General features: G+C 38.0%; 2 protein-coding genes across 6 annotated transcripts; one reads left to right on the plus strand and one right to left on the minus strand.

The window, feature by feature from the left end:
• The first annotated feature begins 44,014 nt into the window (after positions 1-44,014).
• On the plus strand, positions 44,015-163,326 carry PLEKHA7 (pleckstrin homology domain containing A7). Of its 5 annotated transcripts, XM_014962259.1 has the most exons (27): positions 44,015-44,196; positions 44,846-44,902; positions 93,286-93,369; positions 101,267-101,378; positions 108,544-108,648; positions 110,426-110,498; positions 111,678-111,778; positions 118,533-118,711; positions 120,754-121,239; positions 126,433-126,952; positions 128,799-128,885; positions 131,272-131,325; positions 135,540-135,608; positions 135,769-135,849; positions 137,195-137,344; positions 138,360-138,461; positions 141,998-142,106; positions 143,414-143,652; positions 144,389-144,577; positions 144,834-144,951; positions 145,512-145,591; positions 145,989-146,189; positions 149,283-149,435; positions 154,979-155,112; positions 155,918-156,060; positions 159,948-160,056; positions 161,801-163,326. In XM_014962259.1, exons 1-26 carry the CDS (start codon positions 44,177-44,179, stop codon positions 160,043-160,045), a joined length of 3,744 nt encoding a protein of 1,247 aa, XP_014817745.1. In that variant the 5' UTR covers positions 44,015-44,176; the 3' UTR covers positions 160,046-160,056; positions 161,801-163,326. The 5 variants fall into 5 exon arrangements, with proteins under 5 accessions (XP_014817745.1, XP_014817748.1, XP_014817747.1 ...); XM_014962262.1 differs by lacking the exon at positions 159,948-160,056 and having other exon boundaries at positions 161,801-163,323; XM_014962261.1 differs by lacking the exons at positions 44,846-44,902; positions 161,801-163,326 and having other exon boundaries at positions 159,948-160,045.
• Positions 163,327-170,798: 7,472 nt separating this feature from the next.
• Positions 170,799-177,415, minus strand: LOC106900262 (chromosome unknown open reading frame, human C11orf58). The gene is made up of 5 exons (XM_014962265.1): positions 177,211-177,415; positions 176,838-176,918; positions 175,392-175,452; positions 173,518-173,627; positions 170,799-172,341 (listed from the first exon to the last, which is right to left on the minus strand). The coding sequence occupies exons 1-5, from the start codon at positions 177,268-177,270 to the stop codon at positions 172,132-172,134; spliced, it is 522 nt and encodes a 173-aa protein (XP_014817751.1). The 5' UTR covers positions 177,271-177,415; the 3' UTR covers positions 170,799-172,131.
• Positions 177,416-217,298: the final 39,883 nt, after the last annotated feature.

Consider the following 217,298-nt stretch of genomic DNA (forward strand, 5'->3'; position numbering starts at 1 on the left):
GGCGGGGGGTGTGTGTGTGTGAGGCAGTGAGAAGGGGACGCCGGGCCGCTTCCACCCCTTCCCCCCAGCCCGGCACATCCGCCCGTTTAATTAATTAATCAACAAGAGGGAAAGTGACAATGAGGTGTGCGGTTTCGGCGGATGGGGAAAGTTGGCGGCCGGGCGCGGCGGGAAGCGGGGATCCCCCCCCGCCCCAGCCCCGCCGGCTCGGGGGCTGGCAACAGGTTTCCCCGCAGGCGGGCTCTTGGGTTTTTGTTGGTCTTCCTGGTATTTGAAGTGCGGTTTGTGGCAGGTGGAGCGTCGCGTTGCTGAGCGCCGGTCATGGTTGAAGGTGGATGGTTGGTGGTTGGGGGGTTGGTTGGTGTTTTTTTGTTTTTTCTCCATTTTAAATAGCTCGGGGCTGTGGCTGCAGCACGGGGAAGTTTTGCAAGTGAAAGGCTGTCCGTGTTTCTCCCCAGAGACGGGGCTGCAGATGAAATCGCCTTGCCTGGGCTGGTGGTAGCTGTTGTATCTTTTAGGTAGCATATCTTATTCAGAAAACCGCTAAAAACTTGGAATGTGCTGCCTGTTAAGGCTCTTTTGTTCTATGAGATGCAAGCATGTTCCGGAATAATTACGAGAACTTTCAAATGTTATGTACATAAGGGTTTTACAAATGTAAACACTGATGTAAATGTAGAGATTTAATCGTATCAGTAAAACTCTGGTACACCCTGGGTATAGAGTTGTGTGTCACTTACTGTGTCTTTGCATTTTCCTTTGGAAATCTGAATGTGTGAGAAATGCAATGAAACTAACAGAAATGGATTGGAAGACAGGCAGACTACCTTGCTGCTTCAGTGCTGGACTGGAATGGTTAACCCAAGTCATTAAATACTGTCTCCCATAACTGCTGACAACTGTGTCACAGATGTCTAGTTTTGAAATGCCTGCAGAGTGTACCCCAGAACCTTTGACCAGGTTTGAGGTTTTTAGTAAAGATCAGACTTCAGAATGGTACTTGGCCAGGTGACGAAGGGATTGCCTGAAGGCATTAGAAATACCTCACGTGGTAGGATGTTTCTTAAATAAAATTCCAAATGATCTAAAATGTCTTTTTTTCCCTACAAAGGAGGAAGAAGCCCGTTAGTCCCTATTTGGCTGAGCCAGAGAATTCTTTACAGTGGTGGACTGGGCAGTTAGTTTAGCCCTCAACTCTTGAACAGGATGTAGTAGCAAGGCATTGGAGAGCAGCTGAATGCTGCTTATAGCAGCCATTCTTTCACTAATGCCAGTGTGTTGAAAGAAAGGAATAAAAGTTCTTCTGGTGACTGGTAGAACTCAGAAATGTAACTGTAGAGTCTGTAAATGTAAGATAAACAGATCATTTACACAGAAACATCAACACAAACTTACTTCTTCGTACTAGGAATACAATTTTTTTTTGTCTGTCCTTTCCAGAAGCTTACTGGTGCAATTTTAGAACAGCTTAGATTCCTTTTCCCAGCTGATCTATTTGGAACACCATTCTCCTGTCTTGTTTGTCAGGCAATTACAAAACTTTTAATTTCTGGTCTGGTAAATTATAGTTGTGTGTAGTTCATTGTCATAAGTTGTGCTAATAGCATTCTTTATCTCGAACTGGAATTACTGCAGGAAATTAAATACACAATGGAGTGTGTATTTTACAGAGCAGTTGGATAAACTCGACCACCTTTAGCTAAGCAAAGTTTTGTGAGGAGTAACAGCAATTTTTATTGACATAAATCTGTTCAGCTGTACCGCTTCCCACCACAGATTCACCTGATATAAGTATCACTGTTGAAGAGGATACTCCTCCAGCATTGCTCTGGCCTCTCTCTTTTTAGTTTAGAGGCTTCTTGAAACCAAGTAGAATTTCTCAGTTTTTCTTCCATGAACATACTGAGCTCCCCTTGTGCTCATGTGAACATCACCATCTTTAGACGAGGATTTCCATACCTCACTGCTCTGTGCATTCCTGCTATGTTGCTTTCACGTGGTGAGTTCTCAGCTTACAGAAAAGGTTACTGGTCCCTAAACGCATGATTTCACATGTTGTACTACTAAATTCCATTTTCTGGCATTCCAGCTCACAGAAACCATGAGCTCTTCTCTATAACTGCCTAGTCCTCTTTGTAGCGGTGATAATTTCCACAGAACTTTCTTGAGCACATTCTCACTCCTTGACTACTAAGTTGTTGAAGGGTGTCAGGATGAATGCTATGAGTAACCCCTCTTACTGTGATAATTTCTGCTTTTGATACAACCTACTGTAGTTTTTATTCTTCGATCAATTTATTTATTTTGTAAGTCTTATTTCTATTAAGTATTATTTCTTTAGTGAAATTAAAGTATTACTAAGGATTATTTCTATTTTAAATAATTTCATGTGGTAGATGGTATCAAGAATTTTATTTAAATGCATATTGACTAACTCCACTTACATAAGTAATTTCTGGTAGAGCAGTAGTGGAAATTTTAGATAAAACATTGGATGTGAGCTGTCTTTGACTTAAAAAAAAATTCATCTTTTATCCGTTTACTTCCATGTCTTTATTACTCCCTTCAATATTGTGGACAACCTAGAAACCTCATATATTAAAACAAAGCTTCGTAAGCTGGTCAAGCTTAATATCAAAACCAGGTAAGCTTGTCTCCCCTTTCCACATACCATGAGTTTGAAAATTTGCAGAACTCCACTTCTGATGGATAGAAACTTTCCAAATTAACGTGCTCTGGTTTATAATGTATTGTGTGTGTGTGTGACAGTGCTGTTCTGTAGGTTTAGGGTGACTATTTTGCCTTTGTTTGTTTACTTGAGATGTTTGTATGAAATCAGATCCCCTCTTAGTCTTGTTTTGCTCACCTAAGTAAGCTGGGTTCTTTGTCCAGCCCTTTGAAAAGGTCTTTCCATCTGTTTGATTATCCTGTAGTTCTTTGCACCTCTTGCAATACGAAGTCATCTTTGTTGTATGTGAGTGAACAGAACTGGACGCTGGAATGAGCTTTTGTGAGACTCTCAACAAAAGCGCTTTCTTGCCTCTCAAAATTTCTCAGGTTTCTGCATTTTAGCTTATTTGCCTGTTTGGGGAAGACATCCGCAGTGACAGCACATGTGAGTGCTGTGAATTGCCTGATACATTCAGGTCTTTCTTTTCGTTACTGCTTTAAGACTGTAATTTATACTAGGAAGCCATGTATAAAGCAACATTCTAGTTCTTCCCATTTATGCGCATCAACGTCTACCTGAATGATTTTCTCTGTTATGATTATTGTGCCAAGTTTTCTTGATAGTGGCAAACCATATTAGCTTAGTCCTGCCTTTTATACCAAAATCACTAAATAAACCATTAAATGAATGATGCATAAACTGGTTTTTCTAGATCTCTGTTTGGTAGTTTTGCTAAAATCTCGCTGTTTCTTTTGCAGCTTATTTGCAACTTAGTTTGTCCTAAGGAGAAAACAGGATAACTTTGTATACAATTATATGTCTTTCCACATAATAGCCTCAGCATCGTTATTACTCTTAATCAAATAAAGAGATGGTGTAATCAGCCATACTCATTTGCAAGGTTGCAATTTGGTCACCATTGCATGAACTGTTAGCCTTTTTTTTATCAATGTGACTTATTTCCTCTTTTCTTTTGAGTGACATAAATATGTAAAACCAGCAATTTAACTTTTTTTTTTTAACACGTATCTCAAGGGAGGGTTGAAGGAGGACGGAGCCAGACTCTTTTCAGTGGTTCAGTGGTTCCCAGTGAGAGGACGAGGGGCAACAGGCACAAGTTGGAACATAAGTGGTTCCACTCAAATATGAGGAGAAACTTCTTCACGGTGAGGGTGGCAAAGCCCTGGAACAGGCTGCCCAGGGAGGGTGTGGAGTCCCCTTCCTTGGAGATTTTCAAGACCCGCCTGGATGCTCCTGAGTAACATGCTCTAGCTCTAGGCAATCCTGCTTCAGCAGGGGAGTTGGACTAGATGATCTCTATGGTCCCTGCCAACTCTAAAAATTCATTGAAATTCAGTTCAATTTGCTTCATATGCCGATCTTCCATCTATTTTAGAAGGAATATTGTGTTAGGTGTGATCATGGGACTGGATGTTTCTTTGTCTAAAAGTGTCACGGATGTTGCGGTGTCTGACTGTGAGTGCCAAGGATAGCTTGCACTACTCCTTTCCATCTTTTTGTTTGTTTGTTTTCTCTGCTGAAGCTTTTGAAGTATGTTATGTTTGTTGGGCAAGTGCTTTGTGTTAGAGTGACTGCAGAAAGGATTTTGCTGCTGAGTGTATGTGGAAATGAATGAGGACTTAACAATGCTTGCTCTGGGTTGTTTCTGGTAGCTGGGCTGCTGATGTGCAGTGGTAAGTGTGGTTGACAGACCCTCTTTTTGGGAAAGGAAATGTGACGTGCAGGGAAAATAGTGACTGATGGAAAAACCGTGTGTGCATGAATTATAGTTCAAGCTCTTGTTTCCATTTGCTTAATATCTTTTTCTCATCATCAAAAAGATATAGGGAAGTTGGAAAGCTTTGAAAGTCTGGAATGCTTTTTTTGTTACCTACTTAGAGCTTTGAGAGATTGAGATGCGTATTTATGTGAAAGAATCCATTCTTCCAGTATCAGATACCTAGCTGGTATATATTAAAGTATGTTAAAACAAGTGTACTGTTGCTATAGAGCTTGTTTTAGAATGCTGCAATAATATTGCATGTCTCAAAGGAATACATATAATTCAAATTGTAGCCTAAAACTGAGAACAAAAAAGTGGAAATCAGCACTTATATATCTGACGTTAAACCTTTGTCTGTTTATTTCTGAAATCAGTTTTTAGTCCAGCTAGGCCTCTTCATGTAACAGTGGATGTACATGAAACAAAACTTTTAACGAAGTAGCCACTGTTCATAGCAGTAGTCTGTAACTGTTTGTTACTCTTTAATTCTTTTATTTAGCTTTTACTGTATGTAGAAAATACGCATGGTATGTGTTTCAAGTATTTGGAAATAGTAAATGAGCAAAGAACACAGAAGTTGGTCAACACCACATTGAAGCCTGCCTTTAACTTTGATTCTGTTGTGTCAAATGTATGTGTTCAGATACCATGTCACTGAAAAGCATACAAGAGCTCAGATTCACCCGGAATGGGCTGTAGACAATACCCAATTAATGATTATTTAATCACAGAAGCCTAAAGGGGAAGAGACCATCTGGATTATTGAGTTCAGTCCTTTCGATTATCTGAGAAGATTGTTCTATAATCTCATCAATAAATTTAATCAACAGGTTTCTTCTGCCCTGCAGAAATTCCTGTCTTCTCTGGTCCTAGTAGTATGTTGAAGACTGTTTCTTTTTAGTGGCCATGTAGGTGGGCTAAAGCACTACTTACTGTATGTGTTTCATGGCCTGCTGTAAATACAATTTTTTTTTTTTTCTAGCTGTGTTTTCCATGATGGTTATTGCTGTAGAAGCAAAAGATATTGGAGCACTTAACTACTGTGAGGAGTAGTATTGTTCCTCATAATGAGATCTTCAATACATCCTCATAATGACATCTTCAATATAGATTATGTCCTTTATGGTTAGATAAACCATGTCCTGTGCTTACATAAAAGGTTTCAATTAGTTTATAAGTAAGTATGTAAGCTGACATGAAATCCACCTGTGAGGAGTTGGCCTCTGAAATACTTCACTCTGTCACTGCTGTTTGGGTTGGGTGGAGTTCCTGAAGTGAAATAAAAATTATGTTGCTGGAACCCCGTGACAATGTCACCAACCAAAAGTGAAGACGTTTACACCATCATTATCAAATTTGAAGATAGTCTCTGGCAAAATGAGAGGCCTTTGTGTGCTGTGAAATGTCATGGAGAAACTTTTAAGGGAAAAAAAGCTGGACTGGTTCCACGGCAATGGGAAAACTTCTAGTTTGGGTGAATCTTGGGAGGCATCATATGCAGCAATCTGTAGGTTATGACTGGTTAGTAGAATTCAATCAGGAGGGGATTAGACTTCGTTGGTGTGATTTGTATGAGTGGAAAAACGGATATAGAATTGAGAAATGGAAGAAAAATGCTAGAGCTGGGTTTTGTGTTGAAATAGGAGGGTAGTGAAGCTGCCCCATCCTGCAGTTCTGCACAAGGGATAGACGGTCTGGAGCGGCCTCTGCTGGTTCACTGGTGGGAAATTAGGCACAAGAGGAAAGCTGCCAGGATAGGGGTTTTTAACTTCTTGGAAGAAAATATTCCATTGGGACAATGGGAAAGAAGAAGTATATACAGTAAAAGTCAGTAGTATTGCTCGTACGAGTTTCTTTGTATCTCTCCTCTTGTCCTTTGTTCTCCAGCTCTGGGCTTGACGAGACAGCCTGTTTAATAAATTTTGTTGACCTGGATTGTGAACAGAATTGAGCTGGGAATATTGGACCTGCTGGGTGGATACAGTAGCTGTGTTTCATTCAAGTTGAGGAAACAATGAAGTGTCCTTTTTTTTTGATGACAGTTAAAATGAGAGATCACTCATTAAAGAGTGAAATAAATGCTGATAGATTTGTACTCGGGCAGAGATTGCTGATGATTGCAGACAGCAAAAGAAATACTTTACAGTTTAGGTCCCAGGAAGTGGGAAAAGGGTACGTTCGTGCTGCCTGAATTGCAGAGTGTCCTCTGGAAGAGCAATCCTGGAAGTGTGAATGGCCACATGTGGTTTGATTCAGCGATGAGGAGGAGCAGTGTATGCATTCCTTGGGGGGAGGAGGAGTAAGGGGAGGTGCTGGTTTTCGTTTATTTTTAAAAGCAAGGCTGCACCAAAAAGTACTTAGCTTGGTTTGTCAATCCTTGTTTGCCTTTCCTCCAAAATACACGTGTTGGAAAATTGGATTTTGAGTAACTGAGGAGGCCAGCAGGGATAACATATACTTAAAGCATAGTTTCCCGTTAACTTGAGACATTGGTTTGTGTGTTCAACACTTCTGAAAATAAAAATTTTCTGCAAAACAGAAGGATATTCTTTTGTTCTGGTTGGAGTTCTACGACTTATTTGTGGCATAGCTCAGAAACAAGGATACAAATTGGTTCTCCAGAGCTGCCAGCATCCACATTTTGTTCAGTATACATTCTAGCTTTATTAACATGAATCTGTCAGAAAAAGCTTCATTCATTCGTTCCTCTTTCCTGAAGTAGTGTCGTCTTCCGCATTCATTGAAACTGTGTGCAGGTGAACTTGTGTGTATGTTTTAGGAAGCTGCATATTGCAGTGAGAGTTTCAGTATTTCTGAAAGTCTGTCTAAAATGTAAAAATTAAAAATAAATACAGTTGTACCAGGTAGGTATTGCTATAGTCTTAAAAAGAATCTTGTGTTACATCTCAGACTGCTTTTAGAAGTGTACAGTATGTCTACCACATCATATGAGGAAGTAGATAACCTATGCAATCCTTTAAACTTTGTTTTGTTATCCATTATCTATCAGAAAAGAGAGAATCTCAGATATCTGGGAGAGCAGAATCTTGATATTAATAGTACATGTTTTGTTGAAGAAGATTGCTTCTTCAATCTATCCGTAGCCTTTAAACTCTCTAGCAACTGGACCTAGTTAAAAGGATTACCTATCTGCAGGCAAATGTATCATGCAAGGTGTTTTCGTATTTTATAATGGAGGAAACAAACAAGTACCTTTTCCAGGCAAGTGTAAGTACTTGCAGTGCTAAACAGTCTTAGCAAGTGCTTTGGTTCAGAGAGAAATCCATGCTGTGAAGTACATGGATGCAGGTTCTTTCCCTGGGTTCTGTGCCCTGCGTTGTTCCATCATTCCGTTTTCTGCAGATGGATTATACTAAAATGAGTTTCCATCTCACTGCTGAGCAAAGTTTGCCATCATCTCAAATATTGACATTCCATTGGTACAAATTAAGTGTACTGTTTCAGTATTGTAGTGCTGCATCCCTGCAAAGACCAACTTGAATAATGTGGTGTCACGTTTACTTAATATCACATCCGATTCTACCCGGTGGGACTGTACAGTCTAATTTACTGTTAAATCTAATTTGTTTTGTCTTTGCCTCCTAGATGTGCTTTTTAAAAAATGTTTTTTTTATGACCTCGGTTTGGATAATGGTAAAGGATGGGGCTAAACCTCATTTTATTTGTAGTTTAATTGTTTCTTCCTGCAGCATTATTAGACAGTTTTACAAGGTCTGCTCTGAGATATTGTCCTTAGAAGCAGAACTTGTAATATAAAAGCAGATTTGTAATTAAAGATGTTAAAATCCAAGAAGAATCTGGTTAAGCGCCCAACCCTTTTCTTTTTGATTGCCTGCCACGTAGTACTTGGCAAGGACGTCACTGACTTGTCTAGACAGGTACAAAAGCTTGTTACTAATACATAGTAGGTATGTGCTTTTCTGCCTGAAGTTTTCTGTTTAAACCCTTGTTTTCCTTATTGCTTATCTGTATCTTTAAAGATTTTATCTGTAGTTTCATAAAAAGTACAACCAAAACCACCAAAACTTAAAATGACATTTGGACACGCTGCTGAAACAAAAGCATTTGAGTAATACTGGATTTTATTTCAACGTTTTGTCAAGCGAGGACTTCTGTTTCATTTTTATTTACCTTCTGGAGGCCAAATATCCTGAACTAAGAGCAGCGTACTGAGCTTTTTGAAAAGACATGTTGCTTCTGCTTCTTTTTTCCAAGAGTTCTATAAAGAGTGTCATTGTCAAATATGACTAAGCAGAAAAGCTGCTGTTAATTTTCTACTTCTATTTAATCTGAAAAAAATTAAAGTTACTTCCTTTTTGCAAGGCGCATATTTGTTTCAAAATGTCATAATTTCACAGTCATCTTCAAACTAGCAAAATGTTTTGAGCAGCAGCTTTCATGTTTACTTGTTTTTTTGCTTTTTGCATTTATTTCTCTGTCCCTATTCTAGGCGGAAGAACGACTCATTCTATTAACTTAGGGTATTGGTATTAATACAGTGAAGAGCAATGAAAAAAGAGACACACTGTTTATCAAGCAGTGTACATCAGAGTGTAAAAGGCGAATGTATTTTTTTTTTTTTAAATAGGTGCCTTTTAAAGTGAATTTTTAGGTGTTTTAAATATGTACTCTGCAGGTTAATCTCTAAGTGCTTGAGTTCAATGCCTGCTTTGGATCAAAGGGAAAGAAAAAGGGTTTATCCTAATACCTAGAATAATAAATCTGTTTAAGCAGAATGTTTAAACACATCTGCAGACAGAACTATGCTAGTGGGTATGATTCACTATATGTAGTTTTCACTGGTTGGTAAAGCAGCATTAGCAATGTTTTCCTTATATTTTTCTGAAGATCAGGGTTTATAACATTAGCTGTTTGCATGGTTAGATAAGACTGACAAAATCTAGATGTGAACAGTTGTTCCACAGATGACACGACGGTTCAAAACCATGTTGAATTGCTTGGACTAAATTAAAGTTAAATTAATAAAAGGTAGCTGCAAAATGTTGAAAACCATTTTTCTTAGATGACATCAAACACTTGATATTTATTGTTACCATCTCAGGATATCAGCCCTTGTTTTTTTTATTTTTTATTTTAAGAGAGTAATTTGTGAACCTGACGTTTTTTAATATGAAGTTGTTCGCTTTCCAGTTAAGACAATGATGTTTTCAAGTGGCTTGAGAAAATGTTTTTATTTCCTTCCTTGCAAATCATAGATAAATGCTGTTCTTTAAATGCAAATTCTTTCTTTTTGCTCTTCTAGTTACCTGTGTAGTGAGTTGCAGTTTGAGCTCATTTATATTAGAAAAAAAAGTATGACTTATTTATGACCTAATCTATGACTTATTTTTACTCGTCTCATGCAAAATCTAATTCTTTTAATAAAGAGATTGCAGGAATCAAGTCAGGCTTTGATATACTCATTTAATGGTGTATTTAGTCCTTTCAATTGAAATGTGAAGGGATAAATCTTTACTTAATCAAGATGTTAGTATCAGTGTAACAGATACTCTTCAGTGTCACTGGCTGGCTTTTCTCACTGCTAACTTGTTTGAGAATGTGGACAGCTAAATCTCCAGATGAAGAGTCTTTCTTGAGAGTTGCATTTCCGTGCCTTTGGAGAGTATTGAATTGGCTGAGGAAGTACTAAAACAACAGAAGAAGGAAAATTGAAATTACTGAGATGTATGACAATGTCATCTGACAAAGAAGTAAAACAGCACTTGCTTTTATGACTTTCAGTATATTTCCATCTGTGGCATGTGATTGCTGGGCATTCAGTATGTGATTATTGGGCATGATATTCCGGTTTTGCTAATGCATTTTTATTGCAGTTGAAGGATTAAGAAGCCAACACAGGTAGAAACATAACTTGCAGTTTTTCCTGAAGTAAACATTACTAACCCAGAACATCCAGTGTCAAGGTTAAAGATAAGACAGGAAAATACATGATTAAGGCATTCAGACATAATACCCAGTATTTGCTATGCAGGAACTGTTGTATTGGTGCAGAATAGCCCTTGCTTAGAGATTCCCTCTTCCATTACTGGAACAACTGAGCAATTTGAAATGCTGCAACAATATTACTGGTTTTGCCAGGTGATCCAGATAATTTCAGTAGAAATGTCTTCAAGTTTTGTATGAGATTTATATAGCCCCTGTACTTGATCAGTTTCTGCACCGCAAGGAGCATTCACTCCTGTATGCTGACTGCAGTAGGGAATCATAGAATCATTTAGGTTGGAGAAGACCCTTAAGGTTACCGACTCCAACCATAAACCTAACACTGCCAAGTCCATCACCAAACCATGTCCCTAAGTGCCATATCTACACGTCTTTTAAATACCTCTAAGGATGGTAACTCAACTTGTACTTGATCAGTTTCTTCACCACAAGGAGCATTCACTCCTGTATACTGACTGCAGTAGGGAATCATAGAATCATTTAGGTTGGAGAAGACCCTTAAGGTTACCGACTCCAACCATAAACCTAACACTGCCAAATCCACCACCAAACCATGTCCCTAAGTGCCATATCTACACGTCTTTTAAATACCTCTAAGGATGGTGACTCAACCACTTCCCTGGGCAGCCTGTTCCAATGCTTGGTAACGCTTTCAGTAAAGAAATTTTTCCTTATATCCAGTCTAAATCTCCCCTGGTACAACTTGATGCCCTTTCCTCTTGTCCTATTATTTGTTACTTGGGAGAAGAGACCGACCCCTACCTCGTCGCAACCTCCTTTCAGGTAGTTGTAGAGAGCGAGAAGGTCTCCCCTCAACCTCCTTTGCTTCAGGCTGGACAACCCCAGCTCCCTCAGCCTCTTCTCTAGACCCTTCACCAGCTTCGTTGCTGTTCTTTGCACACAGCAGATGGGATCTCAGCTGTGAGGTTCCCCTGGGAAGGCCGCGGAGTCAGACAGTAGCTGCAGTGGCAGTGTCTGAACTGGGGGTTCCCCGGGAGCTGGGGGACACCAGTCAGCAGTGGGGGACCAAGGGGCAGGGTGGGCTATGTGCCAGGCCCAGCAGCTAGTCCGTGAGTAGCTCCTACTGGGCAGGCAGAATCTGCTGTCATGGTTCCAGGTCCAAAAATAACAGTAAAAGACATGCCCCAAACATTGGAAGCTTGGGAAAACACTCTTTGGACTGAATTTGCCTAAATAAGATAATCAAGGTTAGCAGAAGAGGAGGAAAGATAGAAGTAATTTTGGAAATGTGTATACGTAATAAATTGTAGGCCTTTTAACTTGGATTTTCGGATGTGTCTGTATGTTCACAAATTAGAAAAGTGAGGAAGCATTCTGAACAGTCAGCAGTGGGGAACTGAAAAGGCCAGAAGCGGTGTTTGTGTCGGATACTAAGGACTATTTCAAATACAGTTTTTGGGGCATTTAAAATAGCCCCCCAAATCTATGTCATCTTTCTGCAACTTCCGCATCATCAGCATGGCTTATAAGGAAGCTCCCAGTTTTTTATTTTTCCCATTGATCAGATGCGATGCTCAGCTGCCTGAAATGCTTGTCCTTTCCCTGGTCAAACCTGTGGTTCTGGTAGTGTAGGGGCACTGGGTGCTGAGGTGCTGGGAAAGCTGCAAAGGGCAAGCAAGCAAGGCTGAAGAAGTGAACGATGGAGCTGTATGTATCAGCTCTGGAGGGAATAAGTTCTTGAGTGAGCAGTGGACAGGATGTAAAACTTAGTGATGTGGGAGGCTTGGAAAGCATTTGTTTAAACTAGTTGCAAATAACTGTTACATAGTACTGATAAACAACATGGGCTAAAGAGAGAAAACAAGGAGGAAAACCGAAGCTTCCGTTTATGAATAATGTGACTTTTCTTACCAGAAAAGTAGCAGTCAGAGAGAAGGGAGCTATGGGAGTTCAGTATTTTACAGCTCATCTTCCTCAATGGATCTCATAGCAATTTGAGGGGTGTCTCTGATTACCAGTGTGGTGGTCCTGTGTCACTATGGGAGGCAGACATCAGAAGCTCAAGTAAACTTGTGGAAGTCAGATTGTGTTGCCTGAAACCTAAAAAAGAGGTAGCTGTAGGTTGTGTTTTGAAGTAATGTGAGCAGTAAGGCTACAAGAATTTTTGAATTATTGATGTACAGAACAGAATTTTGTTTGTGTAGTGAGATGAAAAGACATGTAAATTTATGTTTAGGTGGTAGATGTGCCATCCCTGGAAACAGTCAAGGTCAGGTTGGGCAGGGCTCTGAGCAACCTGCTGTAGTTGCGCTGCTTATTACAGGGGGGTTGGACTAGATGACCTTTAAAGGTCCCTTCCAGCCCAAACTAACGTATGATGGATAATAATCTGGGAAAGCTGTAAGAAAAAACAACCTTCCTAGAAGCTTTTAACTATTTCTGAGGTAGACAAAACAATTTCTGTCTAATGATCTCAGAGAGTCAGTAGAAGTTGACATTAGTTGAATTGCTCTCTTCATAAACAAAATTACCTATATTTATGAAATATACTGGGCTTAACCGTTGAAATACTTTTGCTTACTTGTAGGGTTGTTTTTTTGGTAATGTTTTGGATTTTACTGAATTTGATACAAGAAATCCATCAGTGGATATTTCATGCCACACAAGTGTTTCCAAACGTGAATGTTTGGTGATCTGGAGTGGAGATCACAAAGAAATTTAAATTTTGGCAGTAAATATGTGGGTCCCACTTGCTTTTCACTTCTGGAGTATGCTAAAATAAAATGTCTGTTATTGGTATGTGATAAAAATGGCTTTTATTTAATTTCATGATAGGTTTTTTTTTTTTGAGTGCTTCAGATAATTTTAAACGGTAAATCTTGATTTAATTTTTTATTTTAAAGCTGGTTTTAATCGAGAGCCATGTAAATTTGTTCATCTATTCCTAGCAGTCCTAAATTGCAAAAAGAAAAAGGAGCTTAACTGCATTCCTGGTAGTTTTTCTCCACTTCTTACATAGCTGGTAACTGAATTAGCTGACTAAGAGGAAATACTTTCTTTGTGCCTGCCCAGAAGCTAAAGCATTAAACAAACTTTTGCAAGTAGTTTAGAGGTACAAGAATTACTTTACCACCATAAGTTATGGGCTAATTAAATTAACAAGGATGATGTTAATATGTGGAGTTTCTGATACGATAGGAAAGATTTGTGTGGTATAGTTTTAATGAGATAACCATATATGCGTACATTTCGAAAAGCTCCTGATATGGTCTCATGTTAAAGTCTTAAAAGCAAACCTTTACACTTCTGCTACTAGGATGAAATTAAACAAAAACCCCTGGAATTTTATATGCTATATGTAAAATAAATAAATAAATTCAGTATTGGGTAAGTTTTTTTCTTTGTGTCGTTCCATTTAAGACAGCTATTGCTTTTATAATCGCTTCCATTCTTTAAGAAAGATACAGAGCTTCAATCTTGGAAGATTTGGACAGTGAAGTTATTTCCTCTACCTAATCAGTTTGTTTCAAAATGCATTTATGTTAAAATAAATCTATAATGATGTAGCTAACAGCATCTCCCCTTCCCCTGCAAAAAGTATTCTTGAAGCTCAAGCAGGTCAAAGACTTTGTAGTGTAAGGTTTTTTGTATCTCATGCTGGATAAATAAACCTTCTGAGAAGTGAGGACTTGTCATTTTCATAACACAACATTATAAATATGCTACTTTTTGAAACAAATGACTTTGAGGAAATAGTTCTGTATTGGGTGTTTTTCTTGATGCTAGAAAAAAAAGTTGTATCTCTTTTTCAAAAGCTTTGGAAAACAGTAGGAGCAATTCTGTTTTAAGTCTTTCCTGGAATTTGTGCCGTTTCAGCTGTTAAAAGGTCAGTCACAGATTTGCAGATGACTTTTAGCTTGTAGGTGTTCTGTTCATTTTTCCTTCTTTTTTTTTTAAAGTGTGGACCTTTACCCTTGATAGGGATAGGGGTAAAGACTCTTTTCACTAACTCGGTATTTGCATAGGCTAGGGTAACTCTTTCAGTGAAGCTTTTAATTATTTTTTTTTTTATTTTTTAAACCCGCTAATCATGAGGATGGCTTTCTTTGAACAGATCTAACAGTCGGAGGAAGGAGTTTATACTTAATCTGAAATAGGACAGGAGAGGAATGTTCTTTAAAGCTTTCCAGCTCTTAGGTTGATACCTCCCCCAACCCCCAGTGTTGAAAACATTTGCTACAGGGCATGAAACACAGGTTTATAGTTAGGTAATGCTTCTCTGGAAATAAACTGTAAAAAGACTATAATAAAAACAGTTTTTAGAGATGTTTGATTTTGGAAAGCAACTCTTTGATTGCTTGGAATAAAGACAGACCAACCCACTCAAATGAGCTACTGGCTTAGTTTCTACTTAATGTGGGGGTGGTTTCGTTTTGTTCTTTTTTTTTTTTTTTTATTGTAAATATAGACTTCTTAAATTGCCTACTAAAGAAGCTTATCTTGAATGTCACAGCTGCCTTTTTAAAGTTGACTTGTATAAGGATATCCTGTATAGTATGTTGTCTTAATTGCTCCGAGTAGCTGCAAACAATGAAGGGACCTACAACAGACAGCTGAATACTTGCCTTCTTCACACCATCGGTGGGAGCAGTGGTGTAGGGACTGTAACTGATGGGGAAAGTGCTCCTAGTTTCGAGAAAACTTGTGACCTGCGTAATCAGTACCGTTTGTGTAAACATGCATATGCTGAGGTGAAGTTGTAAATGACAGACCTCCTTAGCATTCAACTGCTCAAGGGTTACGAGGAGTTATTTCCTGTAGGGGTTGGGAAATGATGTTCTCTGCCTGAATGGGTAAACTGGTGCTCTGGAGAGGAGACTTGCTGAGTCAAGATGGGTGGGTACAGAGATTGAGAATTTCCTTCCAGTAGCGTAAGGCAAAGAGAGAGGCTGAAAGAGCTACAGACATCCTGGGACAGCACAGGTTAGTGATCTGGGATGAATTATGGAGAGAGGAATTTTTGTTGCAATATGCTGGAGGAAGGCTGATTGAACAGGCCACCTCGCAAGGCTGCATACTACTGATTGGAAACTTCTCTCTTCCAGTCTTAGGTGTGGCTTAGTAGATATTCTCAGGTAATAAGGAAACTCGGTGGTTTCTTTTTCTCTTCTTCCCCAACCCATACTGCTCTTTTTTAATGGGTGTGTACACACATATATGTTTTTCTTATATTCTGCAGGCAGAGGAGAACTAAATACAACTGCTTGAAAGATTGCAGGTTTGATAGGTTGCGATCTTGACCAGATAGCTGGTTTTGTAGATCTTCCTATGGCTTGGTTTCACTCAGTGTCTGATACTTAACTTTTCCTTTTAGGTAGCAAAACCAGGATGTAGAAAACAGACACAAGCTAGGATAACTCTGAAGGGAAGTACTGATGTATTGGTTTTAAAAGGGATAAAAAACTTGATTGTACTTAGAAAGAAAAGGGCTGTTGGACTGTTACACCTGGAGAAATGCGGCTTAATGACTCTTGATTCTCTTCTCTTTGAGAATCTTTACTGGAAATGCTTCGTGAGCAAAATGTTGTTGTGCTGGGTTGGTAAACTCTTGCCATAATCCCTGGTAGTTTGGTCCTGAGTAGTTTTGCAGCATGGCTAACAGGGCTTTGTCCTGAGGAATCTGCTCGTATGTTCAGTGTCTGTCGGTCATGTGTGTGTTCCCATGACTATTGAGTAAAGTGTGCTGTCATCTGAGGGTCCCAGGCTGCTACAAAAATACTGGATGCAAGTAAGCCCCCAGTGCGTGCATCCGACTCGTCCCAGGAAGACTTGCATCTCTGCTACGTATGAACCGAGTTTTGAGGAAAAGCTTAGTGACAATTGTCTAAAAGGTTGGGGTTTTTTTAAAGTTTGCATCTGTGCTCTTACAGAGATTCCCTAAGGAGTAAATGATAACTTTATTTTAAAGGGTGTTGTTCTTATAACAAGTATTTAAAAAAAAAATTCTTGGAACTTGAAACTTCAATTAAAAACTCTGTGTTTGTGTAAACCAAATGTGAATGGTTTCTGTTTGAAAAGAGAAAGTTATTTATCTTTAAATAATGAGAAAATCATTAAAATGTTTTGTTATTTTTGAAGATTGTCTGAATATTCCAGCTGAAATTTTGGGCTTGATTGAGGGTTTATAATAAGTTGTGAAAGTGTTGAGTGGGTGTTTTTCTTCATTTTAATTATTGCACTGAGGTAAAAATATTGGTTGAATATTTTCCTGTTTGATCCAAAGGTGTTGGTTTTTGTTTGTTTTGGATTTTTTTTTCCCTCCTCCCAGACTTAACACTTTCAAACTGTCCTGGTGGCTCCTCTGCTGCTCTACTCGGTGCTGCCAATGCCACTACCAGCGCTTGGAATGAAATATGCCCACGCTCTGGGTTGTTGCAGATTAACTGGCAGCTGAAATATGGTATTCCTGTGCTTACAAACAATTGTTTCCTACTTGAACTGTGTTTTGAAAAAACAAGAGTAACACCTTTCACAGCAGACTGTTTACACAGGAGCAGGCCGAGGGAAACAAGCTGTTAGTGAGGATCCTCATGAATAAACTGGCGGGCGGCCAAGCAGCCTGAATTGCTGAATTGCCGTGGGTTTGGGAAATGCAACCAAGAGAGAGCTGTTAAAGAATGTGCTCTAAACTGTGCTGTATTGTAGAGGCAAGATGGGAGACCGACTGCTCCTCCTCCCTCCCCCCCTTCCCTGGGCATTAGGATTTCAGCGCCTGTTGAGGTTTGGCTTCGGTTCAAAGGCATTCTTAGCGATTTTTTTTTTTTTGGTTTGCTTGCCAATGAACTGCTATGTTAATGTCATTTTGGCAGACCAAGAGTTAAAACCCAGCAAAATAAAACCTGTGTGAAAGATGCTGCTTTCAAATAAGGGAACTGAAGCGTCACAGTCACATTCCTAACAGGAGGAAAATCTGTCGTGTGCTAGCTTGGCTCCATAGGCAGACAAATCTGTGGATTGTTCCTCTGAAGTTCAGTGGAACACCTCTAAGAATTAGTAGTCTACAGGGATGACAGGGAGGCAGCCTTGCAAGTTGTCACCTATTGTTGGAGATGCTCAAGTGCGCAGATACTTTCCCAGGGAAGTTGTTTTTACACAGAGTCTTCAAAAATTTCAAACAGCATGAAGATTCTCCTTTCAGGAATCTGCTGAAGTGACAGTGCTCTGTTTCCAGAACAGCTTTCTCCAGGAATCTGATTATGCTTAGATTTACAGGAGGGACCAGATATTCTCACTGCTTATGTTAACAATCAAAAAAAGGAAAATGAAAGAACCAGATAGAGAAGCTGGGTTCAAGCATTCATTCAAACTCTGAACAATGTCTGCAGTTTTAGTTTAGTTTATTATGCACTTTCCTCTCTCATTTCAGTTTCAAAGTAAACCCTGAGTAATACATTCTTCTTTTAAAATTTTAAGTTGAAAGAACTGAGGGCAGGCTCTGCAGGGTTCGGCTGTGCCACAAGAGGGCATTTTTGGTGCCAACTCTGCAACTATTAAGGAGTAAATGTGCTTTTAAATGTCTCGCTTTGGATGAATTCATCTAGAAAAATGGAATTGAAATGATGCCTCTTTTCTTCAAGCTCCTTAGTTTCATAACTAAGAAAGAACAGTTTGAGATTTTTGATTTCCTAGTTAACATGGAATTGTTGAATGGTTTTTGTAATTATATAAAGCCTGAGAATTCAAAGTAGAATTGTGTTACATTCAGCGTCTTGTGCCTGGTGAAGTTTATTTAAACGATCTGCATAGTGTTGATTACAAGGAATTAAGTTGGGACATTGAAGAACATGCGATGCTAGAAGTGTTTGCCTTTTAGGACCAGTAACTTAAACTAATGTGGTTCAGTGTGGAAGACTGTGATCATAAGAACAATGTGTCCTTTTGTTATGTTTATATGGTATGCAAAACCAGAGGAAATGTATTAGAAATACAGCAGCATAAAGTACTTTAAATATTGCAACATATCATGCTAACATTTTATAGAGTTTGCGTTTTATCACTGAAGATCAGTAATATTGTAAGTAGGAGAGAAAAAAAAAAGTGTATAGCAAGTTTAAGTTTGACTTGTGGCTTAATTCAGAGATGCCCACCCTTTGTAGTGGGATGAGCCAGAGTTTCTTTCAGTAAGCCCTAGAAGACCTTTGCCTGTTGCTTCCTCCTTGTGCATGAGGATGTCTGCATGAGATTGCTTCATCCTGTGCCTGGGACGTGTGTGTGCCTGTTACCTGTGAGTGCATACCTTTTGAACAACACATCCTCCAGTGTGCGCTTGTCTCGGGTGAGAGGATACAGTAATGCACTTCAGTTGTTTATCTTGATTCTCAAACCTGTTGTGATAAGGGGACTATTTACTCATAAAAGAGAGTTGTGGGAGCAGAATGCCAGGAGTGTTTATCCAACTTGAAATATGTCTGGTTTTGAGTGTTCCTCAGGAAATATGTCCGCAAGGAACAGCATATAAACCAGATGAATTGTTCTGACAGGTTTGGTTTGTTATGCCAGTTGAACTAATCTTTGGGGGCTTTCCGATCACACTGAACACAAAACATAATTGCAGTAGGGTTTAGTTTGTTTGTTTGTTTAAGTGTGGCAATTTAAGGCTTGTGAACCATTGCTCATGTTTGCGGGTTGGTGGGCAGAATTTAGGATGAAGACAGTAGGAAATACTAGAAAAACAACATTGAGAATTCACATTTAAAATAAAAGGGTAACTGATTTCCTTAATAACCAAGCTGTGCATTACTAGCTTCAAAGGTAATGTCAGATCTCTGTCCATAAAAACAGAAGTTATGGAAATACCTTTAACTTATTTACTTTTGTCACTTGGCATTTTTGCTGTTGTGTTATCGTTCTAAAATACTCCATGAATCAAATTTGTACTGAAATTGTGCCTTTAAAAGTCAGTGATACGCTCTACATCAGGAAGACAACTGTGGTTTTGTCATTCAGTTCTGCAGCATCTCTGCATGATTATTCAAAGGATGGTTGGAGCCTTCTGACTACTTCATGTGGAGAGATATGGTGGCACCAATAATTTTTGTGCATCAGCTAAGTAGTGTGGATGCTTATCTATAATAATATTCTTCAGTCATATTTGGCATAGTTCATTATGAAAAACATTAATTCTGATGTAGTTTGCTATTAGGATTTTTTTTTTTTTTGCTGTGCTGTAGATTTTTTCTGAAATTTATGTGCTTTTGTATATGATGTTCCTGGCATTATGGCTTGCTTGCCAATAATCAGATTACTTCATTGCTTGATTTGTTTTGGGTTTTTTGTTTTGGTTTGGTTTTTTTCCTCTTTAAAAGAAAATCTGCTTTTGTTTTTTTTAAATAAAAATAATGTGAAAACACTATTGTAATGCATGTACTTTGAAAGAAGACATAGCAAACTGAATACATGCTGAAAGAAAGAATAACCTTAACACGTTTTTTTGCTGGATTCTGCAGTGCTCCTCTGTCTTCTAACAACTTAATTTTGAGGCTCTTACGGGATTTTAATCTTTTTGCAATGAGAAAGTACATGTGCTGGTAACTCCTGTTGTTTACCCTTAAGGAACAGTGTTTTAGTCATTAGAAAGAGTTTATTAACACCAGGATGGCTATTGAAAACATTTTACCAATTTTATTTTTTAACTTATTTAGCTTGTTTTTGCATATAAATGCAGTAATAGCTGGGTCCAAACTAAAGCTCTATTGTTTTCAGAGTGTTAGGGGTGACAATTAAAAATGTAGAAAGCTGCTGGTGATTTGGGTTTAAATGTGCTTTTAGAGAGACTTGGTTGAATAAAAATTAATAAAGGCTAAGTGTTTGCAGTCTTTGGCTAATCCTTCTTGGATTCTAAAACCATGTTCATATAAGAAGTACTGTCATAATTGGCACCAAGTAATTATTGTTTTGAAAATCTTAATTGAGGCTTGGCTTGAATTACTTATGGAATATCTGTTGTTTCCCACTATAAATTCTGCTATAAATTAGTGTTTAACTGCAGGGGAAGCTGGTAGAAATCCAAAGATACACACCTATGCAACAGATGTACTTGCCTGCAGATACAGAGATGACTTGGAACTCATACTACCAATAAAACACTTTTCAAAAACCCTTCTGTTCTAGAGTCTAGGAAGTATGACAAGTTGTGCTAGCTGTGTTTAAAAACAAACATACCCTCCCTCTTCCCACACATGTACATGTTGAAATGACAGGACTTAACACTTGCATCAGCATAGAACTGCAGAACAGACATACAGGTGAGGGAAAAAACATGCTGGATTTGTGGAAAATAAGACATTAAATATTGTATCAGAAGTGATGTTTTGGATGGTAAGGTTTTACACAGATGCTGCTAGTAGTAAATATTTCCAGTGGAGACCTATCCAACAAATTAAGCAGTAGATTCCAGGTAAGTTCCATTAAAACTTAATTGGTACTTCCAATCGGTAAAGGTCTTGGATAGTCCAGTAAACTGGCTGTTGTAGTGTAAAGTATTTGCAGTCAGCCTTATTCAGACATGACAATGATTACTTTTGTTTGTATGTGTAATGCAAATGGCACTTTTCAAGTAATGATGTTTAACTTCTTGTGCATTCAGAATGGCTTTGGAAAATAATAATACTGATTATTGAATAGATTGTACTTTATAGGCTAGATATTTATGTTTTGTCTAATTTAAGACTAATAACCTCTTTAAAAAAACCACTTGTTTGAAACATTTTAAGTAGTACATACTTTTTATGTTTTTGAGCTTCTAAACTATTAGAACAGTGAATGGTGAATGGTGTGTTTGTGCTGCCCAAGAAATTTTCACTTTTTGCAATTCATAACAGGAGAGGGGAAGAATTAGTGAAGGGATGTGTGCTGAATGTGAGGGACTGTTCCTAAATATGTAATGTTTGGACATGAGCTTTCCCAAGAAATCGTTAGGAGATTTCTCAGCTGTATACTGGTCTATAAATGAGTAAACATGAGTCCCCACTTTAATTCTGTGATTACTGTATTACAAAATACAGTAGTGTGGGAAAAATACGGTAGTGCTCAAACCGAAACAATATAGCATAGCTGGATTTAACTGGAGCATGCCTGCCTTGAGGTTTAAAGCCAGGGAAATCCTGGGAATGTTAATTTGGCCATGATGCACATTCTTACTTGCAGTCCTTTTGAATATGTTACGTGCTGCCATTCTATTGCAAAGTTGTTTGGTGTTGAAGAGTACAGTACCTCACCATAGGCATCATAATTTTGTAACATCCTCTGTGTGTGGCCTTCCAGGGATTTGAAAGAGAGGAAGAAAAAAGGGAGAACAATTTTATTTAACCTGGAGACAATATCTGTTTGACTGGAACTAAATATCTTTGCATGTATTCCTTAAATATATGAATGGCTTGCAATTTCTGCTCTTAAAGTAATAGAACAAAGTGAGAACAATTAATAACAGCATATATATATCACAGCTTTGCTTGTTTATGAAGTCTCTCCTGCAAATATGTAATAAATAGGAGAATAATGATGTTGTTACAGCAATTAGAAGTTGGTTTTCCTATTACTTAGCACATGTATTTATAGTTTGGTTTTTTTGTTTTTGTTTTTTTTTAATCTCCAGATTATTTATTATGTTTGGCACAAAATAAGGTGTCTGTACTATGTATACACTAGCTATATACACTGCTATAGGTAGGGGCAATTGCATTTACTGGCCTGTTTCCTTCATGGTTATTGTGAGTGGGAGAATCTTGAAATATAACAGATGATGTCCGGATTGATTAATCAATATAAATATTATTTGGCGATGGTTCAGCTGATGACCTTGAGAGTACCTTTTTGGAAAAAAGGAATTTCTTTAGCAATTAATGTTCAAACTTTTCATCCATTCTAAGGCATTTGTTTAGGCCTTTTTTTTTTTTTTTTTTTTTTTTTTTTTTTTGGAAGGTAAATAATGAAATTAGATGATAGATTTTGTGTTTACAATTTTGGATCTTACTAGAGTTGGGCTTCTGGCAATATTTAAAAAGATCAAATTTATATAGCTAAGCCACTCAAAGTAAAAAAAAAAAAAATATTGCTGTTTATTTCTGAATATTATAATAACCATATATGTTTCTTATGTAATAAGATCCTGGCCTAAAAGTCAGTAGAAAGATGGCGTGTTGGTTTTGTATATGTGCATTTAATTTTATGTAGAAGACTTAGGTAAATGATCTTGCCATGGATTAGATCAGCCTTAGGGTAGTAATGATGTGCATGTTTGTCCTGTCTTACCGTTTTAATGCCATTGTAGTGTACTTGTTGCTTTGTGCATGAGTATTTGCTAAGACTGTGTAATTGTCAGAGTAGCTGGGAGTTTGTGTGACCATAAATTCAGTTGCATCATGTGAGTGTAATTAACTCTCATTATGTATGCCTCATAAGTTCCATTCAGATATCTGAGTGGTAATCAGCTGAAGAAGTAGTGGAGATACTGTATTCAGCAGCCACGCAGAAGAAATGTAGGAATGTGTAAACAGCGGGCTGATTTGTGTTGGGAAGTGCTGGACCTCAGTGGTCGGCATCAAGTACCCTCCAGGACAAGGAAGCTGAGAATCTAGCAAAGAAGGAAAAGGTATCAGTAAGTCAGAACAGTATTGACAGAGTCTACACATAGAAAGAAACACAGGAAAATGCTATAATGTAAAGGAATGTGGTGTTCTATAGCATTTCTTCCTGTTAATTCTGTAGATATGCTTTTGCCCGCTGCTCTTCTAAAATGATTGCTGAAGCAATCCTCTCTTTAACTAAAAGTTGAAATTGGCAGTTGGAGAACCTTGTATCTTGCTTGCAACCAAGGTGCTGAATTTCAAACTACACTTTTGAGATCCCGCCACCCTTCCCTTCAGTGAATCCTCTTTGCATATGGTGTTTTGCCAGAATGTGTGTCATTTGTTAACGGTGGGTTTTCTACCAAATTACCCATAAATAGTATCAGCAAATACACGTAAAGGTGGGAGGCAAAAATTCTGTGGGAAATAGTGGAAAACTTTCCATACTAATAAGTTAGTGTACTTGAATGATCAGCTGAATGGTAATTAAAGGTTTTGTTCTGTCATCTTTAAATCTCATGCCTTGACTTTTTCCAGAAACTGTTTCTGTTCTCTGACGTAATCCCACGGTATCTGTCTCTATCTTTTCCTTTTATGTGAGCTTTTAACAATAGCCCTTCAATTAAGCTGAGTGTGCTGACGGTTGTGAGAAGTATTCATAAGTGAAATTTTAATGGATGGAAAGTGAGGAATGCTAAATAATGGGTCACTCAAACGAGTCTACTGAAAAAGTTAAACGTCTTGAAAATGAATGTAGTTATACTGTCATAAAGCCCAGGCTGGTTACAGATTCATTTTCGCATGCTATTCTGTTCTTGACGTGCATTTTCCCTGCACTTTAACTTTTTCTCAAGCATGCTAGGGAATATATTAAAACTGGGAAAGCTTGGCTGTCAGAGTTCTGCATTTTAAAACAGGGTATTTTTATAAAGGGAACATAATTTCTGTCTATATCGTAAATATTGTACTTTAGCCAAACATTTTAATAAAGAGTTAAGCTTTCAGGCTAAGTGGAAATGGTAGCAAAGCCTGTGGTTGCCAGTATAGTTCTGGATTTTTGTAAAGGTCCACAAGAAGTGCAATAAGAGTTAGAAAGATATTTGGAGAACTGTCTTGATAGTAATATTATTCTATTTTTAAGTAAGCTTTGGGCAGTTTTTATTCATGCTTGTTATATATTTGTACACATCTCCTTGTTGGAGAAATAGAGTGAAAGTGGGAGGTTTTTAAGGTAAGATTTATTTACCAGGCAGAATATTCATTTTTCTTTATCTGTTTCTTGTTGGTTTTTCCTCCCTCTCTCTCTATGTTCAGATTCCTCTTCTCCCTCTCACCCCAAATTATTTGATTAATAATGTTTTAAGCAATGTCATTCCAACTAGTTACGTTTAGTCATCTTTTTCTGCAGTGTGGCGACTGAATGGTGGTTTTTCTTTTTTTTAAACTTTGGAGTTTGAATCAAATCCTTTAAACCAAATAGTCAAGTTATAATTCAGTGAAGAATCAAATAGTCAAATTATAATTCATTGTGCTCTGCCCATGTGTATTTGAAAGTTACACAATGTGTAATGCCTTCCTTCTTTAAATCCTTTCCAAATTGGAGTCCTGCTATACATGACTACTGTACTCCCTGCTGATGTAGCACAAGCTTCAGTCCTGCTTTAGAAAATGAATAAATGCTCCTTGGCTAGACTTTCTTGTGATTCCAATTTAACCACTTAAATGGGTTTCCAGATTTGGCATAGATTAATTCTAACGGTGTCCACTTCATTTATATTCTTGGATATTCCTAACATCATCTGATTCTGAAGGCTCTAATCTAAAAGTTATTTTGGTCAGTATCTCTGTATTCCTATTTCTATAAATCTCTTTCCTGGCACAATGTTGTTTGCAAAATATGCTGCCATAGGACTTCCTGAACAGCATTGTATATGCATATATATGTGTGTGTGTATATGCATATATATATTTAATATTTTTTTTTGTACTATACATGCAAGTTTTAAGAGAGAAACTTCCATGTAATCTGTGAACGTTGTGTAGTTGTATGTATATCAGAATAATTACTGTGTGATTTGAGGGTATTCAACAGTACACTGATCTTGACTGAAGAACAGTAGCTATTGATTTAATAAATTGCTCTGCTAATTAATATTTTAGCTTATAAATCTTTACAGTGCTGTCTGAGACTAAACAAAATTGGCAGAATACTTACATAAATACATATAATATGTATACAAATACAAGCGTGCATGTATAAAGCAAGGTAATAGTTGTATTTTAAAATGTAGATCAGTATTACTCCCAAAGTTTTTTTTTGTCCTATCCATTACCATGTTTTACATTGACGCATATTTTGTCTCATTAAAGTTCATCAATGCTGTTATCTCAAATAATTTAAGTACTTTTAAATTGTACTGCAGTTTGTTTAACATAAAGAAGCAAAGTGTTCATGAAGCATTAAGTGGCATAAGTTTTAACCACGCTTCTTAATTCTTGAATGTTACTTTAGTAGAAGTATGGTTTTGGTTCTGGTTTTTAGTATATTTCATTGCTTATGCAAGTTAATTCACTTAGATTGTGCTTTAGGACTGCTCTACATATTTTATGGGGGGTAGTTTCTAGAGATGTCGTTACCAAGAATGTTGAAAACAAGTTCTTAGTACTCTTTCAGGGTTCCTTACCTGGTAAGAGGGGAGAGAGATTGTGCTGAGTGTCCAGAAGTCTTGTGTCCTAATATGACTACGAGATCGCAGCTGCCAAAAGGATAATTGTGTAAATACAAAACGTCTGTATTCTGAAAGCTGTGCCATCCATCAAGCCACCCTTAGTCTTGTGCATGCTTGGGTTATTATTTGATTGCCCAGTTAGCCCAGTTGCCCAGATGTGATACGCTCATCCATGGCTTTTCTTTGTTATTTTCATGAATGTCTTGTGTATTTGTTATGGTCTTGAAGCCGTTAGCTAGAAATCATGCACAAATTTACTTTTTGTCCAGCTGTAGATACCTGTAACATAGATGACACTTGAGAATGAACCTGAAAGTGACTTATATAGGTAGCAGAAGAAAGGAATTTCTTGGGCAATTTCATGTATCACAAAGGTGACATCTAAAATGGAGCAGATGAACTGGTCCCCTCAAATTCCCTTTCTTTCAGCTATGGAATGCAGTGGACTGTGATGCAATGACTGGCTTGGCTGTTGTTGGTTAGAGAGAAAAGAATTAAATCCCACACCATGTCTTAAGTGGAAACTTACGGTGTGGCTGCGTTCCACCAATTTATGCAGCCGGTACCTGGTTGATGGTAAGCCTTTGGGTACAAAACTAGAAAAGTTGCTTACCTCTTTAGCTGTTTGCGGTAAAGAACTTTTCTTTCTTAAATGCTTTCAGTAAAGATCCTAAAATGAATACCTACTTGTCAATTTTTGGGCTTGTTGATTTGGGTCCAGAGAGAATGTTCTCGTTGCTAGGAAGTGTTTTCAGCTTCCTACTAGTCTGGGACTGATGAATTAACAAGTATTTATAAACCAAAAGAGTAGTGTTGGCTTTTTTAAAATTCATGTTATGATTTCAAAGTGGGTAGTTGCTTCTGAGTTGTAACATTTCCTGGGTTTTTCTTGCTTAGTTGAGGCACTGTTGTGGATTAATCAAAGTTTTGATTCTAAATAGAGCCTTAACACAGATTCAGATATCTTGCTGTTTTTCAGCGTTCATTTTGTCTCTAAAATATATTCTGTCTGCATACAATTAAACTGTTCAACAAAGTCCCTAGTTTTGCTTCTCATTTGTTACAATTGCTGTTGTCGCCTTTCAAATTCCAAACAGCTAACAAAATACTGTCAGCAGGAGTATCTAAGTGAAAGACAAAAAACTAGAGTGATTAAAGTCAGAAAATCCATGAATAAAGCATTAAGGGTACTGCAGTACTTATGTTGAAAGTTGTATTATTGAAAAACTTTGCTCCATTTTTTCGTTAACTTCAATGTATGTCTTTGTTTACCTTTTTCAAGTTATAAAATATATAGGGAGAAGAACCAAGACTTTTGAAAGCAACCGACCTTGAGTAGTTTTGTACTTTTGTCTTCTGTTTGGTACCCTTTCCCAAGTCCATTCCCCTCACCCCATCATAGGCATATGCATTGTGTATTCTGAGAAGTTTTAAATAGTGTCCTGAAAAGTTTCTTGTTGCTTCTTAAAACTTGGCAGGAATTTCTTTCTTAGGTTACTGTTTTTATTAGAGGGGTATTATATGCTTGGTTGAAGTAGTTGTTGCCACCAGACAGTGGGCTACTTATATCCAGCGTGTGGGAGTGGAAGAGTCAAAGGAATTAACATGTGCCTGTTTCTGAGCATTTCTGCAGAAACAAAGGACAAGAGAAGTAAATTACATGCTTTCACCACTCTAGGTCATTAAAGGTCTAATCTGAAGCTCGCTGATTTTGGTGAGTTTCGGATTACTGCATGGCTGCGTTACAGGCCAATTAATTCAACTTCTTCACTTTCATTAGAAGAAAAAGGTGTGAAGTCCTATCCTGATGGGTGAAGAACACAAATTGACTAGCTAATAAGTTTCAAGCAGCTTAAGTTAAACTAAAAATGAGCTACCAATGAAAGAGATGCTAATGTTTCCACTGTATCTTTCCATTGCAGCCCTTTTCTGCCCAGTCCTGGAACACTTGCTTAGCAGCCTGATGCTCCAGCTCGCTTTGATCTAGCTGAAAAACACATCCCAGGAGAGACTGATTTCAGCTGAACAAATTGCCCTGCACCTTGCTGCGTGGTTGCACAAGCACCGGTGCTGGTGCAGAGGAAGGCAGGAGATGGGCCTGTTCTTTTCAGTAGCAATGGAATCTTAGTTGGATTTAAGCTGTTTAGAAAATTATACATTCAGTGGAACTGCATGGTAGATGAGAATTAAGTTGAGCACAGTAGATCTCCCAAAATACTAGACATTCCTTGAGACTTGGCAGTTGTCCGTCCAGAGTTTGCTTTATATGCTTCCCATATGAAGTAATTAATTTTATTTTACTTTTTCTTTACTTTTGTATTCATTTTTTTAAATACCTCTTACCAACCTTTGCTTTTTATGCCTGTCACATCACTGAGCAGAACTAAAATAGCTCCAGTTAAATAAAAACAATGTATAATTAAATAGTTTTACATGTGAAAGCATACCTTGGATTTCATGTGAACTTTGAAATTACATTACTGTACCAAAAGTCCTTTGACAGAGATGGGAAAAAATAAAAATGTGCTAAATGACATCTATGTTTAAGCTTTATTACTCTTTTGTTTTAAAAAACAGGCACTTTACAAATGACGATGAATGTCTTGTGGACTTTTGAATACACATATGCATGATTTTAACATAGTTTAGGCTTCAGAATACCATTTGTGGAGTCTGAGTGATATGTAAAGATACACAGACACCTAGGCTAGATCACCGCTGTGTTCTGATACGTATTGATGGTACATAGACTTTCCTGGGGAGATATGATGAAGCTTCGCACTTGGTTTCTTTTGCTGCCCTTTGAGATTGGCAAATTGAGTAAATTTCCTTTTCAAGAACTTTGCAAAGTACCAAGTCATTATTTTGGTGCATGGAGAGTTACTTTTGTAAAAAAAAAAATTGGATATTTCTGTCCTTTTTGTCCAAACAGGGCATACAAAGGAACATTCAAATCTACAGCTGTGGTGGGAGGATGTGGTTTCTGCAGGGACACCACGTACATTCCATCTCATGGAATGCACTTGGTATGACATTTAACAAAATGTGTTCCTTAACAGTTTAGAGAAAGACCAGCTTAATTGTAAAGACGTATGCAAACCCTTCCTGCAAGATGACATGCCTTTCCTTCGGTTTAACAGAAGACATTTATTGTCGAGGTAGGGAATAGGATGGTGCTGTTGGAGAGTGTTCTTGAAGTATTTGTGGTTTAAACCAAATTACAGGAGGCATGCTTCTATGTATCCCAAAAAGCAGAAGGATTACCTGACCATGTATAGTTCCTGGTGAGCAAATTGAAATGATTAATTTGAATAAATAAGGTTAATTGTTTATTGTTCTTCAAATGTTTATGTAGTCATGTTGAAAACTGCAGCTAATCTGCAATCTTCTACTGTCTGCTTTTTATGCTAATGTGGTATTATTTGCAAAGGTCTAGGAAGGAACCCTGTTAATGGTTTTATTGATCTTTGTGGTATTGACTAGCTGCAAAATAGTTTCCACAGATGGCAAAACAAACTCATATTTCTAACTTGAGGTGGTGAATTTGGATGTTGTCTTCTATTTCTTAATGAAATCCAACAAAGAGCATAGGAATCATGAGTTGGGTTTTGATGTTTTTGTGTTTGATTTTTTTTCTTCAGTTAGTTTTTAATAAGAAACCTTACCAAAATATTTGATAAACACTAAGAGTTGTATTTGACAAAGTGTCTGTTTTTGTGTTTTTGGGAGGGGGAGAGTTGGTAACAGTAATTTTATCTCCTGAAAGAAACTATATGGTTAGAATGTGGTGGTGATTATAGCATGTAATCAGTGAGAGAGAGAATTACAAATTTAAGCTCCGTTGTATCAGCTGCGAGGATTTCTAAATAATAGAACACTTTCTAATGTGAAAGTAAAAGCATTTTATAGGACTAATGGATTTCGTGAAGATCTGCTTGTCATGCACTCCGCTCTCTGCATTTCTTCTTCACTGGAAATAACTCATATTAATGCAAGATGGCAATTATTTTAGGTGTCTGTGTTTCAGTGAAGGGCTAGAATTTTTAACATATACAAAATAACAATAATATAATTTATACAAAATATACAATATAATAATATATGCAAATATGTTTCAGTAAGACTTTAATAAAAATACAGAAGCAAACAAGATAATCAAAGCTAGACAAAACCTATCTTCAGAAATGGCAGTAAGGAAGAGTATAAAAACTGATGTTTAGAAATACGTTTTAAACAATATAAGTGTAAGCCAAGGAAAGTTCTTTATTAATTCTGTAGAATACAATGGTGTGTGGTTATATCTAGGGTTCATGAATATTCCTGAGACATCTGGAGAACATCAATACTGAAATAAAATGTAATTTTAAAAATTCTTATCCAAGCCTGTTTCAAGGGAACATGATAGATTTTGAAAGTAGAAGTAACTGAGAAATCTTCATATTTCAAAACCTCAATGTCTGTACCTCTCCTGGAGGGGTAATGAGCATCAGTAGTGTAATTTTGCATTTCTGTCGTTGCTAAAGCTTCACCTTTATTCTGAATGTGAACACTCAACTACTTGAAAATAATTGAAATGTGCTAGTTTTCTGGAGAGTGCAGCCAAAGTGCCAGAGGAGCTCTGTGTGTGAAGAGGATCTTTTTGGAAACCCCAGAAGCTGAACCTTTTTGAAACTGACTTTTGTCAGACCTGTTTCTAGGTGACGGGGACAAGAAAATTCTAGTTGGCAAAGTATGTTGAGGCTTCCACAATTGTTTTTGTCAGCCTGTGCTTTTCTGCAAGAGCGTGTCAGTCCTTTTCAGCGAACCAGCTTATTTTGATACGCTAGTTTGATTTTGAGACAAGAGCTGTCTGTTCCTTTCCCCTACTTCCCTGGTATTGCTTGTTCTAGAAAACTTGAAATTGCGTGATAATTTCTTGATGTAGATTCTATTTTTTGTTTGTTTGTTTTCTGCATTTGCTTGTTGTAATGTAGTGGAGACCTCAAGATCCATAATGAAAATTGCGTAATAAGTGAGTTGTGTTAAACCTCTTCACCAGAACCCCTAGGTCTGTTTGTACAAAGCTGTTTTCTAGCCAGTTGGCCTCCAACCTTTGCAGCTCTATGGGCTCGTTCCTTCCCAGGTGCATGTGCCTGCATCTGAGCCTTTCTTTGTTGAATGTCATCAGGTTTCTGTCATCATTTTTCTCTAGCCTGTCAAGAGCCCTCCAAATGGCAACTCTGCACTCCAGTCTAGTGTTGTTTAAAACTGTCTTTTGTAGTAAATTTAGAAGGTTTATTAAGCATGGCTTTTGGTCAGCTTTTGCATTGATTTCCTCTTTAATTCTATGTTGTGAAGAATGGCTCTAAGAAAGTATGGTACATCAGCAGCCTTAAAGGCAAGCCTGAAGTTTAGCATCTCATTGCACTAGTACACAAAGTGCTCATCTATTCTGTCTCAGTTTGCTTATATAATATAATATAAGCATGGAACTTTGTACATTTGACAAACATATAAGGTGAATGCTTGGCGTATAGGATTTTTTTTTGTGTATGTGTTCAAAGAATGGTAGAGAGCTCTGTAAGACATGTTTGTTGAAATCTTCATTGTTTATTGTGCTTTTCTGTGTATGGGCTAAATTATTTGTAAGTAAATATTTAAGCTTTCCAATAAACTTTTGTTTTTTTCAATCAAACTACTGTTACTGGAGAATTTTACTGTCGGTGATGCTATAACATCAAGCTAAGTTACACCCAAGTCAGAAATGCTGGTGCAGGCACATGTGATTGTCTTGCTCTAATTCTTCTGCAAGGATTTACTGTGCTTTACTCAACTGGTTAGTTTTACATGTGTGTGTTTTGATACTAATTGTGAAGTACTGTGACAGCTTTGTGAGAAAATCACCAAATACCCTTTACTTGTTCATTCTGGTTAGATGAAACTGGATCAGTTCTTTTTATAGATGTGCTGTTAAGTATTTGTTTATAAGCTATATAGAACTTGAACGGAAGTTGTTGCACTGCTTAGGTCTACAGTTTAGATGGCTTGATTATTTTTATGAGGACATAGAGTCAATTAGAGGAATGGAAATGGAGGATAGATGGGGCAGTTGAGAAACAGCAAAGCCAAAGAATTCAATTTGTTCTTATTTTATTTAAATTCATTTTGAGCTACAGTCTCTACAAGGTCAAATTTTGAATTTTTGTTGGGGGAAGGTAAAAGAACACAGAAAGGAAATGGTTAGGGTTTAAGATTTATGAAAATCCTCTGAGTAAAATGCAAAAAAGAAGATTTTTAAAATAGCATATTTATGGACTTTATTATAATTTATGTGTGGAGTACAGCAGAATGCCTGGAGTCTATACTTCTCATGTGGAATTGCTTAATGATTTCTAAATTTACTGGGCTCTTACTGTTCATACCCACATATTTATATCTATTTCCTGAGCCTCTTCAGGGCCTATTTTTTCTCTGTTAAACTAGGAATATTAGGAACATCTTTATAAGACGAAATCGGGCATTCTTAAGTTATTACATGATTGCAGGAGTCGAGGTCTTAATAAATATGCTAAATGTCACCTCTGTTTGCAAATGGCAGCTCTTAACTGCATGCCAAAACCTTTTAGTTTAATTAAAGGCAAGGCTGGCCCAAAATACTGGAAATACGCATCTCCCTGACTAATGCCACTGTATATGACTCTTCTTGCTGAAGTGCTAATGAGCAAGTACCTCTTAGCCAAATATATTCTAGTGCGTTTGTTTTTGTCAGCTGTTCTAAGGCCAGCTCTGGTACTTATGTTGGATTGGTTAGAACTATATTAATGTTTCATTTAAGATAATATTTATAGCATAGACAAGAGCTTTGTGAATCTATCCTCTTTTTTCCCCCCGCTTTTGACAAAAGCACACCTAAGAAAAACCTGCGCACGTAAAACATTGTGCTTAGGTGCTTTGGGGCTTGAAGGGGCTGTATAAGCACCATCATCCTTGATCAGCCAGGAAAGGTGATTCTTCATTGTGAGAACTCTTAAACATTGGAGTAGGTTGCCTAGAAGAGGGGTGGAATCTTCCTTGCTGGAAGTATTCAGGACTCAGTTTGGATGACGCTGGATCATCTAATCTAAGGCCTTGCTTTCAGCACAAGGTTGGACCAGATGGTTGCCTGAAATGCCTTCCAGTCTAGGCTTTTCTATGTCTCCGTGATTGCTCACTGGGAAAGGGTAAGGCTTAAACACCAAAGTCTTCCTTAGAGTAGTATGGGGCAAGATTTTGGGTATTGTTAGTTATCCTTTTATGGATGAAGCAGGGGTTTCGAGGTGTCTTGAGGCAGCAAAGGGAACCCTGTGGTTGGTGTCTACTACAGACCACCCAATCAAGGGGAGCTTATTGACAAAGCCTTCTTACTCCAGCTACAGGAGGCACCATGCTCTCAGGCTCTTGTCCCGCTGGGGGACTTCAACCAGCCTGACAGATGCTGGAAAAATAGCGTGGCAAGCTGTATACAGTCTAGGAGGCTCCTGCAGTACATGGAAGATAATTTCTGAAGCCAGGTAATGGACAGCCCCACCAGAGGAGAGGCGATACTGGACCTGATGGTCACAAATGCAAGTGAACTAATTGGTGACATCAAGATTGGAGGCAGCCTAGGCTGTAGTGATCGTGCACTGGTGGAGTTCGCAGTCCTGAGGGGTATGGGTCAGGGAAGAGTAAAGTCAGGACCCTGAATTTTAGGAAAGCAAACTTGCAGTTCTTCAAGGAGGTGGTCAATAGGACACCCTGGGAAACTGTCCTTAAGGACAAGGGAGCAAAGCAGTGCTGGCAGATCTTAAGGATGCTTCCCATAAAGTGCAAGAGCTCTTGATCCACAGGTGTAAGAAATCAGCTATGCTGGTCTTTGCCCTACCTTCCTGAGTTGAGACCTGCTGGTCAAAGTAACGGGCAATAAGGAGGTGCACAGGCAGTGGAAGGAGGAGAGCAGGGAGAGATAACCTGAGAAGAGTTAAGGGTCACTGGCCAGTTGTGCAGAGATGCATACCTTCTAGAGGTATGTCAGATAGAAAAGGAAGGTCAAAGAAAGCATACCCTCCCTAACAAGCAAGACCGACAAACTGGTAACAATGGACAAGGAGAAGGCTGAGATACTCAAGAACTTTTTTGCCTCAGTCTTCGCTGACAACCTCTCTCCCCACACCTGTGGAGTGGATGGACTGCAAGGCAGGAACTGGGGGAGCAAAATCCCTCCCACTGTAAGAGAAGCCCTAACAAGCAAGACCGACAAACTGGTAACAATGGACAAGGAGAAGGCTGAGATACTCAAGAACTTTTTTGCCTCAGTCTTCGCTGACAACCTCTCTCCCCACACCTGTGGAGTGGATGGACTGCAAGGCAGGAACTGGGGGAGCAAAATCCCTCCCACTGTAAGAGAAGATGAGGTTTGTGACCCCCTGAGGAATGTGAACATACATAAGTCTATGGGAGCTAACAAGATGCATCCCAGATTCCTGAGGGAATTGGCTGATGTAGTTGCCAAGCCGCTCTCCTGCTATTTGAAAAGTCATGGCAGTCAGGTGAAGGCCCTGGTGATTGGCAAAAGGGAAACATTATGCCCAATTATTAAAAAAAAAAGTAGAAAGGGGGACCCTTTCTACTGATCTGTCAGCCTCACCTCTGTGCCTGGGAAGATCATAGAATCATAGAATGGTTTGGGTTGGAAGGGACCTTAAAGATCATCTACTTCCAACCCTCCTGCCCTGGGCAGGGACACCTCCCACCAGACCAGGTTGCTCAAAGCCCCATCCAGCCTGGCCTTGAACCCCTCCAGGGATGGGGCATCCACAACTTCTCTGGGCAACCTGTTCCAGTGCCTCACCACTCTCACAGCAAAGCATTTCTTCCAGATATCTAATCTAAACCTCCCCGGTTTCAGTTCAAAACCATTAGTCCTTTTCGTATCATTACATTCCCTGATAAAGAGTCCCTTTAGGGACTTTGAGCGACCTGGTCTGGTGGGAGGTGTCCCTTCCATGGCAGCAGGGTTGGAACTAGATGATTTTTAAGGTTTCTTACAACCTAACCACTCTATGATTCTATGATGATTTCTTCCTTTCTCTAGATTTAGTTTGACCATTTGAAGCTTTTACAGCTTTCTCTTAGCAAATTGGTTATCCTGGCTGTATAGTTGAACTGCAGCAAAAAGGGTTTTATATTTTTGGGATAATCTAATGATTCCAGAGGAAGTTTGGTTTCCTGGTATTCTGAATTTAGGATCATATCAGATTAAGGTATATTCTTAATGCTGTATGGTAGCTGAGGCCCTACTTTGCTAGCAAGAAGAAAATACCCAAATTCTGATGCCCTTGTCATTTAGGTGGTTGAAGGGGAGGAAGGTGAAGGTTCCATTGCTGGAATCGGATTGTTGGAGGAGGGAACTCAGGTCAGATCCCTTTGCTGGACTGAAGAGACCACAGAGGGAAGATGGTTAGTGCTTGGTGAGTTTTTACCAGATAACCCCATGTATGTTAATTAAAAAAAAAAAAAAAAAAGAGAAGAAAAAAAAGTAATTTCCTAGCTGAGGATACATCATTGTTTGAAACATCCAACTGAACAGGTATTGAATTTTCTTGATCCATGAAACATGTACTGCCCAGTTAGAGCTTTGTGGGAAGTTTGTAGTAATGGAACAAAACTCTATGCGTGTAAGTAAGCTGTGGGCATAAAACAATTGTTTTCAGAATCTAAGGAATTTTTAAGTATTGCATAATGTAATACCTTCATGACATGGGAAAGCTATTTTTTTCATCGAACTGAAACATGACTTTTAAGTTTTAAGAATTTGCTCTACAATAATGCTTGTTAGCTTGTGCTCACTGCTTATTTAAAGGGCAGTTTAAGAAAACAGGAAAAAAAATAGAGTCAAACCTTAGTTTGTGTAGTAGTTTAGCATGATAAAAGTCATAACAGATTAACTGGTATGCTGCAGATCAAAGACTTCTTTTGAATATTCTTAATTGAGAAGTTTTGAAGTTCACAAGAAGGTGTTTGCACCATTGGAGAAGTTTCAAGGCTTCAGAGATATAGTAGAATCCAAAATATTGATTGATATTTGTGAACAACCATGAATTCTTTGCATGAGCAATGTTACAAAATGCTAGTAAATATATGAATTAACTTCTATGTCTAATTTTTGCAGACAATAGGCTGGTGTCTACAAGCAGGTGTTGACTTGGTTGTGTCTTCTGATTTTCACCACTTCATTTAAATGATCTCATAGGTTGATTAATTTGCATCTATTTTTTTTAATGTTTGTTTGGGTTTTTTTTCTTCTTTTTTTCTTGTACCTACCAGATTGTGTTAGAAATTTTGGGAACTCTAAGTTCTGACTTGTATTAACTAGTGTCAACCTGTTGGTTGACTGCCATTACTGTTGTTAGAAGGAAACTTTCCTTTCTCTGGTATTTATGTTGCTGCTTGGTTTGTTTGCTTTTAAACAGACCAGTCTTACACCCTACAAGATAAAGGGTTGAATAAGCTATGTGTTAATGCATGTCTATGCTGTGCAGTGGGTTGAACACGAGGCCCAGCTCATATACCTGTGTAGCACAGTGCAAGTCAGAGACACTAGTTTCCAGCCAAAAGCAGTGTAGTCGTGTCTGCGTGATGATGTGCCTGCGCTATCAGATGTCTCGTAGTGTTCCATTATCAGTCAGTCTCGTTCAGACACTACCTTGGCTTGCTTTAGCTCAAGTTTCTCTGCCTTGTGCTACATTTTGCAAAGTAGATGTGCCCTAGCTTGTTGCAAATGACAGGGTACTTGATGCGTCCTGATCTCTTCCCTAGATAACAGAAAGTCCTTTTAATATAGACCTATTTGATGTTTTCTAAATGTGGATTATCTAGAATGGTGCATGATATTCTTGATAAAACACTTACAGTTAAAGGCAGCTTAAAATATTTCCTTGTCTCTTCTGGAAATACCTGTCATGATGTATTCTGGCATTGAATTTTGTCCTTTTCACTGCCATATTACAATGGTGGCTCATGGTAGGGTACGTCCTGCTTACCGATCACTTTACTGGAGAACATACATTATGCATTATCTCTGCGTTTCTGAACTTTCAGCTATTAGGTCATGCTTTGGATCTAATTTTGAATGTTCATTTCCCTTGCTTTTTAAAACTTCAGTTGTTTGTTTGTTGGGTTTTTTTACTTAAACTTGTGTTTGGATAATTATTTCCGACATATGAAACCTTTTGTGTGATAACTGAAAAAAATGTCTTCATGGTGTATTTATTGCATAGTTACATCTCTATTAAAATAGGTATTTTTTTGCTAGTCTCTAACAGTGAGAGATGAGACTGGAGGAAAAAACAATTTAGGAGTGTAAGTTTGTCTTGCCAAATACACCTTTTTACTGGATTTTTTTTCTTTTTTGAATTGAAAGTCTGTCATGCAATTCCTCTTGCCTGTCTTAAGTTAGTTGTAGGCTCTTCTGTCACAATATGGCTATGAATAATGCATTATGTGTTTGAAGAAGTGCCTCGCTGAAAATGGTAGAAGTCATGGTTTCTAATTACATCTGGGTAGTTCTTTCACATAACTCAATTGACCTCATCATGTTTCTTGAATTAAGCTAACATCACTTAAAGGAATAAAAAGCTGTAAATTCATATAGGACTCCTATTATTACATTGTTGTTGTTATATAATAATAAGCAGAAATGGACATACCAGTGGCAGAATCTTGATCTTAGGCTGTGATTTTTAAACCTAGTAACCTGTCTTTTAGATGGAAGACTTGTTTTTCCTCTGCTTGATCTGTTCTTCTTATTGCTACTGTAGTAAGACAATCCCCTTCTGAAGGTGCAGCTGTTTCCAATCTTTGTTGCTCATTTGAAAAATCCTGTTAGCAGAGGAAACGTGGTAAAGCTCTGCTTCTGTCTTGGCCAAAATAGGTGTACTGTAAGGGTACACATTATTCCTCCAGGTTTCTGGAGGAATAATAATTCTGTTAGAAACCATAAATGTTTGGGACATGTGCTTTCATTATAAAGCTACTTTTTCTTTGATGTAGTGCCTGTTTACTATGCAGTGAGTACATTTCTTAAAAACAAAGATGCTGCTGGTTTGTTTTAATCTTCTTATTGTAAACCCTCAAATTAAGATATGGTCCGTCTTTTCAGTCAGTGTAACCTGAGTCTGATTTGAGAAAATTGGTGTTAACTACCTTTCTTACCATTGCAGAGATAAAACTGCTAAGACATGAAAAAAGATGGTTAAGGAAGAGCTTAACTACAGCCAAAACTCCCTTTACTTCTGCTTTTGGCTGTTACATCTGTGTGCAAACATGTTTGTTTGCTCTGTCCAGGAATGCCAAGTTGTGTGAACTACCAAGTCATACAGGCTGTAGTATTGCAACATGTGCTGTGAGTTAAACTTCTAGTATGAATACATCCATTCTACACTTCATGGGTTAGAAATTTTCATTTGTGTTTCTTCTAGCTTCTATTTTATCTAGAACAGAATGATTTTTTTTTTCTTTTTCCTTTCCTTCTGAATGTTTCTTCTTTCAGTCTTTATTAACATTTATAAATAGCGTGAGTGGCAGTTTGTCTTCAGTTTGATGGAGTGTCAAGATTGCTTCCTTAAAGCAATTGGTGATTAATCAGAGATGGAGCAAAACTACAAATTGGTGAGGTTTTTAGTTATTTTTCAACACAGCTAGTCAGTAATATGAAAATGAAATAAATAAAGATGCTCTTCTGATGTTTGAATTCTGTGTAGGTGTTCTAAGAGAAGAGACTAGTGGGGGCTCAGTGCACTTCTAAAGGCTGTAGACAGATAGGAGCTTGCAATGGAGTGTTTTGATTGAGGTGTTCACTCGTTCTTACTTGTCTGTCTTTTCTCTCCCAGGAGTTTACTGTCCCCTTGGATCAGCCAGCAGAACTCTTTCTAACTTGATGTTTTGGCTGTGTGGGTTCCTTAATGCTTTCCTGCATGGTTTTCAGAAGTGAAGATAATTTTGATAGAACTGGGTTAAGGAGCAACTAGGTGTACAGTTACAGTGGCTGATCCCAGCGGGACATTGACCTTTTGAAGTGTGAGGTGATGAGCTTTTGGAGGTAGTAGCCTCAGCAATGCCTTGGTTGTGGCACAGTCTGAAAAGAGTTAACTCTACTAGTAAGAGCCTTTAAACAAAGTATTTCCAAGCGTGGTGATCTTTGTAATCTCAAATCTATTCTTAATCAGCACAGACTTAATTGATATAATCTATTTATAAATGGAAATCTATGCATATTTTGAACTCGGTGAATTCCATACCTTATAAAACTATACAACTGGCTATAAATCTTTGCAATTTATATACTGTGGAAGGTCACTATGATAAAATGTAAGATTTTCAGAATCTTTCTGGCTAATTTTGGAATTACTGTTACGTCCAAGGCCTTTGAAGTCATGGTGTTGTCCTCCTTGTAATGCAGAAACATTAAAAGCAAACAGAACTTCATGGAAGATCACTTACCATCCCTGGAAGTATTTAGAAGACGGGTAGACATGCTGTTTAGAGAAATGGTTTAGTGATGGTTTTTGTCAGTGGTAGGCTGATGATTGGAATAGATGATCTGAAAAGTCCCTTCCTACCTAGGCAATTCTATGATTTTATGATTCTATCATTCTTCAGAAGAACTTCACAGATACTGATTGAAACCTCATCTTAGTGAAAACTCAGCTGCACGCAAAGATCGTGCAGTTGTCATAGACATTTTAAAATGGAACATACAAATGACACAAAATCTAATGGAGCATATAGGATAGATGCATAAAATGGTATAGCACTTGTGAAAATACTCTGCAGGGTGGTATCTCTTCTTTCTTGATGAATTATATATATGAAGTAGAATAATACTCTTATGGAATTCTGGGGAATAAATAAGACTGTAGTGTAGAAATGGCAGTGTGAAGAGGAAGAAAATTGAAAGTAGTAAACACTGTTTCTGAGCAGTTCAGATCTCACTGTTTTGTATGAGTAGGAATGTGTATTGTCATTTAGCACTCATCAGAATGGTTTATGCTGCCATCCTGAGGAAATTTTACTACAAGTAGCTGCTTCTACACTGTGATACTTATTCATCATTTAAACAGTCATTTAAACAATTCTAAGTTAAGACTGTTGAAACTCCTTTTAACTTTCCTTGACTATGCCTACAGAATTAATAGTGTATTTTGGTTAATTAAATTAGTGTAAAAAAATCTTCAAAAATCTTTTGAGCACAAGCATTGAGAAATAAAGTGAAGTGTAAAAGTGAATCTGCGTAGATCTGGTGATAAGATTTCTCCACTTTTGAAGATTTTTTTTTTTTTTTTAAAGAAATCCAGTGAAGCCTGTGATATACTTATCTTCTGACACTTTATAAATGACAGAACATCTTTTGTAGTCTTCTAGATCCTTATTGTACTGTTTTCAACCTGCAATGCAGAAGGAAGAATCTTCTAGACTAACACATCATTTATGATGTAAAGTTTACAATGTACATTTAGGCTGACCAAACACTTGGAAGCTTCTGAAATGGAATCACAGTGCTTTATCTTAGATGGAAAAATTCAAAATTAATCTGTTGGAACATAAGTGAAATGGGAATGGCTTTGACATTTTGGAATGTTAAATCAGGAATGGATCAGAGTTTTAAGTATCTTGTACGGTCTTAGAGAGTAGTAGTTTCACACAGTCCCTGGTATTCCAGCTGTAATTTCTTTGTAGTACCAAGGATGTCATGCATAAGGGGAAATGTTTTCTTGGTCTAGAGAAGTCCACTGCAGGTCTTTTGTGTGTCTTTAAATACTTCTAGAGCCATCGTAATTTTGAGCTTCTTACAAAATTACTTTTTCTGTGCCAAAAGCTTAAACCTCACGAAACCTGTTCAAACGGCTTCTCATGGCTTCAAAGTATTTCTCTATGCAGAAGAACTGTTTAGCACATTGATACTTCTCTGGATCTGTTCCATTTTAGATGACATAACAAACTGGAAAACAGGTCCACAAGTCATCACAGGCATTTTATGTGTGTTCTTGATCTTTTCTCTTCAAAGGACGTCAATAACACAGATCCCATAGTTTAAGGTTCCCTTCTATTAGCATATTATAGGAGGCCTTTGGAAATCTGAAAATTGTATCTCATTTTATGCTTGATATTTCCTTTTTCATTGTTAGTGTAAAGACTAATCTGCCTCCCCTTACTCCTTTTTTAAGTGAGAAAATTGTTTAGGTATAATGGAGTAATCGTGTAGTATATTTGAGATCTTTAGCTTGTTGAATCTAAATGCTTGCACAGAAGGGGTGTCCTGTTTCATGAGATTTTATTTTGGTAGCGTATTTATCAACTATTCCCTTTTAGAATTTAAAATTAGCATGTAAAAAGTTGTGTACTTTTTGGTAATGAGACAATTCTGATTTTTGAATGCATGGTAAGGATATGAAATTTGGCATTTTCCACAAAGCCAAAATAAATCTTGAAACAGGCTGAGAAGAAATACTTCCTTTAGGAATGGCCAGGGTTTTTTTAGTCTTGTATAAAAATTCTGGTTTGCAAATGCCTGAATATGATCACAAGATTTCACGTTATAGGCAGTTCCTAAATTCGGAAGGTGTTAGGGATGGAAACAGCAGCTGAAGTATTGGGGAGGTCACAAGGAGTCTTTGAAAAGGGAGCCGGAAAAAAAATCCGAGTGAGTCACCAGGATGGTGAAGTTGTCTTAGGGAGAACTGGGAGAATCTGGGGAGAGAAGCGGTTGCTTAAATATCCAAAATAATTGGATAGAGCAATCTAAAAAACATTACTTAGCAGATGCGGTGATTAAAAATTTCTATAGGCAAAAAACCTCCTTGCAGCTAGGGGTTGTAAGTATTGGTTGTGCTGGTGGCTCAATGTGGAGAAGGCATTTATGGCTGATTCTGGAAAGGGATCAGAAGGACGTGAGCTGGGATTTCAGCAGCTGCGTGTAGCACTGCAGGAAGAAATTCATCCCCTTCTGCCCCACGTAGTTTGTGGGAATGAACAATGTGGGAACTGGTGTCAGGTTGTGTGAGTAATTACTGGTACATTTGTATAAAGTTGAAGAGTGAAAGTTTTTCAGCACGGTGCAGCTGAAATACAGCAGCTTCTTTCTGATGTTGCCCTAAGCCTTGTATGTGCTTGTTACATCTGGTATTAATGTACCCCTAGGAATTACTGTCTGGGACATGTTTGCTAATGGAACATTATGTAAATATTATTTCAAAGCGAAGACAAGTTACTGGTGACTAATTAATACTATGATTTCTTAAAATATTTTTAGTAAGCAGAGATCACTGTTACTTTATTTAAACTTCATGAGCACCTGTAATTAAATGTAATCAAAACCAAATGTTGAGTTATGATGGATTGTCACTTACTCGCTAGATCTCACCTTCTCTTAGGTTTTAATGGAGGTGCTTATATAGCATTTACTCCATTTACCACTTCTTTGCATGTATTTTCATATCTCATTTATAAGGTAAAGAAGGAGTAATGGGAGTATTTCTAGACTTTGAAGTTTTTCATCCTGTGGTGATGAGTAAAACGAAAGCTGAGGAAAAAGTCTAATTTCTCACACGTATGTTTGTTGAACTGAAAAGGAAACACAAGGCTTGTTTTTTTACAGATACTATTTTTTAAATCTTATTTTTAAAATTATATCCCTTAATTAAAAGAGCATGGTACTTTTGCCTTTTATTGTTTGCATTGCATTTCATTACAGTAAAAACATTTTTATTTTAAAATGAATAGTGTATGTAGATGCAGCTAGTGTACACGTAAGCTGTAAAGATGGACCTCTTCTCATTTTGTCATGCCTTGCGTATTGCTCTTTTGTGTGTAGCTGCAACACAGATACAGATAACAGCAAAGATCAGGGGCATCACAAGGAGCATTTCAACAATGAAAGTCATAGCAGCTCTGTGATGAAGAACACCTCCTTCAGCCCCCTTCTCCTCCCAAATATGGAAATAATTTCAGTTGTGTGGTTATAAATGATGGTATTTTCTCAAAGGCTTCCCTGTGTATCTGCAGCATGACAAAATTAATATAAAATACATCTTCTATGCTTTGATATAACTGGCAGAGAATGTCTTGAGTCTCTCAAAGATGGTAGGTTATCTAATACATAATTTTAAAGGAACAACTTTTCAGAGAAAATAAGGCAAACACTTCTCTTGCAACTAGATTTATTAGGGAGAGCTATAAGGCAAATCTAATAGAAACAGTGTGACCTGCTTAAATTAGCATAACATGTCAGATAATTGTTTTAGCACAGCATATTGTTGAGACAAAATTTAGTTACCAAAAGCAATTACAGTGAGTTTTCTGATTGGTTTATGTGGAAGTTTGTTACAGAAAAGTTTTAAACTTACTGAAGTGATTTGACTGGAAGTCATTTTGTGATAGGTAGTATTTTGATAATTTAGTTACTTTGAAGTAGGAATCATTGAATGTGTCAGGGCACTTTTAATAAATTTAGTATCTCACAAAATTAGAGAAATTTTTGTTTTGTACCTCTGAGGAGAAATGTACAGATTTAATCCACCCATCCAGAAAGTGATCCAATTTTATAAGAACTTTCATTAAAATCATACTTGAAATAACTGTTTCTGATTTGCTTCAAGTAATTAGTCTGAGGAGGGATATTTTCTTGACATATTATGTGTAATTTGGCTTTATATAACAAGATGATTAACTTGTTCTTGGGCAGGAAACCCAGAAGTTGATTGACTGCAAAGGTAGTAATATAAAGCTACAGTCATCTCAGCTACAGAAGTTGTGTGGCCAAGGACTAATGTTCAGAGCTAATTAAAATAATGCAACTCTGTTAAAACATCAATTTCCTATTTTTAGGAATTATCTGGGATATAATATCGTAATTATAGTTTCTTGATATTTGGTATTTAGATTGATTGCCTTTGTCTTGAAACATGTGAAAGAGTGATGGCACTAATTGGATGTGGTCATGGTAGGGCGCCTCCAAGAGCAAGTGGTTTTAATATCAGTGTAAAATCAACTAACCTTAAATGTTCAAACTTACATTAGTTACATAAAATGAGCTAATTATGGTTTGTTTCCCTTAAGCCAGTCTGAAGCACTGAAACCGACGTTGAGACCAGTTTCAGTGGTTTTTCTGTGTGTGGATGACCTGTTGGGAGGAAATGATGGCAATGACGTAGGCGGTACTTTGCTCTAATCTTCCCTCCCCTCGCTTTCTTTCCCTAGGCAGAAAGAGAGGAGCGAAGGCGTTAATGATTTTTTCAGCAAATGGGGAGAGGGCAAGTGTGGTCCTTTTTAATGACTGTGCTTCACTTTTGAATGCTTATGAATGCTTCAGGCTTAATCATGAGAACGGTTAATGACTGACTGAAGCCGATGGTCTGTAAACAGTTCTATGAAAAAGTATTATCTTAGGTATGTATCAGTGTTCAGTCCTTGCCAAAAGATTCTAATGTTTCATTTGAAACCCTGTATTTTTTCCTGTGTTTCATGTACTAAATGCCTGAGATAATATAAGGATTTTGTACTGATCTCTTGCTAACCGTTTTGAGTTTTCCATCCTGTAACTTTAAATGTGCATTGTTTATTTAGTACCCTGTTTTTCACAAGCTGCTTTGTGATTAGAATACCTGCCTGAAAGTTGTGTACTGCTATCTTAATTAATTAGGGCAGTGAATGTTGGATATTCCTGGCTCATACTGTTAACACTGGGTCTCTCGGCACTTACATTCCAGGTTGGTGAAAGATCCTGATGAGAAGGGTAGGATTGTTTCTTGGTCATTGTGGACTTTACCTTCAAATTCATGATTAATTCTTATCAAAGAGAATAAATATTTGCATTATTTCAAGTGTTTAAACAGTTTTTATTATGAGGGATGAGGAGTGGAAGTATTTGTAATGCCTTCTAAAGTAATTAAATTGCTCTAGCAATCAAAAGCTTTCTTGCGAATCTTAATGCCTTATTTTGGCAAATATTTAGCTGGTTTTTATAGTGGAGAGTTACAGGTATTGTTGTCCAGGATTGAGTCTATATCCTTTGCATTTTTATCCTTGTTGTTCTTAGGGGGAGGAAAAATCCAAAACCGACAAACCCCTCTTCTCTTTTGGCAAAGCACTGGAGGTTAGTCTGGTGTTGTAAACATGGATCATTTCACAGGCTTCAGAAGATTAATCAAAATACAATTAGTGATTTTTATTTGTGTGTGTAAGTCGATGTACATTTTAAGGCATGTCCTGCTTGTCTGCTCTGTTTTATGTAGAAATGCATCCCATGCCCTTAAAAAGCATGTGTCCCCTGTTACCTTTGTACACCGTCATTCCTAGTGCTTTTTGGTATTTCATTTTTTTGTGTTTCCATAAATCTCATTGTTCTTTTAGCATTTTATGCATTCTGTTCAGTTCTTAACAGTTTGACTGTGATTCAAATGTGTGTTGTATCATTTAATGGTTAAGTTTTTGATATCTTCCATTTCAAGATTGTGTATAGTAATGGCAATCACAAGACTATAACCGAATATAAAGGACTCCTTAGAATTATTTTTTTTTCCGAGATTAAAGTGACGTACCAAAGAATGTGTCAAAATTATATAAATAAAAAAAGTTCTTATACCAACACCGAGTTAAGAGTTAACAGTTGACTGTTTAAAAAGACCGCTATGAAATATTTGTATTTCAGAGAGTAGGTTACATTTCTCTTTACTTTGGTTTGTAGTGCTCAATGGTCATTTAGCGGCACATGATTTGACCTAGTAAATGAAGAAGTTTTGCTATGCAAATTAAATTTTTTAAGTGCAGTGAACAAATACAAGTATAATATAAAGTGCCATTTGTCTAATTAAGTAAATTACATATTTCTTCAGGAGGCTGGAATGACATAAACTTGATTAAAACTATATACACAGTGTTCCTGTCTTTTAACTAAAACTCACTCACCCTGTTTTTAGTAATCCAGGTGTGCCTGTGGGGACAAATAAGTAGATGTAATCCAAGAACTGAGAGATATATTGTTTGTATTTTTAATGCTCATATTATAATACATTAAGATGACAGCTATAAACAAACAATCTTGAACTGATTTTAGTATGGAGTTCTCAAAATATTTTGTGTAGTTTTAGGGATGAATTTGTTTATCTTTTCTGTGTCTGAACTTTATTTTTTTCAATGACCTTCAACTGGTTTTACTATGCTGGTGTTGATACTAAAAATATTTTATCAAGAATATTTCAGATTACTTGTAACAGTGGTATTAACTGAATGCAAGCCAGGTCTGGTTTAGAAGCCTTAATTAGGAAAGCTTATTTTGGAGGTGGTTTCATTTATCACCCTGACCTCAGGAGTTTGTACACCCCCCAGTTTCTTTTTGCTCTTGATCTTTTGAGGCATGTTGAATTACACAAATTGCTGTGAAATGACAGTGTTTCATTTGCCTCTAATTGTAACGTTTTTCTGTAATCTGACATGTGATTTGTGCTACAAGGCACTGTAGCCTTGTAGCATTGTAGTTACAGTTTATTTGCTAAATACAAGGCATTGTAGTTACAGTTTATTTGCTAGTAAAAATTTTGAGTAGGTTATTCTTATACATAAGAATTTATCAGGGCTGTTAAAATATGTCTGAATTAAAAAGGACACCATATGACAGTACTCTTATGTAGAAGACTTTGATTTATCCTGAAGATCAAAAATAGACTCAGCCTTTCGTATTTGCAGTCCTACAAGATGTATATTGTATACCCTGAGCTTCCTCAAGGGCCAGCAAGCTGAAGTTTGGATGCCATTAAATAGGCATCTGTTCAGTTTGTATTACTGAATTTTGTCTGTTGGAGAGAGAAACTTACTCCATTCTGGTAGCTTAAATAAATTAAGATATATATGGATCATGGTAGAGAGGATCCTGCCTTCTAAATTCAAAGTAATTTAAATAATTGCTTATAATGTCAACATTCTGGCTTTTACAAATGTTTGTAGCATCTATTTTTATTAAATCACTTCAGTCCAATTTACATGCAACCATACTCAGTGAAATACTAGATTTCTTGTTTGTTTTCAGCAAAACTTTATTCCTTTAAAGTTTATTTGACTGACTTTTTTATTCAATCATTTCAGTTAGTTTTCTGTTCAATATTTTCATGTCACTTGGCAATCAATATTTGTTTCTCTCTGCTATAAGTCATTTCTAAGTAGGATAAAGTAGCTTAATCCCATTCAGGCTGTGTGTATTTTTCATATAATAATGTCATGTCTTCATGAATGCTTTTTTTGTTGTTTTTTAGAAGAGTTATTTCAGATTTAAGAATACAGAATTATTTCATACAGCAGGAAAATCTAATTTGATTCTCTGGTTTTCTTTGAACTGAAGAACAGAATGCCTGATCATTCTACAGCACACAACTTTTACACTCTTGTGTTTACAAATACATTGAGCGGAAAATGGAATGATCACTCCCAAATGGTCTTTGAAAATAGTCAATGCCTGGTGTAGGCCTTTGCTCTGTAGAACTGTTTGGAAAAGGCTTGTATAGATAGGTCGAATTGATGAACTTCCGTTTATGAGGGAACTAGGTGGGGATTCTGGTTTGGTTTGGGCTTCTTCAGCGTTTTGGGTTTTGGGGGGTGTTGGCTCGATTTGTTTTGGAATTCTCTCCTCTTTCCGGCCAGTGGTGATGCTGGTGTGGATTCACAGCCTTGCAGCTCTGATGACACTGGCTTTCAGGCATGTGAATCCTGCAGCCTTTCTCCACCAAACTGATAGACACTACCTGAGCTTTCTCAGTGTCTTGCAGGTGGCAGCCTGTATGATTTGTTTGCTGTGAAGCTGGGGAGAAGAGGTGTTGAGTCCTTCAAGCCCCCTGCTCCCTGAGGCAGTGCGGGGCAGTGCCAGGCCGAGCAGCCCGCAGTGATGAAATGCTGTGTCATTGGCGCTCAGTGCCGCGGCCCTGCTGTGGCCTGCGAACCTCCTGCTTTCTAGTAACAACAGTCCTGCTCTTCCAGTCTACTGGCAAGGGATGGGTTGCTGGTAATAGCTCTGGCGGTGTGGCCAGGTGATACCTTTACTTTGTTTCCTGGTAAAGGTCATGGGGATGATACAGAGTGAAGCATTTCCTGAGTATGAGATCATCCCACAAAGTTGACATGGGTTGGAATTCAAAGGTGCACAGTACAGACTGTTTATGTGCACAAGTAGAGAATACTAATATCTGTGTATCTCTGACTGACGGTAGCGATCAGGTGAATCCTGGAAGTTAGTTTCCAATTGCAGGTTACTTGTGGCTAATTGTTTCAGCTGGAATTGTGGTTGGAGAGAAGACAAAGTCATAAGGAGGGTACTTCCTCCTTCCTGGCTACGTCATGGTCAATGGCTTTAGGTCTGTGCGGTTTCATGACTCGCAGTAGGTCAATTTACAGCCCAAGTGTTCCTCTTCTGCCCCAGAAGACATCCTGATGTTTTACTGTTGACAAGAATTTTTCTTGCTCATTCTACAAATCGTTGTAGACTGATTTAGCCAGCTGTAGGGCAGAATGGCCTGGTTGAGAACACAGTGCCTGGTTACATAGCAACTTCTTTGTGATTTTAGGTTTACAGGCAGGAAAATTCACTGCTTTAGTTCAACAGGACAGGGTTTTCTCTCTGACAGGCAGGATGCCAACTGTGTTCAGTTGCTCATGAATCAATTGAGAACCTTTGGCCACAATAAAGAGTTGTTTATCTTCTGCTTGATCACTTGCTAAACAGTAAAGAAACATGCCTTGGTTATCTGATATCTAGATCAAGATTGCAGTTTATTAATCTCAATTCTGCTACATGCTTTCTTTGTATATTTGCTATCACTAGTGACAACCATTGAGAATCCATGGCTGCTGGTTGAAGCATCTGGTGATAAAAGCTACCTGAGGTAAAGAATAAGTGAAATAATTATGTCAAATAAAATTCGGCCGTTATGGCTGTAGTCTCCCTAAATGCCTTATTTCATTCTATGGGCTTTAGCTTTTTGCTCGCAATTGCTTAGTTACCTGTCCCACCTTCTACATTCAGAATGAAACAGTAAAAAATAAGTGCTGTAACTGAAAACAGAAACTGAATTCTCTTTTTCATTTAAAATGTGTGAGGAACAGGGAAGCTGCAGTTGCTCAGGAGCTGCCAAGTGGTGATTGTTCCTGGACAGGAGAGCTTCTGGTTTGGGCTCTTTTCAGTGGTGTGGGTGTTGCACACAACAGCATACCTCCTTTTGCTTTGAGGTGCTGTAGCGAACAACTTTATTCTAGCTGACATCCTGAAGAGGTGCTTTGCCATAAAGGGCCTTTTTGCGAACTGGGCTAAGCTGCTGCTGGTACATACCTCCATGTGGCCCTCCAGCTGTTCTGTATTGGTTGTTGTTACAGAGTAGTGTGCTAAAACTTGTTGTCTTTAAGTGCCATGGGACATTATGATAGAAGGATGATGGCAGCATTAATATGTGAAGCCTGAAGAAGGATCCTGTCTCTTGAGCACCCAAAGGACAGTAGAAGGAATAGAGCCTTAAGCTATTTATAAATGGGGAGTGGCAACTTCCAGGAAGAGAGGGTAGGTGTGCCATTTCCAGTTTGGGCACAAAGGTCAGGAAGATGAGCTTTCAAGTACTAATGGCAATGTGTGATTAGTACTTAAGCTGTGATTTTTCACTTGGGGGAGAATTGGAATGCCTCAGGTCAGTGGAGGCAGTGCTGGCTGCACTATAACTGCTTATTGCTGGAATGGCTTTCGGGGAATGCTCTTTAGATTGCCTTGCAAATCAGGGCCCTGGTGGTGGACTTTCAAGCATCTTTACAGCCTGCTAGTAGTAAAGTAGCTAAGAGCAGTTTTACGTTTGAGCTAAAAATATAATTTTGTTTAGATGAGATTTTAAAAACTCTTGCTTTTTTTTACCAGATTGGAACAAAGACATTGAAAATATTATTTCTAAATCCAAGTAAGAATGTCTGAGGGGACTAAGGTAGCAAGCAGATATATCACTTCTAGCAACATCACTGTGAATTTTCAGATGTTTAGAGTGAATTTTAGGCTTTGTTTCAGGAATAAGAATTTTTAAAATTTGGCTTTAGGCACTGACAGAAAGTCTCAATCCAGACTTAATATTTTTTTTAAATCTCCCAAATAAAGTATTCATTGTAGAATTCTTCCAAATCCAGTGTGTTTAAAAGTGCATTTTATCTAGTAGTATTTAGCTTTTTGTTTTAAGTTTTTAATGACCGATTCCTGGAACGATGTTCAGAGTACATGGAAGCTGGTGTCTACAGCTAGTCTCTGTGTGACTTCTGTTTTTCTGAAGGGGAGCATTTTATGAAACGGAATTGTTTGCTTTCATATGTGGCATCTCTAAGATTAAGGTTCTGGATGCAGAAATGTATCTCTACCTAAAATAAAACCTACTGCTATATCTTGGACTTAATTCTCTGTTCCTTGAAGGGCAAATCCTTATCTAAAATTTAAGGAATTTATTTCCATTACTTTACATTTCAAGGCCCTCATTATTTCAGCTTTATAGCGTTCCATCACTCTTACCAGCGGACAGGAGTGCATTGGCATTTTGTCTTGCAAAAGATGCCTTTCTCAAGAATTTCATGTGGTATGCAAGTTGCTTCAAAGGAACCTTTTTGCAACTTCAGTGTTGCAGAAGCAGCTGAAAGTGAGGTCCTACATGACTGCTACATGTTTTCATATCTGTAAAATGAGGTTTGGGAGCACGATTTTATTCTCTTTAAAGTGTACGCAAGGGAAAATGCAAGCATTTTGCCACTGAGAGGCTTCCCTAAAGTGAGGGAAAGAATGACCTAGAATAGCTAGGTTTTACATGTCTGTGCTCTGGTTTGCATCCTGGAGAGGACTCTCTTAACTGCTGTGCAGGATGACTGTGCAGTGGCTCTGTTCTCTGGAGGGTGCTAAGCTCCACCTGTGATGCCTGGTTGAGAGAAACAAAGATGGACTTATGGGACAGATGATGGAGGATTGCAAAATGCTTGAAAAGTCTCAAAACCTGTATGTTCTGTCTGGTGCTAGTACTTGGTAATGGCCAGTGGAGTTCAAATCTCACACCTGGGGTACCAAGGAAAGAGTAAGCAGATCTCTCTCTCTCTTTTTTTTTTTTTTTTTTTTCTTTTTTAACCACTTCCCAGTACTTTTTCATCTGACCTACTCGGCCTTTCAATAGCTACCATGGGGCCCGACTGCAAATTCAAAGCTCCTTCCAAAAGAGTTTTCACTTATTTTTGTATAATAAGAGGTGCTAACTTCGTGTTCTAGGATTCAGTTTGAAAGAGTAGCTTTATACTCACTGTTTCATTCTGAAAATAAGTAAGAAACAGACAAGCTTGAGAAACTAAGCAGATATTCTTGCTTTTCTTGGGAATCTTGCCTTTTCAATGTTTTGTGTCAGCATCGCTACACATATTTCAGGACATGACAGTATATGGACAGGGAGTGTATGGAGAAAATGTGGGGAAACAATGTCTTTGTGAAGTGTGCAGCACTTAGCTGCTTAATTAACTGTTGCTTACTCTTTGGGATATTCGTTTTAAAGGTCTTACTGGGAATGATGTAAAGATGATGGAGGAAGAAAATGAGTAACAGGCAACTGTCTGTAGCCTAGATAAATGGGCTATGAAGCTGAACAAGCCTGTAACAGACCTACCTGGATAGTGGCATGTATATGGCAAGAAAGCTGCCTTAACAGCAGGAGGGAAAGAGGGCCTGGAGAATGAAACGTACGGAAAGGTGAACAGAGCAACCAGGTATCAGGAGGGGATGTAAATGGGAAATTTTAAAGACTGGAAGGTGGGATGGGAGGTAGATTTGGTTTTCTGCTTTGGAGAAGCTAATTTAATTGAAGTCAGAATACCAACATCTTCATGTGCTGCCTATTTTCTTCAAGAGGTTGCTCACTTTTCTTTATTTTTCATTAGGTGGGCTACCTGAAAACAACAACTAACCTCCTTATTCTGCTTATGTGACGATGATCACTTCAGTTTTCTAAGGAAACTAGGCTGAAAAACAGTAATCTTAGTTCAGTTGTTAGACCAACAAGCTTAGGAGTGCAGCAGAGGTTATGCTTGACCATTGAACCCACTGGTCTGCCTCAGAAAAGAGCAAAAGCCATCCTTCGGCTGCTAGGTTAGATAGCGCTTTCTCACATGGATGTTTTCTCCCAAGTTCTGGTGTTGTTTTCAAGTCTCTTTCCTTCCAGTGTTTTTCTTTCAGCACTTCTGGGTTTTGGATTTTGTGGGGTTCTGTTGTTGGTTTTTTTTTTAATCTTTTGTTTTTCCCTATATGAATGGATGAGTTTTAGGTTTTCAGTGATAGAGTCCTTTTTCAGCTTCCAATTTGTAATTCTTTAGTGTTCATGAAGATTTTTTTATTCTTGTGTTTCATACAGAAAGAAAAAGACTTTTCATTATGTCTTCTAAGTACTGCTCATTATATTGAATATCTTTGTAATAATTTCTTTGTAAGTAATACTGTTATTTTCAAACTCCATGTAATGATTTTTCCTACATTTCCTATATTTTTTTCCCTTCAATTTTAGTGTCTGTAATATATTTCTTAGCAGGCAGGGAAAATATCAAATATAACACTTTGGGAGTAAGTTACTGATTTATGGTATTGATGTTACAATAATTTCTGTGTGACACTTCATTCTGTCTTTATGAATACTAAACATTTTATATGCATTTTGATGTATCATCATATAACTATCTATAGTGTGCCTGCTTTAGCTTCCAGACTTGATGAAGTTGATTTAGATTCCAGTAATGAGGTTAGTTGCTGTTTCTCCTTCAGTCTGCCTTTTTAGTTTAAACTAATTTTCCATTGGTTTACCAAGGATGCTACTTGTTTGAAATACCTGAAAGTGGTCATCAGTTTGCTCTTCTCCAGTCATTCAGCCTATCCCTGCTTTTTGAAGTGAAGTTAGACCTCATTAAGTATTGCATACCTTGTAAACTAGCCGCATTAAATGCTGCAAGGGCTGACAGTTTAGGGACTTCAGTATTAAGGTCACTCTAAATTCTGGAACACACAGTATTTGTGCCTCAAAGTTAGTTTCTTTGTTTAACTTTGTTCGAGCAAAGTAATAAGTACTGTGTGGCATGCTATGCCAAAAAATACTAATGTGGTTATTTTAAAGTAAGTTTGTTGGCACTAAAACACGGAAGTAAAATTCAAACAAACATGACTGCAGTTGGAACGAAACCCACTTGTCTCATTTATTGGAGATGGTGTTAGGCAAGTAGGTCTGGATCCCAGAAGTAGTTCTGTACTGTAATCAACCCTGCATGTGGAAAGGAATAAAAGGGGCACTTGGAAAATGTTGGTTGGCATTGTGCGGAGGCTTTCTCTTTGGTCCTTACCAGATTTTCTCTTCCTCCTTTCTCCCTTTTATGCCACATGTTCCCTTCTTATTTCCAAATCACTGAATTGGTATGATGCTTACCAATGAAGGTTTCTGCTTCTCTAAAGACTATCTTAAATTCAGTTTTTGTCTGCCTGTTGTCATCCCATTTATCCCTATTTTTAAATGCTATGTAATGCTGTGCACCCATTTAAAAATGGTGTAGTTTCCACCACATTTTAAAATGTAAATGACTTTTATATTTACATTGAAGTTTCAGACCAATAATGCTTCTGTTGTGTTAGAGGTAGGAACAGGAGACAAAAAGAAAACTCTGTTCTGAATATTCCCACACATCTTTTCCCTCAAATGCTACGGCTGTTTTATCCCTTCATAAATCTTTAATCAGAGGATTTCAATACGTAATTAAAAAAAAAATTTAACCTCACATCATTCCTTTGCTGTCAGCCAGTATTTTCCTTATTATGTGGATAAGCTAGGCATTAAGGGGCTAAGTGATTTTTTGCAAAATGGCATGGCAAACCACTGGCAACCTCTGAGACTCTTGGTTTATAAGCCTATAATCTGCTGATTTGACACTAACATTCTTTTCAGCTGGCAAATTAAATGGAAACACCCTAAGTCCTGGCTGGGACTAAGCAGAATTATTCTGAGATGAGAATTACTGCATAGATGTGTTAATGCCATGATTATCAGTGTCAAGAAGGCACCAAATAAAAAAATGAGTAAATATACAGGATAGAAGTGTAAGTGCTTTAGGGACATACACACAAGATGACTCGCCAGGTCCAGTTACAGGACTTCAGAAATTGGTGCTGTATGTAGTGACCAAGCCCTTATTCTTGTGCATGTGATTGTTTTGGGCTTTTCTTGCCTACTGTTTTATCTCCTAATGAAATGTTACAGTTCTTCACTAATAAACCGCCCTTTTTTTTACACCTTGACAAAACCGAATTAAGCAATGTAAAACATCACGGTGCTGTTAAAACACTATAAAACCAGTTGAGTTATTCGAACAAGAAACCAAACATTTCACTGAGATCAGATTTAGTTTTACATTTAAGATACATTTAAGGTAGAAGAACAAGCTCCCGTTCTTTTAAGTCAGTCTTTAAAAGGTACCTGGAATAGTGACAAAGTTTTGTATTGTTTTCCTAATGACTGAGATATTGATGATAAACTTGTGATAAACGGACTGAAACTGATTCAGTCTGTTTTCCAAAACTGAGAGACAAAACAGAGCAATACAAGAGTAAAGAGCATGTCATGGGGTAGAGGTGTTGAATTCATCATTTTAATGTTGTTCAGTGCAGCTAGCACAGATAATGAAATAATTTTAAAATCTGTATTATTTAATATTTTGCATAAACTAAGCAAGTCTTGACGTGAGGGCACTGTACACGACCTTTACTCTCAAGAGTAGTGTAGGTAGGTAATCATTTAAGTCTATTTGACATTAGTCATGCCACTGGGCTATACTGTGGCTACTCACACATCTTCCTGCTTTCCAGTTGTCTTTTCCTCTCCTGAGGAAAGCATGCCCAAATAAACTTTCACATAACTTACCACTGTAATGTATATCAAAAGAAATCTCGCTTTTGATATCTGTTTGATTTAAGCTGTAGTGAAATACTACAGGAATGCATGCACATAATTTTATTTCTGTGTTTAGTAGCTTAAATAGCGTGGTTTAACATTCAATCTCATATCATTCCCTCCTGCTTTCCCATAGTTGCGAGTATAGCATGAGAGGATTTTTTTTTTAGCAGTATTCTATGAAATCTCAGTATGATTTTTTCATACTGTTGTAATATGCAATGCAATCTGATGTTGCCTATAAAACAATAGCATGCATCGTACATTTAACTGAAATTTTTAAAAGGAATTTTTGTCCCCGAGTTGAAGGTCACGGGTCTGATTTCTTTCAGGAAATCCTTGTCCTGGGCTAAAGTCGTGTTTCACCTGCAGTCTGGATGTTCATTAGCCGATAGGCGGGATTTGCGGCATTGGCAATGAGTGGTGCTGGTGGCTGGCTGGCTGCCAGCGCAGGGCTGCTGTGGGAGGCAGCAGGTCTCTCTGAAAGGCACTCTGTTTGCAAGAGGAATGTGCTGCAGGATTTTATGTCGAGTCAAACCCGACGGGCTGTCCTTGCTCTACTGAAACAATCGCACGCTTCTGGTTTTGGAGTATGTGATGTCATGAGGGTGTTGGCTTTTAGGAATTTCGCTCCTGAGGAAGCAGTTTGAAATGCACGCAGAATCTTCAAGACCTTCTAATATGCACTTGGTTTCCTTTTAGTTAGCTTTGAACAAATGTATAGATGGAGACATACATACATATATTTTTGGTAAGGAATTAACATATGGAATATAGAAGCGATTTAAGTGGATATAATACCTGGAGGCAATGTCGAGTCAGTCTGGATTTCCAAACTCAGTTCCTCTGCCAGGATATCCATTCTACCAGGTGTCATGCAGGTATGTCGTGTTTTAAGTTTTGTCCTTTAATGCACTTGCATATAGAGCTGTAGCATGATGCTTCTGTGAACAGATTGTTTGTTTGTTTGTTTCCATGTCTTTGTTCTCAGAAAAAATATGAAATCAGAGAATTAAGAAGCTGAAAAAACATAAATACAGTTTTACAATGCTTCATGCCTGATTTTATAATAAGGTTTGCATTTAGGTAAAGCAAATATTTTTTTATTGCTAAACATACTATATAAAAAGAGTTTTTCTAACTGGAAAAAGCAAGTTGTAAGCCTGGAGATTTTTAAAGTGAGTTATGTATTAAGATGTTTCAGGCATTTATTAGGAATCAGATATCTAAGGTGTTGAGAAACGGAAAATATACGGATTTCTAGAACCATGAATAATTTTAAGTCTTTTTATGCAGAATTACATAAGGTAAAGAAACAGAAGTGCTTACTGTCATTATGCTTTTAAGACAATTCACAAAAACTGTGCACATGTGGAAGGGTGATAAATGCTAGCTTTGTGATAAAGCTTAATCATACAGGCTTCTTATTGTTTTATCTTTTTGACTTAACAGTCCTATTTTATTAAAAATCTTTCTTTCTGAGATTGCTGTATAACAGTTTTCTAATGAATGGGTTGGATTCTAACCATGAAATTACTGTTCCTGTTCTGAAAGACTGTAATATTGCATAATAATTAGAGGGAATATGTTACAATACTTCTTTGGCTGAAAGAGCTCAGGTTTCTGGCACACCTTAATAAAGGAATGTAATCTCTGTTTATTGTGTCTAAATCTGAAGTTCCTGCCTCTCATGCTGCAACAGTAACAGAGGGAGGGGAAAATCAGAGTTGGAACACGAGTTTTCTACTATTACTCATCTTTCTGTAACACGTTTGAAGAGTAGGATAAGAGAATAAGTTAATTATTAACATGTTCGTATCCAGAGACTGAACTCGACAAATAATCTTCATAAACTGCAGCATATTTGTAAAGCTGCAGTGATAGTCATTTGTGAATAGAAATAAAAGGGGTTCTGCATAGTGTTCATTTAACCACTTTTCTGTGTATTTCTTGAAATGAATTCCTGCACTTATTTGCGTATTTGTGTCTCTGTTGCAGTACCAGGCTGCCTGGTCAAAGGTACCAGTAGGGTTTTATTGAAACCAGAGTTAGCCATTTAGAGGTCAATCACAATGATTGCTCATGATGGTTGTTCTTCGGCCTAACTTTTGAGGATGCTGAAGTCTAATAGCCTTTTTTTTTGTTGATAATAGGTATGAATAAGCTGGAAATCAAAACTGACAGAAATTCAGTTAATGGCAGTTGATGTAAAAGCCTTCTCTTCCCCAAAGTGTGTTAGGTGCTTACTCAAGCGTGCATCTTTTCACTCCTGCACCCTGAGATCAAAATGTCCAGAGCCTACCACCGATCTTTCTGCTTTCCACAGTGACCTTCTGGACAGAATGAAGGTCTTGTGAGTTCAAAGTCCTCGCCTTTCTGTTGAGAAAAGGGATAGATTGAAGTTTGTGAACTTTTGGATCCCTGTTGTTTAACTGCATTTTGTTTTTTAATTCCCTTCTCTCTATTTCTTACATGTTTTTAAGTAGTTATTCTGCATTTCAATTAAGCCTGTGTTTAATAATTGTCAGATAATTCGTTTCTGTGGTATGCAACTAAGATCATTAAATCTGAATTTATATATGTAGGATTGGGTGGACTTACTTCCTTTCATCACTAAGTCATTCCGACTTTGGGATTCTGTTTTTGTTCCAGGACCTATAAAGAGAAGTTCTTTACATTGTGTACAACCACTGGTAACTTGACAGGTCCAACTATGTAAAATTAGTATTCCTGCAGTCATTTTAGAGATCATCCTAAGTGCAGAATTTTCCTTCAGAATAGTAACATGTCCATTTCTGACTGGGGAGTAATATATCTTACAAAGGCTGGACTGAGTTAGGATTTTTATTCCACTCTAGCTGTTTTCCAGTAAAATAAAGAGGAAGCGGGACTACTGTTTATCATAAATGGTTTGTGATCTCTATGGAGTGGGCAGGGTTAGTGTACATTATGCTAAGTTTCTATGTTGGCAGAGATATTGATCTAATATGGCTTGTATCTGGGATGGCATAAAAGTCTTGAACAGAGTTCTGGAAAAGATCTGTTTCCAGGAAATTTTGCCTTTTGTGTAGGCGAGATTAATTTTATAGAGAATTATCATTGGAATTGCATGGTGTTTGGAATTGATTGTGTTTTCTGTTACACATAAGGAGTAGTAACTTTAGGTATGATATTACTTTGGAAATGTGATCTGAGGTATTGAAGATAACCTGTTCTGGAAGAGTGTACAATTAGCATTTTGTTCATTTATGGCTTTCTGATGATTGCTCAGGACATTGTTGATACTTGATCTTGGAGATGACCAAGATACAGTCTCCAAAACTGGGGTCACTCACGGTGGCATGATCTCTTGGTTGGCTGTGAATTACAGAATTCCATAAATCAGGAGTTCATCTTGGGGACGGTGTTTTTGAGCCATACTGTAACTTGTTTTTGGTTTCTATGCAACACAGAATTGGATTTTCTCGGAAGCATTTCCATATTTGGACACAGTTTACAGGTTAGTAGGCTTTAGGTTGGGATTGATAACTAGTGTCTTGTTATTTCTTTTATGGCACAGCATAAGAGATCTGATTTAAATATTAGTTGTAGAAAATACTTCCTCAAGTAGTTGACTGTCTTCGTTTTTTACAGATTTGGTATTTAATCTAGAAATGGAAAGAAAATATTACCATCTGTAATTCCTGTACTTTTAGATAAGTAGCAACAAATGTAAAATTAGTATTGGTGGCTAAACTTTAAATGGTAGCCAAGGCATAGAGTGAACCTGCTACGTGCTGGCTTACAACTGCTAGAATGGCAGTAATCAGGTAGCTTGCATTCTTTTCAGTCACTTAATGTTGTAGTGTTCATTTTCTTTCATGTATCATAAAGTGTAGAAGGAAGTCTGTTCAAAAGATAGTCTTTGAAAGTGTGCTTTTAATTCTTTGATTTTCATAAACTTAATCAGTAGAGATTAAGAACAAAGTTTTCTCTGGCAGAGTTTGGAAAGGCTACGCTCATGTCTTTTTCCCAGTTACCCTGGTACGGCAGGAGACCTTTTTTGTAAGAACATTTGCTATTTCTCATTGCTTTAGGCTGCTAGAACAAAAGATGGAAGCCTTATGAGTTTTCAAGACCAGGCTGGATGGGGCTTTGAGCAACCTGCTCTAGTGGGCTGCTCCAGCAGGTTGTTCCAGCCCCCCATGGCAGGGGGGTTGGAACTAGATGATCTTTAAGGTCCCTTCCAACCCAAACCATTCTATGATCCTATGAAAGAGAAAAGGAAGAGATTTAGTGTCCTAGCTATGTTTGACAAAAGAAGCCAGGGCTTTCAGCCCCACTGGGATATTAGCAGATTGTAGCCATTTTAGAAAATGTTCATTGTTTTTATGTTTGCCTGAAAAATACACATTAAAACCCAAATTTGAGTAGGACGACTTCTTTTTAGCAGGAGGAATTGCATCTCTTTCCTCATACAGAAATGTGAGATAATACAAAACCCAACCCTGTGCCAGCTGTAGAGCAATTACTAGAGCAATATACTGTAATATAGTTGGAGTTCTGTTGGTGGACTCTGATATTCTTCATAAGAAGATTCCTCTTTAGAAAGACTCTTTTCTGTCACAGATGCAGAGGGGTCAAGACATGGGTGTTCTGCGTAGTTGAGACATTTAAAATTTTCAATAGTTACATTCAAAGTAGCAAAACAGTTTTTAGGGTTTCTCAGGGCTATCATAGTCCTTTGGCCTAACCTATATGAGAACCTTCTGCAACCCTTTGCAATACTGGAATTTCATCTTCTATGGAAGTTGATGGAAAAAATGTTCACAACAAAAGGCTGATGTTTAATCAAGACTTCCCTGGAATTGTGCATGCTATTATATTATTTCTGTCTGCTGAAAAGAGGAAAGAAAAAAAAAAAAGCTCTGCAGTGCAGGGGAGACTGGAAACTTGTAGTTTTGTGAATTCAAGATGAGTCAATTGCATCTGTACAGTTGATTCCAAATACAGCAATGCAGATCCCAGCCAGTCATAACAGTATCATAAATTAGTTGTTATAATTGAAAATAAGCAACAAACTGTCAGTGCTTAACTGTGGAAAGGGAAGAGATCCTACAGCATTAAGCTGCTGCTTTCCCTTTGTGGAGGGAACCACTGCTGACTTCAAATGTTAGTCTTTGATTAGCATCAATTTCTTAAATTAAAAAACAAAACAAACCAAACCACCTCAAAACCCCACAAACAAAAAATGCTGCTGTATTCTAGACAGAGGAATAAATCTTGATCACCTTCGTGTTGTAGAGTGTTAGGAGAAAGTGAGTGCTTTTAAAGAAACAAAAAGCTACTGAGTTTTCTTTGTAGCATAATCTTTGCTTGTTTGGTAGAGTTAACCAAAATCCTGGATAACTATTTAATGTTACCGTTCTGAATATTCAGCAGTATGTATGTGCATGCCAGAGATTTACAGTTGCATTTTTCTTGGAATAACTAAATCAGTTGAGCAAAACTTCCTGTATTTTTTGCTCTTTGTTGATTCAGAGACATTCCCTTTCCCCTGTAGGGAGAGGAGGAGGAGAAAGGGGAGGGCGGAGTTTTTGACAAAACTGACAAAATATATGCAAGAACATGGTGAATTTGTGCTGAATTCGAGCTGGCCTTAGAAGCTGTTTCCCCATAGAATTTGATTTTTTTATATGCCTACAGTAAAATGTAGCTTTCATATTGGGAGAGGGAGATCCGTCACCGCTTTTTATACGGATAATTACTTTTTCAGGACTTGGGAAGAACTTGTGAAGAAAGTTGAAACTGCTATCACTAGCTATCTCCTTTATGTCTAAAAAGGAATATATTCAGTTCTGATTTAAGTAAGAGGGGGAACAATCAAAACCTGAAGACAGTTTTATATATTTAATCGTCTGCAATATTTAATATGTGGACAGACTATTTTTATATTAAAATTGTTTTAAACATTATATAATTGCTTTACAGGCAAATGTGAAGATTGTTTTTAAGCACATCCCCCCTCTTTTTTTTTTTTTTCCAGGGGGCCTCATGATTAGAATGTCAGCAGTTATTTGGGCTTGACAGAACAAACAACACATTAAAAAACTTCACATAATAAAAAGTAACTCATTAAGCAAGATTGAACTTGAAAAAAGAGCTTTGCTCGCAGGGAATAAATCTTTAAGTACGGGCTGCTCTCTGGGAAGACAAAATGATAGCCAAACTGTTAAAGACGAGGCAGATTGCAAGATCACCGTCTCTAAATTTTGGGCAGAAGTTACAAGCAGAGAGTCGTGAGTGAGAGATGTTGATTGAGGTGTGGGCTGGTGGGTCGGTTCCTGTGCGACTTTTCTCAGTTGTTTTCTTGGAAAAGTGGCGCTGGGTAAGAGTGCTTTTCTTCCAAAATGCCTCTGGTATGGGAAGTCTCTTCTCTCTGCTTTACCTCTTGACTGTCCTTCCCCACCTCTTTTTTCCTCACTCTATTCACTTTAAAAAAAAATTAATTATATATATATGCATATATAAAATCTTCCCCTTTGTCATACTGGAAATGAAAAGCTGCAGCTCTCTGTGAATGGACAGTAGATCAACATAATCCCACACATGGCTCCCTGGTGATCTCTGGGACCAGCTGTGAAACTGTGGATGTCTTGATGCTGTCCTGGTGTTAAACTGGGCACTTTTGGGACGGTTGGTGATGGCACATTGCTGGTTTCGCCTGTGTGGAGTTACGTGGGGTATTGCTTACTTTGGGCATGCCAGTCACTTCTGCCTGGCTTAACAAAAGTTACCTCCTGGCTCCTCAGGTCCCTTTCCACATTCCTGGGGGGGCTCGGGTTACACTTGCTGGTGAGGCTGTGGTCAGATGAATGCCTGGCAGATTGCAACAATTCATTATAAATCATTCTGTCAGAAAAGAGGAAACTCGGAGGAAAATGTGAGCGTTATAGTAATGTTATCTATTGAGTGACCTTAAAAGGAGACAAAAGTATAAACTGTGCATGATGCAAAGCAATAGCTCTGAGGTGGATTACTTAGTTTTCTAATTAATTCTGACTGCAATTTTGAATATTTCTTTTTGTTTATTTTGTGATATCTGGTATTTCAGGCTCTTACACACAGAAATGTAATTGCAGTTCTTCTAATGACATTGATACTTGGCCAGCAGAACCAGTTAAAACAAGTTCTGTGTTACTTTTTCCTTAACAGCTATTTTCTAACATATTTTTCATTAGTCAAACTAGACATTTTCCTTTTTTTATAAAGATTCAGATGTAAAATCTTCTGCACTTTCATTATTGTGAGGATTTCAACATGAAAGGGCAGTGTGTTTCTTTTGTTTGGAACTTTGTAAATTACTTCTATTGTTTTAGAGAAATTTGTGGATGTCTGTGTTGTGAAACAAAACTGTGCTGTTGGTATAGATATACACTAACTTGGTTTCCTGAATGATGACAGTTGTTCAGAATTCTGTTCAGTTCTTCTTCTCCTTCTATTACCATTTCAGCCTTAGACATTGACTAATCTCTTTATGCAATTAAGTTAACGAATTATCATATTTCTTAGTTCAGAAGTGTGATTCCCAAGATTTACACTGTGATTGCTTCTCTTAGAGCTGAAGCTGCCTTTAAAATCCTTACAGGGATGTGTCTGGAGGTTTTCTGAGATCTACTTGGTGTTTTTTGGGGGTCTGGATTATGTAGCAAAATGTGCATCAGAGAACCATCCTGTAACACTGAGAGATTATGCTCTTAATACATTGGTTTTGAAATTAAATATGGAAGCTAACTTTATATCTCAGAAATTGAGCCTGGAGAGAAATGTGTAATAAATCCTGCAGTTTTAAAGGGTGGTCCTAGAAATGGTCCTGGTTTGTGCAGCATTTAGTTGATAACTTGAGAAAATGTAAGCTAGGAATTTGTTACAATTCAGTTTGAAGAAAAAAATTTGAAGCACTGGTAGAAAATTCGTAAAGCATAAATTTGCAATTTTCTTCTTTATGCAAATTCTAAACTTATTAAATCAGAAATGAGGACATTGCAGAAGCTTGAAAGTTATTTTTAAAACAATTAACTTTAGGAAAATTATAACCAATGGTGCTTTATGTTTAAATTTGAATAATTGTCAGCTAATATTTGAATTATAACAAATTGTTAAATATAGATAGTATCTATTCAAATAAGATGTTAGATTATATTTAGTCTCCCTTTTCATGCTGTTATTTTGGCGGGTGCATGATTTATGACATTGTTAATCCAGTTTCATGAGTCCTGCAATTCATTTGAAGGACATCTTCCTGCAGAAAATGAGCATAAATTTGGGCACTTAATAAATGGATAGCTATATATTCCATTTTTAGATTTTTTGCAAAAAATAGACTACTTCTTTCTCGCATGCTGAGGAAAGCCATCTTAAATTCAAGACACTTATTTGAAGCAGACAGTTGGTCCTGTTGACATGTGAATGCCTCTGTACACTGCTGAGATGACTGCAATGCAGATAATGCTGGTGGTGCCAGCCTTTTCAAAATTTACATCAGGTTTTCAGCTCCTGTAAGAGGTTTCATTTACGTATAACTTTAGGTAAGGAATAATTGTCTGCAGAAGACAAACAATTACAGTGGAGAAGACTGTGATGGCTGAGACTATGACCTCATGTGGGGAGGGTGCCAGGGCGCTGCTTCCCAGCACGTCTGTCTCAGGTACAGCTCGCGCCGAGTGACAAATCAGATGGCATAGGGCACTTTCTCAGATAATGGCATGGTCAGACATTGTTGTGTGTTAATCTCTTTGCTTGGAAGCTCTTGGATGTCGTACTATTAAGTTTTGTTTGCTGTGACATTACTGCTGTCTTCCCTGTGTCTACTGCCTTCTCCTGAAGTGGGACAACATCTCTCTGCTGTTTTGTTTTGGTTTTTTTACTCTCCAAATTCCAGCTGTGCCTGCACTTTGCTGCATCTTTCCCTAAAATGTTGAAGACCTTTCCCTTTTCCCTTAGGATTTGCAGAGCCTCCTGTTACAGGCCATGTCTCTCTGCAGGGTTATTGTAACTTCTTACAGTTCTGTAGCACTTACCCTCCTCTTCCCATGTGAGTTATCCACATTTTACCTACTGCTTTAACTACATCATGTGCTTTAAAAAATCCGTTTCTTGGCTCTCCTGTTAAACTGCATCAAGTTCAAGCTTGTCTGTCTTGCTTTAAGACGTGTCATTAGCTCTGTCCCCACTCTGGTTTCTTACCAGGTTACTCCCTCTGCTTAAATCTATTCAAATGTGGCTATAGTAAAAATGATTTGTTTTACGCTTGTCTGCTGTTGACTAGGTAAGATTTCTACATTTGAAATATATCCTGGTTTACAGAATTTGTAATTTCTGGTGTGTAAGAGTAATTATTCACTTATTATTGTTCTGAAAACTTGTCTTGTCTTAGCCTATTTTGGCTTTTACTGATTTCCCTCCCCTCCTCCTGTCTTTTTTCAGGTAAAAGTGAGAGTGTTTCCCTTTGTTTTCCTACAACTGTTCTGTCTTTTCCATTGCTCTAAAAGTTGCCTGAAGGGAAGTAAAAGGCAAAGTTGGAGTATTACCCAAAATTGTGGAGACTTTTAATTGTGCTTTTGTCTTCTGTTGGCGTGATGTGAGGGAAGGTGCGTTCCAGGTGATGTCGGAGATCCAGAAACATTGTTCACAATGGTTTCTCTGCTGTAAATTGTTGACACTAATGAAAAGTTAACATGTGTATTTCAAGTAGAAAAATGTATGTTTGTTGTCTTGCAGGTAAACTGGATTTTATTAAAATGCTTTTCAGGTGTATCCACAAGATACATCCATTTTTTTTAACTCCAGCTTTTGTGAGCTGTTCTGTGATGTCTGAAGAACAGTAGCAAGTCTTGATATAGCTTTTGGATGGGGAAAAGTGCAATCAAGTTTTTGTTTGGATTCTGGCTATTCATGTAGACACCTTACAGGCAGGTTTATTTTCTCCCTGCACTGTTACCATAGGTGGATAAAATGCAGAATATTTAGTAAATGGCCTGTGTCAACTTGTAATAGTAAAATCTCAGTTCACAATTCAGAATTGTTCCAATTGAGGAAAAGCAGCACCGATCTATTAATGCCTGCTAAGAGTCTTTTATGTTCCTTCACTGGCAGAATGTTTTTCTTTTATGGATTTATTGCTGCTGTCTGCGAGGCCTGCCTTATTTCCATGTGCTGAAAACATTAGGCAAATCTGCAGTGGATTTGCTAATGTAAACTTTCTATTGCTATGCACCATGGGCCTTGATTTCACTCCATTGTGCTTTCTCTATATATACTTTTCTGCCCACTCTCACCCTGCTGGGTTATGATTTGCTGTATTTCAGATGCTAAAAGCTCCTAACAATAAGCCCCGTATTTTTAAGCACAAGCTGTTCTGGAAACCTCAGTTGCTTAGATGTCATACTTTTCCATGTTTTAAAACCTAAATTTTCTTAACAACTAAGCTATTGAATGTTTGTACTTACAAGTTTGCATAGTCTGCAATGATTTGAAAGAAACTTCCTATGTAGTTTACTAATATTAATGTATATTAAAATATTATCCTGAAATTTGCTCTACTGTTTCTAGATTTCACTTAAACTTGGATAGAGTATGGTTTATCAAAGCTCACAGGCACACTCCTATAATCTGTGTTCTTTGTGTTGAGATTGAGAATTTTTAGAAGTTGGAAGCATTACAGATGTGTAGTAAGTTGCAGCATTTGTTATTTTATACTTCAGTATTGGACAGGTCAGGAACTACAGTAAGTGTTTGGGCTTAGGTTCTTTGAAGCAATTCAGTTGCCTTGTTAGTTCTGGTACGTACTTGTGTCCCAGTACATTAATGCATTCTCGGTTCTGTTATTTTTAAACTATTGCCTCTTCATTGGTTGTTTTTCCAGTTGTGAATATCCTCGTGCTGTTTGTTTTTCTTGACGGTTTATTCAACTTCTCATTTCATGACATAGAGCATATTAAACTCAGCTTGAATATTGGCTGGAGCTTTATTGGTGGAGGGATCATAGTTAATCTGCTGATCGTTGCTAAATACACTGATTGGGAAGTGGAGCTCTGTAAGGGTTAGGACATGCATCTTGGCTCCAAGCCATGAATGTTTATATACTTCATAGAAATCTGATGAAACATTGGCAGCCTTCACTGGAGCCCAGCTGGAGGCACCATTTATTGTGCAAGCTTTTGTGGTTCAAGTTTAGAAATGTAACTCAGATGGTTTAATTTTTTTTTTTTTTTTTTTTTTTTTTCAAAGAAAGATTCCCTTTCTGGGAAAGAAAAACTGCTTTAGAGCAAATTCATAAACTCATATGCCATGAATTGTCCCATGTGAATCTGCAGAAACTTCTGAATTGAAGGGGGGTTGGACTAGATGATCTCCAGAGGTCCCTTCCAACCCCGTATCATTCTGTCATTCTGTGAATGTAAGGGTTGCTTTTACTGGGCCATTACACTTCTGTCAGCCTTCTGATATATAACAACATTTATGTTTGAAACTTGTAAGTCAGAGCTATGCAAATGATCATGGGTACTCAGTACTAAGGCCACTCTTTTGGGCTTAAAACATCATTGCTTTTTTTCCAGCTGGCATCTGGTGCTTCGTTTCCGCTGTTACTTATCCTGGATTCAGAGTTGTTGTGACAGGGCTCAGGTCATAGAATCATAGAATTGTCTAGGTTGGAAAGGACCTTTAAGGTCATCTAGTCCTAACCATCAGCCTAACTCTGCCAAAAACAAAAAAACACATCACTAAACCATGTCACTAAGCACTATGTCAGCCCGTCTTTTGAATACCTCCAGGGATGGTGCCTCAGCCACTTCCCATATTGCTGTGTGGAGAATTCCCATATTGTGTGGAGAATTCTCACATAGACAGAAGCTGAGGAAGTTTTCTTTGATGATAAGGCCGGGGCAGAAAGCAGAAATAGGAGATGCCTCTAGAACAGAGGTGGTTTTGCAATCTTTGTATCAATACAGACAGCTGTTAAGACTGCTGCATAGAGTTCAGTTAGTATTTTCCCAAGAAGTCCTGTAGTTGTATGACCGTGGTCAGATGTAATTTGATGGCAGGCATCCTCTTGCACTCTTCCAGAAGAGCGCTGCTAAAGCAGTGAGAGCAGATGCAGTAACACCAAAGGTGTTTGAAGCAGAAATGAAGGTTGTTTCCCTGCATCCTGACTCTACCATCATGCTTCTCATCCAATTTGCTCATCTGTTGCTTTTTTTAGGATTAAGTCTGGTTTGTGGTTTTTTTTTTGAATGAAAAAGGTAACAATGTAGTCTTTTTTTTGTTCCATGTAACACAGGGTTATTTTGCAAAGCACCAATGCCCTGCGAGTATGTTTCAAAGAACGAGTAGTCTATTTACTGCCTATGGGAATCACCGAGTTTTAATGCTGGTACATGAGATGATGTGGGAGTCTGATCTGACAGTAAATGAATGTGCGGTCCTAATGAATGAGTAATCATTAGGAACTCTCTTTCTGAGAGTTTCTGCAGATCAATTCCTTGAGGATTTCTTTTGTTACTTGATTAGTGAAGAGCAAAAGATTTGTTTATTGTGAATGTAGAGGCAAAAGGACTTTCACTTGAGAAGGAGAGCAGCAGATAACACGTCTGAATACAATTTTGAGGCAAATGATTTTGTGGTGTAAAGACATGAAGAACTTTTCCTCTAAGTATTAGAAGTACTAAGTATACAACACCTCTTAAAATGTACCATCTTTCTATCTGTTACTTTGAAAGAGTTCGTTATAATTTTAACTTGGAACTTCCTTTCCCTAAATCGTAACACATATTGAAAGTTTGCACCCTTTAAAATCTAGTATTTATATTTTTCTCCTTAAATGCTACTTGCCTTGTATAACATGTATCTTGATGTTCATGAATTTGTAAGTTCTTTGTGTTTAAGATCTTTCAGGAAAATGAGATAATGACTGAAATAATTTCAGTAGCCCTTGGCCTAGAAGTAGATAGTCTGCTTAATGAAGCTATTGTTCCTGAGTTACTGCTCTTTTCAACTAGAAAAACTAGTGTTCTGATACAACAGAAGTTAAATGTTTCTGTGCATAGTACAAATTGGCAGCATTCATAGGATTTGATGAATTGCTAAATGTGAGGGCTTTATAATTCAACAAATAAATTTGGAATTACTTACTGGGTCTTTTTTTTTTTTTCCTGAGTTTAATGTTATGAGTGTGCATTGATAGTTGATACTGGCTTCCATCATTTTATAATTTTATTAATAAGCTTTAATATACAAAGAATACAACATAAAAGATTGGAAAGTACAAATATAATTAGGTATTGCTAATAAATGAGTTCTGTTTCCCAGAACAGAGGAAAACCAAACACTGCAGTAACAGAATTGTTCCTTTTATCCCTTTTATGTAGACAGTGTATGATTAAGGTGCAAGAATAAGTGCTAAAGATAGCCAGCAAAATGTTTAGAATGATTTAAGTTAATAATTAGGCAGTTGGCAGCATGAAAGTTTATTCCTTTATTTTAGACGTGACTTTCAGAAATGCTTTATTTTGAGTTAATTAAAGGTATAGTAAATCTCCATTGAGGTAAGATCACTTGTTTCTCACCTGACTTGTAATACTGGTTAAGCTTTAAATAACATAGGAACAAATTTTAGTACCAAAAGGAAAATACGGCTATGAGATAGAAGTTTGTGTGTGTGTGTGTAAATCTTGTTATTTTTATTGCCATTTAAATGGTCACATCTAAAGATATAATTCTAAAACCACCATCATGATGTGGACAGTTCATCTTGAACTCTGATCTTTTTTTTTATTTTGCTGCACTAGAAAATTTTATCCATTGTTGAAATGAAATCCACTGCATTTTAGCAGATTAGGTACACCATAACACAAGTAACTTGCACATCTTGGTATTTCTTCCTAGTAAGCACAGCTATGCAACAAATAGCTGGTTCTGGCACTTCTTAAAAAGGCTTGGATTTCTCAAGTGATACTGGCAATTGATATCACTTGAGCTTCTGTGATAAGGATTGATTATATTTATATTTAATAAAACCCTCTATTTACGCACTGTATCTTAGTGATTTACTGTCCTTACCAACCCGGTCCAGCTTCAAGATACTGATGTAAATAATTTCGTTAGTCCCCCTGAGTTATTTGGTCCCTGTAGGAAATTTGATTTAAATCAGTGTTGGTGATAAAACCTCTTCAGGTTTTGATCATTAACTTCTATAGCATGATGGTTTAAACAAAGTAAATACAAGTTATTAATGCTATGGATTTGTGTTTAGTTGATTTTTATAATCAATATACATGCCAGATTTTTGGGGTTTTTTGGTGTTGATTTAGAACATTCTGCCTATAGAACTTGTTAAGTTGTGTGAATAAGCTTATTGTTGTTAAATGGTGCATTTCAGAAAAGCAATCAGCACTCAAAGTTACTTGGTCATGATTTGGAATAATATGCGGAAATAAAGGGCTTTGACTCCCTCCCACTTTTTGCCCTTGCAGTAATAAGTAATTCAACAAGGGCGCTTTTTTTGTAGAAAAACATGTCCATATTTTCTGAGAGTAGTCAACTCTGCTTTTTGTCATTTGTGATTTGATTGAGTGCCTTAATGAATTCTGGATGACAATAGAAATGATGCCCTTGATTTAGAAGTAATAACAAACCGAACCATTCAGATGAATAGGAAGTTAAATACTGAGCCAAGGAAAATTTTTACGTACTATTTCTAAGAGCTGTGGACTATTTAATGTGTACTGTTCTTTTTTTCCATCTTAGCAGTGGTTTAGATCACTTCCTGCAAAAAAAAAAATCTCTAGACAGATTTGAGGCTTCTGCAATAGTTGTGAAGTACTTTGCTTCAGTGATGCCCTTTCTGTACGTTTGATCAGGCTCACTAAGGATTTGTGGTATTAGTGAAACTATGTTTGGTTCAGACTTTAATTCCTCAGGTGCTCAGTTCATGCTTCCTCCCAAAATGTTGAGTTCCCTGTCAGCTCTTTTACTTTCAAGAGATGTATAATTTCATGATTTTCCATGTAGCAGTACCTTCTCATTGATGTGAAGGTTTTACTGATCAGTAGAAACTTACTCTTTCTCACTGTATTACACAGGTGGTTTTATTCTCCTTATTGAACTTGAAACTTTTAAGTACTGATGCTTTCTAAGTGTCCTTCTTTAATAGTTGCTTTAGAACTCTTTCACCAGAAGTGCTTTTCTAGATTGAATCTATATTTCCTACTTAGGACAGAGTGTAATCAGATAAGTAACTTCAGTTTGTTCCTTTGTGCTTTTCTTCTGTTGTTTTGATCTTTGTTTTGCAGTTTGTTATGTTGGCTGTAGTCTGTGCTTAATATGTTCCTCTAGGCTTCATGTCCTAGAGAATTTGAGTTCATTCTCATTCCTCGTGCCATCTCTTTGTTGTGGTTTTTTTTTATTTTTTGTAAAAAACTGTTGTTGTTTACTTGTTTCATTTGTTTAAGCAAGGGATTGAAAATGTCACTTATTCACATATTCTGTGAAGGTTACACACATTTCTGTCTCTCTAAATGTACATGTCAATTTATAATAGATTTTTTGGCATCTGTGAATACTTAAGAAGCTGTATGAAGGCAGCTGTTACTTCAAATAGGTATGCACGGTTAAAAAAACACAAGGAAGCATCCTAACACTTTACGATTAGGATAGCATATATTCTGTATTAATTTATTTGCATAATCTAAACTGGTGGTCCAACACAAGGAAGAATCCTAACACTTTATGATTAGGATAGCATATATTCTGTATTCATTTATTTGCATAATCTAAACTGGTGGTCCAGTTTGTTTTTTTTTTTCTTGTCGTATAAACAAATGTCCTTACTTTTTATATTTAATTATCGTATAAACAAATGTCCTTACTTTTTATATTAATTTTTTTTTTTTTTTTTTGCCTGGACAACCTAACTACATTTCCAGTTGATTCATATCCCTTATTTGATGTTATAAAGTTTCTAAGCAAAGTGATTTCTCTGAAGCCTGTGTAAATGCTATTTTTTTGTCGTTTTGCATTTTTATCTTCATTTATGTATTCCAGCATCATATTAGTATCTTTTTTTTTTTTTTTTTCAATTTTCTGATAGGACATGTCATGGTGGATTTAGGCCAAGAGATAAACTTTAAAAAGTTTTTTCCCTTTTGTTCTGTGATCTAACCTGATTTTTAAAATGTGCTTTGAATATTATTGTCTGACAATAGGCTAGACTATATAAACAGCTACAAATAGTGGCAAATTATGAGTTTATCAAGATGTGTCCATTTGCCAGCTTGTTAGAGAAAAACATTGCTATGTGGTTATACAAAATAACTCCTACAGTTTGTGTTTTGTGGTAGCATGGGCAAAAATTACCACAGAGTGCTCCTTTTTTATCCCCTTGTGTATTTTTATCAGGGAACTGAAAATATTTTCTAATCTCCAGGATTGTTTATGCACACTGTGACTAATGAATAGCCCTGTCATGTTAGGGGTTTATAGTTAAGAATTCTGCAGGATCCAAAACATGATGTTTTTCTATTTTTTTTTTTTCCCCAAAGCAGCACTTATAAGAATTGTCTTTATTTTTCCCCAAGACTAAAATCTTGCATGCTGTTGGGAGCAATTGGAAAAGACATGAGATGCTTTGCCCACAGCTTTGCCTCCAGTCTTTTGCAGTTAACCAGTGTGGGATGATACCGACTTAGACAAGTCAGTCCTTAATAAACATTTGAGATTTCCTACTGAGGTGACTTTAAAAACTTACTCTGCAGTGCCATGAAAACAATTCTGCCAGCCATCCTAAAATTCATATTCACCAAAGTAATTAGCAAATGTGAAACCTCAATGTAGGGAAAAACATTATAAAGAGCAAGATGTTTGAGGGGAAAAAATCGTGTTATTATTGAAATCTTAAATTGGTATTTGTATTTTTTTTTTTAGGGAGTAGAGTTTTGTTTCACTCAAACTGTCAGCAGAATGAATGGCAGTAATTAAAATTCCTATTGTCTTCTCTAGGCGTGAAAAGGTTTTTGTTGTTGTCATGGTGACAGTTGAGTGACAGCTTCAAAGTGAGTAATTGCTAATGAGAGCTCCATTATGAACATTTACAATGTTTCAGAAAGGGTTTCAGGATGAAATAGGATTTCTTTACTGGGCTTTCAAAACATCTTTTTTTAGCCCGATGTTTTTGTATAAAGAAATACTGTCTAGGTGACTTTGTTTCAGAAGGTTCTTTTTAAGACCCCTGTGAAATATCACTGCTAATTGCTTTTTCTTGCCCTGCTCTGATGAGAAGGGCCAGATTCACAGGAACTATTAGCTGATGCAGTTGGTTAGAATTTGTAGTACCCTGCAGATCCTGTGAATTTAATTGTTCTCTAACACTTTCTTCTTTTTCCTCAAAACCTACCTGCTGTTCCTACATATGCGAAAAATCAGCCTTGTGAATTTTAAGAATTTTAATTTTGGGGGAATCTGCCTAACTTGTGTTGAGTCTAGAGCCTCAAAATGAAAACCTCAGGTATGTACAGGGACATGAAGATGATCAGGGGGCTGGAGCACTTCTCCTGTGAGGACAGGCTGAGGGAGTTGGGGTTGTTCAGCCTGGAGAAGAGAAGGCTCCAGGGAGACCTTACAGCAACCTTCCAGCACCTGAAGGGGCTACAGGAGAGATGGGGAGGGACTCTTTGTCAGGGAACGTAGTGGTAGGATGAGGGGTAATGGTTTTAAATTGGAAGAGGGGAGATTTAGATTATATACTAGAAAGAAATTATTTACTGTGAAGGTGGTGAGGCACTGGAACGTGTTGTCCAGGGAAGTTGTGGAAGCCCCATCCCTGGAAGGGTTCAAGGCCAGGCTGGATGGGGCTTGGAGCAACCTGGTCTGGTGGGAGGTGTCCCTGCCCAGGGCAGGGGGTTGGAACTCGATGATCTTTAAGTTCCCTTCCAACCCAAACCATTCTGTGATTCTACGAAGGACATTCAAAGTATTTTCTATTTGCTTCTGGCTCATAACTTTATGAGCTCAGTAGTTTAGATCATATTTTTACATCAAAAGCACTGTTTAAAATTGAGGTTGAATACATTACGTTAAGAGCACTGAGGTATTTTTTCACTATATTGTAAGCTTTAAATAGAATTTGTTTTATAAGAAGACATATTTTTCTAAGATTACCTCTCTCAGTTTTAACTCATCCCATTCACTCTTAAGTATTCATTCTTAAGTATGCCTTTTTACAAAAAGGCTCATAATATTCCTTTACAGACTGACAAAAGGAAACATACTGGTTGGTGGGTTTAATTCCTTAAACACTGAGAAATGTGAGTTGTCCCATTTGAAGTGTTTGTAAATTGAGCATGCCTTTAATCGGTTTTTATATTGTTGTGGGTAAATGACATCTCAGTTTTTCCAGGTTTCATTTTCACTGATCTGTTAGGTAGTTTAAATAGTACCAGTGCTGCAATTTGGACTTTCAGATGATACTGTTGATAGGTCTCAGCTATGCAAAGGGTATTATTGTATTGTTGTAAAAGTCTTGCTGTTCCTTGGAACTTGCAGCCTCTGTCGCTGCATCATTTTTTCCTTTTTGATGAAGATGCTACACTTTCTGGTTAATAATTTAAACATTATTTTGTTTGGTGGTTTTTACAGTTGTTTGTTTTGGTTTGGTTTTGGGGTTTCTTGTTTGTTTTGTTTTTTGTTGTTTTTTTTTTTTAACTATGTTTTGTACATTTGTGTGTTATTTTCTCAATATCAAAATTGCTTCTGCTACTGTATTCATAGTGTCTGTTATAGTTAGTTTACATTAAGAGGGTTTTTAGTGTGATGAGTCATTTCTAGGCATTTTAATTCAAATAATGTACAGAGTTCTGTTTCAGAAAATACAGTGGTAGATTCTAGCCTTGGATACAGACAGGAAGAGAATGCACGCAGAGGTTTGTCATTTAAAGAAAAATAAATGGAAGTATTTCAGAACAAAGTTTCTTTTAATATGGTGAATATACGCAGCATGCAGCAAAACTGTTTTGTGATCCAGTCAGCAAATGATACAATCTTTGCTTTTTGTATAAAGTAACTGTATTTCACATTGGATAATGCTAATAAGGGCCTGTAACACTTCTTTCTTAGTCTTCTGTAGGAAATCTGCTTCTTGGCAGTTAAAATAATCATAGAGTCATAGAATCATTGAGGTTGGAAGAGACCCTTGGGATCATCGAGTCCAACCATCTCCCCTACTCTACAAAGTCCTCCCCTACACCATGTCCCTCAGCACTGCATCTAAACGGCCCTTAAACACAGCCAGGGATGGGGACTCCACCCCCTCCCTGGGCAGCCTGTTCCAATGCCCGACCACTCTTTGGGTGAAAAATTCCTTCCTAATGTTCAATCTAAACCTCCCCTGGTGGAGCTTGAAGCCGTTCCCTCTCGTTCTGTCTGTAATGTGGTTAGACATTTAACCACAAAATAGTAGATGGACAAATGCATACACAAGCCAAGAAAAAATGTCATCTTACAAGTTCCACCTTAACCTGTACTTTGCTGCCTGCATTTTAGTAGTTCTTAATTTATGATCAGGAATTGTTACATACTATAGTTCAGAATTTTGAGGATGTTTTAGTAGATTTTATAGGTTTAGTTGTAATAAATTTTATTCATACTTTTTAGATGTATTAGGTGTTAAAATTTGCTCTTGGAAACTCCACAATGGAAATACTGTGATGCAGTGGTACAATTTTCCCTCTTTGGTCATTCGGATTTTTTCAGTAACAAGAAAATGTTTATGAATTAAAACAGCTCAGTATCTAAAATGGTATTCCTGGTAGAGATGAAGAAAGCAGAATAAGGAAGGGGAAGTGTGCCAAGCAATGTTATTCTGTATCTCAAGGGCTTACATTCTCTTTCTCTCTGTACATTTTGGTGCCAGCTTGTTGCAGGTGCCTGATAGTTTTCCATGAACGAAGAGTGTGGAAAGTTAGTGGAAAACAAGAAAGGTTGAGATGGATGTGTCTTGAACTTAAGCTGTTTTTCAGAAGATAAAATATGTCTGTGCAGTCTGTCTGTCTGCTTCTAATTCAGGAATTCTGTAGTGTACGCAGTGGTGTGGCAGGCTGGTGGGACTGAAAGCATGTGAAGTGAAAGGCTTGGAGATGAACAGTGAGGAGAGACTGGGGGTGGGAGAGCCTGGAGCAATACATGTGCAGTTGTTATGATATTTGGAGATAGGAGTGCCTGAAACTTCTCTTTTACAAAATAATACTGTAAATACAGGCTCTGAGAAAATGGAAAATTAAAAGTTTCCTAAGTCTATTGTGTTATGGAGGTTGCAGTAGAGGCGGTGTTGTGAAGACTGAATAGCTAATCTCATTTTAATTATTTCCTGAGAAATCTGCTAATTGATACCATTGAGATTTAATTTGTAGAAACAACTGCTGCTGCTAATGCCCCACATTCAGTATTCTGAATATCTGCATTTTAAAAAGTCTGCTGTATTTGGAATCTTATAGGTCAGTTAATACTTTGGTTTTGATTCTTGAATTTGTGAATATATAGTGATCTTGATTATAGAAGTTGTGTAATTATATAAGAATACAGCGTAAATGGTTATAATAGGGTTACACATTAGTTGTTGTGTGAAGAAGAGAGCAGAATGTTACTTTGGAGAGCTGGAATTACCTGTACTTCTAGCCCCAGGGAACAGCTGGGACCCCAAGGAACAGAGGAGAACGTCTCAGTTGTAGAGGATTAGGCAGTAAGGAAGATCCCTGTAGTGCTTATGTGACTTTCTTTAGTTGTTGGAATTTGGTTTGCATAAGGGAATGTCGTGTGAAAAGCCAGTGACCTTGGCTGTGTGTGTTACAATGCGGCTTGCCTCTTGAAGGACATAAAATTTCTTGCTAGTCCAGTCCCTCATATGGTTGTTTAGGTAGTAGTTGGTTTCTGAGCTCTAGTGATAATTTTTTCTGTGGAACTCTTACAAACTGTTTTTTATTCCTCAATGGCAACTGCATAGAATTAATTTTGTGATGGGTGTTTGGCATTTTGCAGGTCTGTACAGGTCTTTCCCCTCCCTCCTTGCACATGCTGTTCCTTATTGCTCCTGCATCCTCACTTGTGCTTCTTTACTCAACTGTTCCCACTCCAAGATAGCACAACATGAAGCTCAGATAAAATTGAAAATGTCTAGCTGCCTTGAAAATGTTTTGAGAAGATTTTGTGGAATACCTAATTTATGAACTGTGCATGATGCTTGGATACTTGATAATTATCAAGTACAGCAAATCTTGAGCAATCTAGAATATAGTTATTGATAAGAATACGTGCAGGTGATCTATGTTAAGTGAGCACTGTTTAAAATACATTTTAAAAGAACTCTGAAATTTCAGTGGGCAAATTGTGGCCATCAGGTTGAGGGAGGTGATTCTGTCCCTCTACTTTGCTCTGGTGAGTCCCCCTTTGGAGCACTGTAGTTCAGCTATGGAACCCTCAGCACAGGAAAGACATGGACCTGCTTGGGCAGGTCCAGAGGAAGACAGGCTGAGAAAGTTGGGGTTGTTCAGCCTGGAGAAGAGAGGGTTCCACAGAGACCTTATAGCAGCCTTCCAGTACCTAAAGGTGGCCTACAGAAAAGACTCTTTATCAGGTAGTGTAGTGATAGGATGAGGGGTAATGGTTTTACACTAAAAGAGGGTAGACTCAGACTAGGTATAAGGAAGGAATCCTTATACCCAATCCTCAGGTTGCCCAGAGAAGCTGTGGCTGCCCCATCCCTGGAGGGGTTCAAGGCCAGGCTGGATGGGGCTTTGAGCAACCTGGTCTGGTGGGAGGTGTCCCTGCCCAGGGCAGGGGGGGCAGAACTAGGTGATCCTTAAGGTCCCTTCCAACCCAAACCGTTCTATGATTCTGTGATAGTTGCATTGGAGTGTCGTTACTTGCTATGTATGCATCCCATTATTTTGAGTAAATGCAATTTGACTAGAATCCAGATGAAGAGTAGTGAAAGCCTCTAGCTTATAAATACATTCACTGATTGTGGAGTTACAGTGGTGCTGGAACCATGTAATGCTGTAAATACCTTATGGACTGAGGTAGTTTGTGGTCTACAATAACTTTTTAATAATTATGTAAGGTGACAATAGAGTTTACCCATATTTCTGGTATTTTAAGTGCCCTCTTTACCTATTCTACCAAATACACAGACATATCAAGTCTACAAGGGTGTAATGAGGTTGTGTAAACTATTAATGCAACTTAAAGGATACTCCATGAAGAAGTTCAGTTATTCCCTTGTATTTATTTGTTGGTTGGCCTATTAATGATTCAGTGAAAGAAATCTTTAAGATTTTTTTCTCTTCTGTTGGCAAGCAGTTAGAAAAATAGTATCTTGCATGTGTCTTTCATACACACCACTTGGCGTTAGATGAAGGTTCATTGCTTCCAAAAATAGTTGGCGTTACATGTCATGTAGCTTTTCTCCTCTTAAGAATCTGCTGTTAACTGCAGCAGGAAATCTTAAAAATGGGACCACCCTCTTTATATTTGTGATTTTGTGAGTAGGGTAAGACAGTAGTACACCTGTCTTTTTTTTCTTCCGTCAGACCAACTTCTGGGGAGGGCTTTTAAGAAACAGCATGATTCTTGATCCTGCTGTCAAGATTATTTTTTTGTTTTGTTTCCTCCAGCGACTCTCCAATCCATAAAATGCAGGGAGGTGGTCTCAATTCACAGGAGAGAGTACCTGCCTGATCTCTGCTGTACTGTGGATACTTAGGGGTTCTTCTGCCGATGCAGATTTTGGGTTCCCTCAGTTAGTGGGATTTACTCTTGACACCATTACTGATAACAACTAATAGTGAAATAGTTATTTTTAAGTTATGGAAATCCATTTTCAGTAAAGTATCTGTTAAAGAGTAAGTTCTGTTCAATTTCTTGTGGAAATAGGACTGTGTGGTATTGTTTTTCAGTTTTTGGTTTGTTTTTACAGTTCTCCCCCCCGCATCCCTTCCCTCCCCCTTTCTTATTTTTGTTGTCCTTCCCTGTAGGGCATGGTGACTAATCAGGAACATTACTGTTGCAACTTTAATCAATTACATTATTAAATAACAATTACATGTTACTTAAAACAAAAATATTTAGACCTTCTGCTTTTTTTCCGTAAAATACAACAGCTATTTCTAAGTAGAACTCCACTGGATTTTTTTCTTCCCACAGTAATTCTCAATTGCCATTTTATGATGCATCAACAAAATAGCATTCATGCCTATTTTCTAGTTCTCATGCAGATGAAATTTACATTCATGTCAACAGAAATATTTGAGAATGAAAACAGGCATGTAGGTATGTAAGGTATGTAGGACCAGACATTTCAAGGCGCCAAAAAGTTTCAGCTGCTTTTTCTTAATGTCTTAAGAATATGGTGTCTTACTCTGCAACCTGTTCACATCAGAAGAATGTAGAATATGCACGTGGTATTTGCAGAATTTGTGAGCTGTCTGAGAATAGTTAAATTCCGAGGTCTGGGACTGTGTATATAAAACAAAGTCTGTGTCATAGAAGATTAAAATAATTCATTTATCTTATTTTTCCTAGAGAGTATCTTCTTATTCTGAAACTAGGCATTTTCCTTCCTTTTATTCTGATTTGATGGTAGTTTGCATTACAATATAGTTATGTACTTGGAGATGAATGAATATTGCCAGTCATCACTTCTGGAATTTAATCTATTGTATTAGCATCACTACTTTAGATTTAGATTCTTAGATTGTTTTCAAAGAACAGTAATTAGATGGCAGTATGTGATACCAGAAAAGCAAACATAATCCAGGGCACGTTAGGCTGAACTTGATGTTTCAGTGCCTTTATTTATAAGTCATATGTTTGGAGGTGCGAGTTTTCAGATAATGTTGATTGGCTCAGTTTTGGAGAATGGCATTTAATTTTGCCAAATAATTTTGCTAAACTTGCTTTCTAGGTATTGTAATGCATTAGGCTTTATTATGTTTGAATGGAATTGTATCCTGTTTTACAGTGTGTTACCTCACAGCTGTGAAAAAATACACTAGTAAAAAAAGCAACCTTCTTCTTCCTACATCCATACACTTAGTACTTGAAGTGAAAAGAATAATTGATATAGTCAAAATGTTGTCTTCAGAATAAAGATTATTTTAGGTTGGATATAATTATTTTAAAGAACAAACTTCTGTTCATTGGAAGAGATTTTCCATAAATCTGTAAACAAACTGGGAAGATAGCAATGTATCTGGTTTAGCTAGATCCAGAAATTCTTAGCCTGTTCTCTCTTCCCAGGTTTGCTGGAATTCTTTGGGAATTGTTGTTTTTCAATAGTGGAAAGGACTACAATGAAAGTTTTTGCTTGTATGTACTGCAGTAGCACCCCAAAAGCTGCAAATGAGGTTAAGATTCTAAATTGGTAGGCACCTTTTCTCTCTTTTGAAGGTCTTAAATGTTAATAAAATGGTGATTTTGCAAAAATAGGATTACTTGACCAGGTTATATGAGAAATCTGCTTCAGAGCTAAGATCTAAATCCTGATCTCCCAAATCCCGGTGTAGCAGAGCCAAAAACATTAACTTCTTTTATCTGTTAATGATGTACAAAAAGCTTACTGCCCTTCAAGTTTTACAAATTCAGACACTTCTTTCTCTTTTCTTGTGGGAGAACCTTATCTCTCTGTAAAGACACATTTCCAAGTGTCCAAAATAACTGAAATGTCATCACTCAATAAATTCAGATCATTTCAACTTTATAATGCAAAATTGATGAATTTAACCTTGCAGCATCATCAGTCAGTGATGACTTATTCAGCAAAAATTGGTCACTCTGAAGTCTTACTCTTTTCTGTGCTACTTACACATTTATTATTTTTTGAAGACAGTGTAATTGCAGTGTCTATTAAGTTGCATTTTAGGAATAAGTGTCATTTGCTGGTCACTTTATTAGAATTAAATAAGTATGGGCAGCAAATGTTCAGAGTAATGATTCATGGCCTTGATTAATTTCAATAACTGATTATGAGAAATTAAAATAGAAATTAATCTGAAATTAGGTTTCTACATGCGGAACATAAATCATCAGGAGGAAATAATATAGGCTTTGTCCAGTTACTTGCTGTTCTCTTAGAGGAGCTGTTTCTGATTTGAAAGCTTTCAGTTTCTGTAGTCAGGTGAAGTCCCAGAGAAGGTGACTGTGGCAGTCACAGTTAACCAGCTTCCACCCAGCAGCTCTGGAGCTCCTTCCCCTTTTGGGAAGGTTGTTGCAGTAAGGTACCGTTTTCTCACGAGCACACAGAATTCATGTGGAGGAACGAGAGATCAAGGGAGCAGTTGCACAGACAAGTTGTTCCTTGTAACTACTGAGGAAAGCAGACAGGGCTCTTTTTCAATAGCAGTTAATGTGTTTTACAGTTGTACAAACTGAAAGGCAAATAAACTTAAGTACGTTTTATGAGGTTAAAGCTAAAAATTTTTAATGTAGTGTGGGACACTGCCCAAGAAGGTAGGAAAAATCATAGCTTTGGTTTCAATTGCTGTAATGTTGAATGTAGTTTTGGAGAGCAAAGGAAGATCTCCAGACTTCTTGAGAAAATCCTTGCAATGTTGATGTCTGGTGGTGGTTTAATTGTACAGAATAGTCAATATGTAAACCACAACAAAAACAAACACACCAAAAAAACCCTAAAATAACTGAATCTTCTTTTGCAAATAATTAAATTGTTAGATTATACATTTATTTAAGCGTTTTTTAAAACATAGTGCATTTTCTATAATTAGTAAATGCAGCTGAAGCAGTGGAAGCACAAAAAAGTACTGTGCTGCTTGTAATCCTCTTAATCAAATGTATATGTGTACAATATTTAACAGGTTACATTTGGTGGGGTTTTGCATTTTAAAAGTTAGCATTGAATAAAACCCCTTTTACTGTAGTGCTGGTCTGAATTTATCTGGAGTGTCTGACTCTCCTCACTCGGGTGCTTTGGAGCACTCTATTTTCGATCTTGCTGCATCTGCAGGGGAAAAAAACCCTTTAATTCCCTGACTTGTGAAGGACTATTGAATACTTATATTTTCAAGAGATTACCAAGTTTTCTGTAAGTGGAAGATGCCCATTTTTCAAAGGCATTTTGTTGTTGTATACATTGTTAAATAATTACCCGAAGAACAAATATTACTTCATTTGAAGTTACTTCACCCTCATAGCTGCCAGTTTCAGTCATGTGCTTGATAGAGACTTGCTTGGCATTAAAAGGAGTTAATGCAGGATCTGAGAAAGTTTTCAGGCTTTCTTTGAATCTCTAATCCTGCCAGCGCTCCCCGTCCTCACCCCAGGCCTCGTCAGCAATGTGAGAGCTTGCCTGCTGCCAGATGCTCTTGCTTGGGCATTGCCCTTGCCTGTGCGTCAGCGAGGACGAGGAAAACCAGCCAAGTGGTGAGACGTGCAACTGGAACACTCCACCAGCGGTGCTTGTCTTCTGCTCTGGCCATCTTGTTGACCGTGGCAATCAGAGGTGGTAGTTTGAGGTCAGAAAGAACCAGCATGGGCCTGACCTCCCAGGTTGCTGGCCAGTTGAGGGAGATGGTGGAGAACTAGACCTTGCATTACAAAGGTTGAGAGGTGGGTAATACTGTAGATCCTCTGGCTGAGGTATTCTTTAAGGGATTATTTCTCTGATGTTCAGCTATGTGAGCTCTGTGGTGGAGCCGTCTGGGCTGTGAAAGGCCTGGCGATAAAGCAGCAGCAGAGCAGTGCTGTTGTACTCTTGGAGGTGTTATCTGCACCAGCTTCACCTTGGTGAGAATGTATTGCTCTGCTGGATTTCAGTGTGGTGGAGCTACGGGACAAGAACCAGAGAAAGCCTCTGTAACATGCTGCTCAAGTGGTATAGGAGGAATGTAGCTGATAACTCCACTATATATAGTGAGATGTACTAAGAGCTGTCTTCTGGCTGGGTTGTGCTGCAGCCTTGCTCCCTGAACCAAAGTTAAGGAGCTTGTTTTAATCTGTTTTGACTGTTGATATGTTGGCTGCTATATTTGGCTGTTGGCTTCCAGGCTTATTGTGAAAATTGGTAGTTGCTTCATCCTTCTGGTTACGTTGAAAAATAATAGCGCTTTTCATGTGTTTAAGGAAGAAGTTTTCATCTTTTCCAGTGATCCAATGTGGTGTCACACAGGGTCTAATTCAGAGCTGAAGGTGTGTTCTGTCCCCAGATGACTGCATGCTATCCAATAATGGATATTGATGTTTGCTGATACAAATGAAACTTCTGAACCACTTCACAGAAAACCAACACAGTAGTTTTAAAAATGTGTTTGCTAGCTAAAGCTATTTTTGAGACTGAAAATGTGTTTCTTTCTACATTCCTTATGCTATTTTCCTTAGCCACAAGATCTTCATATTGTCATCACCTGTGTCTACTATGGGCTTTTTCTGAGCTGGCTGTTTGGGCACTGTTAATGTGTCTACTTAGTGACACTAAGAAAATGCAAATGTTTCTTCTGTGGCTGGGTTTTTTTCAGTGCCACTCTTCTCACAGCTGTCTGATTGCATTTTCTTTTAATATTTTATTGTCTAATTTTTACCTTCTGATAATGCCGTACATTGGTTCAAGAAATTAAACACAGAATGTGGTTATATGAGAGTTTTCTTAAATTTGATTTATTTTTGGTTCCCATACTTAGGCATTCAATATGATAAACAGCATAATTTATGCCAATAATGTAAATTGTTATTAACCCATTGCTATAGGTTATGACTTAACATGTTTTGGTTACATAGTGGTGGCTTTGGGGGTTTAGGAGAGACAAGATGACTGAAAAGAACTGCTTTCTTTCTGTAGAATTAGTTCATTGGTTTATGTTTATTGAAGAAAATTCTGGCATTACACACACCAAAATAGTTCATTTTCAAAACAATTTTCTTGCATTTCTGCATTGAGTAAAATAATGAAGAAGAGTTCAGAGATTCGAAGAGTTTAATAGAATGTTGAAATTCTTAATATCTTAACGTTGGGGTTTTTTTTGTTTGGTTGTATAAAACCTGTTTAGTACTGTTATGTATATTTTAGCATTTCCCATTCTATAGATGCTGAAGTGAATACTTTAAATTAATTGTACAGCAAATTTCTTTGATTGTTTGGAAATGTCATAGGAGTTTCTCTGCTTGTCTGACTTGGGGCCACTGAGTGTTCCTGCATCTCCATAAGGAGAAGTTGGCTCTAGGTTCTGTTTCTTTGAGCAAGTTTGACTGAAGTTGTCAACAACTGATATAGCTATAAAATAGCTAAAACCTTTTTTTTTTTTTTTTTTTTTTTTTTTTTTTTTTTTTTCTTTTTAAAGTGCTGAAGAGCTTTTTGTTGAATTAAAAAGACATTTCTGGATAATTTATCAGTCCTGTGCATAATCTGAAAAGAGAATCTTTCATGTCTGTTCTACAGTTCTATTCCCTAAAATATTAATCTAGAACTAATTTTTAGCTATGAATCAGCGTGAGTCTCTCACTACACAGTGGGGTAACTTGTATGATGGAAACATTTGGGTAAATAACTTTTCCATAAAGTTTTATCCCCTTTATAGCTTTAGCCTCAGAACCATTTTACGTGAGGTATGATAGAGTGTGATTAATACACAGTAACTCATGGTAATGTATTGATGAATGTGACTTAATTTTTTTTTTTTACGAGAACCTAACACAGTGAGTAGAGTGAGATTGAGGAAGGAAAAACTCCTTTAAAATAGTCAAGAATCACACAAACCAAAGGAAGTAACTTTGTTTCTATAAATATTTCTTTTTTTGGCTTGTATATGAATTTTTATTTCAGAATTCACCACAAGATAGGCTAGGACAGTTTTTACTAATGAAGGAACTTTTATTAATATATATGGCAGTAAAGACAAGCGGCCATCCCACAAGAATAGGTGTGCACTGTGGGAATTGTGGTTTCTTCTTATTAAACGGTCCTTCAGCGAATGTGATGCTAATATCCTGGTTTATTCGTTAGCCCTGTGTCTGAAGGGGTGAGGTTTTAAGGATTACAGTCAGTACCTCAGCAGCGTTGTGAAGCAGTGGAGGGCAAGGGCAGGGCCAGAGAGGGACTGAGGCAGAGCCACGCACATTCTGAATGTCCTTAACTACAAGAAGGGCTTTGGTTGGAACATGTGTCCTGTTAGATAAAGAGCACATAACCTCAGGAACCCAGGCTGCATAAATTCTCTTCTTCCATGGAATATTTATTAGTAGAATGTAAATTAACTTTGGATTTAATTATTTGGTGAAGAAGTTAATGAATGGTGTTACTAAAGGTTAAAGGAAGAAACCAGGGTTTAATGCCAATTTGAGTTTTTACTTCTTAAATGATGAGGAGTTTTTATAGAATTATAGAATAGAATTTTTACATTATTCTATTAGCAAGATCTGTTCTGTGAAACATATTTTGGTTGTTTTGGGTTTTGGTTGTGGTTTTTTGGCTTTGTGGTAAAAATAGGAACCATATCCAGCCTTATGATTGTAGGACAATTTGAGTGAGACCTCGGGAGGTCTGTAGTGCAGCCTCATGCTCAAAGCAGGGTCAGTGGTGAGATCAGACCAGGATGCTCAGGTCTTTCCCCACTCTGGTAGTGAAAGCCTCCAAAGATGGTGACTGCACAGCCTCACTGGGCAGCTTGTTCCAGTGGTTACCATCCTCATGGTAGGTCTTTGTATTCTCAAGGTGAAACAGGTTCTCCTACAAGCTGTCTGAAGCTTTCTTATTTCAATTTATGCCTGCTATCTCTTGTGCTTCAGTCATGCACCACTGTGAAGGGCAATCCTTCCTGATACCTCCTTGCAGGAGGCTGCTGGTAGGTCACCCAGCAGCTCGTTTCTCCAGGCTGAAAAACGGCCAGCTCCCCCAGCCCCTTCTCACCGAGCAGAAGCTCCTGACAATCTCGGTGCCCCTCAGCTGAACTCACTTCAGTTTGTTGATGCCTTTCCTCTATGAAGAGGTCCAAAATTGGATGCAGTATTCTAGACTGTAGCCCTGAGAGAACTTGATGGATAGCAGCTATAATTCTTTAATTTTGTTCTGGACACTTGTGATTTTGTAAGAAAATGGTATTTGATTAAAACTTCATTCCCGTGGAGTAGGTTGTAGACAAAGCGTTTCCATTTTATGGAAAGGGGAAAAGGGCAATGTGTTTCCACACTGTCCAAGGACACACACAGCAGTCCAGCAAGCTCTTAGTCTGCAGTATTGCCCTCTGATAATCACTTCTTTGTATTATGCATTGAATTCAATAAATATTAAATCAGAAGTACATTTGTGTTAAGAAGTTGAAATCTGTCTTCAACATAAAAAGCTGATGAAGAGAAAATGTTTTGAGGTTATGTGTCTTACATGGCAGAGGAATAAAATTTTTGAAAGCTGTTTTATTCAGTTTATGTAGCTGTTGTATTAAGTTGTTTCATCTTTCTACACTGTATGTCGCACTACTTAAATGAAAGCTGGATGCTGGAAAACTTGTATTTGCTTTCATATTTAGAACAATGTGAATCATCATGTCTACTATTGTGCAAGTCTTTGCATCAAAGTAAAATATGTTCAAATAGGACTGGTAAGGGTTTTCAGCCTCCATTGGTAAATTTAGATGTTATGCATATGAACTTCTCTTTTATTTTAACCAGTTTTGTTATGGCTTAAAAATTGAGATATATAGTAATTTTGTGTAAAGCTTCCCTTTAAATACTTTTTCAAAAATAATGTGCTTATCTGGCAATGCTTGTTGGACGGCTTCCTCGCTATACACTTGAAATTGTGGTTGATGTTGGAATTTAAGGGTATGGTGCTTTTACCCAGTGTGTTTTAATCATATTGCTTAGTGATATTACCACTTTTTTTTAAAATTTTATTAGAGTATGTGTTTATTAATTGAGTTTGTGTATCAGATCCAGAAGAAATAGTGTTATGTGTCACTCTCTACATGTTGTTTTCTTTTGGCAGGATCGGTTTATAGCAGCATTTCACATATAACTATTTCACATATAACTATTCTGCATAACTATTCCTACTGTAATATGGTTACATCAGATCTGTGTAGTTTTCTGTTTTGTGAAAGACTACACGGCAAAATCCAATAGTGAAAAAAGTCACTGCTTTCCAGTCACACCAATGACCCTGACTAGAAGAGCAAACAAACAAAAAAACCACCTCGATGCTTCTCAGAATTTTTGATTTTAAAAAATACTTGCTTTCTCTGTGAGCATCTGTCTTCGAAGTTTCTGCATCTAATTGGATTGGTGGGACCATTTGTCCCAACAATTTAATCCTATAGGAGCCAGAGTTATTTGCATTATTGCAGAATTATCTGTGGCAGCGTTGGAGATGGGAGGAAGTGTGTGTTTATATATATCCCATATATATATATATGTATTCGCACAAATATATGTGTATATATATCACCAATGCATGTATTTAACTATTGGATCTACTCCTGCTTCCATTTCAAACTTTAAAGATTTGGCTTAGGTGTTCACATGATATCTGTAAGATCCGTAGACTTGATTGAGTCTGCTGCTCACATTGTGACATTAGTGAAATTTCATTGCCACTAAAAGCCAAGATTATTTTTATTAGACAGCAAAGTTCCAAATTAATTAAATTTTGAAGGTACTACTTTTTATTTTGGAGGTTTATGGAGAATCATCTATCTTCAGATACTTTAGTGGGAAAGAAAGGAACAGTCTTAAGTGAATTCCAAGCCTGAACTGAGATGATGTGTTACCATAATGTGATCATTTACCTTTCTAATTTTATTTTTCTGTGCTTTTTAAGTTTTTTAATTTTTAATTTTTAATTTTTTAAATTTTTAAATTTAATTTTCAATCTTGAAGCAGAAAATTTTTAAATTTAATTTTCAATCTTGAAGGCAAGGAGTTTATTTTTTTTTTCTACGGTTGCAAAAGTAAGGAAATAGCATCAAATTTCACTTTTCAGGAATGTCTTCTTGTATTTTTTTTTCTATGGTTGCAAAAGTAAGGAAATAGAATCAAATTTCACTTTTCAGGAATGTCTTCTTTTCGAAGGATTTCCTTGTCTTGAAAACTTTATCACAATTTTTTCCTTCAAGTTACTTGAATGTGTTTTCTGTCAGTTAATAAAATCCTGATGGTGTCTCATTATATGCATCAAAAGGATTTGTGAATCAGCGGATGCCTTTAACCTGTATTACTCATGGAAATCTGTGACGTAATACAATATTCATTCTTTTATCTTCTAATGACTGGAAATATCTGTAGTGGTTTTGTGGCATTTTTCCATATTAGCTTACCATTGATTTATTAGATCTATTCTTAAAAGGATGTTCATTACCAACAAAATGTTTCTTGCCAATATTACTAGTGCATAGTATAAATTATCTTTGGTAGTTCATTAAGAAAGAAAAAAAGTATTGAAATATTGACTCAGTTTCAAAGAAACTTGCAGTCCCCTTTTAACCTCAACATTAGTGAGCTAGCTAGAAGGGAGGACACTATGTGAGAGCATGTCTGTTGGTTTACTGACTATTTTTAACTGTTAGCTTCGAAGTTTTGCTCTCTGCAGGCTTTTACAAGGAAAGGTGAAAATCAGATATAATTTGATGTCATGCCAACCGTCCCGTAGCTGTCTTTATAAGCACAGGATCTTGTGCTGACTGATTGTCATCACAGACATAGCTGTTCTAGACAGATACTGAATTACATTCTGAGTAAATAATTAACCACTTGTGAATTCTCAGGGCAGTAGTCTAAGAAGGATATGAGATTTGAGAGAGTCGCTTTTACATTGTGATTCTTATGTAATAGTTCATATGTTAAGATGTTAGTTAAACTGTATGACGGGGTGAAATTTTGACATTATGAAAATCTCCCAGATGCTGATTAGAGTGTTTTAAACCACAGATAATGTTCAATATCTTGAAAAGATGGGAGTTTATGTGTGTCCAGCTTGTGGTGGGTGGTATTGCTCCAAATCCAAGTTGATATTGTTCCAAATTACATCTGTATTACACTGTATTTTCCTTCCAATAGTATTCATTGCAGAGCTTTGATGGCACTGATTTTCTTGGACTATTCAATTGATACTCTTTCCAACCAGTTCTAAAAGCTAGTATCTAAAAAATACTTAGAAGGCAGTGCTGTAACCATTTTGAAGATATTGATGTATTTCAGAAATATATTATAAATAAATATAAAGCAAATATGAGTAAGAAATAAAGCGAACTATGCCTGGCTGGTTGCTTAGTTTAGATACAAGTGATTTCTTCTGTTTGGAGTAACGACTCGCTGGCTGAACTGCAGTCCTTGACTCCACGAATTCTTCTGTCACCCACACCAGTAACTCCCATAGAACCCTCAACTATCACCACCATTTGGGGGGTTCAACATAAAGATATTCATGCTTATGTACTCTTGCAAGTAAGCCTAAAGGAGTCAGCCTACATGGAAAATAAATACCATAGAAATGTCTCATAATAATTTATAGGACAGTCTGTCCGATGACAACATGAATTTTTCTTGCAACTTAGAAATTTGTCATTAATGTGATGTAGACTCAACCAGTAGTTGATTCACACATTTCAAGATTCCTCTGTCAGGGCAAATTACTCTAGAGGCAATCTATAAACTTAATTGACTTCAAATGAAAGGTCATGGGCATCAGTCATGTCCAGAAGTTACTTACTAAAACTTGGCTTTAACTTGAATACAAAATGAACTGAAAAGAAAAAAAATAAATAAATAAATAGGCGAAGCCATGTTAATTATGAGTTCTGCAAAAGGATCCGTGCAGGCAAAAGTGCTTGCCTGTGTCAATTACACTATAGGATTGGAGACTGGATTGTAGTTGTGTGGTTTTCCTGTGTTTGCATCAGTTAAATGTCATTGTACTATAGGATAGGTTAGTCCAAACAAGTGGTAGGCAATGTTACTTTTCCAGGCTTGCTTTATCAGTACCTGAGAAATGTTTTAGGCTGCATTATGACGGCGAACAGTAAGGTGTTATCAAAGGCTATGGGTGTCTGTCTGCACTCCTACCCACCCAAGTAGAATCATAGACAACATCCAGTTTGTAAGGTTATCTGGTTCCCCACCAACACCCACGAACCGTTGGCCAACTTAGAAGTTACATTAGGTGCTCCAGCAGCTTTCTTTCATCTGTGGCTAATATTAGCCAAGTGTATTAGTATAATTTAGTCTTTCTAAGCTGCTATAGCATATTGGCCTTAAGGCAGTGGGGGACTATCAATTTTTAGGTATGGTGTGAAACAGTAGAACTTGTGTTGCTAATTTCAAGGAACCGTTTGGTACTTGAACTCTTGATTCTGTTATGAAAAGCCTGTTACAGACCAGCAACAATCCTTGGAAAATGGTGGTCTGAAATTCAGAATTACTTTTAGCAGTCTGTAGTGTAATTTAATAATAACGGTAGTGGTAGATGATAATTTTTGTGTAGATTTTTCATGTTTTCCTACATGCTTTGTTTTGGTGGTTCTGTTGATCAGTAATTATACAAAACCAGAATAATACAAAAGTGTTAAAGTATGATTGCTAGGAAAAATGCCATAATTTATCACACAGAAATTTTGTAATGTTACTAGAAAAGTTAGCTTGGCATTTCCAATGTGTGGTTGTGTATGAATACAAGTTAAATGGCATTCAGAATTCATGTAGTGAAGCATCATAAGCCTTTCCCTTAATAACCCCCGGTTTTCTTGTGAGTAATAAGTCTGTCTCTAATGAAAAAAGAATAAAAGGGGCATGGAGAGTGGAGCAGTGTATCATGTCCTTTTATTAAGGTTCATTTATTGTGCGTGTTATACATGGTGGATTTCTGGGCAATGGAAATGCATTCAGCAGTTGCTATTTGGAGGTGATTAATGGGTGATTAACTATCAGGAGGCTTGGTTAGCTGATGTATCTGGAGAGCAACTGTGCTAGGTTGTTTCTTGGTCTGTTCTTGGAAAGGAAGGAGAACCTTCACTGCAACAAGTTTACTAGGTCACTCTCACTGGAGACTTGTTATCATTGTTGTGTAAACAGATACTACTATTTAGCAAATGCTTAAAGGGTATGAAAACAAGAAGAAAAAATTATGATCAAAATCTAAAAATTTAACATGACAATTTCTCCTGTTCTAATCAAAGCAAGGTACTGTTAATTTTCTTGAAATACATCTATTTAAATACTGGAAAAGCTTTGAAGAGATTTTAAGAATTAAAATGCAGAGAAAGATGGAGGGAGCAGGAGAGAATGACAGAACAGTTTAGGCTGGGAGAAACTTCTGCACCCCATCAGATCCAGCCCCTCCTGTTCAGAGCCAGGCCAGCTTCGAAGTTGGAAAAAACTTTAAAAGTTTGATTTGGTTACTAAAGGCCTTATCCAGCCATATTTTGGATGCTTCTAAGGATGGAGATTCCACAGCCTTGCTAGGCAACGTTTCCAATGTTTGACTGCTCTCATTGTGGACAAAAATCTCCCTGCTATCTAATTCCTTGTTGTAAGGCATTAGCCATCTGTTGTATAGGTTGTTTTGAATAGTATTGCTTATTCTTAATGAATCCTATGAGGCAAAACACTTAAACTCCCACTTTTCAAATTCAAATAAACCACTGTGTTCTGCAAAACTAATTGTTAGTGGCAGTGGTTTCATTTCTCTCTTCCTAGTCAAGTCCTAAGGATTTAAGTTGCAGATTTGCAGAAGGTTTTGGTTTTGTGTGTCTTCTTGTCAATGAAATTACCATCTGCATTTTAGGTAGTAAAGGAACTATCCTTCTGTTTCTCTCCTCTTACTATTCAAAGGGCAAAACTTGTCCCAAAATGCAATTGCTCAGATATTTAAGAAGTGTTTATTTTCCAGCTGAAACTTCATTATTAGCTAGTAATACTTAGTCTGTTACTAATGGACTTGCTCTTTATTGCAGCAAGAGGACTAATTCATCTTCTGAAGGCCTGGTAAATTTATTTCACGGGAAATAACCAAAAGTGTAAAAGTGCTAGTATGGTATAACGGGTAACTTGATTTCCTAAATAACACTAGAGCTCTTCTGGAGTATAGTCTTTTTTCTTAGTCTTAATTGTAGAGTGAGTTATTAATGACTAAAAGCCTGCAGGTGAGAGCTTGCTGACAGTTTGTCTGCCTCTGGAGAATAAAGCTGACAATGTGCTTTCATTTTTAAAGCTAACTATGTATTTGCATTTTTGCTAATAGTCCTAGCCTAAGTATCAAAGGTTAAACAGACTGCTTCAGTCCTGATTTAAAAGAAAAGACTTCTAGCTTGAAACTGTTTTAACTGTGTGATAGAAATGGCATTTGATTGTTATTGTTATAATTTATTTATTATTTTCTTTGATATCTGCAAGTTCCTATGCCTTTTTTTTGGACATATACTCAAAATTAGAATATAAACTCACATAAAAGTGCTTCTTCAGAAAACAATATTCCTCTGTCCTCTTGCAAGAAAAAGATCGTGGCTGATTTGTAGATGTTAGCACTTGGAGGCTTACTGGAAATACTTTCTCCTGATCTCTGATTTCATGGAAAAATGAAGTTACGAACTGCAAAGGTACTTCATGAACCCACCTCAGTGGTAGAGGCCAGTTCTCACCACTGTAGGAAATGGCTGCTGTCACCGGGGCCATGGAGTAGTCGATGTCCTAATATGTTGTTCATAGTTTTTAATGGCTGTAGGGCTAGAATTTTTGCAGGAGGCAAAGCTGGAAATAGTCCTTGGGTGTAGCACAAGTTGTCACAGCTTTTAGCTTTTCATTGAAAAAGTTCACTATATTGATCCCTTATATATGACTTCCTGTAGCAAGGCATATTGGAAAAGGGGTGAAAAGTTTATAACAGAAAACATCCTCTGCCTTTCATGGTCCAAGTGGGACTTAGTGTGAGCAGTTTATGATTTTAGGTGTGGGGCTTTGTTGTCGTTGTTGGAGGGGTTTGTGTTTTTTGTGTGTTTTCTTTTGGGTTTTGCTGGTGATTTTTCTTTGGTTTTATTCTTTAAATCAAGGCGTGTCCTGAGCTATTTACATTTGAGTGTTATGGGTGCATGAGCTGATTGATTTTTAGCTGCCCTTTACTCTACAGAAAGGCTGTTACCTCTTCGGAATTTCATTACTTTGAAACCCCAAAATATTTCTTTATGGCTTACTCTCGGGGTGGGGGGACGTTCTGCTGGGCTAGGCAATTGGGTCAAATCTGTAAGACCTGAAATCGCTGGGCATTATGGGAGGAAAACCCCCAAATCCTCTTTACAACAAGAAAGTGGATGAAGTGTTCATTTTTTATTCTTGGACATATAATTCATTTAAAAGCCTTATTATTTTTGTTTTCTGAATATACTCATAATGAGTTAACTTTTTGCTGCATTAGATCAGAATTCTAGTTCTGGATGTTATTTACCTAAATATTGTTAACTAAACCCATAAAAATTCAGAACCATAAAGAAGTACGTTCTTGGTTCGTTACACTCTCTAATTCTAAGGCTCCCTAACAGTATGTCAGCCACAACCTTTCTCATTCTGAAATAAGATCTTCAATTTCTTATTTCTTTAGGATTTGTGATTTTTTTATAGATTGCTGCTTTGGACAGGGCTACAGAATAAGGGATTTATTAAGTGTGAGGCTATAGAAATTGTCTTATGTTTTCTGTACAACTAATTCAAATTATCTAATTTGGGGGAGGAGGGAAGACTACCATTTTGTCTTGAATTAAGCTTTCTCCACTCCGTATTTTTGTATTATACGGGTACAGTTACACAGATAAATAAAATAATTGGATAGCAATATTTCACAGAGGGTAGCAAAACATCTAGATAGTACGCTGAGGGGAATGTTGATAGAAAATCCCAATTTTAATTCAACTTGGATGACATACTAAATTATATTTGTTTATATAGGCCATGCAACTGAAAAACTAAGGTTATATATGATCCTCTGCATGGAGATGTAAAGAAAAATCATTAAAGAAATACCATACTAGAGGAAAAAAAAGCATGCAGCAAATGGCTTCCACAAAATCTCTCTCTGTGATCTCATTAAATATTACAAATTGTCTAAAATGTTGCCCAGCAACATTTTAAATTATTTTACTGGTTTTGTTCTGTGAAATTTACAGAAATACAAATCATGTTGTTTAATTTCTATGTTATGTTTAAATGATCTGTTAACAGGTGTAAATAATCATAAATTCAGGTGTGTCTCCCTAACTAAGGATTGTAGCCAGTTTACTTTTAAAATATTAACCTGTTTAATAATTAAATGGTACAGTATGCCATTGGCAAAGTAAATAAGAATGCAGGAATGAGCTGAAAACATTTCTGGCTTGAAAAGTACCTCAGAAATACGTTTAATTTCTGGAGTAGTAGCAGCAAAGCATCAGTATAAACTGTTCTGCCTTTTAGACGTCATAGATGTATTTTACTGAGTTCAGCAATATTAATTTCTTTTTTCTTTTTTTTCTTTTTTTTTTCCTTTCAGCCATAATCAGCAGACCACGTCATTTAGACATCCTGTGACAGGACAGGTTTCTCCAGAAAATATTGAATTTATTTTGCGAGAAGAGTAAGTAGTTTTATACCCATGTCAAGAGATTTAAAACAGCAACACGTTTACCTACCATAGTTTAGTAGTTTGACAGTTCTGTTATTGTAGTAGAAATGTCATAGAGATGGTTTATGCTTAAAAAATTACTTCTCCTTGTGATAGTGTGTTTTTGATTCTAGCACTGTTCCACATTAGGGCTTGAGAGAAAATCTTTACCAAATCTTTACAATCAAACAATGAACACCCCACTTCCCCCCAGACAAACAAAAAAGGCAATATAATTAGGATACTTAAATAATAAATGCTTTAGCCTTATATAAGTGTCAAATATACACAACATAAACATAAAATGTCTTTAGAGCAAACTGGAAAGTTTTTACTGATACCGAAATAAACAAAATACTAATAGTTTCCATTGTAATTTCTTGGTTTTCTTACGTTTTAGATTTAGACTTAGACACCTTAGACTTAGTTATGATTTAGATTTAGAGACCTGACTTGGGCTGGTGTTTATTAAATTTTTTTTGATAAATCATTGTTCAATTTATTCTAGAGAAATAGAATCATATATGTTAGTTTCCAGGCTATTTTATCTTGATTGCCTGATTTGAAAAAAAAAAAAAAAAGGAAAAAGTAGAAGAAATGCATGGATGACTTTGTAGAGTAGGGTAGATGGTTGGACTCGATGATCCCAAGGGTCTCTTCCAACCTAGAGGATTCTGTGATTCTATGTGTTCAAACTGGTATATCTGGGCATCTTTGGTGCTGGTGGATTGGCTGGGTTTCACTGTAGTGTTTAACTCCCTCTCTCATGCTTGCTGCATGTTAGATGGCTCCTTGGGCCCTTTCTGTTATGGGATAGCTGGCTATCTTCCCGAGACAGAGTCTAGGTGAAAGTTCTGCATCTTCAAAAGCCACTCCAAAGGGCAAGAGGAATGGGATGACACCAGATAGCTTTTGCTTCTCCGGCCTGGTCTTCCAGCACTGTTTAAGCAGCCTGTAACCCTTCATGTGTCACAGAGGCTGGACATCATGCTGTGATGGCCTGCACCTGGCCGTTTGTATGGCTGCCCCCACGATTCTGAACACTTTGTTTCAAATGACGTGACATTTAATTTGCTTTACATTTAATTTAAAGCAGTATAGTGTTAAGAAAAATGAGGCCCAGAGAAGGGCCACGTGAGAACTCCCAGGAGACCGAGGCTTTTCTGGCAATGTCTTCTATTGTGGAGTTGGAGAGGAGAGGACAAATCGAGCATGATTGTAAAGCCCTCTGCTCCGAGCTTCTGGTACAGCCCTGAGAAGTGCTTTTCACATGGTTTAAAAACCAACCAACCAAAACCAACAATAGCAACAAAAACCCAACAAAATCCCAACTAAACAGCTGCTCTCCCCCAAGGCCTAATCAAATCCAAGGGCCAATGCTATGTTGAGGCCCATGCTGAGAACCAGCATGAAATAGAATGGTGGACATATTTTGGGGTGTGGAGGAGAGGCCTGTGAAGAGGTAGACTGTGGGATAGTGCTTTGGGATAGTACTTTGGGATAGGTACTGAGCTGGGGGTCACCCCGGGTGATACGCGCTCTGTGGGTGGCTGGCTGCTTGGGGGGGCTTGGCTTGTCAAAGCTGCCCCAAGTCATGTAGCGAGGAGAACAGGTTGCAATGGAGCAAGTCTCAAAGACAGTATGGACGACAGGCACTGGGCATCTATGTTCCAGCTTCTGGCCGTTAATTGATTTTTATTTAATCTGCTTTAAAGGTTCAATCAAAATTAATATACAGAAAATTTGCACATATATAAGGGAAAGTAGGCATCTGGCTAGAATTCCTTGGAGTGCCTCCCTGGGTTAGTTACACTTCCCTGGGCTGTCTCTGGTTTTGTAATTGTGGTAGCAGATAAAGCATTAGAAGCAGAACTGGAAGAACGATTTGCTGGTGGCACATGGAAGCTTTTTTGGAACACAAAGGAAGGTGTTTATTTGGAGGGCAATCAGATGAAGGAGCCTAACTTGTCATCTCTAGATTTCAGTTATTCACAGAGATGGTATCAAAACCAGGAAAAAATCTTACAGTGTAGTAGAATTAAGAGAGACAGGTAGATGTTATTGTAAAAGAGAAGGGAATGACTGGAGGGATATAAATACACATATATATCTATCTTATATAAAGAGATATATAAAAATATAAAGGGGTATATGTGTTTGCAGTGACTACTCAAGAGGCAGTCTTTGCGAGAATATTTTTCTAAGTTTCATTATTATTGCCCTGAAGTACATACAGAGTGTTTTTAAAATTAGATGATTTTAATAAATCAGTTCGAATTACTTTAAAGATGTAATTTTCAAGTGTGTGAGATGCTCTGGTTTCCTTTACTTTGTACTACTTCTGTGTGACAGTGTAGGTTTTACACAGGTGCTGTTCATCACAGTTATATCTGAATTTTTGTCAAATGACACTCTTGTCATCTGTGGATGTCTCTGCTGAAATCAAAGGAGCTGTTAGCACCTCCCTGGCTTTAGGCCTAGGAATCCTAATGCGGCTATGCCATCTTTTCAGTTCTTTTCCCTCAGGCGTTGGGGATTTGTTTGGAATCAGTGTTGTTGATCCTGTATGAGTTGAGAATCAGTGTCAAAGATAGTATCTTGTGATGAAATGACTTTCACAAACAGGACGTGATAGGAAATTTTTGCATGGTCTGTGGAAACTTCCCACCGTGGGATCCTTTTGACCAAGAATACATTTTTTTTATAGCTGAAGATTTCAGGCAGTGCTACTGTCTGAAGTAGTAGCACTCTTAAGGGTTTTATAAACGGCAATTTGTTCTTCAGTGCTGTTGTGACATGATTTATTACTTACAGGTTGATTTTAATTTAAGATTAGGGCCAAAGCCAGGATTTGTCGCAGATGTTGACTGGGAGCTACTGGGGAAATGTAAGGACAAACTTTTTCAGGTTGCATCATATCTATTAAAAGGACACATTTAACATCAGAAAAGTAATTTACAGTAATCTAGAAATGATGAATGTACGGACTGCTCTGGCCACTTCTCATCCAGGAAGCAATGTTCTGGCAGAAAGATTTGGAATGAAGTTTTGGAAAATTATGTCAATAAGTGTTGCAATCCTAGCTTGATTATGAGTCAGTTATGAACAAGACACCCTTGCCTCACTTGATCAAATGAGAACTGGATACTTTGAGTAGAAGGCTGAGACTATATTTCACTAGTCTTTTCCTAAGGTGTTTCCCCTTTTAAACAATATCATGTTGATCTTGCCTTTTAAGCCAAAATCTGATTTCCTCAATGCTGTTCTAACTGGAAGATAAAAACAAAGAGTATTGCGTGGAACCTGTAAATTTTGAATTACATCATCTTTTGATCCTTGTTCTATTCCTTCTTCCTAAAGGTGTTCTTACTTAGTTTGGCTCTTTTTGAGAAACAGTGATTAATAATTCCTTATTTCCTAACCCATTCTTAGCTGAGAGCACTGTCAAATGTCAAATCCCCACCTCTCATTCTGTTTTTCCAAGCTAAGCAACTTTGGTCACTTAGTGTGTGGAATGTGTTCTGCACCTTTCACTAGCCCTGCTTGAGAGCCAACTTTTCTGTATGACTCTCTTAGATTTGTCTTTTTTTCTGATGGCAGTGATTGATTATAAGTGAATGCAGTATTCAGCGTGTGAGCTCACTGTTTTTTATAATAATGTAATTGTATTTTTTCCTTCTGTATTTCTTTCCTAATAATTCTTAACATACTTTGGCTGCTGCTACTCATTGTGCTAAGATCTAAAAATATCCTTTCTTCAGATTGCCAATTTTATTTTGAGTAATAAAAGACGCAGAGATGTTTTTGATTTCTTCCTCTTTTAAATTAGTTTTCTATTGTTGACACTGAATTTAGTTTGGCATCTTATCACATGGCTACTCATATCTTAAAAGTATTTTTCTTTCTGTATCTGTCAGCATTTCAGTTTTTGTCCAAAAGAATTTTTGTCGTCTATTGACTTGGTCACCTCATAGTTTTCAGGATCACCTGTAAATAATTTGAACATCTTGGCTATATGGGAAGTCCCTCTGGTAGCCTCCATCCATTTCATAACTGTGTCTTAATTTCTGTGCTCTACTTCCATGTTTTTAATGAACCCTTAATCCACAAGGGGACCTTTCCTAAACAACCAATGGAAAAATGAGTATTAATGATAAAGCTGCTGGACAGGTGTCAGATCTTGTTTAACCACATTGTTATACGTGCATTTCTCTGAAAAATCTGTGATAGAATTACTTAGGATAGATGTATGTAATGTTTAGATTTCTTCTCTTTCATCTTTCTTTAAATAACAGTTCTTCAAATAACTGTATACAGAAAGGAAGAAGCAGGCTTTACGGCCGCGTATCTACCTGTGTCTGTTGCTGAACACTCATAGCTGTGTATTAGAAGCTTTACAGTATATTTGTGACAGTAGTATGTTTGCAAGTGAGAAGATAGTACTGTAAAGTTAAAAAAGATAAGACTTCCTCATAAATGTAGAACTACAGGAAAAAAAAAAGTGTTTAATGCAGTGAGTATTATCTTCTTTGCCTTTTTTTGTGTGCAACTGATAAAGCCTGTGTATCACCTCTGGGGAGAGAGCCATTTTATTTTGTCTGTTGCACTTGGTTACTATAGCAGCGAAAATATCAGGTGGAGAGAAAGGAAGAAACCCAAACAGCCCCAAAATAAACATCTGCCATGTTTACATGCATAGAAATACTAGGACAGTTAATTTTTTTTCTAGCTGAATAGGAGATTTATTACTGTTAAAGATAGAGTGGCATAATGTTATTGTGTCGTATTATGTTCTAACAAAATAAACTTTTTGAGTTGCTGGTATGAATACAGATCTTCTAAGTCGACTAATCTTTATGATCCTTTAGAGAAAAGGAATGTGAGTATTACATTTTCAATATGGGCTACTGAAGTAATATTTGTTTTGTTGCTGTTCAGTGTTTTGTTTTTTTTTTTAAGTAAACCAAATACTGGCCATGTAATTCTTCTAGCTAGTAAATATGATTTCAGTAGATGTACTAGCATTGTTTATGTATAGTAGGGAGTTGCCTGACAAGTAGATACTATATAGAGTGTTATAGAGTGTTATTTTTAAGTATTTAAAAAAGATTTACGAGGGTCTGGAGCTCCAAATGTCAATACTGCAGTTTTGCATGTGTATGCACACACCTGGGGGAGGCAGTAAGAAAAATATCCTGAAAAGACAAAAACCAGCACTATGAAGACAGAATGGGGTATCTTGGATAAGTATTATCAAACATCTTTGATAATAGTGATTCTGAACTAATGTTTCTGAATGCACAGAGTAAATGCTGTAGTCATTTATTTTTAAATTAATCTATAAGTACTATTAGGACAGTGTCAATTCCATTAAAAGGCTGGGTTGCTTCAAGTAATTCTGCATATTCTGCATATTTTTATTTGCTCTTAAAAACGGACCGAGTATTAATTAGCTGTGAAGAGACATGAATACTTGAGTTTCGTTATGTTCTGATTCTATGCAAATCTATTTTATCCTTTAAATACTATATAAAAGTCCTTAAAATAATTTTCAGTCTTATTTGGTGTTTTCTGTTACTTCTCAGGTACAGAAGGTTTGGACCACCAGTGGTTGCTGCCAAAGGCTTTTTTTTTTTTAGGAGAATAATAATGTATTTTCTCTTTCAATGGACTCAGTGTCTCTTTTGCTGGCTATTTGAGTTCTTTCACATGGCAACATCCTCATATTTTTTAGAAAACATTGTTCTTGTGAATTTGGTTTTTTCCCAGTTGATCTTTGTCATTAAGCTTTGTACTACTAGAAAAGGAAAGCTTGATTTATTTGCACTGATCATTTTCAGTAACAACTGGAAGAGAAATTGCTAAACCGTCAAATTATAAATGCTTAGAAAGTATGTGTTTATTGTTCTATATTGCATTATGATTTCTTGATATTGATGGTCATGTTAAACACTTAAAGCTTATCTTTCTCTGTAGTTCTAAATTCATTTTAAAAAAACCCAAAACTGCAGCATGTTTAGCTTACTGTGAAACAGTATCTTGTGGAATAGTGAAATAGTGAAATAGTGAAATAGTGAAAATCTGAGTTTGACTACCCTAAATTGTAGATTAAAACCATTCACATGGGGTTACTTTTGGACCTGAATTTACATATAAAAGCTAGAAAATCTGTTCAATCTGAGTTTGACTACCCTAATTTGTAGGTTAAAACCATTCACATGGGGTTACTTCTGGACCTGAATTTACATATAAAAGCTAGAAAGAAGGGATTTATGCCAGGTGATCATAAAGGAAATGGGATCAAAATTGTGTTACTTCCTTGCAAGCTTAATTGAAACTGTGTGGTCACAAATGGAAAAATGTGCTTTCCCTGGCACCAAATCAACTATAAAAGTTTTTGGACACAAATAATTGTTTGGGTTGTAACTGGGGAAGAGCAATGGCGGCAAACACCTTGTACTCAGTTAAAACCCCCGTTGAGCTACTGCAATCACAAACTCTTCTTCTGTGTTCTTATGAATGATACCTGCTCAGAATTAGCCTGTTCTCTTCAGAATTGGGTTGAATTCCAGTAGTAGCAACAGTGATGTGTGGTGTGGCTTGTGTGTCTCTTGTTAATAGTTTTTTTGGGTTTTTTTCTGATTTGACTGTATTGCTACTTGTTCCTAAAATACAATTTGCTAAACTATGTTGTTAATGATTTTTGAAAATACCACCTGTGGGTTTAACTCACAAGTTGGTGTCAAGCTTGGCTGCTGAGGCTTCTCATCACAACCTGCATGGTGGATTCCAAAACACCTTGTACTCAGCTAAAACCCCCGTTGAGCTACTGCAATCACAAACTCTTCTTCTGTGTTCTTATGAATGATACCTGCTCAGAATTAGCCTGTTCTCTTCAGAAGTGGGTTGAATTCCAGTAGTAGCAACAGTGATGTGTGGTGTGGCTTGTGTGTCTCTTGTTAATAGTTTTTTTGGGTTTTTTTCTGATTTGACTGTATTGCTACTTGTTCCTAAAATACAATTTGCTAAACTATGTTGTTAATGATTTTTGAAAATACCACCTGTGGGTTTAACTCACAAGTTGGTGTCAAGCTTGGCTGCTGAGGCTTCTCATCACAACCTGCATGGTGGATTCCACAAGATTTTGCACTTTGTTTATCTTCTCATTTCTTCATCTGGGCAGCTGTCCTGAATTCTTACTTGTTGAACAGGTTCTTATGGAATGCTTTAAACGGGTATCTTCATCTGAGCTAGTTATCAAGATTTCTTGAATTTTAGAATGACTCAGAAGTCATTTATTTCTCATAATATCTGCCATGAATTGCACCATTTAACTTAAGAGTTATTTTAATAATTCATACTGTAGCATGAATCATATTTTGGGCAGATTCAAAGATCTAACGTTAAGTGAGTGAAAGATCTAACAGCAGGCTAGTCTCACTTTGAATTTAAAGAAGCCGCCTGTTACTGGGAAATACTGACTCCTGTCCTTCCCTCCCCAGTACTGGCTATTCTACATGTTTGCAGCTAAGCCTTTAAATTGGGCACAATTTAGTTTTTCTACATTTGCCTTGTCTTCTCTGAGTGCTCTTTGTTATATCTTGATTCTCTGCTGGATTTGCAGACAATTTCGGGGGTTTCTTCTACCTGATACATTGGCAAATATCAGCCATCAGATGACACTGGCAGCATCTGCTTGAGAAATACCTGAAATCAAAATACTAAGAGTGGTGTAAGGAAGTTTCAGTGCATGGTATATGTTTGATTAGCCTATCATTCCTTTGGTCACTGTGAATCTTAAATATAAAAAGGCAAAGCTGACTGTTTGAAACAATGTGCTTTAGATTATGTGATTTTGTTTGTTTTCTAGACAGAATTCATCTATGTCCAAGCAACAAATAAACCAAAGACCTTCAAGCATGGTCAGTGAAACGTCCACTGCAGTAACTACATCTGCTGTTGATACAAAACACGGCTCTAAGGTAAAGGAAAAATGCTGTAGGTTCAGCTTGATGATTAGAACTTTACTCGCTTTAAATGCAATACTTTTTTAATACTGATTTTAGTAGGGCAATGGGTTTAAGCCTAGAAGTCTAATAGCTTACCTCAAAGAAATAACATCTTCTATCCAAGCAAAAACCTTTTTACGGTATACCCACATGATGGTGTTGAATGATAATTTGAAAAGTAGTGGTTATTGTGACATGTAGAGTTTGAAAAGCTTCTTAAGAATGGAAGTAAGTATATGTAATACTAGTGTTCGGCAACTCTTTTGATAGTCCAGGGTAAAAAGTGCTGCAGAATACCAGGAACTGTAATCTGCAGTTCTTTTCCATGAAACCTTACTGCTGTTCCTCCTCTTAGCAGCAACTTGGGCCCTTTTCTGCCATTGCTGTAGTGCACAAATCGTGCAGACACCAAGTTTACACATAGAATGTTTAATAATAGAAAAATCCATTCTTTGGCATTGGCAATAGGTCTGTGTTTATATTGCACAAAATATAATAAAGTGCTATACTTGAAATGTCACCATCTATTTTAATGCTGCTTTGACCTTACAGTAGATTACAGTACAGTGAGATTGGCAGGGGGCTGGATGAAAAGAACAAAAAAAGATACTGGAAGAATTAGCAGAGATGAGATAGATTTCTTAACTTTGCCAGCAGTTTTTTAACTTCAGGGTTTTTTTAAATGCAAAGGTGTGAAACCTGTTAAGTAATTGAGTTGAAGAAAGGACTTTGCCAAATTGGTTGCAAAGATATTTTTGGTGAGTTGGAATCACTCAATTTTTTTTTCTAATATTTTGAAGGCTTGGGTGAGTATTGGAGAAGATGAGAACAATTTCATGAAAAACTTAAAGTGTATAGGTTATTCGACCAACATAAAGATTGTCATGTGTCAAATCTCAAGAATACATATACCTTTTACGTTTAGATTAAATTATCACTGAAAACAGTAAACTTCTTAGGTTATCTGAATTGCTCGATACATTCCTTTTTGGTAAGTTGAACTTGCCAAAGTACTTGGGATTTGGTTTTACTGTATTTATCCTCCTTATTCTGATTTTTTTTTTTTAAAGCCAGCATTAGTGGGAGAAGACTCCTTTTTTCACTCTTAAAACCAGCGAATTTAATGGGGACCTGATACTCTGCTTTGAGATGGGGATTTCTCCAGTGATGCAGCTAGCCTTGGCTTACCCAGGATCACACTTCTGCCAAAAAGTGTGCATCGTCTCCCACCTGCTCCTTGCTGCTCCCTTTGTCGTGTGTTTGCAGTGATCTGATCAGGCTTTGCAAAGCAGGGAGATAGAGCACAAATGGTGACTGGTTACAACTTACAGGGCCACTCATGTGCTAGAGGTTAGTTCACTGGAGACCTCAGAACCGCACAGCTGAAGGTGAAGGTAATTCTCTTTCCATCACAGCTTGGAGAATATCCAGAGTCACCTTCCAAAACTTGGTCTGGCGTTGGTCTCTGCTTCTGTTTTGTCTGCAGTCCAGTATAAGCGCGGCTACTCGTGCTTCAGGCAGGCACCCAGATGTGGCATTTTTTTAATACATGGCAGCTTTAGACTTTGACTAGAGCTCTCATAGAGGCTTGCCTGTACTTTTCTTCTCCACCAAATTTGTTTAGATATGGTCCATCCTGCTGCAGTCCCTCAGTAGGTACTTTAATGGAATTTTGATTAAGACAGAGAATCAACATCTTTCTTATATAAGCTTTGTTTCATCATTGTATGTGTCTCCAGGATTGAAATCACTCCTCTCGTTCTGTACAGTCAGGAGGAGATCTGTTGACTGACTTCAGAGCCTAACACAAAATTAATTCAAGTTAACTAGTAATGAGAACAAAGTGAATAACCTGTGTCCTCCATTTTGAAGTTAACTTCTGGCACGTTGAGAGTAGATTTTAAGATCCTTTCATCTATTTCTAAATGTTTTCTTCCGTGAATTCCATAATGGTTCTTTCAAAGAGCAAGTTCCCAGATGCAGACGTGAGACACAGACATGAAGCCGGAGACACATTCAGTTTGTCATGGCAAAGGTCTCTAGCTGCTTGCCCATAGCTAATTATTATCTCTTATGGAATGCTGTCAGAGTTTTGTCCTGCAAATGCCATCACAGAACTGTGTAGGTATATGGTTGGAATCCTGGCCAAATTCAAACTGGTTTTTATACAGAGCTATGCATGTTGAAGTAGCACCAGATCTGAAAGTGCAGGGACGGGTACATGGCTTTCACTTGATTATTCTGTAGATAGTTGACAGCTAAGAATTGCTACCTTTGGGGTGAAGGGAGAAGGTAAGCTGCCAACTGTGCAGCAGATTTGGCATTCTCAGCTCAAGATGAAAGAGATGAAGACTTCTGGCTTGCTTGTTGCAGTACTCAAGTATGAGCTTGGGTTGAATAAATCTTCTGAAATAAAAAGTTATTGTTTGGAAAGAGAATTTCACATGTTCTGTCCAACAGTGTCAGTTGTACCATGTACAACAAGAAGCACATGTTGGAAAGAAGAAACCAAAATGAGGCTTATATGTATCAAAATGTCATTATGTTTCATTTATGTGCACATAAATGTATAAGACTTCAATTTTTAAGATGCCTGAAATAGGCAGTTTTAGAGAAGTGCACATAGGTTTTTGATTCTGGCACTGCCTGGATAAGTCGTCTCAAGATGTTAGACCAATGCAGTCTACTCTTCCTGTTGAAATTTGAGGGATATGAGGCTTAGGAAATAAAAAGCAAAAGGACCTGCTGATAAACTACAATTGTTCTCTGTCCCAAAGATCTGCTTGTTCATAGCCAATTCAATTACAGATGAGGTTTTTTTTTCCCCTGTTATTAACTATATTAAAAGCCATTTATATTGATTACAAATGAAGGATATGGAGGAATAAAGATCTGTTTCAGTTTGAGAGCAAGGTACATTTGGAATTTAGTCTGTTAAAGCACCTGATGGCGTGAATGGAAGTATGTAAATGTTACTGTGTTACACAGTAGTTTGGCCAAATCAAAAGTGTAAAAGACAGTAATGTAATGTATTCATTACTGTCTACGTTTTGAGAGCATGTTTTGCATGGATTCTGAGCAAAAGAAGTAATTGAATAATTGCTAACACAGATAGGTGCTGATATTTTTGCAAGATGAATTGGTGAGTAAATAAAGAATGGGTCTAGCAGTTGAGAGAAGCAGGCAATGGTGACATGGGTGCGTTGGTGCCAGCTCTGTGGGACTCTGTGGAGCTGGAGTGTAGAACACAGGATTTAGCTCAGGGTCGCTGTAGATGAATGCTCAATATGAACAGCATGAATTTCTGAGAGTTTCAGATTTTCCTATCTGAAAAATAAGGATTTTTTCTAATTTCTTAGAGATACTGAAAGGATTTGTGGGTTCATTTGTTAGTAAAACATTGAAATTTTTTGAATGGAAGAGTTTATGACATAGAGTTAAACAAGTGGGTTTTTTGGGAGGTTGGTTTTGTTGGGTTTTGTTTTTTTTTCCAGTTCCCGGTAGATTGAAAGTTATGTGTTCTCTTATGTGCATATACATATGCATATTTTTACCAAGGTAGAGTCTTCCTTTTTGCTATTTAGAAAGTCTATTCCAAATCAAAGGCTGTTTTGTTTTTTTTTTTCTTGACTGCCCAGTTTTAGGAAAAAAGAATTACATTTTATAATTAAGTTAGCAACTTTCGTCCACAGCTAGAGGCTACTGCAAGGAAGATGATGATGCAGTGATGAAAAGGGATTTGAAAATTTTGGCTCTTGACATTTTGAGGTTTTTCCAGAAACTTATGAGTCATTCACAGACAAGGCAGCATAACAAATGTAGTGAAGTCAAAAGCAACTTCTTTGTCTTCAATGACACAGGCAGCTACTCTGACCTGTATTTTTCAACACACGACAATGATATGAGAATATGTTAAGTTAGGAAAAGACTACTGCAGTACAGACAAATAGTTTTAATAATAAACCTTTTCTTTTAAACTAACTTTTTATTCTAGCCAGTGGAAGCAAGGCATGACATTCAGTATCTGTTATGCTTTGTTTTATTCCAGAGCAGAATGAGATGATTAATACTATAGATTATGTCAACTTTTTAATTACACATAGCACCATAAAATGATTTTCTGTTTCTGTTGTGGATATTGTATTGATATAGAACACACAGCATTAGGAAAACTTTTCCACCTCCCGTGTAATAGAAATTGTTTGGTCTTTTGACCAAGTCCAAGGATGATTTTTCTACATTGTGGTCTGTATTTTTTTTTTTTTTAAATTAAATAAGGTCAGAGAATCAAAGTGCTTAATCACTGACAGGGGATCTTGATGCAAGAAATCAAATTTAAACCCTGCTGTAAGGCCAGATCAGCTATACTTTACTGTTCCTCAGTTCATCCATTCTTCCAAGGATAAATATGAGAGAGAAAAATTAGGAAACTAAATTCTGTACATTTTGTAAATTGACTTCTGTTCAAGCATAGATTTTTGACTTTTGGAGCCTTAAACAGTTTGGGCCTCATTATTTGTCATCACCCTTGTAAAGTAGCTGTTGCATCTAACACTTGGCAACAGTGTTTGAAAATCTTAATGGAATTGATTACTGCTCATTTTTCTTAAAAGTCTTAAAAGACAATAAACATGGGTTGGCATGATGATCATATCATTCAGAGCTTGGCTGTCCTGGGCTGCATCAAAAGAAGTGTGGCCAGAAGGTCGAGGGAGGTAATTGTGCCCCTCTACTCTGCTCTCGTGAGATCCCACCTGGAATACTGCTTCTAGCTCTGGAGTCCTCAGCACAGGAAGGACATGGAGCTCTTGGAGCAAGTCGAGAGGAGGGCCACGAAGATGATCGGAGGGCTGGAGCACCTCTCCTATGAAGACAGTCTGAGAGAGTTGGGGTTGTTCAGCCTGGAGAAGAGAAGGCTCCAGGGAGACCTTATAGCAGCCTTCTGGTGCCTGAAGGGGGCCTACAGGAGAGATGGGGAGGGACTCTTTATCAAGGAGTGGAATAATCGGACAAGGGATAATGGTTTTCAACTGAAAGAGGGGAGATTTAGATTAGATAATAGGTGGAAATTCTTTACTGTGAGGGTGGGGAGACACTGGAACAGGTTGCTGAGAGAAGTCATGGATGCCCCATCCCTGAAGGCATTCAAGACCAGGCTGGATGGGGCTTTGAGCAACCTGCTCTGGTGGGAGGTGTCCCTGCCCAGGGCAGGGGATTGGAACTCGATGATCTTTAAGGTCCCTTCCAACCCAAACCATTCTATGATTCCACGATACATCTCTGTGTGTTCGTTTAAAGTGATATTTGGACATAGGTTCACAAGTTATCTTTTGAAATATTTTCAGTAGCAAACACAGAATACCCAACATCTTTCTTCCTTCCTTTAGTCCCTTTAGTCTCAGACTCGCTGCTTGTAGGTCCTTGAGCTGTGTACTAGGAGAGATTTTGCAGTCATACTTGACGTGCTGTGTTTGCACAAAGCTAGTGCTCTGCAGCGATGTTAACTGAGTGCCTTAGCACAGGGAAGGCAGGAAAATGGGCTGGGAGATCTCAGAAGTACCATCCTCACCTGGCTGGGAACCTGGCTAATGGCTAGCAGAATGGCAACTGTGTCTGCTCAGAAACCTGGTGCTATTTACAGCCTGGCCTGGGGGGTTTGTGAAGCCCTAGACAGCTGGGCTGCTCGGGTGATCTCCTGTGCTGCCCTAGGCCGTGGCCAGTCTTGTGCAGACTGTCCCTAAGGCGTCAGGGGGGGTGTCACTCTGGGGAAAAGCCCATGCTTGGCATTTCTCCTAAGTGTCAGGGTGTTTCACAGAAATGACCCTGACACGCAGCTCACCTGGCTTCTCAGCAGATCTGAAAGCAGGATAATGCTTCCTGGTAAACAGACCTTGGGAAAACTACCTAGTAAAATCTGCCCTTTGATATCTCCTTATGAGTGTTAAATCTACATTGCTGTTTTATATGCTATAGCACCAAAGAAAATCTGGATTTTTTTTTCTTTCTTACTTATCATTGCTTTTATCTTATTCCTGCACTGAGATGTGTGCATATGTCTGCTGAAGTGGGTGAAATTTATTTATTATCAAAATCCATTTAATGTTATCATACATTGCTAGAATATTTTACTATTATAGTAAATAGAATATTTTACTATTATATATGTTGTCTTCTGGTCCAGATGTTGCCTGACCAGCGGGTATTTTTATGATAGCATCCCTTGTTTATGACAAATGTGCCTGTTTCCAGAGCTGCTGTTGTCTGCAGCTGGCAGAGCTGGCCAGCTGAGAGGAGAGGTTCAAATGAGACATTAGTAGGACAGAGAGTGTATCTGGACAGCTCTTTCCTTGGAGAAGTTGGGAGAAGCTGTAAGGGTGGTTTGTGCACATCAGGTTCCTAAAGCAATTGCAGTAGCAAGCTGTGCTGAGATTGGAAAAAAACCAGGCAGTTTATTCATCCACAGATTCTTGCTTTTTCACAGAGTTATAGGCTTTCCCTGTTTGTTTTTGAAATAGTTGTGCCCATGCGAGTCAAAACTGAGATTGCAGTAGAACACAAACCATTACCTAGACCTTGTGATTTCCACTTACTGCTGTCTAGGTCTCTTCCTTAGCAGCGCCACTCTGTCTTCTCCTTTTGTTTACAGGGTCAAAGTCCAAGCATGTTATTGAGCTATCAGTGTTTGAATTTAAACAGGAAAGAAAACATAAAGCAACCAAAAAACACCCCAAACAATGAACAGCAAGAGCAGGATTCATGCGGACGAAGTCCTGTGCGTGTAAGAGACTTGTACCATGTGGCAGAGGGACTTGCACACAGCTTTTGTAGTGCACTCAAAAATACTTCCCAAGCATACTAAAACTTCAGGACTTCTGCCTTTCAGACTTCAGTCACCAGTGCTGCTGCTGCTCCAGTGGGAGTTGGCAGACCATCCCGGACCACCCTGATATGTTGATGAAAGTGGGAGATTGACTTTGCTATGCTGTAAATGTCATTGTTGATTTACTTGCCCTTGAAAATGCTATAAATACTTTATTGCTGTGTAACGAAGTATGAATTATTGCAGTGAGGTTATTTGTAATACAAAATGAGTCTCAGTACAATTTAAAAACCATTGCTACATTATACTTCTTTACAGATTGTGAAGGCTGGAAACAAAGTTCACAGCTTTGGAAAGAGGGATCAAGCTATCAGGAGGAATCCCAATGTTCCTGTTATAGTAAGAGGCTGGCTACACAAACAGGTATGCATCTAATCATCTGTTTCTGTTCATATACTTCAGTACGATAATCAAGTAAAAGTAAGTCCCTTCCAAGTAACTGATAAAACAGAAGCTGGAGCGCTGGTGATGCAGGACAATTTTGGGTACTCCCACAAGCTTCCGTAATAAGGGGCTTGTGCTCAGCAAATGTGAAAAGTAAGTTTTACCTACAGGTATGATTCAGACTTGGAAACAATGATAAATGCTCATCACCATCACAGTTAAATGTTGAAGCTATAACTTTTTGTTCTAATTGTGGTTATTTTCCCTGTTTTATCCTGCTGGCTTTCTGCCATGCTGATCTCAGTCTCCCTCAGAATGCACTATAAACCCGAGGTTGGCTGTCAAGGTCTTATTCCATCTGCTTGCTTATGCCCATATACCCACAGCAAAGGCTTAATTCCAACCCATATACTTTTTGTTGTCCAGAAGCAGGAGGGAGAAAATGAAGGGAAACAGGAACCTGTTCACCACCAAGGCCAGTGTCCAAGCAAAGGTTGGATTATAGGGTTTCATCAAACAAACAGAATTTTACAGCTGCTGCATCTTGAACTCTTAAGCTGACAGAAGCACATCCTTGAGTGCAAAAAGTAAAGGAAGCTGTTTGTTGTATAAGAATATGCCCCTGTTTCTAGTTTGGCAGTCCGTGTCCATCAGATTATCCCCGGAGATCCAGCAGCTAGGTTTAAGCATGAGCAGCAGAAGGCTGAAATCCAAGTTATGATTCTACATCTACAGGAAGGTGAAACAGCTGACAGCCATCTGCCTCCTCCTGTGTGGAGAGCTGTATTCTGCTCTCAGCTCTTGTTGCCATCCACTACCCAAGTCCATTAGTCTTCAGGACAGAATCAGAGCTCAGACACAGTATGGCTGACGGCATTGTAGCATGAAAAAGTCAAGGGAAGAAAGCCCTTGCATACTTAATAAGACTGCAGAACAAAGAAGGGAAATATTATATACTGCATTCCTCCACCTATTTCCTTCTGTCCCCTTTCCTCTACTCATAAGCACTTAAAGCCTCAAGATGCTTTCTATGCTTCTGGTCTCAGCAAAGCCTACCTCAGCTGAATAAATTGTACTTGCTTAGATTGCAATCTGGCAATTTTACAAGCTTCTAAAATTAATTTCAATGTAAATATTACTCCTTTTGACAAGATTATGTATATTATATATATAGAGAGAGAGATATATAGATCTCCACAGGCATATTATATTATACTTCATTAAAATTTGCACATTATGCACCCTGTTTTATTTCCTGAGGAATATTTGATTAAATTACATTTTAGACATGGGTAACATATGGGAAGTTGACTGTAGAATTACAGAGGATCATTGTCTGAAATGTGAGGTCATACTGCACAGCTGTGTAGTGATTTTCATCTTGGTCTACGGGCCATCTTTGTTGGTATTTGGCCACCTAGATGGATACTTTGCTTCTTTTTTGCAGGATAAATCTGTCTAGATAAAATATTCATTAGTTGTGTGTAAGGCTAATCTGAATGCTGTTTGGGATGCAAGTTTAATTACTTAATGAAAATTAGCAGTTTGAATATTCTAACGTAATTATTTTGTAGCTGGATGTTTTGCCTCTTACCTTTCTTAGCACATAATATTTTGCTAAAATATAAACCACTTGTTTTTGCAATTAATACCATATTTAGGTAAACTTTTGGTAAACTACTGACTGGTACATCATTGTGTGGTAAGCTGTTGACTTTGCTTAAATGAAAACTGTATCACATTTCTTGCATTTCAGGATAGCTCTGGAATGCGATTATGGAAAAGACGATGGTTTGTGCTTTCTGATTATTGTTTGTTTTACTACAAAGGTGAGTAGATACTAGTTCTTTTGAGTTAGTCTGTAACAGTTCACCTGTTCAAATCACATTGCAAGCATAAACTAGTTGAACTTCTCAGACGAAGTTTGGTATTTGGAGAAGATGCATAGTGAGACAATTAGTTATCCGGTGTCTTTAGTGCGCAACAATTTTCAGTCCAGAGTTGGGGAACAAGGGGGTGCTGTATGACCTGTTGTCACATCACTTATCTTTGATATGCCAAGAGTTATGTTGCAAAACATTTGGCAGCAAGATTTACCCCATCTCTGGTCTGCGTTGTGTTACCTACTTGCTTGCATTTGGACAGCTGAATTTTTTGAGCACACAATCTTTAAGGCCCGATCAGGGCATTGATTCAGCTTTAATCCAAGGGACAATGTAAGAGTATGAACTTCTGAATCTAGTATTTCTGCCCAAAATGTACTTTTAGCCTGAACTAGGAATAATGGCATTATGTAAGGTTATTTTGAAGTTTTGAATATCGTGTAGTGTGTTACAGTTTTTGGAAAGAATTACAGAATATGAAACTTGGAATTCATATTTCTAGGCACTGCTTTTCTGCTGATGGTGACTTTAGAGCCAACAGTAATAGAGGTTTCCTAATTATAGCAATTACCCTGGATGTACAATGCTAAATGGAAAGTCCATCATGTTATGCAGCCTTTCAGAGTTCATTGGTCACAATAAGCTTTATTCTCAAAGCATATTCTTCTGTCTGAATCTAAAAAAATCAACATCCCCTCAAAAAGAACTCGACAAATGACCCAAACTGGTCTTTTAAAAAAAAATTCAGTCTTGTTTCTTTAAAACGTTTTTCTCCATGTGTTATTAGTGTTGAGTCATAAGAAAATTTAGGTCAGAAGGGACTTGAGGAAGTGTCTAGCCCAACCGCCTGGTGAAAGCAGGGTCAGGAAAGAAGTCAGCCCAGGTTGCTCAGGGCATAATCCAGGCAAACGTTGGAAACCTCCAAGGCTGGAGATGGCACAACCTCCCTGGTTGGCCTCTTCTGCTGCTGCTCTGTCCTCACGGGGAAAATTTGTTTCCTTATATCCTGTCTGAACCGTTCTTCTTTCTACTTAATGCCTCTTGTCTGCCTGTGCATGAAGGAGAATGTATTGTTATCCCACTGAAAAGTACAGTGAATTAGATTCTATTTCTTTTATTCAACAGACAGCAGAGAAGAATCTGTCTTGGGTAGCATACCGTTGCCTAGCTATGTAATATCTCCAGTTGGACCTGAAGATCGCATAAATCGCAAATTTTCTTTTAAGGTACAGTTACAAACCTTATTAGCTAATCATATGTTAAAATGCTTATTTGCATTGGAAAAGATGCTGTTATAAACAGAAACGTCATCTGCTTTCCTATTTTATTTATTTTTTCTAAAAAGTAGACGGGTTTATTGACTGCCTGTTCAAATTTGACATAGCACTTTTTTGTTGATTAAGAATTGGCATTCATATGTCTGTTACTATGTAAGTGTCTTTAGAGCTTAATAATATCTGTGAGTAAAGATTGTTTCTAAAATTAGAAATTAGTATTGATAAGTTGTTTCAGTACTGTTTACAGATTGAAAGAAAAGTTGATGGTTTTTCTTTATAGAGTACTTGATCTCATAGTGGACTGATGGTCTTTTGGTTTTGTTGTGTTCTTTTTTAAATAAAATAATTGGCTCCATTCTCGCAGTTAGAAAATAACAACACTGCAGCTTTTGGTGCAGAATTTCCTCAGTTCAAGGGGAAAAAAAGTAACTAATATTTTGCTCCTTTTTAGGGGGGGAGCAGTAGTTATCCGAAGTGACATGGCGTTTTTTAAAGAAAAAATACCCTTGTTTTGTTTGGTTTTGTGTTTTTTTCTTTTTTTTTTTGGTTTAAAATCAATTGTATAATATACTGTTCTATTCTTTGTTATTAAAAACCCTATGAAAATGAAGTAAAACATACATTCCTTCTTGACAGTGGAGAAACCTGATTCTAATTGATTGTCTGAGCTGCAGGACTAAGGCAAAGTTTAGAAACTTCATTGTATGTTGCAGATTTAAATTCAACCGATACTTGGAGCAGAACCTGTTTTTCTATCAACCAAATGAGCAATGTACTTTAAAAAAAATAAATTCAGAAATCTGTTAGATTTTAAAAATAATTTTTAGAAAAAAAAGTTAGAGAAGTGGATATAGTTTGGGACATTTAGAAGGAAACTTTTAAAAAATCTTTTCTGTGCTGAAATTACAACGAACATGTAATCAGCTTAGATTTTGGCTTGCATTTTTATTTTTGGGGTGTTTTAAAACTGTAGAGTGCCTTTTGTTGCTTTGGGTTCTATTTTCAAGTGGATAATGGTTTGAAATTTATTAAACAAATATTAACTTGAGAAATGTGTTTAAAAAAAAGACCTAGTGTACTTTGTGGAAATGTTTATTGTACTTTTTCAAATGCATTGAACATGAGGTAGCAGTACAAGCTACAAAGGAACCTTTGTTTAAGAAAGAAATTCCACTTTAATATTTTAAGAATGTAATTCATCAAGCTCTACTCTTCTAGAGCCTTTTCCTAGGAAGAAGTACATAGTGCAAGAGGAGGACCCAATCTACTTCTAGGCTTATGCTTCTTCTGAATAACTATTAGTGCAGACTTGGGAAGGGGATAGAGAAAGTAGTGATAGTATCTAGTTGCTTTAGAGTTTAAAAAAAAATCTTTTTATTTTATTGAAAGGATGTTTGACAATTGAATGTATATTAGGATTGTTATCCAGTTTAACAGTGTCAGTGATAAGGGGTTAAAAAAAACCCTGTATATATATATATATATACACACACGTGTGTGTGCCCACACGCACACACATGTGGTTTCCAAGCAGTATGTTCTTTAGGCAAGTTCCCAAGTCACCACTGCCAAGTTGTGCCTCTCCTTCCCTGCAAAGTAGCATGATTGTGATCACAGTTAAATGTTTTCAGAAGCCATTGCAGACTCGTCTTGTTCCTTTTAGGATATCACACCTGTATGAGCTCTACCAAGTCTTTAATCTGAGTCTTTTTCTGAAAATCACCATGAGCCATTAACCTGACACTTTCAGCATAGGGTCATCGCTAAAAAGTTGATATAGAAATAGGGAGTTGATAGCAAAAGAAACTTTATCCTAGAAATCTATATAAAAACCCTAGAACATACATTTCATGTATTAGTTTGTTGTGCCAATCTTAACTCTGCTTTAGGTGTCTGATGATTGACTGCAGACTCGATGCTGCAATTTCACTGTATTTAGGACCAGCTCCTAGGGCAGTAGGAGCATTTTGTAAGATTCCTGTTGCATAGACCCCATGCAATACTTAGGTTCAGTGGTCAGCTGTGGGCGTGTGGAGGCAGGAGCATGGCTGTGCTGGCATTCCATCACTCACCAGCCATTACCTTTATCTAATCTCTGCAGGACACTTTGATATCCAGAGTGTAGACGGACATTCTGTTTCGCTACATAGCGGAGCCAGAAATAGAAAACACAAACAGATTAAGCCCAAAATAAAGACAGGACTTTTTCACATTTAAGTCCTGAATGAGCGAGAGAATGTGCCATGTCACTTTTTACATTTGGCCTGTCATTTATTCATATTGTTATAAATCCTCTGTTACAATAGAGGTATTGACTCTCATTTTCAACAGCTGTTTTAAGTAACAATGAGTTTTTGAAGCTAGGGAGCAGTCAAACTGAAAAATTTCAAAATTCTGGTTTGTATAGCTGAAGGAAGGAAATTTACTGATCAAATACATGGATACTCTTTGCATTACAATTCAGTTAGAAGAAGTTTTCTGAAATATATGCTCGCTAGGATATATGTTAAACCCTGCTAACTGTTAAAACGTACACCATGGGAGTTCTCAAAGTTCTTTTCCTTTCATCAGCTCTTAGGGCCCAGCTTTATGCTTGTGTGTCTCACAGGGTGTTTAACAATTACAGGCCTGCAGAACTGATACAGGCTGTTGAAATGTAATAAAAAACCTACTTGGAAGCATAGCAGTATGTATGTTAAATTATTTTGTTTAGAAAATCTGTTTATAAGTATTTATCTTGACCAATTTTTCACTTTGTTTATTTGTCCCAACCAAAATGCTGTGACTGGGTGTAAGCTACTGTCATTAGGCTGTGTGACAGCCTTTTAGAACTCAGGATCAGGAGAGTACTGAATGTAAACTCATTTATACGAATCCAATGCAAATTGAGACACTTGGAAGGCCTGCCAAATGTTGCTGTAAAGACAGCAACTACATGCAAACACATGCAAGTGTATGTTTGTATTCAGGTGTGTATCGTGCTACCAAATAAAGGCCATGTAGGATGCTCTGATGTTCCTGTACGAGGTAGGAAGTGGCATTGGAGATGCATATTGCTCCTTTTTATTTTGATACTGCCTTTTAATTTTTTCAGAGATGCACCCTTTCAGCATGAGGGCATTCAGAGCTGAGGAAGCCAGGTCAAACCATGGCTTCCAGAAGATGCTACTGCAACTTGTTTTTAAACATTTTTTTTTCATTATTGACACTCTAAGACATGTTAATTGAAATATCTGTTCATTACTTAGACTTCTGGGACCAGGGCAAACTGCTTATCTGTTTCTTTGATCTCACTGGTTTTCCTAAAAAATTCTGACATAGTTTGTTCCTTTGTGTTCTCTGGATTACTGTTGCTTCCTTAGGCTCCCATATTGCTTATAAAACTTCTCTGGTTCTGGGGAATCAGGTGAAGAAATGCCAGTGGCTATAAATTTGAGAGGTGCCATTTTAGAATTTGGGAAAGGGAAGTTTCTAGCTTCTATACGCCCTGAAAAAGCTCAGTATTATTTGAGGGTGAAAGTTGAATTAAATTGTAGTGTGCTGTTGTTGTATTTATAGTGAAGGCTCAGAGGAGTGTTTCAATTTGTGCATATAAATGTTTCATAAATATCAAACTTCAGGAGAAGGGAGAATTTCCTGTATGTTATAGCTTATTGAAAGGACTAACTTTGAAAGATTACAATTAATTGAAAACTGTTCCCCTCCCCATTCCTCTGTCCTATGAACTGTGGCTTTTTTCTGTCCTAGGAATTTTGAGTTATTGGAGGTGAATATAACAGCTCTAGGCATTAGTTACTTTTAGTATAGTCTTTTGTTAAGTATTTTATTTGGAAACATGAATCTTTTTATGATTTTAACTTGTTTAACTTTTTGTCCTTGTCTTGTGATATTGATATGCCCTTGGGGTTTACTGTCCATTTCTCCTTCTGTGCGTTGTGGGAGAGAGACTGCTTTTCTTCTCAATCTATCCACATTAAGGCATCTCAATGCATGAATAGGTACCAATATTATTTTTTCCCTGTTGTGTGTATGGTGTACGTGTGCGCATGTGCTGTGTTTTAGGCTTTTTAGTATGCTGTAGTCATCCTAATAGCTATTGCTTTTAAAAAAATAAAAAGGAAAGAACCGTGCTAGCTTCTGTGTCTGCTAGCAGTGACAGCTACAGGACTTGGGCGCAAAGTGGCTTTTTTGCATATAAAACACGCTACTAATTAATAACTGAAATATATTTGAATTTTCCTTTAACCAGTTTGATATATTACGAACTTCAGAATGTCGTGTTTGTTGATAATGGCACACCATCTCCATTATCCCTTCTGAAGCTAGGGATGTTTATGGCTGTGATAGCTTCAGTCTCTCAAGGGAGAATGGTGCAACATACTTCGCATTTTTATACCGTTTTCACCTACAGACTGTTAGGCAATGCTTTCAGCTGTTCATCGTGCACTGCTGAAAAGAGAACCTGAAAGACAAATGAGTTGTGTTGATCGGGACCTACAGGTCAATTAAGATGGATAGCTGTTAAATCCATTTATTGATGTGGTATGCAGTCTCCACAGTTAGTGACCCAAGGTTCTGGATTTTTTTTATATAACCAGTATATAACCAGGAATGGCAGAGTCCTACTGTGTCATCTGCAATGGGGCATTTTGTGCAGGAGTCGCTGCACTTCTGAATTCTAGCATCATCTTCTGCAGGCTCAACGTGGTCTGTGAAGGAGCCCTGTGGTTGTAATGCCTAGTGTTAAAATCACTGATTTCCTTTACATCTGGAGCTGCCGGTTTCTGGTGTGTACTTACACTGGATGCTAACCATAAATTGCAGTGAATTAAATGCTTCTAAGTCATATTTGTTTTGACCAATTGTAACAGTTTCAAAATGGCAAAAAAACCCCCAACAAAACCCCAGTAACAACAAAGAAAACTAAAACCCAAAGAACTCAGCCATGCAAACATGAAAAAAATCCTTTGATTCCGAAATACCCAATTGATCAGAGCTACTGTTTCATGTACGTAAATCCTGTTTCCTGTGCTAAAGTCAGCAGGTAATGGTGGGGAGGGAGAAACCACCTGGAATTCTCTTCTCAGCCAATGCTGTTGGGAAGCAAACTCTATCAGGAGATGGTCTTGAACGTCTCTATGTCACCCTTTCCTCCTCTTCCTTCTCCTGTTTTTCCTAGCTGGCTGCTGTGCTGCAGTCTCATCCTTTCCACCATGTGGAGACTGTATGACCACAGTCTTCAACACAGAGGCTTCCACCTTCCACCTTGAGGTGCAGAAAGGAAGGCCACGTTTCACACGTTCATAGGAACAGGCTGCAACAGAAAGGGAGGAAATTTCAGCAAGCAAATATTTTACTCTTCGGAGTTGTTGATACGAGTCTCTAAGATTATGGTCATTTGGGAAATTCAGGGTAAACCACTGAAATGACAACATTTAGGGAGGGCTACACTGGATTAAATGGCTTGGCTTTTGTCAAAGTTATTGCTGTATTTCTGAAGCCGTCTGTGATTGAAGAGCAGGGGTTTTTTGTTGGTTTTTTTGTTGTTTTAAATTTGGAATAACGAGGAGGAGAGGATTTCATCAAAATAAAAAGACCAGTCATTTACGGAAGATTTGTGAAATATGTTTAACTTTTAAAAGAAGACAGCCAAAATAAAAAGTTGAGATATTTTTTTTTTTCCTTTTAAAAAACCTCTGTCTCAGCAGTGTTTCATGCCATTAGCATTAGTGTGTGATAGCAGGCTTAGTTTTATAAAAAGCAGTTAAAATCACTAATTTTGTTTTAATATCATTACAAGAGCTTTCAAGCCAAGTCTTCAGTTCTTTTGGAAATTACGGAAATAAATCTCTCCCTACTAATCTGAAGCATCTGTAAAGTAACTTTGAGGAAATATAGCCAAGTGTTTCAGGACTGATATGACTTAGTAATATCTATACTATCTCTTATACAAATGCGGCTGAGATTTGATTAAATTCGACTAGCCTAGAGTTACAAACATGGTCCATATTGAATGCATTTATTTGAATATTGAATATATTTATAGAGGAATTTCCAAATACTCCTATTTTGCAGTGGGATTACATGGAATACTTTGGTGTGCAGAGATGCTTGTCAATTTTTTCTGTGCTGTGATAATGTCATCAGTATTACTAACTTTATCAGAAAGTCTTGTGATTTTGCAGCTAATATAGAGGTTCAAGTGCACACTTTAACCAAAAGATGTTAACATGCATTATAATCAGTTTTGAAGTAAATGGTTTAATTGCTTGAATTGTGAGATTTTTGTCTGTGTTTTGTCTGAATAAATTGCTTTATTAAATGAACTGGGAAAATTGTCTTGCTTACGCATGTCTCAGTGAGAATTTCTTTAATTTGTTTTTTATGGTATTTATGGCAAATGAAATGTGTCTGTTTAGAGAAAATGAAAAGCTGAAATTTCCTACTATAAAAAACAGAAGTGCTGCACCTTTAGATTAATGGTGCAAGAAAGAGGTAGAGAAATTTCAGTAAAAATCAGAGTACTGTTTGAGTTTGCTGTGCTATAGCCCATTGTGTGGCAGTGTAATAATTTTAGCCAAAATTCAAGAAAAAGTGAAAGAATCTGGAAAGTTATTTAAAGATATCAGGAAAAGTTACAGTAAATTTTCAATGGGTTAAAACGAAAGGGCTGTCTGACATTTCTTTCTTTTTTTCCTTGCAGGCTGTTCATACAGGTATGCGGGCGTATATTTATAACAAGAATTCTGTTATTGGCTCTCAGGCAGAGCATTCAGGGATGCGGACGTACTACTTCAGCGCAGACACCCAAGAGGATATGAATGGCTGGATCCGGGCTATGAACCAAGCTGCTCTTATGCAAACACGCTCTTCACTGAAGAGGCAAGTTCAATACATAAGCTGTTCGCTTTTAAAATTTTATTTAAAATATTTTTTATATATAAAATCTCATTGGTGGTGATTTCTGATAGTGATATTTGCAAATGTGTGCATGAAACTCATTCCTATTTTAAAGAAATAATTATTTTGAATTTACATTCTGTTGCAAATCAGTTAACATTAATGAAGAAAACCTAACGTTCCATACATGTGTCTATACACAAATTGCATGTCTACATTTAAGGATATGGATTAATTTCTGCGTATATATAATTTTTTAGGGAATTTCAGTTAAAAATGTAAAGGTTTTTTGAGCAAATTCATACATCTGCAACAGCCAGTTGGCAGCCCTGAGGAGAAATAAGGAAAAGGGAAAAGACAGAAGAGTTCAAATGAGTGTTTAGAACTAGGATTAAAATGCCATTAAGAGGGAAAAGAATGTTAAAGATGGGTAAATCTTAAGTGCATAGAGTTACAGATATTAACAGGTTTTAACTGCTGTTTTTTTACTTACCTGGATGGGTAAATCATAAGTGCATAGAGTTACAGATATTAACTAATTTATGCAGGTTTTAACTGCTGTTTTTTTACTTACCTTCGTGGCCTTTAGTACTTGTAAAAGCCTTTTATGTTTTTTCAGTGTAGAAAAAAATCACTGTGACAAAAGAAGGATGTCTTTTGTCCCATTGTTCTTAATTAGTGCTAGAGGCAAATGAATTCAGCTGTGCGTTCACATCCTTCCAGTTTTTCCCTTTTCTTAAAATTGGTATAGCCTTCTTGATGTTTTGACTTTGGTAATGTGATTCTTTCCCTACAAATCCTTGTGAAAGAAGACTGTGCTGTGAGACAACCCTGCTTTTAACCCTTAGGAGGATTAAAGTGTCACTGTGCCTTTTCTCACTACTGCTTGCTTTTGGCAAATCAAATACAAGCAAAGGATCAAGATCTCTTCCAGTCCTTTGCATCCTATACGATTTTGTGTTAAGGTTTACTGGGTTTAATTTAAGTTTCAAATAACATGTAACCTGTTACTTGTTTTTTCTTTCTAAGGATAGGAATAATTGAAAGAAAAATTGGGGAAGTCTGGCATGTTAGAAGTATTGATCAAGTGCTCTTCCTCGTAGTAGGCTATACATTTTTGAGACACTAAGTAGACTGAAGTGAAAAGAATTGTTTCATGGCACTTATTCAGAATTCACCTTCCATAAAGCTTTAAAGAAGCTGAACTTAGTTTCAGAGAAGATGAGGTGCTACTCCAAGATCAATGATACTTCATCGGCTTGTAAGAGGAAAAAAATGTTGTTGAGAAACTTATATAAGGAGATGAAGAAAATAGCAAATGAAGTATGATATGTGTCAAAAGCAATATTGAACTTCTAGCATCCTTAGACATTTTGTAGTGTGTTGTAAGTTTAATATAAGGATTTCTGGAATGGAATTTTTGAAATATTTAAACAGTAAGGTAAATAAGTAAACTCTTGTGTGTTGCAGCGTGAATTAGGAGCAGTGAAGTTTTGTTGTTTTTTTGTTATATTTTGCAGGAATAGCCCCCAGGTTAGAAATTCCCTGGACAATGATAGTACTGACTCAAATGTGGATATTGTTCTGTCCTCTTGGCCAGAAATGGTTAGGCCCTAAGGCATCTAACAAAGATATGAAAGACTTTTTTGATTTTGAAGTGAGCAGTTGGCAGTTTGGGTTTAGTTTTTTGGCTTTCTCAGTATAGGAAGAACTTTCTATTTTAGAGTTGTTCATATGTAATATTGCACAAGTAGAACACTTCTTTCATACATGATTATTACTTTCAGTCAGTTTTACAGATGCATATAAATTATTTCCGTTTCCTTGATAGCACTGCAAAGGTAACTTTTATCTGGGATAGCAGCTAAGTTTTCCTGTGCATATCAATCTAAACACACTTCTGTCAATTTTATCACAGCCTGGAGAAGGTGCTTTTGTGGGTATCCTTTCTAAAATAGTAACAATACCACACCAACTTTTCCCAATTATGCAGCATTCATTATTCACATGTATTTTCTTTTCAGAGAAACTGAAAAAGTGGATCAGCAAGCTGTTCCCCAAGTCAATCATGTGGATGCCTGTAAAGACTGTGTGAAGGCAGAGATTACAGATACAAAAGAAAGTTATCAAAGATCAGGTGAAATGCTTGGATATGATAAGCGTGAAGAGATACGGAGAGAAAAAGAAGAGGAGGAGCGTTATATCCACAGAAAAGAAACTCTGGAAACTAAGAAGGGAAAAGCTAAGCATGCGTTAACAGAGGCCGATTCATTATTTCCAGACTTAACAAATGCATCCCGGTCCCAAGTAGCTCAGCCTCAGCCAGCTGACAAGAATGGAACGCTTCCTAGTTCATTAAGTGTGAGTGCTGGCCTAGTGGAGCAGAATGGTACCAGCTCGTATAAAAGAGGGTTTGTTCCCAGAACAAATCCAGACAAACAGATTCAAAGAAAAAGTAACATGGCTCAAGTGGAGCACTGGGTAAAAGTCCAAAAAGGAGATACAAAAAGGTTAGTAATAGGCCCATCTTTAAATAGCCTGCCAAATGTCAGTTTCTTAAATTAGAGAAAATATGTATTGGTAGTATGTTTAGTACAAATCAGAATTATATTTTACAGAGACAATATGTAACAAAACTTACTTTCTCCTCCAGTGCAGAATGGTATTTTTCAGGTGTTTACCTCATGGGAAAGTCAATATTGGATTGGCTAATCAAATCCCTTTAATGTTTTCGCTACATTGCAAACAGAGAAAGTGAGATTAGAGTGCTATTTTTTTACTGTTCTTAATCCCAGTGGATGCATAAAACTTATTAAAATTTGCAACAATTGAGGAGCCAGAAAGTGAAGTCCAGCCCGCAGTAAACAACTACACAATACAAATTATATATAATTATTTGGGTTCCACTTGAAAGTAAAGAATGCTGATTTTTTCTCCTTTGTGTTCCTGTTCCTGTTGCAAACATCCGTTCACTCCTCTATATCAGATCCTGTTCCTGTTCCAAACATCCGTTCACTCCTCTATATCAGATCATGCACTTAAAGTCACAGTGCATGCATCACATACTGAAAGGTGCCCGTATATTCATTTAGTTAATGAAGAGGTCCTAGGATGTTCTCATGGTCTCCAGGATTCTCTTTTCCCTTTTCAGTCCCCGAAAATCACAGAAGTTCTACCCAGAAGTAGAATGCACGCTAGAATGCTTTTGGAGTTTGAACAATCTCATGATTGCTTTACTTTCAGAGTGTGCGTTCAGATTAGGTAGCAGATAAAAAAAAAAAAAAAGAGGTGCTTCATGCATGCATCTGTTCAGAATGTCACCGTGTGTCAAGTGGCAGGAATGACACTTGGGCTCTCTGCTCCCTGAGGATTTTTCAAATACGGGAAACCTACTGAATTAGTACCTTAAAATTTGCTAAAATATAATTACAGTATAGAACAATAGGAGAGATTAGCATGTGGTTGTTTATTAAAGCTAACATGTGTCACTGGGATCCAGTAAGAAATCTAAGGCTTGCTAATTCTGATTGAAAGTCCATTCTTCTAATCTCTTATCTTTGAAATTTCCTTTAAAGAAGCCTTTGTATTTTTCAATTTTATTTAACGTTCTTCTAGACTGCTAGAGTCAGTTTACTTTTGTCTTTTTTGCTTGGGTATCAATCAGTGCTTCCTGAGACAGTTAAGTCTTTAATAAAAAAAAAAAGTACTTGTTATGTTAGTTCTTCTTACATGCACAGATGTATTAGTCTAAAATAAATTGAAAACTGTTGAAGTAATTAGCCAGTGCTTAAGAAAACTTCTGTTGATGTGTTTCCCATTAAAAATATAGGCGGTGAAGAGGTTTGAGTGATAGCTAAATAAGTACTGTTTTCTTACTACTCCTTCTATGGGTGTGTATCAGGTGTAGTGTTAAAATAGTGCTGTTGCAAGTGCAGGCATTTGTTCTAGATAAAACCAGCTATCTTAGTGGAGCTGTTAAGTATTCAGTGAAACTTCGCAAGAGTTAACTGCAGATGTGACCAAAATCTAACTTTATATAAATGTAGTAATTTTCCTTTTACCTTAAGAACTTTCTTTATGTTCTATTTTAGTTCACTTGACCTTGTTTTCTTTGTCTTTCCCTGACAAATGCCATTACATTCTCTGTGTTGAGAATAAATTGCATGTTAGGTTGATTTTTTTTTTATTTTTTTTTTTTTATTAGTGGTACTTTTCCTCAACCTGCTTAGGTTGTTGCAGTGCATTGACTGATGGATAGAAGTGGCATGTTAGTTGTCAAATGTCTTGTTGATTTCAGGATTTAGAAATTTAAGATAGAGACAATAATTTGATTGACATTCCATTATGATTTTAGTAAGTATGAGTAGACCACTTAATTTCTCAGTGCTCCATGTTTACTGTTATTCCATCTAAAATGTTACCAATAAGAACCTCTGAGGATTTAGAAGAGTAGAATGTTTGAACATGTGTTGAGTACAGTTTTATTTGTTTCCTGGCTCAGGTGTATAAAGATGCAATGCTTGCCAGCAAGTTGATTATGGCAAGAAAGAACTCCTTCAGTCTTCACACAAATACAGCAATTGTTTATATAATTATTTGCAGGAATTGCACCTTTTATAGAGATATTTAATTCTTTCCAATAGATATTTTACTTCCCCTTTTTATAAAGCACTCAGAACTGTTTGCTAGCTAGTAAATGTTAGCTGTCACTTTGGAGATTTGTCTCTCTTAGGCCATGAACTGATAGCTGCACTACAGTTATGCCCAATATAGTCTTCTAACCCCTCTCTGTTCTCAGCAAAGGGGAATACCTCCTTTAGTAAGGTTTGTGACAGCCTTTGACAGAAATCTAAAGAATTGGAAGGAGGTTTGAAAGGAGACTTTCAAGAGATTTTGGGTTTAAGTAATTAAAGGTCAGGACCATCAAACAGCAGCTGTGCAGAAATTCTTAGTCTTTGATCCGATTCCAGTGCCTGGATAAACATAGCGAATGCATTCAAACAGTTTATTTGCAATTAAAAAAATATGTAAATCTGATAAATGCTTAATATTTCCTCACTAAATGCAGTTCATATTGAGGAATTTCCTTCCTTGCAAATACAGTGTTAAGCATTTCTTGTTATGCAGAACTTTCCATTCCTCCTTGGTTTGCTTCAGGAAGAAACATTACTTGTCTTTGTGAGCTTCTCTGCATTCCCATGAATGGGCATAGTGTTTCCAACAATTGTATTTGCTTTCTTCTGAGCATTTATCTTCTGTCTTTACAATATCTTCTGTGCGGTTGCTTCCCATTGCAGAGCCTGAATGATTTTCATGGCCAATAATCATATAATATGGCATCAGGCCATTTTTTCAGTCTTCAATGTCTGCTTTCCTTTTTATATTCTTTCTACTTCATCATCCAAGAGAGGGAGCTTCTAAGAACAGCTGCTTTAGCTTGTTTTTACTCAGGGTCCCTGAGGAAGCTGTTGCTCACGATCCATTCTGGACTAATTTGAGTCATTTGGGACATTGTTCCTTTCTTGTTAAAGAAATTGGTATGTTGTCTAAGGTACCTATTTTTTATAATGCAAATGATTTTTAGAGGTCTGAAACCTTCTGTGATATAGATGCCACCTACTTAAAGCCTGTCATATTAGCTGGAGTTTTTCTCCCTTCTTTGGTTACTGAGAAATTGCAACCTGTGTGTGTGCGGGTGGTTGTCTCTAAAGTTCAGCTTTAAATACGACTTTCCCTGTGCAATGTAATGCACATGGAACTTTGTTCTTTATTCTAGCAGGCTGAAGTGTGGCATGAAGCTGGTGTTTCCCAATCTTTGTTTTCAGACAGCTTTGGCTCCTAAAGCTGCTAGCCCTGATGACTTTATCGACTACCAGAAATTCCTGCTGATATCAATAGTTTACCCTTTTATGTCCAATTGGAAAATAACCGTACACAGGTGGTTTGCAACATTCAGTAGTTCACTGATGCCTTCATGAGGACTCCACTAGGTTGGAGTGTAGGAATGGTCAAGCCCCCTTTTCCTTTTTTCCACAGAGAAATCACCACAAGGATCTATCCTAGCTTCATGCCTGTCTCAGATGTCCTTTGGGAGCATTGCCTACTCCAACCTTTTTCAGCTCTCATTCCTATCTAGAGGAAACACGTTTCTACCAACCACTTTGATTTTCATGCAGAAAGAATTGCCAGTAAAGTACAGAACATACAGAGTACAGTACACATGATGTAATGAGCAAGACAAATAAAAGAGGTTACTTAGAGCACTAAATGCTGATCTTTGAATTGCCTTTGTTCATAATACCTAAATGCTTTAACCTTCATTATAAAATTCGAGGTAACATCATGGTTCTGTGTTACGAGAGAGCAAAGCTTGTAATCCTCCATGCAGCACAGGGTAGTTATTCTGCTTTCTGACATGAGGAATTGTGTATCCTCTCAAGAGCTTCCATATTTCAAGACAGCCCAAGTGCCAAGTCTTGCAAGTAGAAATAGATGGAGGCAACTACTGAACAGCAGTTACTGATAGCAGTTCTTTTCCCCCTGCTTCTCTTGTTCTTTGATGCCAAACAAAGATGTTCCTTTCCATTTTGCCCTTTCTTTCCATGGAATTCCTGCAGTTCCCACACCATCAGGTCTCTGTCACGCAGAGAGTGGAGCCTACCGAGTGGAGTGATGAAATGTGCTCTGAGTTTCTTCATTGGGTTTCTTTGTTGTTGTTTTTATCTTTTTTTTTTCTTTTTTTGTGTTGTTGCTCTGTAGCAAGTTCTAGCAGAACGGTTTTCTTTTTGGTGATCCTGAAAAATGAGTGAATGACTTCAAGCACAAACCCCTTAGACCTGCCTGTCTAATTTCTGATTCTCCAGTCAAACTCATTCTGCAGCATGAAGCTGTGGAAAGATTTTGACTTCAAAATAGGAGAGAGAACTAATTCCACTTTGTCAAAGCTTTTGCCAATTCTGTCTAACTCTCTTGTCTACTAAAAAAATTCATTTCTACAGTTTAAGTATACTATAGATGCAGTACGAAAGCCAGGATGTAGTGCCTCCTTTTATAGTCTAGTTTCTCAATGAGTATTGTAAAAAGCCTTGCATTGCTTAAAACAGTAGAACCAGTAGCATTAGGTCAGGTAAAAGTAAATTATAGAGACCTGGGGACTTTGAGAAGTTTCTCAATTTTTGTTCATGTGAATAAAGCAAAAGAAAAGGTATCTGAGATACTCGTTCTGCGATTTGTGAGATTTCGTCTTGTACTTTAAGGTAATTTTTTCTGATAAGCATGCATTTGTTGTTCATAAAGTGCACCACCTGGTGGTGAGCAGGCTTTCGGTGCAAAGAAAGATTTGCTCTTTATATGTAACAATAATTCCTTTCTTCATGTTCTCAACATTCTTTCTGGTCTAAATACATAATGCTGCTGTCCCTTAAGTTTACTTCTAGTAGGTCATCCTAGGTTAGACACTAAAGTAAAAGCCTGTATTTATACTATTTGCATCTTTGAGCGAATACAGTGTAATGTTTTTGTGCAGGGTAGATTTCATTAATATTAATTTGTTAATATTTCTGTAAATTCTTTTAAAATGCCTCTTGTATGTTGTGTTTTGTAGTGCCTATGCTGATGTCATTAGAGAGTATTTTCTTTTATCAGTCACTCCCACTCACCACGGTATGCTAAAACTTACCCTGTTTTTCCCCCCTCCTTAACAGCCTTGCTTCTGATCAGACTCTTACACGTCAGGGTCCCAATCCACCTTTTCCTGAAAACTATCACACTTTGCCAAAGAACACCAGGCAGCCTTCAGGGAGCTCCCCACCACCACCAAACCGCAATTTGCCGAGTGACTACAAATACGCACAAGACCGCGTTAGCCACCTGAAGATGTCCCAGCAGGAAAGGAAAGCAAACAAGGATGGAACTGTGTGGCAGCTGTACGAGTGGCAGCAGAGACAGCAATTTAAACATGGCAGCCCCACTGCCCCACTTTATGTAGGTTCTTCAGACTTTATTGATCGTGGTAAGTCAAAAAGTTCATTAGATGTTCCACGATCAATATCTGTTCCGCCCTCTCCATCTGATATTCCTCCACCTGGACCTCCAAAAAACTTTCCCCCAAGGAGACCACATACTCCTGCAGAAAGGCTTACAGTTAAACCATCTGATGAGAGACAGACTGTAGATGTTCCTTTTGCTGGATCACCCAGGAAGATACGAAATCACGCTGTGAAGGTTTGTATACAGTATAACTGATTTCAGACAATTCTACATGGGCTGTCATACAGTGATAATTTTAGTAATTTTCATTGCATCCTTCGTTGTGTATGAAAGATCATGCAAGTTGTAAAATTTAATACAATGAATAATTATCTCCTAAAACTCTTATGTGTTTAAACATTTCAGATTTATGAATTTCTGTTGGTTAGGAAAGGAAAATCAGCAGCACATCACGTTGATTTGGAATATTTTTATTCAAAAACTGGAAGGCATATGTTTATATGTATAAAAAATACAAATTTTAATATTTTAATGTGTAGGTAGGCGACAATATAAAACTCGGCAGGATGAACTCTTCCTTGGTGATTTACTTAAGATTGTAGTCTCCAGTGTTTGCTGTGTCTGCCTTCTCTACATGTTTTGCTATTGTAGTTAGTCTTATAACTAAGTTTTTAGTTATGGCTAAAAACATGATAGTTTTTCATGCATTTGATAGTTTTAAGCCCTTTTCAGAGTCATTATCATTGGACTAACCAAAATCGAATAGCGTTAGTCTGAAACTTTAACCTGCTGCAGAATTTCAGTGTGGTTTTTTTGCAGGCACTGTTGTACCTTCTTATCCAGAGGTGGCAGAGGTTTCCTTATTCCGTACTCCACATGGCTCTTCTCACCGAAGGCAATTAGGGATATTCAGGGTCGAATACATGTAGAATTTACTTGTTTGGGTGGCTCTTACACTGTAATAAGTGGAAACGAAAGCGTCTTTATTCACCTAATTCTTTGACCTCAGCCATGAGCTCTCATGGGGAAAGTATTTGCAAAGGAAGAGACTTGTAAATTCAAATACCCAGCGTGGGTTCAGGACCATGGCTTCAGGTTGCATGCCAGCTTCATGCACAGTTTAGATTTTTAATTAGTGTATATGCAAACGAATGCACAGCAGTCTTTTCCCTTCCTGTGCAATGTAACTGCATAAATTTTACTCATAACATAAAACTCTTTTAATGTCATATTGGTTTTACCAATATAGGGAAACACAGTTTTCCTCATCTGTAAAAGTTTCCTGTGAAATTTCTGTAGAAGCTTCTAGAGAAAAATGCTTATGTTTTTGTATGAAAGCACACAGTGTCATTTTATATTCAAATGTATATGTCTACAGGAATCTGTAATACTCCCCCCTCCCTGGAATGCTTTATTAAATTCCATCCAGTTACATGTAAAAAGCAGAAAAAAACAGCATTCAGTGAAATTCAGAGACAGGAATAAAAATAAATCCTGAGTCTGCCTTGAAGAAAGCCATAAGAGTTTGGCAATAAGAGAAAGATGAAAGAATGGATATGCAGTAGATTTCAATGTTATAAGCAGAAAGGGGCAGATCAAGTATGTTTGTTTCAAAAAGAATGGTATTAAAGGAACCCATTGCCACCAGGTGTCACTCATGTCGGTAGCGTGGTGTTCCCTGGCTCAGGGAGGGCACTCACAGTCCTTCCTGTAGGAGTGCAAGGGCAGAATTCAACCCGCCTTTCTCTGGGAGACACTGGAGGGAGGGGGGAAAAGTTATGAATAATTTCTTTATTTGCTGGAAGCCGTTGTGCATGTTCTGCTGAAGTATTTTGTGCTGCCAAAACCTGCTGATCTGCCCAGCGTCACAGGTGCTAAATTTGCATTTTTTCATTCCTAAGTTTTACTTAATCCTCAAAGGATCTGGGTAGCCCACGAATGTCACCCTGATCTAAACATGCTGCAAATTCAGATACAGAATTTGTGACAGAGGTGCATATCTTCTTCTGAATTTTCCCTCAAGTAGAACATGCCTCTCACTTGAGATGACCCTGAGACTTCTGTCTGTGGCTTCTTACAGAGCTCTGCTCACGTGGACCGGCGCTCGATGCCTGCCATGGGCTACATGACACACACAGTCAGTGCACCCAGTTTGCATGGCAAGTCGGTGAGTTGGGAGAGCAGTTACTTTTCCTTTTGTGTCATCATAGTACTGTAGTTAAGTTTTAAAATCCTGCTCATTCCATAATAGTTGTATTTTTATTAGTTAAAACATAAATAACTTGAATGAGATCTTAATTTTAACCAGCTCCCAGTAAAGCCTCTAGGAATTTTGCTGTTATCTGCAACGTGAACAGGGGTGAGCTGTCTGTTATTGCAGGATTCAACTTTTATTATGTTTATTTGACCAAAGGCAGAGTTAACTAAATAATTGCTTAATCAAGTAAAGTAACTGCTTTCTGGGCACTGAGGTGAAAAATATAATTACAATTACTCTCCCTGAAGACTGCTAATTTCCTCTTTGCAATGTGTCTAAATACCTGCAGCCTGAAGAGCTAACATTGCTTCTCATTCGATTAAGGAGACATCAGGCTAAGTTGGCTAGTATACGAAATTACACAATCGCACAATTACTGCAGCACTTGCCAACTAATTCCACCTATCAGGTCAGCTGCTGCTTGGCTCATCTGTGCCGTATGACATTTTGTGACTCTGCAAATGCTTCATTAGTGCCACGCTTGAGTTTGTGCTTTCTTGCCATTCTTTGGTATTCTACAGTTCCCAGGTCGTTTGCAGTTTTCTTTTGCTGCTGTATTTGCTACAAAAGATGAGTGCTTTAAGTTATAGGGCAACAATGCAGATGCTTCGAGGTGTTATGTATACTTCCTTTTTATACTATTTCTGAAAATGCTGCATCTTCAGAAATGTGGGTTAAAATGGTAGATGAGTTCATGCCAAAGCAAACCCATTTATTTGTGCTGCTTTCGTGCTGGGATTGCCTCCCTGTGCTACGTGCTGCATCACCTGCCAACTGAAATGCATCAGCTTCTTTGTACATTCATATGAGCTTGTAACTGTGTCAGTTCTGCAGGTGAATGTTGGTTCATAAAAGCTTGTGGATATCTTGGGTCATCAACAGTGCTCTTGTTTGCACTGATTGTAAATGTGAGATCGAATACAAATTTACTTATAGAGCTCTTTGGTTCATGTTAGAACCTCAAAAATGGAGCTGCCTGGGAATAGAATGTGGTGACTCTTCTTGGAATCGGTGAAGGCTTTATATTGGCCCAAAACTAAAAGAATTTTTTTGAGTTTGGAGAAGTTTAATTTCCCGAGTTGCCTCACCTACAGAACAATTGCACTGAGACGGGCGATAGTAGCAAGGATTTCTCAAAAAATGGGCAGACTTTCTAGTCAAGTCCTCAGCCAGGCTTACAGACTGATCAGACAGGAATTGTAAGTGAACACCTCTAAAGAAATGCAAGAGTGATGTATTGATTTTATGGCATAAAGGATTTTTCTCTTCTTTTTTAACTACACATTCTCATTGGCTCTAAACTTGAGAAAAGGTATAGTTGTATTTTACTTTTATTCTGAAGTTTCATGTACCCAGGATATAAAATCCTGTCAAAGTAGTAGTAAAAATTCTAGGAATTTTGGGGCATTTTGGCTGATTGCAAAGCACATTTGCAACACCTAAGCTTTATTTTGTTGTGTATTGTGAATGCCTCTTGAAAAAAAGGAGAAATCATTTTGTTATGACTTCTGTGCATGCTTTTCTTGAAGTGGCTGTAATGAAGATATTGGTAGGTGAATGAATCTATACAATTAAGCTCATAGTAATTACAGGTGAGCCAATGAAAAATAAGGATCAAGTTGTTTGCTATTACTTAAAAGGCAAAATAGTTTATCTAATTGTATAAGTGAGATCTCTTTCAGTATTTTATTCACAAAAATGACTTCGTACAAAGGCAAAATAGATTCTCTAATTGTATAAGTGAGATCTCTTGCAGTATTTTATTCACAAAAATGACTTCGTACTTTTCCTGAATAAAGGTATTAATATCTTAAAACATGTATGAAATGTGATCAAAAGTATTCTAATTATTTGTTATATAATGGCTTTTAGTTACATCTGACATTCAGTTAGGCACAGGTCTTTTCTTTTCCTAAAGGGATGTATTATGCTGCAGGACAACACCGTGACATTTTCAGTGAAGGGATAGTCAGTAGAAATCGGCCTTGAAAAAATAACTTTTGAAAATCTATTGTTTCATGTAGTTATATGTCTCGTGAGAGGTGGAACATTCAAATCTGTGTTTGCAGGGTGGGCATGAGGTAGTAATATTCTTGGGAAATATTTTGCCCATTTTTCAGCTGTAAATAGCAAAATGCTGGTGGAGCAAGTGTGCTTCTTTATGTACTTCCTACTCTGTTATTTTATTTCCTCCTTCATCCATTTTCTTATATGTAACCAATCCAGGTATTTTGAAGTTGTTTCAAACATTCAAATGCACTGCTTTTTTTTTTCCCCCCTATGCACTTACCTGTAGGCGGATGACACTTATATCCAGCTGAAAAAGGATTTGGAGTACTTGGATCTAAAGGTAAGATTTTTAAGAGTCTACTTTTGTTATTTTTTTTAATCAGGTGTTCTTTTGTGTATCATTTCTGTACCTGCAGGTTTTCAGATCACCTTCTGTTCAGTGATGGAAACTCTGCGTCTTTTGCCATCACTGTTGTGATTAGAATATTGAGTGTCTTTATAGTATTGACTATACAATTAAAGTGCAAACTCAGAAAATGTAGTTGCTTCAGTTTGTAGGAAGAACTTGTGTTACTGGTACTCCAGATGAATGATATTATGTGGGTTTAGTGAAATCAGATAAAAAAACTGATTCAAAATGTTTGTCTGCTGTAGCATTACAACCAATATGAAGTCAACTTCTTTAGGTTAAAATAGTGTTTTTTTAAATCCAGCTTTTTCCCTTTAAATTTTCTTGAGCTTTTTCCTTGTTTTTATAATATGCTGTATTTATAATGTCTCGCTTTCTTGTGAAAATGCGGTGTTTAATTAGCACCTGTCATTGTTTTCATATTATTACAGCTAAGAGATTTCAAACGTACCCATTCATCCATCCATCCGTAGATATAATCTGCCCAAATAATGTTACCCGATATTTCCTTTAAAAAATAATTTAAAAATATGATACTGAGCATCAAAGCATCTGTCTGAACTAAATTAGTTCTGTATCTAGTACACCTGATAGTTGGCAATTTGAAAGCAAATCTAGACTTATTAATAACAGGTTTTGAAGAGAAAAAAAAACCCCAAAATGTATTATCCTACAGTTTGCTCAAAGCCAACCTAACTTTGAATGTTTCCAGGGATGGGGCATCTACCACCTCTCTGGGCAACATGGTCCAGTGTTTAATCATCCTCATCATAAAAAATTTCTTCCTTGTATCTAGTCTGAATCTACACTCTTTTAGTTTAAAACTATTACTCCCTGTCCTATCACTACTGTCTGTCCCCATCTTTATTATAAGCCTCCTTTGAGTATTGAAAGGCCGCTATAAGGTCTCCCTGGAGCCTTCTCTTCTCCAGGCTGAACAACCCCAACTCTCTCAGCCTGTCTTCATATGAGACGTGCTCCAGCCCTCCGATCATCTTCATCTTCTGGACTCACTCCAAGAGGTCCATGTCCTTCCTGTGCTGAGGGTTCCAGAGCTGGACACAGTACTCCAGGTGGTGTCTCACCAGAGTGGCGGAGAAGGGTGGCATCCCCTACCTCGCCCTGCTGGCCACACTTCTTTTGATGCAGCCCAGGACAGCCAAGCTCTGAATGATATGATCATCATGCCAATCCATGTGTATTTTCTTTAAAGACTTTTAAGAAAAATGACAGTAATCAATTTGGTTAAGATTTTTAAATACTGTTGCCAAATGTGAGAAGGAGGCTTCCCTTTTCATGACTATGAAATCAAGTTCAAGGGGGATACAGGAGGGGTAGATGGGCAGCCTTACTGCAGAATAGTTTACAAACATTCCCAAGCAGGTTAGACAAAATATGGTTGAGGAAGTATAGGAAGGTTTGTGTTACTAAGTGTAAATTGTGCAACCAGTTGAAACAAATCTGGAGCCCTCTCAGCAGTAGTCCTGCTTTGTTCTTCTGCAGTCATACTGGACTATCTGAAACTGTTTAGTTTCTGGTGCAGTTGAAAGAGGTTGCTAGTGCAAGCTTGTGTCACAAAGATGATGAAGGAAATAGAGCATGGCAGGTATTTTTTAAGAAAGGAAAGGTAAGTGTAACTGAAATAACTTTTTTTTTGACTGAGGTTTTAACTGGGTTGCTCAAATTATCAATATAGAATTCTTGGTACAAGTGTTACTTCACATTGTAAGACAGAAAGTTATCTTGCTGTAATTCCCAGTGCTCTTGAAACTGCAGTTGGGCAAATCCCATGTGTTGTGTGTTTGTACATATGTTTTGCAAAAAAAAATGTCTTATGGTAGGATGAGCAATTACCAGAAATATGACAAGACAGGTAGATATCCAGTTGTAGCTTCCATAATGACAAATTATATAGACTATAAACCTCAAGGATTGATGTGACATAAGAGCATATGATTACTGTTGCTCATGGAGTTTTGAGTTTGTAAGGTTTGGCGTTTTCAATTTTTACATCTATAACAAGCTATTGCTAAACTTTTGTTTGAAACAGATAGAAAATAATGGACCTCTGATCAACATGATATACAAAGTGCTAAAGAACTCAGCACAAGGGTTACTATCCAGTATACATGTAAGACTGCTTGCATCTGAAATGTGCTCATCCCATTGCTTTTTAAAATAGCAGTCAATGTTTACATATTCTGGCTTTTACAGGTGTCTTATGGTAAACGGTAAAGCTTTCTGTAAGATTTTTTTTTTTCCCCTTTTTTCTTTTTCTTTCCCCCCCGCCTTTGGAGTCTGTATGTGAAATTATGGCTGAGCTCAGTGTTTGGTTTCATTTTATCGTGTTTTGAAAATTATTGTGTCCAGTAGTGATTCCTATGTGTAATTTTGAAAATGTGAAAGCATGCTAAATCTTCATTATGTTCTCATGTTCAGTGCTTGATAATGAACAAATTCTTTGCAGTTCTGATTATGTATTTTAAAATATCCCCAAAAACTGTAGACTCTGGGTTTTATGTTAATTCCATTGCTTTGTTAAAAGGCTTTGGCCTTCTCTTTGCTTGCAGATAATTAAATATGCAAAATTATTATTTTGACATGCTAGTATTTATGCTTATATTTAATTATTTGTTCCTATTATACATAGGCGTTAGCATTTAATAACTCCATTAATACTTTTGCAAGAAAGGATTTTTCATATATATAAAATACGTCATTGTTGAAAATATCCAAAAAGTGAAAGTTTTGAGAGGCAGTAAATACTTTTGATTTTGGTGGTGGGGAGGTAACATTTCACCACGTGAAAACACATGATAAGTCTTTGAATGGAGTCTGCCATTGGAGGAGGAAATACAGTAAACATAAATTATGACCTTCCTCTTCTGTCTTAAACCTCATTTGTTATTTGAAAATGCTGTGTGTAGATGGCTAACTTCATGTATCATGTTAAAATGAGAAACTGATTTATCTACACTTAGAGTAAAATTTAATTACTTTAAGAAAGCTATCATGATCCTGTAGGTGCCAGTTATGTTAGTAAGTAAACTGCGTAGCTTCAAATCTGGAAATTGCCAGTCAGTAAAAAAGCAAACTACCGCTTCTACACCACCCAAAAAGCCAACAACAACTGCTCTTATATTAAAAGTTCTACTTTTATATTATTAAAGACAATATTTAGGGTAATTTTCCTTCATAAACTCTTGCCTGATATTAATAGAAATATACTGTATATGAGTACCATCCTTCTAAACACCAAATGTTTCTTTGGTAAGATAGTATTTGCTTTAATGAATCTTTAAAAGTGTTCTAATCTAGTAATATTAAGTCATTGGATTTTAAGGCTTTTAAAAACGGTATGATTAATGAGCTGTATTATATTGTCTTTTTCTTAACCTCAATTATTCACAAAAACAGTCCCATGTAGGCAGTGGAAATAATAAATGTTTCTATAGAGATAGGCATGCCTTCATTTTAAGATTGCTTTGAAGGTTGGAAGTATAATATAGTGTAGCTTCTGTACTGATTTAAAAACTGAGTTATGTGAGAAGATAATCTTCTCACCAGAAATGGAATATGAAACCAGTGATTTATGGAATGAGACATTCGGTGTATTATAAACGTGTCAAAATAGATTAATTACATTTAATTCCACTGTAGCACTTTTATAGCAGTCTGTCTTCAATAAAATTCACCCTGTACTATGGAAGAGACTATCCTTTGTAGAATGAAATACTTGCCAAAAAGTTGTATTTTTAGTCATTAGTTAATGCTGTTATGGCTGCAGTTGTGCGTTTAAAGGAACTGTTCAAGTCCTTTGGTTTCAAGAAAGCTGTTAAAGCTGAACTATTAAAACTGTTAGGTTTTGCAGGAACAGGATCATTGTAACCAAAGACAAGTGGGATTATGCTGTTTTATACAGAATTTTAAGCTACTGTAAGAGTTATTAAATAGCCTAATATAACTAGTAGTCCTTTCTTATAGTATTTTTAAAATACTAGTCATATTTGAAAATACTTCTTTCCAAAATTGTATTCATCTTTGTTAATAACTGTGAATATTTAAAAAAACTTTTAATTGCTGAAGCATGATTAGGTTTTAGTTTACAGCAAATTTCTCAGATCTTTAAAACCTATTCCTCTTAGGTGACAGGGCGTGACACATTAAAAGAACGAAGTACAAAACCTGTCAAGATTGCAGAAAGTGATATTGATGTAAGTATTGAGTACCAATTTGGAACCTCTTGCATTGTTTTGACTATTTATCTTGTACTGTTATGTGTTCACATTCTTCGGGATAATATATTACTAGTGGAGACTTTTCTGCTTGGTTTTTAAAATCTAACATTATATACTTACATGATTTTATTTCCAGGTGAAGCTAAGTGTTTTCTGTGAGCAGGACAGAATTCTGCAGGACTTGGAGGACAAAATAAGAGCCCTTAAGGAAAATAAAGTAAGTAGATTAAAAAGAGTTTTCGAAAATAAAATAATAACTTTTCTCTAATCATAAAATATGGAAGTACAAACAAAAAAGTCAAAGCACCGGATACTGCTTGCATTGTTGTAGTTTTCTTTGGACATGCATATAAACTTAAGAAAAATAATGGTTTTTTTTTTTAATATTAGGATTGAGTACCCACTTTTCTTTTAGAAAACAGTTTTTTGAAAATGAATGTTTTAAACCCACATCCATTTAATTTCCTGGCATTTATTACAAATTGGGATATGTATGCTTTCCTGTGGAGTTTTACTTTGTCTGAATACATACATGGTGTGAGGCAGAGTCATGTTTCATTTGCAGTGCTTCTCACCTGCACAAACATTGTTTGCATAAATAGCAATGTCCTACCATATTGAGCTCTCACTCTAATGTGTGTGGTTGGTTGTTGGGCTTTCTGCTTGTTTGGTTTTTTTGGTTTTTTTGTCGTTTTTTTTTTTAAGTAGGGGGGAGTGAGAGAAGGGAGAGAAATTCAAATCTGTAGTAGTTTCAGAAACCTATGTTGGTTTATATGTAGTTCTGTAAACTTAGTTCTGAGGGTTATGACTGAAATTCTAGAATATCTTCTGTGACAAGTTTGTAGTTGAAACCCACCTCCTTTCCTCCGTGTCCATCCAAGTGAGAGTTCAAATAGTAAACGATAACAAAATGGTTTGCCTTTCCTTGTCTTTCCTTGCCTGTAAGTGTCTTTATCTGCTTCACTGCCTACAAGTTATAGATGTCAATAAATTGAGGTGGTTCAAAATCTATTCTAAAATTAAAGTACTGTCAGGATGGATCCAGAAAATCTACTGTGCAAAAATGATTCACTGTTGTTTACTCCTGGTGGACTGAATCAGGTCTACTTACTGTTTTAGACAATATTTTAATTGCTTACATGGCTAATTTAGCTCTAGCAGTGAATGAGAACCTCTCCTTCACTAAACAGCTAGTGCTGTGCTGGGGCAGGGCTTGTCACAGTTCTATACTGCTTAAGGGAATTTTTCTGAAAATGTAAATTATGGCAGTGTACAGACTGTAGAAAGAAAAGTTCCCATCTCACTACTTTGTGTATTCCAGAGTTTTGGCTACTTAAAGGAAAGATTTAAGGGAAAATATTAGATAATTTTGGTTACAATAGTAAATTAAGGCTCTTGCCCTTTTTTATTTACACCTTAGCCTCCACGACAGGAGGCCAATCACCACTAGAGGTTTATAGGAAAGACTGAGGATGTGGAAAACAACTTTTATTTTCCCACAGATAGATCAGTAAAATTCCATGTAAAAGTTGTAAGCTTACTGTCACCATCTTCTTTGTTAGGATCAGCTGGAGTCTGTTTTGGAAGTTTCACACAGGCAGATGGAACAGTACAAAGACCAACCACAACACGCAGAAAAAATTTCTTACCAGCAGAGACTTTTGCAAGAGGATCTCATACATATTCGGGCTGAAATATCCAAAGTTTCAACGGTACATCATTTTGGTTGTCTCAAGAAAATCATAATTAAAATACCAGTTAGAATAAAACTACATTGGTCATTGGATAGGGGAGTTAAGTCCTATTCTGAAATTATATAGTTAAGGTACAGGATATTAAACAAGAAAAATAAATTAAAACAAGCTCTCCAGTTTTCCTTTTCAATACCCCCTTTCCATTCCCCTCCCCAAAGCTCAAAAAACTTTTTTACACCTTTTTCGTTTATATATGGGACTTAAATTGCAGATCTTTCAGCTAGTCCTTTGAAAATATAAATGTGGTTCCATGCTACTTTTCCAGGGGAAAAGGAATTGGGAATATATGGTCAAAATTTACTGTTGATAATTCAAAGAAGTCCAAACACAATTTAATGTTGCATTTTTATTAATAAAAATATTTGTAAGAATTGACCATGAAGGAGAATATAGTAAACCTGTGTGTTGTGTACTCTGTATATTAATCCTACCTCTTAATGAATATGGGACCAGCTCTTCATAAGATTGTTTCTAGAACTACATGAACACCTTTCCTATTGTGAGATCTGATCATTAAAGTGCCATGTGTGGGGTGTTTTGTGCCCCTAGAAAATATGTGACTTTCACAAACAGTGTTTAAAATGTAATAGGGGGCATAAACCCCAAGTAATTATAGGAATGGCTGTACCGGTCCAGTTTAAGGCTCCTTCTAGCCCAGGGTTGTGGGCATAAGCAGATGCTCAGGGAAGAGTGAAGGTAGGAGTGGTGGGTAGTATTTCCTATCATGACTAACCCAGCTTTTAACTATTTTCTGCTCAGAGAATTCCTGAGACTGGTATTTTTCTATAATAATCTTCAGTAGATCTTGTTTTCAAAAATCTGTACAATCACCTATTAAATTCCGTGAACCTTTTGCATCTGAAACCTCACTTGCCAAGGTATTGCATAGATCTTATCCCCACAATTAGAGAATGGATAGAGGGATCTCGAAGTTTATCATAACATTGTATTAGACTATTCCTTCTCTTATAAGGAAATGGAAAATGCCTGGAATGAGTATCTGAAATTAGAAAAGGATGTGAGCCAGCTGAAAAAAGCCTTACAGGAACAGATGAACAGTTCGTTGGTATCTCAGGTGAGTCCATTTCCAGACACTCCTTTACTTACGTGGTGCTGTTGTGTGAACTTGAAAGCTGTCATCTCCTAAGAGAAACTCTCTGCAATTTTTGCACTTGGTTCAGCTGTCATGTAGCTTAGTTTGCAAAGTTCAGACATTGTTAACAGCATAGCTGTGGAGTGATTAGCTATCTTGCAGAATGTGTAATAGTTTCTCATAAGTTGTCTATGCAAATTTGTCATTATTTTATTATGGTTTTATTACATGCTGACGTCTTGACATTGATAACGTATTTAATTTATAAGCCTATGCGGGACTTCTTAGTCTTCCATTTATTTGATCTGACATTGGTGGCTTCTTTATCCATTTTTAAGAACATCAGTCACTAGCTTGTTATTGTCATTACTTGTTCTTTGTCATGTTCTTTTATTTCTGGAAGACTTATCTCTGCATATTGTTTTGTGAAGTGGAATAAGTGTTTAACAGCCATCGGTAATTTAAAGGCATCTCTGTTTTAAATCAATTATTCAGTTTTGAATCTTACAAAGAAGCTTTGTTTGAAGCTAAGTTATTCTGTTTACTGAAATAGGTGCAGCTTACAAGATTATTTCTACATACCTGCTTACAACTGGTGATTTTATTCTTAGAGCAAGGGATACAGTCTGGATTATTTTTCTTGTGCTTAAGCAGAACATTTTTATTTAAAAGACAAAACACAAGGAACATAGCTAATGTATAAGTTTTTCTCAAATCTTAACCTACTTTTCCAATTATCCTTGACAAAAAGAGCTCACTTGTTAAATTTGTACATTTACCTATGTACAAAAAATCCCTGATCAGATATGAATTGAAGTCTGTTTCTTTTCACTGTTAATGGAGAAGTGTTTTGTATCAAAGCAAGAGTTGTTAAACCTTTTTAGATGGCATCAATCTTTTTAGTCTATTTTAATTCACTTTTAATTTTGGGGGATGGGGGAGTGATTCAGTTTCTAGAGCCAGAACATCATGTGGTTGAGCTCAGCTGTAGAATAGATCCCTCAAAAAAATTCCAGGCTATTTCAGAATAGAATCATCCCTGTATTAAGTTATTTTATTTAACAAAGCAAAATTACAGGTTTAAACAAAGTATACTTTGTTAAAGTACTTTTAACAAACAATTTCCAGTTGTGCATTAAACATGCTTCAAATACTGGATGTGTGGCATGTGATTTGGCAATACATATAGAAGGGAACGCAGTTTGCACAGAAAGAATGTTAACTCTATTTTATTATCACCTCGTATCCCATACATGCATAATTATAAAAAAATACACATGCACACACAAACATACGCATATTATGTATTTTGTGTGTGTAAAGGTACATATGTATGTATATATATGTGTGAATAGATATGTTTGTCTTTGACTAAAATTTAAAAAAAAAAACCTTCTGAATACCTGTTTTGGAGATACTAAGGGGAGCTGATTTTTTCAGAAAGTACTGGATGTTCTTAAACCTATATTCCTTCAAAGAAATCTCACTTGAAGTACCTGTAATAGAGGGGTTTTTGGTCTCTGCCCAAGGGTATGTAGACTCAAGATTGTTTATCTAGTATTTTCCAATAGCTCTAAATTAATACACACTGTGTTTAAACAAAATGCAGTCTTCATGGAATTTTATTAAAAATTCAGAAAATTTGCAGGCTCTGTTGCTGTAAAAAACAGTTAATGCTGTTTCTATATAGCATTATTTAAGAGGTTAAAATATAAATGTTTCAAGCAGGTTGGTCAGAGTAAGTCTTCCTCCTAAGAGTCATTGTCTTCATTGTGCTTTGCTTAAAGTTTATGGGGATCTGGGCATGCTGAAATTAACTGAGATGTGGTATTTTGTCAGTGATAACTTTTTAGTTCGTAAATGTTTGTCCTCTGGTTTTATAAATCATTCAAAATTATGTTTCTGTGTGAAGGAAGTTAGAGAAATTGATTTATTGCTCTAAGTTACCTTTTCATGCTTGCCCATAAAGTATATTTATACCCTTTCGTGAACAGCAATCTTGGCTTTCATAATTTAAAAATAAATTCATATGTTTATCTCTTAGATCTAGTCCATTTTTGATCTAAAATATTCTCTTTACATCAATATTTAAGCAACGGGAAGAAATAATATTAAAAGATCTCCTGGCTCTTTTACGTTACTGATTGAACATTTTCTGAGTGGTTTCAGAAGCAGGATTTTTTGTACATGTGGGGTTTTTTTAGCCAGCTCTGAGGCTTGATTATTGTAAATCCATCATTTGGTTCCTTGTAGTATGATTAATCTCAGAAAAATGAAATGAAATGTGCAAATTTATAGTTTATATGCTGACAATCTTTCAAGATATGTCCCATCTATCGAGTGAGTTTACTACAGGCAAATAACATTCTCCATCATTTAAATGTTTGTGTTCTTGGCACCCTGTTTGCTGATCTATAGCCTGGCTGAACATATTTTCTGAGCTAAGACAGAAAGTGGAAAGCAATTTATATGCTTGCCTTAGCTCTATGAGGTCTTCGAGCTTTTACTAAAGTTTTTCTCTCTCAGGCTGATAGGATTAATTAATGGTTATTTTGCAGCTCACGGCAAGTGATGAATTTCTAGAGTTCTTGAGAAGGTCATAAGCAATTCTTAACTAAAGTGGTTCACTCCCTTCTGCTTTCTTTAGCAGTATTGTTTTCCTCTAGATTTTAGTGAGCTTCTTCTTAATGCCAATTTTTGAAGGCAGAATTACCAGGCTTTGATTAAGGAGATGAGAACAGCTATTTATGACGATTGTGGTGAAAATCTGACTGAAGTGGTGGCTTCAGTAGCCAAAGCCTCTGGCTGCAAGATGCAATCAAAGGCAGAGTCCAGACTGTACACAAAGCTTCCATTTCTCTCCTACTGGAAAGACTCAGTAAAGCAAACAGGATGCAAGATGAGACCAAATCCTGGAACAGCAGCAATGTATTGTTTCAACATACAACACATTGTGTCTAGTAGGCCTAACAACCAAAATATAAGCAGAAATTAAACCTGTCAGCCCTTCTGAGTTAGTTTTGGGTTTATATTTCATCTCTTAAAAGCCACTAGGAAGCTAACAGCAGTATTTGGGGAAACTGTTCTTACTTTTTGCTTTTTTTAATATTGCACATTTCCCTTAAATGTGTTAAGATGAGTTTTGTCAGGCTGCCTTGGCGGTCTCAGTGTGTTAGTATTGAAGAACAAAGTTCAAATGAAAAGGTTCTCTAAGTTCACTTTATGTAGAACATTAAACTAGGTTTTTGTAGTCTGAATAATATAGAGAAAAATGTAGATGTGTCTCTTTCCCCCATCTTCTATAGGAAGTCTTCCAAGACTCAGGAAAGGCTCTAATAAATTTAATGGACAAGTGTTGGTGGGGTTTTTTTTAAATTGTAAGCCATTATTTAACTAGTATCTAGACTTGTAAGTTTTCATGTAAGTTCTGAAACATTACCAAAAGAAGAATAAGTCTGTGATAAATTAAAAATTAGATAGAATTGATTTTTATTTTTTTCTTTTACTACAAACATTAGGAGAAAACACAAATACAAAAAGACTTGTGGAGAATTGAAGATGTTACAGCTGGCTTGAGTGCGAATAAAGCAAACTACAAAACTATAGTAGACTCTGTCAAGAATCCGGGTAAGGAGAGCATCATTAAACAAAAAAATATACAAATGCAGATGAATCTTTTGGTCTGGCAAATAGTCTAGAAGTTTGTTCTACTGTAGAAGGTCCTGTTACCTCTGATATTGGTTGCATGAGAAATCTCTGTGATTGAACACATTAACTTGGCATTTCTTTGGCTGCAGTGGCAAAAAGGTCTTTTGTTGTTTGTTTTCACATACTGATGGCTTTAAAATGTAACAAGCAATAAAAAGGGAAGTAATAATGGGCTAAGTTCTGCAAGTTGCAGAAGGAGTTTCTGTCAGGTGTCAGGCTCATACCAGCACAGTATCTATTCTGCATTCTGTCCAGGAGCTCCTCCTCTCTCTGTTCCTCTCTGCTTCTCCCCCCTTTCATCCCCTGCCTTGGGTGCTGCCCAACTGCAGATGGTGGGCAGAGCAACAACATCAGCTATGGAAAAAAGGAAAGTGTGTGTGGTCTGCATTTCAGTAGCTTTATTATGTTTCAAAGAAAAGACCTAAGGCAGTGGGGTAGCAAGACACTGTTAACGCCTCATGTAAATTCACTTTAAAGTATCTTTGCTTAACTTTTACATACCGAGATAAAATAGTTCTGAGATGGTGAGATCTTACTTTATTTAAGGTATGACTATAAGTGTGTACCCTTGTCTAGATCTGTAGGTATCTTAAGGAATCTGTGGCACAGGGCCAGATACAGCCTATGAACTGATTTCTTACAACTCTAGAGCTTTACCTTTGTTCCCTCCCACTGCCCTCTCCAAGGAATTTTACTGGATGATATTAAAGTAGGTGTTTTTATTTTTGGCCTGAGAGGCTTGCTTGATCCTCATCAAGACAATATTTTCCACCCCTGCTATAATGTAACAATCAAATGTTTTATGGCCAAAAAAAGCCATGTTCAAAGTAATGTGCAGAGTATTAGGGCAGTTTTATGTCCCCCAAGTCACAGGTGGTAGGACAAGAGGAAATGGCTTCAAGTTGCACCAGGGGAGGTTCAGATTGGAGATTAGGAAAAAATTTTCACACTGAAAGGGATATTAAGCCTTGGAATGGGCTGCCCAGGGAAGTGGTTGAGGCCTCATCCCTGGAGGTATTTAAAAGACGGGTTGACATTGTTCTTAGAGACATGGGTTAGTGATGGTTTTTATCAGAGTTAGGTTGATGATGGTTGGACTACATGATCTGAAAGGTCCCTTCCAACCCAGAGAATTCTATGATTCTATGTATGAATGTTACTTGCTATTCTTACGAACGTCATTGATAAGAAACAACACTTAATGCATTTACGTATTTCTCCCCTAGAGAGAAAAACAGTGCCTTCGTTTTCTCAGTCTTCAGTGCCTTCCTTACCAGCTTCCCTTGGGACTGTGGAGAGCAAACTTTCAGTTCCCCAGAGCCCTCCGTCCAGCCCGGTGAAATCCCCTCTGGAGGTCAGGCTATATCCACAGCCTTATTTCCAGGCCAGAACACAGCACCAAGCACAGCAGCTGAAAAAAATTGAACCACCTCCTCAGTCACCGATTAAGCTAAAGCCAAAGGTTGTAAGTACTGCTTTTGTGAGGTTCGTTCACCAACGTGTGTGTCTACTTGTGGCAGAAACAGGGAATGTTTCCCTGTTACAAAGTGCACACAGTGTGGAGGCACAACAGCAAGATGCTTAAGGTTTTTGTATTGAAACTGAGCAATAGGAGGGGTCGGTCTCTTCTCCCAAGTAACAGGCAACAGGACAAGAGGAAATGGCCTCAAGTTACGCCAGGGGAGGTTTAGATTGGGTATTAGGAGAAATTTCTTCACCAAAGGGGTTATCAAACGTTGGCTGCCCAGGGAAGTGGTAGAATTGCTGTCCCTGGAGATATTTAAAAGAAAAACAGGTAGATGTGGTGCTTAGAGACATGGTTTAGTGGCAGTTTTGGCAGTGTTAGGTTGATGGTTGGACTCAATGATCTTAGAGGTCCCTTCCGACCTAGATGACTCTATGGTTATACTAGCACTTACAGGAGGATATATGTGTGTAACCTGGAACTGATGTACAGTATCTGTATACTGTTTTAGAACATACCAATGCAGAGCCTTCCTTGGTAGTGCTTTGTGGTTAATGGGTTGTTTGCTTTCTTGGGTTTTTGTTTCATTTTTCAAAGCCTCGGGCTACTGATGTGGGCAGTGGAGAGCATGCTAAAGAAGGCACAGATAACTCACAGAATGTCATGAACTTTTAGGCAGTTTATGCCAGACTGTTTTAAGACTGTTTGCCAAAGACTTGTACTTTCCTGTTACCAGGAAGATGAAGCACCGCCCAGACCTCCTCTCCCTCAGTTGTACAGTCTTGATGATCAGCCACCAGCTGTTCCACCTCTCCCAAGAGAAGCCACTGTCATCAGACACACATCAGTGCGGGGCCTGAAACGTCAGTCAGATGAAAGAAAGAGAGACAGAGAACTCGGGCAGTATGTAAATGGAGACTTTAGGGTGAGCACTCATACACCTATATACCTGCACTTCAAAGATAAGTGAACCTGTCATAAACGATACTTTCTGTAAAATACATGCACCTCTAGGTGAGCTAATGGCAGAGATCTAGTAATGGCAGGGAGGGATCTGTGCTGTAAAATAATGGCAGAGAGAGATGTAGTAATTCAGAAACAAAGTTTTGGGATTTGTTTTAAGATCATTAAGACTTGCCATTTGTGACTTGATTCGAGCTGATGAGTGTTTTTCCATATAGGTGGAACTGCGCTCGTACATGAGTGAACCAGAACTAGCAATGATAGGTGGTGAGCTCAGCCAACCTTCTAGTGGTTTAATAATCTCCAACAGTGGATACCAGACATTACCTACCCGTGGTAAGCCAGGAATTTATGTAGTTGATTTTTAACAGTACTGCCTGTATAGAAGCTTTTCTCTCCTAGGTTTTTCTGGAGATGGTCTTTATCATCAGATCATTATTTTTAGATTAACTCTACAGTGTTAGAAAGTGTAGAGATTTTGTGTATTTTAATGGTGCCATAACAGACAACCAGCCTTTTGCAAAGCAACTTAATATATAATGCTTAAAAAAAACCATAGCAAAACATGAAGTTAACTGTTAGAATGTCTCCTACACTCAGAGTTGGTTTTCCTCATAATTTCTGTGTGATCTTTTGCAAACTCAACTATTTTTGTTGTTTTGTACTTCATTTAATATAAGCTTCTAAATTATTGTAGATCTTCCTGAATTTTGATCAATAGTTACCTGAAACCCATTACTTTTGGCTGAAATGAAGTTTCATGTCTTCTGAACTGCAAAATGTGAAACATGAACTAAAATAGTAGCCAGAATATCATAGAAAAAGCATGATAACTGACACTTACCTTCATTTCGTTTGTCATTTGGTTTTAAAGCATTCTCTTTTTCCTTATGAAGGTTTATCTGGATCAACTTCCAGATTGCATCAGTCATCTACCATTTCATCATATGCAACGCTTCGAAGGGATAGGTCCAAGGTAAGTCTTAAATAAACATCTGAAGACAACTGTCTGAACTGTTCAAAATAGTTAAGCCCAGAATACATTTTGCATAGCAGGAAGTGGGATTGTAGTGGCATGGGAGAGGACCCAACAACTGTGATCTAATAAAATTGCCAATTTTTCACCTTCTTAAATGAATCAGGAAGCAGGCAACTTATTATTGCATTTGAAATAAATTTATAAAGCAAGGTTTAAAACTAAAAATCAGCAGTACTAGTAGAAAACAGAGTTGAAAGATGCAAAATAATGCAAAAACAGTAGAACAAAATCATGTTAATTTAGTAATAATGTAGGAGAAAGGGTTAATTTTTTGTTTACTTCTTGTAAGGTATTAATTTCAACATGTGTTTTGTGTGCCTTGTGACTTCTACAGGAGAGACCAAAGAGTGCCTTGGAACGTTTATACTCTGGAGACCACCAAAGAGGCAAGATGAGTGCAGAGGAACAACTAGAAAGAATGAAGAGACATCAGAAGGCATTAGTTCGTGAACGCAAGAGAACTCTTAGCCAAGGAGAAAGGCAGTCTGTTTCATCTCGGTCTTTCATCAGGCCCATTTCTGCAGACATAGGCTCAGTATGTTAGATATGCCTTAAAAGGACTAAACTAAAAATATCTTTGGGTTTATTTTTTTTTTCCTAGCCAGCACTTTCACTTGAGCATGTGTGATGCTTCTAGTCTAATTAAATTAGTATTATACAGTATAAAATGAGATCAGAGAGTGTGAGTAACAGATGATGGATTTTTTACTAGTAGTTAGAGTGTATGTAGCAAGTTCAGCAGGTAAGTTGGTCGGAGGTTGGTGTGCTGCGTGGAGGTGTGAGTATATTGGAGTGATTTCAGAGACGTGGTAGGTTTTTATTGGAATTGTATTTAGAAAGCGTAAGAAGCTTGTACAGTTTTAAAACTACTTCATCATGGAATGGGCCTTTTAGAATGTTCTTATTCACCATGGGTATTTTTCTTTTTAATTCATAAATTAGGCTGCAAGATAGTCGTGGTAACATCAGTCCAGGGTGGTGTGTGTGTGTTTGTTTAGAAGTGATAAATGGATAATCGGTTTTAAAATCTAATCAAGCTGATTAGAAATTTATGTAAGAGCTAAGGTGTTTTAATTGATACAAATTCTTCTTTAAAGCTCAAAATGTAGAATATTCTAATAAGGCTCAAATTTAAGCTGCTGAAGAAAAGGATTTTTTTGTTGCATTCTGAGATTAAATGCTGTACAGACGATAAGTTTGTAATGATACATTTTGGATACTAACCAAAGCAATTCTAATTGGTGAAGTTACCCAGTCACTCACTTGGTGCTAAGCCAAGATTGTACTGTAATTGCACTTATGCTGTGGTATTTTAATTTATTTTTTATTTGGTCCACTAGAGCTTTAGAGTGATCACCTCGTTTTACCTAATTCATTGCACAAGATCTCTTGCTTTTAGATATGTCACTTATCATACCTAATGCCTCTTTTTTTTTGTTTGCTTGTTTTTAATTTGCAGAATTTTGTAGTTATTTTAAAACTTCTAACTGGACTACTCAATTTTTACCAGGCTTAATTGCATTTAGTAAATGTGTGTCAATTGCTGGCATTAAAAAAACACCTATAATATTCAGCCTTTCATTCCCGCTGTTCAGTAGAACTAATTTCCAGCCAGTTATTTGCATTTACTTTCCCAGTAAATACGAGTGCACTACTTGGAGACATTCATCTGTTGTGTCTTCTATTTTGTAATCACAAGTTTATTAAATAGAGTGCATAATTTTGGGCACTGCAGAACTATAGTATCACTGTTATTTTCATATTTTAATTAGAAAAACTAAATCTGAACTTCTTATGTTTCCTGACTCACGTAACATACACAAGTCAAACGTCAACATTTTCGTAACGCACCTTATTAACCTTTGTGGCAAACAATTTATCTATAAATTTGGGTGCCATCTTGGTCTTTTTCTTGCTGTAAAGAATTAAAATAGAATCTTTCAGCCCTAGCAATGTTTTGTAGAGGTCATCTCTTGTACCTATAGGGCTTCGATACGCAAAAAGCATGTTTGATAGCACAATTACTTACAGCATTACAATTATTTAGCAGCCAAAATGGCAAACAGTTAAATGTATAGTTGAAGTGCTGCTCAGTATGTAACGTTTGCTTTAAGCATACATTGTATGTGTAACTCTAATTTCTAATCGTTCAGCTCTCACGTGTAGTATGACATCTTAAGTATTGATCACAGTACATGAATTCATTTGTTATACACAATGCCTTTTTAATGTAAAAGTCGCAACATCAAAGCCAATAAAAATACTGCTTCGTAATAATGGTTTGATGTTTTTCTTACCTATATATAATAAGTTGAAAATGATAGTGGGTATTTAAAATATACCATGTCAATCAGGCCTGGTTCGAATATGAGTAGAAGAATGAGTTCGGAGTATTCATATGAGAAAACATTTTTTTCTCTTGAATTCTGTAAAGAAACATCTTAATTTTTGAGATATAATTGCCTTTTAGCTATTAAACTTTTTTCTACTGTACATGGAAGATATGTATCTTCTGAGTGAATATTGAGAGCTTGTGCATGAATAGGTTTCAGTTAGATTTATTAAAGCAAGTAGCATAATGAAATCTAAGAAATCCATATGTAGATCAAACTTTGACCAAAACAAACCAAAGATTTGTAACAGAAATAGCAGAGATGTTTTTAAGAAACATATAATGGCACATTCTCCTATTCGATACTCTCAAATGCTTGAGGAGATAATTTTTTTTTTTGTTCTTCTTTTTGTCCCTTCCCCTTCCCACTGCTTTTAATACCATGTTTCAATTCTGTGTGGTAAAGTTGCTGAGATCTGCTGGATGGAATGATGCTTCAACTGAACTTAAGTTTTTGAACAAAAAAGTGTTGGTAGCGTTCTCAAGCACAAGTCTATATGCAGCTGTATTGTGTGTAGCTGTAAAGGAGCTACTATGCAATGATCTGGAAACTCGGAAATTATGCTGCTTAATTTAAATATGTTCTGAACTTATTATTGCTAAACATTTACCTTGTACAGACAGAATGTGAAAGGTTGTTTATCTTTGCAGGTAGATACTTTCATTTAGTAAAGACATAAGAGCTTAAAAGCTACTAAATTATTATTTTTGAGTTCAGAACAAGTTAATGCTAGTATGTAAAATATTATCAGCTTTAGTCACTAGGTATCATTCTAGAAAGATACCTATAAATTTTCAAGGAGCAATTCTCAACATGGAATATAAATACCCTTTCTGTGTAGCGATTCAAAATCACTCAGCAGGGCCTGGTTAGGATGCCTAGAGCGTCTGTCAGTCCATAGAATCACTTGTATTGACACCCAAAGATGTTTGTGTGTAGCTAGTTCCATGTTAATCAGCATATGTGAAATTGTGATTGTTAGAATTTAATACTGCTGAACATTTCCTGTAAAATTAAATGATACTCCAAAATCTGTGCATCACAGCTAGAGTTCAAAGCTCCCAACCATATGTTCCAAGAAACGCAGTTGCATTTTCTTTTTCTTATCAGTTAAGGAGTTTGCTCTGTGGATTCTTTCAACAATATAGCATTTGCAGCAGTAGTAATGTACATTGCTAAATGATGGATTTGTCAGTATGGTTGAATGCTGTTAATTGTTTTGTATCTATTACCAGTGGAAACGAGAGCAAGAATTTGATTTGCAGTTACTTGAGAGGGCAATTCGTGGCGAAGACAAGGATGAAAATGAATGGTTAAAAGTTCAGCCAGTAGCAGTGACAGAGACAGACCTGGAGCCTCAAGACTATGATTTAGATATCAGCAGAGAGGTAATATTCATCATTTTTTGTCTTCTGTGCCCCCAAATATTAACCTTTCTAAGTTTTAGGTACTGAATTCTCATCTTTTCTTTCAAAAGTTAGCTGGGAGCTTGAACTGAAGGGAGTTTTTTGGGTATTGAAAAATTAGTGCCTGGCACTTGGAATCTCTGTAAGGTTTGTATTCTGTTTTAGTGAAGGGAAGAAATTGAAAGGTTTCCTCTACTGTTTGAAATAGACATCTCAGGCTTTATAGAGGAAAAAGTGGTTAAGATAGACAATGCTATATAAACTGGAAAAAAAATATAAGAATCACAGAATGGTAGGGATTGGAAGGGACCTTCAAAGATCATCTAGTCCAATCCCCTGTTGGTGCTTTGTCATGCCCAAAGTAGGAAGTTTTTCCTGTGGAAATTTCCTGTGTTTCAGTTTGTGCCTGTTGCCTCTTGTCCTCTCACTAGGCACCACTGAAAAGAGTCTGGCCCCATCCTCTTGACACGTACCCTTTAGATATTCATAAGCATTGATGAGATCCCCTCTGAGTCTTCTCTTCTCCAGCCTAAACAGACCTAGGTGTCTTAGCGTTTCCTTGTAAGAGAGATGCTCCAGTACTTTGATCATCTTCATAGACTTCTGCTGGACTCTTTCCAGTAGCTCCGTGTCTTTCTTGAACTGGGTAGCCCAGAACTGGGCACAGTACTCCAGATGTGGCATCACCAAGGCAGTGTAGAAGGGGAGGATGACCTTTCTCGACCTGCTGGCCATGTTTTTTAATGCACACCAGGATACACCCCTTCTTAAATGCACCCTTTCTTGGCCACAAGGTCAGCTTCTTGTCCACCAGGACTCTCAGGTGCCTCTCTGCAGAGCTGCTTTCCAGCAGGTCACCCCCTAACCTGTACTGGTGCATATGGTTATTCCTCCTTCGGTGCAGGACCGTAACATTTGCCCTTCTGGAACTTCATTAGGTTCTTCTCTGCCCAACTCTCCAGCCTGTCCAGGTCTCACTAAATGACGGCAGAGCCTTCTGGTGTTGTCAGCCACTCCTCCCACTTTTGTGTGATCGCAAACTTGCTGAGGTATGGTTATTCCTTCTTCGGTGCAGGACCGTAACATTTGCCCTTCTGGAACTTCATTAGGTTCTTCTCTGCCCAACTCTCCAGCCTGTCCAGGTCTCACTAAATGACGGCAGAGCCTTCTGGTGTTGTCAGCCACTCCTCCCAGTTTTGTGTGATCACAAACTTGCTGAGGTTACACTTTGTCTTCTCATCCAGGTCATTGATGAATATGTTGAATAAGACTGGACCCAGTACTGACCCCTAGGGAACATTAGTTACAGGCCTCCAACTAGACTCTGCACCACTGATCACAGCCCTCTGAGCTCTGCCATTCATCCAGTTCTCAAACCACCTTACTGTTCTCTCATCTAACCCACACTTCCTATGCTTACATTTGAGGGTGTTACAGGAGACCATGTCAAAAGCCTTGCTGAAGGCGAGGAAGAGAATGTCCACTGCTTTCCCCTCATCCACCCAGACAGTTATTCCATCATAGAAGACTGTCAGATTCATCAAGCATTATTTCCCCTTGGTGAATCCATGCTGACCACTCCCGATAACCTTATTTTCCTCTACACTGAATATTAACCAGATGCCTTAGACCCCCCTGCCTTCTAGAGCCTTAACCCATGGGATTCCTCCAAGCAGGCCTTTGAAGAGGCCAAAGTCAGCTCACCTGAAGTCCAGGGTTGTAATTCTACTTTTTGCCCTGCTTCTTCCACATGGATCCTGAACTCCACCATCTCATGGTCACCATGGTCTCATGGTAGCCAAGGCTACCTCCAGCCTTCACATCCTCAACTAGTCCTCCTTTGTTTTCTAGTACAAGGTCCATTGCACACCTCTCCTTGTTGGCTCCTCCACCACCTGTGTCAAAAAGTTATCATCAGCTCTCTGCAGAAACTTCCTGGACTTGTGCATGCCTGGCTGTGTTGCCTTTCCAGCAAATATCAGGGTGGTTGAAGTGCCCCATGAGAACCAGGGCCTGTGATCGTGAGGCTATTTCCAGCTGTCTATAGAAGGCCTCATCAACTTCCTCTTCCTGATCCGGTGGTCTGTAGTAAACACCAACAACAGTGTTACCCATATTACCCTGCCTCTTCGTTCTTACCCTTAAGCCCTCAACACCTTCCTCATCCACCCCTAGGCAGAGCTTGATACATGGCAGCTATGTTCTTGCATACAGAGCAACTCCACCACCTCACCCGCCGGCCTGTCTTTCCTTGAAGGTACATGGCCATCCATGACAGCATTCCAGTGATGCGAGCTATCCCACCGTGTCTCCATAATTGCAATGAGAACATGGCCATGTGACGACACACGTCTCTGATTCTTCCTGCTTGTTCTCCATGCTTTGTGTGTTGATATACAAGCATTTCAGAGAGGTAGTTGAGCATGCAGGTTTCCTTGGACGGATGCAAGAGGATCCACCATAGTCATACACATGCTTGAGGTGGCTGGCCTTCTGGTTCTCATCTTGGGAGTCAACTAAGGAACTAAGGAACATTTGTTGCATCTCTGGTTGGCTCTCTGCAGAAACTTCCTGGACTTGTGCATGCCTGGCTGTGTTGCCTTTCCAGCAAATATCAGGGTGGTTGAAGTGCCCCATGAGAACCAGGGCCTGTGATCGTGAGGCTATTTCCAGCTGTCTATAGAAGGCCTCATCAACTTCCTCTTCCTGATCCGGTGGTCTGTAGTAAACACCAACAACAGTGTTACCCATATTACCCTGCCTCTTCGTTCTTACCCTTAAGCCCTCAACACCTTCCTCATCCACCCCTAGGCAGAGCTTGATACATGGCAGCTATGTTCTTGCATACAGAGCAACTCCACCACCTCACCCGCCGGCCTGTCTTTCCTTGAAGGTACATGGCCATCCATGACAGCATTCCAGTGATGCGAGCTATCCCACCGTGTCTCCATAATTGCAATGAGAACATGGCCATGTGACGACACACGTCTCTGATTCTTCCTGCTTGTTCTCCATGCTTTGTGTGTTGATATACAAGCATTTCAGAGAGGTAGTTGAGCATGCAGGTTTCCTTGGACGGATGCAAGAGGATCCACCATAGTCATACACATGCTTGAGGCGGCTGGCCTTCTGGTCCTCATCTTGGGAGTCAACTAAGGAACATTTGTTGCATCTCTGGTTGGCCTGGCTTATTCCCCATTTGCATGTGATGACATGACCATTGCCATTTTAGATCCTACCCGCTGAGTCCTTCAGTTTAAAGCCCGCCTGACCAAGTTGGCCATCCTGCTGCCAAAGATCCCCTTGCCTCTTCTAGATAGGTGATTCCCATCCCTCTGTAACAGTTTATATTCATCAAAGAATGTCCCATTGTCATACCACCCTTATGACAGCACCAGCCATCTGTCCATTTCTGTCTGCTGCCTTTCCTCTAACTGCTAAAATGGAGGAAAAGATAACCTGGGCACCATTTTTTTTCAGAACATCAAGAGTATTGAAAATAAGACACAGCAATGAGGTAAAAGTTAGTTCCCCAGAGCTACTTTACTCTTCATTTTGACTGGCAAAACATGGTAGAGAAGAGGAAGCTCTGCTTTATTCTGGTCAGAACAGAAAACACTCTCTGTCAGCTTTTCAAATGACCTGGTTGGTGTTCTGGGCACTAGATCTTTTTTTAAACTCTAACCGGGTAAAGTATTTGTTTGAAATGCGATTGAGCCATCTTGTGGAAAAGAGAGAATATAGCAAGTGGAAAGATTTCAGTAGGTACTATGCACTGAGTAAAATGCCATGGTAGGTGGAAAATCCGTAAAATTGTTAATGATAATTAGATTAGTAATCACCTCTACTCTTCTGAAAGCTGTTGACAATGTATCGTTTTATATAGAGAGATTTTTGTAAGAGGCTGAATCTGTGAGGCATTATCTGTTGATCTCTATGAATGAATGTATCTTTCAATTAATCTTTGTATATTTTTGGCAGAAAATGCAGTGCTCTCGTAAATTTCAGAAACAGAAAAAGTACTTTTGTTGAATTGCCTTTTCTACTTGCACTCTGCTAATAATTTTTTTTTCCAGAAGGCCTGCAGGGCTACATGAATCACTTCATACATCCAAATTAGCACCTTAGAGTCTAGGATAAGAAACATTTTTGCTTATAGGCATTTCTGTCCTACTTCAGAGTGCAAGTTTGAAGCTCTCAATGCAAAGCTTCTTTCACAAGTTACTGTGGTTGTCCTTTTCCATTTCATGTACCCATCCTCTTCACCTGGTAGGCACTTCTGTACCTGAGGTACTTCTCTGCCTCCTAAAGAAATGTTCTTTAAGGCCAATAAATCTGCTATTTGCATGGTAACTAAGTTTGTTATTTTGGAAGTGGCAGGATGAGATGGTCTAGATTAGTTATAGTATGAAAATTATATATATACTTCTTTTTAAAAAAACATATATCTTTATATACATAGCTACAGAGCTCTGGAGACAAGTTGGAATTGAAGGTTAAAAAGTGTAGTGGAAAATGAGGATTTTTCAGAAAGCATTGGCCTTGGATTTACTGAGAAGGAAGTATAAAAATTTGAGGATGTGATTTTAATGTGATTATGAATGCCAATGACTGTATTATATGCTTTGGACCTATGATTGCCTGCAAATTACTGAGCGTAATCACTGAGGGTTACATCAGGTCACTCAGGTTTTAACAGAAATCTAAAGAGAAGAAGAAAAAAAATAGCTCCTCTTTACTTATTTTTATTTATTAATGCATCCTCTGTGCTTTTCAAAAGCAATCTCTTCTGTATAATAAGCACTGGTTTTCCAAGTCCATTCCCACAAAGACACTGATCCTAACAAAAACTTGTTGCTAGCTTTTGTGCAATCATATTAAAATTTTCAACCTACAGAATTATGTGTATGCAATGTGCTGTTACAGTGGCACAAAGTTAATGTATTTCTGGGTCAGTTCCCTAGACAAGTTTTTAACACCTAGGATTTCAGATTTTATAGTCCGAGAGTTTCCTAAGATGATTACAAACTACTGGTTTTCGTTTTTTTTTCCTTCACTGCTCACAGAAATGATACCCTAGATTAAAACTTTAGGTGATAGTTCCTTTCAGTAGCAGGAAGTTCTCTCTGGCATGACATAAATATTATGACATTCAAATCTGAGGTTGTCCAGTTAGTCTTGTAGTGATTGCTTCTTTCTACTGTAACAGCTTTAGGCAATGTCCTACTTCAGGCTCTAAGCCTGAGCTGAAGAAAGGTTCCCTATTGATTCTGATTTCTGTTGTAATCCTCTTTAGTATTTGTTCTATCTATCTTCTAAAATAAAATGAATCAGAGGGAAAGACACTGTTAAAAGGGCATCAGCCCATATCCAGAGGGAGTATTTAGTATCAGGTACATGTATTGACTGTGAAAGCCCATGCTTTATTCTTTCACTATGTTCTCCCATTAAGGAGAATTTATTTCAATTTTTTTTTTTTTTAAGTCTTTGTTATTAAAAACTCGTCGCTTGTTTTCTTTCCACAGTTGTCAAAACCTGAGAAGGTTGCAATCCCAGAACGCTATGTTGAATTGGAGCCAGAAGAGCCTCTTTCTACAGAAGAACTGGCAGCAAGGCAGCGCAAAGCAGAAAAGATAAAGAATATTCTTACTAAATCAAGGTCAGTTTTTTTTTTTTTTTCAAATCTTATATAGGGGTTGATGTTAAACATTGGGAACTAACTTCATATAACAGTCTTATTCCTATGGAATTATCTAAGTGTTAACTTGTGGCTTTTAGAAAATGCAGACAGAATTTATGTACTATACTTAAAGCTCCTTTTTAAATCAGGGTAGAAGAGATAATGACAAATTTTGTGCATGACCATTTTCTTTCTCAGAGCATCCTAAAGTAGTAGTGATTCCTTAGCAAGCAGCTCGTAGGTGAGTGAGGAGGAAGGAAAGGCACAGATCTGGCCAAAAACAGAAGAGTCAGTAAGACAGCAAGTTTCAGTTGTCTCCAGAGAACTGGAGTTCTGAAGAACACTTTTTGGCTACTTAAAGTTAATGTAGAGTCAACTGAAACATTCAGTTTCAAGAATTTGATTTCCTCAAGTATCTGCTGTCTTTTTGGAAAGAGTTTGTGCCTGAGGACCATGAGGTTATACCTTTTCCTCTTGACACTGGCAAATTTTATCAGCAACTTCAAATAAATAGCATGTTGTTAGTGCTTGCGTGTAAACAGCACATTTACAGCCAAGGACTTCCAGATTTACTTCAGGCTCTGCAGATATTGTGAGTGAATGTGTAATGGCTGTGTCATTTGTATGCTGCGGTCATTTACATACAATACAGTATCTGACACTAAAGAGCTTCAATAAAACAGAGAGCTTGATAGATGAGATCTGAAAACTGCTGTGTGAATTCAAGCTCGTTCTCGTTCTTTATGTTTGTAAATGTTAATGTTGTTTTGCACTTCCCCACTAGCATGCACAACCTGCAGCCTGCTGTTGCCCAGGACAAACACAACTCGGTTGATTTAGATTCACAGCTGCAGGAGCAGGAGCGCATCATTACCATATCATACGCTTTGGCTTCTGAAGCCTCTCAGAGGAGCAAGGAGGTAGCAGGTAATACTTAGTTATTTACGAAATAACAGCTATTTCTTACCAGCTTCTAAAGTTGTGTGGGGTTGTTGCTGAACTCCTGGCATAAGAGAGAATATTAGTCATTCATATTCAAAACAGTGAAAAGTGTGCGTAGATAACAAATTTAGAGAGACTAAAGATGTACGTTATTTGGCCTCCAATGGACAGGGTGAAGGAGACACAGTGGTATGATCAGTAACTTTAGAGCTTGGAAACTTGCTCTTACTACTAGTACTGAAAAATTAACATTTTCAATGAATTCCCTATAGCTATATTAAACGAGGTATTTCTATATTCATGTTTAAAGCGTAAATTGATCTGTGACTTAAAAAAATCAAGACAAAGGGTTTTAAAGTATTTTTTTTTTTAACAGAAAGATCCCCTGGTTCGGTGATTGACATTAGAGTACAATCATTACAGCTTGAGCTGTATGACAACAGGCTGAAAAAGACATTGTAAAATGGGTATTGGCATGTTTCTGTCTGGTGACCAAGATTAAAGGTCAGAGCAAGACAGCCGTGCATGAATTCTGCTTGATACCTGGAAATTAATAGATCTTTTCCTTACTGAAAGTGATAATTTCACTCTTGATTGCTTTATAGTTGAAATAAGTAAGAAATGTCAAGAGATTTGTATCACACAGTAATGCATGCAGCATCTATTTTAGAGAGTATCTGACTGGCCATTTATAACTGGCACAGTTCACTGTTTCAGTGGAGAATGGAAATAATGGAAGCTTTAACTATGATGGAGAAAAAATAAGCATATTTCTCATCTGAAGTTGTCAGTTTAAACTTATGACACTTCCCACAGAAACCCTTAAGACCTTCCCATTAGACACAGATTATTCCAGTATCCAGATGCCTAACGTGCATCTGTAGTAACTGACTGTTGATTGAATGTGGCTGTGTACTCACGGGTGCAGGAGCAGCTAAACCTGGGGGAATGTGATTTTGAGGGATGGAATACATTTTCAAGATACGAATCTTGAGATTTTGGAGAGGTTCTGTGGGTAATTTAACAGACCGGAAGGGATGAGGCCAGACATTATAAAAAAAACAAACACGCCCCAGAATTGTAAAATCTTGGGAGCATTTCAGGAACAACCTTCTGGACCTTCAGGCATCTGTGCATCAAAACGTCTTCTCCCCAGGCAGTCTGGTCCCAGGTCTAGTAACCAGGTCCTTGTGACAGGGACTCGCACACTTTGGTTCTGGAGAGCAACTTTGTGTCTCAGGAGGTATGAACCAACGTAGCATTTTGCCACATGAGTCCTAGCTTCTCCTGGGAGAATTTAGCACCAAAGCTAAGATCAACCACAATGAACACAGCTCGTACTTGAAATTATTCCTCTGTGTCAGTACAACAAGAGCAAAGTGCCTGCCACACTAAACAGTCTTCATGTGGCCAGTTAACTTCTGGGTGTGCATGGAGTTGCAGTAACTGTGCAGCACTGAAATATATTTGATCTTTTTATGTTGTATAGTGAATGTGGTAGCTCTGTTTTCATTACTACAGATTTTTGGTTTATATTTTATTTTTTTATTGTAATTATTTCACAAGTGTGATCACCACATATTCTTAGATATATATAACCACAGAAATCTTCTTAATTCTTTAAATTCTTTAGTTTTCCCCAAAGAGGGAATTAAAATACATATCAACACTGAAACTTATAAATGCTGCTTGAAAAAAAAAATTGCAGTCAGTTGTGAGATGATTTTTAATTTAATTGTTTTTGTGAAGTATAGCATCTAGCTATAGTGTTTTTCAGACACTTGAAAATATCTAATGTAGTAAAGTCCTTGATTCGTTAAGGAAGCACAAACGTTTATGTCCATGCAGTTTTCCTTGCCACACTTGTACCTCAAATGCACACTTCTTGTAACGTGTCTTGCTCTGATTTCAATTATTACTTACTTCTTTAAAAACAAAGACCTTTCAAGGAATTCTAAGAAAAAGCAAGAGCAAAGTGCCTGCCATACTGAACAGTCTTCATGTGCCCAGTTAACTTCTGGGTGTGCGTGGAGTTGCAGTAACTGTGCAGCACTGAAATATATTTGATCTTTTTATGTTGTATAGTGAATGTGGTAGCTCTGTTTTCATTACTACAGATTTTTGGTTTATATTTTATTTTTTTATTGTAATTATTTCACAAGTGTGATCACCACATATTCTTAGATATATATAACCACAGAAATCTTCTTAATTCTTTAAATTCTTTAGTTTTCCCCAAAGAGGGAATTAAAATACATATCAACACTGAAACTTATAAATGCTGCTTGAAAAAAAAAATTGCAGTCAGTTGTGAGATGATTTTTAATTTAATTGTTTTTGTGAAGTATAGCATCTAGCTATAGTGTTTTTCAGACACTTGAAAATATCTAATGTAGTAAAGTCCTTGATTCGTTAAGGAAGCACAAACGTTTATGTCCATGCAGTTTTCCTTGCCACACTTGTACCTCAAATGCACACTTCTTGTAACATGTCTTGCTCTGATTTCAATTATTACTTACTTCTTTAAAAACAAAGACCTTTCAAGGAATTCTAAGAAAAAGCCAGAATGTTTTGGATTTTGATAGAAAATATACAAACCATAAAAAAGTGTTCAGGTTTTTTAGTTATGGCCTGTTTTCTGATGACCTAAAGTGATTAAAAAGAAAAGCATTTGATGCTTTGCATAGCTATTTGTACATTCTCATTTACTCTAATTTTACAGATTTCTTCACATTCTTTTGTAATTTGATCTTTTTTATTTTTTTTTCGGTCATTTGTTCCTTGCTGACGATGCAGACCATATCCGAAAATCCACTTTTGTAATTTGATCTTTTTTAATTTTTTTCGGTCATTTGTTCCCTGCTGACGATGCAGACCATATCCGAAAATCCAAAACCAACTATCGAGATTTTTTACAAAGATTTGCTTATGAAAAAGATTGTGAAGCCTAACTTGTCCCATTTTTTTCAGTGGGAAGCAGTTATGTTAACATGCTATGATAATACAATCTATTTTTAAAGGTTTATATGTTTATCTAATTCTTGTAAAGCAGCTTTTAGAGTTCTTCTGTTCCTAGTAAGAAATCAACCTTTTAAATGGAAATCATGCCAAGAATCTGGAAGACTAAAATCAAATGCAGGACTATCAAGAAGTCATTTCATAAATTATGTGGTTTGGAGTTAGGTCTACCTTTGACCCTCCAAAATGTGAAAGCAGAATTCGCAGAATTTTAAGACTGAGTTTCAATCTCTTTAGGTTTATGATTATTGTCTTCTAGTACTATACCATTATTCTGTTTTATAAACAGGGATAGCTTTAATCACTGTATTCATTTACCTGAAGTTTCAAGCTGAGCTCTGAAAATATATTTACTATGTCATGCACTGTACTAAGCAAAATGTTATACGCATACATACATTTTTTGTGTGGTTTTTTCTATGTATTATTTTTGCTTCTGGTCATTGGTATATAAAAAAGGAAATGTTGAAAACCTGTACAACCTCAGTGAAATCTTGAAATAAAATTAGCAAATATAGGTGCTATTCCAGAACTGCATTTTCAAAAGCAGGGCTGGATTAGGTTATATCAGTGTTGTGTGCCTTAAAATGTTTCAGTGAAACTTCATCTTAAGATAGATTGTCCATATTCTCATTAAAATGGGAATGTTTATTTGCATAACTTAGGGAACTAATAGAAAAAAAGCAGCAGGTAGAAATGTTGTTTAAATTGTGTTCCATATAACTAAAGTAGTGTAACACCTCATTGCATTACTAATCAGGTTTCCTATTCATGTGGTAGAAAATTAAGGTCACTCCGTTTATAATATGAATGTTTGATTGTGCAGCCTAATTCCTGTGTGTGATCCCTTCTAGCTCAGCAGTTGACCTATCCATCTAAAGCACCCTCACCTTCTGTACCACAGCCACCTCACTCCCCCTTAAGCAATGGATTTCACTACACATTTGTTTAAACACCTTAAAAGTAAGAACTAACTGCTCTCAGCATGTCTGATTTGCCAATATACCTTTGCTGTGGCTTGCTGAATTTTAACATTTTTACTAAGCCTAAATTGGATCCAAATGAACGCATGCATCTATTTTTCAGAAACCTTTTATTCTTGTAAATGCTGCTTCTAATGAGCTAACACGTGGGCTAATGAAGTCTTCAAATAACTGTTGTTGCTCTGTAGATAAGATACTTTTGTCATCTTCCTGTGGTGAAGGAGAGAGACATCTGCACTCTCAGTAGTGTGGGGCCAGATTTTCAGCCAGCGGCTTGTACTCCGGTGGCCAGTGTTGTGTGCTCCTGTGGCTGCTGTAGGGGGGTGTGGGTATTTTTGCCTGGATGTGGCACATACAGTTGCTGCTCAAGAGAATCCAAAGTGCAAAGTTGTGTAAGCAGGGGGCTGGTATCTTACACCTGAACTGACATCGGAGTCTTAATTAAGGTGAGCTGAAAATTTGGCCCTTTGTAACTAATTCTACAATATTGTGTTTGGCTTTTCCGTGCCTTTGATGGGTTTTTCCTTGAAATGTGTTAACAGAAGGCTTGATTTTTGTCTCTGATCAGGTTATTTTGCCATTTTGAGTATTAAAATTGTGATAATTTCATTGTCCTTATAATGAAATGTGTATCATCTCCTCCCAGTAGTATTTTCAGAGTTTTCTCTATTTGAAATAGGAAAACCTGTAAATATTATGATACTTGACCCCATGACCCCATTACGTGTGCCTCTACTTAAGACACTGGCTATGCTTCCATAGTTTACTTCGAAATTATTCTCACCTTTCTAATTTCCTTTGGCCTAATTTTAGTGCCTGATTTTGGACAAAAAGATAAAACATAGATGAAGTAGTAAAGAGAGTTGATTAAGTGAGTAACTCAAATAGCATTAATCTTTAGATACCTTTGTTTTCATTATCACTAATCCGAGTCAAATATCTGAGAAAAAAAATAGAAATCCAGATAAAAATGAGCACGTATCAAAAAGGCCCAAATGGGCAGTGACCTGCCTTCTACAAGGCATGTGAAAAATGACAAATTTACATCAAGAGAGGTGTGTAGGCATTAGGAGCCTCTACAGTGCTTAATAGAAACAGCCATTTGCTTTTATGGTTTAGTTTATCTTTCTGAGAACCAGATTCTACCATCTTTCTGTGTCTGAATAATACTTGACTCTACTATTATATCCAGGGATATGTGAGTTAATTATCATTATCACATGAGATCTTTATGTCTGAGTAGGGTAGCCCTGTGTGGCTTCAAGAACCCAGAAAAATAACCATACCATCCCAGGGTTAGACTTGAGTGAGGGACTTGGACCAGGTGACCTTCAGAGGTCCCTTTGTACCTCACCCATTCTGCAATTCCAGACTGACTTAAAAACTTCTCTAGCACGTCTGTATAAAATAAATATGTATAAATACATACATACATATGTGTATAGCTATATTTACACACACACACACACATATATATATATGGTCCTATGTTTTCTTCAGGAAAATTATCAAGAAAATAATTGTAATAGCCAGCAACATGCAGAGGACACAGGAGTTTGAGCATCAATGGCATCATTGTTTGCTTAATGTGTCTATATGAATTGTTTGTTCTGTCAAACTGCAGAAGGCCTTAATAAAAAAATATGTTTCCTGAAAGTGCTTGCTGCTTGGCACAAATGTACTCCCATGAATATTTAACCATGTTTTATTTTACTTCATGCTAGCCAAAGCAGTAAGTGAACACTGACATCAGACTCACAGCAAGTCCCACCTGATGACGCCGCGTGGAAGGAGGAGGAGGCTCATTCCCAGCTCTCTGTGAAGAGACTCATCACCTGGTGACGTGTTCTTCGGGAAGTACAGTCAGAGAATAATAGGGGGATTTTCTATGAAAATGAAGAGAATTGCAAATCCTTTTATTTTGACTTCAGTTTAGTTCAGACTTTTTATATGAATAAATGGCACTTTTAATAAACTCTGTAAAATACTGACAATATATTTTTAGGACCATGTATTTTAGAACTTTTTTAAATCAAGGGCTCAATTCATTTTAAGAGAAACTTCTTGCATAGACGTTAAAAGATGCTGTTACTTCCCCCTCAGGCTCAGATGCACAATGTAAAGTATCATGAAAAAAATGTAAATTTGAACGAAGCTGGAAGCACATTCCCAGGGTATGGGTAGAGTTAAGGCAAGTGGGACGTTTGCTGGAAGAGTGTTTTGGATTGGGTATGTCTGTAGAGTTAATCACCCACCCTTCTGCCCATTAAACACTACATTGCAAGGAACTTTTAGCTTGAATTTCTATGTATCAGTAACCACCGTAGACCTGACATTTTCTACGAAAGCCATAATGAAAGCCAGTTTTAACTCTCATTTCCTTTTTTGATCCCCTATGATTAACTTGCTGGTGTTGATATACAGTATGCTAGGTTGCTCTTGATAATACCCTCAGTAACAAACCGCTAACAAATTATATTTTTTTTGAAAGCTAAGATACGAAAGAAGAAAACTTTTAAGTAAAATATGTGAACTAAGCAATAAAAAATACAATAGGATATGTCATTTTACTAGTAAATATGTATTTTTCTTTTGATTCTTTTCAGTAAATATTACAATATGATGTATTGACTAGTATTTATCCTAGAAACAGCAAGACTAATGTAATGTGGCACCTGCTAATTTCGTATCTATGTTCACCTGGTGCTTAACTTTGCCAAACTTTGAAATTCAGTGTTTTACTTATGTATAGGGCAAAGGGTGAGGTAGTTACATAAGGAGAAAATAAGATTAAATTAATTGCTGCAACTACTTTACTTGAAGAAAATCCCAGTGTATGCATTGAATGCAAGACATGCAAAATTTTCCCATTGTGGAGTTATTGGTTGAGTACAGCTCTGGAGGAAAAATGACTGAGAAATACTTCTGCAGGAATTTGTGAAACCACTAAGTTGTTCATTTGCTGTATTCAAGTAATAGCTACAAAACCCTTGAAATTGACCTCCAAGTTTCAGACTTTAAGACAAATCATATTATATTAACACTATACTCAGAAATATTCTTAAAAGTATATATTTAGCTAATGCAATCTATTTTACCTCAATACTGCCAGTATCAACTTCAAAACCTTTTGCCAAAATAATGATTTATTTTTGCCTTTATAAAGTTTTGAAAGCATAAATGAATATTTTGCAAGAAAACATTAATTTAAATAAAATGTAACAGTTTGGAAAATTGTATATGTACAGATTAAAATATTAACATAACTGCCTCCTGTTGCCTCTGCTCCTGTCAGTGTCCATGGGGTTGAAAATCTGGAGTCAATTGTGCTGTTACCGTCTTGTGCTCTTCTTTGGTTCAAATCTCATTGAAGTTCTACAGTTTTGTACTTACTTTACTGGGATTTGGTTCAGGTTCCAACACCAAGCTTCATTTTTATTTCTTTCTTTTTTTTTTTTTCAGAAATGTTTCTTAGCATTTGATTAAATCTGCCTTCATTCTTGAATAGAAAGATTTTTCAGGGCTGTCCCCTAAACATGACTACAATATTGTCCTTTCTGTATTGTAGATGTATATGTTTGTCTGAGAGTCTTAGCCCTTTAATTTCTGGTGAAATAAAGCGTCAAAAGTAATTTTAATCTCAAAATGAGCAAACAAGGAACCTGGAGAGGTCAGATAGTGACCCGTGCACCGTGTGAGCGGGGGGTTGGCCCAGGAGAGGGTCGGGGGGCAGCTGGCAGAGCAGCTGACCAGCAGTGATTGGTGCTGTGACAGTGCCCTCAAACGTCAGCAGTTTGATGGAGATTAGTGTTTGTAACAAAACTGAAGATCTTTTTGAAGATCTTGTTCTGTGTCTATAGTTAATCTTATAATCAGAGGGAAAAAAAAAAAAAATCAAGATATAACTTTTCTTCCAAAACTTTTTATTAAATACGTGAAATGCTGTTTTCCAGTGACCCATCTTTTTTTGTAGGGATGGGTGTATTTTTTAAATTACTAGAACTAATTTTCGTATGCATATAGTGTTCGGTTTGGGTCAGTTTTCTTTTTCAGTTCTATTTCTTTTAATCAAAACACTGTTTTGTAGGTGTTACATGCTACTCTAATATTAATACTAGAAATAAATGATGTCTACTTGCAGATCAGTATAATTTTGGTCACAAAGTGGCTTTTTTTTTCTCTGCTTATTAAGCAGCTTAAGTGTTTGGGACTAATTATAATTAAAGAAACAGAAATTCATTAGAAAGCAGTATTGGTTCTTCTTTTGAAGGTGCTGTTTTCTAATTAGTGTCTTGTAATATTATAGCAAGCAAAAATTATGCAGCCTGCCTTCCATTATGCAGCTGTTTTCAGTGTCTTCAAGTAAAGGTACTAAAGCTTTATTGCACAGCTGAATTTATAAACCTACACCCTGATACCCGTAAGCAGCACCGCTTTCACCTTTTTGGACTTCCGTAACATCCCCCACTCCTGCTTTTTCACTACTGTTTTTTGAGTTTGTAGTTATTGCTGGGCTGGTAGGGAATGCTGTAGAGGTAGAGAGCTGCTGCTTGTCTTTGTACATCTGTATAAAACTGCTGCTTGTGAAGGATGGACAGTGGCAGTAGTTCTGAGCCATCCGTACTGGTTTGAACAGTTGGGCACAAACCCTCGCTAGAAATGCTGGGGCAGGAAGCAAGATACAACTTGTGTTAAGGGATTCTGTTCTAGAAAGTTGATTCCATGTGGAACTAAAAGCTACTGAAAGACACTACTTAACGTGAGCACTGCTATTTAAAGAAAACTGTTAAAGGTCTCAAGTACCTCTGAGAGCACCCTTTGGAGGGAGGGGTTGGTGTTTTGGGGAAGAGGAGCGCTCCCCATGGGTGCTGCTATTGTTTACACTGTTGTCTTTCCATCTGCACCATTTCCACATCTTCAAATCTATGCGTATGTATTTTATATCAGCATCTCTTCCCCTCTGTAAACCCACGAATTTCCCATGTGCCTTAGCAATTAACTTCTGGATGTTTTATGAAGGAATGACCAGATTTACTTAGTGTCAAAACTTAGAAGATACAGAAGGCGTGATCTGATGTTACCCCTCTGATTTCTGTCTGTCTTTGGGTATTTTAAAGCATTTCCTTGTGCTGCATGTGTGTTTGTGTCTATGTATTTCGTAGTTATAAAAAGAACAAAGCCATGCACAAGAAGAACATGAAAAATTGCTATATTTCCACACCTAGTAAACATTCCCATTGGTTATTTGGCTGTATTCAAAAGGCTAAGACTTTTATTGCTCTACTAGCAAAAGCAACCTTTCTTCACAGTGGAGCAGTACAAAGAAAGAGCACAAAAAATACACACATCACAGTGCCTGAAATTCTGTTTGAACAACTGTATTGATTGGGTCTGACCCCTTTACATTTTTTTTCCATTATTTGAAAAGGTGCATCTAACTGTAGCTGAATTGAACCAACCGAGATGAACTTTCCATGAAAACTTCTTGAGATATTTCTTTAGTTCAAAGCTTTGGAATTTTAAAGAGCATTTTTAATAGAAGTCTGTTGAGGTATTCTGTGCAACAACCATACTTTGAATGTTAAACTACAGGTAAACCTAAGAGGAAGGTATACAATTATAAAGCCTACCATGAAATTACTAGGAAATGGCATGGTAACTTTGAGTGCTAATTATAAAAGTAAATAAAAGCAGAAAGTATTGCATATGTGCACATTTGTGCGCTGTTTACTTGTTATTTTCTTGTCAGTGCTCCTGGTTGCCTTAGAGAGTGTAAAACAGCCTCCAGACAAAACACCAGGAGAATTAGACAGCATTTTTGGAGCAGTTAGGGATGAAATAGTGTTTTAAAAGATGTAAGCTTAGAGGACAATGTTGTTTTCTTGTTGCTAACTAGAAGAAGCCTTTTACCGGGAGCTATAGAATAAGAAAGCCATAAAGGAGAGAAGAGATTAAGATCACAAAAGTGAGTTGCAAGTTTGTAGGAAATAATGGCAGAGATGTTCAGTGAGAGGCTGAAGGTGAGTGGAGAACAGCCAGTGGTTTGAAGGGAGAGCTGGTAAAAACATGAGGGAGCAAAATGCTTTAGCAAAAGGACTCTGCCTAAATTGTAGAGGGGGAGGTAAGAAGAAGGAATACCTGGCAAGTGAGGATCTCAGTCCAGTGAGTGCCTCTAGAGCCAGGATTGAGAAAAGCCTTAACACTGTTTTCTGGTTCATCCCCTGAGACAGGGTGTTTTGGGAAGTTTTTTGAAACCCTGGCTGATGGCTTATGCAAGATGTAACCCTAAAGAAATGAAGTAGTTGGTGACATTTAGTTACCATGAGTTGTACCACTCTGGGGGAAGAGTTGACATCAGAAAATTCACTGCTAATTCTGTTTGTCTCTTGCATTGTCTGTATTGTTGGCTTTTCTCACTGCTTAGTTCATGCTTAACAGTTCCAGGTCTCTGCTCTGCTTCTTCCACACTGCGCCTTTGAGCATCTTCTTCTCCCAGTATGGAACAGGATTTTGTCTTCTGCCCAACACGGTTGCAGTGCGTCTGTGTGTGTGTGTGTATGGGGGTGTGAGCACATACACACACACGCGTGTTGACCCCACTCTCCTTTCATTTGGTGCTAAGACACAAAATTGGCAAAAGCTGAGGGGCCCCTGCCGAGACGAGGACCAGAACTGGCTCCTCTGCTCACTTTCCAAGTCCTGACCTGGATGAGAGGCTCAGAGGGACATTTCTTGAGTGTAGCCGTGTCCCCTGGCCTTCTCAAAGCCTCTGTGTGCCTGAGGACTCCAGTTGTCTTTCTGAATCCAGTTTAAAAGTGACTAGACAAATGATTTTATACACATTTATACACAGGATCTGGGTAGTGGCTCCATCAGTTGATTCCTGAGTAAATTTGTCCTCTATTCTTTTGTGTGTCCAGTATCAATTTCTTACGTTAGGAAGTATTTGACCAAAAAAGAAAATGTTTTGGAAGGAGATGTTCTGTTAGTGCATCCTTGCAACAGATCATGATTACTAGACCTTAGTGGCTGCAAGAGGAAGAGGGAGACTTGGCCCCAACCGGTTAAGGATTAAAAGCTTCACCTGCACTTGTTTTAAAGCTTTAGCAATGATATGAGGAGGCAGTTCAGGTTGTCAGGCCTTTCTGCAGTCTTTAACGTAGCTCAATCCAGTTGTGTTAAGAACACTCACTCATGGGAACAGTTTGAGAGAATTTCCCTGCTGGTCAAGGTGGGCAGTTTTGAAAAAGTTCAAGGAAAGTTTGGTTTGGTTTGTTTGGTTTTTTTTATATAAGCCCTCGTATTCCTTAACTGATGATACAAACCCCCCTCTTTTGATGTATGTTACTTTTCATTCTTCTCTTTTTTTTTCCTTCTCAACTAGATCATCCTGAGCTATGGACACCATAAATGGTACTGGATTTGGGTAGATAATAGCACAAACTGTCAGTGTGATCTCATTCTGCACCTGCATTAAAACTAAATGAAATGAGGTTAAATCACCAAGTATTTTATTTCTTTAGTGCTGTGCAAAAACTAAGGTAACTTTTTTCTACCCATCAGGATGCTGTATCCCTGCGTACTGTTCAGAGATTTTTCTCAGGAAAAATGCAGTTGAGGTGGCAGTCTTAAAGCAAAGCCCAACTCCCGCTTTGTCCCTTCAGCGAGGGTACCTTGACACATGTCCCTTCTCTTAATCCCCTGACAGCTTCCAAGAGACTGATGCAAATAACTGTGCCAGGCTTTGATTATGAGATATTGCACTGCCACTTATTCTCTTTGTCTCCTGCAGTTTACAGAGGCAGCTTCAGTGCATAATTTAATCCCTGTTCTGGGGACTGTAACAAATCCACTGAGATTTCTACCACCCGTCCTCCCTGGCATCAGAACAACATGTGCACAGCTGCTTTGATGTGAATTCCCCAACTAGAGCCTTAGAAGGACCTATAGCTTTGAAGCTGGCCTATAAATTGTGCTTTCAGGAATCAAGTTGTCAGCCTCCTCTTCTGGGAGAAAGGGAGAGTAAACTGTAAAGCAGTTGCATAAAGCTACAGGGCAACTTAGAGATTTTTTTGGTTTTCTTGGTGTCGAAGAATTCCTGTACGATGTTGAGAAAGAAATGGATCCTTTTTTACCTGGCTGAGAAGCATCCTCTTTTGTCACTGCAGCAGGACCTTGTGGGTGGTGGGGTTGTGATGGGACTCATCTTGAGGGGTTCCTTATTCCAGGGCAAATGGAAGGGGAACAAGCACACTGGTGCTTTCAGCCTTTTCAACTGTTTCCACTCTCCTGAAGCCAAATGCTGGTAACGCACCTGTGTTGACTTTTGTGTAGGTACATTTTAATTATGGTTTAGAAAGAAATCAAAACGTTTACCAGATGTCATGGCTGTTCTGTGACAGATCTAACTTTCAGCAGTTGTCTCCTAAGATGTGAACGGGCAGACTGCTGCCTTTCTGTTTAGATGGAAATAAGCTGGCCTTTGAGGAATTTCAGTGGCCAGATCTTGTTTGAAAAGACGAATGCAGTTTCCCTCTTTATGATTGTCTGCTGTCATCTCTGCGAGCTCCTTCCCTATGAATCTGACAGGCAAAGATCTGACTAGTGTCAGCCAAGACACCAGCCTTTATTTTTCCTGTGTTCTCTGTCTCCTGTGAGAGCTGAAACCATTCTGCTGCTATCTGGGCCACTACTGGATGCTGTTGTACTGAATGTGGCTAAAACTGACTCCTGAATTAAAACATTTTACTGCACAATCTACACTGAGCTACATTGGCCTTTCCCAGTATGTACGGAGGAGCTTCTTAGGCTGCTTTGTAGATGAACCTGTGAGTTCTTAACAATATGCTTGTGTTACACAGGAGGAGACGTGGTTGTGTTGAGCGCTTCCTGTTTTGAGCAGATGAGTCTTTGGTCAGCATCAGAAATGAGTTATGCCAAACCTCATCAGGTGTTCACAATATTACATCACCATGTTTGGGGAATAGTTGGGTTGGGTTGGTTTTTTTTGTGGTTTGTTGTTTTGGTTTGTTTTTTTTTTTTTTCTACTGGCAAGAGCTGTTACCAGAATAGTTTAATTTCATAGAATCATAGAATCATTCAGGTTGGAAGAGACCCTTGGGATCATCGAGTCCAACCATCTCCCCTACTCTACAAAGTCCTCCCCTACACCATGTCCCTCAGCACTGCATCTAAACGGCCCTTAAACACATCCAGGGATGGTGACTCCACCCCCTCCCTGGGCAGCCTGTTCCAATGCCCGACCACTCTTTCAGTGAAAAATTCCTTCCTAATGTTCAATCTAAACCTCCCCTGTTGGAGCTTGAAGCCGTTCCCTCTCGTTCTGTCACTAATTACCTGTGAGAAGAGACCAGCACCAACCTCTCTACAGTGTCCTTTCAAGTAGTTGTAGAGAGTGATGAGGTCTCCCCTCAGCCTCCTCTTCCTCACACTAAACAGCCCCAGCTCCTTCAGCCGCTCTTCATAGGATTTGTCTTCTAGGCCCTTCACTAGTTTCATTGCCCTCCTCTGCACTCGCTCCAGCACCTCGATATCTCTCTTGGATTGAGGTGCCCAAAACTGGACACAATACTCGAGGTGTGGTCTATTTATGTATGTTTGGAACTGATGGCCAAACCTGTTTTATAAGGCAGGCAGCTGTAATCAAGTAAGGGCAGGGCGGAGTGGCAGAGGCCTGCACAGGGCCTGCCAGGTCTCTTTCTCCTGAGCCTTTCCAGGTTGATTGCCTGGCGGAGAAAAGCCCTCAGGTGAGGTCTTACTCTGCCTTTCACTAGTGGGAAGGCAGCCGGGCTCTCTGCGGGCAGGGTGGGTCTGCAGCCATGGATTCCCCACCATCTGAAAGGGGGTCTGTTCTGCTGCACATGGAGAAAAGGCAGTGAGAGCAGCACCAGCTTCCATGCTGGGGCAGAGAAGGCAGAGAGGTCAGTGTATATGCAGCATTTTGCAGCCTGCACCTAAATTTTGTCATTACCAGTCTATTAGGAAAGGGTCTGGAGCACAAGTCTTATGAGGAGAGGCTGAGGGAGCTGGGGTTATTCAGCCTGGAGAAGAGGAGGCTGAGGGGAGACCTTATTGCTCTCTACAACTCCCTGAAAGGAGGGTGTAGAGAGGTGGGGGTCGGTCTCTTTTCTCAAGTCACAGGCGACAGGACGAGAGGAAATGGCCTCAAGTTGCGCCAGGGGAGGTTCAGGCTGGATATTAGGAAAAATTTTTTCCCTGAAAGGGTTCTCAGGCATTGGAATGGGCTGCCCAGGGAGGTGGTTGAGGCCCCATCCCTGGAGGTGTTCAAAAGACAGGTTGATGTAGTGCTGGGAGGGATGGTTTAGTGATGATGCTCCTTGTTTGTTGTGCGGGTGTCTGTTTTTGTCAGTCAGGTTGACGGTTGGACAAGATGATCTTGAAGGTCCCTTCCAACCTAGAAGATTCTGTGATCTTTTGGTGAAGGCCTATTTCTCTTCCTAGAGATAGAGCAGCTTTCCTAAGTCATGGTGACGTTTTCCTTCTTGACCATGTACAACCAACTTTAATTTTTGCCTATGTATTAGAAGCTTGCAGGATTGGGAAAATGAAAAAAAATCCATGAAAGCACATATAAATCACTGACCGTTCGTGGCTGCTGCAATGTTGTTCTTAAAACTGAATGGCTGAAAGAATTTGTATTGCATAGTATAGCAAAACAGATTAATCAAAATCTACACTCGGTTTTTATTTACAATATTACTTTTATTTTTTTCCATAATGTAACTTATTCCAAGTCCTCCCCCTGTAACTGCTGCTGCAATGTTTACCTCCAATAAACCTATGCAATGGTAGTACATACTGCTGCTTTCGTGTAAGCCAACTGCCTTGCAGATGTTGTCTGCACACCACAAATCTGTACACAGAAATGGAAGATTCTCCACAAGCATCTGGAATGTTTCTTGAAACACTATTGGGGCAGAATGAGGCTGTCAGAGAGGTGCAGGTCAGATGTTCTGTTCTCCCAGCAAGGAGAGACAGGTGATCTGTCTGATGTACTTAGAGGAAACCAAGTCTAAAAGGTTCTGGTATTTTAGTAATTACTTGAATACAGTAAATTATAAATTTGCAGAGGAATGGATGTGCTTAATCCTTGCTGGAAGGAGTGACTGGAACTCCTGACTCTTTAAGCATCCCAACTTTACGTGAGAGGTACGACCTTTTTGTGATAATTGACCTCCAAGTGACCTGTGAATGATGAGAAAAGGAAGGAGGGCGTGTGTACTTAACTCTGTATTCTATGTTTAAAAAAGCTAAATTATCTGTATATCCTTTTCATTATCAAAGTATATTTTCTCTTTCAAGGTAAACTGGATTCTTCGGGAGGACTTATTTTTAATAACAACTCAGAGCTATAACCAGGAGCCAGTAATTCAAAAGTCATTCTTTTCTGCTTATCCCCCTCATTATAAACCCAAAGAAGCAATTAAGAGCATTCTGTTGTATTACGTGCTCCTAGAACATACTCTCCTACCCAGCCACTGCAGGACTTCAGATGGATAGAGCAATTAATACTATCACCAAAGTGAGCAATTTCTCCTCTCAGCCCTGTTGACACTAGCATCTATAGACAAAATCATTGTTTAAAGCTCTAGTACATCACAGAATAGTGCTGATATTGGTATTGTACAACTAATGCAACATCCAGTAATTCACATGTCATCTTATAGTTAAAAACTCAAGACTGGGGTACTAACAAAAGAAACCACTAACATGAAGTTTCCTTATCTGGCATGGAACAAAGGGAAGGATAGTTTAGATAACATTGTAGAGATTGGGCAGGAACAAAAAGAATTTATTTCTCCATCCAGTATTTTATACACTTTACAAAACCCAGTAATATCACTGTGCCCATAAAAATGTTATCTATGGCAACTGAAAGCAAACACTAATTTTTGTCATCTAAGGGGGTTTTCTTAAAATCATAATACAAAGATTTGTGCTGTAGCAGTCCTCCACTTTGCACTGTAACAATAAGGCTTACTGTACTTTAAATACAAAGCTGTTACATCTGCAGTTATGAACCACTGGCTTTAACAAACATCATTTTATAGTTGCTTTTTGCTTCTTTTTTGGTTTCTGGAACCTCAGCTTCATCATGTTTCTCAGTAGCTTGTAGCTCCTCTGCAGACTCCTCTTGCTCTGACTCCGAGCCGCTGTCAGAGTCCTCTGAACTCTCTTCAGAGGAGTGTCCAGCTGCCTCTTCTTGTTCTTCACTTTCCTGAAACTAGAAGTTCAGATTATGAGAGAGATAAACCATTATTTCCTGGCAACTCCACTGCAGCTTTTAAAATTCCCAGTGAGAATATTTCACTTAATAGTTCCTTTCATTTTAGTACTAAAATGGGCTATGTTGCTAAACACAGGTCTTGAATATACAAATTACTAGACAGAAAGCAACTCCACCATACCAGCTGTAATATCCATCAGCCACATTCTTACTTCGTTACAGCAGAAATCCTAAAGACACCCCTAAATGCGTTTGAAAAGCTTCAGATCACATCAGTTTGTAATTCCTTACTTTGGTGTTCACAGTACATAATGACACTTGAATATTTGTCACAGAGTGAAACATAATGAAACTAACAGCTAGACCATCAAGAATTCATACTCATGACTAATCTTTGAAAATAAGTTTAGCACACCACAGGTGAGGAATGCTGAAGTAATCCAATGACACTGCTAACAAGAACAATCAAAATGGAATTTTCTTAGTGCTCCTAAAGAGCAAAGCCTCCATGGCTGTAATATTAAGAATTCCCAACACTGCACAGGTGGTTTTACTCACTCTGGAAACATCAGCTATGTTTTCATGCAGTAACTGCTGCTAACAGCACAAAGTTAATTACTGCACTTTTCAATTGGCAGATGGAGACACATTACTAATAACCTAATTGTGTTGGGTTTTGTCACGCTTCTCTTCTTGCTAATTCCTATGGAACTGTTTGCAAGTACAAGAGCAGTCAGGTGTGAGCTCACTGAAAGTACAGGGAACTTCCCCTGTGACTTACTTTTCAGGACTACAGAGGTATGTGCCTCACAGCAAACAAGAAGCTAAGATTAATTAGCTCTCAACAGCAATGCAAATGGCCATCCTGCCTTCTTATGCGTTCCTTGGCAACACCCTGATTTAATACATTTGTCACTTTCTGTCCTAAACAGCCTTGACTCCTACGGAGCATTAAGTATGTCTCATCGCTGTTCAGAACAGTGTCAAGCATCAGGCATTTCCAGGCATCTAAATGGCCACCAGAATACACAAACAGTGCCTGCAGGAAGTTTGTCCTTTAGTCCAAGCTGTGGAAGTTTACCCCTAGTTGGGGCCATTAGATTTTTAAATCATGTATCATCTTGTCTTAGCGAAGCAAAAGCCAAATTGTTATGGAAATGAAGAGCTTACTACCTCACTGAAACCAAGTCCGCAATGGCGCCGGTTTCGTCCGGACATGGTGCTGTCCATGCTCTGCTGGTACTGAGACTCCAGTTCTTCATTCATTTTCTTGTCTTCTTCCCCTGCATTGTCCAGTGTACTTTGGTTATGGTTCGTTCAAATTAACAGAGACATCAAATTACACGAAGTCAGGTTTTCAAAGTTTATCACTACATGCGTGAAAAAGTTAAATTTAGCCCTCTTAAACCACTAGATTGAGTATTACTGCATACAAACCGCCGGGTTTTTAAGAGATCACATCAATGTGCAGCAAAACTGCTTTGGTAAAAAGATGGGCTGGAAAGTTCCTAAGACCCAACGCATTCAGGCAATTGCACTATGTGCTGTAGATGTTCTACTAAACAAGGTAAATGTAACCCCTGGGACTTCTCTGTGCTTCCTGCCAGTCCTGCAACGTGTCACAGCAAGGAGAAAGTTTCTGACCTTCACTACAAAACATGCAATTATTACGATCAAACCATGATTAATATCTAGCAGCAGAAGTCAGGACAATACTACCACTCTTGTGTGGAGCTGTATCTGAAACCATTTCATGCATCCTGAATTATGATGAGTGGTTACTACAGCTCTACATTCTTCTATCTTTAGGAATTAGCAGAAAAACTAGTTTTCATGAGCTGCTTCTACATTCCCTTTACTTACTTGTTTGAATAAGTAAAGAATCATTTTTACTGAGGGGAAATATGGTCTAAAATAGTGAACAATCCTCTGTTCTTCTTAAAGGTTAACCCTCCCCCAATAGGCCTACAACTCTAGTTTTAAATTTGTACGTCTGTAAAATTAAAAGCTTGTATTGCAAACTAGTGTTTCTTCATTTGGAAGTTAGAGCTGTATGTTATTATAAAAGGACAGTAACTATATGTTGGACAAAGAAGTAATGGGTAAAGAAAATAGCTGTTCTATGTGGAAAAAAACCCCCAGCATCTAAACTTTTTGCTAATAACAAAGCAGTACTGAGTCTTTATGACTCCTGAGGGGAAACATCATCTCCTTTCTAGAAAATTCAGGTATAAGGAAGTGATTCTTAGTCGCTCTGCAAGCTAACAGCAGAACCTGGACCTAATCTTCAGGCTTCTTTTGGTGTTTTGGTCCATAGATCATTTTTCATCAGCTGAAATATTACTAGTAGAGCATATCAGGGAAGATTTCTGGAACTCTGACCATTGCTATTCTATGCAGCTTTAACAAAGCTTCTCTCTAACAGTCAAGCCCAGCTTGGTTTTGATGTACTTTGACTTACCACCTGAGCAAGCCTGATAAGAAGTTACCACGGTCATAAATTACATGACATCAAATTTTTGCTGACTGCCAAGATGACCTTGCAGATCTTTTCAGCTTCTACCTCAGTGCTTTAAGGCAGAGATCTTTCTATTCAATAGGTAATCAGGTCGGGGGAGAAATCAACCCTGTTCTTTTCCATGCACAATGATTCAGAGGTTTGGATATCCATGCCTGGCAGCAAGGAAGACTTATAATACCGCTAGGTACCAATAGCAATAAAACTTTACTTTCTTATTTTGATAGCAAAATAAGACAGGGGAACTACAGGCCCTGATTTCCAGGGCATTTGTACACAAGTTTAAGTGACCATCAAGTACTTTGCTGAACCTGGATTTCAGAATGCAAGTAAATGCAGTCAGGGAAACTGTCAGTAACCTAATAAGAGAAATTAGGAACTTGTACAACTCCACAGCCAGAGGCAGTCTACAGCTACAGCCAGGAAACCTGAAATCCCTTCCTGCAACATCTATGAAGCTCAAAGTACTGGGATGTTCCTAAGTAAGTACTCCATTTCCAACTTTGTATCAGCTGTTGGATAAACTGACCTGTCCTGAAGTGAGAGGTTGATCTGTGGTCTCCGATAACAAGGCGGCCAGTATGTTCTTTCTAAAAGAAAAGGCAGTTTGTTTTGGAGCTTTAGGGTGCACTGACAGCTCTGCCAACATGGAAAATGGAAAAGGTTTGCTGTCAAACCTTGACAACCAACTGTAAGACTGTAAGTTTTATTAGCTAACAACTGCTGCCTCTTGATGAACTTGTTTCATCTTTGTTTCACTGAATTTTCTGAGAAAGAAAACCCCAGAAGTAGATACTCTTTACTCTTCCCACCCCCCAAAACTGGTTCCATTTCATTCTGTTTCTTGCCACTCCAAAGATGAAGACAAGCCATGCTGGTATGTCAGCTGAACATGGAGGAACTGTGATCCCCTGATACGAAAGCTACATTACACAAGGCTGGACAAGTGTGAATTTACATTCTGACCATTTACCCTTTGGGTCTCCTTCTCTGGCACTAGGCAATAGCTCAGTCTGCATCTTACCATGATCCCACTTTCAGACTGGTCACAGTATCAGGTAAGACCTTCACAATGCTCATTAATATATTATCTCGGTAGTTGCTCATTAGCAAATGTATCCCTATAGGCAAGAACTGACATTACACAGCAAGCAGCATTAAGTATCCAAGCAGACATTAAGATTAGTGGTAGTGGGATGTTTTAATAGGGTACTGTATTCCTATCCACTAGGAAGTATTAACTTTCACCTCTTTAATACAATAAAATATTTTTGCTTACAAAAATATTGTATTCAAGGAGAATAAGCTAGTACAAGTGATATTATTTTTCTTGAAGTAGAATTGCAATACTAAAACAACATTTTGTACATGGAAAAAGCATGATTATATTTTATGAGTTTTGCAGCATTTTTTGCAAAAAGCATAGCAGAAATATTGTTTTAGAGCATTTTGTCTTGAAAAATACATCCTGGATTATTTCATTAGATTTACTATTTTGCTGTTTTCGTCTATCAGCTACCATTTTTTTGAATCGTTATTTTTTTTACCAATGAGAAAGCATTTTACAGGCTGAGTGCACAAGTTTGTTAGTTTATAACTGTCCACAAATAATTCTATTAGCTAGTCTGAAAGTATAAGGGCGTTTGGGTGGGGAAGAAGCTGCAGAGGAGCGACTTGACAATTTCAGACTGTTGTTTTGGGTTACACTGCTGCTGCCATAGCAGCCGCAGCTGTGAAACCAAAAAAAAACCCACCCCAAATCCTCCTTTAATGAGGGTCCCAAAGCGAAATTCCTTTTGAGTGTTGTCTTTCTGCTCAGAGAGCCCTGCGGCTGCAGCAAGGCCCCTTCTGAGGGGGTTACGGGCATCGCAAATGGCAAACACCCACGTAGCCGCGGGGGGGGGGAGATGGGGGCCCATCCTCCCGCCGGGGTACCCGTTTGCCCGCGAAGGGGTGGGGAGCGGGGCGGCCTCACCTTCCCAGCGCCCATCAGCCGCAGGAACTTCTGCTTCCGCTCCTCGTTGCCGAGGTCCGCCGCCTCCCAGCTGCTGGAGCCCTGCGGGACCACACGCTGACTGCGCCCGCCCGCCCCCACCGCCGCTGCGGGCCCAGCGGCCCTCCAGCGACCCCTCGCCTCCCCACACCCCCCGCCGCCGCCTCCCCCGGCGGCCGGGCCCCTCAGACGGCCGTTAGCGCCAGGAAAGGGGGCGGCCAGGAAGGCCGCGGCCTCCTCCGCGTCACGCAACGGGGCTCGGTCGCCGTACCAGGGCCCCGCCGCGGCCTCCCTCCCGGCCTCCTCCTCCCCCCATCCCGCCACACCGCCTCCCCGGGCCCCACCGCCCATTTACATCGGGGGAAGCCGCTCGCTTGAGGCCGTGGTGGCCCTGGGACTCCCTGGCCGAGCTCATGGCTGCGGCTGGGTGACCGGGCCCCTCTGCCGCCTTCCTGACGGAGCCGCTCCCTCGGCCCGCGGCGGGTCACGGCCTCCGGTCGGCCGCGGGGTGCGCCGGGACTAGTAGTTCTCCTCCGGCCCTGTGGCGGCGCTGGCCGGGCAGGCCGGGACTACAAGTCCCACAAGCCTCCGCGGGGGCGGGGGCTCATCTGCCCGAAGATTGGCAGATGCGCGTGCCAGCCCCCGGGCACCGCCTCCGGAGGGAGGCGGGCGCGCGGCGGGCCGCTGGGCGTGGAGGGTGGGGGTGTCGCAGCCGGTCACCGGGACTTGGCCTTCGGTGTGGCGTCCGGCGGGGCGCAGCTGCCGGTCAGGCGTGAAGTGCCGCTGTGGGAATGGGGGGATGTAAAGAGGGGGCTGCCGGTCCGGGGGCTGCGCCTCGGCCGTCGTGTGAGCGCGGCCGGGCGGCGGCTGAGGCGCAGCCTGAGGTAATCCCCGCTGAGGGAGGGAGAGCTCTGGCCGCCGGCGGGGGTGCGCCTCAGGCTGAGTGACGGGCGGCCTGGAGGCGGCAGCAGCGCCCCCCGCCCCTCCTCCTTCTCCCTCGCGCCTCAGGGAACCGCCAGGTTCCAGCCGCTTCCCTCATCTCCCGCTGGTCTCCCCGGCCCTCTTCGGTAACCGGCCGTGTCCCCTCAGCTGTAGCCCGACGCGCTCCCTTCAGACCCACCGGTGCTGCCGCCTGGTGCGGAGAATGGCGCTTTGTGGCCCGTGTGGGATCCGCTGTTGGGAGCGCCAAATATTCGCAGTTAACCCTTTCGGCTCTTCTGGCCGTTTGCCCTCACTGTCCCTCCCGCGTCCTGTTCCCTCCGCGTGTACCAAACAGAAATACACTTATTACCACCAAGTTGGTATTTTCTCACGTGTGTCTGTTCCAGAGTTAGCTTAATTTGAATGGGTTGCCATTGAGTGTTAATATTCTGGAGTTTCTGCTGACGTTTGTTGGATGGGAAGATGCACGGCCACATCTTTAGGTCTTTTCACCTTAAGAAGATCCTTTCTGTTTTAATTCCTCAGTTACACAGCGACTTTGTCCCCATGATAATGTTGCAGCAGTCCAGCTAATGCCAGGAGGTTATGGTGTGCGTGCTGAAATGTGCAAATGGTTTGTGTCAGTTCATACTGCAGCTTAAACCTGGCTAGTTTAGGGCTAAAGTTGGTTGCTTAAGGGTTTTTGAAATTACAATGAAGTAAACAAGATGAAAAGAAGTGTGAGCACACGTGTGTATAGTCTTACTGAAGCTTCCTTAAATGATTTAAAACAAAGTATTGCAATTTTCTTGTGTAGTTAAAGAGTTTAAGTTAGCATCTTGATTAGATTTTTTTTAAGTGGTTGTCAGTCCGTACATTTATGTTGTCCATGTGCATAAAGCAGTCACTTCAGTCGTGGACTTTTCATCCCCAGCAATACCCCTAAATTACATGTGCTTGTTTCCTCAATCTTCTCGTGTGCTTTGTGCATACAGGTGGTCGGAATATAGAATCATAGAATTGGTGTGCAGGTGGTCGGAATATAGAATCATAGAATTGTTTCAGTTGGAAGGGACCTTAAAGATCATCTAGTTCCAGCCCCTCTGCCATGGGCAGGGATGCCTTTCACTAGACCAGGTCACTCAAAGCCCTATCAAGCCTGGCCTTGAACAATTCCAGGGATGAGGCCTCAACAACTTCTCTGGGCAACCTGTTCCAGTGCCTCACCACCCTCATAGTAAAGCATTTCTTTACCCTCTTTCAATTTAAAACTGTTACCCGCCATCCTATCACTATATTACCTGATAAAGAGTCCCTCCCCATCTTTCCTGAAGGCCCCCTTTATGAAATGGAAGGATAGCACTAAGGTCTCTCTGGAGCCTTCTCTTCTCCAGGCTGAACAATCCCAACTCTCTTAGCTTCTCTTCATAGGAGAGGTGCTCCAGCCCTCTGATCATCTTTGTGGTCTTCCTCTGGACTCGCTTCAGCACGTCCATGTCCTTCTTATGTTGGGGGCTCCAGACCTGGACACAGTGCTCCAGGTGGGGTCTCACCAGAGCTGAAGACCACCAGATCTGTCAGACATGATTTGCCCTTAGTGAAGCCATGTTGGCCATCACCAATAACCTCCTTATTTTCCATGTGCCTTAGCAGAGTTTCCAGGAAAACCTGCTCTGTGATTTTGTCAGGCACAGAGGTGAAACTGACCCAACCTGTAGTTCCCCAAGTCTTCCTTTTTTTTCTTTTTAAACATGGGGGGTATGTCTCCCTTTTCCAGTCAGTGGGAACTTCATCAGACTGTCACAGTTTCTGAAATATGATGGATAGCGGCTTAGCAACTTCATCTGCCAGTTCTCTCAGGACCTGCAGATATATCTCTTCAAGTTCCATGGACTTAAGAACCTTCAGGTTCCCCTTGAACCTGATCTCCTACAGTGGGCGGTTCTGCATTCTCCCAGTCCCTGCGTTTGCCTTCTGTGACTTGGGTGGTGTGGCTACAGATATATCTCTTCAAGTTCCATGGACTTAAGAACCTTCAGGTTCCCCTTGAACCTGATCTCCTACAGTGGGCGGTTCTGCATTCTCCCAGTCCCTGCGTTTGCCTTCTGTGACTTGGGTGGTGTGGCTAAAGCACTTACTGGGAAAGACTGAGGCAAAAAAGTCAACAAGTACTTCAGCCTTCTCCATATCCTGGGTAAACAGGTCTCCCATTCCCTTTGGGAGAGGGCCCACATATCCCCTAGTCTTTCTTTTATCACTGATGTGTCTGTAGAAGCTTTTTTTGTTACCCTTGACATCCCTGGACAGTTTTAATTCAATCTGGGCTTTAGCATTCCTAACCTGATCCATGGCTGGGTGGACAATTTCTCCGTATTCCTTCCAGGCTGCCTTGCTTGCACTCTCTGTAGGCTTCCTTTGTGTTTGAGTTTGTCCAAGAGCTCCTTGTTCATCCACACAGACCTTCTGGCCTTTCTGCCTGACTTCCATTTTGTTGATATGTATCACTTTTGAGCTTTGAGGAGGCGATCCTTGAATATTCACCAGCTTTCTTGGGCCCCTCTTCCCTCCAGGGCTTTATCCAAGCAGATCCCTGAAGAGGCCAAAATCTGCTCTCCTGAAGTCCAGGGTAGTGAGCTTGCTGTGCTCCCTCCTTGCTGCCCTAAGGATCTCGAACTCTACCATCTCATGGTCCCTGCAGCCAAGGGTGCCCTTGAGCTTCATGTTCCTCACCATCCCTCTCCTTGGTGAGGACAGTGTCCAGCATAGTACCTCTCCTCGTTGGTTCCTCTATCACTTGGAGAAGGAAGTTATCATCAACAATTGGTTTAAATCTGAAATTTCTTTTAACTTTAGTGATCTAAACTGCATTTCTTTACATCTAGTTATCTTTAGTGGTTTGGTTGGCTTTTTTCTTCTAATCACAAGTTTTTATTCTCATTTTTATTGTTTTTGTCAATACCACTGTTAATCAATTTGGATTTGAGTAAGTCTATCCACCCACCGGTCTAGCTCTGTGTTCCCTCAAGGAAATTTTTGGATTTCAAAGGGGGAGGGATGGACAAGATAGGCCATGCCTGCTAGTACCAGCTTAAGTCATCTGCATGACAAGATGACCACACTCTGCCAGGAGTGATTAGGGGCAAACATGACACTGAAAACATAGCACATAGGTGCCATAACACAAAGATCTACACAAAGAGTTAAGATACTGATGGACAGCACATCTCATAAAGCAAGGGTGTTCAGTTCCTTGCAAGTAACTTCTCTTTATGCTGAAGCAGCTTGGTGTGGGTGATGGTGGTGGGTCTGATTCCATTAATTTGCTTTTAGCTGAGGTGATCTGACTGATAGTCAGAGCTGGGTCCAGCTTTCAAACAGTTTGGGGAAAATCCTGCAGTGGCTGCCTTCAGTTTTCAGAATGTAGTTTTTCTATGCTCTCCCTGCAGTGAAGGAAAAGTTCCTATAAGGCTTCTGAAGTCAGGCTTCTGCTCTGAACTGCCTCCAAGAGGAATCTTTGTGCTGGGGGGATTAACTGCTCCTAGCTAAGTTTGTCTTTATGAATTTCCTCCTTACAGAGCTAAAAATGTATCATGATAATGTTTTTTGTGAGTATGGAAATTAAGCTAGTTGGTCACTTTGATGATTTTTAACATTTTCCCTGAACTTTGTTATTCAGATGTCACCCCTTGTTCTTTTGTTGGACTGAAATACAATGAAAGAGGAGTTGTTAAGAAAATATTCTGAAAGACGGAGCACAAAAGTTCAGCAGATTTAATAATGTAGAGATGTGCTGCTATAGCCTTTCCACTCCTGGGTAGGTAGATTCAGAGTTTAAGATGTATGCAGAATATTATTTTTTTAAATCTTTATTTATACAGAAGAACACTAGGATAGTGATGTTTAAATTCATGTTCCCATATATTGCTCTGCTTGAGTGTTCAAAGTCAAATAGAAAGGCACAGCTGTTACACCCGCTTTCTACAACTTCTGCAGTTATTGTTTGACAATGATAAAGAGCAGAAGGGAGCATTAATATGAGAGAATGCTATATTTGCAACCTTAACCTCATTTTAATGTATTTAAATGTATAAAATATTATATAAGGACTGCAATAGTGGATTAATTTAAATTTCAGTATCAAAAAAGTTATTTCTAACAAAAAGGGACTAAAAATGCAGTAATTTTAAAAATAACATCACTTTATAAATTAAAAACCTAATTTTTTTTTTGGAGTAGAAACTAGCAGCATTTTTACTCTGTTAGTTTAATTGGAATTGAGGTAGTCTAATACCAGTGAAATTGTACCTTTGCCTTTTTTTAAAGTTAAGCTCTTCTTATAGTTTCTGTACTATTATACCTAAAGACCTGGTCTTTAAAAAACAAGTGTAAAATTTTAGCTTCATGGCTACAATTTGTAGCCTACATGTCCCTTATGGGACAAAATGAGAAGGTTTGCCTTTGAAAAAAAAAAAAGTACAAGAAAATAAGACTGTTAACCTCTAAATCAGCTATTATAATTGGGTTTTAGTTGTGGCTTAATGTTAAATTCAAGTCTTTTTTCAGGGCAGCTGAAATGTACTGATGTTCATATGGCTGACTAATGATTTGGTAATTTTGGTTTTGTTTACATTTTGAATGATGATGTGCTAATGATATTTTAGTGAGAGGCTTTTGCAAAATTTTTTTCCTTAGTTGATTGCTCACTTGGGGTAAAAATGCTCTGTTTTGCAGAAAAGATGTACCTTAATAAACAAATACTTCCCTAGCATTAAATGTAATCCATGTTACACTTATGGTGTAACTTAAAAATGGAATAATCAGATTGCTAACAAAAATGTGGATTCTCTCCGTAGCAGACTGGTTATGTGAAGGTTTCACTTATCTTTATAGAGATATTACAGATAATTCTAAGGATGTGCGACTAATGAGGTTTGTGTAATTCCAGTAACACTAGTAAATGATAAAAAAGGAGTTCTGAAAAGCCTTCAGTGCTGGGATTCAATGTTATATTTGCTGTATTCTTTTGAACAAATGAGAAATATAACGATTCACAGGAGAACAAGACAGATTTGGTTTCTAAAAAGAAACCTGTCTTCTCCAGTCTGTGAGACTGTTTTAGAATATAAACAAAACAACAGCTAGGGATCCTGGGCAATATTTGTGTGAGTTTTCCAGTTTCTTTGACAGAGTCCCTCTGAAGAGACTACCCTGAAATTAACATTCCATTTCAGGAGGTGAGATGTTTTCACGAAGCAGAAACTAGCTATGATGCAGAAATCAGACCTTAACTAAATGACTATCTATCAGTATAGCTAAAGCACAATAGGGAGGAACATTGGGGTTTCTTGTTGGAAATGAACAGAGACAGACAATAAGGTGAGAGTGAGATGAGGTGAAATGACAAATAAGGTAACAAAATTATTCACTGTCATGTATAATTATACTCTGTCTTAGACTTTTCTGTATATCTCTGCTTCTGTTGTGAGCTCCAGTCTGTGGATAGGAAACATCTTTGGGGATGGAGGGTAGGTGAACGCCCACTCTATTACAGGAAATACCAGAAAATCTACTATAATGAAGATTTTCCAACCCAGTCCATTTCAAAGTTTTGAACCTTAGCAATATGTATTTACAAAAACTTTCAGGCAGACAACAGCTTAGGAAAGCTAGATATGGGAAAGCTGAGGCTTAACTAGATCTTGCAGAAGCAGTTTTATGTTTGAAGAACCTGATGTAGAATCTTAGATTTTTATATATATATATTTTTTTTTTCTTTTTTGAGCTCTCTGTGTAGAGGTAGGGTAGATTAAAGTAGAACTAGGTCTGACAGCCAGAAGAATTTTTTCATTGTGTACTGTGATAAGAACGTCTTTGCCACAGTGACCAACTAAGCTGCAATAATGAAACTATTGCACAGTGACCAAGATATTGGACAGCCCTGGCTTGGAAGCCAGGGATTCAGAATTGAATCTTCCTTGGCTCCCCCCAGGACTAAGTGGCCTCTGGCAAATTATCTTACCTTCCTGCTTTCTCTGTGAAATTAGGGTAATATCTACATGACAACATTAAGAATTAATTAGGGGTTGCACAGTGCTAGTGCAAGTGCTAAATATTAGCTATAGTGTAATTGGACTACTGTAATTTATAGTATGCTAACTGACATTGGCATATAAAATAGCATCAATCTCTTCTCAAGTGCTGTAGAATTTTTAACTGTTACTAATGAACTTCTGATACTCAAAGTAGCTATTACCGTGAGACAGGGAATGCTGCCAGTACATGTCTGTAGGAAAGCTTAACAAAGAAAGTAATGATTTTTTTAAGCTTGAAATAATGAAAAAAAAAAGTATCTATGTACACATACACCTACTTTAAGTGCACAGTTTAAGTTAAATTTATTTTAGGCAGAAAGCTTTATTTATTTTTAAATGGAAACAGGACATTAACCTAGCATTTCAAAACTGTTTAATCTCTTTCAGCATATTTTAAGCTGAAAATGCTTCCTGTTTTCTGACCAACTTTGCTTAGTAGTTGTCACTGCAATATAGAGAGGTTGCCGCAGAGAAGAGTGTAAAATATTCTATGTATCACTGGAAGTGCAGAAAGAAATTTTTTTTATTGAAATCTGAATTATGCAACATACATACTCAGTGTGTTATAGTGGCCCGATGTCTGCCAAAAGTTCAATTCCAAACTCTTGCTAGGTTTTGTTTTAAGGGCTTGGGAAGAAGGAGAGACAAGCTAAGAGCAAACAAAGAGATGTCAACAGAAGGATTGCTGAGAAGGGAGCATCAGTTGAGGAAAGGCAGTCATAGCTGTTAACATTTAAAAAGCCCTTTCAAGGACTAACAAAATAAAGGATAGAGATGTCCTCATCCTGAAATGGCTTTTATATTTCTGAACCTGTTATAAAAGCTTTTCTTAGAACACTTCCCTTCTAAAAACAAAATAGTTTCTATCGTAAACAAGACAGGCAAGTACATCAATACAAAGACTATCTTCACTTACTTTTATTTCTGGGCTAGCAGAACAGGCCATTATTCAATACCACAGGAAAAAAAAAAAAAATGTTGCCCCGGTTTAACAAATGAAGAAAACAAAGAATGGAGAAATGATGTCCTTGAACCTAGCACTGTGCAGGCTTCCAGTGCCATTGCATGTATTAGGCTTTGTCCTCAATACAAAGATTTAAAAAATCCCCACTTTTTAACATCATAAAAGATACGTTAGAACACCTTTCTCCAGGTACAGTTCTAGTGGAGACAGGACGTGGGTAGTTTTTATATCAGTGTAGCCAGTCAAGGCCAACCATATATCTCTTACTTGGAGCTGATGTGAACCAGCTACATCAAAATAAGGAAATATAGCGCTTTGCTTCCTCTAAAATTTTACATCATATTAGACTGACTAGGTCTCTTCATTTACCACTGCACATGCTACAGTGCTAGAATGTTGTACCTGAGTAAAAATCATTTTTATTGCAATAAAGATATAGCTTTATATATCTCACTTCTTTTCCTTCTTTTTCTTTTGTGCTTGTTAACACATAAAAGCACCAATAAAAACAAGACATTTCACAGAAAGTATCTGCCAAATTCAATTATTCTGCTGTGAGTCTGAATGATGAGACAAAATCTTCAGTATTATCAAAATGAATTGTGTTTGTTTAGAGTGAAATCTCAGTAGTTGCTTCCTTTGGTATATCTCCTGTTTCATCCGTCTCTAGTAAAGCACAATACTTTAAGGAAAAAGGAATTTAACATTTCCATCTCTTTCTCTTAGGAAATTTAAGTTATCAGGTAATTTGAAAATGGTGTGGACAAACCACTCCTCAACATACTTCAGTGACTAACACTCTGCTGAAAAATGTTGAACACAATTAACATTGTCCTTTTTTGAGTCGTGTGGTGCTGTGAAAGCTAAAGTCTCTGAAGTCAGCTGAAAGTTGTCTGTATACAGAATTTTTCTCTTCATATAATTATTCCTGTTCTTAGCACCTTTGAGTCTTTTACTGTATGGGCAAAGAGGAATTAGAAGGAAATGTAGTCGGCACGGGAAAAACGGTAGCTCTGTGTATTCTCTTCCTAACCCTGTATGATTGCAGTAGTTCCTTCTCCCTAGGGACTTCACTAACATTTGTGGAAGTGGTCAGCAGAAAGGAATAAGAAATAACACCAGGTATCTTTATATCGCTGGTTTTCACTTGATCCAGAATGTTTTGAGAAAGATTTGAAGGTGCTGAAAAAATGGATGTGTTAAAACTGATATATCTGCATAACTCCCAAGTCGGAGCTTGGGAGCTAAAGAAAAGAAATGTTGTGTTTTTTTCGGAAAAGAAAAGTTTCTGCTTAACTTTCATTGTCAGTGGAGCACATGGATTTTTCATATGCACCCAATGTCTAAATAAACTAGACCACTGAAGATTGTTCTTTACTCACAATATCTGTGTCTCCATGATAGACCTATATCACAGTACTGTCTGCCGCTCCCCACATCAGAAAGATTTTCTCTTCTGCAAAAACATTCTCATTAATTTGTGGCCTGACTGTATATATTCCAAATATGTTATCATCCATTACCCCTCTTATTTACATGATGGAAGATGAGTCAAGCCCATTGCAAACAGTTTGGATGTGTTCTGGTGACTTGCGTTACTTAAAACGTAGGCAGCGCGTCTTCTTGGCCATGCTGATTTTTCCTCATTTTAGCTACTGGAAGATCTTTACGATACAAAAGGACATAAAAATACATATTTGCTTTGTCCATGTACTGGGTTCATGGATTATTAATTGTGTGTCACTCACAGCCTATTGCCTTAGTGACTGCAATAAACACAAAAATAAAAGAGAAATTCATTACCTTCTTTTCCTTTTAAACACCAACATCTGATTTCTTACATTAGGTCTTTAACATTAATGTAGTGATCTTTTCAAGCTATACACTGTATTAACAAACTATAAACTATCTGGCAACTTTGCCAAGAACCTACACTGCACTCTGCCTGTACTGAAGTTGACTTTACCGTTTTGGTATTGATTCTCTTATCTCACGTTTCGGGTGCAGTACTGCAGCGATTTATGTACATTTTGACTTTGAGCACAGAGATTTGTAGCCCAAGCATTATGATACTTCTAATAGTCTGAAATAATAAATTTTAAATAAGATAACCTCAGCGTGAAAGACCACGTCCTCTTGATACCATGTTTATGATAGGTCTGAGATTGTCACGGAATTGTGGTATCCTGCCTAGAGGCGGGACAGCGTTCTTTAAATTAGGACAGTGGTTGTGACATACAAGCACAGTGTGCCAGGAAGAAAAATATGCTGTTCTGCTGACTTTATGCCACCTTTCTTGTTTTTCTGGGGGCATAACAAGTGCCTTTTTCTATTTTAAGTAATGCATTAATTGTAATGCCCTCGGGATCTGAAGTGGGAAGGCTTAGTATAAATGCCGAGTATAATGCTGTTAATTTACTAGAGGTAAGTTCTGTACAAAAGACTGAAGCCTTTGTTTAAATGAAAAGCTGAGAAAAGCAAATGTAAAGCTGTGTGCTGTCCCTAAATAGTTTAGAGAGTGCCTAGAGTACGATACTCATGAATGTTCCTGTATATGGCATTTTTTAAACTTGTATGTGTATCATACAAAATCATTATCACGTATATCATTGAAACACAGAATTATGTAGATTGGGAAGGACCACCAGGGGTCATCTAATCCTACCTCTTGCTCGATGCAGGTCCAATTAGAGCAGGTTGCACCCGGCCATCTCCAGTAAAGCTGGAATATCTCCAAGGATGGTGATGCCGCAGTGTTTCTTGGCAACCTGGCCCAGTGTTAGACCACCATCAAGGTAAGATTTTTTTCTGTATGTTGAATTGGAATTTCCCATATTTCAGCTTGTGTCCACCACCTGCTGTCATGTCACTACACAGCTCTGGAAGGAGCCTTGTTCCATCTTCCCTACAACCTCTTATTAGGCAGTTGCAGGCAGCAGTAGGCTCTCACCTTCACTTGCTGTTCCCCAGGCTGTACAAACCCAGCTCTCTCAACTTCTTATATATTGTGCTGCGGTCTCCTAGTTGTTTTGGTGTCTCTGATGGACTTGCTCCACTGTTTCAATATCTGTCTGACCAGAGCTGGAGACATTGCTCCTGATGCAACCTCACAAGTGCCAGAATGAGGGAAATTATCAGGTCCCTCGATGTGCCGGCAGTGCTCCTGTTAAAACAGCCCAGGATGCTGTTGGCTGTCTTTGCTGCCAGGGCACACTGCTGGCTTGAGATCAGCTTCTTGTCCACAGGGACCTCGAGTTTTTTTCTTGCAAATAGGCTTTCTAGCCAGTTGGCCCCCAGCCTGTGCTGTTGCATGGGGTTATTCCGTCTCAAATGCAGGACTCTGCATCTTAAGGTATTGAATTATAATTGTAGAATTCAACATATTGAGTTATAATTTTGTGCTAGTAAGAATTAATAGCTTTGAGTTTGTCATTTGGGAATAGCAGTGGCATGCCTTCTGAATAGCCTAAATAATGCAGAATTATGCATAATATGACTCTAATTTTTGGATAGTTTAACAAAATCACCTAAAGCTGATGATATATCAGGTGCATCCTGGGATAAATAAATTATAGAAATCATGCTAAATTACCAAAGAAGAGATAGTGAATTCTTTCCTGAAAGCAGATAACTTTTAGACTAACAATGCTTAATTTTGTTTTGTACATTTATAAATAAAGTAGGCCGTGCTAATTTGGAAACAAACACAACACTACTTGTGATTACTCTCTTTATTGATCAACTGAGTGTTTAACTATTCTTGTTAGATTAATTCAGTGTGGAATATTTTCATTAATGAAAGAGTTCAAAAACCACTTTATTCTGAGGATAATGAAACACTATTTAATATTATCTAATGTTGTCATTGTATGTTGAATGGTTTTCGTATAATGGTTGTTCATGACTAGTGTGCTTTCACATGTACACAAATTCTCAAACTGAAAGCTAACTTAACTTTTTATATCATATATAAATTTTTATAATATTCTTTTAATTATAATTTAAGAATTTTAGAATTATATGAGCAATTTGGTGGTTGATAACAAGTGGGTTTGGCTTGGGTTATTTCGCAATCAAAATAAAGGTAGTTTTCTTTGTGTTTTTAGCAAGCCCTCTAAGAGGTAACACAAATCTTTACTTCTCTCCACTGTTAATTCTTATTTGCCCTGTGTAAGAATCTTGGAATTTGTCAGAAATGAGTCTGGGAGGATGAATTCAACAGATCTCTGTCCATGGTCTGTTGCAGCTTTCTCAAAAGGGCTGTATGTCCGCAATGTTAGGAAAATTTGGCGTATTGTAAATTAAACCTCAGTGCTAAAGACTCTCAGCATTTCTGGTGCTGCCTATGATTTTCAGCTGATGACCCCCTTTGCTAATGAAGCATGCAATCCTAATTTGGCATTGGTTAGAGGTAGGATGATCTTCTTGCAGGTGAATTGTCATTTGCCACATTTTGCAGAGTATTAGTCCGAACCTATATTTGGTTGGCACCTGTGCTCCAAAACTGGCATCCCACCTTGTGAGAAGGCAGAATGCCACTCTGACAGATGGGGAGGAATGCAAGCATGCCAGCAAACCAGTGTATGCATCAAGGGGTCACATTTCTCTCCAGGAATGTTGAAATACTGGTACATGCAGAGCTTCTGTATCTGAGGCACACGTGTTTCTTGGCAACGACCAAAGTTCCTGCTGAATATCTTGGCACAGTACGTAAGGAAGCTTAGTGAATTTTCATGGCTTTCATAGGGTTTCTACACCATGGGAGCCTACATATAATTTCTGCTAAGAATGGCCCTATGAATATAAACAGAAGAGGGAATATATTTTGCAAATTATTCTTTCTTATTAATAGATTAAGAACTGTTAAAATGCCATCATAGCTTTCATGGGTGATGGTTCTTTTGATTAGTTAATGGTTGGTTTATCCTGGTCTGAGAGCAATAGAACGTGTGGTTTGGCAATCAACCCGAAATGTGAATATCACAGCTTAAACTTCTACCATTTCTTTTTAGTACTTTATTTTATTTTAACTTGAAAGTAAATTCTGGAATCCCATCACACTTTTGTACTTCTTCAAGAAATTAGGGTTTTTTCTATATTCCCCAAAATGAAATAATGTATTAAAATTAACTCTGGGACATTCCTTTCTTTTGCTGAAGGTAATTCTGAATGGTTTATTTCAGTGTTTTTACTTTTTTACCTCCAGAATTACTGTAAAGCTTTTCTATTTCATCCATTACAGCACAGTGTTTTTCACATTTGAATAGCTGCATCAACATGAATCCTTTATAAGGACCTTAAAAACAAACTTTGCCAAGTCCCAGAATACAGAAGCTAATTCACATCCCAATACTCAGCTGCCTCATGAATAAAGGAGAGTCTGTGCCTGACACTTTGAAGCTGTAGCTGTTAAACCATACAGACTATTTACCTCAATAAATCATTATAAGAAACTAAGGTACAATTATACCCACAGAGAAATAGAATTCAAAACACTGATTTATGTGGTTCAGTGCCTGTTCCCTTTTCCATCATGTTTTGAATTTTATGCATGTTTGTCATCTTTGGCTGCTTCCATGTATCTTTAAACTAATGGGTCTTGCTTTTTTAACATTCCTCATTAGGTTTGTTATTTTACTTTGACATACAGACATGATTTGCACGCTGTACGACGTTTTGCATTTAAAATTAACTATCTAATTTCTTTTGCTATAGACCAAAAATGGAAAATGTGAGTAATTTGTTTAAACTAACATACACCCTTCTCTGGTTAATTTGTGACCATCTAAGCTGAAATTCCATATTAGTTAAGAATATTTTTGGTGCTTATTTGTGGGATCCGAGGAGAGATTACTGTACAAAGGAATCTATCATTGTGCTTTTCAGAATGTGGCTGCTAATCTCGAGGGTTGTCATAAAGAGATGGAAGCCATATGAAGTTACATTTGGAGTTAGTTTCTCAATTTCTTTATCCCTTGAAGAGATAAAATGAATCTAAAAGATAAAAATGAAATAAAGTGAAAGTGCTGGCTCAGAGGAAGGAATGGCACTGAAACCGACAAATAATTCCATATGAAATGGTAGAAATAAGGTAAATATATCTAGCAAGTGAAGTCCAAGAGCAGCCACAGACTCTGTTAGGCCACCCAAGCCTTTAAGAGCATGCAGTGTTGTCCTGTAGAGCAACAGAGTAGGGAGTGATTTAATAACCAAGAAATGTTCCTTAATAAAACTTCAGAAAGTTATAAAATATTTAAAAGGAGATTTTAAGTATGAACAATAGTAAATATACTGCAGTTCCAAATACTTTATGCCTTGGTTGTAACTTTCAGTGCTGATGCTGAGGTGGATCTAAACAGTCCTGAGGGAGGGTGTATCATGCAACCTGCCTGATCCTGGTGGTTTGGATTAGAGTAGCACTTGTCTGCACTATTAAGGGGGAGTTATAAATCCATCGTCGTTGTTTATAACATGATAGTTTTTAGACCATGTATAAAATGCATATATTTAGTTTAAAAAGATAGATCTGTTGAAGGCAGACTATTTTTCTTTATAGTGGATAACAGAAATTTTAGTGGGAAGCCTAAATGCTCATCTGTAAGACTATCTGTATTTTTGTTATTTTACACTGAATTCCATGAGACATTCAATTCATACATGAATATGCATATACACACTATATATAATACATGAGTAACAGCACACAATCTTTTGCATGCACTCTGTCATTTGCATATATACCTAAATTTTACACTTTGGTTTATTTTTGCCTCTCTGTATCTACAGCCATTTTATGAGGAAATAATATACCTAAAAATTTCCATATGCAAACAATATTATTTATCCAAAATTGAAAACTCCTATAAGATATTCCATAACCTGTTGCCCAGTATTCCACAAGCCCATAACATACTGCTTTTACGGTCTGAGAACATTAAAAATGTTTCTGTCATTATATCCATGTAGTTAATAATGATTTTAGGCTAATGAAGTAGAGGATTGCTTAGAAATATTGATGGTAGTGGAATTTAACAAATCTGTGGATATAGCACTCATTCTACTATCAGCTACTGTGATTATGTGATGTGAAACCTCTTGTATTATCCAGACATAGAGGGACAAAGTTTAGGAATCTGGAAGCAGAAAAGAAGGACAAGCACTTATCTCCAGGAAAAAAAACAAAAACAAAAACAATGTATATTTACGTTCATTATAAAGTGTATTTCGATCTCATTTCTGATAGAAACACATGTGCAATGTCTGTGCCAGTCTGTATCTAAGAAAATGTTTGACCATTTCAATAGAATTTGACAGTGAGGCAGCATCTGAAAAGTTTCAAGTTTTCATGAGCTTCAGAAAAAACTGGTGACTAGATAAGGAAAGAGAGTGATCCAAAGCGTTCCTCAGTGCAGTTCAGACTGCTGAGGGAATGCAGCAGTGTCTACAGCCAACCAGGCCAGCTTCTCCTCACTTCTGGGTGAGCCACGGGTTGCACCTTGCTCAGCTCCTGGCTGGGTACCCGGCTGTGTGCTCTGGTGAAGCCCTAAAGGGAACAAGGGCTCGTGGTGTTACCCTGGGCCGGGGGAAAGAGGAGGGAGAGCCCACAGGACACACATGCAGCACATGGCAATTAGTGTGGTTGGACCCACAGGAGTGTGATACCCCACAAATCAGCTTGTAGCCACTTTATGAATATTTCTCTTGCTTACAGAGCCATTTGTTCAGCCATTTGTTCATTCAAACCATTTATAACTGCTGAAATTCCATTAATGAATCCACATATTCTAGGGCTTTGTGATACCTAAATTTTATTTTTCCTCTTTTCTTAGTGCCCTAGAATGGAGGTTCTAGCTCAGTTATAAAAATAGCCATGTGATCAGTGATTAAAGTTTCTTATTAGATATTTCCATTAAGAAAATTTCAAATCATTAATGTTTCAGTTTGTTTTTATAGCTACCATGTAGGAAAGAGCCATTATATTTTGCAAAAGACTGAAAAATCTCATCCTAAGTTGAAAGAAATTCTGGGACATTTTTCAACACTTTTTGAACTTTCAAATATTTACTAGAATTTTTTGGTGCAGGTGACCTTGCATCTTCAGTCTTTCACTTTTCTAAGCAGCAAATAGAAATACATTCTGAATGTTATTTAAAAGCATCCAAAGTTAGGGATTGTTTGCTGTCAAAACTGAAACACCTTCTCAGCTATTGGGGTGCCCCCGAACTTCAGGAAACTGGGTTTGCCAGTACTCATGCCATTTTCTTTTCTGGAAGAGACTGACTATTATGTCTGGAACTTTCAATCAGCTCTAAAACAGTACACATCAAAAATAAGAGTATTTAAATTCCTGATGAAATCTCTTACCAAAATTTTTAAGGACCATCTACTCTTTCGGATTTGTGTTCTGATCTAAATGTGGGTACTAGAGCAGTGTGTAGGTACTCTGGCTATTTGTTATGTTTTATTGAAATAATTGTGCAGGTGTAACCTAGATGTGGATGCAACTGTGATAGTATAAAAGAGCCTTGTCTGTCTTCCCTGACAAGAGGAACTTCGCATGTAGAAAGCAACCTTATGATCTCATCACAGTACAGGGCTTGAGCTGATTAAATTAAGTCAGTGTAATTAAGCATAGCTTTTGTATGTAGACAAATCTTAAGTATTGCGTGAACACAGACCAAGAATAAACTCGCTTAGTTTACAAAACAGACTGGTAGTTGCAGCCTATCACGCAAATAGGGAGAACAATTTTTAAATAAACTTAATGAGTTAATGATGCAACTCTGTATGCGTTAAGGAGGGCAAGATACGTCCCAGGAAAGCACCGTGAATGTTAATCTGAGGCACCTGAACCAGTTTTTGAGCTTACCTAGCGTAATAGTTTTTGTGACTAGTTTGCAAAAGCATTAACAGTAAGGAAGTACAGTTTTCTGCAGTTTTTCCTAAGCTTTTCTTCGATTAGCAGATGCCTTTCACTCACTGAAACTTTAAGTTCAAACAAAGGTTCTTTAATTTTAGCAATGATTCTTCAGATCACCCAGGGATTACATATAATAGATTGTGCGTATAGCATGAGCAAACAAGGCATCAATAATAACCTTCTAGCATGGTTTTATCTGGATGTACTGAATTACAAGGAAAACAGTTTTGGATTTTTTCGTAAGTCTCATGGATCACAGAGTGCGTGTTTGAAGGCGAAAAGGGAGTAGCCAGACAAAGGAAAGGAAACAACATAAAAAGCCTTAAGTTTGCATGAGTTACACTATGCTGAAATCCTGACCTCAAATCAATAAGAAGTCCTTTATCTGACACATATTGAGGGATTATGGACTCAGCATTTTAGAGGATGTGTTTGAACAGCATTGGTATCAAAACCTTCTGAAAACTCCAGGTGGATTATGAACTGTATACTGTTTATATCTGTAAGTATAAGCAGCTGAAGAGTTGTTTCAGTCTATCTATGCTACAGTTTTGCAAGTATGCTACGTTTATTTCTTAGGAAACAATTATTAAGGAGCAGGAGGGTGTTTATGTTGATTGAGTGGTTAAAGCATAAGGACTCAAGAGGTCAGAGTTTTCCTTGCAGTTATGCTACAGACATTCTTTGTGGATGGGGTAAATCAAGTCCTCATTCTGTATCTGTTCCTCTGTAGGTACAAGGGAGATGGTATCCTGTCAGCACTTGAAGGGATATTACGAGATTTGTTTTATTATTTTTGAAAGGTGCATGCAATTACTTTTAAAGATACAGTATGGCTGCCTTAGGTGTTGGGATTTGAAAAATGTTTCATAACGGGCAATGCTGCTCTTCCAAACAGGTGGTATCTTTCAGTAATCTGTGCTTAGTGAGTCTGAAAACCACACTGACGGCATGCTGCTTAAGTAATTGTATTTCAGATGTGCCAATATAGGCTGATCTCTGCATTTTAAACTGTTTAAATAAATTTGTTTTGCTGTGAAGAGTGTTAAAGATACTGAACGCTTCAACACAATAGCCATTTATTTGGGTGTTTTGTGAGCTACGTAACATATTTTAGGATATTTGTAAAAGTGTTTATTGGATAAGCTCTTACCATATATTCTGGGATGTAAGGAAGGGAATGGATCCAAATGTGTACTAAAGACAAAATAAAAAAAAAAACAAAACACATGAAAACAGAATTGAAGGAAAATGACTGTAATGAACAAACCATTGGACTATATCTTGCATGATATAACCTCAGGGAAAAGCTGTAATATTTAATTTAGGAGACACCCATTCAAGATGGCCTTTTGGAATTTGCAGTGTCCTGTCAATTATTTTAACAGTTTCAACGCACTGTTCCCAACTGACGGCCAGCTGTCCTTAAACATGGAGAAATGTAGGGGACCTGGACTTTTAAAATGGAATTTAGATAATGAATGTCTATTATCTCCTTGATATTTAGGAGGAAATTGTTTTGTGCATTGAAAAAAACCTGTGTGATACACTTCTAGAAGCATGCCTATAATATTCCTAAAATTAGTCTTAATTGTCATGTCAAATGCAGTAGCAAAGAGACTTATCAGTGGCAGCATTCTAGTTAATGCAAATCAGGAGAACTGTGGATTAGTGAAAGTAAAAAGAAACAACACTGCATCTGCTGTTACAGTATTTCAAGACTATGCATTTTATATCATATACATGCTTTCTGTTTTTAAATGAACATGCAGAGTGTTCTCCTTGAGCAGTACCGAGAAATAGAACATTTAGTTCTGTTTTACAGTGATGGGACTTTTTTTTAACGAAGTTTTAACTCTAGGTTTCATCATGTTTATGTCAGGATAAATGAAAACTTCTGTTTTATGGACTGACAAAGTTTGAACGCATTTCACTTGTGATCAGGCTTTAACAGGTAAATATTTAGTATGTCCAGTGCTGTGTAAGGGGAACTCATTTGGAACTGTTTGTTGTTCTGGCTGGTGCCCTTAGGCAACAACAATTACAACAACAAAATCTCTGCTGGGCAAAACAAAGAACAAAACATATGATTTGGTGATAGATACATTACAACAGTGGACAAATATGCCTGCAGAAATACCACCGAAGAATAGGTTATATCTAAAATAAAATCTTACCTTTGGTTGAGAGATCGTTCTGAATTTAGCTGTCAGGGGAATTAGGTACAGCACTGCAGAATTCTATCAGAGTTTGGGTAGCTCTGGTCCTCTATGGAGCTCAGCAGAATAAATAGTTTATCTTGTCTAGTATGTCTGCTAAACAGTATTGCTATTCTGTTAAACTATCAGTTTGTGAATACCTGGCCTTACCAGCAGTTTGGAGACTGTAATGGTGATACCTGTGCACATTTGAAGCAGAACAAAGATGCTGGTCAAAGATTACAACACGGAGGTGAGAAGGGAAGCTTTGTCTGAAGTCATATTAAAACACGGTGATGGAAGCTGGAGTGGGCTTTGATTTTCTTCTTTCCATGAGTGTTTCAACCTTCTCTGAGAATATTACATTGGTTTTGCTTTGTCCGCCACGAAACTAGTAGCTTCTGTCACGGAGGCAAGGATTAGGATTAGAGAAATGGTAAATGAAAGGGAACAGTGCACAGTCTGGAATAAGAAGAGGTGTGTCAGAAAGACTATAAAGAACCCAGCATTTTTTTTTCCTGTGCTGGCCTCTGTAAGCTCTTTCTATAACAGACTCTAATTTCACTCATAAGTGCTAGAATGCTGTGAATTGCTTTACTTATGCAGGTTTTATTTTTGAGATTATAAATGTTAAGACATTTAAAAAGATATATCTATTACTCAGATAGAAGAAAAAGTTTTGTTTTAAAAATCTGCTGAACAAAGATTTTTCTTTAAAAAAATGTCTATAGTAAAACTCATGACTAGGAATTTTCCTAAGAAAAGTCTGAATTAAGAGTTCACTAACAGGTAATGAGTGTGGCCAAGCAAGGTATTTTTTCTTCTTTCAATAGGTTCTGATTTCTTCAGGAAGTATACATATCTATGTGTCTATATAAGTATTTGGCTTCCTGTGTCTCCATGTGTATAAATAGATTTATATACATACACATATATATATAACCAGTTAAGAATGCAAATCTGTGTATACTCTTAATAAAAGTATTATAATGCAGTGGGATTCTATACATTGTATGCTATGTATTTCTTGTTAGGTGAATGTGTGAACTAAGATTTAGGAATGCAATGAGGATATGGGGTTAATGCTAGCAATTAATTTCCCTTGTCATAATTATGTGTTTCCCATTTTAAGATTTCAAAGGAAATTTTCAGATCATATTTTCTTCCTTTACTCACTGCATGAAAATTTGTTACTTTAAGTTTTATTCCATATGTAGTGTGTGAAAGAAAGCTATTCATAGCAAGTAAGAGACAAGCCCTTGTTGTCATCTCGACAGGTAATGCTTGGGACTTCCTGCTTAGCCTATTAATGATCAGATTTTAATTTGAAGAAGTGAGTAAAGGTCCTAAATGTCTTGTTTATCTTATTCTGAGTTTTAATAAAGCCTAAGGTCTGCAGATAGGCAAGCAAACTATATGTAAGCAGACAGGAATTCTTTTGTATTAGAGGACAATATGAGATCTGGTGTAATTTCTAGCTCTGCCATGGTCTTCCTCTGTGACCAGGAGCCATTTGCTTACCTTCTCTTTGCCCCACATTCCATACTTTCATTTTGGCATTACACCTTGTTTTTCGCGCCTTCTGTTTCTCTTACCTGTTAAACTTCAGATTATTTTGGACAGAATCTGCTTCTTACTGTATATCTTCTGTCTATATGAGTAGTTACTTGTAGAATGGGATGCAGCTGTGGGTTGGGGTTTCTAGTCTTCAGTCGTTCTGTAATACAGCTAAAAATTACTACGTTTATTATGTCAGGGATGTAAAAATGGGTTCTGAATGTTGAACTGTTGAGCAATTGAACAGAGATAGCGTAATCTTTTAGATATGTAATGAAATTAACATACAGAAAAAGGCTATTTTTTATTTTTGTTGTTTTGTTGTTTGTAACTTGTTCTTGCATGGCAATATAATTAATTTAATTTTGTTTTTAATAGAACTAATATTCACAATATTATTAAAAGAACAATTGTTTTTTAAGTACTTTATATATTTTGTTGGTGAAAGAAAGATAAGGAATTTTAAATTTAAGATTACTGATTACTGATTTGGAAGTACGTGGTATATTGAAAGAAATTAAAGCTGCAATATGAAAAGAAAATATTATTGTATAATTTTTTTTGCAATCCACTTTAATGAAGTCTCTGTGTGCAACAGATACTTGGAAGCAAGGGAGGAAGTCATTGATAGTGAAATTGTTTACTTGATTTATAGATCACTTTTCCAACTTTAATTTAAGTTGGAATTGTAATTTAATGGCAATGTAATTTAAGAATTCTCAACTTCAGATGTTCAAACTTACGATTCCTGAGAAAGATCCAGGCTACATGTATACTTGAAAGCACTTGTAATAGTTCTCAACTTCAGATGTTCAAACTTATGATTCCTGAGAAAGATCCAGGCTACATGTATACTTGAAAGCACTTGTAATAGTTCTCAACTTCAGATGTTCAAACTTATGATTCCTGAGAAAGATCCAGGCTACATGTATACTTGAAAGCACTTGTAATAGTTGTGCAGGAAAATATAGTTATGCCTGGTACGGGACAGCATGCATGAAAAATGAACCTTCAGTGTAGAACAGCTTTAAGTTTACATGCTGCCAGTAAGCAACCTAGTTCATATTCTTGCATTTTAATTAGTTGATTTGTAATCTTGCTGATAATTTAGGATGGAGGAGTTTGTTTGGATTTCTCTTCGTTGTCTAGGGAATTGACCTTTTATATGTCTTTCCACCTTAGTTTCTAGTGTCCTAGCATGTTGATTATCTACTTTACAGTTTTTATAAGGCAGTTTATACTTGCTGCACTAATGTGCATTTGCAAACCTTAAGCTAACTGTGATTTTTATGAATGGCCTTTTTTTGGTACCAAAACTTATAATCAGGAAAGGTGATGTTTCTTAAGGTATTACAGGAGGTGAATGACAATCCAGCAGATTTTAAAAGATCATTGATTATCCATGATTTCTCCCAGTAACTAACATCCAATAAAGAGGATATTTGATATCATGAACTCATTACGAAAGGAGACCAGTAGTCTCCCCTCACTAGTAGCAGTCTTTTAAATTTTAGGCAAAAAATGTGTTATTGTTTTGGAATACTATATGGGATCTAGTAAATTAGGATGGTTGCTTTGTAACTCTGTTATTGTAATGTTTTCTGTATGCATATAATAACCTATGAGGAAGCGTGCTGGATTGAACAATCCGTATAATAACCTATTGTGATGGCAGGACTATGAGGAAGCGTGCTGGATTGAACAATCCTGGGATACACAGTATTGGGTAATGGCAAAATATTGCCTGAATCACCTGAAGACAGCAGTTCCAGGCTTCACTCAAAGGCACACAGTTGTATACCAACACATACTTATTAAATAGACTATCAGTGGAAATCTAGACACTACACTCTGATGACTGACTAACTTACACAAGAGCTGTAGTTTCTGAAGTTAAAATACTGTAGATAGGAAAGACATTATGTGGTCCTTATATTCTTATTCATATGTTCTACTATATTTCTGCTGTAAAGATGAAACTGTGCTTGGGGATTGTGGGGTTTTTTTGTTTGTTGTTTTTCTTATTTAAAAAAAAAAAAAAGACTGTCATGTCTCTGTGACAAATTCTCTAAGGAAATATATTCAGATGTTTAATCTAATTAAATCTAGCCACTAAGTGTGGTTGAATCCTTTGAGCTGTGCTCCTATAGGCAGTTTGAGTTGAACTGGCTTGATCTGCTTGACTAATGAGAAGTCAGTTTTGAGGACTGTTACCAAATCTGTATAAAGAAAGCAGACCAGAAAGATATGGGACTTAAAGGTGTTTTTCAGTCGTATCATCAGAACCCGTTTCTTTTTCCCAGCCCCAGAGATGCTATCCTATTCTTCCCCTTGCTTTATGTCTTTCCCTTCCCAGGATGCTTTCTGCTTGCCCAAGAAGACAGAAAGTATACCATAGCAATGCTACTAACAAAAAAAAAATAATTAAAAAAAAACAATTAAAAAAATAATCAATATACATCCAATTTGGATTAACTCAACTCAACTTTGTTTTTGTCATCTGAAGCAGAGCAGGCCAGTAATCAAAGTTTCAGAAATTTGATTCCTTACCTTCCCTCTCCTCAATATCTCTACATAGGACCAGGGGACAGTCATACATGAAACTTTTATTTCTAAGAAACTTTTATTTCTAGAAAACTGTCATCCAATAATTCTCCAAATCTGAAGATGGATTGATTGCATGTGAATTACTTCTGCTTGCTTTTCTCTTCTTTGAATTCCTTTGGCAGCTGTTTTCCAGCATTTTCCCCTAAAGTATTCTTTCCGCTCTTTCCTTGCTGCTCTCCACTGCTGTCCTCCAGAAGTAGACCTTTTTATCCCATTATATGTTCAAATGTTTGTGTTAAACTTCAACATACCTTGACCATTCTACTTTCTGAAATCATTTTATGTCCTCATAATTTATACTAATTTCCTATGTTATCAGCAGAGAACCCTAAAACATTTGTAATTCAGTATAGGAACATACTACAACAGGGGGAGCACAAATGTATCTAAATACTGGTTTATCCCAGTTAAATTCAGCAGCCTGTCTGCTAGTCAATGGATATTCATGGCAGCAGAGGTTTCACAGTCCATGTGTCACTTTGCTGTCTGTTAGAGTCCTACATTCTGGGCCTTCCTGGCAAGTCAGGTGGTCAATATCAAACTTTGTAATCTTTTCTTAGTTGTTTTCCTCTAAATCAGTGATAGTTTTTATCTTCCTTCCAACTAGTACAGGCTGAAGATGGAAAATCTAAACCTACTAACTAATATCTATTTGTTTATTAAGTGCTTTGCATACATAAACTAATCAAATATCGCAGTTTCCCTGTAGCTGGTTTACTGATCTAATCAAAGTTACTTGCAAATAGCCTATTTTCTTTCAGGAACTGAGATGCTGATCCTTTATTGCTTCCCTTCAGCTTTTGTCTACATTTTCTAAAGCTTTAAGAAAATCTTTTACAGATTTTTTTTCTCTTTTCTTAATATTGCTACTGTAGTCAACATAATTATACCATTTCTTTCAATTACAGTGTGACTATAATATTAGAAATCTTTTTGTTGTTGATTTTACTTCTCCTCAAATGAAGATTTTTCTCCTTTCTTTTAAATTCAGTTTTACAACACTTAATCATGTCTACATATTTGCCCTCACAGGTAGAAGCTAGGGTAAATCTGTTTGTTCTAAACGCTTACATATCCTCAAGTAACAAAAGAGTCGTATTTTTGTGGATGTCAGATGGCAAAATTTAGGTACTTGCATAGAGAAAAGAAGTCTGATATTCCACACTATTAATTGTCCAAATGCTAGCTCAAACTTTTCTCAGTTTCAGTCTTTTCCAATCCTTCTCAAGCTGCCTCTACCTTCTATTCTCATCTCCACATGATTGCACTGAAAAAAGCAGTATGTAGAATAATGTGTTTTATAATGACGATGATATGGAGTCTATAAACTATGAGTAATGCTTTCTGAAGCCACTGCTAATGTCTTCCCGTCAGCTCAAAACTACACAATGAAGGCTTAGAAAGTAGAAGTTTAGTCAAAAGTGTGGTCTGTATAGCTCCAGTACTCCAGTCAGGAATGATTTGTCCTTGCCTGTTACATCCCACAGAACTATGCTAGATAGCTTTAAGACCATGGGGTTTTTTCTTGCTTCTTGTCTCCTTTAGTATATAAGTAAGCGTCCTGGTTTTATTTCTTTGGCATCTCGGTAATTTCAGCTCTGTACACTTACTCATTCTATCATAGTGTTTTCAAAGAAAGTGCAGAGGTTTTAGAGGAAGCTTGTAAGCGGTCAGGCTGGCTCCGGCTCTCAGTCCATCACAGCTGGAGTTGATCTAAGTTTGGGCTGCCTTGTCTTCTCCTCTGTTGCCTCTGGCTCTGTGTTTCCACCTTCTCCGCTGTGCTGGCACTAGCCCTTGTCTGATCATTCTGTAAATTGCTCCTTGGAGCAGATTTGGCTGAAAAGTTTTTTTGTTTGGTTGTTCTTTTTTTTTCACTTTTGTGGGGTTAGCTTCCAGACAAGTCACCTCCCTGAGTTGGCTCCCACACGCTTATGTGGGTGTTAGTGCTGATGCAAGGGAAATAATAGAAATGCTTAGTTGCTAGAGAAAGGATGGGAGGCAAGGCTCTGTCAACCTGAACGTTTGTTGGTTTAAGGTTCTGTAGGATCCCACCTGCAGTTCCACTCTCTTTAAGTTGGTGGGATCTCCATTCTAGCACCCATTCACTCACCTCTGTCCCCTCTTGTGCCAGCACTAGTTTTTGTGTAGCTATTCACAACAGACCTCCTCTCCCTGCCCCCCAAATCCAGAGCAGTTTCTTCAGCTGGCTAACTACATAGCCACTGTTACTGCTGGCAGAGAGGATGGAGCAAGAAAGGTAAATTCCATAACGCCAGCCATTAAGCTATGCAAAGTGATCACGGAATTGCAGCTTTGAAGTACATATATTATATTTTACAAATGAAACCAATCTGTTTAGCCTTGATATGACTTTTAAGAAGGCTGTTCTTGAATGGAAGATTGTTTCCCCTCACCTCCTCCTCCCACACACACCTCCCAATTAAAGTCTTCTTGCAGACACCTGTAAATCTATGTCAATATAATTAAAGTCTTTTTGCAGACACCTGTAAATCTATGTCAATATAAAAGGCAGATCTGGCATCTTTCATATTTCAGAAGTTTATGATGTGTTTTTATACATATATACATGTACTCCCATTTGTACTTACATGGAAAATTAAGAAAATGATAGGATTATGAAAAAGAGGGCTTTAACAGATTTTCATTGAAAAACAATTTTATATGCTTCCCTGAAGTGTTCAACTAAACTCATAGGGGAGGAACAGGCGGATCTGCATATGGTGCAAATCATCACTGATCCTTTGGCGTGTTACATAGATGATGGTCAGGCCTGAGATTCCCATTCTGGAGTAACACAAAGCAGGAGAATGACAAAAAGCAAATGGTCAGACTAGGTAAGGGTTGCAATAGTTGTGCAGGAAAGAATTAATCTCACTTGCTTTAGTCACTAAAATATAGGTATCTAGCCTAAATTAATTGTTTCTAAGTCAGGAGAAAGGGACAGAATCCTACAATGGCCAGTTTGTCTCTTCTACTTCAGTTATTCATGAGCAAAACAGAACAATATTGAAACATGCTATGGAGATACCTCTCTGTATGTATGTGTTTGATTATAAAGGAATTGTACACAATTAGCTTAGACTAGACAGCTACTTTTAATTTCCTGAACTTGTATGAGATATAATTGAGCTTCAATGTTAGTATATCATATGCACAAATTTTTATCCCCTTCAAGTGCGAAAAACTTATATGACTTTATATGACTGGCAGCTTTTTTGTATTAACAAACTTCAGTTATTTCATCAACTTCTCAGTTACTCTTTACACAGACAGAACTACGTACATTTTAAAGAACTTCTGAATTTGTAAGAAGTGTAGTGATTTGACCCAGAAAGAAATTTTAAGCAAACATCTGAGAAAGCACATAATTTTTGAGTTTTTCCATAAAAAAATCTAAAACAAAATAATGCTGGAAACTTAATTATATTTTGGTAATAGCTTGCTTAGTGAACATAAATCTATTTATTTTTCTAGTGAGTATGTTCATGAAACCTTAGTATATTTTTTAAGGCAGAATTTGCAAGTAGCATAAAGCTCTAGCTGGCTAATAATAGGACATCCTCTGTACTAAAAAAAAAAAAAATCCAGATCTTAAGGAGCAGTATCTCTACATCTAAAGGGCAAGAGTCTAAATCTGAACGTAAGTATAAAAGCTGGAAAAGATTGAACATATGTTATTTCCCACCAGCACAATATTAAATGCAATTATTTTCTTTCTGCTAAAATCTTGAATATATCTTGCAACACAACCTCAAAGAGTCCCCCGCTGCTGTTGATTATAGTGAATCCCACTTCCTGCCACCCAGTAAGTCTTTGCAATTTTCTCTTTTTCGCCACCCTGTGGAGATAAATAATGTATACAGTATCTCTGCATCTAAAGGGCAAGAGTCTAAATCTGAACGTAAGTATAAAAGCTGGAAAAGATTGAACATATGTTATTTCCCACCAGCACAATATTAAATGCAATTATTTTCTTTCTGCTAAAATCTTGAATATATCTTGCAACACAACCTCAAAGAGTCCCCCGCTGCTGTTGATTATAGTGAATCCCACTTCCTGCCACCCAGTAAGTCTTTGCAATTTTCTCTTTTTCGCCACCCTGTGGAGATAAATAATGTATATTAATGTGAAAATATCAACAGTAAAATCCCTTAATATTCTCCACAAAATAAAGCTGCTCTCTAAATCAAAGGATTTGTATCTTTCATTAATTTTTTCAGCAAAAAGAAACAAGTTCCTCATGTAAGGGCTTTGAGAAGTTTGAATCTCACTCTTAGAAAACAAGTGTTGCAAATACTGTATAGGAGAGGGTTGGTTTTTTTAGAGTTGAAGGAGGATACAATATGGCGTACTGCATTTAAAGCACACGTTTTAGTCTTTTCCTATCTTACTCTTTCATTAAATAGCCCTTAAAAAATTCTTGTTTCACCTCCTTTGACCCAGAACCTTAGAAAGTATGTCAGAGTATGAGTACTTTGTGTTCTTTTTCAGGAATGCTACCTGAGCTGAACACAATGGTGGAGGATGTCTTATAAAAGGCTCATCTTGTATGGCTACAATAGATCTGTGCATTCAGATCTAATACATTGCTAATTCCACACTCATCTCTCCCCACTTTTGGACATCACAAACCAGAACATGACAAATTTTCTTTGCAACTCTGAGTTCTAGAAAGGACCCCTTGAATGCTGCTTTACAATCTAGGTTTAGGTTTCAGCGCTTAAGTGGAAAATTGCGATAGTAAAGAAATTATTACTTGTTGATCATAGGAGATGGGGATTTGGGGTGTGTGTAATCATATTGATTCTAAACTGCTCTGATTTTGCTCAGTATGTATTTTCTCTTTTTAATTCCAAATTGCCTGAGCATGGGCTTCTTTGCTGAACACTGCGAACGTTTCCTAAGTTAATTTAAAAAAAAAAATAAAAATGTTCACTTTGGGCATACCTTTCTATTGCATAAACTAGAAAGCTAATTGAAAGACATGTTCAAAGCAGAAAAGAAGAAAAACCCACAGAACATAAACCGTAGTCACAGACATTTCAGATGGTAGTCTGAGGAAGCTAACCATTCCATATTATTAAAATGCCATCGAATTAAAATAACGGCAAAATACTGAGACAGAGGCAAATTGTGTCCCCTCCTCTGTGGTTGTGGCAGGCCAGCATTCAAGGAGCCGGCCAGGAGTATAATTTTTGTGGGAAGAAGGGGAGGGAGAAGGGAGGATACCTTTTGTGTCTCTGGGCTGAGGAACATGGTATTAGGAAAAACAGTTGTGAACTGCACTGGTATCAGCTTGGTTGGTACCTGGCATGAGCGCAATAGCTACTGCAGCCTGAGGGAGAAGTTGTCTCCTCCTTTTGTCCCTGTCTGCTCTACCCATAACAGCTGCTGGGAAGGTACTTTCCCCGTGGTGTTTTTTTGAAAGGTATACAAAATATTTTCAATTATGCCTTGCTGTTAGATTTCCGTGTAAATAATTTGTGTTATGGTAAAAATCCATCCAAATCAGGAAGACTGTTTGCTACTTTCAGCCCCAATTCTATAAACATTTATATGCATGTTTAGTTTTAGCCATGTGAGCGGTATCCATTTGGGTGAAGTTAAGTATGGCTGTAGCTGCAAGCTCGAAACTTGACCTACTTTGCATATCATTATGTATGTAGCATAATTTTAGTCCAAGAAAGTAGCCTGTAAATGGGAAGTCTGAGTTGCAGAAGAGTCTACCGAAGAAATGAAATCTGGCCAACTAATATGAATTAAATATTTTTGTACTTTAGTGTAACACATTCATTCACAACTGAATAAGTAGTAGGAATAGCATAAGCATTAACAGAAATTAGAATTTATTCAGTGTCTGAGGTAAAAACCAAAACCAGCTTGGATGGTGGCAACACACAGGTGATTTATGAATATCTTTTATGATTAGAACTGAAGTTTTTGGAATTATTTTACATGTAGCAAAGAGGGTTTTTTTGTTTTGAAAATGTAGATAAGATAGCAACATTTTTTAATGTCATTGACTACGCGTATTCTTACTTGTATCAGAAAATTTTAATAACAATATTTAAAAATTCCTTCTATTGGATGTGATGTAGGACTTTAAGAATGTAAAGCCTGAACCTCATTTCTAACTTGTATGAGTATTTTTACACATTATCTATTCCATTAACTTAGTTCCTGATACTGCAGAAGTTTATATGCCTAGAATTATACAGAGTGAATAATTCTATTAGAGTAAATTGGACTACTACAAATGTGTGAAGTGAGACGTGCAGATGAGTCTTTGCGGGGCTGGGACTTTTAACGGTAATCTTGTTATGCGTAAATATAATTGATATGTGAGGAGTCTTTTATGAATTAAGTCTCCCAACGGGCTCTCTCCACGTTGAGAAATAGGGTAAGATGAAAAGTCCGAAAAGGGTAGGCCCTAGCTTTTCAGAGGCATATGCCTTCATTCGCATGCATCCAATATAAGCAGATACAGATCTGTCTAAATTGAGCTCGAGGCGTGCATTCTTTGAATTTTTTTCTACTCAAGTGACTTGGTGTAAGCGACTTGTTCAAAAACACTCTAGGTTTGTAGCACAGCCAGGAATAGAAGCCACATCTCCTGACTCACAGTTATAGACCAGGCTTCTTCTTAAATTTGTGTGAATAGTTAATTTGCTGTGTTTCCATATAAGAGAAAATTTAGTAATATTGTTGCTGCCTTCCAGAGTTTCATAATTTTCTTGATATGATCCCATTCAATAAAGGTGTAGAACTGAATGTGGGCTTACCCTGTGTAGATGCAGAGCATCTGGTTTATACAAATGGTTTCCCACCAGAAAGGAAAACTTGGAACTGTAGATTTTTAATGCACAGATCTTGTGCTGTTGCAATGTTAAGAAGTCCTTGTTGTTATGAATGTGCATTATGAGTATATTGTACACAGTCCTGGTATGCAAATGCGTAGCATTCAGAGAAGTGAAATAATTCTGTGTTATTATTATCTTTGTAAATTGCATCTTAAGAGTTTGTTGAGGACTTTATGACGGCAGTTTTCTATAGTCACAGCCATACAGCACAAAGTGTTTCTTTCATTATTAACAATAACTGAGCCAATGAAAATGCTTTTAAATATACACCAGACAAGCAGTTATCCAGCTCTTCCTTCTTACCATCCACAAACCATCTTTTAGCATCTTATAAACGAGCATGTAAAATAGCTTTGTAAACATCTGCTTTTCATTGTTAATTGTCAGGGAAAACTAGAGATTTAAATGCTTCTTTTGTAGCATTCCTTAATCCTATCAGAAAGGATAGCTCTAGATGCTTCTCCTTTCTCATTGCAGATAGCTTCTCTAGGCTGTAGTTTTTATCTTTTCTTTTCCTTCCTTTTTTTTTTTGTTCTTAATACTGATCGTTTTTATTCACTTACAAAAAGCTTGTTTCATGTCTCAGTTTGAAAGGTCTTGCATATTCTATTCTGTGTGGCAACTCAGTAAATTTAAACAAAATATACTATGTAATTATTGATTACTGTGTAAAATGTGTTGAAAATCTACATTTTTTTTTCTCACTAGGATCTGCTCAGTATTTTCTTTCATGTATAAACTATTGGATTAGGTATTGTATCATACATATGCGATAAGAAAACAAGACTATACGTTCACACTGTCCTATAACAGCAAAAATAAAGAAATAAATTTTATGCTGCAACAATACAATTATTATTTTTAAAAAAAAACCACTGCCTTTATTTTGGTTAGCTTTTCTGTTCTAATAATCAAGTCATTAATGTCAGTTGAGTGTGTCTGGCAATGATTTACTTAAAGTAGCATTCATAACACACAGTAGCTGCATTATACAGGAAAAATAAATCTATTCATGTTACATTTCCTACCTTTAAAGCTTTTTTTATATTGTATTATGGTCCTGGATTTGTAATGTTTGACTTTTTGCTTCTTGCACACACAAAAGGAACATTCATGATTTAAAACTATTTCGTGTTTTATATTTCTTAAACAGGAATAAATCTTTTTTTACATATTTTGCCAAATCTGCTTCATTGGGAAAAGATACTTTTTTCCAGTTAGAGTTTGAATGTTTCCATAGCTTTCATCTTTTAATTTTGGTGTTTTTCAAGTCAAAGTCTGCTTAACTAGTTTCTCCAGCTCGGTTATAGTTTTAAAATAATTTAGAATTCTCATGTTTTATTAATTAAATAATAATTGGAGGGTACTGTTGCCTAATCCTGCTTTTCAATATTTACTTCTAGAACTTCTTAAAAAAAATTGTTACGTGGACCTCAGCATCCCTGCATGTAAAATTAATTGAAATGACATATTGTTGCAGTTTCTATGACAACCATAGCATGATGCCGATGCTCTCAAAAATTTATAAACTACTATTTCAACTATGCTAATACCACTGAGTAGAGTTAACATTTATTTACCTACTAGTCTTATTAGAATCAAGCTTTCAATACTTCATTAAAAAAAAAAAAAGGTAAAAAGGTCTATGTCAGTGTTTTTCTTTTGCTTGATAATGACTTTTTTGTAAAGGAGTTCAATCTTTATGAGAACATTTTAAAAATCTAACTCTGCTACGTAACACTGATGAAGAGTTTATTCAATCAAAAGAAAGAAAATGTCATCAGTCACAAACTTTTAAATATGACATTCCAAACCAACTCTTACACTGTAATCCATTGCAATTGATTTACAAATGGTCTTGTTTTGCTAGTGGAATGTTTAAAGCCAATTTGTTCCTATTTCTATTGTCCTAGGTGCTAAACCTCAAATGCTTGTGCCATGATTCACCAGCGTGACTTCCATAAATATAGTCACAAGCATAAGTGTCTGCCTGACCGGGCACAGAATTATAAACCCCCTAAAAATATCTGCTTACATTACTGCTTTCTTTTATTGTAAATGTTAAAATGCTTTGCCTGGTAATTTGATTTTTTTTTTTCCATATTAAATACATACCTTCAGTATAATCATGCTATTCCATCAATCTACAGGCTTTTAGAAGTTAGCTGATATTTAACAGTTTGACAGGGAACTCTATTACTCAGGCAACACTCACATTGGAATCAATGAGTGTTTTACTTGAGTAAAAAATTTAGAACCAATGTAAGATGCCTTATTCAAGTTACTTCATAATTATATAGATTGCAATGACTTAAAAAGTAGTGAGTTTTGCTCTCAAAACATAGCTATTTTATTCAGTCTAACTTGCACTTATTAAAAAAGTGTGGTGTATATTCGAAATGCATGATTCTCTTGTATAAGACTTATTGATCATTGATTCAAATAGGAAATAAAACACCTTGATTTTTCAGTCATTTGTCTTAGGAAGATTCCAAAGCAGTCAAATCACATTTACTTTACTTCAGTCTTAAATTTGATATTATGTTGGAAAAACATTTCATATAATTGAATGTTCAAATATGTTGAGATCATGTCGCATTTTAGTTTTTAACAGTCTGAATACTTTCAGCAGTTTCTACCCAGTGTTCCCGGTTTAGTAGGCTATATTTAAACATGTTTTGAAAGATTTATACAGTGGTTTGCTTCTTAGTCAACTTTGGTGCAAGAAGTTACTACTGCGTATTTTGGTTAGAAAATGTAAAGTGTTCTAAGAGGTGATCAAAGAGGGGAGACAACCATACTACCCCTTCAATCTGCCATGATATTTATAAGCTCCAGGCAAAATGGGACAATCTTAAACAACGTTGTACCCCAAAATTTCTTTGTAGATATTTTCACCTTTTTTTTTCTTGGTATTTTCTAAACAGCTTATCCTTTTTGGCATCATCATTTTGATCCTCTGAATGAGAAGCATGCATTTTAAATGCACGGGACTTGAGCTTCTGGGTGAAACAATTGATAATGACGTGAGTGTACAAGATTAGGCCATATTCTCACAAACCCCTGGGAACATCTTAAAACCGATGCAATTTATAAGTCACAGTGGCAGTAATAGAAAATACAAAATCATTGATTTGTCTCAAGGATTCCTTTTATTCCTGTTCATGTGGTATGTATATGTGGCTTAGTGGCAATGCATTTATTTGCAATATGGGCCAGTCCTCAGGTCAAAGACAGCTTTGTATATTTATTCTACCTTTCAGGGGTTTTTGTTGCTTTTTGTTTTTTTACATAGTATCTTGTTGTAGCACGGTAGTTAGGTCAGAAACTTTAAAAATTGTGCTTTTTTGTTGGGATTATGGGGGTTTTTTGGAGGGGGGTATGAAACAAAAATAAACCGATGGAATAAATTCAGTGTTATAATATAAAGTCTGTATGTCTTCTGCTATATTCCAGCATGTGCTGTCAAAATGGGACATTGCCAGTGAGAAAAGCAAAGCACCATGGTGTGCTGATGGACCCTTACAGTGGTTCGTAGGAGTCTGCAGCAATCGTGTCTAGCAAAGGCTTTTCTGTGACTGAGATTCTAGGGAAAAATATTGAGCAACTTCCATGTTTATATCACTGACCTGTGATTTACTCTGGGCTGTGATATAAAATAGGACTAATGCAGACTGTAAGGGGGTCTTCTAGCACGTGTCCCCTCCCAGCTCCTTAAACATGGGAGCAAGTGTCAATGGGTCAGTGTATCTTTGGGTCCTTCCTCACTCACAGGATGTGCTGAAGCTGGGAATATCGTTATAATATCGTTATAATACGTGAGGCCACACAGGTGTCTGCTCAAGGAAGGGATGCCTCAGTGTGACACTGATGATTGCTGTAAGAGTCTCTTGTGTGGCTTTGGGCTGCTTCTGAAAAAGTACATTTAAAATCATTGCTAATCTCGAACTGCTTTTTTATATGTTAACTGTGTTTTATGGTCTTCCTCTTATACAGAGATGGGAGTAGAAAAATTATTAGGATGACAAGTAGGCAAATCCAGCTGTGAGGGGAAATACCCAGAATAAGGGGAGCATTTCAGAGGAAATGTTTGCACCCTGCACAGTCATGCTACCGTTTGTCTTTTTTTACTCTATACCCAGAGAGTATCAGGTATTCAATCTTAATGTGATTTCTAATCACAGCTGAATGTAATTGCCTTTTTTTTTTTTTTTTTTTTTTTTTGAGCTTGTTATTAGTGTTCTCATGATTCATTTGCAGAGCTGCCAGTGCTACTTGTAGCCAAGAGTTTGGTGACTTCAGCTGTCCCAGTGTGGTTTAGTGCTTTTCTGGGTGCCAGGATGCCCTGATGTGATGAATGCTCTCCGCTGCCTGGGGGAGACCATCGATCCCACCACCAGCTACAAGTCCCACAAGATGACCCTTTCCTGGTTTAAGACTTTTTGTGGGGGTAGTGCTGAGAGCTGCAATGCATTGGGATCCGCTGTGCCCCTATATAGCAGGATCTATCTCCTAAAGCTGATCCATTCCTATAGCTTTCTTGTGCCTGGAGCGTGCATAAGAAACTCACTGTGTTGAGGCTCACCCACAACTTTTAGCAGTGTCACCCCAGGTACTGTTCCTGGGTCGTAACAGCCTAGTCTTTTTTTTTTTTTTTTCCATTAAAAAAAAAATATAAGTATCTAGTATGGACTATAAAGCCAGCCTCTGTCTTGAAATCACCTAAAAGAAGCAAATCCTGCAGGAAAGGCTGGGCAGGGCAGCTGGCCTGATTTTGGCCGGGGAAGGAGAAAGAAGGCTGGGCAGAGGGGCTCCCGCAGGACACTGCCCTTCAGCAGGGGGGTCGGAGGCGTTTGCGGGGCGCGGTGCGGGCAGTGCTTTTCTGGGTGCCAGGATGCCCTGATGTGATGAATGCTCTCCGCTGCCTGGGGGAGACCATCGATCCCACCACCAGCTACAAGTCCCACAAGATGACCCTTTCCTGGTTTAAGACTTTTTGTGGGGGTAGTGCTGAGAGCTGCAATGCATTGGGATCCGCTGTGCCCCTATATAGCAGGATCTATCTCCTAAAGCTGATCCATTCCTATAGCTTTCTTGTGCCTGGAGCGTGCATAAGAAACTCACTGTGTTGAGGCTCACCCACAACTTTTAGCAGTGTCACCCCAGGTACTGTTCCTGGGTCGTAACAGCCTAGTTTTTTTTTTTTTTTTCCATTAAAAAAAAAATATAAGTATCTAGTATGGACTATAAAGCCAGCCTCTGTCTTGAAATCACCTAAAAGAAGCAAATCCTGCAGGAAAGGCTGGGCAGGGCAGCTGGCCTGATTTTGGCCGGGGAAGGAGAAAGAAGGCTGGGCAGAGGGGCTCCCGCAGGACACTGCCCTTCAGCAGGGGGGTCGGAGGCGTTTGCGGGGCGCGGTGCGGGCCGGGGGAGAGGGGCCGGGTGCGCTCCCCTCACCCCCCCGCGCCCCTCTGCGGGAAGGGACAGGGTGCGCTCGGCCCCGAAGCGAGAAGAGGGACTCGGCTTGAGGAAAACACTGTTGTTGGCTTTTTTCTTTGTGTATTCTCATCTCCCTAAACTCGCCTTAAATTCTCCTCTCCAGGGAGAGTGTGCGTGTGCTCGGCCCGCAGCCCCCCGGCCCGGAGGAAGTGGGGGGGGAGCTGTCGGGCGGCGGTCCCGCAGCGGAGCCCCCGACCCCGCGGCGGAGCCCCCGACCCCGCAGCGGGCGGCAGCGGGTTTTTGGATGATTTTGGCGCTGCCGCTGTTTGTTTTGCTTCGCCAAGTGCTAATCCGAGAGCTCCCGGGCAGCGGCCGCGCTCGCTGCTCTACCCGCGCTCGCCTCAGGGTGGCGTTTGAAGCACGTCCACAGCGCCCGAGCGCGCGGGGAGGCCAGCGCGTTTCCTGGTTTACCTTTATTAGAATAACAGTTCCGTTCGTGTTTTGGATAAATCACAACTGTCTGTTACAGCGGTTCAAGCGCAGGAGATGCGCGATGCTCTACGTCAGGGGAAGGTGTTTAAATGTCCCCAGGCGGCACAAAGCCCGGCCGAATTAGAGCGAGAGGCTGTGCCATCCGAGCAGCGCGGGCTCACCTGGGGCTGTTTTCTCCCCCTCCTCGCCTCTCTCCTCCCCCCAGCCCCCCAGGAGAAGTTTACAAAGAATGTGATTGAAAGTGTAAAGCGGCAGATGCCGGCCTTAAACTCCAGCTCCGTTTGAGTCTAAGGACCCGAGACCCAGCCCTGAGCCGCCGCCCTCGTTAATACAGACAGACGCACGCCCCTGGGACCCGAGTTACCCGGAGAGAATAAACACAATATAGAGCCGTCTTACCTCCGAGCCGAGAGAGCAGCGTTAGAGGTAGGAGAGGGCACAGTGCGGCTCTGCTCCGTCCCGCCCCGGCCGCTCTGTCGCGGGGCTCCGGCAGCGCTGCCCGGCCGGGACCCGCTCCCCCCGCCCCCCCGGCAGGCAGTCCCCAAACTCAGCCCCGCACAGCTCCGGGACGCGGGGGCAGCGTTCCCAGTCAATCCCTGCCGCTGCAAATCCCCCGGGGCTTCTCTCCGCTAGAGCGTGGAGCGAAATTGCCGCTTAACCCCGAGTTTTTGCCAGGCTCCGTAGGCAATCCGGGAGCAGGTAAGGCGGCTGCGGCTGCCGGCGCTCCCCGCCGCACTGAGGAGAGCGGCAGAGGCCGGGGGGGAGCGGGAGTGGGGTCTGCTCTTCCTCAGGGAGGGGGAACGGACCCCGGAGGGGATGCGCTGACACACTTGTACCTCCCTGCATTGTGTCTGGTACACAGCACGGCCGCTCTCCTCTTACAACACGCACTTCAAGCATTCTCCAACCCAACCGGGATAAGTTCCGATCCTCCCCTTCAGTTTACACTGGGGTTGTCAAAGGATTCAATAAATGAAACTTTATTTGACCGTGGAGTTTACAGACCCCGGGATCCCCGCGCGCTCTGGCCTTATTCTAATTCTATAGCGGTAATTACCCTTCGTTTCTTTAAGTGCAATAGATTTATTGCCTTAGAGACTATGCACAGTTTGATTGAATTATTCATTTTTTTTTCTTTGGTGTAGACTGCATCTGGGGACTGATGTGACGTGTAGATTTTTTTTTTTCAGGAACAAAGGGAATGTGGAAATGAAAGAGAGAGGGAGAGAGAGGCTGGCAGATGTGATGAGATGCGGTGAAGGTGTATCCAGCTTGGCACTCCCACTCCTCTCTTCTCCTCTCATTGCAGCCCTGGGTGACTCTCAGGCTAACACAAACAGCTTTTCTTCCGCAGCCTGCCCTCTGTCACTGTAAGTACAACAGCCTTCTCTTATCAGCATGCAAATTCCAGCCACTCACTACCTTAGCCTGGTGTTTGCACTTTAGATTTACAGAGGGGACCTTTAAAATGAACTTTCCGAGACAGGAAGGGGTTTTCATGTCAAACTTGCTTTTATTTTCTTTGTAAAAGTTTATGTGGTTTTTCCAGTTCTCTCCCCCCCCACCCCCCCCCCCCCTTTTTTTTTTTTTTGGGACCGGGGGGGTGGAGGGGGAGATTGTTGCTGCGGCTTTTTGCTTCACTATCAGGATGATGCATAGTTTCAAATGAAATTAAAATCTGCTTGATCCTCTTTCCGCCAGGACAATACATTGTGTTGGCAGATGACGCTGTAAGGAATTCAGAGTTTTTGTTTTCAGTCGGATCTTTAGCTTTGGGCGTTACAAAATGCAAAACGTCCCCTAAATTTTGAGGAGATCGCCAGAGGTTCTTGTTCTAGGGGAACTCGTATCAGCTGATGGTTTGCTTATGAAGAAACGTGCAGTAATACGCTTCTGTCTAGTCTAACAAAACTTTCTCCCAATCGGATGATCAGGCTTTTAACTTCTTTTCCTTTAGCTTTCTCTCAGATGCTGTTGATTATTTTGCAAAAGTTTCTCTGAACATCTTTAACAAGCCTATAAAAAGTCTTCTTTGTCGGAGAGGTCAAGCAGAGGGAATTTATAAAGATGCCTGTTAATTGTCCGGCATTGACTGGGGAGAGAGAGGAGCTTAGAATGGGGTGAATTACTTTTAAGGTGGAATTTCTTGCCCTTTGAATCAAAACTTCTGAGACTCTTCCACCAACTCGGCAGGATTTGTAGTTTTGCCCATCACGTTAAAGGTGCGGTATGTAAAACAGCACACAGACAGGTTGCTCCGCTTGTTGAATATCGCTTGACTTTACCGTAACTTATCGAGGCAGACGGCGCAAAATGTACTGACAGCTGGGAGCAGGTAAGTGCCCCGACGTGAACTGGGCGCCTCCATCCCTTCCCTCTGCCAGGACCCACAGCATCCCTCCTCAGCATCCCTCCTCAGCATCCCTCCTCAGCATCCCTCCTCAGCATCCCTCCTCAGCATCTGCCCGCGCCGCCAGCTCGGGCTGGTTTTGGCTTTAATGAAGCAGAAGCGAGGGAAGTCATTTAAAACGCGGTCTCTAAACGTATGGCAACGCTAAAAGTAAAAGTGTTTTCTCGTTTCTCGGCACGTGTATACGCATCGACACGGCGGGTGTTCGCTTATGCAAACAAAGAGGGAACCACAATTATCCCTGTGCAGCGCACACACACGCACATTTGCATACAATGCCCAAGGAGCCCTCTTTTTCCACCGCGGAGAAGTTGTAGCTCCCTGGCACTGTGTGTCACATCTGTAACTGAGTTGATGACACCGGGGAAGCAACAAGCTGGAGAGTGGCACTTGGCTCCGCCGGGATCCTGGTGCATCCCTGCGTGTCCTGCCCCACCAGAGCCCCACTCCCTGCAAAGGATTTTCGGGAGTGCGGCGAGATGCTGCCCCGATTTGGGGCCAGGTGGGCGGTTAGATTGATCTCTTTATCCTTACTTATCTCTTGCCCCATTACCGCCTCGTACTTAATAGGGAGGATGCTACCATGGTTTGTGGTTTTTTTCCTGTTTGTTTCTAAAAAAACCCCAAAAAACCAAAGAAAACCTTCCCAGTAACAAATTGATGGGGTCCCGAACTCGGGCAGAATAGTTCATCCTTGTATCCGGATTACATTTCGTTTCTTGCACAGCTCATTTTAGCGCGCCAAAGCTACTAGTCAGGCAAAAAGTCAAGGTGTTTCCTTTACTTGCAGCAGGTTTAGATGAGTTACAAGGAGAGCGTTAGTCACCAATCGCGGGAATTCTTATGATTTAAGATGAAAAAGAACATAGCAATATCTAGAAAGACAGCTATTCCCCGTCGTTACATCCATAGCCCAGATAACTGCAGCAAGGTGAATACTTTGAATTAGCTGAGCGCAGGTGAATACAAACTCAGTATTTATAATCTTACAATTTAGCCCCTCTCTCCGAATTTTAGTTCCTTAGTATCTCTTTATTAAAATTGAAAGAATGCGTAGAAATTAGCTACTATGTCCGCAGTCAGCTAATTTGGTGATAAAGCTTTACTAGAAAATTTTGAAGTTCTGTTTCAAGGTGTTTGCTGCTTGCCGAATAGGGCTCGATTGCTCCTTTTATCGTAGTGGAATTGTCAAAAAATACTGTATAGAACAGGTCCACTATTCCAAGAGTAATTAAAACTTAAAACTCATTCCCCTGGACTCGACTGGAGAGGGACGACAGTCCCCCGGACAGCAAGGGACAGGATGCAGCGTGCACGACACCGGTGGTGTGTGGAGTTCTGCAGCTGGCTGACAAAATGAAATAGAGCCAGATCGGATCAGTCCTGTGCCATCACCTTAATGCTCAATTTTCATCACGTCCTTATGAAGCAAGGTTCATTCGCAGTGGGGTTAAATACGCTTCTGGATCTAACCTATCCCGCAAATTTCTATTTGAGAGAGGAGGGAAGCGAAATCAGGCTTTCTCCTCGTCTTTTTGGCCTCTATAAGTTATGAAGCTATTTTAAAATTAAAAAGTTTCTCTGTTACTAACTGTTCCAGGCGCCTTCTGGAAAATGGGGAGAAAGTGCCAAAAATACAGAGATGAATCAACAACTTCTCTCTCTCTCTCTCATTTTGTGGGCTTGAGGTTGCTTTCCGCGCTCCCATCTTAACAACAGTTTAGCCTAGGTGTGAATAATATCAAAAGAGGGAGACGCTGGCTCTGCAGCGCTGTTTGCCCACCTGATCTGCGGGGCCCTGACAGTTTGAAAGACTCTTTTATGTTTACCTTTGGCGTGTAGAAATACAGCAGAGAGACTTTCTTGGGTTTGCAGTACTCTGTGCCACTGGTTGATTTTTCGCCTCAGTTTCTTATAGTTTTCCCTTCCTTCTCCCAGATAGCTCCCCCCCCCCCCCCCCCC

This window comes from Calidris pugnax, unplaced genomic scaffold (assembly GCF_001431845.1).
Source record: "Calidris pugnax isolate Ruff unplaced genomic scaffold, ASM143184v1 scaffold593, whole genome shotgun sequence".
NCBI classification, from domain to species: Eukaryota; Metazoa; Chordata; class Aves; order Charadriiformes; family Scolopacidae; genus Calidris; species Calidris pugnax.

Excerpts from the sequence above, each read along its gene's own strand:
- PLEKHA7 (XM_014962259.1), top strand. The coding sequence starts at position 44,177 with ATGAAAAAGTATTATCTTAG. Across the intron at positions 121,240-126,432 it reads CAAAAAGGAGATACAAAAAG|CCTTGCTTCTGATCAGACTC; the intron begins GTTAGTAATAGG and ends CCTCCTTAACAG. Across the intron at positions 143,653-144,388 it reads TTAAGCTAAAGCCAAAGGTT|GAAGATGAAGCACCGCCCAG; the intron begins GTAAGTACTGCT and ends TCCTGTTACCAG.
- LOC106900262 (XM_014962265.1), bottom strand. The coding sequence starts at position 177,270 with ATGAGCTCGGCCAGGGAGTCCCAGGGCCACCACGGCCTCAAGCGAGCG. Across the intron at positions 175,453-176,837 it reads GGCTGATGGGCGCTGGGAAG|AAAGAACATACTGGCCGCCT; the intron begins GTGAGGCCGCCC and ends CTTTTCTTTTAG. Across the intron at positions 173,628-175,391 it reads AACCTCTCACTTCAGGACAG|GGGAAGAAGACAAGAAAATG; the intron begins GTCAGTTTATCC and ends TGGACAATGCAG.